Here is a 286,098-nt window from a genome sequence, read left to right as displayed (position 1 = left end):
GCCTGGCAGCATGAAAGCCTGCATATCCCCATGAGGAAGATCCTGTGGTCGAAGGTAAAGAGGTTCCTGTCCCTGATCCCCCAAAAGTACAGGAACCTGGAAATCTGCCTCTTGAGTGCTCCTTGTAGCCAGTCAACGGGCATGAGATGGAAGGAAAGAAGGGGGAGGGGGGAGGAAGAAGGAGGAAGAGGGAGGGAGGAGTCTGGGGTCATGTGGAGAGGATGGCAGCTGAGACCCTGGCCATAGACCAGGCTGGCGCTGTTGGGAGGCACTGCACGATTCTTAGGGAAGTCCTTCAGATTGGGGCAGGCAGAAATGTCCCTTCCCCAGCCCCTTTCTCCTATCTTTGCCCTCCCTTTCTCTCTCCTGCTGGCCAGTTGCTGATCCCAATGATTACGGGGCAGAAAGTGCCAGAGGAGAAAATGAATGACATACTGAAACAAGTACAGACCAACATCCAGTTGTTTTCTGACCACTTCCTGAAGGACAAGCCGTTTATAACAGGGAAGATCATTTGTGTGGCTGATCTGATGGCTGTTGTGGAGATGATGCAGGTGATGAGAGAGTGCTGGGTGGAGACCAGAAATGCCCCCTGGGAGGGGAGGGGAATTTTACAAACCAGAGGTGTCCCAGCAGAGGCCACTGTGTGCCTCTGCAGAGTCTTGTTGGTGGGTGCAGTCACTGGGAGCCCTTGGTGGGGCATCAGGGAACAGAGTGGCCAGTGGGTGAGTCTGGAGGAAGGGACAAAGTAGAAGCTGTTTTGGGAGGGGGCAGTCACTGGGAATTGGAAGAAACATTGTCAGGAGGCTCACCCCTCCCTAGAGCTATAAGATTTCCAGATTTTATAAAGTTATGGGCACAAGTTGGACCTCAGAACTAGGAACAAATGAGTTGAAGCTGCAGGACTGATGGAAGCAAGAAAGTCACAAGAGCGGGAGCTTTGAGAGGGCGAAGATGCTGCCACAGGAGCCCCTCAGAGGCCCCAGAGTCCAGCTGCCTGATTGAATGGACTCAGATCCAGACTGACTAAGGGGCTTACCTGAGGCCACACAAGCCTAAGCGCCCGGAGGTGAAAGTGGAGCCCAGGCCCTCCAACTCCACACCTCAGCCTCTTTACTGATGAGGAGTATTGATGGGGCAGCTGGGCGGTGCAGGGGTCAGAGCCCTGGGCCTGGAGTCAGGACAACCCCATTTTAAATCCAGCCACAGATACTTCCTAGCTGTGTGTCCCTGGGCAAGTCACTTCACCCTGTTTGCCTCCGTTCCTTATGTGTAAAATGGGCTAGAAAAGTGAATGGCAAACCCTTCTCTGACGAGAAAACCCCGAGGAGTCCTCGTGAGTCAGACATTACTGAGAACAGCCAAACAACCAAAATTCACTGGAAGGTCAAATACTGAAGCTGAGGCTTTGGCCACATCATGAGGATATAGGACTCATGGCAGAAGACCCTGATACCGGGAAAGTTTGAAGGCAAAAGGATGAGGGGACGGCAGAGAATGAGGTGGATGGAGAGTGTCATGGAAATGGCCAACACGGGCTAGGACAGGCTTGGGGAGCTAGCAGAGGGCAGAAATGCCCAGTGTCTTAGCATCCATATGGTCACAAAGTGTCAGCCATGACTGGATGACTGAACCAACAGGAATGCTCGCAAGGAAATCGGCAGTGTAGAGACTTGGCCTTTTCGGGTAACCTAGTTGGACGAGGAATGTATCTCGAAAAATAGAGGGCGGCTCTGATCAAAGATCGCTTCTCAGCCTGTTAAAGGCAGGGATCAGGTGTCGATTTGGGCAAAGCTTTTTGTAGTCTCCCATTTTGTCCTTGTAGACAAAATCAAGAAAGGCGGATTAGATCACTGTCCGATGAGTTTGTAAGCCATTGAACGGGTTGATGTCAAGTTGGAATAAGGACTCGGGTGGATTTGTGTGGCCGAACATTCTGATCAGTTCCCTCCAGGGCATGCTTATCAAACTGAAGATACTACAAAGCCAGAGAAGTAACTCACACACTAGATGACAATCAAAATCCAAATGGAGGTGTTCAAAGTGGAAAGACCTCTCAGCGGGCCAAGCCATGCTTGGCAGCGTTCTCCCAAGTGAGCATCCAGCCTTCCACGGAAGCCCTCCCATAACGGGGAGTCCGCAGCCTCCCGAGGTCGGCCACTCTGCCTCCAGTTACCGCCTGGAAACTTTCACACTACCAAAGCCGCCTCTCTGAAGCTCCCACCTTTTGTTCCCAGCACGGCGGCTTCTGGAGGCAAAGAGAACAAGCCTAGTCCTTCTTCCACGGAATCACAATCCTGGCTTCCTCACTTCCTGGCCTAAGGACCTTGGACAAGGGCTTTTTCTGCCTCAAGCCTCTGATTCCTTAATCCCAGATCTCGTTTCATCTTTATGCATAGAGGGCACTTTCCTCTGTGGCCTCTCCTTCAGGACACTGCCCAGCCTTTGGCGCAGAAATGAGAGGATGATCATCAACCCTCATGGTCTACATAGGCTGCTGCCGTCCCTGCAAGTCCATAGCTTCCCCTTAGGATACCGCGCGTTCTGTCGTCTCCAGAAGGATCTCTCTAATACTGCGTGCCACATGGCTCATTGTGCCATCCAGTCTGACGTGGTTGAGTCTGGGGTCTAGGAGAAATGGACTGAACATCCAATGCTTCCTTTTCCTTAAGGAAGTCTTATCGTTGAGTCATTACAGTCGTGCCCCGCTATTCGTCACCCTGTCTTGGGTGTTCTTGGCAAAGGTACTGGACTGCTTTGCCATTTCCTTCTCCAGCTTATTTTACAGATGAGGAAACTGGGGCAAAGGTGGCTAAGTGCCTCGCCCGGGGTCACACAGCTAGTAAGTTTCCAATTCCAGATTTGAACTCAGGTCCTTTTGATTCCAGGCTAAGCACTCCATCCACCGGGCCACCCAGCACAGGTTGTTTGCTTGCAAATGCAGAGTCTTGGGTTCCCAGAAGCAGTTATCTCGCTAATTGGTTTTTAAAAAATCTTCCAATAATCACTCCAGAGCTTCAATCCATGTGAGAGTACCCCTGAGCTCTCAAAGGCTTGGGCAGGTTCTACCAAGCTGGGAAGCCCCCACAGATGTGGCCCCTAATGACAGATGGAAGGTGTATTGAAGACCTTACTCTGGGACTTTGGGCTGGATCTGACAGGATGAAAATAAACGGGGCTAGGGGCAGCTAGATGGCGCAGTGGTTAAAACACCGGCCCTGGATTCAGGAGTACCTGAGTTCACATCCGGCCTCAGACACTTGACACTTACTAGTTGTGTGACCCTGGGCAAGCTTAACCCCCATTGCCTGCAAAAAAAAAAAAGAAGAAAGGAAAAGAAAATAAACAGGGCCATAGCACCACCCTCTTGCCCTCCCCCAGGTTGCATCAGGAAAGGCCTGGTGTCTAGGCCTAGGGGAGTCACTGTCCCTCTCTGCCATGGGCTGGAGGATTCTGGAAGAATGACCGGGGAGGCCGTGCTGGAAGGGTCACTAGAATAACGATAGTGTCTCAAGCCCCTGGCAGCCACTAAAGTGGGTTTCCTAAAGTTCAGGCTTGATTATGTCACCCCCTACTCTGTAAACTTCACTGGCTCCTTATCCCCTCCAGGACCCAATACAAAATCCTCCAAGCCCTTTACAACCTGACCTCCTCCTCCCTTTGCAGTCTTCTTACTCCTCGACACTCCTCCTCGGTCCCAGACCTTCCGTCTCTGACCAGTCAGTCTCTTTGGCATCCTCCCCCCCCCCTTCTTGGGATGCTCTCGCTCCCCTGCTCTGACCACTGACCTCTCTGGCTTCCTTCAAGTCCCAAGTCAAATCCTACCTTTTGCCCCTCATAATTCCAGTGCCCTCCTCCTATTAGTTATTTCCTATTTATTGCATGTTGTCTTCTCCATTACACTGTAAGGTCCTTGTGACAGGGACTATTTTTGCCTCTTTTTATATACCCAGTGCTTAAGACAGTGCCTAGAACATACTTTTTGTTGTTGTGGTTCAGCCATTCACTGCTGTCTGACTCTTTTTTTTGGTGAGGCAATTGGGGTTAAGTGACTTGTCCAGGGTCACACAGCTAGTAAGTGTTAAGTGTCTGAGGCCGGATTTGAACTCAGGTCCTCCTGAATCCAGGGCTGGTGCTCTATCCACTGTGCCACCTGGCTGCCCCTGTCTGACTCTTCTTGACCCCACAGACCATAGCACACCAGCCTCTTCTATTCTCCACTCTCTCCTGAAGTCTGTCTGAGCTCTTGCTCATTGCTTCTGTGAGTTTACCCATCTCGTCATCCGCCATCACCCTTTTCCTTTTGCCTTCAGTCTTTGCCAACATCAGGATCTTTTCTGAGTCCTTTTCTCACTATGTGGCCAATGTGTTTAAGTGTCAGCTTCATATTTGATCTTCCAGTGAAATGTCTGACTTAATTTCTTTAAGTGGTACTTCCCATCGCTGTGTCTTCTGAGTTCTCACTTCTGGAAAAACAGTTCCACCATTTGACTCTCAGCAGCCAAAGTCGCTCAAGAATTCCCTTATAATTCTTTATAATTCATCTTCACAAGATAAATGAAATGAGTTCCCCAGGAAAGCCATCCTCTTCCTCCTCTTTTTCTCTACCTTACTCACTCCCTGTTCTGCTATAACAGGTAATAGTCTTCTAACAAAGACAGTTCAATTACTGTTCACTCAAGATTTCCTTTCCTACTAAAGATGCAGTAACAATGTCTTGTGCCTTTATGGGGAGAAGCTATTGAATCTGGGATTACATGTGATTCTGTAATATTCAAGTGTTAGCTTACATAACAGAATGAGATCAAGGATTGTTTCATGGAAGAAGTGGGACCTGAGCTATGAAACATAGGTAGGATTTGGATAAATGGAGGAATGAGTGAGGGAACTTGGAGCATGAGAGAGGGTGTGAGCAAAGGCCTCTGGGTGGGAATGAGTCTGCTTAAAGAAGAGGAAGGGGATTGGTTTAGAGATTTCAGTTGGGCACATGGATAAGTTAACCCACACACTTTGTCCTTCTGTCTGCCTGCAGCCAGTGGGTGCCAACCATAATATCTTCCTTGGCCAACCCAAGCTCAATGCATGGCGCCAGCGGGTAGAGGAAATTGTGGGCTCCAGACTCTTCCAGGAAGCCCACCAGAAGCTGTTCACCATCAAGAAGTGGGACACGTCCCTTTTAAACAATAGTACAAAAGAGAAGATCCTCGTCATGGTACAGAGTGTAAATAAATAAATGCAGAAAGTCCTTTTAACACAGGTGGGGCTTCTGGGCTTCCAAAGACCTTGGTTAGACAGAGGGCATAGGGGCATTCTCCAGGTCCTAAAGATTATGGTAGTCCCATTCTTCTCTCAATAAAGAGTTGGCATCTGGGCTACAAAGCAGTAAGGAGTCATGGCCTTTGCTAAGCCTTGGCCTTTTGCATTTGCATGAAGCATCACCCAGGGGTCTCATCTGATAATTGGACTGGTCTTGGGGAGGAAAGATGGGAGAAGTTGAGGGAATAGCAGGACTCCTCTAAGAACTGATTGAGGGGACAGGCCATACCTAACTGGTGAGAGGTTTGATTCAAACTGCCTGAGTAGCAACAAAAACAATGAGGGTGACAGGGCTTTTGAGCAGGAAATAAGCAGGGGGTCCCTGACAAGTGGGCCCCTCCCCCTCCCCTGCTATTTCCAAAAGGAGTTCCCAAAGTCCAGCACAAGATGTGAACACTCTTGGGTACCTTTTGCTCTCTTCAAATTAGATTGGTGATGACAATTGATTCCTGTACATTTAATGATCATGCTTAGGTATGGGTCTCCCCAAGTGATATAGCCAACCCTATTCTCTGTCATGAGCTAAGTGCTCCACCACCATATACCATATCCTAGACTTCTCCACCTGGGGGTGCTGTGGACATCACAAAGTTCAGGTCTGTCCTGATCCCCCCACCATACCCCCCGCTGTTGGTATCCTCTCAATTTGCCCAATGTTAACTTTATTTCCTATTTGTTCATATTTTAGCCACCTGAAGGACCGTATGCTCCTCAGGGGAAGGAATTGTTTGATTGATGTCTTTGGCAACCAGGTGTTTGCATGGACTTGTAGTTGGGAAGACCAGAGCTTAAATCCTGCCTTAGACATCAGCTATTTGACCCTTAGCAAATCACTTAACTTTGCCTTAGTTTTCTCATCTATAAAATGGGGTAAGAACCCCAACCTCCTGGGTTGTTGTGAGGATCAAATGAAATATTTGCAAAGATAATATTTGTAAAGGCTTTGAAACCCTTAAAGGAATACCTAAATGCTAGTTAACTAGTAGTGGAGGTGGTCATGGTGGTGGTCGTAATAGGAGTAGCAGTAGTGGTAGCAGCAGCAGCAGTACTGGTAGTGGTTGTAGTAGCAGCAGCAGTAGTAATGGTGGTGATGGTGGTGGTAGCAACAGCAGCAACAGCAAAACCCATCATATGGTTTTGCCCAGAGTAGGTACTTAATAAGTTCTTTGTTAAATTCAAGTTAATTGGGGCAGCTAGGTGGTTCGGTGGATAGAGCACCAGCCCTGGGTTCAGGAGGACCTGAGTTCAAATCTGGCCTCAGACACTTGACACTTACTAGCTGTGTGACCCTGGGCAAGTCACTTAACCCCAATTGCCTCAAAGAAAAAGAAAAAGAAATTCAAGTTAATTGAATTAAAGTGAATAGAATTAGATGGGAATTGGGTGGAAATTGCCCTACAAAAATATACCCACGAGACAATAATTCATTGAAGGGTTCTTGCATGCTCTCAAGGGTCTCCACTGGAATGGGGCATTGTTTCTTTGGGGAGAGGTTAAAGGCCTTCAAGCCTTCATCTACCCTCTCCCTTTCTTACACCTCTCAAAGAACTCATTCATGGGGTATCCTTGGGAGCAGGTCCTTTTAAAGTCCTATGAACCATTATCCCAACCACCACACAAGGGAAGAAAATGTTTTCCATACAGAGATAGGTGTTGTTGAAAAATTCAGAACATGGTGCTCCATGCTTGATAATACTTGCTGACCAAACTGAGCTAAAGTTCCCTCTGTATCAAGTAGAGCCTCAATTAGGTTGCAATGGCATTTGATTGCCCATAGCTGCCTTCTTTATTTTGTGGAGCAATGAGGGTTAAGTGACTTGCCCAGGGTCACACAGCTAGTAAGTGTCAAGTGTCTGAGGCCAGATTTGAACTCAGGTCCTCCTGACTCCAGGGCCGGGACTCTATCCACTGCGACACCTCGCTGCCCCTGGGGCTGGTTTTGAACTCAGGTCCTCCTGACTCCAGGGCCGGCGCTCTATCCACTGCACCATCTCGCTGCCCTCCCCCCATCAGCTGCCTTCTTGAGTGGTCCTCAGTTGTCTTCAGGCAGCCCCCAGGCTTCCTCAAGAGTTACTCCCACCTCCATCCTTTGTATAGTACCCATCCCTTTGTCAAGTACAGGGGGCTTCAATGTTCTGATTCAGGATGCAGGGTGAAAAAATATACTTAGTCAATAAATTAAGTGCCTACTATGTGCCAGACACTGTGCTAAGCACTGGGAGCACAAAAAGAGGCTACAGACAGTCCCTACCCCCAAGGAGCTCACAATCTACTGGTAAGTAATCCCAGAGAACTTCTTCCCCATTAACTCATCTCTGTATCTGGGCTTATCACAAGGAGCCCCAAACTATTAGAAACCTGAGAGATGGCAGGCCCCTGAAGAGTAAGAGCCATTGGCCCTCTTTTGAGAACTATTTGTTCATATTCTTTGGCCACCCTTTCATTGAGGAAAGCCTCTTGGTCTTATTTTTCCTATATATCTCAAATATCAGAGCTTAGTGCCTTGTTATAGTTACCTGTGGCATCCCACAGTAGACTCTAAGTTCTATTAGGGCAAAGACCATGACTTTACATCAACTCTATTTCTCCCCTAGGACCTATAACAGTTCTCTATAAATAGGAGAAACTTAATAAAATAATAGCCAAAGGAAACTGAGTCAAAGGGTTTTGAAAATGGAATTTCTGCAGGATTTCCAGTGATGCAAAACACTTTCCCTATAAACATTAATAATTCCTTTTTCCAGGTGGCATAGGGGCATGATGGAGAGTACCAAAGAAGTCCAAAAGCAGTGGAGCTGGCGGGAAATAGGCAGCTGAAAAAGCTCATTGATGCTATGTCAAATTGAGAGGAATTACTATTCTACTATTAATAACTAATGACTCATTCTGGTCCCCCTTTTCTTCCTTCTATTTTCTGTCAAAGCCCAAATCAGTTAGTCTCTGAAGGTCATGGCTGGTTGATAAGGCTGCCCCTAACTCTCAAGGAACAAACACACTTGTTAATTTTGGGTGTGACTCCATCCAACCAGGAGACCTAATTTCTGTTTGAACTATAAACAGAATCTAGTCTGAGCTAGTCCTTACCCAGAGGGAAGGAGCCCCTGTCCTTAATCTCCTCCATTAGAGTTTAGGATAACCGAACTCATGAAAGAGAAAATCAGCCAAAGAGGAATGGAAGGAGATGCTAGCCTATGTTGCTAGAAGCTGGTGAATCTCTTAATCAAACCATGTTTTCATCAGGAGGGGCAAGAAGACTTTTAGCCCACCTCTTTATTAAGTATCCACCTATCAAGGTTGATTTTCACTTGTCAGGGGAATTCCCTGTCTTTCAGAAGACATTTAATACATTTTGCAATCTCTTTCGACATCTCTGGTTACCAAGAGAAACCACTGACCATCAATTTATTGCCAGCCTAATTAATAAATTGATTATTAATTACCCAGAAACTTTGTCTCTCGGGGTTTTCATTCATCTCAAAGTCAAGTTGAGAGGCATTTACTACCTTCTATGTGTCAGGCACTACACAAAGCATTGGAGACACAAAGAAAGGCAAAAACACCCAAAGCAACTATTCCTTTCTCTAAAGGAGCTCACAGTCTAATGGAGAAGACAGCTTTTAAACAATAGTGAACAGACAGTGAGCTGAACTGTAGGTAACAGAAGGAATGCACTAGCACAAAGGGTGACCCAAACAGGCTTCTTGCAGAAGACGATGTTTTCACTGCAATGTGAAGGAAGCCAGAGAAACCTGAGGAGAGAGGGAATTCATGTTTTAGTAAAGAACGTGAAATATCTTATTGGAAAAAATCTGGTCTGGAAAAAAAGATCAAGGATAAATATTATAAGAATTGTTGGACTACCTGAAAGTCATGATCAAAAAAGAGTCTAAACACTCTACTCCAAGAAGTCATTAAGGAAAATTGCCCTGAAGTTTTAGAAATAGAGGGTAAAATAGAAAGTGAGAAGATCCACTGATCACCACCTGAAAGAGATCAAAAACAAAAATTCATGGGAACATTATAGCTAAGTTTCAAAGCTCCCAGGTCAAGGAGAAAATATTATAAGCAACTAGAAAGAAACAATTCAAATATTGTGAAGCTGCAGTGGGGATAACACAAGATTTAGCAGCTTTTACATTAAGAGACTTCTTTGAGATTTTTCTTTTTTGCTCTGATTCTCCTTTCACAACATGACTAATGCAGAATTATGTTTAATGTGATCGTACATATATAACCTATATCAGATTACTTGATGTCTTGGAGGGGAGAATAGGGTGGAGGGTGGGCAGAGCAGGGACCTTATTCTCATCATAACTGGGTTAAAGAAGAAATAACATATATATCCAGTTGGATATAAACATCTTCTAACTTACAGATATATAGGAGGCAAAGGGATATGGTAAGGGAGGGACTCTTAGAAGGATGTGTGGATTAGGGAGGCAGTGGTTAGAAGTAAATTAAAAGGGGCAGCTAGGTGGCACAGTGGATAGAGCACCGGGCCCTGGAGTCAGGAGGACCTGAGTTCAAATCTGGCCTCAGACACTTAACACTTACTAGCTATGTGACCCTGAGCAACTCACTTAACCCCAATTGCCTCACTCAAAAAAAAAAAAAGTAAATTAGACTTCTGAGGAGGGATAGGGTAAAAAGAGAGAGAGAAGGATAAATGGTGGAGAAAAGATGGAGAGAAATACACAACTAGTAATTATAACTTTGAATGTAAATAGGATGAACTCATCTATAAAAGAGAAATGGATAGCAGAATGGGTAAAAAACCAGAACCTTACTATATTGCTTATAAGAAACATATTAAAACTGAGAGACATGCATAGAGTAAAAATAAAGGACTGGAGTAATATTTATTATTTCAGCTGATATAAAAGAAAGCAGGGGTAGCAATCATCATCTTATAAGATGTGAAAGCTAAAAAGTACCATAAATAATGAAATAATAACAAGGCTAAACATAAATGCATCATATCCATTTGTAGCTATGCTTTCTATTTTTAAAAATAGAAATGAGTGTTATATTTTGTCAAAAGCTTTTCCTTCATCTGTTAAATGATTAAATGATCTGTTAATATGATTTTTGTTCTTTTTGTTATTGATATAATCAATTATGGCATAGGTATAAATGGATTTTTCCTTAAAGTGATAAGAAGCAGGGGACAGCTAGGTGGCACAGTGGATAGAGCACTGGCCCTGGAGTCAGGAGGACCTGAGTTCAAATCTGGCTTCAGACACTTAACACTTACTAGCTGTGTGACCCTGGGCAAGTCACTTAACCCCAATTGCCTCACCAAAAAAAAAAAAATCTAAGAAGCATCTACCTAAAACTATTAGCAAGCATTATCTGTAATGAGGTTAAGTTAGATGTCTTCCCAATAAGGTCAGGGGTAAAAGAAGGATGCTAATTTTCACCAATATTGTTCAATTTTGTACTAGAAATGCTAGCAATGTCAATGAGAAGAAAAAGAATTTGAAAGAATCAGAATGGGTAATGAGGAAATAAAACTATCTCTTTTGTAGATAATATGATGACATACTTGGAAAATCCTAGAAACTGAATTTTGAAACTTAGTTGAAACAATTTTTGCCAAGTAGAAGAATATAAAATAAACCCACATAAATCATCATAATTTCTATATATCACCAATAAAGTATTACAAGAAGAGATAGTAAAAGATATTTCACTTAAAATAACTGTAGAAAATATAAATATACCCAGCAGTATACATAGCAAGACAAACTTAGGAACCATATTAATACAATTATAAAATATTTAAATAAATGGAGAAATATTAATTATTCATGGGTGGGCTGAGCCAATATAATAAAAATGACAATTCTGCCATCTCAATTAAACTACCAAAAATATTTTATTAAGCTAAAAAAATAGCAAAATTCATTTGGATGAACAAAAAAAAGTCAAGCCTATCAGAAGAATTAATAAAAAAATATAAAGGAAAGAAGTCTAGCAGCACTAGGATTTGAACTCAGGTCTTCCTAACTCCAAGCCCAGCATTCTATTTACTTCTCCACTAACTGCATGGGGAGGTGGAGGGATGAGTCAGAGGGAACACCAAGCTTCTGAAGATGTCAAAGATAATGTGGGGGGAGTGACTGGATTGTGGTGGGCCATTGAGGCAGGAATGGTGACATCAGAATTAGGAGTAAGTCAGCCTGGCCAAGTGTAATTTGAACTGAAGGTTGAGCTTATAGGATTTAGAACTGAAAGGAAGCTGAAACGTCATCTAGACCAAACTCCTTTCTAAGACCCAAAAAGATGGAACCACTTGCTCCAGGTCACCCAGTAAGTTACAGAGTTCACTGGGCTCCAAATCCCCTGCTGGTTCCACTCTACCATATTATAAGCTGTCCATCCTAAATGTAGATGATAGGAAATGGGGGCTGGAGCTCAGGAAAGGGGTCAAGATTGGAGCTTGGGAGATCAATCATCTATACTCCAATTGGTGGACTACTAGAAGGACTGAGTTCAGAGCCAGGCTCAGATACTAATTAGTTGTATGATTCTGGGCAAGTCACTTAACCTCCATCAGCATCTCTAGAATTACATAATAGCATCATAAACTGAGGCATGCTCTCTAAACAATCTACATCTCTCCCCCAAAGGGGGAAGACATCTGGAGAGTGCAAAGGACAGCTCCTTGAGAAACAAATCCCTCTTTTCCCCAAAGGGGAAGATGATAAAGATCTTCATGATGCACCTGGGAGCAGACAGCCTCATTCTGAAACAGCTCAGCTACGTACAGGATGTGGGTGGAATATATATTTCTCAGACAAATGAGGCAGGGAATGGGGAAAAGAGGTGAGAATTAGCCTAGTCCCAGGGAGGAACAGGGTGAAGACCTCCATGCCCTAGGGGAGAGGGAGATCCAGGAACCAGGGGGATGAAAAATTCCAGGGACAGAGGCACTGACATAGTCCAAGGCTTGAGTACAAACAACAAAATAAACAGCATGTCTCCAAGTGTCTCATAAACTTTTGAAGGTCCCATAAACTACAAGATAAGTAGGATGTCAGGATGACTCCAAGAATCCAAGGCTAGCTGGTAGGTTATCTCCAGAGACTGCTAAAGGCTGGCTTGACCTAAACCAGCTGCAAGGTCATTGATTCTGCACTTCCAACTAGGTTTCACTCTTGGTCATTGCAAAAACTTGTTGGTTTGTCAATCCATTCTATATCCCAATTGGTCAAATCAGCCCCATAAAGCTTCCTTCCCTTGGTTACCTGAATAATTGAGGGATAATTAAGGGGCTAAAGCAAATCAACGTAGTTACAACATTCACTTTCACAGCACCTATCTCATTTGTGAGACTCAAATGAGATACCATATGTCAAGTGATTTATAGACCTAAAAACACTGAGTGCTAGTTTTTATTGTTAAATAATAAAGCAACTATGAACAGGACTTGAAGTCAGGAAGATCTGAGTTCAAATCTTGTTTCAGATACTTACTAGCTTTTGCATCAAATTTCTCTGATAAAGGTTTCATTTCTAGGATATATAGGGAAGTGGTTCAAATTTATAATAATATGAACTATTCTCCAACGGATAGATTTCAAAGAACATGAAAAAACAATTTTCAGAGGAAGAAATCCAAGTTATCAATAGCCAAATGAAAAAATACTCCAGATCACTAATAACTAAAGAAAGACAAATTAAGGCAACTCTGAGGTTTCACCTCAATTACTTACATTTTCAAAGCTTATAGAAAAGGAAAAGTACAAGTGTTTGAGGGACTGTGGAAAAATAGTTAATTCTAGGGCTCTATAGGTGGAGCTATGAATTTGCCAGGCAATTCTGGAAAGCAATCCAGAACTATGCCCCCAAAACACTAAATAATGCCTATACTGTTTCCCAGAGATACACCTGGAAAGGGGGAAAGAAGGGAATAAGCATTTACAAAGCACCTTCTATATGACAAGCACTGTGCTAAGCTTTTTTAAAAACAAATATTATCTCATTTGATCCTTACAATAATTTCCCCTTCATCCTTTCTTCTAGCACAATAGTATTCCAACATATTCATATACCATAACTTGTGCAACCATCATCCAATTGATGCCTTTCCCCCTTAGTTTACAATTCTTTGACAAATATTGTACCTATATGTACTACCATAAATTGCTGTATACCATAAACTATACTATAAATATTGTACCTATATATCCTTTTCTTAATTTTTCTAATTATTTATTTATTTATTTTGGTGAGGCAATTGGGGTTAAGTGACTTGCCCAGGGTCACACAGCTAGTAAGTGTCAAGTGTCTGAGGCTGGATTTGAACTCAGGTCCTCTTGAATCCAGGGCTAGACCTAGCCGCCCCTATATCTCCTTTTCTTATTTTGATCTCTTTGGAACACAAGCTTGGAGAAGTCTTATCTCTGAATTAAAGGTTATGCAGTTTAGTGACTTTTGGAGCTTTTTAGTAACTTAAGTTCCAAACTGTTTTCTGGAATGGCTGTACTAATTCACAGCTCCTCCAACCATGTACTAGTCTACCTGTTTTCCCACAGCCCCTCCAGCATTTGTCATTTTCTATTTTTTTGTTGTCATTGACAATCTACTCATGGAACCTCAGTTACCTTAATTTACCATTCTCTAAATCCAGGGCTGGTGTTTTATCCACAGTGACACCTAGCTGCCCCCATTTTGCCATTCTCTAATAGTGATCTGGAGTATTTTTTATCTTGTTGATAGTTTGGATTTCTTCCTTTGAAAAATATAATACAATAAAAATTTATTAAGCACTGTGCTAAACCCTGGAGATACAAATAAGAAAAAGAAAAGTGGAGGGGCAGGTAGGTGGCACAGTGGATAGAGCACCGGCCCTGGATTCAGGAGGACTTGAGTTCAAATCCAGCCTCAGACACTTGACACTTACTAGCTGTGTGACCCTGGGCAAGTCACTTAACCCTCATTGCCCCGCAAAAAAAAAAAAGAAAGAAAAAGAAAAGAAAGAAAAAGAAAAACGGTCTCTGCCCTCAAAGAAGATAATACACAAAAAGAAGCTGAAAAGGGAGGGGCTGCACTGGGGTAGGGGTAAGGGCATCATGCTCTGAGGAGTTCAAACCAAACAGTGTTGTTGATGCAAAGTGGAGAAAGTGGAGAAAATTACCTGTTCATATGCTTTGACCATTTATCTATTGGAATGGGTCTTGAATATGAATCCGTTCCTTATTTATTGTGGAAATGAGACCGTTGTCAAAGAAACTTTCTGCAAAGATTTTTTCAAGGTAACTTCCATTTTCATTATTCTAGTTTGGTTTTTGCAAAATCTTTTTAATTTTATGTAAGCAATTTTTTTTTCTAAAGTACTTTTCCCTATTTGGTCCTGAACTCTTCCCCAACCATTTATCTACAAGGTAATTTCTTCCTTGCTCTTCTAATTTATTCCTAATGGGGTTTTTGTTGTTGTTTTTAATTTTATGGTTCGTGTTGTTGTTGTTGTTGTTGTTACTATTGTTGTTTTTAAGGAATCCAAACATCCATTTTATTAAACTAAGACTAGTAATGGTTTTGCATGAAAAGAAGCTGCAGTCATTTGGGACAAGTGATTTTATAAAGTTGAATTTTTTAAAAAAGGCTTAAGACATAAAGAGATTCACAAGTAGTAATGAAACTTTAATCCGCCATCCATTGGAAGCTTATCTTGCCATCTCTAGCCTTGCCCATGGCTTTGCCACTATATCTTTTCTCATTCCTCTGCAGTTGTGCTCAGTTCCGGACACGCCATAGTTGGATGGGCTTCGCTAAACCCGCGAATACACAAAAGAGAGCAACGAAGAGATAAGAGAGCCTCGGGCATATGTCATATGAGGACCGTGAAGTGACAGGGGTCTCTTAAAGGCAGGCAACTTTAGTTCAAACCCACCCCCCTTCCTGTTTAATACACCTGGGACCTTGGACAAGTCACAAGTTTCCTTAACTGTGAGAGAAGGTTATCACCTCCTCCCCGTCCCATTTGATGACATCATAGAAAGGAAACAGGCCAGAACCTCCCCCTCCACAACAATTTATTGACATCTGCTAAGTGCTAGGTGATGGGATAGGAGTCACACTGAACGAACCAATCCCTCCTTGCACGGAGTTGATGTTCTAAGGAGGGAGACAACATATGTTCATATAAATAGAAAATGAACAAATGTGACCAAGTGGTAACGTATTAGACCAAGTAAAAAGACAGGATTATCCCGTTTTCCCAATCCCCCCTCCCCTAGCAGTGAAGCTATTGCTCTCTATTTCTCCACTTTTTCCTGGTCAAACTCCAAGCCACACTGCCCCTTCCGGTTCCTCAAGGCTCGGGTCTAGCTTTTCACCCCAAGCCTCGCTTTGTGCCTCCTCTCCTCCCAACATTGTCGGCTCTTTGAGGCCAGGCTTTGATTCCATTTTTGTCTTTGTAGTGCGCGTAGGAGCTTAAGCTCCCGATGAATTGAGTGGTGTCTAAGGTTCCTCCCAACTCAGAGATTTTGTGGTTCTTATTCCAGAAGGAGAGGAGCGAGCGCAGACCCGGGCAGCAGAAAGAGGTGGGAGAGAGGACGGCAGGGGAGGGGAGGGGCCATCAGTCATCCAATGGGGTGTCCGCTAGGGAAGGGGCGTGCCCCTCCGCGTTCTGAACCTCCCAGGGACAGAGCAGAGCCCAGCCAAGGCTCGGCTGGTTCCCTCGCCATGGTCCTGAACTTGTATATGAATCTGCTCTCCCCTTCCTGCCGCTCCCTCTACATCTTCGCTAAGCTGCACCTCATCTCCTTCGAGATGATCCCCGTGGACCTGATGAAAGGTCAGAGCCCTGAAGAGCCCTGGGAGCACCTGGTCTAGAACCAGCTGGCTGAGGAGGAATAGCCTAAGGGGGTGGAGTGGGCTCGGAGGGGAGCTGGGGGGGGCACTGCCGGGACATGGAGTTTGGAACGAGTCTAGTACCCATCAGTGGAGAAACGCCATCCTAGGACCAGCAATAGCAAGGAACGGGCATGGAGCTTACCAAAGGAAGAGGTCATTCATTCTAGAACCCATCAGTGCAGGGCACCAGGCTAGAATTCAGCAGTGGAAAGGAGCCTCAGGGAGTCCACTTGGGGAAAGGACCAGTCCAACACATACTACCCCAGAGTCTGCAGAGAGCTTTGCTTATAGAATTCACCAGGGTGATAGGATTAAGCCTGCCTAAATTGTCCAGGCTGCTTAAGGCACTGAAGGTCCCTCAGGAGTCACTTAGCCCAATGATTTCATTTTGCTGACAAAGAAACTGAGATTGGAACAGGTTAAGAAAACGGCTTCATACAGGAACCTGGAGCTGCACCTTGCTCCTTGGACTCCACACTTAGAAGGAGGGGAATGAAGGAGGAAGGGGGGGGATGCAGTACCACACTGTCATTCCCCATCACCATTATTAAGCTCCTATTCTCTCTTCTCTCCCAAGCCCCACAAGATTTGGCCTTCAGTCTTTGATCTCCCCAAGGGGAACCCCTCCTCACCTCAAAGGCTCCCTCCCTGCCTCCCCTTCAGCCTCTGGACAAACCTCACCACCATTCCACTGTATTTCTATTAGATTTCCAACTGGAACATCAAAGGAAACAGATGGAGCTGGAGAGTAGTTATGTAACTCAACAAACATTTATTAAGCACCTACTTTGTGCATGGCCCTCTGTAAGCTCTTTGAGGGCAGGCTAATCTTTCTTTTTTTGGGGGGGGGGAGTAGCTCCTTTGAGTAGCACAGCCAAGACACTGTATTAAGAAGCATTTGTGGGACAGCTAGGTGGCACAGTGGATAAAGCACCGGCCCGGGATTCAGGAGCACCTGAGTTCAAATCTGGCCTCAGACACTTGACATTGTGTCAGACACTTGACAGCTGTGTGACCCTGGGCAAGTCACTTAATCCTCATTCCCCAACAAAAAAAAAGAAAAGAAAAGAAGCATTTGTTAATTAATTAATGGAAATACAGGGTAGGCCAAAAGTCATGATGTTTTAATAACTTTTTGAAAAGTTTTTTTCTTTATTTTTTGCCATTTCTGATATTTGATTTTTCACATGTAATGTAAATTCATTTCCTATATATACTGTATATGATGCTATAGCATTGTAAAAACCCCTTTGTGACTTTTGGCCCACTTTGTCCAAAGTAAATAACAAGGAGAGGAGTGACAGGATCCTTGGGCATCCCAGATTGTGAATAAGGCTCTCAGCCCCTGACCCATCTCTCTGTTACACTCTCCCATCAGTCCAACTGAGGCCTTCCTTCTCTCTAGAGACCTCACAGAGCCAAAGATGAAACAATGGTAACCATAGCTATTTGACCTATACCATGAGTTGGCACAGAGGATTTAGGAGAGTCAGGCATACCTCTGAGAAGAGGCCAAGCTGGAATCTCACTCTTTGGGTGTCATGCCTCATGTGGATTCCTTGGCTTAGGTCATTCCCTGACAGAGAGAGAGACAGAGACGGACAGACAGATACAGACAGACAGAGAGATAGAGAGACAGAGACGGACAGACAGATACAGACAGACAGAGAGATAGAGAGACAGAGACAGACAGACAGACAGAGCAAGGAATAATAACTCACTAATGTCTGTTCTTAAAGATTCAGCATCTTCTGACTATACAGCTGACTATGCTGTCACCCACATGACAAGGCACCTCCATGTTAGGTTGGGTGAAGTAGGCATAAGTCCCCTTTATATATGCAGGGCTCCATCTCCCACCTCCATGCCTTTGCACAGACTATTCCCCACGCCTAGAATACTCTCTTCCTCTCCTCTGCCTTTCAGAATCTGTGACCAAATTCAGGGCTTAGCTGATGGGCTGCCCCCTTGGAAGAGCCTTTTCTGATCCCCACAGCTATTGAGTGCCCCTTATCTTAATGTGTGTGTTTCTATAGGCTCCATTTTTAAATCTGTGAACACAGGATCCTCCTAATAGAATGTATGCTCCTTGAAGGCCGGGATGGTCTCCATTTTGGTCCACACATTCCCAGGGTCTAGCACAGTGCTGGGCCCAAAGAAGGCAATGAATGACTGCCTGTGGGATTCACGAGAGGCACGATGAGTCTTGTTACCCCTGTTTTACACAGGAGGAAGCTGAGGCTTAGGGTGAATCAATGGCTTTGGCCAAGGTCCCACAGCCAATAAGTGTCAGAGTCAGGATAAGAGCCCAGGTTTCTCCTGACTCCAAGCCCACCACCTTGTATCCCAGAGTTTACAAAGAGCTTTGCCCACATAAAGGCTTCAAGGTGGGTTGTCTAAGTCTCTGATCCCCAATCAGAAGATTAGGAAATTCAGGGCTAGAGAAAAGGAGTGACTTGACCAGTCACCCCTATTAATGGCTGGCACTGGAATTCACACCCAGGTCTTCTGCCGTCTAGTCTGATGCCCTTTCCGTTGAAGTATATGTATTCACACAGGGACTTTCCCTGAAAGTCCACCTCCCCCCAGCCTTCATGCCTGGCTCTCCTCTGTGGCATCTCTGGGGGAAGGCAAGGTCATCATGGGAGAAGCAAGACGGAGCAGGTTCCAGTTCCCCTCCCACTCAAGATCCCATGTTGCCTCCTCTTTCTCAGCTGAACATCACAGTGAAGCTTTTATCCAGCTGAACCCACTAAGGAAGGTTCCAGTCATGAAGGACGAGAACTTCTTCTTAGGAGAGAGGTAACCGGGGGCCAGGAAGGTCTGGCAGCTGCTGCCACCACCACTCAGCTGACCTGACTGCTGTACTCTGGTCCCTGCTGAAAGGAATGGCCATGGGAGCTTGGAGAAGAGAGGACTCAGGGGAGTGAAACCTTTCCAAGCTTTCTGTAAAGCAGGCATTAGACCCCACTTGGGTCTGGAGGGTAGCACCAGGAGCAGTGGTGAGAGGCCCAATGAGTGTGGGAGCCAGGGATGGCTTATTAACTGTGAGAGTTGTCCCAGGGGGGTAATGAGCTTCCCCACCCTGCAAGTCTTTAAGACCAAATGGACAGCCACTCCAGATGGGTTCATTACAATGTTTCTTTCTCCCATCTCTTCCCACCCCCTTCCATCACCACCAAGGAGAAATCAAGATAAACAGAATCCCTGTTATAAACATGTCTAGTCAAACACAACAAATTCCCACATTGGTCATGTCCACAAAAAGTAATGCCTCAATCCACCCTCAAGTCCATCATCTCTCTATCAGGAGGTGAGAGCATGTGTCATCTTGAGTCCTCTGAAATTAAGTGGTAGGCAAATACTAGCCACAACCCCAGACTGGCTCACTTCCTGTTCTGAGCCCCCACAGTACTCATTAGATCTTATAGTCGGTCAATATGTTAACTAACATGTACTAAGCACCTACTGTGTGTCAGGCACTGGGAATACAAAGAAAGACAAGACATAGTTTCTATTCTCGAGGATCCCCTACTCTAATGGGGGAGATAACACAGAAACAACTGTGTATATACAAGACATGAAACAGTACATTCCAGGGGGAATGACCCATTGTAAATAGAATTTATCTGACCCCATGAACCATGAGCTCACTGAAGACAGAGATTGGGTTTTCAGCCTTGGTGCTTCCCATCACTGATCCCAGGTGTGGCTCAAGGCAGACAGGGCTCTACAGAGAGAACTAGGAGGTCTTGGCTAGGCAGAGAGGAAGGGGCAAAGTACCAGGTTACTAGTTGACCTTTGGCAGGGCACCTGGCCTCTCTGGCCTCCACTTCCCCATCTATAAAATGAGAAGGGGTTGGATTAGATTATGTCTAAGGTTCTTCCAGATCTAAGATCCTATGTCCCCTGTCTCTAATTCAACTGGACAGTTTTTTACTAAATGCCGACTCAGTTCAAGGACAGGTACAAAATTAGAAGTCTAAAGAAACATAAGATACAGTCCCTGCCTTCAAAGAGCTTCCAATCTTATAGAGGGGATAAGACTTGTGCCACAAAGTGCCAATGCTGGGGGGCCCCAACACACTGGGGGGGGCAGACAGGCTGGGTGGACCCCAAGGCTTCTAGACTCAGGTGTGCCTGAAGAGGAATCCCTCCTGTTTCCAGCTTGGAAGCTGGTCCCCTCCCAAGGCAAAGCCACTCCATGCTGGGACAGCCTTCACTGTCAGAGAGCTGCTGCTACTGACACCAGGATGAAACTGGCCACTTTGTGACCTCCTGGTGTCTTGGCTCTGCCCTCGGGCCCTGCAAAAGAAGGTGAACCCCTCCTTTACAAGAGGGGGACAGCTCATGGGCCCTGAGTTTTCTCTTCTCCACCTCAACCTGCCTCCCGCCCCAGTTTTTTCAGCTGGTCCTCCCAGAACATGGTTTCAAGGCCTTTTTCCTTCTCATTTGCCCTCCTCTGAACCCTCTGCAAATTCTCAATGTAACATGACAAGTTGATCAGTGTTTGAGGGCAGGATGTTCCCTGTCCACATGAGAAATACAGACAGTAAGAGCTAGGAAGAGTGCATGTGGCAGAGAGCCTGGTGGGGACTTCTGAAGTTAAGGAAGGCTTGAGAAGGAAGGAAAGAGGGAGGAGTGGAAATAGAAGGAAAGAAGGAAGAAAAAAGGAGGAAAAGAAGAAGCAAGAAAAGGAGTGAAGGACAGAAGGGAGGAGGAGAAGGAGGGAAAACAGAAAAAATACAGACAGGCAGAAAGAAGAAAAGGAACAAGAGAAGGAGGGGGAAAGGAAGGGTGAAGAAAAGCAAGAAGGTAGGGTGAAAAGGGGAAGGGAAGGAAAGACAGAAGGAAAAGGAAAAAAGGAGGGGGAAGAGAAGGAAGGATGGAAGGAAGAGGATTAGGAGGGAGAGGAGGAAGAGGGAGAAAGGTAAAGTGGAAGGGGAAGAGGAGGAAAGACAGGGAGAAAGGGAGGAAAGGAAGGAAGGGAGGAGCAGGAGCAGGAGAAAGGAAGAAAATGAAGGAAGGAAGGAAGGAAGGAAGGAAGGAAGGAAGGAAGGAAGGAAGGAAGGAAAGAGGAACAAAGGGAAAAAAGTCTTCAGTTGGGTCATAGACCATCAGAATAATACTAATAATTGATATTTCTATGATGCTTTAGGGTTTAAAAGTGCTTTTCATACATTATCTTTTGTGTTCCTCACAGTCCTGAAAGTTCCCACATACATAATTACCCAGTTTTACAGACAAGAAAACAGGGAGGTTCAGCAAGTGCTCCACGGTCACACAGCCCTTGTCAAAGTGACCTGGTGCTGCCTCTCTTCTAGGGCTGGTTATTGTTAGCAAAACCTTTCCCTCCTGAACAGTACTGTCCCTAAGGTCAAGGGGCTGCCTCAGGAGATGACAGGTCCTCCCTGATGGGGCGGGGAGCTTCATGGGATGGCAGAGGGTGTACATGGGGGATGACTGTAGATGGTGACTGTGGTCCTTTCCAGCTTTCCTTGGGGACTCTGAGATGTGCGGAGCTCAGATGAAAAGCTCAGGGCTCCTAAACCCCATCTCAGGGAGCGTCCCCTCATGTCCTCTGTCCCCTGAGGATAGATAGCAGGAGGAAGGAGTAGGATGCTCCAGGTTTTTCAGAAAGCCCAGGAAAGAGTCCTAATCAAGAAGGGGGGGTCTGTCTTGGGAATCTGGAGTCACATGGAGGACCTCCTGACTTGGGATGATGTCCTTGGCATCACTCTGGCCCCTTTTGACCTAGGGAAATAAGGGCCAGAGCAGCATGGAGTGATAGCTGCTCAAGCCCGTGGGTCCAGGGGACAAGTGGAAGAGGGGTGGGGCCGAGGGGAAGCAGGAATGGGGAAAGTTCAAGGGAGAAAAGGAAGGCCAAGTGCCCTGAACCAGTCGCTCTTGCTTTCTCTCTCCCCCAGTGTGGCCATTCTGCTCTACCTGTGCCGCAAATTCAAGGCACCAGACCACTGGTACCCAGCTGATGCCCAGAGATGTGCACACGTGGATGAGTACCTAGCCTGGCAGGAGCTCCACATGAAAAAACATTGCACCAAAGTCTTGTGGATGAAGGTGGGTGAAGCAGGGCTACCCAGAACCTGAGCCCAGAAAGAGCCTCCTGCTTCTGGCACCACTTCCTGACTTTGATCCCGTCTATTGTCCCCAAACAGCCCTGGATGAGCTCAGAGGCATCCTTAGAATGAGAGCCCCTTGAGGGCAGGAACTGTCCTTTTTCTCTCTTTATATTCCCAACACTTAGCACAGTGTCTGGCATAGAGTAAATGCTTCATAAGTGCCTATTGATTGATTGGTTGGTTGGCAGGAGAGGGATGCATGAGAAATCACTGGAGAGATTTCAGTAGATGTTGATCAACACCAAATTCCTGAGTTGGGTAGAGGTTGAACCAGTAATCCCTTGTGAGGGCCTTGTGAAGCCCCAGTCAGCTCCACCTTGATTCAACAAACATCGATTAAGCACCTACATTGTGGAAACCTTTATTAGTTAAGGGAGATACCAAGATAAAAAATGACCCATGGGGCCCAGGATTCAGGAGGACCTGAGTTCAAATCCGGCCTCAGATACTTGACACTTACTAGCTGTGTGACCCTGGGCAAGTCACTTAACCCTCCTTGCCCTGCAAAAAGAAATGGCCCAGTCCTTGCTCTCAAGGATCCAACAATCTATGGGGAGAAGACCTGTGCGCTGATCGGGAGGACGTATGGTGGCTTTGGGAGAGGCCCAACAGAGTTCCCATGGTTCTAGGGAAATTTAAGGAGGAAGGGAAATTTCTATAGTGGGGTGGGGGAAGAAGAGATCAGGAAAGGCTTGATGAAAGATTGACCCCTGAGCTGGGCTTTGAAGAAAGAGTGAGCCAGCATCCCCAAGACAGTTGGAAGGAGCCTGTTGCAGGACCAAGGACCTTGGAGAGCTCTGCTTGGGTGACAGGAGTTTTCCTGGAGGAGCCGGCCTTCTTGATATCAGGTGACTCTGGTCTCCCCTTTGGTCACTCTGTCCCTTTTGATGAAGGCACACCAGCTATCACCACAGTCTTCCAGTGATTCGAATCCCACCAAGTCTCTATTAACTGAGCTCAGTCAATAACATTAAGGCCTGTGAGGTGCCAGGCACTGTGCTAAGTACTGGAGGTACAAAAAGAGGCAAAATTCAGTCCCTGCTCTCAAGAAACTTACAGTCTAATTGGGGAAGAGAAGCCAAAAAAAAGTACAAACAAGCCATATGGAGGACAAATAGGAGAGAATTAACAGAGGGAAGGCTTCCTGGAGAAGGGATTGGGGGCATCTAGTCTGGTGAGAGGAGACCCATGTATGGGAGCCCTTGGAAGGCTGACCCATGGGCCAGGGCCTCCTTCTTCCTGACCCAAGCAGGCAGCACCAGGAACTCTGGGTGAAAGCTGCTCACAGACACATTTAGGGTCCAGGCCAGGAAGGCCTTCAGGGGGTGGGCTCCCCCTCCCTGGAAGTCTTCTGGGCAGGCCAGGTGGCCCCTCCTTTGGGGAGGATTCCTTTGGTGACTGAAGGGCCCTGCCTCCTCTCAAAGTCTGTCATTCAGAAGTATGTCCATCCATGCAGAGCAGGGAACAAGCTCACAGGGGAGACAGAGCTGAGAGGTTATGACAAAGTTCACAGTCTAGAGGGGCCACTGGGATATGGTGAGCAGAGCATCATGGGACATTCCAAATAGGAAAAAGGAGGAAGGGTGCCTCTGCAGATGGCCTTGAAAGGATGGGCAAGAGGGCATTGGCCCTTTCTCCCTGTGTCCACCCTCGTCCCTTGTGGATAACTTTGGTTTATCTCTGGCTCCTTTCTCTCTCCCTTCTCATTATCTGTGTTTCCAAGACCGTCACTGCCTCCCCTCACATTTCAGTCCCATCCGCTCCTCTCTGAGCCCACTACAAGCCATCACGTCCTCTGTCTAGGACTCAGCTGGGTTCTGCTCATGCTGGGAAGGCCTTCTCTCTGCTGATTAGCATCCGTGTTTGTATGTATTGTTTGCAGCTGTAAGCTCTGGGGGAGAGGAGACTGTCTTTCTTCCGTGTTCTTGGTGCTTAGCCCAGTGCCTGGTATTCCGTGAACACTTAATAAGTGCTTGTCGACTGTGGACTGACCACAGTCAAGAATCAGAAAGAACTTCAGGAGACATGTGGTCCAGAGCACTGCTGCCCAGAACCGTGGCTCTCCAGCATTGGCTGGAGGACCTCTGGGGAAGAGGCTCTACATGCACACACACATGCACACACAGACATCTCACCTACCTGGATACCTAGCTCACCCACGGATACCTCATATATGCAAACAACTCACTGCACATGCACAAACTTACACACACACACACACACACACACACACACACACACACCCTGCTTGGGGGAGCCTTCCCCTGCTTCACCAACTCCTTTTTTTCACAGTTTTCCCTTCTTACTGACGCCCCATCCACCCTGATATTGTCTTCTTGGGCCAGACAGAGCCCCCGGTAAGTGCTTTCTCAAGGTGACAGTCCTTCAAATTCTTCCAGGTGCATCTCTGGCTTTCTCTGAGTCTTCTCCCCTCCAAACCATACTCCCCTCATTCCTCGGGCCTATGCTCACTTGTCAGGGAATCCAGGCCCTTCTTGGCTTCCTGCACAGCTCCAGACAAGGTGTGGCCAGGCCAGAGGATAAGGGGCTCTCCTCTTCCTAGCCGTAGAACTCCAGTGGCACTTCCTGCAGGAAACCCCACCCCCCCAGCTTTCCCCTAGCTCTTTGCCCCTCGCTGGTGCCTTCACCCAACATCATGTCTTCTGTCTGTCTGTCTGCCTGTCTGTCCATCCATCTCTCTCTCTCTCTCTCTCTCTCTCTCTCTCTCTCTCTCTCTCTCTCTCTCTCTCTCTCTCTCTCCCCCTCCCTCCCTCTCTCTCTCTCTCTCTCCCTCCTTTGCATCTTTGCTGCTCAGTAAGGGTAGAGGCCAGCTGCGCTCAGGTCTCTGTACACAGCAGGTGCTTAATAAGCCAATGCTTTCAGGAGCTGTGGGTGTCAGCAGGTGGGCCGGTGGCCTTTGATCTGACAGCTGGCCCCGGTCAGCAGGGAGCCCCCCCTCCAGCCCCCAAGGGCCTCTCGTTTCTGGGCATGCTGGGGCCCCCTCCCACTTGCCTCTGCCCCTCTTGCTACCCAGATGATGATCCCACACTTCTTCAAATGCACGGTGCCCCAGGAGAAACTCGAGGAGGCCATGACAGACCTAACCCACACCCTGCAGCTCCTGAAGCAGAAGTTTCTGAAGGACAAGCCCTTCCTCACAGGGGACAGGATCTCCCTGGCCGATCTGATGGCTCTGGAGGATGTGGTACAGGTACACGTGGCACAGGACTGGGCAGAGCTGGGGTGGGGCCTGGGGCCAAGGGCCTGACATGGGAGTGTCAGGCAAAGAAAATGCCCTGGGGAGGGGTGTGGAGTCAGGAAGACCTGGATTCTCCAGAATGGCTGGAGCGGTTTACAAACCCACAAACAGTGCATTAATGTCCCTCTTTTTCCACATGCCCTCCAGCCTTTGTCATTTTCCAATCTGATAGGGGTGAGGCAGCATCTCAAAGATGTTTTATAGAATCCTATTTAAATTATCAAATTGAGGCCTGTCTTGGGCTCTTTTGAGAATTGCCCCCTTGGGGTATGCCCCAGGATGGTGTGTGCTCTTCCTCTTCTAGGACTCCTAATGAGAGCCTCATAAACATAGTGGGCCCCAGGCCCACTGGTCCATGCCTCCTGCTCCCTGGGTGGTACCACATATATCAGAATAGAGTTAGAGGGGGTGATGCTGAGGAACTTGTAAGATCGATACCAGTTACAAAGAAGCCTCCAGAGAAAGAAGGGCATCCGTGAAGAGAAAACATAAACATGAGGGTGTCCCAGGTTCATAACACCTGATGTAGCCTCAGACCAAAGGATGATTCAAAGCAGGTGTTCTTGGTCTTTACATCCGACTGTCAGATAGAGGGCTCCATTTTGTCACCAGGAGCTCATTTGCAAGGATGATTCTGACCTTGGAAGGTCCATGAGAAGCTGCTCCAGGTCTTCACTGAACATGAGGCAAAGTGGCTTATGTCCTGTGTGGGCATCAGCCCATCACAAGCATAAACTAATATGTCAGGCACTGGGCACCCAAAGGAAACCAAAAACAGGGTCCTTGAAAAGCTATGATGAGGCTCAGAGGAGATTATATTTGTGGAGCTATTACTTAATGCAGCACTGGGCACACAGTAAGTGCTACATAAATGTTTGTTTCCTTACTCTCTCACCCTCGTGGAGCTCATATTCTAAGGAGAGAGAAAACATGGACTTAAATTAGGTGGATACAAAAAACGGACAGAGGAGACAGAAGACAACTTCAGAGGGAAAGATTCCAGCAGCTGAGGGGGACTGAAGAAGGTCCATGGCCAAAGGTGTTGTTTGAGCTGGGTCTTAAAAGGAGTTAAGGGGCAGAGGGAAAAGAAGCATTGATATAGCACCTACTGTGTGCCAGGCACTGCACCACACCCTTCACAAATATAATCTCACTGGATCCTCACAACAACCCGTGAGGTCCCTCTTATTATTCCCATTTTATAGCTAAAGGAACTGAGGCAAACAGAGGTGAAGCAACTTGCCCAGGTTGTCCCACTAAGAAGTATGTGAGGCTGGATTTGAACTCCATTCTTCCAGACAGCGAGCAGCTCCGCAGTGTGGCACAAAGCCATTTGCTGGATACAGAGAAGGCAACAGTCACTGTCTGGTGGGGAGACACAAATGACACAGAGGCAGGGGAAGTTGGAGATGATCAGCAAAGGGAAGGAAGGCCCCAGCAACAAGGGGGCTCAGGAAAGGCTAGGCATGGGAGGCAGCCAATAGAAATGTCAGGAGTGTTGATGGCGCCCTCGGGGCCCAGAGAGGGGAAGAAGGTGGAAGAAGACTGCAGAGGTATCGAGGGACAGGTTAGGAAGCACTTAGTCTGATCTGATTGGTGGCATTTCCTGCTCGCAGGGGAGGGAGCGAACACAGATCTGCATTTTAGGGAAGTCAGTTTCACAGATGAGTAATCATTTGAGGCAGGGAGACCAACCAGAGTCGGGGTGGGAGGCACTAGGGGCCTGCCCCAGGGTGGTCAAAGAAGAGAAAAGGGCATAGACGAGACATCGTGAAGGTAGGATGGATTGCGCATTGGGTTAAGAGGAATTGGGAGTTGAAGACAACACTTAGGCTGTGATCCTGAGTGACTGAGAGGATGGTAGTGCCCTTGACAGGAACAGGGAAGCTTGGGGTGGGGGGAAAAGATGAGCTCAGCACGATGGCCAACCGTTAGGTTGTAGATCTCAGGAAGATGACTCCTTTGTTGGCTCCCTGGATCCAGATAAGGCCTTGAGATGACCACAGAACTCTCAGACCTGCCCCAAGTTCCCAGGCAGCTGCACATCCCTAGGCTTGACCCTGTTTTGCTCTGTATGTCCACAGGCCATCAGTGCTGACTATAACATCTTTGAGAACAGGCCCTGGCTAAAAGTATGGAAGGAGAGGGTCGAGTCCACCTTGGGCCGGGAGCTCTGTGATGAGGCCCATGAACCTATCCTGAAGCTCAAGGACTCACCTGCACTGAGCACTGATATAATGAGGAGATTCGATATAACAAAGAAGATGCTGCTGTGAGCTGAGGGGGACCCCACTCTATGGGCTGGCCACACACTAGGCAGCAATATGGAAATACTAAAAGCACAGGCAGTCCAGGCTCTCAATAAAGAATGCATGATCTATAGAGAAAGTATCCCCAATCTATTATCTTAGAAATCCTGCCCAAAGCAGGATTCCTGCTGAAGCCACGGGGGCTCTCTGTGATCTCTGCTTCCCTTTCTAAATATTCACACATCATCCCTTTAATGATGTTCTAGAATTGTGCCAGATATTGAAGGTCAGAGTGGCTAGTCCATAGTTTACAACCTCTGTTCCCTTGCCTCTTTAGAAAACAAAGGCAACAGAGGCTGCTCTCCTGTCCATGCAGGCTCCCTCCCATAAGCGAGAATCAGAGCTCCCTGACTATAACGCAAACATCACATTTGCCACCTTCTTCCACACTGGACAGTGGAGCCCCTAGAAGTCATCGAGAGCAGAGGGGTGCTTTCTGACTCTCCCTTTTCCTAACTCAGCCTCACTTCATGTCTGCTCAGGCTTCTGGGGTCCATCCTGCCCTGTGCTGTCCAAAGAAGGCTCCTTAGCCTTCTTTGCCAACCACCCAAATCAGATTTTGACTGCTGTGCCTTTCCTCTGTCATCAGTTACCTTCCTCTCATTGACCCTAAGTAGTCATCCCATCCTTTCTCTGACACTCCTATTACCGCCATGTAATGTTTTTAAAATCCCTTTTGTTTTTAGTTTCCATTTATACCCTCAACTTATTTTGAATGAATGAATGAATTTATCATCTACTATGTTATGTCTCTATGCCAGGTTTTGAGTCTGTTTCCTGGAATATGTGCATATATGTATATATATATATATATATATATATATTTGTTTTCTAGGTGGTCAGCAATAAGATCAAGGTATAGGTAGAGGTATTTTCTTTAGTGAAGAATAGCAATACCTTTGTGACTGGGGAAGAGGACAGAGTGAGTGATGAAGCAGTGTTCTGAGAAATGACAAAGTCAATCGAGGTCCTTCATATTGAGAGGTCTCCATCGCTTGGTAATCAAATGGCCTTCCTCAGCCCCAAAGCAAAAGAAAATTGGTTTCCAATCTTGGAAGGAAACCTGAATCTTAGAGAGCTTTGGCTTTGGGAGTCAACTAAAAGTCACCTTCTCACTATTTTTTTTTAAGATCAGAAGGACTTTATTTAGAATAGACTGGGGCTTCATTTCCTTCCCTAGCCATTTTTTTAAACTTTTCACAATTATTCATTCATTTATAGCATTGATTACAATTTTTTAAATTCTCAATTCTCTCTCTCCCTCTTGTCCCTCCCCCCACCCATTGAGAAGAAAAGCAATATATTAGTTATACATGTGAAATCATGCAAAATGTATTTCTACATTAGCCATGTTGGAAAAACCCACCACCAATAAAAAACAAAAAAACAATTTTAACACGTGAAAAAAGCATGCTTCAATCTGCACTCAGAATTTATCAGTTCTCTCTCTGGAGGTGGATTTCATCATGGGTCCTTTAGAATTGTTTATCTTGATCAGAATAACTAAGTTTTTTACAGTCAATCATCCTTGCAGGTAGTATGTACAGTTCTGGTTCTACTCACTTCACTTTGTATCACTTTGAATTAATTCATATAGGTCTTCCCAGGTTTTTCTGAAACCATCCTGCTTGTCATTTTTATAGAACAATAATATTCCATCACAATCATATATCACAATTTGTTCAGTCATTCCCCAATTGCTAGGCATCCCCTCAATTTCCAGTTCTTTGCCACTACAAAGAGAGCTGCTATAAATATTTTGGTAGGTCCTTTTTCCTTTCTTTAATCTCTTTGGGATACAGACCTAGTAGTGGTATTGCTGGGTCAAAGGGTATTGCACAGTTTGATAGACCTTTGGGCACAGTTCCAAATTGTTTTTCAGAATGGTTGGACAAGTTCACAACTCCACCAAGTCATCAGTTGTCCCTGCTTTTCCACATCCCCTCCAGTCTTTGTCATATCCTTTTTCTGTTGTGTTTGCCAGTCTGATGGGTGTACTTCCTCAATCTGATTACCAAATAAACTTGGCTTGGTGACTGCAAACTGGCTCTGGAGTAGATGATCTATTGAGATTACCACATTGTTTTAAATGTTTGGGGTTTTAATATGATCAGTTATGTTCTACCATCCTTACATCGATCATGATGAATGATTTCTTGGATAAATATGTAATCTGTTTGACAGATTTTGTTTGAAATTTTTGAATCTATATTCATTAATGATATTGGTCTATAGTTTTCCTTCCATGTTTTATCTTTCCTTGGTTTAGGTATAGGGATTATATTTTTATCATAAAGACTCTGGTAGGGTTCTTTTTCATTTTTTGAGAATAATTTGAGAAGTATACATACTAATTGTTCTTTAAAAGTTTGATAGAATTCTCTTGTGAATCCATCAGACCCAAGGTTTTGGTCCTTTCATGTCTTTATAGATAGATCGATTTCCTTGTCTTGTTTAAGATCTTTATCTCATCTCTGGTTAGTTTGGTTATTTTATATTTTTAAGGTATTTTTCTCTTTTGTGTTCTCAATTTTTTTGGGGGGGGGAGGGGCAGAACAATGAGGGTTAGGTGACTTGCCCAGGGTCACACAGCTAGTAAGTGTCAAGTGTCTGAGGCCGGATTTGAACTCAGGTTCTCCTGAATTCAGGGCTGGTGCTTTATCCACTGCACCACCCAGCTTCCCTGTGTATTCTCAATTTTGTTAGCATATAACTGTGTATAATATGGTCTTATTATTCTTTTTATTTGTGGGGTACTATGGTTCTAATTGTATGGCTGAGTTATATAAGGAAAGCTGTCCACTAGTTCACCCTGTCATGTTCCTTCAGTTACTTTATTTCAATCTTTCCTTTTTTTAATAAAAGTATTTTATTATTTTCCAGTTACAAGTAGAGATAGTTTTCAACATTTGTTTTTATAAAATTTCCAATTTCAAATTTTTCTCCCTCCCTCCCCTAGACAGCAGGCAATCTGATACAGGTTTATATATATATATATATATATATATATATATATAATAACATCAAACATATTTCTGAATTAGTCATGTTATAAGAGAAGAATCAGAGCAAAAAGGAAAAACCTCAAAAAAGAAAAACAACAGCACCAAAAACAAAAGAAATAGTATTTATTGTTCAATCAGCATCCATACTCCACAGTTCTTTTTTTTTCTGGATTTGGGGATCCCCTTCCATCATGAGTCCCCTGGAACTCTCCTGTACCATTGCATTGGTGAGAAGAATCTAGTCCACCACAGTTGATCAATACACAATGTTGATGATACTGTGTACAATGTTCTTCTGGTTCTGCTCATCTCACTCATCATCAGTTCACGCAAATCCTTCCAGGTTTCTCTGAACTCCTCCTGCTCATCATTTCTTACAGCACAATAGAATTTCCAATTCCTTGCCACTACAAAAAGAGCAGCTATAAATATTTTTGTACATGTGGGTCCTTTTCCCTTTTTTATGATCTCTTTGGGGAAAAGACCCAAAAGCAGTCTTGCTGGGCCAAAGGGTATGCGCAGCTTTATAGCCCTTTGGGCATAATTCCAAATTGCTCTCCAGAATGGTTCACAGCTCCACCAACAATGCATTAGTATTCCAATTTTTCCACAGTTTCTCCAACACTTATTATTTTCCTTTTTTGTCATATTAACCAATCTGATAGGTGTCAGGTGGTACCTCAGAGTTGTTTTAATTTGCTCAATCTTTCTTTTTAAGATGCCCTGTTCCCACTGGCTCTTTCTCCCTCCCCTTGATCTCTTCTTCTTATTTGTTTCCCTTTCCCCTTTAAGTTTTTGTTTATTAGTTCTTCTCTCTAGCTTTATCTGGTTATATATTTCTACCCCCTCTTTTTCCCTCTTTGTTAGTCAGGTAGAGTCTTCCTTCCTCTCTTCCCCTCCAGATAATCCTGTTTATTGGGTTTTCTTTTTATTTCTTTGTTGTACCCTTTGTGAAGAGATTTCTTTTATTCTCTTCACTATCTATCTTTTCTGTTTCATCTAGACTCCATCTCTGATTCACAGCCCCTATAACCATGTGGTCTCTCTTGTTTCTCTGTATTCTTCATACAATCAAAGCTTTTGAGGTGTCCATTATAACCTCTACCCTATGGGTACTTTCTGCCACTGCCTTGCAGGGCAGAGAATCCCCACCAGTTCCTCCCTAGCTTGCCTTCTCAAACACCCCTGAATCACTGGTCACAGGGGAGAGTTGGCATCTTCCTTGCTTGCCAAGGCCAGTCTCTCCCTCTACCACTATCACTCAGGAACCTCTCCTCCTTTGAGGTTCACTCAATCCATTCCTAACACCCAATAAGAATCCTGGTGTCTGTTGTCTACCGACAGCTAGTACATTCTTCTTCCTTCTTCCCTCCATGAGCTCAGGACTAGCTCACAGTCTTTCTCTCCTCTCCAACACCTGCCCTTATACTAAGGGACTTCAATATAGACAATGATGCTTCTTTCCCATGTCCTACTCCTCCACCACCCAGCAGCTACACACAGTGGTCCTACCTTTGATCTTGCCAGTGCTCCCAAGCATTCTACTCCCATGGACATGAACACTGAAATTCCCTCACCTGATCATAACTCATTGTCAACCCACCTTTGCCTCTGCCTTGCATCCCTAACCCGATTTGTTGTCCTCACTGTGACCTCCAATCCTTCCACCCCTCAGTTCTTTCCCAAGTCATCCCCCCTGCACTGGCTACAGCTAAAGAGTTAGGTGACCCAGTAAATAGAGTACAAGGACTGGGGTTAGGAAAACCTAAATTCAAATATGCTCTCAGGCACTTACTAGCCCTGTGATCTGCTTAAGTCATGTAACCTCTATCCACTTAGTTTCCTTAACTGTGAAATGGGAATGAGCACCCACCTACCCTGAAAGGAAAAACCCAAAAGGAAAAGTCCCAGGAATATTATAGCCCAATCCAGAACTCCCATGTCAAAGACATAACACTGTAATTATCTAGGGGGAAGGCAGTTTAAGTACACTGGTGTTATAATTAGGATCACATAAGACCTGGCACTTTTTCCTAAACATGGTAGGAGATCTTACCTTTCCAAAAGATAAAAGAAGTAGGTTCTCAACCAACTATTCCTGCAAAGTTCAGATACTCCTACAAGGGGTGGAGGGGAGAATGGACCTTTGAATGAATAGAAAACTTTCAAGCATTTCTGATGAAAAGATCAGAGGTGAAGAGAAACTTTGAAAGATAAATAAAAGAGTCAAGAGAAACCTAAAAAGATAAAATTATTTGAGTAATGATGTGGTCCCATTATTATAAAAATGTGAAAAGACACAAATGTCCTTCCTGAACCTTAATATATACAAAGACTATTGAATTATATAAGAAAAGCCAAGGTCCCTGGGGAGGGTAAAAGGATAAGTGCAGCAGGGTAGAAAGCAGGAAAACGGTGGAACTTTCTATTTCTCATAATTGTAGTGCATAAGGAGAGTATATTAACCTAGAAGAAGAGGTCGGGGGAGTGAACATCGGACAAACCTCATTCTCATCTGAAATGGAGAGGGGAGAGTTCAATTCACACAGACAATTTGGTGTAGACATATCAAACTGAACAAGGAAACAAGCAGGGAGAGAGGGTGGAGAATAAAGAGGGAGGATAATACCAGGGAGGGAATAGTTGCAAGCAAAATAAACTCCTATATCCTAAAGGAGAGATTAAAAGGAGGTACTTTCAGTCTGAACCCAGTCGCTCTAGGAATTTTGTGTGTGCAAAGTAAGAGTAAGCCCCTAGTTTGGGAAGGAGTTTTTGCACCAATGCTTCTTGCTATCTCTTAGTAAATTCCTTTTCAGATAGATGATAGATGGATAGGAGATAGATAGAAAGAAAAGAAGGAAGGAAAGAAGGAAAGAAGGAAGGAAGGAAGGAAGGAAGGAAGGAAGGAAGGAAGGAAGGAAGGAAGGAAGGAAGGAAGGAAGGAAGGAAGGAAGGAAGGAAGGAAGGAAGGAAGGGAGGGAGGGAGGGAGGGAGGGAGGGAGGGAGGGAGGGAGGGAGGGAGGGAGGAAGGAAGGAAGGGAGGGAGGGATTTTAAAAATCAAAGTTGGGGCAGCTAGGTGGCACAGTAGATAAAGCGCCAGCCCTGGATTCAGGAGTACCTGAGTTCAAATCCAGCCTCAGACACTTAACACTTACTAGCTGTGTGACCTTGGGCAAGTCACTTAACCCCCATTGCCCTGCAAAAACAAAAACAAAAAATCAAAGTTGGTTGGTTCCCCGTTCATCCACACATTAGTGTTGTTAAACATTTCCTCCTTTTTCTTCAATTGAATTGCTTCTCTGCATTTTCACTTCATTTCTGTTGCTGGCTTGGCTTTTTTGTTTTGTTTAACTTGTTTTTTGAGAGGGTCTCCCATGTTGCCCTGGCCAGAAGTGTGGCAGTCACTCACAGGCCTGATTCGCTAATTCAATGACACAAAAGCTTTGACCTGCCTCTCCTTAGGCCATCTGGTGGCCTTCTGCTCCCAGGGTTCACCATATTAATGTTAGCCAGTGGTAAACTGTAGCCCTACTACAACACAGAATTTCCAAGCACAAGTGCTTCACTAGCTTCAGCCTCTCTGGTAACAGCGATAACAGGTATGTATGATCACATCAGGCCACAACTTCATTCTTGAAAACTGCTCCTTTACAGAGCTTTAGATCATGAATTCTACAGTGGAAATATGCTTTGCTATGTCATTGTTTAACATTTCTTAGACTGTTTTATAAACTGAGGTCCACATTGTAACTATAACTAATAACACCATTTTAATTTGCTGTTGGGACTTACTAGCTGGCTTGCTGAACTCCTATGCCTTGGCCTTCCCTAACTGTGTATCCTGATAAGCAACCACCATTCCTGTCCTCTTTCTTAACGAGATGGCCTAAGGACAGAACACTGGCTCATCCTTCACTTACCCTGCACCAGGAGATAAGCCCCAATACCATGCATAACAGAGGGGCGATCATCCTTGAAGAGCCCTCTAAAAACCCAACTCAAATCCCACATTGATGGAGCAATTCTTGGCAGCATGGTTGTCTCCCGCCCTTGCAATGCCCAGAAATCAGTTCTTGCATCTGAGAGATTCACTGAGTGGGACAACCCCCCACCACCCATATTGAGTATTTCAGCCAACCACCTTCCCAACTCCTTCCTGTAGGTTTTGCTGCTTGTGCCACCTGCCTCAGACGTTGTTCACATCCACTTCCAGCCTCTGCTAGTGGTATTGATATGATGCCAATAAATCCTCCTGTGATGACTCTTGGGATCATCCTTTCCGATCAGAATCCATCCAAACTACTTAAAGGGGTAATAGACTGAGCCTGGATGACTGACACTCTGCTTAGGTCCACAAGTCACTGACTAGGGCTAAACTAGGTCTCTCAGCAGTTGCACCTACATAGGCAGGACTTCCTACCTTCAAAGAAGAGAGCAAGGGCTGAGAGTCTGAACCCCAATTCCCTAACACACTTGTTAGGTCCATGAATCACTGACCAGGGATTGGAACAGGTCTCTTGGTTCCAATACTTGTGCCCCTGTGGAAAGGCCTACCTCCCCTGTATTGGGGTTGAGGTATTCTTGTACTACCAAAACCACTTACTACTTATCTTTTCAATAAAGCCTGATTTTCCTAAACCTATGGTGCATATTGGACTATTCCAGGCTCTTCTCCTCTTCTCTGTTACGAATTCTAAGATGGAGGGGTCACTTTTTCCCAAAGTTTTTTCTTTATTTCCACTGCCCAAACCCATTTCCTTAAATGGAATCAGATTTACAAAAAAAAAAATTTCTTGTTGTTGGTTCCTCCAGCACGTGGTTATATGGTGGTCATGGGTTCATCTAATCAAGTCTCAATGACATTTATGTGGAAAATTCCCCATGTACAGACAGAATCTCCAGTTCATCTTGTTTATTGTCCGCAGTCTGTGAATTTTTATATAAACTTCCAAAGCACTGAGTTTTATTACTAGTTCTTTTCTTGGACATTGTCCCAGGTAAATGCCTTTTCAGTGTGTATTCTAATTCCCTTCCCTCTCCTCACTGTGCCATTCACATTGTGGCCATGTTTCATTCCCCTCTGAAAGAACTCCAGACTCTGTCTGTTCAGCCTTGCCCAATTCCTCTCTTTGGTATTATCTTCCCCATTAGGATGTAAGCAACTTGAGGACAGGGATAGTTTTATTTACATTCTCATCACTTAGCACAGTGCCTTTCAGAGCAAGTGCTTGATGTTCTGTCTGTCTTTCTAATATAGGGACACAGCAAGGATTTTCACTGGTCATAATAAATGCTGGACTCTGTGTATATGCTGAGGACAGCTAGGTAGTGCAGTGGATAGAGTGCCAGGCCTGAAGTCAGACTCATCTTTGTGAGTTCAAATCCAGCCTTAGGCACTTACTAACTGTGTGACCCTGGGCAAGTCACTTAACCCCAATTGCCTCACCAAAAAACAAACAAAAAGGCTTTAGATTAATAACCTGAGTGTATTATTCAGAGCCCCTGGATATCACCAAAGGCGGTTGCCCTGCCCACATCAGAGAAAGGTTTTTCTGTCACTATATCCTAGCAGATTAGGGCTGAGACAGCCAGTGATTGGCCCTAGAAGGATGTAACCCAGAAAAGTGGAAACCGGGAGCAATGCAAAGCAGCGGGCTGAGACCAGCAGCAGGACATTCCCGGTATGATGCCAAGAACAACAAGAGACAGAGGATCAGAAAAGATACCGTGCCAGGGGAGGGAGCAGCAACATCTCCACATGAAGCCCTAGGGCCAGCCCTGGCAAGATAACAGAGTCCAGCCACCTGCTTGGTCCAGGACAAACTGCAGTAACGTGGGCAGAAGACACGGGCCCCACACAACACTGCACATGGGCTGCCCTCTCTGTGTATCTACTGTGGGAGTACCACATATCGCACCACAATCCAGATATGTGTATTTGCATGCACACATGTACACATCACACTGTCTTGCATATACATACAAGCCCAGTGTGCACACATGTATCTTTGTGCACATACACACCTATATGCATACTGTGAGAACCAGGGCGACACCACCCTGAAAGGAAAGCATGTGCTTCATGTTTACTATGGCTGTGATTCTTCCTAACTCTTCACCTTCACCATCACTTTACAATCCCTCAAGTATTCTCTTCACCTTTGCTCTGGCTTCTCTTTCCTCTCTTCCCAATGTTTACCTTTTAGTTAATCATTTCAACTCTACAATGCGACAGCTAGATGGCACAGTGGATAGAGCACTCAGACACTTGACATTTACTAGCTGTATGACCCTGAGCAAGTCACTTAAACCCAATTGCCTCAAACATCTGGGGCCTCCAGTCATCCTGATGTATATCTTGCCAGTGGCAGTGAGGTGGCACAGTGAATAAAGAACTGACCATGGAATCAAAAAGACCTGAGTTCAAATCTCACCTCAGACACTTAATAGCTGTGTGACCCTGGGTAAGTCACTTAAGCCCAAATGCCTTAAACATTCAGGGCCATCTCCAGTCGTCCTAATGTCTATCTTGTCACTGGACCCAGATGGCTCTGGAGGAGTGAGGTCGGTGACCAATTCAGTGCAAGTCAAGACATCAACTCTATTTGCCTTTACATTTGCCCTTTCAGTTAACCAGTTCAACTCTTCATTTGCCTTTACTGTTGTGTAATTTAAGATTCTAAAAGTGGATTCTAATCTGTTCCCCCAGTTTTGGGGGGAAACTGACTAAAATCACTGATAAAACAAGTTTAGGTTTTTAAGGGTTTATTGGAAAATAGGAAGAAAAAGATTGAGAAACAGAATTCCAACAGCCTGGCATTCCTATCTGTCCTCAAATTTCCTGTGAAGTCCTCTGCCGCCACCACCACCAAGTCAGGAACCCAAAAGCCCCAAGAGCTCTCCGCGTAGGCTCCCTCTCCTCCCAGAAAATAGGAGGCTCCTCAAGTTGATTGGCTGGTAGCCTTGATAGACAGCACCCATGAGCAAACGTCATTTCCTGACACCAAGGAAAAGCCACAATGTCTCTGAGGCATTTCCTCATGGTGGAGCTTTCCCACAGCAAGTCTCCAGTAGGTGGCATCATTCCAATCATTACACTGTTGAATCCCTCATTCCCTTGTCCTTGATGCCATTCACATTTTACCAATCCCTAACTGTAGATTATACTCAACATCCGCATCCTTTGCTCCTACTTACCTTGTGTTGAATTGAGGGGAATGGCATAGGGAAGGGAAATAAAGCATCATGGAGAAGAAACATAAAATAGGCTCCTGTGGCTATACCATAGTATTGTTTAAGACTCAAAAACAGAAAGGGGCCAAGTTGTGAAGAGCTTTAAATGCCAAGCAAAGGAGTTTGTATGGTGCATGCACAGACCCTGTCAGCTTACTCAGTGGATGCAGACTCTCCACATGGAGGATGATGGGACAATGGCATCCATGAAAAACATGTTATATAAGAAAAGTGACTTGGAAACACCATGTAACTGGTTGTAGTTGGCTAACCATGTACTTGGGAGAAGCCTTCTTCCATTACCTATGTAGATTAAAAATGATGGCATCTCCAATGATAATAAGTAGCATTTATATATAGTGGGTTTTTGCAGTTATTCAGTCATTAGTCACATCCAACCCTATTTGGGGTTTTCTCAACAAAGATACTGGAGTAGTTTGCCATTTTCTTCTCATTTTACAAATGAGGCAGAATTAAATGACTTGCCCAGGGTCACACAGCTGGTAAATATCTGAGGCCAGATTTGAACTCAGGAAGATGAGTCTTCCTGACTTCAGATCCAGCACTCAAACCAGTGCTTTAACCCTTACAAATTCTAATGCCTGTTTCTGTTTATCATTTCCTATTTTTCCTGTATATAGTTCATTTGCATGTTGTCTCTCCCATTAGATTATGAGCTCCTTGGAGGCAGGACTGTCTTTTGTCTCTTTTTGGATCCCAAGGGCTTAGCACATGTAGAGGAGTATGTAGAGTGAGGCATTTTTGAAAGATATAGGGCACGGGCGATTCATCAGAAAATGAGGGTCTAAATATCCAATAACCCATTTGTAAGGTTTCTCTTTGATACCAATTCCAAATTGTTCAATAAGGTGACCCATCAGGGGCAGCTAGGTGGTGCAGTGGATAGAGCACTGGCCCTGGAGTCAGGAGTACCTGAGTTCAAATCCGGCCTCAGACACTTGACACTTACTAGCTGTGTGACCCTGGACAAGTCACTTAACCCCCATTGCCCCGCAAAAAAAAAAAAAAAAAGAGGTATAAGGAACTTTTTCCAGAGGTTTGGAAGTAAAGGAGAGAAGGGAAGGGAGATACTAGATGAATAAGGTAGAGGGTCAAAGGTAGGTTTTTTAAAGTACTGAAGCATGTTTCCAGGCAGTGTAGAATGGATCCATGAAGGGGGATAGTTTGAATATACAAGAACAAGAGCTGACAGAGCAATGTCCTAGAGAACCAAGGTGGGGATGGGAAGAAAAAAATACAGAAAGGAGTTATTAGCCTTGGCAAGAAGTCAAGATTCCTCTTCTCCATGACTAAAAGATGGGGAGAATGATTAATTCGTCTGATAATTTTTGAGGATTGCAGTTGAATAAGAAAGCTCACTGAAATCCTCATATTCATAACATTTATTTTAATAAAACATTACATACAATTTTTTTTTACTCAACTTTAACTTAACTGGTATAGTGAGGAAAACCTCTCAACAAATGTTGGTCATGAAACCTGTTGTCTGGAGCACTGAGAAGCTGGGACTTGTGCAGCATGACCCAGGCAACAGGTGGCCAGAAGCCCCGTGCCCCATGGTCTCCCCAACTCTGAGATCAGCTCTCTATCCACACCACTGCCTCCATATATCAACAATCTTGAACATCAATATAAACAATTAAACTTGCTTTGCAATGATTTGCATTTAAACAAATGGAATTTAACCTACAAAATGCCACAGCACCTTTTCAATCCAGTCCTCCATCAGGATTCTTAGTTCCCATTCATTCTCATTCCTATGTCTTCCTCTCATCTGATTAATAGGATGCACTCTTCTCCTGGATCTTCATTATACACTTGGCATTATCTATACTTCCTTATATTCCCCAGAATTGCCGTTCTTAATCGCAAGATACTTGCATTACATTTTTGGACCACAATTTAGTAATCAGATGTTTTAGGCCACACGTTCATGCAGAGAATTGATGGTATTTCATTATTCTCACATATCTCCCTGAAAGGAAGGTAAAATGTGCCAATGAAGAATAAGAAAAGATCGCTAGATTTGGCAATTAAGAGATCATTGGTGATTTTGGAGAAAGCAGTTTCAGTTGAATGATGAAGTTGAATGGCAGAGTACAGAAGGTTTAGGAGCAAGCAAGAAGGGAGGAAATGAAAACACTGATTGTAGATCAGTAGATTGTAGATTGGCAGTCTCAAGGTTAGTCACAAGGGGAGTGATATAGGACAACGTCTATTGGTGATAGACAGCTCAAGGGAGAGTACTTAAATGCGGGAGAGTCATGATTATGTTTGTAGCCAGTAGGGAAGCAACCAGTAGATAAAAATAAATTGAAAAGAGTGGAGATGATAGAGAAGGCATATGGCTGGCAAAGAGGGTAAAATAGGATCAAGGATGCAGATGGAGGGTTCACTAATAATCAAAGATGCAAATACAAACAATTTTGAAGCAACACCACACACGAGTAAAATTCAGCAAAAATAATTCAAAGCAGTTCAACGTTCACAAAGAGATGAAGAGACAAGTTCTCATTCATTAGTAGTGGAGCTGCAAATCTACAGGATCTCCTAAGAGTAATTTGAGAGTAGAGAGTAAAAGTGACATTCAGTACATTCTTAAGGATTTTCTCCACTATGAATTCTTAGAATGAGGATCACAGAACCTGAACTGAAGAGGACCACAGAAGCAATCCAGTTTAGACTACATATGAACAGTAACTCCCCAAACATCCATAAAACTGTTATTAAGACTGTGCTTGAAGGCATGCCACCTTAATTGCCATCAAGTTTTTCCTTATGATGTCAAGCCTGAATTTTATTTTAAACCTTTCCTGACTGCTCCTAGTCCCACCTCTAGAGACAAACAACAAACATAGTCCTTCCACATCCCAAGACATTTCCTGCTTTCCTCTGTGAGCTTTCTCTTCTCCGGCCTCGATATTCCCAGTCTGTTTTCTTCAGGTAGTAATTATGACAGGACCTAGAAGCCCTTCACTACCCTATAGTAATAGCCAGCATTTATGTACCAGACACTGTACTAGGCACCATTTCATTCAATCCTCACAATTTCCAAGGTTCTTTCCAGCTCCAGACTTTGCTTCTGTGATCCTTGAGGGTGGGGCAAGCTAAATATTTGAGACAGGTTGTGGTCAGCTGGATCAAGGAGACAGGATCCTCAAAGGAATGTGGGGCCCTCCTCTAGTCCAGGAAATTCCCACTGTCAAGCATGGAGGGAAGATGTGTCAGGGAAGCATGGAGCCCTCCCTGGTTCCTAGAAATTGGACTGAGCTGAGTGATCAAGACAGGACACTAGGCCGCTAAAGCTGTGAAGGGGGGGCATTTTGGAAGCTCAGGCTGCCTAGTTAGCTGCTGCCTGAAACAGCCTGGCTGCTATCCCAGACTCAAGCATTTCAGGGCATTTCAGGTACCATGCCACCCACCTCTCCTACTCTAGGGCTATATGTGTTTGGAGAGATTTCCCTCCAACTCCCAGGAGGAAAAGACTGTATTATGACCTTGGGCAAATTATCTCCCTGGGCCTCATTTTCCTCATCAGTAAAGAGGGGATTGGGCTAGATGGTCACAGAAGCCCCTTTTAGCTTTATACCTATGATTTATTATAAGGTGTTCTCTTTGGAGAAAAGCCTTCCCTCTATCACTACATTCATAAAGGTTTTCTCCAGGATTAATTATCTGACATTTACTACATTTTATTTGCTGGAAAAAGAGTTTCCTACATTCACTAGACTCATGTTTCTCTCCATTATGAATTATCTGATGTTAAATAAGCTCTGTGGTCTGAGAAAAGGCATTCCCATAAGGATTACATTCGTAAGACTTCCCTCCATGATGAATCTCTACTGCTGAATAAGGCATGAACTGTAGCAGACTTTGTCAAATCCTTTGCATTAATAAGGTTTCTCTCCATTATGAGTTCTCTGGTGACGGTTAAACCCTGTGCTCCAGCGAAAGGCCTTCCCACATTCACTACATTTATAAGGTTTCTCTCCAGTATGAATTATCTGATGTCGAATAAAGTGAGAACTCCTGCGGAAGGCCTTCCCACATTCATAACATTCATAAGGTTTCTCCCCTGTATGAGTTCTACGGTGTCGAGTAAGGTGCGAGCTGTAGCGAAAGGTCTTCCCACATTGATTGCATTCATATGGTTTCTCTCCAGTATGGATTTTATGATGTTGATTAAGGTGTGTCATCTGGCGGAAGGCCTTCCCACATTCACTGCATTTATAAGGCTTCTCTCCAGTATGAATTTTGTGATGGCGACTAAGTTCTGCCCTCTGACAAAAGGCCTTCCCACATTCGGTACATTCGTAAGGTTTTTCTCCAGTATGAGTTATCTGGTGCTCAGTCAATTCAGTATTCCGGAGGAAAGCCTTTCCACATTGATTACATTCATAAGGTTTCTCTCCAGTATGAATTTTCTGATGTTGAGTAAGGCCTGAGTTTTGGCAGAAGGCCTTTCCACATTCACTGCATTTATAAGGTTTTTCTCCAGTATGAATTCTATGGTGTTGAATAAGGCCTGAGCTCTGGCGGAAGGCCTTCCCACATTCATTACATTTATAAGGTTTTTCTCCTGTATGAATTCTATGATGTTGAATAAGTCCTGTGCTCTGACGGAAAGTTTTGCCACATTCATTACATTCGTAAGTTTTTTCTCCAATATGTATTCCACGCTTTTTGATAAGTTCTACATTATAACTGAAGGATTTTCCACATTTATTATACACAGAAAATATCTTCTTTGAGCATATACTATTATATTTTCTTAGCTCTGAATATAGTCTGAAGCTCTTCTGCATGTCATACTCATGGAGACTTTTTTCAATCAATTCTTTCTGCTGTGGAAAAAGAACTGGCTCTAGAGTAAAACTTCTCCCATGTTTATTATATTCATTTCTTCTTCCTTGATTGAGAGTTTTCCTTTGGACGAGTTTTAGTTGTGTAGAATGTCTCTCCTCTTGGCTCAGCTGTCTCTCTAATCTAGTATCATATTCCCAGACATCTCGCAATTTAGAGACACAGAGACCACCCTGTGTGAGTATCTCATTGGATGATTCTTTTACAAAAATGTCCAGCTTTGGAGATGACTCTTTGACTTCAGGCCTGCTGTCCCAATCTGAAAGAAATAAAACATTTAAATATACCCCTTTCAGAATGTGTGCTCTCCCCGCTCTGTGTATTTTAACAGATTTTTTTTACCATTATTATTAACATACAGTCAACATGCATTTTTTTACTCTAGATCACCTTTGATGTCTTCTCAGATTTCTCTGTATTTTTTCGTATCTGTCATTTCATATGGTGTGACAATAGCCAATTACATTTATATACCACTTTTTTTAGTTATTCAATCAAGGGGGAATGTAGACTATTTCCCTTCTTTGTCCAACATGCAGGATACAGCTGAGATCATTTGTGTAGGCAAATGTCAACAACACCATGCTTAGGGCATAGTCCTAGGAGTGCAATAATCAGGTCAAACAACAGTTATGTTGTCCCTCCTGGGTGAGTCCGGATGGCTTTCCCAAAAGAGCACACTTCCTAATCCAGAGCTCCACCGGCAGGGCAGCATTTCACGCGCTCATTTCTAACTCTCCGCGCCAGCTGCTTAGGTGCATAGCCCCATGCAGCTATAGAGACCTACACTGTAACCTAACTATGGTCTGCATCTATATATCGAGGATGTTGTGAAGGCACTTAAAGGACCTTCCAGTTCTCAGGCTCTTTTTACTCAGATAATAAAGATCCTTGTGAACAGGCCCCTGGTTGAAGAGAATGAAAAAAACTGTTTAGGCTGGAGAAGAACACTTGGTGGGGTTGGGGGGGGGGGGGCGGGGAGAGTCATTCAAAGTTCTTCATCCTACAACATTGCTGTCTCTGTGAACAATGTTCTCTTGGTTCTGCTCACTTCACTTTACATCAGTTCAAACATCATGCCCCGACTTAGCTATTCTCAGCAATACAATGATCCAAGACAATCCCAAAGGACTAATGATGAAGCATACTATCCACCTCCAAAAAAAGAACTGATATTAATTGAACAGACTGAAGCAGGCGATTTTTCCCTTTCCCTTTTTTCTTTTATTCGAGTCTTCTCAAACAAAAAGACTAATATGGTCATTTTTTACATGATTGTACATGTACAACCTAGATCTGATTGTTTACTGCCTCAGAAAGGGGTGAGAGTAGGGTGGAAGGAGGGATCGCATTTGGAACTCAAAACTAAATAAAAATGTTCATTAAATTTTTTTTAAATCTGTCAGACTTAACAGAAAGTCTCAAAGAGGTTTTGAAACGGACAGTGAAATGCAAGCTAAAACCTGGGCTAAGTCTAATAAGAACAAATGTAACGGAGATGAATATAATGTCTTACATTACAACTGGACTCAAACAAATCAGCTTCAAAAGCAAAAGACAGGGAAGAGCTTGTCAGAAACTGTACCCCAAAGAGAAAGAAGACTGTCCTTTCTGCATGCTGCACTGGTCAGCCCACAGGGTTCCATTCTTGGGGTCACATGTGATGAAAGCCACTGACATAAACGAGAGCAATAAAAAGGAAGACTTAGGAACACATGCACAGCCTTTAAATGTTTGAAGGACCATCCTGTCTGGCTTGTTCTACTTACCCCAGAGGGCAGAGCCACAGAAGATTAGGAAAGTGAGAACTGTCCAATGAGAGAAGTCAGGCCAGGTGGGGCAAAGGAGGCTACTTAAGGAGGGAACTAGCTAGCCAGGGGGTCCCTCTGAACTCTGACCGAATTGGGATGAAAGATTTTCTCAAAAATGTTTATTAAAAAACATTTCCCCCTGTTTTTTCCCATACTTCTTTTCTGATTTATAATAGAATACTACAAATTTATTTTGTTGTTGTTATTGTAATTTTCATATATGGGTAAAGAAAAGAATTGGGGAAGGATAAACCATTTCCTTATACATAGTAGAGCTGCAATAACAACCTAGAAAAGTCACTTGGGCTGCATAATAAATAGATTGACAGTTTTGGAAATGTAGACATACACTTCATCAGCAACAAAGCAAGAAAAAGAAATGCATGGTGTAAGTATAAGCATGTAAGTTTAAAAGACATCTACCTATTCATAAGGGCAACTAGGTGGCACAGTGGATAGTGTTATCAGACCTGAAGTCAAGAAGACTCATCTTCCTGGGTTAAAATCTGACTAGCTATGTCACCATGGGTAAATCACTTCACCCCATTTGCCTCAGTTTCCTCATCTGTAAAATGAGCCAGAGAAGGAAATGGCAAACCACACCAGTATCTCTGCTAAGAAAATTCCCAATGAAGTAACAAAGAGTCAGACACGACTGAAATGAATGAACAACAACAATCTATTCGTAAATGAAGTGATGATATATTTAGAAAACCAAAGAAATTCAAGGGAAAAACTAACCAAGATAACAGTGATACCAAAGAGGGAAATACACAAGAAAGCCCACCAAAATCACTTGCACATCTGGATATGACGCAAAACCAGAAGTGACAAAACAGAGACATAATTGATAACAATGACAAAATTTACCAAATGCTTGGTTATTAAGCTACTCAGAGGCACAGAAGAACCATGGATACAGACAATGGATAAAAAACAACATAAATATAGAAATTACTAAACAAACGGGGAAAAGACGGCAGAGTAACAAGAAATACAGACATTTCCCCTGCATCTCAACTCCTCCAAACAGATGCTACAGAAAACATTACAGCCCGGGGAGAGGCTGTGATCCAAGGCAGAGAGAGCAATCAGACCCCTCACAGAAAGGGCACAATAGCAGGTGTCTGGGGGCAGCCCTGTCATTCACGCTGTCAGCCATTTCCAGCGCATGTGCCAGGGAATGAGTGGCCTGATGCACACCAAGCTAGACTGAGCCTAGTCTGGGGTCTGCAGCAGCAGAAGCAGGGCATGAATCTCAAACCAAAAGGCAGCCCCCAGTCTGCTCTCACTCACCAGAAGGAGCTATCTGGCTGGCTAAGAGGGGCAGAGATCAGCAGCAGGCTGCTGGGACTTTAGACGGGGCAAGGCAACCAGGTCAAGAGCTCACAGAGCCCTCAGACTGCCCTGGATCCGGCCCCTTGAGAGCACTGAAAGCCCGCAGGTCCCAGCCTGAGCCACACCTTACATCCTGGAACACCCCAGAGCCTGGCCCCAGAGTACAGCCTGAAGCCGGGAAGCTGGGAGAAGGAGCAGACGAACCAAAGGAATCCCACCATAAACAGCTGCCATGGCGACAGTCAGGATCATCATCAAAGCCAATAGGAATACAGTGCCTACTGTGCACCAGGCACTGTGCCCAGCACTTGACCATCTCATCGGATCCTCACAACAGGCCGGGGAGGCGGGTGCTATTATTATCCCTTTTGTACAGCTGAGGAAACCAAGGCAGGCAGAGGTGAAGTGACTAGCCCAGGGTTACACAGCTAGTATAAGGGTCTGAGGCCTGATTTGAATTCAGGTCTTCTGACTCCTGGCCTAGCGTTCTGTGCCACCTCGCTGCCTGTAAACACACACAAAAATGAATGACTCCAAAGTATCTTCAAGCAAAGCCTCAAAGAAAAACATGGCTTGAGCACAAATTTAACTCAAATTTTTAGAAAAGATGAAGCAAGATTTGGGGGAAATGAGTTAAAATATTTTTTGTAAATGGGAGCTATGGAAGAAAAATTAGGAAGAGAATTGGCTTAGCACAAAAGATACAAAACCTTGACCAAATAACAAGTTCCCTGAAAATGAGAATGGACCAAATAGAAACCAATGATTCCATTAGACATCAATAAATATTAAAACAAAATCTAAAGACTGAAAAAAGAGAAGAAAATGTAATCTTCAAAACAAATGCCATAAAAAGGAAACAGAATGAAGACAGTTGTGCTAACTGAAAGCTATGAGCATAAAAATAGCCCAGACATCCTATTTCAAAAAGTCACAACAGAACGCTGACCAGAGCGCAAAGTGGAAATAGAAATAATCCACCCTCCTAAAAGAAACCCCAAAATGAAAATTCCCAGGAATATTATATACAAAATCCAGAGGCAGGAATAAGAGGAAGGACAAATCAAGGGAGGGAATGATCAATTCTAGGTAAAACAAACTCTACCTAAGGATTTACAAAAATACTTAGAACAGCTCTCTTGAAAATTAAAGGAATGGGGGGCAACTAGGTGGCACAGTGGATAAAGCACCGGCCCTAGATTCAGGAGGACCTGAGTTCAAATCCGGCCTCAGACACTTGACACTTACTAGCTGTGTGACCCTGGGCAAGTCACTTAACCCCCATTGCCCCACCCAAAAAAAAAAAAAAAAGAAAATTAAAGGAATGTTCATCAATTGGGGAATGGCTGAACAAGTTGTGGCACACGACTGTGATAGAATACTTATTGTGCTGTAAGAAAGGATGAAGGGGGGGCAGCTAGGTGGCACAGTGGATAAAGCACTGGCCTTGGATTCAGGAGGATCTGAGTTCGAATCCAGCCTGAGACACTTGACACTTACTAGCTGTGTGACCCTGGGAAAGTCACTTAACTCTCATTGCCCCCCCCCCAAAAAAAAGAAAAGAAAGGATAAAGGAGATGGTTTCAGAAAAACCTGGGAAGACCTGTATGAACTGATGCAAAGTGAAGTGAGTAAAACCAGAACAATTTCTACAACCACCACAATAATACTGGGAATTCTGATAAGTATAATGACCAAAGACAATTCCAGAGGACTCATGATAAAAATACTGCCCATCTCCACACAGAGACACTAAGGGTTCAAAGTACAGAATGAGAGATTGGGGCAGAGCCAAGATGGTAGAGGAGAGGCTGTGACTCCTACAAGCTCCAGATAAACCTGTCCATTCACTCCCAAATTAATGAGGTTAAAAAACAAAAACAAAAACAAAACAAAACAGGGAAGCCTAATGTACATAAGAGCAGAGTGAGACTATTTTTCAGCAAAAGATAGCAATTGTAATCACCTACTGACCAGGCTGAACAGCTCAGCGCGCAGTCCAGACCCAGCCAGGAGCAGACAGTGCTTCCAGAGCCCATCAGAGTCTTCAGCGCCAGCAGTTTCTGAGGTCCCGATCATGGACTGGTGAGGGGGTTTGGTGATAGGCCAGCGTGGAGTGGAGGCAGTCTCTACTGGAACTGGGGTGAAGCGCCCTGGTTCTGAACCAGTGGGCTGAATCGAGTGGTGGTGCCCCAGGGGGAGAGGGGCACAGGCATGCCAAGCATCCGACCACAGAGAATCAGAGTTCAATCAGACTTCTGTTTCCAGGTCAAAGAGAAAGTGGCCATGGTTATTCACAGGCCAGGCAGGCTGAGAAGAAGCCCAACCACCCCCTGGGTCACACTGTAACTTGAACAGTATGTCCTGGAAGCAGCACTACACTTTAAAAAGGAGTTAAGGGGGGCAGCTAGATGGCACAGTGGATAAAGCACCGGCCCTGGATTCAGGAGTAACTGAGTTCAAATCCGGCCTCAGACACTTGACACTTACTAGCTGTGTGACCTTGGGCAAGTCACTTAACCCCCACTGCCCCACAAAATTAAAAAAAAAAAAAAGGAGTTAAAAGCCAAGAAATAGCCGGCCAAGATGAGTGTGCAGAGAAAGCAGCAAACCATCGAAAACTTCTTTGGGGGAAAGGTAGACCACAATACACCCTCAGAAGAAGAAGATAATAACAGAGTCAAAGCTCCAACATTCAAAGCTTCCAAGAAAAATATGAATTGGTCTCAGGGCATGGAAGCTCTCAAAAGGGACTCTGAAGAGAAAGTAGGAGAGATAGAAGGAAGATTTAGAGAGATGGAGGGAAGAATGGAAAGAGAAATGAGAGCAACGAAGGAAAGTCATGAGAAAAAAGTCAACAGTTTGAAAAGCCGAATGGGAAAAGAAATAGAAAATTGGGATTGGGATTGAACAAATAGAAGCTAGTGACCTTATGAGAAATCAAGACACAGTAAAGCAAATCCAACTGAATAAAAAAATAGAGGGCAATATGAAATATCTCCTTGGAAAAACAGCTGACCTGGAAAACAGATCCAGGAGAGATAATTTAAAAATCATTGGACTACCTGAAAACCATGACCAAAATAAGAGCTTAGACACCATCCTCCAAGAGATTGTCTGGAAGCAGAAGGCAAAATAGAAATTGAAAGAATCCACCAATCACCTCCTGAAAGAGACCCCAAGCAGCTAGGTGGCACAGTAGATAGAGCACTGGCCCTGGAGTCAGGAGGACCTGAGTTCAAATCTGGCCTCAGACCCATGACACTTACTAGCTGTGTGACCCTGGGCAAGTCATTTAACCCCAACTGCCTCACAAAAAAAAAAAAAAAATAGAGAAAGAGACCCCAAAAGGAAAACTTCCAGAAATATTATAGCCAAATTCCAGAGCTCCCAGGTCAAGGAGAAAATACTGCAAGCATCTAGAAAAAAGGAATTCAAATACTATGGAGCTCCAATAAGGCTAAAACAGGATCTAGCAGCATCTACATTAAAGGACCGGAGGGCATGGAGTATGATATTCCAGAGGGCAAAGGAACTGGGACTACAGCCAAGAATCATGTACCCAGCAAAACTGTGTATACTCTTTCAGAGGAAAAAGTGGGACTTCAATGAAAAAAGAGGACTTTCAGGAATTTGTGATGAAAAGACCTAAACTGAATAGAAAATTTGACTTTCAAATTCAAGACCCTGGAGAAGCATAAAAAGGTAAACAGGAAAAAGACTTCATGAGGGATATTAAAAGATCAAACTGTTTACATTCCTACATTCGAACTCATAAGAACTATCTCAGTAAGTAATTCACAGAAGGCACAGGTCTGAACTAAATATGAAGGGATGATATCTGTAAAGCATTTATGTTTTGTCCTTTGTGAGGCAAACAGGGTGGGGTGTCTTGTGTCTGGGACCGGATTTAGGCTTGGGACCTCCTGGGTCCAGGGCTGGTGCTTTGTCCACTGTACCACCTAGCTAATCCATGATGAAATCTTTAAAATAGGGTTATGGTGTAGGAGGAATAGACTGGGGGAAGAGTAAGGGGAGAGATAGTCTGGGGAGAGATAGTTCACATGAAGGAAACAAGAAAAAAGCTTATGGAGGACAGAATGAGAGATTATGGGGTAAGTAGGTGGGAGAATGGCCAATGTAAACATGTGTATTGTTAGGCTGATGGGGGGTTTCTTTTTCTTTCTTTTTTAATTGGGAAGATTTGGGGGAGGAAGGTGGATTTTTACTAATTCAGAAAAAATAATTTTAAATAAATAAGCAAATAGTTAAAAACCCACTACATATAACTAAGTAAAGCTAATGTAGTAATGTTGGCAATACCAATCAAATTAATTCATACAACTATGGTATATCAAATCTAAATATTAACAGGCTCCTTAACATGGAATTAAATAAAATGGTAAAAAAAAATTGCTGTGGAGAAAATAAACAGAAAAGAACATAAAGAATTATAGACATGAAGAAGATGGGGTGAAAGAGGAACTCAACCCCACAAACAGAAGAAATTATCAAAGACAAACAGACAAATTTGATTGTATAAAATTTTTGCACGCAAAAATGTCAGTGTCTCTATGTTAAAAAAGAAAGAACCAGGTTGGGAAAAAAATTTTGCCAAAAATTTTCCTGCTAAATATTTGATGTTTGAAAACTAAAGGCAGTGATGCAAATTATAAGTGTAAAAAGATCCATTTCACACACACAAAAAATAAATAAAAGGTGAAAACAAATGAAGAGTCAGTTCTTCACAAAAGAAGGAACACAAATTGTCCGTAATCACAAGAAACATCATGAAGTACAAAAGAAAACAGCTCTGAGACACAAATGAATGGAGGTGTTTTTAAAATGGTAAGATTAAATGGTAGACATGCTGTGAAGCTATAGAGACCCACATGATTCCACAGCTGATGAGCTGAGAATTGGGGTCGTCTTCCTGAAAAGCTGTATGATAATAAGCACCAAGGCTTCTGACAGTGCACCAAATATAGGGTCTGGAGTCAAGGAAGACCCAAGTTCAAATCCAGACTCAGACACTTAGTAGCTGTGTGACCCTGGGCAGGTCACTTTGCCTCTGTCTGCATCAGTTTCCTCAACTGTAAAATGGGGATAATCATAACACCGAAGGGTTGTTGTGAGGGTCGAATTAAATATCTGTAAGGCACTCAGCCCAGTGCTTGGTGTTCTGTGATGTTCGCTATCATCATCATCATCCCTGGGGTGGAAATGAAAGGAAATCAAGAGTCCCTTTTCCCAAGTGCTGGCAGCCTCATCTCTGATAACACAAGAAAGTAAAAGCAAACAGGACTGAATGGCAGCGTCTCGGCTGAGAAAAGCCTCCCCGACTCTTCCTCACAGACCTGAAGAGAGGTGGCGGGTCTCACTGGAAAGGACGTAGGAGGAACTACCCAGAATCTGCTGGACTACATGTACAGCTATGACACCCAATGTTTAATGAAATGGGCAACGTGATTGTTAAAACAACACAGAAGAAACAGAGGTCAGATGGGGGTATGGAAGCAAACCAGCCTTTCCATTGTTTGGTTCACGTCACTAGGTACATTTTAAAAGGAAGACTAAATCAGCCGCGGGGAGGGAAGACAGTGTGCTCTGACCAAAGGCATGATCCCAGTGCCTGTTAGGCTCCTCTGTCCCATGGGAAGGCTGAGCGCCCCACTCCCAATCACAGCACTCCTACACTTGCTCTCCAGTGTGCCAATAATGGGGTGCTCTGCAGATCCATGACCTTCACAGAGGGTCCTGCCAGAAACCTCCCAGGGCTGACCTGCCCTAAATAATCGGTTGTTCAAGGAAGGAGTCAGCTGCCTGGCCTCCCAGACTCACCTGCACGGCTGCTTCGCGGAACTCCGGCCTCTGGCCACCAAGGTGCCCCACCTTGCTCCAGGTGACTGATCACGTCTGGTTTAGACACCACGAGGCCTGTTCATTGGAAACAGCAAAGCGATAGCACCAAGGGTCACGTCCAGATTCTATCTTCCCCCAGCCCACCTCCCCACCCTTCTAGGAGCAGCAAGCAGGAGAGAAGACTTCTGGAGAATGCTCTGGTTTGTGTCCCACAGTGACACAGGGCTTGGGGGTTCATCCTCCCCACTGACAGGAGAGGGACCTTTCAGGGTCTCAGGTATCTATACCGGTACCTGAAGGGAGACTCTCCTCCTTGGACAAAGAGTGAGTTGGGAGAGGCCCAAATTCAGGGACAGCACAATGAAGCTGATAATTTCCTGGCTAAAAATCAAACACTTTTCATTTGGAACTATGGCCACAAAAGGGGGAGCCCCCATCTGCTCTCCACAGGCCCAACCATAACTGCCAAACACTGAGGAGCCTCCTCACCCAGGCAGACCAGGTTCCGGTAGTTCTCCAGCATCACCTCCCGGTACAGCTCCTTCTGGGCAGGGCCCAGGTAGCCCCACTCCTCCCAGGTGAAGTCCACAGCCACATCCTTGAAGGTCACTGACTCCCGAAACACCCAAGAGGCTCGTGCTCGCCCAGCAGTCATCCTTCACTTGGATCTGAGAAGAGAGCGTGGGAGGATACTTGGGGTGCTGCATAGTGCACCCGGGCTCCAGGGTTACCTAAACCCCTACTAAGGGCCAAAGTCGGATGGATTCTAAATCATGTCAAAGAGTAGAAATGGGTCAGAACTACACAGGAAGTACCTTGGCAACAACCACCTTGTGAGGCTGGGGCTCACAGATGAGAAAGGCTAACGGCTACGTTCTTAGTCACAAAGTAAGTCTCCTAAACGTGACTCAGATTCTTTGCCTTGCTCCACTGCTCAGTCACCCGTGCTAGTTCTCTCCCCAAAGGAGCGGTGTGAATCCCCACAAATCATTCCCATGAAATGCTGGACCTAAATACTGTACTGAGAAGAGCAGCACTGACAGCAACAGTCTGAAGATGACATCAGAGGGAACAGCGCTCGCTCCATGAATAATCAGGAATTATTTCTTTTGGAAGGCAAACACACACCCTGTAATTTCTTCCTAACTGCACAATTTCAGATGAACTGAAACAAAGTTATTAGCACATCCCATCCAAGTCCCTCTGACCTAAAATATTAAACCTAACAAACATATTCTAGTCAAACACCAGGAATTAATAACCACAGAACCATGGAATTTCAGAGGCGAGAGTGACTTCATTTTTTTTTTTTTTTTTAGTGAGGCAGTTGGGGTTAAGTGACTTGCCCAGGGTCACACAGCTAGTAAGTGTTAAGTGTCTGAGGCCAGATTTGAACTCAGGTCCTCCTGACTCCAGGGCCGGTGCTCTATCCACTGCGCCCCTAGCTGCCCCTCGGGAGAGTGACTTCATGCCAGCACTAGCGTGGCGACGGGGAGACCAGGGCTGCCCAGAGCTCGTCACCACTTGGAGAGCTCCAAGTTTCAGTATTTACAGACAAGCCTCATTCCCCATTACCTCTGAACCAATCAACAAGCACTCAGTAACTGATTACTCTGTGCCAGGCCCTGTGCAAAGAAAGGGAAAACCAGTCAATGCCCTCAAGGACGTGGCATTAGGGGTCAGCATTAGGTGCAGCAGCAGCCGATGAAGGGAACCTTGGTGCGAAGGCTCGGGCTTCCCGCAGAGGGCAGGATGTGAGCCCAGGGAAGCCAGGAGGGGAGAGGGACGGCCTGGGTGGTGGACTGGAAACCCGGTTTGGCTGGATTGATTCTAGAGGGGGGTGAAGTGTAAGGAGAAAGGAAGGGGCAAGATTGTGAACAGAAGCCTTTCTACTTGATCTGGGACACAGGGAGCCACTGGAGGTTAAGAGTAGGGGAATGTGGGGCAGCTAGGTGGCGCAGTGGATAGAGCACCGGCCCTGGATTCAGGAGGACCTGAGTTCAAATCCGGCCTCAGACACTTAACACTTACTAGCTGTGTGACCCTGGATAAGTCACTTAACACCCATTGCCCCGCCAAAAAAAAAAAAAAGAGTAGGGGAATGCCAGGGTCAGGGCAGAGCCTTAGGAAAATCACTGGGGACTGAAGAGTCCAGGTGAGAGATGAGGGCCCACACCAGCACGGTGACCATGTGCGTGGAGAGAAGGGGACCCAAAAGGTAGAAACGAAAGGATGGAAGGAGGGCGAGGGCGCTTGGGAGGGTGGCAGCGCCTATCTGGGAACAGGGAGGAGGGGGGCAGAGATCTGTCCTGGATGGTCCCACAGCAGGTCTGGATGGACGGAGGCCTGGGGAGGAGACCCAGCAAAAGAGACCCTGGGCAGGGAGGCCGGTCCCAGTGACCCTGGAGGCGGCCGTCTCGGCGGGAGAAAGGGGAGGGGGGGCTGACTGGCGTACGGTTGGGGGGGCGGCTGTGATGAGGCTCCAAGGGTGGTTTGGATGGGGAGTGATGGGGAGGACTGTGGGGGGGGGCAGGGGCAGCCCCATCCCCTTCCTCCGCAACTTCTCCTGACCTTGTCTGCACGTGGTGAATACAAAACCATGTGAAAGTGACCCCTTCCCCAGACTCGGGAACGGAGGAGGCAAAGCATGTATGAAGCACTGACTGTGTACAGACATGCACCACACACACAGATAACACTTTAACAGACCGGCGGTCCTGGGAGGAGGGAGGCCCAGGAGGCCGCTTGAAAGCCTTGGCCCCTGCGGGCCGCGAGTGGCGCGGTGGGGAAGCCCCGAGTTCAAGTCCGGCTGTGGGCCCCGGGCTAGCAGTGTCCTAGACCGGTAAAAGAGGGCGCTAACCTCCAGAGCGCTTGCGCACGGTGCCGAGGGAGGAAGGGAGGGCGTGACGGCGAGCTCCCCGGGGCCGGGCCCCATGGGCCGCCAGCCCCCGCCGCGGCGCCCTCTCCACTCACTCCAGCGGCCGGCGTCTCCCGGCCGCCTCCGGCTCAGGGCCGCTCACGGAGGGGGCGGAGAAAGGCGTCTCTGATTGGGCGCAGCCGCTCCCGGAAGAGGCGGAGCCCGACGGCACGCGAAGCTCCCTGAAGGCCCCCCCGTCCAGGAGCGGCCAGGCCCCGGCGCTGGGTGCACCGCCTCGTTCTCCGCCCTCGGGCTCGGCCTCGGTCCGGCCAGGGACACGGGACCGCCGGACTCGGCCCCCAGCGCGGCCGACATGCAGCGAAGCCAAGAAGGCCGAGAGTTCGGCGGAGACCGGAAGGGGCGGACAATCGCCGGGCCGCCGGAAGGAAGTGACGTTTGCTCCCGTCCGCCTTTGTTCTTCCTGCCTTCCTCTGCGTCTATGGCAACCGCAATGATTGACCGGAGGAGGGGGAAGGTCAATGGTGCCCCCTTCAGGCTGGGCGGCCCTGCTGCACCCTGGCGGGCCTCAAGACTCCGTCCCCTCCCCTTCCATCACCAGGCCCTTGACCTCTTCTCGGGCCCTTACCTGGTGCACCGTCCTTTCTTGGGGAGCGAGCCCAGAACCCCGATGTCCGAGGCCGCTTCTCACCCGATGTGTGACCTTTAAGCTGACCTGGGAGCATAAAGCAAGACCCCAGCCCTGGGGGGTGGGGGTGGGGGGCGCTTCCATTCTTTTTTTTTTTTTCTTTGTGAGGCAATTGGGGTTAAGTGGCTTGCCCAGGGTCACACAGCTAGTATGTGTTAAGTGTCTGAGGCCGCATTTGAACTTAGGACCTCCTGAATCCAGGGCCGGTTCTCTATCCACTGCACCACCTAGCTGCCCCGGCGCTTCCATTCTAATGGAAGAGAGAAGGCGTGCAGACCAGGCAAAGTGACCATCCCAAGGGGAAGGGTAGGGGGTGAGGCAGCCAGGAAGTCTTGGAGGGAGAGGTGGACAGAGACCCGGTCCCGCTGAAAACGCTGCAAGCCAGAGACGGATGAAATGACCCTCGAGCCCTGGAGGGGCCGGCGATCCGCTCCCCGCAGGCGCCCGGTCTGAGCTGGTATGGCTCCGGGGGGATCCAGATAAGGAGATCTCCCAACCAGAGTGAAAGGAGAGGAAGAGAGCCGAGGACAGGCCCGTGGGGCCAAGGAGATGCAGAAGGATGGGTCCCACGGGCAGGAGGCCAGCCCAGAGAAGGCACGAGAACCCAGAGAAGACAGACTCTCCCCGGAGAAGGGGGGGCGGCGGAAGACGGGGCCAGACTTGGGGAAGAACCAGGACTGCCCCTGGGGCTCCTGACTCCGGGTCCAGCTGCCCGCAGCCCGCTGGAAAGAGCTGCCCCGGAGGAGGAGGGGGCCGTGGGGAGTGAGGACGCCCGGGAGCATTAGGAGGGGAGGGGAGGCAGCGGTGCCCAGGCTCGCTCGCGGACGACGTGGAAGATGAATCTGGAGAGGGGGAAAGGGTCTGGAGTCCAGAAGGGGCCGGGGCTCAGTGGGGGCCAGGGCGTGGCTGAGTGGGTAACGAAGAAGCCTAAGGGCAGAGGGAAGCTGCGGGGGGTTTAACTATGGAGCACTGTGGAAGGGGCAGGGGGGAAGTTTGGGATTTCAATTCATGGGGTGGGGAGAGTATAATGGGTAGCGAGATGAGGCCCATGGCCAGAGGCTGGTACTAAGGACCCCCCTTGAGGTCTGACCTCCAGGCAAGTGGTGAGGGGTTCTCTGAGGCCTCGTGGAAGGCCAAAGTCAGGCTTGGGGAGGCAGCTAGAGGCGGCAGGAGGTGGCCTAATCCCAGGGAAGCCTTGGGAGCTAATGTGAGCTCCTTGAAAACAGAGAACCGTTTTTACCTTCCTTTTTCTACCCAGCACTTAGCCCCGTGCCTAGCCCAAGGGAGGGGATTAGTAAATGCTAGTTGAACTTAATCCTCATTGCCCCACCAAAAAAAGAAAAATAGAAAGAAGGTAAATGCTAGTTGACTGACTACATGCCCTCTTCTTTCCCTGCCCCTGCCAATAACCCAATTGCGTTTGATGTATTTCTACATGAGACTCTTGTTTTCCACTCTCCTTTATCTGGACGTCAGTCCATAAATATTTACTAAACGCCTACTGTGTGTCAGGTGCTGTGCTAAGTGTTGGGCTAAAGGAAAGGCAAAACCACACTGGTCTCGAGGAGCTCAGTCTTTGGTGGGGGCAACAAGAGGCCGACAAGTCTCCCCAGAGCTTTCTCAGGATAAGGGGCTGAGCAGCAGCCGGTGGGATTTTAGCTGGGGCTTGGCAGTCAGTGTGGCTGTGGAGGGGCAAGGCTGGGCTGGCCTGGAAATGCCAAACCAAGGGATTTGGGATTTGGTCCTAGCTTAGGGGAGAATCTCCTGGAGATGAGAGAATGCTCATACTGGGCGTTAGGAAGAATGCTTTGGCAGCAGAATAAAGGCTGTATGGAGGGGGGCAAGATGTGAGGTAGGGAGCCCCACCTGCCAGCTACAGCAGTAATCCAGATGTGAGATCTTGAGGGCCAGGGTGGGTCCTAGGGATTTGAATTCAGCTCTTCTTGACCCCAGGCCCAGGGCCCTGGCTGCTGTGCCAACTAACTGCCAACTTAGAGTTGTTCCTGGTGTCCCAGCCCCTCATTCTTTATGGGACAATGCAGAAAATACTCTGATTTCTCCTCTGTGCTACAATAATCAAAGGAAAAAACCAGGTTGTGGATAATATATCTATTAAACAAGACATAAATTTGGCATCCAAAGTATATGCTTCTCTGTAAAAAATTGACAAAGGTAACGCCCAGTCCCAGTGGCTAAATGGGCAAAGGATAAACAGACGATACTATTTTAGTAAAAAGTTTTAGTGCCTTGCTCTTACATTCCATTTATTCCAAATATACCCCTCCCTGCTTCCTTATGGAGCCATCTTACCTGGCCACAAAGATTATAAAAAGGAAAAAAAAAAACCAAAACACAGTTCAGCAAAACCAGCCAAAACATTGTAGATATTCTCAAACCATACTCCCACCTTGTTTTAAATAGTTTTAGAAAGAGGAAACTCAGGTTGTTAGTAATTATCACTTTGGGGGGGGGGGCAGGGCAATGAGGGTTAAGTGACTTGCTCAGGGTCACACAGCTAGTAAGTCAAGTATCTGAGGCCAGATTTGAACTCAGGTCATCCTGAATCCAGGACCAGTGCTTTATCCACTGTGCCACCTAGCTACCCCTGTAATTATCACTTTTTGAAAGGTTTGACATCTGCAATAATCAACAAGATGCAAATTCAAAAAGACTGAGGTATCAACTCACAGGAAACAGCTAGACAGTTCAGTGAATAATAGACTGCTGGGCCTGGAGTTAGAAAGACCTGAGTTTAAATCCAGCTTCAGATATTTATAGTACCTGTGTGACCCTGGGCAAGTCACTTACCCTCTGTTTACCTTAATCCACTAGAGACATTAATGGCACATGATTCCATTATCTATGGGGCCTCTAGGTAGCCGAGAGTCAGAAAGACTCATCTTCGTTAATTCAAATCTGACCTCAGACACTTACTAGCTGGGTGATCCTCTGCAAGTCACTTAACCCCATTTGCCTCAGTTTCCTCATCTGTAAAATGATCAGGGAAGGAAGTGGCAAGCACTCAACTATCTTTCCCAAGAAAATCCCATGGACAGTATGGATGTGCTATGGTTCATTGGTTCACAGGGAGACAGACAAGACTGAACAATAAGGAAAAATGACTTCCACTGCATTCTTGAGGTTCTACTTGTATAAGACTTCATACATTCTCAGACCATCCAGTCTAGCCAGTGCATAAGTAAGGATCCTCCCAAAAACATTCCTCAGTAGCAATCCCTTCTGTGCCTGAGTCTGATGGGGGAAGGGAAGCCCAATACTAGCCAAGGCAGCCCATTTGGGTTGCCTACAATTCTCTGCTCTCTGTGCTCAAGGAGTAGGTGTCTTAGCCTTCTTCCATGGGACCAAAGAGCTGGTCCAATATTTGACAGCACTGTCATGCCAACCCCTAAGCTTTCTCTCCTCGAGACTAACCATCCATTCCTTCAGGTGATTCTCCTGGGACACTGGGGCCCTTTAACTCCTGGTTTGCCAGTCTTCGAATACTCCAGGTTATGAATATTCTTCTAAAATGTGGTGTGCAGAGAAATACAAGGGAATCATAGATTCTGACCAGGAAAAATATATGGGAACTATCATTTCCAGAGTCTCTGATATGGGATGGAGCATGGGGCCTATTCCTCCTGGATGCAGGAAGTCCTGAGTTCAAATCTGGATTCAGACACTTAACCAGCACTATAATCCCAGGAAAGTCATTTAACTGCTGTCAGCCTCAATTTCCTCAACTATAAAATGGGAATTAAAAATAGCACCTATCTCATAGGGTTGTTGTGAGCATTAAATGAGATAATGCTTGTAAAAGTACTTAGCACAGTGCCTGGCACATATTAGGCATTAAATAAATGCTTATTCTCCCCTCCCTCTCCACACAGCAGACTTTAGTTGGATGGTGTTGTTTGGTCATTGAATCACATCTGACTCTTTGTGGCCCCAAGGACACATGTCCATTGTGTTTTCTTAGCAAAGATACTGAAGTGGTTTACCATTTCCCCAGTGTGTCCCCATTTTACAAATGAGGAAGTGAGGCAAATGGGGTGAAGTGACTTGCCTAGGGTCACACAGCTGGTAAGTTGTCTGAGCACAGGTTTGAAATCAGATCTTCTTGATTTTAGGCCTAGTGATCTATCCATTATACCTCTAGCTGCTCCAGATGGGTGGCTGCCACTAAAACACTACTTTGGCTCTGACCTTAATGAAAATAAAAAGTTGCTTGCTTGTCTAGGCTAGAGCTTTAGGAAATGCTAGCTGAGCCCACATGCCAGGGCACCCCAATTGATATTTCTCTATATAAAATTGCCACAAATTTAGGCTTGATATGAGAAAAAACTTTGTACCTAAAGAAAATGTCTAAATGTTTCATGGCCTACTATGGGTGGTAGTGAGTTCCTCCAAAGTCTATGTCCTCAAATTTAAGGTGGTTTGAAAAACTTTCTCAGAATTGTTGTCTAGTGGATTCTTTTGTAGGTCAACACTGCACTAGAATGTCCTCAAGATCCTTTACAACTCATATTTTCTGGCTACAATTCATATCTAGTTAGAATTCATATGGAAAAAAGCCTCAGGATGGCAAACTCCAGATATTGTTGTAGTAGTAGTAGTAGTAGTAGTAGTAGTAGTAGTAGTAGTAGTAGTAGTAGTAGTCGTAGTCGTAGTCGTAGTCGTAGTAGTCGTAGTAGTAGTAACAACTAGCATTTATCTAGCACTATAAGGTTTGCAAAGCCCTTTTCAAAACTTATCCTATTTTATCCTCACAACAACCCTAGGAGGCAGATACTCTTGTTATCTCCATTTTACAGAGGAAGAAACAAAGGTAGAAGAAGTTAGTGACTTGTGCAGAGCCACACAGCTCTCTTGTCCAAGACAAGTTTTGAACTGGGGTAGTTCTGACTTTATGTCCACTCTATGCACTGTGCCACCTGACTGCTAAGTAATGAACGAATTGCCTCTAGGATAAGACACAAACTTCTGTCTGGCACTAGCAGTCTTTCCCATCCTAGCTCTACCCCATCTTCCCAGGTCATTCATTAGTCCTGTCACTCTACGTTCCAGCCTGACTTAATGGAATTTGCCATTTCCATGTATGACATTGTCTCCTCTGAAGCCATTCCTTTCTCTCCTCATCTTACTCCCTTCAATGCCTTCTGCCACTGTTTCCTCCTTCTCATCCTGCTAAGGTCAATGCCACTACATGTGATCCCATTCTATCCTGTTGCTTCATCTCCATTATCCCCACTCTGTCTCTCCCAGGCCTCTGAACGGTTTTCTGTCATCCACAGATATAGCTGTATCTCTCTCTTCTTCAGAAACGTTCAAATGATTCTTCCTTCCGCAACAACTACCATCCCAAACTTCTCTGGTCTTGTGTGCCCAAACTCCTTTAGCTGCTTCTCTGCAATAAGTGCTTCCATCTCTTTACTCCTCACTCTACTTACCTCCCTAAAGGCTGCTTCCCAACCTCATCATTCAACTGAAACTCCTCTCTGCAACATTTCAGTGATCTCTCAATGGCCAAGTCCATTCACTCTTTCTCAACCTCTGCAGCTTTTGACGTGTTTGATCTCTCAATGTTTGCCTTTGGCCTTTCTCTCCAGGTTCTCTTATCTATCTGACCAGTCCTTCTCTGTCTCCTTTGTTGAATTTTCATCCAAGTCATGCCTGCTAATTGTGGGTATCCTAATAGGGCTCTGTTATGCACCCTCTTCTCCCTCTATACTGTTTCACTTGTTGATCACATCAGTTTCATGGATTCGATTGTCATCTCCATGTTAAGGATTCTCAAATCATTTATCCAGCCCTAACCTTTCTGCTAACCTCTAGTCTCACATCTCCAACTATAGACACTAGTGGACATTTTGACCTGGGTTTTCTGTAGACATTTTAAACTTCACATGTCCTACAGTGAACTCATTATCTTACCTCCATCTTCCCTCCTTCCAAACATCCCTGTTACTGTTGGGGTCATAGCAGTCCTCCTCAGATTCACAATCTTAGGTGTCATCCTAGACTTCTCACTATCTCTCACTCCCCTCTCCCCCATACATACTGTTACTAAGGCCTGATTTTATCGTTGCAACATCTCCCACCTTTTCCTCCTCTGATATTGCCAACACCCTAACGGAAGCCCTCATCTCCTCATTCTGGACTTGGTAATAGCTGCTAACTGGGGGAAAAGTTCTAGGGGCTCCATCCCAAGCCCTCTTCCCCCTCTGTTAGCTCCTCTAGACCAGGGATTTTTCTTTTGCTTTTCTTTGTATTCTGAGAGCTTGGCCCTTTGGGAGAATTCCTCAACCTAGAGGACCCAACTGGAGGTCAATAAAAGAAGAATTGGCATCAGCTGGTGGGCAGATGGCAGATGGCTAGCAACTCCAAGGAAACAAGGCTAGATACACTCTTATATTAGGTTCACTCCAGCTTTGGGCAACATTAGCAGTGGCAAAGGAGATTGCCAATCAAAAGAAGAGGCAGGAGACATTCCCCGTTTTCTGGAGCTCGCGATCCAATGGGGGAGACGGACAAAAGTCTACAGGATAAATAGGAGAAATCCTAAGGATAAGCCATCGGGAGGTTTGGGGGAGAAGGCCTCGGCCTCGGGGTCGCGGGTTTGTTCCCGGGAGGTTTTCTCTGTAGTCGATCTCCTGGAATATGTGGGTGGGACAGCAGCTCTAAAAGAGCCCCCACACTCCCCAGAGTGTGGAGGAAGAAAATACAGACCCAGGGTCGCCTCTGCACATGCCTGGGCTGTGTCTTTCACTTTTTCTGAGGAGACGCCCAAGAGCCAGGACTCGGACCGAAGGTGGGGGTGGGCGGGCGGCTGGCCAGCTCCCACTCCCAGGGAGAGCTACGTCTACAACAAGGCTGGGGTCGGGGTGAGGGGGCAGCTGCTATGATTATACAGCCCCTATGTGACAGAGAAGGAAACCGAGACAGGCACCAGGCTAAGGAAGTGCCGCTGCTGCATCTGAACTCAGAACCCACCTCCTGCCTCTAAAGCTAGGCCACTGGGCCAGCTGGGTGCCGGGAGAAAGGCAGGAAAAGTTCGGGCCGAGGAGTGAAAAGAAACGGTTCCCACGCAGGAGTCTCGGGGAGCTTCAGGATTTCGGCTTTCCTTCAGTCCGGGGGGCAGCAGAGGCTGAAGCTGCGCGCACTAGATTTCTAGCGCTAGAGTATGCAGAGCTTGGTACGCATGCGTACCAAGTTCGCCGCCGCCGGCCCCCCCCCCCCAACTACGCTTCCCAGAAGGCACAGCGGGGAATGGCCAGTTAGCATGTGATGCAATATCCGCTCTCCCAGGCCACTTTGTACCGACAGTCATTTCAGTCCAGCCGGAGGTCCCCAAGCAGGGATCTGCGCGCTGGAGGTGAGGCAGGGCCACTGGCCCACGGGGGGAATGGGGAGTGGCCTGACAGACCGTCCAGCCCCTCGCAGCCCGCCCGAGCTGCGGCCCCCGGGACACGCGCCGAGCTTCTGACCATCCCTCTGTTTCAGGGTTTGCTGAGAGGGGAGGAGCCTCCAAGGCGCCTGCGCACTGCCCTCCCTTCATCCCTCCCCTTTCCCCGCCCCCTCCGCGAGAAGAGGCACCTATTGGCCACCTGGGGAGGCTGCGTGGGCGTCCTCTGGCCACGCCCCGTCCCACTATTTGAGCCAATGGGAGGTAACTCTGCTGCCCTCCTACGCCCCCCCCCAACTACCCTCACCTTCTCCCCAGCTTGCTCCTGTCCTTCCTCAAGCCCTACTTGACCCTCTCTGTGCCTCAGCTTACCCACCTAGGGACCAGGGTCATGGCCGCCCAGGGGCCAGTGTCAGCCCCCGCAGGCACCTTCAGGATCTGCGTCCCTTCCTGAGCCCCTGGCGTGTCCACTGGGCCCTGTCCCCAGCGACCCTCATGGCTCCCTTCTCCTCCCAGGAGAGGACCCTGCCTGGCCCGAGGGGCAGAAGAGCAGAGAGGAAGCCATGGCCCCCGCCCCCCCTAAGGCCGCGGCCCCCCAGGTGAGTGGGACCCTCCCTCCTTCCGCGGGGGCTTTGCCATCCACATAACAGTGGGACCCGGGCCCTCCCCTTCCCAAGGGCAGACACAGCCAAGGACCCCGCCCCCTGACTCTGGACACATTGCTTAAGCGCCTACGGTTTGCCAGGCCACGTGCCCTGGGCTGGGGACATAAACACAAGGAAAGGCCACACGGTGACCTTGACCAGCCCCTTCAGCCTCTGGGCCTGTTTCCCGGATGAATGGACGGATGGCCCGATGGATGACCTCTTGGTCCCGTCCAGGTCTAAATCCATGGGTCCGTGATCTTGGACAAGGCCCTGACAGGAAAAGGGACCTGCTCCCCTGAGACCCGACCCCAGGCTGTCAGACTCAGACCCCCCCCCCTTCTCCCCACCCCCTCAAGGCCTCCTCACTGCAGGGTCATCCCCACTCTTTGGCCCAGTGTTTCTCTGGTTCTTCTGACCTTCCTTGGGTCCTTCATTTATCATGGCATTCAAGGCTCTTGGCATATTACCCTGATTTTATTTTAACTGTTTTCACAAACTACAAGCTGAGTCGCTGAGGAGGGATGAGATGAGTGTTTGACTTGGAGCCCTCTGAGAGCTGAACAGTGAGACTCAGTCCCTGATGATTCCTGTGCATTCCATCCCTCCCCCAGGTTCATCTCAGGGATGATGCCTGGGGAAGCCCACATGGTTACTGAATGAATGAATGAATATTTCAGGGCTCAGTGACATTCAAGGATGTGGCTGTGGACTTCACCTGGGAGGAGTGGGGCTACCTGGACACTTCCCAGAAGGAGCTTTACTGGGAGGTGATGCTGGAGAACTACAAGAACCTGGTCAGCCTGGGTAAGGAGGTTCCCCTTGGGACTCAGGGTCTGCCCATTCAGAAGTAATTGTTTCCTCCCTTAGTCAATGCTGGGGGATGTATCTACTGTTTAGCTGTGATTCTTTGCCACGTGGAAAGCACAGAATGCTTTTGTGGCCAAGAGACAAGGTTCTCAACACATCTGTTGTCCACAATATGGTTCTGACTTTGTAAAACTGGAAACTGACCTTTGCATTGCCTTGTACCTCTTCAGCTCTCTGTACCCTCAGTCCAGAGGTCGTCCCTTAAATTCCCAGTGCAGGTCTTTGAAGACAGGAGAGTTTCAAATCATCTTAGCAAGAAGTGGGCCATATGAACCAGTTTTCTTGCTGAACCTGAATCTACACTGTGCCCCATTCCCCCATATTTCCTAGGAACACCAACCAGAACATGCTTCAGGTGTCTCTTGTACTGCCCGCTGGATTATCCTGGCATTCCCACTATTCCTGGAAGACAGGGGGGCTAGGATTGAATTCTGAGGTGTCTGTCCCTCCCACTTTGCTATTTCCATTGACCAGGCTTTGTGGTTGCCAAACCAGATGTGATTTCTCAGCTGGAGCAAGGGGAGGTACCTTGGATACCCAAAGGTCTATTCCCAAGAGGCAGCTGTCCAGGTGAGTGAGTAAAAACCAGTGGATTGGGTTGTTTTACGCAGTAGCTTTGAGGGTCCTTCCTAGTGTCTGTAGATGAGGAGCTTACACCTGTGAATAACAGCTGAAATCTGTCATGAGCTCCTGTAGGAGCTATGAATAGCACCACATCTTACCCTCAACCCATCAAGTACCTGACTTTTCTTGTCCCTCTGTTCCCAGTCGGGGGTAGTTCTTTGTCTTCTTCCCTTCTTCAGTCATTACTTTATCATAGTATCCTTGAAACTCAGGGCAGAAAAGGACCTGATCCCCACCTGCTCCAACTGATAACTGAATCAGAACATGCTCCCCAGACGCTACCAGAAGATCTCTAGTAATGTCAAACACATTCTCTAGCAACTGATTCTTTTTTGTTTTGTTTTTGTGGGGCAATGGGGGTTAAGTGACTTGCCCAGGGTCATACAGCTACTAAGTGTCGAGTGTCTGAGGCCAGATTTGAACTCAGGTCCTCCTGAATCCAGGGCTAGTGCTTTATCCACTACGCCATCTAGCTGCCCCCCCCCCAACTGATTCTTCTTTTTTTTTTTTTTTTTGGTGAGGCAGTTGGGGTTAAGTGACTTGCCCAGGGTCATACAGCTATTAAGTGTCGAGTATCTAAGGCCTGATTTGAACTCAGGTACTCCTGAATCCAAGGCCAGTGTTCTATCCACTGTGCCACCTAGCTGCCCCTTCCAACTGATTCTTAATGTGTAAAGCAGAATGATTAGGGAATTCTCTATTTTTTCTCTTGAGTGAGAGACTAGGTCCAAACCTGATAAATTCAGGGAAGCTACTTGATTACATGTTAGCGAGGCATTAGAGCAATGTGGAGAAACATCACAGAAAAGCCAAAATCATCAGAAGGACTCCTTCTGCTATTTGCATTTGCTGCAGATAGCAAAAACTTTGGTTTGATGCCATAAAATAGATTGATGGGTTCTTTGATGCAGTGTATGCATAGATAGATTCAACTGTGCCTTATATGTCTTACCTATGTGATTCTGGACAAGATTTGAGTGCTGTCATGGCACTGTGCTTCCTGGTCTCCGAGTTCTTTCTTGCTCTGAATGTACTATTCTGTAGTTAACTGTAGAAGACAGCCCCCATAAATGGGATCCACATAAAAAGTATTTTATTTTTCCCCAATTACATGTAAAAACAATTTTCACCATTTGTATCCATGTCTCATTTTTCCCATATTCCCTCCATTTGTTATTTTTCTTTTCTGTCCTATTAGTTAATCTAATAGGTGTGAGGTAGTACCTCAGAATTGTTCTAATTTGCATTTTTTCCAATCAATAGTGATTTAGAGCATTTTTTCATATGGCTATAGGTAGCTTTGATTACTTCATCAAAAACTGATCGTATTTTATGTGGGTTTTTTGGTTTGGTTTTTTGCAGGACATTGAGGGTTAAGAGACTTGTCCAGGGTCACACAGCTAGTAAGTGACAAGTGTCAGAGGCCAGATTTGAACTCAGGTCCTCCTGAATCCAGGGCCGGTGCTTTATCCACTGTGCACCTGGCTGCTCCCTGTGTTTTTTAAATTATTGTAGCTAGGCTGTACTTTATAAAATTATTTGCTACTTATATATTAATTGCTGTTGCACCAGTTTGGGCAGTCAGTATTTATTAATAATTAATCTTACATATTAGTAAAATATTGACCATGTATCTCCCTGACTTCCTCACTAGCCACAGGCTTATAGGCCTAAACAATTACATGCCCCTAAGAGATAGCATTCTGAGCCAAGAGGGCAAGCAGAGCAGTGCAAGAGCCAGCCTCTGGGTGAAGGCTTTTTATCCTTTTTTGGTGGAGATGGGTCTCCATACATTGATCTAATCTAATTCGTTATTGCATCATTTAGCTCCATTGATTGACATGACTTGAAGGGTGGTCTTAGGAAGGATAAGTTCCTGCATCTAGGTGTGTCTTCCCCTAGCTAAACAAAAAAATCAATCTGCATTCCTTTTGTTCACCTGAGCTCATCCCAGGCAGTGCTTTCTAGGGTGAGAGGGAGAGAGAGCAACTAAATTAATGTCTAGATCTTTCCTAGAAATCGGTTATTAATAATTATTTTCTCACATTTATAATCATTTTTCAATTGAGGAATGGCTCTTATTTTCATAAATTTGACTCTTTTCTCTTTATATTTGAGAGATGAGACCTTTCTCAGAAAAACTTGCTTCAAAATTTTTTTTCACAGTTATGATTGCTAACTATATTTCCCTCTATCCTATTTCCCCCTGTTTATTCTTTTCTCTCTCTTTTTAACCTGTCCCTCCTCAAAAGTATTTTGCTTCTGACTACTGCCTTCCCCAATTTATCCTTCTCTTCTATGAAAATCCCCCTCCCCTTCTCTTATCCCCTTCCCTTCCTACTTTCCTGTAGGGTAAGATAGATTTTTATGCCTATTTGAGTGTGTATGTTATTCCCTCTTTGAGCCAGTTCTGATGACAGTAAGGTTCAAATGTTCCCCACCAACTCCCCCATATTCCTGTCCGCTGTGAAAGTTCTTTCTTGCCTCTTTTATGTGAGATAATTTACCCCATTCTACTTCTCCCTTTCCCTTTCTCCCACAGCATTCTTCTTTTTCACCCATTAGTTTTAATTTTTTTAGATATTATTCCCATCATATTCAACTCATACCTGTGCCCTGTCTTTTTATACTCCTTCTAACTGCCCTAATAATGAGAAAGTTTGTAGGAGTGACAAGTATCATCTCCCTATGTAGGTATGTAAACAGCTTAACCTTATTAAATCTCTTATGATTTCCCTTTCCTGTTTACCTTTTTATACTTCTCTTGAATCTTGTATTTGGAAGTCAGATTTTCTATTCAGATCTAGTCTTTTTATCAGGAATGCTTAAAAGTCCTCTATTTCATTGAATTTCCATTTTTTCTCCTGAAGGATTATATTCCATTTTGCTGGGTTAGGTGATTCTTGGTTGTAATCCTAGCTCCTTTACCGTCCAGAATATAATTTTCCAAGCCCTCTGATCATTTAATACAGAGGGTACTAAATCTTGTGTTATCCTGACTGTAGCTCTACAATACTTGAGTTGTTTTTTTCTGTCTCCTTGCAATATTTTTTGCTTAACCTAGGAGCTCTGGAATTTGGCTATAATATTCCTGGGAGTTTTCATTTTGGGATCTCTTAGGAGGTGATTGGTAGATTCTTTCTATTTCTGTTTTACCCTGTGATTCTAGAATATCAGGGCAGTTTTCCTTGATAATTTCTTGAAATTCTTTTTTTTTAATTATAGCTTGAAGAAAGTCTAATAATTTTTTTTGGGGGGGGGGGCAGGGCAATGAGGGTTAAGTGACTTGTCCAGGGTTACACAGCTAGTAAGTGTCAAGTGTCTGAGGTCGCATTTGAACTCAGGTCCTCTTGAATCCAGGGCTGGTGCTTTATCCACTGCACCACCTAGCTGCCCCAAGTCCAATAATTTTTAAGTCAACTCTCCTGAATCTATTTTCCAGGTTAGTTGTTTTTCTTTTTTTTTTTTGTTTGTTTGTTTTTTTAGTGAGGCAATTGGGGTTAAGTGACTTGCCCAGGGTCACACAGCTAGTAAGTGTTAAGTGTCTGAGGCCAGATTTGAACTCAGGTACTCCTGACTCCAGGGCCAGTGCTCTATCCACTGCGCCACCTAGCTACATTGTCTTCTATTTTTTTCATTGTTTTAAGGGGTTTTTTTTAAATTGTCTTTTGATGTCTTGTAGGAATAATTAGCTTCCACTTGCTCAATTCTATTTTTTTTTTTTTTTTGGCGTGGGCCATGGGGGTTAAGTGACTTGCTCAGGGTCACACAGCCAGTAAGTGTCAAGTGTCTGAGGCTGGATTTTGAACTCAGGTACTCCTGAATCCAGGGCTGGTACTCTATCCACTGCGCCACCTAGCTGCCCCCTCAATTCTAATTTTTAAAGAATTATGTTCTTCAGTGGTCTTTTGTACCTCTTTTTCCATTTGACTAGTTCTACTTTTTAAGGAGTTTTTTTTCTTCAGTTAATTTTTGTATATCTTTTTCTGTTTGTCCAATTTTGCTTTTCAAGTCATTCTTCTCCTCATTGGCTTTTTGTACCTCTTTTACCATTGTTTTACCATGTTTTTTAAGGTATTTCCTTCAGTATTTTTTATGCCTCCTTTACCAAGCTGTTGACTCTTTAAAAATTATTTTCTTGCATTACCCTCAGTTTTCTTCCCAATTTTTCATCTACCTTTCTCACTTAATTTTTTTGTGGGTGGGGCAGTGAGGGTTAAGTGACTTGGCCAAGGTTACACAGCTAGTAGGTGTCAAGTGTCTGAGGCCAGATTTGAACTGAGGTTCTCCTGAATCCAGGGCTGGTGCTTTATCTACTGTGCCACCTAACTGCCCCCTTACTTAATTTTTTTAATCCTTTTTGAGCCTTCCATGGACTGAGATCAATTCATATTCTCTGAGGCTTTGGACATAAGAGTTTTGACCTTGCTGTCTTCTTATTTTGATATTCCCTGTGTGTTTTGATCTTCCTTGTCCCCATAGTATCTTTCTATAGTCAGATTTTTTCTGCTGTTTGCTCATTTTCCCAGACTGTTTTTTGACTTTCAACTCTTTACTAAAGTGGAGCTCTGCTGGCAGGGTAGAAGGTGCACTGTCCCAAGCTTCAGGGGTTTTGCGCAGTTGTTTTTATAGATAATTCTAGGGACCTGTAAGTTTTCAGTTCTTCCAAGGTGGTATGATCTAAGGAGACGTGTGTTTACTATTCTCTTGGCCTGTGCTCTGCTCTGTGAGCAACCACAAGCCCTCTTTTCTGCCCTGGAACTGTGACAAGGGCCCCTGCTCTACTGTGGCTGCAAGTTCTAGTGTGCTACTGCTCCTTCTTGTCCTGGGACTGTGACCCAGATCCAATCATGTGCAAAACAACAGAGTCCAGCCCCCAATGCCAGCAAAGAAACCCCGTAATCTCCTTCTGACCAGTTTTTTGACCCCCTTATTCTCTGTGGGCTGAAAGCTCCAGAAGCAGCTGCTTCTGATTCAGACACTCTGAAGGCCTGCTCCTGGTACACTGGGGCCTGGTTTGTGCTGGCACAGCCTGTACTCTACTCTCTCCCTTGTGTGATAGGTCTTTCCTGCTGACCCTCTAAGTTGTCTTAGGCTGGAAGATTGTTTCACCCTGTCCTTTTGTGGGTTCTGCTGCTCCAAAATTTCTTTTAGGGCATTATTTAAAGGTCTTTGGAAGGGTTGTGGGGAAAACTCTGGTGAGTTCCTCTTTTTTCTTCACCATCTTGGCTCTGCCCAAACAGGCATTTCTGGATAAAAAGAACACACCAGAACCCATCAATAATCTAAAGAAAAAAGTGTTAATTTGTCTAGGAACTACAAATTAAAAAGCTCTAAGAAATACTGCTTTGTACCCACAAATTAGCATATATAAATTATTCAATATAATCATTTTAAATGTTGGAGACCCAAGATTAGTTTACAGTCTTGGTAAACAAACACTTGATGCAGTGTTGGGGTGGGGTTTTTTTGGTTTGTTTGGTTGGTTTTTTGTGGGACAATAAGGGTTAAGTGACTTGCCCAGGGTCACACAGCTAGTAATTGTCAAGTGTCTGAGGCTGGATTTGAACTCAGGTCTTCCTGAATCCAAGGCCAGTGCTTTATCCACTGTACCACCTAGCTGTCCCTGATGCAGTGTTTTTTGAAAGCAAAATAAAAGATCATTAAAACCTTTCATTTTCTTTTACTCTGTGATTACATAATTAGTACTCTACCTGAAGCATGAAAGTCATAAGACTTTGCTACAGAGATTTTCCTGGGTACTTTGTTCTCCTGTGCTGGCTACAATGGAGATTATCTGAATAAATTAAAGCATAGCAATGTAATAGAATATTATCTTGCCATAAGGAATGACAAATAGGAATACAGAAAAAATATGACTCCTAAGAATTGATGCTGAGTAAATTAAACAGACAGAATAAATATAACCATTGGCTACAGTTTTGTAACTAATAATATCAAGAACATTAGAGAAACAACAGAAATTTTAAAAAGGAGATTGATCTAGAAAAAAGAGATTATTTACTGTTTTTATCTCTTTCAGATTCAGATACTAGGCTTCCAGTCAATGAGTCAGCTCCAGAGTTTGGCCTTAATCTAGAAGAATCATCTAAGAAAAGACTCTTGAAGGATGTTCCTTGGATCTTGATGTTGGGGGGAGGTTGGGATTATTATGCAAGGTTAAAGGAGGAACAGAGCAAGGAGGATCAACATTTAAAACTAATAAAAATCACTAAAAGGAAATCCCCCAATGAAATAAGTGTTCATGAATATAAAAATGACAGAAGCTCTAGTCTACAGCCACAGAAGCGATTTTTTATAGGAAAGAGTCTTCTTCATAAATATAATAGACAGAGAAGGAGCTTCAAAAAATATTCAAATGAAAAACAACATAGAACTTGTTTAAAGAAAATATTTTCTAATGACAACAGATGTCAGAAATCCTTTAGTTATAATTTTGACTGTATTGAAAAACATAAAGTACATTCTGGAAAGAAGTTTTCTGATTGTAATGAATGTGGGAAGACTTTTCTCCAGGACACTGAACTTATTCTACATCAGAGAATTCACAGAGGAGAAAAGATTTATAAATGCACTGAATGCCGAAAGGCCTTCCAAAAGAATTCCTATCTTAGGAAACATCAGAAAATTCATAGTGGAGAAAAACCTTATAAATGCAATGAATGTGGAAAGGCCTTTCACTGGAGGTCACAGCTTACTGAACATCAAAGAATTCATACTGGTGAGAAACCTTTTGTATGTAGTGAATGTGGCAAGGCCTTTCTAAGGAGCTATGAAATTATTCGACACCAGAAAATCCATATTGGAGAAAAATCTTATAAATGCAATGAATGTGGTAAGGTCTTTCGCCGGACTTCTTGTTTTAAAAAACATCAGAGACTTCATACTAAAGAGAAGGTATATAAATGTAATGAATGTGGGAAGGCCTTTCACTGTAATTTACACCTTGCCGACCATCAGAGAATTCATTCTAGAGAAAAACCTTATATATGTAATGAATGTGGGAAGGCTTTCCTCCGGGCCACCGAACTTACTCGACACCAGAGAAAACATGCTGGAAGAAAATCTTATGAATGCAATGATTGTGGGAAGGCCTTCCAGCAGAATTCATATCTTCGAAGACATCAGAGAATTCATACAGGAGAGAAACCTTATGAATGTACTGAATGTGGGAAGGCCTTTCTCCGGTCTACTGGACTTACTCGACACCAGAGAACACATACAGGAGGAAAACCTTATGAGTGCAATGAATGTGGGAAAACTTTCCGCCAAAATTCATACCTTATAGTTCATCAAAGAATTCATACTGGAGAGAAGCCTTATGAATGTACTGAATGTGGGAAGGCCTTTGTTCGAAGCACTAATCTTAGTCAGCACCAGAGAACACATACTGGAGAAAAACCTTATAAGTGCAATGAATGTGGTAAGGCCTTCCGCTGTAAATCACACCTTATTGACCATCAGAGAATCCATACCAGAGAGAAACCTTATGTATGCAATGAATGTGGCAGGGCCTTTGTCTGCAGTTCTAATCTTAGTCATCACCAGAGAATTCATACTGGAGAGAAACCATATGAATGTAATGAATGTGGGAAGGCCTTCTGTAAGAGAGCAGATCTTACCCAACACCAGAGAACACATACAGGAGAAAAACCTTATGAATGCAATGAATGTGGGAAGACCTTCAGCCAGAATTCATACCTTAGAAGACATCACAGAATTCATACTGGAGAGAAACTTTATGGACGCAATAAATGTGGAAAGACCTTCCTCTGGTCTCCTGAGCTTACTCAACACCAGAGAATACATGCTGAGGAGAAACTTTATGAATGCAATTAAGATGGGAAGACCTTCATTTGAAAGACAAAACTTACTCCACATCATAGAATTCATACTTGATAGAAAGCTCATGTATGTAGTGAATGTGGGGAGATCTTTGTCCGGAGAACTAATCATAATACCAGAGAATTCATACTTGAGAAAAATATATGTCAAAAATCTGCCAGAGGGTAGCTTTTACTTATTACTATGAAATTAGTACTGGAAATAACTTGTGAATATTTTTAATGTAGGAATGCCTTCAGTCAGAAAGCAGATCCAGCTATATACATCATGGGATTCATACTGCAGAAAAATCTTATCAATGCAGTGAATGTGGGAAGGCCTTTTGCTATAACTCATCTTATGCAATATCAAAATATTCATACAGGAAAGAGAATTGTATAAATGCAATGAATGTATAAAGATTTGTATTCTTGAGAAAGCCTGTTAATTGGCACCAGCAAATTCATGCAAGGGAGAAAACTGGTTAAGGATAGGATATAAAAAATATTTTCCAGGAGCACAGAGCTTTTTCATGGGGGTGGAGCCAGGAGTAACAGGAGGAACTACAGACTAGTTTGCCCACTAAACCTCCACAATGATCTAGAGAATGCACTAGACCAAATTTTCATTTTACAAAAATGCAAGAAAAAGTTATAATGAGTTATTTTTCTAGCTCAGGGAGACTTAGGGAAACAGTATTGGTCAAATTGAAGCTAATGTCTCCATGAAACATGAAAAAATAGTAAAATATCAAAAGACAAAACAGAAAAAAAATGTGAGATATCTCGTAGCAAAAATAAATGGCCTGAAAATCACTCATAGTCATTGAACTACCTACAAACTAACTAAAAAAGCCTAAAATCTTAAAACTACCCAGATCTCTTAGAACCAGAGGGCAAAATGGAGATAAAATCTACTGGTTCCCTAGTGAAAGAAGACCCAAACTGAAAACTAGGAATGCTATAGCCAAAATCAGAGCTCCCAAATTTAAAAAAAAAAATGGCAAGTGTCCACAAAGAATTAAAATACCATGGAACTACAATCAGAATCATACAAAATTTAGCAGCCACAAGGGAGAACATGGAATATGATAATCCATAAGGCAAAAAAATCTAGGCTTATAGCCAAGAACAATTTACACTGTATCTGAGTAGAAAATTTGACCTACAAATAGAAGTCAAGAGAAGCATAAAATAGACATGGACTGTGCAATCATAATGGACATTATGATTAATTAGACTACATTCTTATACAGAGAGATAATACATGTAATATGGAGGGATAATACATGTGGGAGTCTTATTTGATTGAGGACCTAGGAGTGCTTGTGTTATATTCTGGTGATCTTAGGAAGGAAAGGAGAGGAAGAATGCACTATTCGGACTTCTCTGACTTCTCCACCATGCTCCTGGAAGCTCATTATTGGGAAAATATTCTTCAAAATTCCATCAACATTGGTACCCCACCTCATCATTTCCCTCTGCCCCTATGTTTGGAAAGTTGGCTCATGAAGTCCAAAATGTCCAGTTAAGAAGGCAGCTCAGCTCAGACATCTCACTTCTTAACTGTTTGCACTACTTTGGGACTTCACCATGGCCAACTTGGATACTTTTTCTCCTATTCACCCCCTCCATGCTTTTTATCTTTTTGTATGTTTTCTTTCCCCATTAGATTGTAAATGCCTTCAGGACAAGGAGGATCCTTTTTTTTTTTTTTTTTTGTATTTATATTTTCAGTGCTTAGCACAGTGCCTGGCACATAGCCTTAATAAATATTTATTGACTAGAGGAAGGAAGAGGAAGAATGGGGAAATTTATTTCATATAAATGAGGTGTAAAAGAACTCTATAAGAAAGTGGAGGGTTGGGAGGGGAACAGGTGACATTTGAACCTCACTCATTTTGCCTCAAAGGAGGGAAGAATACACATACACAAACATAGTTTTGTACAGAAATATATTTCACCCAATAGGAAAATGGAAGGGAGGTGGGCAAATTAAGAGCAGAATTAGTCAAAACCAAAACAATCACTTAAAGAAGGAACAGGGGAAGGAAGACAAAAAAGTATAAAGAATTAGGAGGGAGGGAAATACCTAGTAATTGTAACAGGAATGTGAATGGGATAACCTCATCCATAAAACAAAAGCATAGCAGATTGGATCAGAAATCAAGACTGAACATGTCTACAAGAAACAATTGAAATAAATATGCAGAATTAAAATGGAGGGAGGGGTGAAGCAGAATCTATTCTGTTATATCTAAAGTTTAAAAAAAATCAGAGGTGGTAATTATAACCCCCAAAAAGACCCTAAGACCTCAAAAAAGCAAAAAATAGATCTAAGTAAAAGAGAGAAACAGAGGAACTACATTTTGCTAAGAGGCACTATAGACAATGAGTATCAGTACTAAATATATGCACCCAATGGTGTACTTTTAATTCTTTTTTTTTTTTTAGTAAGGCAATTGGGGTTAAGTGACTTGCCCAGGGTCACACAGCTAGTAAGTGTTAAGTGTCTGAGGCCAGATTTGAACTCAGGTGCTCCTGACTCCAGGGCCGGTGCTCTATCCACTGCGCCACCTAGCTGCCCCTACTTTTAATTCTTAAAGGTCAAGTTAAATGAGTTAGACATAGACAAATCTTGCCAAAAACTAAAGAAATGAAGGACCTGAATAGAATTTTTAAAAAACTAGATATGAAAGAACACTGGAAAACCTTGAATGATAACAGAAAAGGATATGCCACCACAAAAATTGACCATATTAGTATAAAATTCTCACAAATGGAAAAAAAACCTCAGAAATAGCAATAAGAGATGTAATTGCATATCGTAATCTCTTCCATAATGCAATAAAAATTACTTAATAAAGGGCCTTTGAAGAAAAGATTAAGAATTGGATTCTTAACAGTCCTAGAGAATAAGTGGGTTTAAAAACAAAGCATAGAAACAACTCCATTAAAAATAATGATGAGGGGCAGCAAGGTGGTGCAGTGGATAAAGCACCAGCCCTGGATTCAGGAGGACCTGATTTCAAATTTGGCCTCAGACACTTGACACTTACTAGCTGTGTGACCCTGGGCAAGTCACTTAACCCTCATAATAATGATTATGAGATGACATACCAAAATTTCTTGGGGGAAAATTTATATATCTAAATGTTTTTGTCAATAACAGAACAAATCAATTGACCATGCAGCTTAAAAAAAAAAAAAAGACAACCTAGAAAACCAAAAATTAACACACACATAATTAAGTGCCACAATTAAAAAAAAAATTCCTGATGCCCAGAATAGTTGGGTGAAAAACCCGCAGAGCTTGTACATCATTATGTATGTATATATCCGCCTATATATTTATGCATGTGTGTGTTTATGTATATGTATCGGAGTTCAAATGGACATGTTGGGCCTAAAATTACATAAGTAAAATTGAAATATGGAATGCCTTGAGGAAATTGCTAAATTCCTTTCATAACTTCAGACTTTTAGAAATACAGGTCCATCTTTTCTTAAAAGACAGCATTATAATGCTAAAAGATACAGGATGCTATCATTTTAGAAGGACTGAGAATCCCCCATTGAATTGAAATCCCTTCAATCCAATCAAAAATTGCTCTCACAGAAAAAAACAGTGATGTACCTGTTGGTTATGAGTATGCTCCAACATAAAACAAGGATTGTTGAAAAAGAACAGGAGTAAAAGATGTCATTAGGGAAATGTGTGATTCAGAAAAAAAGATGGTTCAGTCATGGGGTAGTATAAAGTATAATGAAGATGGACACCCTAAGTGTCTCACTGATACCTGATGATGTCAGGAGAAATTAAGGAAAGCTGGCATAGTGGGTAGATTCCATCTGGTAAATTTCTAGACAGACAAGAGCCACCCAGGACAGACAGGCATGGATGGGTCGCAATTTCTATTGTAAGAGCTGATGACTTCGCCAATCCCTGTCCTTTACTTGCCATCATGGTTCACTATGGGCTCATTGCTCTTAGGTTTCTTTCTTTCTTTCTTTCTTTCTTTCTTTCTTTCTTTCTTTCTTTCTTTCTTTCTTTCTTTCTTTCTTTCTTTCTTTCTTTTTTTTGCAGGCAATGGGGGTTAAGTGACTTGGCCAGGGTCACACAGCTAGTAAGTGTCAAGTGTCTGAGGCCAGATTTGAACTCAGGTACTCCTGAATCCAGGGCCGGTGCTTTAACCACTGTGCCATCTAGTTGCCCCTGCTTTCTTAATAGGGGAATTAGGATCCCTAGTCCTTTGTTCCACCCTTAATTCTTATTTCTGAGGGAAGTGCTATTTCATATACACTAATGATAGAAATGTTTAAGGGGAGGGGAGGGAAAGTTAATTATTTTTTTAAAGGTGTCTAAGGCTTCCCAGAACATTAATTTTATTTGTTGTCTAGGACAGGTTGATCAGTGATTGAAGTACCATATTAATCAGGTGAAGGTTATGGTAAATTCATGCTGGAATGAAATTTGTGAGTATACAAGATGCAGTCTCTTTTGCCAATTCCCACTACCATTTAGCTTTGCATGTTCTCTAAGTGGTTCTTTGCTAAGGCAATAACCACGTAAGGGGGGAAATGGTTTGTAGACAAAACTTGTATACTGACGTTTTGTGAAGGATGTTTTCTCCATAGCTGGTGGCAGCCTGACAAGGCCTGAAGTTAATTTTTTCCTCCAGATCTTCTGCCAACTATTAACCAGGCAAGCAATATATCAGTTATACATGTGAAATCATGCAAAACATATTTCCATATTGACCATGTTACCAAAAATAAAGTGAAAAAATATTACTTTAATTTGTATTCAAAGTCTATCAGTTCTTTCTGAAGATAGATAACATTTGTCATCATGAGTCCTTTGAAATTGTCTTGGATCATTTTATCACTCACAGCAAGGAAGTTTTTGACAGTTAATGATCATTACAATATTGCTGCTACTGTGTACCATGATCTCCTGGTTTTGCTCACTTCACTTTGCATCAATTCATATAGGTCTTCCCAAGTTTTTCTGAATCCATCCTGCGTGTCATTTTTTATAGAACAATAATATTCCATCATAATTATATACCACAACTTGTCCAGCCATTCCCCAACTGATGGCCATCCCCTCAATTTCCAATTCTTTGCCACCACAAAAAGAGCTACTATAAATATTTTTATATAAATAAGTCCCTTTCTTTTTTTTTCTTTGATTTCTTTAGGACACAGGCCTAGTAGTGGTATTGCTAAATCAAAAAGCATGCACAGGCTTTTTTCCTGATACTTTTATTTTATTATTTTCCAGTTACACGCAGAGACAGTTTTCAACATTTGTTTATATTAGATTTCCAATTTCTAATTTTTCTCCCTCCCTCCCCTAGACAGCAGGTAACCTGACATAGGTGTGTGTATATATATATATACTAACATCAAACGTATTCCTGCATTAGTCATGTTATAAGAGAAGAATCAGAGCAAAAAAGGAAAAACCTCAAAAAAGAAAAACAACAGCACCAAAAACAAAAGAAATGGTATGGTTCAATCAGCATCTATTTTTTCCTGGATTTTGAGAGCTTTTTCCATTGTGAGTCCTTTGGAACTTTCTTGTACCATTGTATTGGTGAGAAGAATCTAATCTATCACAGTTGATCAATACATAATGCTGATAATACTGTGTATAATGTTCTTCTGGTTCTGCTCATCTCATCATCAGTTCATGCAAGTCCTTCCAGGTTTCTCTGAACTCCTCCTGCTCATTGTTTCTTACAGCACAATAAAATTCCATTACATTCATATACCACAACTTGTTCAGCCATCCCCCAATGGATGGGCACCCCCTCAATTTCCAATTCCTTGCCATCACAAAAAGAGCAGCTATAAATATTTTTGTACATGTGGTTCCCTTTTCCTTTTTTATGATCTCTTTGGGGAAAAGACCCAAAAGTGATATTTCTAGGTCAAAGGGTATGCACAGCTTTATAGCCCTTTGGGCATAATTCCAAATTGCTCTCCAGAATGGTTGGAGCTGTTCACAGCTCCACCAACAATGCATTAGGGTTCCAATTTTCCCACAGCTTCTCCAACATTTATTATTTTCTTTTTTTGTCATATTAGCCAATCTGATAGGTGTCAGGTGGTACCTCAGAGTTGTTTTAATTTGCATCTCTCTAATCAATAGTGACTTAGAGTATTCTTTCTTATGTCAATAGATAGCTTTGGTTTCTTCATCAGAAAACTGCCTGTTCATATCCTTTAACCATTTCTCAATTGGGGAATGACTTGGATTCTTATAAATTTGATTTAGTTCCCTATATATTTTAGAGATGAGGCCTTTATCAGAAGTACTGGCCATGAAAATTGTTTCCTAGGGGCAGCTTAGGTGGTGCAGTGGATAAAGCACCAGCCCTGTATTTAGGAGGACCTGAGTTCACACATGGCCTCAGACACTTGACACTAGCTGTGTGACCTTGGGCAAGTCACTTAACACCAACTGCCTCATCAAAAATAAAAGGTAGGATTAACAATTAGGATCTCAAAAATAAATCTAATTAAGAGAGATAATCAGGAAATCTACATTTTGCTAAAAGATACCAGAGATAATGAAGTGATATAAAAAATGTATAGCATTTCCCTCATAAAGGCCTCATTTCTCAAATACATGGGGAGCTGACTCAAATTTATAAAAATAACCATTCCTCAAAATATATAAGCTTTCTGCATTCCTTCTAATTTTGTATGCATTGCTTCTGTTTGTACAAAACCTTTTTAATTTAATGTAATCAAAATCATCCATTTTGCACTTCATAACATTCTCTATCGAGCAGCTAGGTGGCGAAATGGATAAAGCACCGGGCTTGGATTCAGGAGTACCTGAGTTCAAATCCTGCCTCAGACACTTGACACTTACTAGCTGTGTGACCCTGGGCAAGTCGCTTAACCCCCATGGCCCTGCCCAAAAAACAGCAACAACAACAACAAAAATAATATTATCTATCTCTTGTTTGGTCATAAACTATTCCTTCCTCTCTTAATATACCTATGGTATCACCTCTTATGTTTAAATCATGTACCCATTTTGACTTTATTTTAGTATAAGGTGTAAGATGTTTGTCTATGCCTAATTTCAGTATCCACAGTTTTATAAGCCTTTGGGCATAGTTCCAAATTATTCTTCAAAATGGTTGGATCAGTTCACAATTCCATCAACAATGCATTAGTGTCCCTATTTTTCCACATCCCTTCCAACATTTGTCATTTTCCTTTTTGGTCCTGTTAGATGATCTGATAGATATACTTAAATGTTTTTTTTTGTTTGTTTTTTTCAGTGTTGTTTTAATATATATTCTCTTAATCAATAGTGATTTCGAGCATTTTTCTATTACCACAGATATCTTTCTTTTATTCCGAAATCTTCCTGCTTATATATTTTGAGGAATGGCTATTTTTATAAATTTGAGTCAGCTCCCCATGTATTTGAGAAATGAGGCCTTTATGAGGGAAATGCTATACATTTTTTATATCACTTCATTATCTCTGGTATCTTTTAGCAAAATGTAGATTTCCTGATTATCTCTCTTAATTAGATTTATTTTTGATATCCTAATTGTTAATTCTACCTTTTATTTTTTACCTCAGCTGAAGCTTAATAGATTCTGCTCCAGGGGGCAGTTAGGTGGCCTAATGGATAAAGCACTGGCCCTGGATTCAGGAGTACCTGAGTTCAAATCCAGCCTCAGACACTTGACACTTACTAGCTGTGTGACCCTGGGCAAGTCACTTAACCCTCATTGCCCTAACAAACCATTGGTGGAGTTGTGAACTGGTCCAGTGATTCTGGAGAACAATTTGGAACTATGCCTGTGCTTTCCCTTTGAACCTGCAATACCACTGCTAGGTACATACCCCAAAGAGATCAGAGAAAAGAAAAGGACCTATATGTACAAAAATATTTTGTACTGCCAAAGAATTGGAGACTGAGGGGTTGTTTAATTAAAGAATAACTGAACAAGTTGTGGAATCTGATTGTGATTGGAGTATTATTGTGCTATAAGAAATTATAAGGGGGTGGCTAGATGGCACAGTGGATAAATCACTGGCCTTGGATTCAGGAGGACCTGAGTTCAAATCCAGCCTCAGACACTTGCCACTTACTAGCTGTGTGACCCTGGGCAAGTCACTTAACCCTCATTGCCCCCCCCCCAAAAAAAGAAATGATAAGGAGGATAGGTTCAGAACTGATGCTAAGTGACATAATAACTGGGAGATCATTGGGCACAGTAACAGTAATGTTGTAATGATGAACTATGAAAGACTTGGTTATTCTGATTAATACAATGATCCAAGAAAATTCCAAAGGGCTTATGATGAAAAATGGCTTCTACCTCCAGAGAGAAAACTGATGAATTCTTCAGTGTAAAGTGAAGTAAAATTTTTTCATTTTCTTTTTCTTGCTTTTTTGTGATATGGATCATATGAAGATGTTTTGCATGATTTCAAATATGTAAGTGATATTTTTATTGCCTCCTCAGTGAGGAGAGAATAAGGGACTAAAAATTTGAAAAGTATGTTAAAAAATAAACAATATATATATATATATATATATTTTTTTTTTTAGTGAGGCAATTGGGGTTAAGTGACTTGCCCAGGGTCACACAGCTAGTAAGTGTTAAGTGTTTGAGGCCGGATTTGAACTCAGGTATTCCTGACTCCAGGGCCAGTACTCTATCCACTGCGCCACCTAGCTGCCCCAACAATATATTTTTAAAATAAATTCTTATTTTTTAAAGGGTGGGGGCATTGAAACTGTCCTGAAGGCTTGACTTGCTTGGACAGAGGATATAGTTTCCTGGTCACCTGAGTAGAAAAACCAAGGGCTTCTCCCTGGGGCTTTTGAGCTACATGATCAAAACTAGAACAGGAAAGCTGGGCTTAACTGGATCAACACTGTATTCTCAACAAATACTCTTCCTTTGCCATGACTAAATAACAATCTGGTTCAATGGAGTACAAGTGTCTCATTTTGTACCAAATCATGAACCTGAGCTATATGACCAATCCAGCCAGCCTTGGTCTAGAACACCTTACCATTTCTCCTAATTCTGACAAGCTAAGCAGCCAAATAGAATAACCCTAACTCTAAATAGATGTTGGGTCTGGAATCAGGAAGACCCGAGTTCAAATCTGGCCTCTAACCCTTACTAGCTATGTAATCCCAGACAAGTCACTTAACCTATATGCCTCAGTTTCCACAAGTGTAAAATGAGAATGTAAATAGCTCCTCACAAAATTATTATGAGGGAAAAAATGAGATAATATAGGACTTTAATACTTGTTTTCTCCCCCTTGCCCCCAACAAGCAGAAGTTTAAGCCATCTTCCAAGTGAAAGCTCTCCAAACATTTGAGGACAGCTACCACGTTCTACCTTAAATCTCTTGTCCATGTTAAACATTCATACTTCCAGCAATTGATCTTCATATGGCATAAAACTGAGCTTCTTAAAAATTAATTAATTAAAAGAAAAGCAAAAACAAAAAATTGAGCTTCTTCATGCCTCTGGTTGCCCTAATCTGGACACACCTATGTTTTTCAAAGGCCTTTACACAATATGGTCCTGAGCCTTGCATACAATGCCCTTGATATGGTCTAATGGGGCATTACAGGGTGAGAGTATCATATCCTCAGTTCCAGACAACATAACTCACTTAACATAGCCTAAAACTTCACTTGTTTTTTCTTTTGTCTGCTCTATCACACTGACTTATACTGACTTTGTAGTTCACTAAGAATGACTTGGGTCTCTTTAATAAGCTTTACTGATGTTGGGGGCAGCTAGGTGGCACAGTGGACAAAGCACCAGCCCTGGATTTAGGAGTATCTGAGTTCAAATCTGGCCTCAGACACTTGACACTAGCTGTGTGTGGACAAGTCACTTAACCCTCATTGCCCCACCAAAAAAATAAAAAGCTTTACTGATGAAATTTAATTTTAACTTATTTATCTTACATACTCTTGTTGGACCCTCCCTATCTAACAGAATGCATTTAAGGAAAACCAACAGAAACACATATGATGGCATATATATTATAGACCTAGAATCCCCTTTATTCATTAGGGGACAGAGAGAGCTATATTTATCTATGGTTCTGAAGATGATTGACTGGTCATGGCTAAAATTACCTTGTATTTTTTCAAACTAATAAACATTTTTATTTATAGTTTTAAGTTCCGAATTTCATCCCTCCTTCCCTCCCTTCTCCCCTCCCTGAGGCAGTACGTAATTAGATATGGATTATACATGTGAATTATGTAAAACATGACCATATTAGTCATTTTGTACAAGGAAACTTGAATAAAAGAAAAAAATGAAGGTGAGAGCTGGTCCAGCTAGACCACCTTCTTTCAGGTTTTTTTTCATTGATTACTGTGATATCCTTGAACTTTTGTTTTTACAGGTGAATTGTTATTTTTTCTGGATCTATAAAATATTTTTTGATAGTTTGGTATAGCACTAAATAAATAAATTAACTTAGGTAGAATTGTCATTTTTATTATATTGGCTCAGCCAGCCTATGAGCAATTAATATTTTTCAAATTGTTTAGATCTGACTTTGTGTGAAAAGTGTTTTATAATTCTGGTAATATAGTTCCTAGGTTTGTCTTGACAGGTAGACTCCCAAGTATTTTATATTGTCCACTGTTGTTTTAAATGGAATTTCTCTATCTGTTGTTGCTGGACTTTGTTGGTAACATATAGAAATGCTGATGATTTATATGGGTTTATTTTGTATCCTGCAACTTTGCTAAAGTTGTGAATAATTTCAAGTAGATTTTTAGGTGATTCTCTGGGATTTTCTAAGTATAACATCATATCATCTGCAAAGAGTCATAGTTTTGTTTCCTCATTACCTATTCTAATTCCTTTCATTTCTTTTTCTTCTCTAATTGCCATGGCTAACAATTCTAGTACAATATTCAATAATACAGGTGATAACGGTCATGGTGTATGATCCTTGTGATATATTGCTGTTATCTTTTTGCTAGTATTTTATTTAAAATTTTTGCATCATCATACATTAGCGAGATTGGTCTATAATTTTCTTTCTCTGTTTTGCCTCTTCTTGGTTTGGATATCAGTACTATATTTATCTCATAAAAGGAATTTGGTAGGACACCTTCACTTATTTTATTTTCTCAAATGATTTATAGGGGCAGCTAGGTGGTGCAGTGGCTAGAACACTGGCCCTGGAGTTAGGAGGACCTGAGTGCAAATCTGGCCTCAGACACTTGACACTGACTAGCTGCGTGACCCTGGGCAAGTCACTTAACCCCAATTACCTTGTAAAAAAAAAACTCAAATGATTTGTATAGTATTAGGACTGTTTTTTAAATGCTTGGTAGAATTCACTTGTGAATCCATGTGGTCCTGGGGATTTTTCTTAGGAAGTTCGTTGATGGCTTAATTTTTTTCTAAAATTGGGTTAAGTATTTGATTTCTTCTATTAATCTGGGTAATTTATATTTTTGTAGATGATTATCAAATTTATTGTCATATAATTGGGCAAAATAGTTCCTAATAATTGTCTTAATTTCCTCTTCATTGGTGGTAAATTCACCCCTTTCATTGTTTTTTTTTTTTTGGTGGGGCAATGGGGGTTAAGTGACTTGCCCAAGGTCACACAGTTAGTAAATATCAAATGTCTGAGGCCAGATTTGAACTCAGGTACTCCTGAATCCAGGGCCAGTGCTTTATCCACTGTACCACCTAGCCGCCCCCCACCCCTTTCATTTTTGATACTAGTTCTTCGGTTTTCTTCTTTCCTTTTTTTTTTTACCAAATAAAGCAATGGTCAATTATTGTTTTGTTTTTGTTTTTTTCATAAAACCAGCTTTTAGTTTTGTTTATTAATTCAATGGTTTTCTTTAAATTTTATTAATCTCTCCTTTGATTTTTAGGATTTCCAATTTCCTTAACTTCTTTCTTATTTTTTGTTTTATTTTATTTTTTTGTTAGATTTATCCAGTTCTGAGAGGGGAAGGTTAAGGTACCCAACTAGGTTAGTTTTATTATCCATTTCCTCCTGTAACTCATTCAATTTCTCCTTCAAAAATTTAGATGCTATACCATTTGGTGCATATATGTTAAGTATTAATATGACTTCATTGTCTATGGTACCAATTATCTTGTATTAATTTTATATGTTCTTATTGTTATTTTAAAAATATTTTACTAAGGTATATTTTTTTACATTTACAGGTTATTTCCATTCTGTAAAAGAATGAAACTTTGTCTTGTACAAAGAACATTTAAATATAAAAAACAATGATCTCAACTAAAAATACATGCAACATTCCACATCTATAATATCCAAAATTTTATATTTTAAATTAAAAAAAATATATATGTGTACATATTTATACATTTTATCTCCCTCCCACTCTCCACCAAATGAAGAAACATATTCTGTGTTACAAATATGCATTATCCCTTTTTTTGGTCATCTGATGAGTGTAAGGTGGAATCTCAGAATTGCTTTAATAAGCATTTCTCTGATAAGTAGTGTTTTAGAAGATTGCTTTAGCTAGCTAGATGGCATGTCAGAGTGTAGAATTTCGAGTTGGGAAAACCTGAGTTCAAATTCTGCCTGAGATATTTCCCGTGTGCCCCTGGTCAAGTCACTTAAGCTCCATCTGCATCAATTTCCCTTACTGTAAAGGGGGATAATAATCACATCTACTGTATAGGGTTGTGAGGATCAACAAGCTAACATATGTAAAATGCTTTACAAAGCTTAAGGTGCTATATAAGAGAGAGCTATGAAATTATTATTATATGGCTATAGGTAGCCCAGATTTATTCTCTTGAGAACTTCCCATTCTCAAGACCATATATGAATTGGGGAACGGTCCTATTCTTATAAATTTGAGTTTATTCTTTATCCATCTTGGAAATGAGACCTTTCACAGAAAATTACTGTAATAACATTTTCCCCATTGTTTCCTTTTAAAATCTTAGCCCTATTAGAATTGTTTGTGTGAAAATTCTTTTTTAAATGTTACATAGGGGCGGCTAGGTGGCGCAGTGGATAAAGCACTGGCCCTGGATTCAGGACTACCTGAGTTCAAATCCAGCCTCAGACACTTGACACTTACTAGCTGTGTGACCCTGGGCAAGTCATTTAACCCCCACTGCCCCGCAAAAAATAAAAATAAATAAAATAAATAAAATAAAATAAAATGTTATATAATCGAGGGGCAGCTAAGTGGTGCAGTGGATAGAGCACCGGCCCTGGAGTCAGGAGTACCTGAGTTCAAATCTGATCAGATACTTAACACTTACTAGCTGTGTGACCCTGGGCAAGTCACTTAACCCCAACTGCCTCACTAAAAAAAAAAAAAAGGTGTATATAATCAAAATTATAAATGTTATCTTCTGTGATCCTCTCTATCCCTTGTTTAATCTAGAACTTGTCTTCTATTCATATATTTAATAGGTAATTTCCATGTTTCCCTACTTTAATGTCATAATATTCTATAGTTTAATATTAGAAAAAAATTATATATCTAATTAACCATATTAATAACAAAACCCCAAAAGTATATTATTTTATCAACAGATGCAGAAAAAAGCTTTTTTTCTTTTCTTTTTTTTGCAGGGCAATGAGGGTTAAGTGACTTGCCCAGGATTACACAGCTAATAAGTCTCAAGAGTCTGAGGCCAGATCTGAACTCAGGTCCTCCTGAATCCAGGGCCAGTGTTTTATCCACTGCATCACTTAGCTGCCCCCATGGAAAAAGCTTTTGACAAAATACAACAACAATCTGTTAGAAATATTAAAAAATTGAGGAACAGAAGCATCTTTTCATAAAATGGTAAATAAAGGGGCAGCTAAGTGGCACAACGGATAAGTGGGCAAGTCACTTAACCCTCATTGCCCTGAAAAAAAAAACAACACATAAAATGATAAATAGTATATATCTAAATCCAATAGCTACTACTATAGGTAAGGGACATAAACTAGAATACTTTCCAATAAAAGCAGGAGTGAAACAAGAATGTCCATTGTCTCTACTTCTTTCTGACAGTACTAGAAATGCAATAAGACAAATATAGGTAAAAAGGGAAATTATCACTCTTTATAGGTAATATGATGGGATACTAAAAGAACCCTAAAGAGTTGACTAAAAATTAATTAAAAACAAAAATTCAGCAAATTAGCAGGATATAAGAAAAACCCTCACAACTCTTCAATAATTCTAAATAATACCAGTAAAACCCAACAGGACAGAAAAATTCCATTTCAATTAAGTACAGAATGTATCAAATACTTAGGAGTCTATATACAAAGATACACATCACAAATTCAAAACTATAACTACAAATAACTATAGAAATAAAGACAGACCTAAATAATTAGAAAAATATTAATTGCTCATGAGTAAAATGTCAATACAGTAAAAATGACAAGACTACCTAAATCAATTTATTCTTTTAAGATAATTACAATCAAAATACCAAAGGATTCTTTTTTAAAATAATAAAATTCACATAAAGGCAAAAAAAAGTCAAGAATCTCAAGGGAAATAATGAAAAGAAGTAGAAATAGAGTACAATGGTACCAGATTTAAAACTAAACTATAGAACAGTAATTCTCAAGTTTTGTACTGGCCAAAAATAAATCAACTAGAGGGACAAATCTGGCAAAACACTGAGGAAAATGGACCTATTACCTTAGTAGTTGATACACACACAGACCCCAACTACTGGAATAAGGATTCACTAGCCTGAACAGCTGTCTGAGAGAAATTAGGTTTAGACCAACAGCAAACACTTTATGCTAAACTAAGCTCCAAATAGATGGAGGACCAAGATATAAAAGGTCACATGATAACATTAGAGAAACAAAAAAACCTTAGCACAATGGCTGGGTAGCTGCATAACTGCTTATTCGCTGATTGCAATTTAGTTTTCCTGCTTTTCAGCACTGCTTTCATTCACATTATTGTAGTCAATGTACAGACTGTTCTCCTGGATCTGCTTTCTTCAGTTTATGTAACTTCATATGCATCTCTCTGCTTCTCTAAATTCTTCATATCTTTCATTTCTTGTGGTACAATAATCTATCATTTACATGAATAGGCCCAAATTTGCTCATTCATTCCCCAGGCAATAGGCACCTGCTGCACTTGACATATATGCTACCACAAAAATGGGTATTTTGGTTTAGGTTAGGGACCTTTCTTAATGTCTTTGACTTCCTGGACTTTGTGAACAGAAGTGCGATTGCAACCAGACATATAAATAGGTCAGTGGCAGGTTTTGCAAATTTCACATTATTTTCCCAAATGGTTGGACCAATTCACACCTCTATCAATAATTAATTCTACAGTCCCTCTAATACTAGATGTTATTATCCTGGTCATTTGGAAATCATGTTTTTTAGAAACAATTTTCTACCTATTCTTCTCCTACCTTGTACTTGGGACTTGACCAGTAGAGCCCAAGTATAACAGCATCACTATCATTCTTTTAATTTTATATTTAGTTCAATATTCTAGTCCATCAAGGTTCTTTCATATCTTAAATATCATCCAATATGTTAGTTACTCTTGCCAGTCCTGTGTTATCTACAAAAAGCATATTATCCATGCCTTTATATGAATAATAATAATAATTATTATTATTATTGCAGGGCAATGAGGGTTGGTGATTTGCCCAGAGTCACACAGCTAGTGTCAAGTGTCTGAGGCCAGATTTGAACTCAGGTACTCCTGAATCCAGGGCCAGTGCTTTATCCACTATGCCACCTAGCTGCCCCTATATGAGTCATTTATAAAAATGGTAAAACAGCGTAAGTCCAAGAACTGATCCCTAAGGCACTTACATAGAGGCCACCTAGTAAAACCAATACTGAGTATTTTTTGGGCACAGCCATTCAACTAGTTCTAAACTCAGTTTTACTGGATGCTAGTCTGCTTCTCTTTATCTTTGCCAGAATGTATGCATGATGTTTACGAGTTGTGTGATTTGGATGAAAGATTTGCTTTCTGTTATATTGAGGTTTAAAAAATACTGCTATCACTTCCCACTCACCTACCTCTCCCCAACAGGGCTCTCCTAGATAACAATAAATAAAGTCAAGCAAAAGAAATTAATACTTTGGTCATAATAGAAAGGGCATGCTTCATTCTATACTAACATTCTCCTCAAGTACCTCTTCCTACTTCACCACTATTTACAGATGGGATTCCCAACTGCTAGACATTCATATAGTTTCTCTCTGGCATTAGATATGATATTTAGCAGGGCTTTTTATTTCTGGAGATAAGCCTTAACTCAATCATTACATTCAAATAGGTACTCTCTAGAATGAACTGTCTGATATTCAGTAATTTTGAGTCTCTTGCTGAGGCTTTCCATATTCTGGCCTATATAAATTCTCTAATATAAAATATTCTATGTGCTTCTAGAAAATGAATTCATCTACATTCATTACATTAACCCGTTTTCTCCCCTGCATGAATTTGTCGATGCTGATTAAGGGCTGTTCTCCAGAAGAAGGCCTTTCCACATTCATTACATTTATAAGGTTTTTCTCCTGTATGAGTATTCTGATGTTGGGTAAGGTGTGAGTTATAGCGAAAGGTCTTTCCACATTCATTGCATTTATAAGGTTTCTCACCAGTATGAATCCTATTATGTAAAGTAAGATCTGCTTTCTGACAAAAGGCCTTACCACATTCTAAACATTTATATGGTTTCTCTCCAGTGTGAAATCGCTGATGTCTAATAAGTTTTGCCCTCTGACTGAAGGACTTCCCACATTCACTGCATTCAAAAGGTTTCTCTCCAGTATGGGTTCTCCGATGTTGCACAAGCACTGTGCTCCAGTGGAAGGCCTTCCCACAGTCACTGCATACATAAGGTTTCTCTCCAGTATGAATTCTCTTATGCTGAGTAAGAGCTGCCTTCTGACAAAAAGCCTTACCACATTCACTGCATACATAAGGTTTCTCTCCAGTATGAGTCCTATTATGTTGAGTAAGATCTGCCCTCTGACAGAAAGCCTTCCCACATTCATTACACTGATAAGGTCTTTCTCCAGTATGAGTTTTCTGGTGCTGATTGAGATTAGTGCTCCGGATGAAGGCCTTCCCACATTCATTACATACATAAGGTTTCTCTCCAGTATGAATTCTATGATGTTGCAGAAGTTTTGCCTTTTGACCAAAAGTTTTCCCACATTCACTGCATTCATATGGTTTTTCTCCTGTATGTGTTCTATGGTGTTGACTAAGTTCACTGGCCCGGAGGAAGCCCTTCCCACACTCATTACATACATAAGGTTTCTCTCCAGTATGAATTCTCAAATGTCTTCTTAGGTATGAATTCTGGCGGAAGGCCTTCCCACATTTATTGCATTCATAAGGTTTCTCTCCAGTATGAATTCTATGATGATGAGTAAGATGTGCCTTCTGACCAAAGGCCTTTCCACATTCACTACATTCGTATGGTTTTTCTCCAGTATGAGTTCTCTGGTGCTGACTAAGATTAGTACTCCTGAGAAAGGCCTTCCCACATTCATTACATACATAAGGTTTCTCTCTAGTATGGATTCTCTGATGATCAGTAAGGTGTGATTTACAGCGGAAGGTTTTTCCACATTCATTGCATTCATATGGTTTTTCTCCCGTATGTGTTCTCTGGTGTTGGGTAAGTTCAGGGGACCGGAGGAAGGCCTTCCCACATTCATTACATGCATAAGGTTTCTCTCCAGTATGAATTCTCTGATGTCTTCGAAGGTATGAATTCTGATGGAAGGTCTTTCCACATTCATTGCATTCATAAGGTTTTTCTCCTGTATGTGTTCTCTGGTGTTGGGTAAGTTCAGTGATCCGTAGGAAGGCTTTCCCACACTCATTACATGAATGTTTTTCTCCAGTATGAATTCTTTGATGTCTTCGAAGGTATGAATTCTGATGGAAGGCCTTCCCACATTCATTACATACATATGGTTTCTCTTTAGTGTGAATTCTCTGATGGTCAGTAAAATGTGATCTATAGTGGAAGGTCTTCCCACACTCATTACATACATAAGGTTTTTCTTCAGTATGTGTTCTCTGGTGTTGAGTAAGTTCAGTGGGGCACAGGAAGGTTTTTTCACAATTATTGCACTCATAATGTTTCTCTCCAGTATGAATTATCTGATGTTTTTTAAGGTATGAATTCGGGTGGAAGGCCTTCTCACATTTATGAATTTTTTGATGTTTCCTAAGATGTGTGCTCTGTTGGAAGGACTTTCCACATTCAGTACATTCATAAATCTTTTCTACTCTGTGAATTTTCTGGTGTAGAATAAGTTCCGTGTCCTGGAGGAAAGACTTCTCACATTCATTGCATTCATGTTTATTTCCATTATGAATTCTATGTTTTTCAATATAATCAAAATTATAACTAAAGGATTTCTGACACTTATCATTAGAAAATATCTTCTCTAAACAGATCCTATTATACTGTTTAATATCTGAATACTTTCTGAAGCTCTTTCTCCATCTCTCATATTTATGAAGAAGATGATTTCTTAACAATAATCTCTTCTGTGGGAAAAAAGGTGACTCTAGATTAGATCTTCTGCCATTTTTATTATATTGAGAGTCACTCACTTCACGGTGGGATTTTTCTTTGGTGATTTTTTCTTGTCTGAAATGTTCATTCTCATTGCTCTCCTCCTCCTTTAACGTAGCATAACATTCCCAGATACTTCCTAACGTCAAAATCCAATTAACATCTCTTGAGAGTCCTTTCTTAGATGATTCTTCCATAGAAATATCCAGCTCCAAAGTTGATTCCTTGGTCTGAGGCCTAGTGTCAAAATCTGAAAGAAATTTAAATGGTAAATAACCCCTTTTCTCTTTTGCTCAGTTTCCCTAATTTTCTTGATGTTGTTTTTAACAATAGTTACATTTTTTCAGTGTGTTTAATTTCCTCGGTATCAATTCTTTAAGGCTTTATATATTTCTTTGTATTCTTCATACCTGCCATGTCATATAACAAGATAATATTCAGTTACATTCAAATACTGCAATTTGTTCAGAAATTCTGCACATTATAGCCAGGATTGAAGAGAATTCTTGCAAATGTTATGCTTAGGTGAAAGTTCTAACCATGTAATCAATGGGTCAAAAAAAAACAACCCAAAGGATTGTAAAGCTTTTTTATTTGGTTTTCCAAAAACACTAACTCATGAGATGGCTCTACCAAGAGTGTAAGAATGTGCTTGGCTTACAACATTTAAACTGATCATTCATAACCACCTATATAAGCCAATTTAAAGGAGAGAAGTTGGCATATCTTAGAGTTGTTTTAATTTGCATTTCCCTGATTATGAAAGAATTAACATTTTTTCCATTCTGATACTAATGAGTTCTGTTGTGTTCTTTCTCTCAAGAAGTGATCGTTCACATACTTAAACCACTTATCTATTTGTAAGTGGGCTGTAGTCTTATTAATGTGTGTCCACTTATTACAAATTATTAGTCTGGAGTTTTTGAAGCCTACTCAAATGGACTCTATATTGAAAAGCAGAGTCACTATCTAGCTAGAGGTCAGAGAGAGAAGGGTCTGACACTAGCCCACACTGTTGTTTGTCCTTCATTCTTGAAGAGGACCATGACAAAGGTCATGACTTGCATTGTATTGAATTTAAATGAGGAAGGGCTGTGCAAGGTCACCAACGTCACTCTCTCCTGCAGAGTCAGTTGGGTCTAGTGGAAAGATATATATCAGCACAATTGGAGATGGCCTCAGATGTTTAAGGCAATTGTGGTTAAGTGACTTGCCCAAGGTCACACAGCTAGTAAGTGTCAAGAGGCCAGATTTGAACTGGGGTCCTCCTGACTACAGGGCCAATGCTCTACCCACTGCGCCAACTAGCAGCCCTACAAACTCCTGCATACATAAGCATAATTCTTTAACAGAACAAAAGTAGCCTAAGGACACCAGGTATCAGATTTGTCTTCTGAGCTCTAAAGACAAAGAGGAAATGGAAACCATACTGAGAGCACCTTTCTCCCATCCTACTCTAGGAGAAGCAGAGAATTTAGGATACCACATTCCAAAAGGCAAAAAATAGAGTTTCATAAGCAAGAATAAATTACCCAGCAAAACTGAGTATAATCATACAGGGGGGAAATGGACCTTTAATGAAATATAGGACATCAAGTATTCCTGATGAAAAGAATAGAACCAGATTTTTAAAAAACACCCTGAATACAAAAACAGGAATCAAGAGAAATATAAAAAAGTCAATGAGAATAAACAATCTTAAGTTACCAAAAAAGGATAAATTGTTTAGTCTAATATGGGAGGGGGTGTGTGTGTGATACATGTATTTCCCTCTGTACCCTATCATTATCAGAAGCCATATTTTGTTGTTGTTGTTGTTCATTTATCTCAGTTGTGTCTTACTCTTAGTGAGCCCATTTGGGTTTTTCTTGGCAATTATACTGGAGTGTTGGCCATTTCCTTCTCCAGTTCATTTTACAGAAGAGGAACTAAGGCAAACAGGGTTAAGGGACTTGCCCAGGGTCACACAGCTAGTATCTAAGGCCATGTTTGAATTCAGGAAGATGAGTCTTCCTAATTCCAAACCCAGTGCTCTATCCACTGCATATCCTAGCTGCTCCCATTAGGCGTCATGAAGGGAGCCTAATTAGATAGAGGACCTTAGATATAATAGAAAAAAGGAGAATAGAAAGAGAAGGGAAGTGAAATATGCCACAGGATGAAAGGGAGAAGAAAAGGGAAAATGATCTCCAATAATCAGGGTGCAAAAGCGGAACACTATATAAACAAGGAGTAAAGAGTGAGTCAAACCAGAGCTTCACTCTTATCTGAATTGGCCAAAGAAGGGAAGACTAAACACACACGCATAGAAAGAGTTGGGAGCAGACACACGTTTCACTAAAAACAATCACATGCCAAGACAAACCACTCTAAAAGATTTAGGAGTGCTGACTGGTGTGATGAGCAATCACAATACCGGAACTTTCATGAGCACAGCATGCTACCATCTTCTTGTCAGAGAGGTAATGAGACAAATTTGGGGCACATGGTCAATGAGGAAATTGGTTGTGCTTGACAATAACAGGTGTTTTTTTTTAATCTTTCAGAAGTGGGAGTTGGGGTAAGAAACAGCAGATGTGTATGGATTAAAAAAAATTTTCTTCAAAAATTAAAAAGATTCAATCACTTAACAGCTCTCCAAGAGTGTAAAAGTATGGGGCAGCTAGGTGATGCAGTGGATAAAGTACCAGCCCTGGATTCAGGAGGACCTGAGTTCAGATCTGATCTCAGACACTTGACACTTACTAGCTGTGTGACCCTGGGCAAGTCACTTAACAGTCATTGCCTAGCCAAAAAAAAAAAAAAACCAAAAAATAGTGTAAAAGTATTCTTGCTTTCCAATATTTATATCAATTAACTTTAACTGAATTTAATATCTGCAAAGTGGTATATTTCAGAGTGTCAATTTGAATTTCCCTGATAGGAATAATTCCCTATCCACATTCCTGGTGAACATCTTTCAAAGCTATTGATTACAATAACTCAATAGATTAGGTTCTCTTCACTCACCTGGACAGCTGCCTCTTGGGAATAGACCTTTGGGTATCCAAGGTACCTCCCCTTGCTCCAGCTGAGAAATCACATCTGGTTTGGCAACCACAAAGCCTGGTCAATGGAAATAGCAAAGTGGGAGGGACAGACACCTCAGAATTCAATCCTAGCCCCCCTGTCTTCCAGGAATAGTGGGAATGCCAGGATAATCCAGCGGGCAGTACAAGAGACACCTGAAGCATGTTCTGGTTGGTGTTCCTAGGAAATATGGGGGAATGGGGCACAGTGTAGATTCAGGTTCAGCAAGAAAACTGGTTCATATGGCCCACTTCTTGCTAAGATGATTTGAAACTCTCCTGTCTTCAAAGACCTGCACTGGGAATTTAAGGGACGACCTCTGGACTGAGGGTACAGAGAGCTGAAGAGGTACAAGGCAATGCAAAGGTCAGTTTCCAGTTTTACAAAGTCAGAACCATATTGTGGACAACAGATGTGTTGAGAACCTTGTCTCTTGGCCACAAAAGCATTCTGTGCTTTCCACGTGGCAAAGAATCACAGCTAAACAGTAGATACATCCCCCAGCATTGACTAAGGGAGGAAACAATTACTTCTGAATGGGCAGACCCTGAGTCCCAAGGGGAACCTCCTTACCCAGGCTGACCAGGTTCTTGTAGTTCTCCAGCATCACCTCCCAGTAAAGCTCCTTCTGGGAAGTGTCCAGGTAGCCCCACTCCTCCCAGGTGAAGTCCACAGCCACATCCTTGAATGTCACTGAGCCCTGAAATATTCATTCATTCATTCAGTAACCATGTGGGCTTCCCCAGGCACCATCCCTGAGATGAACCTGGGGGAGGGATGGAATACACAGGAATCATCAGGGACTGAGGCAGCAGGGACAGGCATTCCTTCCCCTACTTTGCAAACGAGCCAGCAAAGTGACCGACTCATGGTCACTAAGTCTCAAAGCTGTGCCTCCCACCAGGCCCCCCAATACCCCATCACTGGAGTCAGGAGAAGGCCACACCAGAGCAGCAAGGAAATGATCTTCCCAGGCGCCACCCCACTGTGAGACCTTCAGAACCTACCTGCAAACCCAGCTGCATCCCTTTCCCCATCAGACTTAACTCAGTAGCCGTGCCCCCACCAGCCCCTCTCCAGCCCCCTCATCAGCCCCCCACCAGCCCCGCCCTCACCAGCCCTCACCAGCCCCCCTCACCAGCCCCCATCATCAGCCCCCACCAGCCCCCCTCACCAGCCCCCATCATCAGCCTCCACCAGCCCCCCTCATCAGCCCTCACCAGCCCCCACCAGCCCCCCATCATCAGCCCCCACCAGCCCCCCTCACCAGCCCCCACCAGCTCCGCCCTCAGCATCTGGGCCCTGGGAATCTCACCCCTCTGCAGAGACATTCAAGCACCCTGGAAGGTCGGATTCCCTTCCTTCCATGTTCTCCACCCCCATCATCTGAGCTGGCTGGGGCGGGGGGTTCCACTCACCTGGGGGTGGCCCGCCCTGGGGGGGGCGGGGGCCATGATCTCCTCTCTGCTCTTCTGTCCCTCGGGAGGGGCAGGTTCCTCTCCTGGGGGGCTGGGGGGAGAAGGGAGCCATGAGGGGCACTAGGGAGAGGGGAGGGCTCCGCTCCTTGGCTCTTGGCCAAGGCGCGGCTTCAGGGATGGGGGGGTGGGGCACGGGTGGAGATCCCCAGGCAGCCCTAGGGGTGGGGGTGGGGGCCCCCCACAGGTGAGAACACTGAGTAAGCCAGCTGGGGCTGGGGGCGGAGCCATGGGGGCGAGGCAGCGTGGTCTCCTCTGATTGGCTCAGGCCGCCCAGAGAAGGGAATGGGCTGGGCGGCGTAAGGTCCGCGCCCCCTGGCGGAAGGGGTGCATAAGGGTGAGAAACTGCGCAGGCGCGAGGGCACACCTCTTCCCTCCTCCCGGCCAACAGCTGAAACCAAAGGACAGAAGAAAGCTCCGGGCACCCCGGGGGGGCCGCAGCTCAGGGTGCGAGGAGCTGGACTGTCCGTCAGGCCGCTCTCCTCTCAACCCCTGGACCACCTGGGGCGGTCTCACCTCCAGGGCGCAGGCTTCTGGCTCAGACTCGCCTAGACTTGGGAGCACTGGCAGGACCAAAATTCCCACCGAAGCAGGAAGTGATTTAGGGGAGAGAATGTGACGTCACAGAAAGGGCGCTTTCCACTGCTCCTCCTGGGAAATGTAGTCTGGAGGGCAGCAGAAGGTGATGCGCATGCGTTCTGAGCCTGGGCTGCCCATGAAGATTGGACGTTTCAGAGGGTAGTGAGGAAGAACTCCCCCAAAGCGGTGAAGAAAAGGACAGAGCCTGAAGTCTCCCGGAGGCCATTCCCGCCTGTCTTTCCTGCCGTACTGAGGCCGCCTCCTAGCAGCCAGGTGGCCAGGGGTTGGAGGGCTGGGGATGGACTCAAGAAGGTCCGAGTTCCAATTCAGCCCAGGCAGCTCCTTAGCTGAGCCTCAGGATTCTCTTATCAATAGGATTCAAGTCTAAGGCCTGGGAAGATGGCTTTGGTGCACCATGTGTGGCCTCTCCCAACCACAAGCGATTGTGAATTGATTCACACTTCAGGAGTGATATTTCTACACTGTATGAATCAAAGGGTCTGCTTATTACAAGGCTGCTGGCCACACCCAGAAAAAATAGCATTGTTTCTAAAAATAGTATTTTGTTGTTTTCTTGTTGTATGTAAAGACAATTTTTAGCATTCTTTTTTAAAAAATGTATTTATTTTAGTGTTCAACATTTGTTTAGATAAGATTTCCAATTTCAAATTTTTCTCCTTCCCCTCCCTTGTCCCTCCCCTAAACAGGTAATTTGATATAGGTTTTATATGTGTGTGTGTGTGTGTGTATATATATATATATATATATATATATATATATATATATATATATATAACATTAAACATATTTCTGTATTACTCATGTTATACGAGAAGAATCTGAGCAAAAAGGAAAAATCTCAAAAAAGAAAAACAACAGCACCAAAAACAAAAGAAATAGTATGGTCCAATCAGCGGCCATATTCCACAGTTCCTTTTTTTTTTTTTTCTGAATTTGGAGACCTTTTTCCATCATGAGTCCTTTGGAACTTTCATGTACCGTTGGATTGGTTAGAAGAATCTAGTCTATCACAGTTGATCAACACACAATTTAGCATTCATTTTTACAAAATTTTGTGTTCCACATTTTTCTCCCTCCACTCTTCCTAAAATGGTAAGCAATTTGATATGGGTTATGGATGTGCAATAATGTAAAACATATTCCCATATTAATCATAGTTGTGAAAGAAACAGAACAGAAGGAAAAAAATAAAGTGAAAACAGTATGGTTCAATCTGCATTCAGAATCCACAATTTTTTTTTTCTGGATGTGGAGAACATTTTCCATCATGAGTTCTTTGAAAATGTCTTGGATGGAGGTAGCTAGGTAGCACAGTGGATAAAGCAACAGCCCTGGATTCAGGAGTACCTGAGTTCAAATCCGGCCTCAGACACTTGGCACTTACTAGCTGTGTGACCTCAGGCAAGTCACTTAACCCTAATTGCCCCACCAAAAAATAAAAATAAAAATGGAATTTCTATTTAAAAAAAAGAAAGAAAGAAAATGTCTTGGATCATTGCACGGCTAAGAAGAGCTAAGTCTGTCACAGTTGATCATCACACAATGTTGCTATTACTGAGTACAATATTCTCCTTGTTCTGAGTATTTCACTTTGCATCAGTTCATGTCTTCCTGTGCTTTTCTGAAATATACCTGCTCCTTGTTTCTTATAGCACAATAGCATTCTGTTACATTCATATACCACAACTTCTTCAAAAATGCCGCAATTGATGGGCATCCCCTCAATTTCCAATTTTTTGCCCCCACAAAAAACTGCTATAAATATGAAAAAAAAATTGAATTCTTGTTAAGAAAATATATATCACTAGCTAAAGGAGAAAGATAAGAGATGCCAGATTGTTAGCAGAGCTAATTTCATTAAATAAAAAAGAACTAAATTCCTGTCAGGCAGGTAACAGAAGGAGCCATTCCCTAAGCTCTAAAACTTTTTTTTTTCAGGGCAATGAGGGTTAAATGACTTGCCCAAGGTCACACAGCTAATACATGTCAAGTGTCTGAGGCCACATTTGAACTCAGGTCCTCCTGAATCCAGGGCAGGTGCTTTATCCACTGCACCACCTAGCTGCATCCACCTTTATTTTTTTTTTAAGTAAAATTTTTATTTTTATCAGTTCAGGCTTTTTGTACCAATTAGAGGAAGAAAAGGAGATCCTGACAGAAATCAGCTGCTGCAGCTGTCCTTGCAGCTAATGCAAGGGTAATGTATTGCAAAATGGCCCACACCAAACAAAATGGAGTCAGTTATGTTCTCCCAGAAATTCCCTTTTGTTAAAGCTAAAATTCTTGCTAGTCTGTCTAAAATATCTAATGAGTGGTCGCCAATAAATTATAAGCTTTAGCAAGAGTTAGGCTTTTAAGCATTTATTAGGGAGAATAAGAATTTGGTAAAGAGAGAAATGCCTACATTCATCTATCTATTAAAGGGAGAGCACATTTCTAGCTCCACTCTCTGCCAGAGTCCACAGGAAAGAGAGCTGGACAGAGCGCCAGGCTCCCCCTTCTTCCTCCCACAAGCAAATTTCACTTCCCAACACCAAAGAAAAGATGCATGGTCTTGCCCTCAAAGACCTTCACCTCATGGGTGGAACTCTTCTACAGTAAGTCTCCAGGAGGTGGCGTCATTCCAATCTTTACAGTGCCTGCTTTGTTTCTTCAAGAAATGGGGCGTTTCCTTGATGAAACAGTCAAAAATAACAGAATATAATAACCTATGCTAACTAACAATATGTTAATAACAATATAGAAAAGGGAGAGAGGAAAGTTTTGTCCAGAGGGGCATTTGGGGTTTTTTTGGTTTTTTTTGTTTTTGTCCTCATGAACCGGCACTTTGACATTGGTCTTGCAAAGGGAGGGCCTCTGCAGAGAGTACATGTTACAGATGGTGTATATTATAACAGAAAGAGAAAAGAGAAAAAACCACCACCAACAACAAAACAAAACTGTTCATTTAAAGTTTTTGAAAGTCTTTTCTCAGATGTCCTCTAGGTGTAGTCGTGGAATAGAAGTCTTTTCAGGGGTTGATGTGTAGATGCTGGTAATAAGCCAGGAATCTTTCCTACAAAATTGAGTTTAACACAACTTTAAAATAGTTTTGTTAATAATCAAATCAAACAATGAAAGTTCTCAAAAACATGTCTAAGGGAATTCAGAATCTTAGTTACACATGAAACATATAATAAAACAAAAATTGAAACATTCTTTAAAATTAATATTACTATAGTCCCCCCTTGTGGAGGGTAAATTGAGAAGACAATTGCTGGGATATTAATTTTTTAAAATAATTTTTATCTTTGTTTCATCACTTTTTGCATCATCTGCCTAATTATCCTCATGCCATTATGAGAAATTTAAAAATCTAATATAATTGGTAACAAGTGTCAAGGCCAAATTCAACACTGTATTTATTTATTTGTTTATTCAACACCTGAGATAATTATGGGGGTTACCATAAAAGAACAGAGAAATGATGGGATATGCGCATTCCCACACGTGAGCAATATATATTGCCCATGCAGTATGCCAGGCTTAAAATAGGTGGATGGAATATATGTCCATGCCACCGAACATATTGGAGGAAACTGAGTCAGACTTAATCAGATGCATGGGATTGAGATGTCCATGGCATCAGGCATATAGATGGGGGCATAGAAGTCAGGTGTAGAAATGAGATGGGTGGGATCAAAACTTCCAGCCATCTGTACAGTATTGTGGGGAAAAATAAAATAAAATATTAAACCAAGAGAATCCAATCTCAACATTTGTCAAAAGCCGTTCCCTCAGCCATACCTTGACTTCATGCATGTTTCCCCTCATGTGACAGTTCAATGTCTGCTCTTGCATGTATTCCTCTTGTGATTGGATGGCATCTTGGCCAACTGGCATCTGATAACTCAGAATAAAGGCAATTAATCTCTTAAATGATAAATTCCCATAATCCAAGTCTCATATGGATTTAAAAATTGAGGATAATAAATGATCACAAAAAATGTGAATGTGCCTTGACTCAGAATATAATATACAATTATGCAACAATTTCAAATACCCTTTTTCTTTACCAAGTATACAATTACTTTTGTAAAAAATCAGAACATATTTAAATACAAGTTAAAGCACAACACAATCTCAAAGAAAACTTTTACAAATGTTCCCCTCTGTTTTTTTTTTAACATGCTTATCAAAAATAACACTTCTAGAATCAATTTACACTTGCCATGGCAACCAATTTGCCAGGGAAATGCTTTAAAGAGTTTGATCAAATAATCAGTTGAGAGAAAAAAAAATGCAAAAACAAACAACTCAGAATATGGGAGCACAATACTCCTGGAATTAACATTGTATTATGAAATCAAAACCATCTTGCAATGTTTCAAAATTAGATAGATGAATGAAGAAAACACACATGGAACGATAAAAGACAATGAAATTCAAATTAGGGAAATCTAAATGAATATAAACTTAATATTAATAAGAGTATTATAAAATATAAACTTGATCACAAGACTATAAAAAGCTTTTACAAATATTCTTTTTTAAAAAAAAAAGCTAAGTATAAAACACAATCTCAAAAGCATGAAAATCTCTGAAAATAAACCCTTACCATTAATTTCAAAATGTAGATGTAATAGCATAGAAATCCGATGTAATCTCTGAACTGATACTATTACTCTGAGTGAATTCAGAACACTTTTGATTCCGGTATCTAAAATTGCCAGTACTCATATCAATACCTTGCTGCTTACTTCTACATTTCTGTAAAATATGTACCCTTCCATGGCAAAAGAAGTGGAATCATGAACTATGATTGTCATTCTTATTCAGCTTAAGTTTTTCTTCAAGGAGCTCACAATCTAACTCATGCAAATTAATATATACAAGATAAAGTATACACAATAGGAAATAATTGAGAGAGGGAAGGCAGTAGAATTAAAATAACTTGGTAAAGGCTCTTTGTTGAGATTTAGTTGAGATTTAAAGGAAGCCAAGGAAAGCAGTCAGTAGAGTTGAGGAAGGAGAGCCTTCCAGGCATGGTGGACAGTCAGAGAAAATGCCTGGAACTGAGAGATGGACAGTCTTGTTCATGGAACAGCCAGGAGGCTGGTGTCACTGGGACTCAAGAGTCCATGGTGGGGAGTAAGGTGTAAGAAGACTGGAATGTTAGTGTGCTAGATTATAAATGGCTTTGAATATCAAATCAATCAATCAAGAAACTTTTATTTAACAGCTACTAGATGTCAGGCACTGTGTTGTGTTAGAGATTCAAAAAGAGGCAAAAGACAGTCCTGGCCCTCAAGGAAATTGTAGAAGACAATCAATAATAACTAGGAATTCAAAACATTCCTGGAAAGAAAGCCAGAGACAAAGATTCAAATACCTCAGACAACAGATAATGATAATGATAATAATATTCAAGATTTAAGTGAGGGATGGTTGTGCAAGGTCACCAAACTCACTCTTCCAGAGCCATCTGAGTCCAGTAGCAAAGACTGACTGGAGATGGCCCCAGATGTTTTAAGGCAATTGGGGTTGACTTGCCCAGGTTGTCTGAGGTGAGATTATGAACTCAGGTCTTCCTGACTCCAGCACCAGTGCTCTATCCACTGCACCACATAGCTGCCCTGAGGAGGCAAGGGCATGGACCCTTTCGTAAAATGCTATTTGCTTAGAACTCTGAATCAGTGTTTTTTTCTTGCAGATTGGACAATTTTGGAGCCCACATCACTGAGGCTCAATATAGGATATACATACTAGGAAGCCATGGAAAATCAAGTTGGTAGTTTGTTCCTAATGAGGTTAAGTTTTGTATTGTCTGACAGATAATGTTTGCACACATTTGGTTACTAAATTTGATTGTTAGCATTGAGAATTCTTTTTTTTTTTTTTTTTAGTGAGGCAATTGGGGTTAAGTGACTTGCCCAGGGTCACACAGCTAGTAAGTGTTAAGTGTCTAAGGCCGGATTTGAACTCAGGAACTCCTGACTCCAGGGCCGGCGCTCTATCTACTGCACCACCTAGCTTCCCCTAGCATTGAGAATTCTAAGGCTATTGGACTACCTGAAAACCATGATCAAAATAAGAGCTTAGACATCATCTTCCAAGATATTATCAGGGAAAATTACCCTGATATTCTAGAAACAGAAGGTAAAATAGAAATTCAAAGAATCCACCAATCACCTCCTGAAAGAGAACCCCAAATGAAAACTTCCAGGAATATTATAGCCAACTCCCAGAGCTCCCAGGTCAAGGAGAACATATTGCAAGCAGTTAGAAAGAAATAATTCAAGCACTGTGGAGCCACATTCAGGATAGCACAAGATCTATCAGTTTCTACATTAAAGGATGGGAGGGCATGAAATATAATATTCTGGAGGGCAAAGGAATTGGGATTACAATCGAGAATTCTAAGTCTAATTAGTGTTCCTGTTGAACATTAGCATGTGTAATTGTAAATTGGATATGTCTGTACACCAAAATTCAGATATTTGAAGGCAGCAATCAGATTTCACACTAAAGCATCTCTTCTCCATGTTAAACATCCTTAGGTCAGTTTATCTTCATAGAAAATATACTTAGGACCCTTCATCATGCTGGTTGTGTCAATTTAGAAATACTCCAGTTTGTGAATGTCCTAAAATATGCTGCCCAAAATGGAATATAATCTTCTGATATGGGGTTAGGCCCCTGACAAGGAGAGCATACAGTAACATTATCATTTCCTACCCCAGATGACATGGCCTAAAACTGCATTTTTCTGACTGTCTCATCACATTCTTGATTTGTATAACCATGCAGTTTACCAAGACAGACTCAGATTGGGAGGAGGGTGAGTTTTATTGATGCCATTTGACTTATTAAAGTCATTTCCCTTAAGCACACCCATCCTGCCTCTACTAAACCCACCCTTTGCCAGAGATGAAATCATTTAAGTAAAATCGAAAGAAAAGCAATGTTTAATAGCATATGCAATATTCTATATTCATTCTCCTTGATAATAAGCATAGGATGGTACTTTAATCTGAATTTTGCCAAACTGACTAGTCATTTCTAAAATTACCTTTTACTTTATATGTGCTTTTATTGTTTATGTTTATAGGTGTGTCTTTCCCAACAGCATGTAAGTAAGTTCCTTGAGGGCAGAGAACACTTTATTTTTGTGTTTCCAAAATGTAGCATAGTTTCTGATATTGTTGTTGTTCAGTCATGACTGACTCTTTGTGATCCTATGGACCAACTGTCCATGGGGTTTTCTTGCAATGGTGGCTAGGTGGCCTAGTGGATAGAACACTGGGCCTGGAGTCATAAAGATCAGGATTCAAATTTGACCTGACACGTGCTAGTTGTGTGAACCCTGGGCAAGTCACTTAATCCTGATTACCTACACACACACACACACACACACACACACACAGAGGGAACTGAGCTAGATATAGAACTGAGTCGCAAGATGGAGTCAATGTGATTCATTCAATTCATACTATCACTTGCTTTAATAATTCCCTGAATTCCCTCAGTGCCATGGCTAAAGCACTGGTTGACAGTATCTATAAAGATCTTGACAAGTTTAATCACTGGCTAAAGGTAAGATAAAACTCAATTAGATGGATTAGCTAGTGTCTGAAGCTGGACTTGAACTCAGGTCATCCTGACTCCAGGGCCAGTGTTCTAACCATTGTGTCACCTAGATGCCTCATCCCTTTCTATTCAATTGTGACTCTAGTCCAATTTCTTTCTTGTAAGAAAACTTTATTCAATTATGAGAATTGTAAGGGAAAGTTTTATTGCATTGTCTGAAGCTAGCCCTGTATGGCTGGGAAGCTGGACCACCTCTACCTGCTGCTTAGAGAGCCTTACCTAAGGACCAAAAAAACAGTGAGATCCTAAGATTGATGCAAGGAGTTTTCTCACAATTATACAACCCAAGCAACCCATGTGTCTTGTCTGAAAACCAGCTCCATGGTGACCAGTTATTGTTTCCATGTTTCTTTGACTTTTTACAGATAACTTGGGGATACAGGACACCTTTTTTTTTTTTTTCTGATTTCAGGGAATTGCTCCCTCCCAACTTGGAAAGTCTCTAATCTTTCCTCCAATTAAAAACCAGATTACCTAATGTTAGAAGCTGATTAATATTTTTTTTTTTAGTGAGGCAATTGGGGTTAAGTGACTTGCCCAGGGTCACACAGCTAGTAAGTGTGTGTTAAGTGTCTGAGGCTGGATTTTGAACTCAGGTACTCCTGACTCCAGGGCTGGTGCTCTATCCATTGCACCACCTAGCTACCCCTGGTTAATTATTTTTTAATTAATTGGTCTTATTTGACTGTTTTAAGTGCATATTTGTTTCCCCCTGTATTCATGGTTTAGCACCAAAGCTGAAGAAGGCTAGTATGTATTGTTTAATAAATAGATATGCTCAGAGACTTGAACCAGTTTCCTCATTCATTTCATCTTTCACCCAATATGTGACTACAAATCTTATAAGTATGTCACCTATGATTTAAACAAGGAATTAATAACACTGTTAACTTGAGTAAATAATACCTTCCAAGCTGCTATTGAATCAGTAATGACTAGTTTTTGGGTGCGACCATTCAAACAGTTCTAATCTCACCTAACTATACTGTTGTCTAGCCTTCATATCTTTGTCTTTTCCATGAAAATGTGACATTCAATAAATTGTGTACTGTGGTCAAAGGCCCTTGTTTCTTTCTTTGTTTTATTGACATTCTTCCCTTTAACATCACTGTCATTTTCCACTGACTCCCCTCCCCACTTTTAACAAATAAACTTGAACAAACAAATCCACACACACTGGCCATGTCTTAAAGTGTGTACCTCTGTCTAAACCTATAGTCCACATTTTGGTTGAAGAAGCAAATAGTATGTATGCTTCACTATCATTCACTGAAGCCCTAGCTATACTGAGATGGTTTCCCTCCAGTCTTGAATATATTTGGTTAAGTATTTCTCCTGGAGAAAAGCCTAACTTTTCTCTAGTAGCAATTCTCTGATGTTCAATTAAGGTTTTTTTTTTCTCCAACAGAAGGGCTTTCCACATTCATTACATTCACAAGCTTTCTTCTCTCCAGATGGAGTATAGTTTGTACTCCAGAAGGAGTTTCCACATTCATTACACTAATAAGGTTTCTCTCCAGTATGAATGCTACACTGTCAGATAAGTATTGTGCTCCGAGAAAATTACTTCCCACATTCATTACATTTATAGGGTTTCTCTCCACTATGAACTCTATAATGTTGACTAAGTTCTGCCTTACACAGTAAGGCTTCCTTCATTCATTGCATTTATAAGGTAGGAATAAGGTTTCTCTCCAGTATGAACTTTATGATGCTGAATAAGGTATGAGTTATGGTGTGTAAGGGGCTAAAATTCTAGCTATACTATCTAAAAATCTAATGAGTGGTCACCAATAAATTATAAGCTTTAGCAAGAATATTTAAGTGTTTAAGTATTTATTAAAGAGCATTAGGATCAGAGAAAAAGGTAAAAATCTAACTATTTCTAAGAGACCCTATCATCTGACCCACCATGGCGAGGTCAGGAACCAAAAAGAGACAGCACCCCTCCACCAGCGTCCGCTTCCTACTTCATGTCCTCCTCCCAGAAATGGGAGGCTCCTCAAGTTGACTTACTGGTAGCCTTGATAGACAGTACCCACAAGCAAACATCACTTCCTGACACTAAGGACCTTGACCACATGGCTTGCCCTCAGAGGCCTTCTCCTCATGGTGGAGCTTTTCTACAGTAAGTCTCCAGCAGATGGCATCATTCCAATTGTTACAGGTAAAAGGCCTTCTCACATTCATTGCATTTATAAGGTCTCTCTCCAGAATGAATTTTATGATGTTGGGTAAGAGCTGCTCTCTGATAGGCCTTCCCACATTCAAAACATTTATAAGCTTTCTCTCCAGTATGAATTTTCTGATGTTGATTAAGTTCTGCACTCTGATAGAAGGCCTTTCCACATTCATTACACTGATAAGCTTTCTCTCCAGTATGAATTTTCTGATGTTGATTAAGTTCTGCACTCTGATAGAAGGCCTTTCCACATTCATTACACTGATAAGATTTCTTTCCAGTATGAATTTTCTGATGTTGAATAAGTGTTGTGCTTCGGGGGAAAACTTTTCCACATTCATTGTTGCATTTATAAGGTTTTTCTCCAACATGAATTCTGTGATGTTGAGTAAGACCTGTCTTATCACAAAAGGCCTTCCCACATTCACTGCATTCATAAGGTTTCTCTCCAGTATGAGTTCTCTGGTGCCTAATAAGGTCAGTACTCCAGAGGAAAGCCTTCCCACATTCAATACATACATAAGGTTTCTCTCCTGTATGAATTCTCTGATGTTTAGCAAGCCGTGTTCTACATTGGAAGGTTTTCCCACATTCATTACATTCATAAGGTTTTTCTCCAGTATGAATTTTCTGATGTTTCCTAAGATATGAGTTCTGACAAAAGGCCTTCCCGCATTCATTGCATTTATAAGGTTTTACTCCAGTATGGGTTCGCTGATGCCTAGTAAAGTTACTGCTCCAGAGAAAGGCCTTCCCACATTCATTACATACATAAGGTTTCTCTCCAGTATGAACTCTCTTATGTTCAGTTAGCTGTGTTCTCCAGTGGAAGGCTTTCCCACATTCATTGCATTCATAAGGCTTTTTTCCAGTATGAATTTTCTGATGTTTCCTAAGATATGAATTTTGCTGGAAGGCCTTTCCACATTCAGTGCATTCATAAAGATGTTCTCTGTGAATTCTCTGATGCAGATTAAGTTCAGTATTATGAAGGAAAGACTTCCCACATTCATTACATTCATAAAGTTTCTTTCCAGTATATGATCTATATTTTTCAGTATGATCAAAAGTATAGCCAAAGGATTTCTGACATTTATCATCATCAGAAAATTTCTTCTTTAAACAGATTCTATTATATGTTTTTATATCAGAATATATTTTGAAGCTCTTTCTCTGTGTATCACATTTATGAAGACTCTTTCCTACAAATAATCTTTTATGTGGAAAAACAACAGGCTCTAGATTAGATCTTCTACTATATTTATTATATTGATGACCTCTTACATCACTTGGGGGTTTCCCTTTGATCATTTTTACTTGTCTAAAATTTTGTTCCTCATTGCTCTGCTCCTCTTTTGACCTGGCATAACATTCAGAGGCTCCTCCTATCTTCAAGACCCAAGAAGCATCAGCAGATTCTTTGGATTTAATCCTAGTGTCCCAATCTGAAAGAAACACAAGATGTAAATTATCCTGTAACCCTGGATGAACCTACTGTCTTTTGTGTGGCATACTTTCTCAGCATTTTTGCTGTTATTAACTCACTTGTAGCCACAACATGCATGTTGTTTTCACTCTAATCCACTCTTTATCAGTTACTTGTTTTCCCACATTTCTTGTATTCATATTTATCACCTCATGTGGTAAAATGTTGTATTCTATTTATCTATCACGCTTTGTTCTGAAAATGCTCACTTGATGGATACACGGAATGCTTGTACTCCCCTTCATATACACAATTCATAGGATGGCAAATTTAGAGCTAAAAGGGACTCTAGAGCCAACAAGTCCAATACTCTGATTTTGAAGAGGATGATACTAAAGCATACAGAGGGTAAATGACTTGCCTAGGTAAATCAGCATCTGATATAAGATCTGAAGCCAAATCTTCATGACTCCAAGTCCAGTACCATATCCACTGTGTCTTGTTTTCCCCTTCCACTAGGAATATTTTTATGCAAGGTATTCAGGTGTCATACTTGGAGTACATGCCTAGTGTACACTGAGAGAAGAATGTGCTGAAATCATCTTCTAACCAAGAACAGCTTGGAAGGTCAGAAGGAGGGAGCTGCTGTGCTGAGGCAGGAGTGGAGCCCACCTCCACAGTCACCCTGACACAGATCCAGTCCCAGGAAGGCCTCACCAGAGAAGCAGACCCCCAGAGCCTCTGAATCAGCTGAAGCACCAGTGTCGTCTGGAACTAAGCTCACAGTCTGGTGTGAGGGCTGAGCCCTGGGCAGGGGGGAGACTACAGGGGTCTCTGCTGGTGCTGAGGCAGAACTTGGATTTTTCACCCCTGCTGAGAACCAGGAGGTAGGCTAGAGTAGCAGTGGCGCAGGTGGGGGAGGGGCCCAGGCTCCTCAGAGCTAACAACCACAACACACAAAGCAAGTTGATCTGGGGTCATCTACGGACCAGGGAACAGGCCAGGCAAGTGAAGAACCTGATCTTCCTTAAATCATACCACCTGGGACTTCTGAAACTTGGGATACTGCAGCCTGGAAACAGTGCGCCACTTTAAGGAGCTAAAAGTCTAGTAAAAGAAAGGCAAGATTAGCCAACAGAGAAAGGTGAGGACCATAGAACGTTTCTTCAGTGACAAGGAATACCAAGGGGCACCCTCAGAGGAAGATGTCAACATCAGGGCCCCGACATCTAAAACTTCCAAGAAAAATATGAATTGGTCTCAGGCCATAGAGGTGCTCAAAAAGGACTATGAAGATAAAGTTAGAGAGGTAGAGAAAAAATGGAAAAAGAAATGAGGGTGATGCAGGAAAGACATGAGAAAAAAGTTAATAGCTTGAAAAGTCAAATTGGCCAAATGGAAAAGGAGGTACAAAAGCTCTCTGATGAAAATAATTGCCTAAGAATGAGGATTGAACAAATGGAAGCCAGTGACTTTATGAGAAACCAAGACACAATAAAGCAAATCCAAATGAATAAAAAAATAGAGGGCAATGTGAAATATCTTCTGGGAAAAACTACCAACCTGGAAAATAGGTCCAGGAGAGATAATTTGAAAATTATTGGCCTACCTGAAAACCATGATCAAGGAAAGAGCTTAGACATCATCTTCCAAGATATTCTCAAGAAAAATTGCCCTGAAATTCTAGAAGCAGCAGCTAAAATAGAAATTGAAAGAATCCACCAATCATCTAGTGTACACTGAATGAAGTAACATGACAGTTGTAAAGCTCCTATAATGTAGAATCTCACACTGCTTTCCCAAAAGATTGAACCAATTCTTAGTTCTACCAAGAGTGCAATGGCATTTCTGCTTGCCAACAGCATTGAATTATGGCTACTATAAGTATCTATACCAATTTAATGAGAGTATCATAACAGCTCTGTGCTGTTTTAAATTGCATTTCCACAATTATGAGAGAATTTGAATAATTTTCATGGTTGTTTATAAGTTATGTTTTAGTATTTCTTTTAAGAACTGCTGTTTATATATTTTAACAACTCTGTTAGTAAACAGATCTTATTTTAATAAATTTGTGTCAATTCCTCAGAGATTTTATACAGGGAGTGTTGGAAATCTATTCAGAAGAGCTTTGTTCTTTTTATTTATTCTATTGAGAAGAGCATTATTATTTTACTTTGAAAAAAGTATAATGAATACAAGAATATGTGATTCAACCATTCTAACGATTGGAATGACGCCACCTGCTGGAGACTTACTGTAGAAGAGTTCTGCCCATGAAGCGAAGGTCTTTGAGGGCAAGACCAGGAGTCTTTTCTTTGGCATCAGGAAGTGATGTTGGGTAGTGGGAGGAGGAAAGAAGAGACTGGCGCTCAGTCTCGGGCTCTTTCCTTTGGACTCTGGTGGAGAGCGGAGCTAGAAATGTGCTCTCCCTTTAATAGATAGGAATCTATGCCTTTCTCTCTCTTTACCAAATTCTTATTCTCCTTAATAAATGCCTAAAAGCCTAACTCTTGCTAAAGCTTATAATTTATTGGCGACCACTCATTAAATAGTTTAGACAGTTTAGCTAGAATTTTAGCCCTTAACAAAAAGTAAATCAATAAGTATCTGTTAAGCATCTGCAATGTGCTAGGCTTTTGAGAATACCAATACAATGAACGAAAACATTCTTATTTGCAAGATTACATTCTAGTGAGGGAATCTAAGTCATATGCAAATATATACAGAAAAATATAAGAATAAATACAATTAAATATAAAGTAGTTCTCTACAATGCAGTTTGGGATTGAGGGTTCTAGCAGTTCAGCGGATAGGGAAAAACTTTACATTATGTAGATAGCAGTCTTTGAGCTATATGGAAAGAAGAAAGGGATTCTATGAGGTGGAGGGGAGAAAGATGTAATTCCAGGAACAGAGAGGGCCAGTGCAAAAGCACAGACTTACACGATGGGCTTGTCTTGTGTGAGGAACAGAAAGTCCCTTTTGCTGGGTGGCAGAGTTTAGTAAAGACATTGAACAATCCAGGGCAAGGTTGTTAGCAACTTTAAAAGCTAAAGTGGAGAAGTTTATATCTTAGCCTGGAGCAAGAGCTCTTTACCTTTTGTTTTGTGCCCCAGTGTGTTATGTGGGGAGAGAGGAGGATGAGGGGGAGGGAGAGGGCCCTTTGTCATTCTAGTGAAGTTTATGGACTCTTCATGTTTTTAAAGACATAAAATAAAATATATATAATAAATAAAACATATGATAGAGAGAAAATCAATTATATTGCAATGCATTTATTTAAAACATATAAAATAAACACGTTCATGGCCAGCAGGTGAAGAATCCCTGTCCAAAAGGAAATACGGAGCCATTGGACATTATTGAGTATGGCAGTGCCGCGGTCAGATCTGTGCTTAAGGACCATCAGTTTGGCATCTCTGTGGAGGATGGACTAGAGCAGGGAGAACTTTGCACAAGTGAGGCCAATCAGGAAGCCATTTCAGCAGTCAGGTGAGAGGTAGTAAATCAGTCGGTGGCCATGAGTAAAAAGAAAAGCTCAGACATGAGACAATGTGGAGAGAAATAGCAAGATTTTGGCAACTGACTGGATCTGTGGGCTAGGAAAACACTCCCCTCACCTCGCCTCCCCCAGCTGAGAACTCTGCTTTATATTTTACAGAAAAAACTAAAGCCATTTGCCATGAACTATTTCTTCTCCCCTCCCCCTCATGTCCCATCATTCAGACACCTTCTGCCACCTTCTCCTTCACCAGTCTGACATGATGAAGTGGCCTCTATTCCTTAACAAGGCTAATCCGTTCAAGGGAACCCAATCCCATTCCATCTCCAACAGATTGCCCCCTGTCATCCCCATTATCTCACATTTCCAATCTCTCTCTCCACAGCTCATTTTGGACTGCTTACAAACATGCCCATGTCACCCAGATCCTGGAAAAAAAAAAACCCTCACTTAATCCTTTCATTCCCTTGCTAACTATCATCCTATGTTTCTTCTATACTTTGTAGCAAAACTCTTCAAAAAAGTAGACTGTCTATAATTGGTGCTTCCACTTTCTTTCCTCCCTTCCTTCTTAACCCCTAACAATCTGGCTTCTGACCTTATCATTCCCCCAAACCTGCTCTCTCCAAAGTTATCAATAATCTTTTAGTGCCAAATTCAGTAGTCTTTTCTCAATCCTCAATCTCCTTGACCTTTATTTATAGCCTTTGACCCATCTCCACCTAGATATTCTCTTCTAAGATTCTGAGACACCACCCTCCTGCTTGTCCTCCCAGCTGATCGCTGCTTCTCTGTCTTCTTTGCTGAACCTTCCTCCATATCACACCCTCTAACCCCAAGCATCCCTTGGGGTTCTGTCCTGGATCCTCTTCTCCCTTTATCCTCCCCAGGTCCCATGGATTTCATGGCCACCTCTGCTCTGAGGATTCTCAAATCTGCCTTTCCTGTCCCAATCTCTCTACTGACTACCAATCACAGCTCCAACTGCCTTTCATATACTTCAAACTGAATGTTCAGTTAACATCTTAAACTCAATGTGTCCAAAACATTCTTTTTCCCCATAAATCTTCTCCACCTCCTACCATTCTCCCATTCTCTCAAGCTCACATCTTAGGAATCATCCTGAATTCCTCTCTCTCTCACCTGCCCCCAACCCCATATTCAATATGGGCCAATGCTTCTCAACTTTAACTCTGCAGCACCTCCCAAATCTTCCCCCTCCTTTCCTTGGACATTGGCACCCCCCCGATATAAACCCTCAATCCCTCACACCATGACACTGCCATAGCTGCTAGTGGGTCTGCCTGCCTCAAGTCTCTGTTCACTCTAATCCACCCTTCATTCAGCCACTGAAGTGATTTTCCTAAAACACAAGTCTGACCATGTCAACCCTCTACTGAATAAACTCCAGTGGCTCTCTATGGCCTCCAGGAGCAAACACAAAATGCTCACTCTGGCAATCAAAGCCCTTCCTAACCTGCCCCTCCTCCCTTTCCAGTCTTCTTACACTTACTCCATACCAAGTGTTGTTTGTTCTTCATTTTTAAAGAGGACCAATGACGTTATGGGGTGAAGTCTTGACTCATGTGTAAACTGGACTTAAGTGAGGCAGAGTTGCACAAAGTCATCAGCCAGTGGCCAAGATAAAAGCCAGGACCACTGGTGATGGCCTGAGATGTAGTGAATGACCTTAGCCAATTTTCGATGTCTGACTAAGCTCTATGCACGCCATAGCACCTGCTTCAGTCGCCTTCACACACAGCCACTGGACAGATTGTTCTCACCTCCCCATTGCACTGGGGGAAGTCTTCATATGCTTGGGGTGGACACCCATATAACTCACCAATGGGTCTGAGGTGTAAGGGATGAATTTAATATGGGGGAATTAATTGGGCAGCTTGCCGAAATATTGGGATAAGAAAGGAGATTAACAGCCTCTTTCAGAAAAAACAAAACAGGGTTGATTGATGGGAACAAATTTAAAACACAAGTAAGGTTAATAAAAATAGGGACAAAGAAAAAAGGAATAGGAGAAGGAAAAGTATAAGACCTGCAATCACACCACAGCCCGGACTCAGCAGTTCCAAAAGAGCACAGAACTGTGTCCCTTCTCTCCTTCTCTCACACCAGAATGAATTCTCCACCCAGAAACTGGCCCTTCCAGACACACAGCCCCAAGCTAATTGGCTGGCATCTTTGATTGACAGAATTAACAGGCGGCTCTGCGAATGCCAGCTGCCCAGTTTCCGGATGCCAGGGGTCACGTGACTGCCGTCACCGGCCTTCTAGTCGGGGTAATTTGGCCAGGCCCATGTAGGTGTCAGTGCGTGGTGATAACATGGATAGAGCACCATGCCGACACAGAGGGGGCAGCATCTGAGGTCAGCCAGGGTGTGCGCCGGGGCTTCTAATTTTAGCCAAAGATGGAGTCATAGAAACCTCAAATCACAATTAATTTCTTACATTGGCCATTGGTTACCTTCAACCTGGCTTAATTCATCTGCCAAAATGGTTTTCCTGGGGTGAGGCCACTGCATGCAACAGGCTCTTGGAGCCACAGATGAGAGATGAGTGCCAAATAAACAACAAAGTTAGATAAGCAGTCCTGAAATGGGCTCAGCAAGCCCTCATTCTGGAGGTGCTGGTCCTCCTTGAACATCCACCCCTCCGTGCCATGCACTCTTCAATCCGGTGACCTCCTCTCAGCTGTTCCACAAATCAGATGACCCGTCCCTCAGTTCTGGGCATTCTTTCTGGCTGTCCCCCATGCTTGGAATCTACTCCCTCTTCAGGTCTGGTTACTGCCTTCCTGGCTTCCTTTGAGTACCAACTAAAATCCCACTTCCTACAGGAAGCCTTCCCCAAACTTTCTTACTTTCAGGGCCTTCCCTCTTTTATTTCCCATTGATCTTGCATTGCATGTGTGTGTGTAATATCTATAAATTATATATACTATATATATACATATATACACATACACATATATAGGTGCTTAACATATAATATACACATATATAGGTGCTTAATAAATGCTTACTGAATTTAGTGAATGTTATAATTATGAACTTAGGAATCTGGAAGAATGTTGGTGTTTCTGACAGAAATAGGGAAGTCTTGAAGAGGAGCAGGTTTCAGGGAGAAAGATAATGAGATTTGTTTGGATATGTAAAGTCTGAGATGTCTCTGGGAATATCCAGCTTGACATTTCGAAAAGGTAACTGATGATGTTAGACTGAAACTCAGGACAGAGACTAGAGCTAGATAAGTAGAACTGTGAGTCATCTATCTATCCGGATCAGCATAGAGATGATAATTAAACAGAGAGGAGATAATGAGGTCAACAAGTGAGAATGGAGGGGCAGTAGGTGGTGCAGTGGATAGAGCACCAGCCCTGGAGTCAGGAGGACCTGAGTTCAAATCTGACCTCAGACACTTAATACTTACTAGCTGTGTGACCCTGGGCAAGTCACTTAACCCCAATTGCCTCACACACAAAAAACAAAACAAAACAAAACAAACAAGTGAGAATGTAAAGAGCAGTAAGGAGCCTAAGACAGAACCTGGGGGGGTGGGGGGGGAGAAGGTCCAGCAAATGAGGCTGGAAGTAGACAGAAAAGTAGGAGAACCAGAAGAGAGTCATAAAAACCAAGAGCAAAGCATATTTAGGAAAAAAGGCAGTAGAGAAGTCAAGAAGGTTGAGAGCTGAAAAGCATTTGGCGATTAGATCACTGAGAACTCTGGAGAGAGTAGAAGTGAAGAGAATACAGGTAGAAAATTGTTCCCGCCCTCAGGGAATTTACATCCTTCTTCTTTTCTTTTTTTGGAGTAGAACCAGTTCTCATTAATCTGTGTTCTGGACTCCTCCTGTAAACCCACCTCTTAAAACCCCCAAGTTGGGGCAGCTAGGTGGCGCAGTGGATAAAGCACCAGCCCTGGATTCAGGAGGACCTGAGTTCAAATCCAGCTTCAGACACTTGGCACTTACTAGCTGTGTGACCCTGGGCAAGTCACTTAACCCTCACTGCCCTGCCAAAAAAAAAAAAGTTAAAACCCCCAAGTTGTGGGACAGCCGTGAGGAGGACTCTTTCTGTCCCTAAATAAATACATCTGGACATACCATGAACAAACCCCCATCTATGCATTCTGAGAATTCTTTGCCTTTCCAAGCCTTTGAACCCTCAACCAGAATCCCCAAGTTTGATGGAGGTGGGGTGAAGAGAAGGAGGATGTGTCTGACCACCTCATTCTCTGAGAATGTATGAACATATGAGTGGAGAGAGAGAAGTAAACTGACCGGCTGAGAGAAAGAAGAGGGTCCATAAAGGAGGTGTGTCCAGAGGCCTTGGCTTTGCTCCATCCCCCTGGGGAGCTGTGAAGAGAGTTTGCAGTGTATGTTTGACCATGGGCCTCTAGCTGAAGGACCTGCTTGCACAAGAGCTCGCCGGCCTGGCTCACACTCACTCACTCACCTGGACAGCTGGTCCTTGGGACTCTGTGTTCTGGCATCCCAGGCATCTGCCCTCGCTCTAGCTGAGAGGTCACATCTGGTTTGGAAACTGCAAGGCCTGGTGATAAGAAATGGCACTGTGATGGGGACGGAGTCACCTTGGCAGTCGCCTTGCCTCTGTGTCTTCTAGAATCGGTGGGCACGCCGGGATAGGTATAGGGGATGGTACAAAGGATCTCAGAAGGGGGATCTGGTTTATTTTCCTGGGAAGATACAGGAAGGAGACAAAGAATGGAGTTGGATCCAGGAAGATAATCATCCTAAGCTATCTGGAACCTTCATAACTTCAGCTCCTGCCCTGGGACTTTGCAAAGCCTCTTTGGCTTGAGGGAGCAAAGAGCTGGAGGGGGATCACACAATATAAAAGGCTAGAGCCCTTTAGCTGGGGCCTCGGAACATAAAAGCACCCCGTCTTTGGCCTCAGTGTGACTGAACAAATGCTTGTTTCCTGCAGACCGAAGCATTGGTGCTAAATACTAAACACAGCCCCTGGCAGAAGGACCCTGTGATGGGCAGATCCCAAGGCCCTAGGGGAGCCTCCTTACCCAGGCTGGCCAGGTTCCTGTAGTTCTCCAGCATCACCTCCCAGTAAAGCTGCTTCTGAGCAGGGCCCAGGTGCCCCCACTCCTCTCCAGTGAAGTCCACGGCCACATCCTTGAACGTCACTGAGTCCTGAAACAACAGATACATTTGTGCTCAGCCAGGGACCACACCCCAAAGGGACATGGGAAGGGAGGTGAGGTGGCCAGGAATGAGAAGGACTGATTCCTCCTACATTCAGATTTGAGTGTTCAGAATCACCTAACTTTTAAGTACTTGTTGTGTACCAACCTGTGTGTATAAGCATCTGAATCGTGTCTAAAAATCATAGTAACACTTCACGTGCAAAGAGTATTTAAGGTTTACAAAATGCTTTCTTCACAACCTCCTTGTTCAGTAGATGTTGCAACTATTCAAATCCTCCCCTTTCCAGAGAAGCAAGCCGGTGAGTCTCAGGAAGGCGCAGTCAGAGACAGGAAGATCCCCTCCTCCTGACCTGGTGAAGAGCCCCCCTCTCTGAAGAACGGTTCTTATACAAATGTGGTTATGCTACACCTAGAGCTAGCTAGGCTGCTGCAGCTTTCCTGCCAGCTTACTAATGTGGCCAACTTAGAATTCGTCCTTCTCCATCCTGACTAGAAGGCAGGTGGTGCAGTGGGTAGAGCACCGGCCCTGGACTAGGAGGACATGAGTTCAACTTCTGCTTAGCTGTGTGACTGGAGTCAAGTTACCTCATTCACCCTGTTGGCCTCAGCTCCTTCCTCATCTATAAGATGAGCGGGAGAAGGAAATGGCAAACCACAACACTATCTCTGCCAAGAAAATTCCCAGTGGGGTCATGAAGATGCAGAAGGGACTGAATATTGACTGAACAACAAGCTACTGCTCTAATTATTAGGAAGTATTCCTTCTACAATCAGTTCCACTGTAATACTCATTTTGAAAACACAAATTTTATAAGAAATGACAAGGATAGGGGCAGCTAGGTGGCACAGTGGATAGAGCACCGGCCCTGGAGTCAGGAGGACCTGAGTTCAAATCCGGCCTCAGACACTTAACACTTACTAGCTGTGTGACCCTGGGCAAGTCACTTAACCCCAACTGCCTCATTAAATTAAAAAAGAAAAACAAGAAAACAAAAAAAGAAATAACAAGAACGATTTCAGACTCGGATGAACTGATGGACAGAAAAGTGAGCAGAACCAAGAGAACGTTGTGCACAGAGACAGCAGTATTGTTGAATGAACAACTGTGAATGATTTAACTATACTCAGCGATACAAGGATGCAAGAAAATCCCAAAGGACTCATGATGAAGCATTAGATCCACCTCCAAAGAGAGAACTGACATGGATGGAACAGAGACTGAAGCATGCTGTTTTTCACTTTCTTTCATCTTTTTTTCTTTTATTCAAGTTTTCTTATACAAAGTGACTAACTTGGTCATGTTTTACATAACTACACATGTAAAACCCATATCTGACTGTTTACCCCCTGGGAGGGGGCAGGGGAGAGAGGGAAGGAGGGATTAAAATTTGGAAGTCACACTTTTAAATTAACATGTTCATTCTTTAAAAATAAAAAAACAGAAACAGAGGCAGCTAGGTGGCGCAGTGGATAGAGCACCGGCCCTGGAGTCAGGAGTGCCTGGGTTCAAATCCGGGCTCAGACACTTAACACTTACTAGCTAAGTGACCCTGGGCAAGTCACTTAACCCCAACTGCTTCACACACAAAAAAAAAACAAAAAACCCAGAAACACTGAGCAAAAAAAGAAAAGAAAATGCACATTTGTAAGGATGCAGTTGATTTACTGGGAGGTGATTTGATTTCATCCACAAGAAAACACAGAAAACTGCCCCAGGGCAAGCCTCTGTCCAGGTCAAAGGTCCTAGTGCCAGTCTCCCTCTTGGTGTGGCCGCAGGGCCGGCCCTGCCCTCCCCCGCTCCCCTCCTGTCTCTGCTGTCCTCTCGGCCCCCGGAGCACCAGAGCTCGGGTGGCAGCCCCCCCCCCCCAAGCACACGCTGCCATCCCCCCCTCCCCCCGCAGACTGACCACCTGGTGGCCCGTGGCTAACCCTGCGGATGGTTCTCAGACCCGGCCCGGCCCCTCCAGGCCCCGGGGGAAAGGGGGGTCCCCACTCACCTGCGGGGCCATGGCCTCCTCGGGCCTGGCAGGGTTCTCTCCTAGGGGGAAGAAAGGGGCCGTGAGCGGGCCGGGGGACACGGGCGGGCCCAATGGACACACCGAGGTCTCCGGCAGGGGCGGGGGATCCCCATGCTGCCCAGGCCCCGTTCTCCAGGGGGGTAAACTGAGGCAGCGCCTCCTCGGGAGGTCCATTCCAGAGACTGAAGGGGGGGAGGGGCACCTGCTCCTCCCACAGCCCGGAGCCGCCCCCTCCCATCCCGCTCCAGGGCAGACGCTAAGGGGCGGGGCAGCGCCGACGCCTTTGATTGGTTCCTCCTCCCCGCAGGGCCGAGATGAGGTACTAGTGCGCAGGCGCGTAGGCAGACTTTTTGTTTGTTTGTTTGTTTGTTTGTTTGTTTGTTTGTTTGGTTGGTTGGTTGGTTGGTTGGTTGGTTGGTTTTGGTTTTCTCCCCCTCCTCCTCCCTCCTCCTTCGGGGTGGGGTCCGGGGAGGCTCAGCAGTCTACCCCGAGGAGGCCCTGGCAACACCACAGGGCCCCAGCTCGGGGCGGCACCTAGGGGCGGGACAATCCGTCAGGCCGCTCCCCTCCCCAGCCCCTGCCCACCTCACCTGCAGCGCACAAGATTCCTCCTCCAGGAGGAAACTGAAGTGACGTAGTGGGAGAGCCTCGTTCCTTTCCCAACTGCTCCTGGGAAATGTAGTCCGGAGCGTGGAAAGGTTGTTGCGCAGGCGTATTGAACCTGCCTTTCCTCGAGGCTTTTTTGTCGTTTCGTGTCTGACTCTTCGTTACTTACTTCATTGGGAATTTTCTTGGCAGAGATACCAGCGGGGTTTTGCCATTTCCTTCTCCGGCTCATTTTACAGATGAGGAAACTGAGGCAAACCGGCCGACCCCGTGCATGCCAGAGATCTGATTTGAGCTCCGGTCCTGCTGATTCCAGTGCGCCCCCAATGGCCAGCTCCCATCACCACCCAGAGCTCCACGCGTCAGGAACACCATCAGAGATAGTCAACAGGCATAGATGAAGTGACGACCATATTCCACAGTGCTGGACGTACAAAAGGGCAAAAGTGTGTCCACACCCTCCGGGGAAGACAAAAAGCAAACAGTTACATGCAGCGCCAGACAACTACGGCAGAAATGGGAGGGAGTCCCAGCGGGCAGGCGCTGGGAAAGACCCCCTATTCAAGGTGGGCTCTGAGCTAAGACCTGTAGAAAGCCTGGGAAGTGGAGCAGCGGAGATGGGAGCAGCACAGCCCCCAGCATAGGGGAAAAGAAAGCGTTGGGTTCAAGGAGTGGTCAGGGTCTCTGGATCTTCCCCCACACCCAGTGCGTATGAGGGAAGAAAGGCCCTGGTTGGAAAGGGCTTTGAATGCCGCCACTCCTGCTGTTGTCCTTGTTTTAATCCTAAAGGTAATAAATAGGGAGGGGCAGCTAGGTGGTGCAGGGGATAGAGCACTGGCAGTGGAGTCAGGAGGCCCTGAGTTCAAATCCAACCTCAGACACTTGACACTAGCTGTGTGACCCTGGGCAAGTCACTTAACCCTCATTTCCCCACCAAAAAAAAAAAGTGTTTTGTAATTCTTTTCATATAGTTCTGGGGTTTGTCTTAGCAGGTACTCTCAAGTATTTTATATTGGCCACAGTGATTTTAAATGGAATTTCTCTTTCTAGCTGTTGTTGTTTGACTTATTTGTAAAATCCTTACTCTTATGGGAAGAGTTTGCCTCCTGGGTTGGGGGGCTAACTCACCCAAAGAATTGGAGGCTCACAACAAATCTTGTAGAATAGATTTATTAGGAGAGAGAAAGACAAGGCTGGGAGAAGTGATAAGTGGTAAGATGGAGACTGGCTCCCCAAACAGGAGGAGAACTGGCCTTATATACAGTTTCAGACAAAGAAGGTTTTGTGCCAAAGGAAGAGATTGTAAAACCATTGGGGGGGGGGGCAGTGTTGGAGGGTCAAGTGAGGAACTCTCAGTATACGGCTTGCTGACATACAAGAAATCCACATCTCAAATGTATGGAACTTGCACATCATCTTTGTTCCTTGCAAACCTTGAGATACTCGTTAGTGCTTACATCATAGATGGAACTGTCTCTAAATATCCCAGGGTCTGCATGCCCTGTTCCTGGCAATATCACATTCCAGAGATGGGAGACAGAGAAGTTTTCAATTCTGGGATTCTTTGATTTTATTGTCTAAACTTTAAGGATTTCTTAGAGGTTAGGGTGCCTAAGAGTTCTTGGGGTCCCCTGTTTGACTACATCACCACAGTGGGGTCCATAATTGTCTAATCTATAACACAACAAAATGAGGCATAGCTCTTAGAAAATAGCATTTGATTAAATGGGCCATTTCTCCCACTAACAAAGTGGACCTCAGATCTTCCTCACACTCTGAAATGTCCCTGTCTGCAGGGCCTTAGTTTTATGGTACTTGATACTCAGACAGTACAGAAGAGGCTAAGTAAAATACAGAGTCTCTTGACAATTCAGGAGAACCTTCAGTTTATGCCTACAGACTGTGACCAATAGAGGATGTCCGAACATTGACAGAGCTGATGGCCACTGAGTGGCCCCATGTTGGGCAATAAAGAGCTGTAAGCAGCTCCAGCAATGTCAAGATAGGGTCACTAGTTGGTCAAAGGTTTAGAGGACCCGATAGCCAAATGCCATAGGCCTGTTACCCCAAGAAAGGGACAAACAAGGTTACGGGGAATTAAAATACATGAGAGAGGGCAGCGAGGTGGCACAGTGGATAGAGCACCGGCCCTGGATTCAGGAGGACCTGAGTTCAAATCCGGCCTCAGACACTTAACACTTACTAGCTGTGTGACCCTGGGCAAGTCACTTAACCCCAATTGCCTCACTAAAAATTGTTTTAAAAAATTAAAATTAAAAAAATTAAAATAGATGAGAGACTTTTGGTGTCATTGAGTTACTTCCAACACACTGGGCGTGGCCATTTATTCATTAGGCAGAAAATGGAAGAAGTTCTCTAGTTAGCTTCCTATGGTTAACCAAGTGTAAGACTGAACAACTATTTCAACAGAGAAGTACAATAGTAGTAATCACTGTCCATATGGAATCAACCTCAACTGAATACCAGTAATTGGATTACACCAAAGGTCTGAATAAAAATATGAGTCTAAATTAATCATTTCCCACTTTCCATGTCCCATGTACAACCTATTCTTCACACTTACCCTCCTCCCCTTTCCTTCAGGGACTCCCTAACTTCCCTCTAAAAGGGTTGGGAGGGGGCAGCTAGATGGCACTGTAGTGGATAGAGCACCAGCCCTGGATTCAGGAGGACCTGAGTTCAGATCTGGCCTCAGACACTTCACATATACTGTGTGACCCTGGGCAAGTCACTTAACCCTCATTGCCCCGGAAAAGAACCCTAAAAAACAAAACAAAAACAAACAACTCTGGAGGCAGCTGGATTGAGAGGCAGCCTCAGCCTTAGAAACCTTCATCTCACAGACCTTGTGGGGGACTGATGGTCGAGTAGGAACAAATGGAAAGACCTTCCATTGTTGAGGGTTGCCAAGCACAGCTGTGCTGACCAGACCATCCAGGGCTGTGACTTTGGGAAGAAGGAACTAGCACACCCCTTGTGAGTGCAATAACAGAGGGGGGGGGGGGGGGGGGAAACCTGTGGGCTGCAGGCATCTGTAGAAGAGCAGAGTCCCTGGGTTCAGTTCCAGGACAGAGAAGACAGTGGTAGTTTCCAGCCACCAGAAGGACCACAGGGAGCAAGATCATTGGCAGGACAGTGTGGTTGAGGGCCTAGTCATGACCTAGGCATGAAGAGTAGAGTCCAAAGGTGGGCCCTGAGACAGACCTCAGAAAATAACTGCTGAATACAAAATAAAAAATGATTGAATGAATAGATAAAATAAAAGTGAGTGAGCAAAGGAGAAAGAACCCAAACATAGAGAGTTACTTTGGGGATAGAGATCTGGGTTCATATTCAGAGGAAGATAATGGAGCTTTTAAAAAAAGCCACTCCATTTTCAATGAGAGATGTCAAATGGTCCCAAGCACAAGATTTCTTGGAAAAAATGTGGTGGGTAAAACTATATGTGGTCGCCCTATTACTGTCTCAAGTGTAGGGAAAATTAGCTGGGGTTTATCATATATTTGTTACTTAGAAATTAGAGGCTACTGCACCAGTTTAGGGTGATGTAACGATTGGAATAACGCCACCTGCTGGATACTTACTGTAGAGGAGTTCTGCCCATGAAGGGAAGGTCTTTGAGGGCAAGACCAGGAGTCAGGAAGTGACGCGGGCTAGTGGGAGGAGGAAGGAAGAGACTGGCGCTCAGTCTCGCTCTCTTTTCCTCTGGACTCTGGTGGAGAAGAGCTAGAAATGTGCTCTCCCTTTAATAGATAGAAATCTAGGCCTTTTTCTCTCTCTTTACCAAATTCTTATTCTCCTTAATAAATGCTTAAAGGTCTAACTCTTGCTAAAGCTTATAATTTATTGGCGACCACTCATTAGATATTTTAGACAGTTTAGCTAGAATTTTAGCCCTTAACAGATGGCTGACCACGAAGAGGAAAGCTAACCCTCAGTCTTCTTCTGATCTTCTGGTTGGGTAAGAAATTTCCCCTCCCTCTCCCTTTAACTGCTAAGTACTGGTGTACTGGCTGTGTTTTCCTTTGAATTTTTTCGAATGGACCTTTTAAACTCCCTAATTATCCTATTTTTGATTTTGGTCTGTTTAACCAGACAAATGGGAGATAAGATCATGTTAATGCTTTGTTTTTGTGGATTTTCTATTTTTCTTTTTATTTTTGTTAAAAGAGCCAGTAACTTACTCACAGGAGGAAATATCTCTCCCTCTCCCAACCATGCTTTTTCAGAGAAACCTGAAGAGATTCCCGCAGCTTTTCCCAGTTCTAACAGTAATTGTTGCTTTAATTTTGCATGCCTGGAGGCAATGACCCACCCTCTAGAAGCTTTTAATCCCCTAGCACCTGGAGGCAAGGTGGGGGAAGAGGAATCCAGGCCTGAGTTCAAAATCAAGTGTGATTCAAATTGTGCTGGTCCCTCCCCTCCTCTCCAGACCCCACCCTCTACTCCTCCTATGGCCAAGCCCATAGCTTCCCCTGCCTGGGAAGTCCAGAGATCTGATGCGCATGCTCAACTTTTTCTACCTGCATTTGCAGCTTCAGGCTCAGCCCTTCCCCGGCCTGGCTGTGCTTTTGAGACAATCTTAGAAAACTCTTTAAATTCCAGATATGCTTGTTTTGTTCATAATTTTGCTAACCTGCTTTTGTCTTTAATTAGTAATCTTATAAAGCATTTGTATGGTGAAAAGACTGACAGACAATATAAAGGGGTTAAAGAAGAAAAACTTAAGCTGAATAAGAATGACAATCATCAACATAGTTCAAGACTCCAATTCTTTTGCCATGGAAGGGTATATATTTTACAGAAATGTAGAAGTAAGCAGCAAGGTATTGATATGAGTGTTGGGGATTTTAGATATCGGAATCAAAAGTGTTCTGAATTCACTCAGAGTAATAGTATCAGTTCAGAGGTTACATAGGATTTCTATGCTATTATATGTACATTTTGAAATTAATGGTATAGGTTTATTTTCGTAGAGGTTTTCATGCATTTGAGATTGTGTTTTATACTTAGTTTCTAAAACAAAGAGAATATTTGTAAAAGCTTTTTATAGTCATGTGGTCCAGTTTATATTTTATAATACTCTTATTGATATTAAGTTCATATTCATTTAGATTTCCCTAGTTTGAATTTCATTGTCTTTTATTGTTCCACATGTATCTTCTTCTATTCATTCATCTATCTAATTTTGAAACATGGTTTTGATTTCATAATACAATGTTAATTCTAGGAGTATTGTGCTCCCATATTCTGAGTTGTTTGTTTTTGTTATTTTTTTTTCCTCAACTGATTATTTGATCAAACTCTTTAAAGCATTTCCCTGGCAAATTGGTTGCCATGGCAAGTGTAAATTGATTCTAGAAGTATTATTTTTGATAAGCATATTCCCAAAAAAAAAAAAAGAGGGGAACATTTGTAAAAGTTTTCTTTTTTCAAAAAAAAAAAAGTTCTTTGAGATTCTGTTATGCTTTAACTTGTATTTAAATATATTCAGATTTTTCACAAAAGTAATTGTATACTAAGTTTTTAAAAAAGGGGTATTATTTGAAATTGTTGCATAATTATATATTGTGTTCTGAGTCAAGATGTATTCACATTTTTTGCAATCATTTATTATCCTCAATTTTTAAATACATATGAGACTTGGATTATGGGAACTTATCATTTAAGACATTAATTGCCTTTATTCTGAGTTATCAGATGCCAGTTGGCCAAGATGCCATCCAATCACAAGAGGAATACACGCAAGAGCAGACACTGAACTGTCACATGAGGGGAGACATGCATGAAGTCAAGGTATGGCCAAGGGAACGGCTTTTGACAAATGTTGAGGTTGGATTCTCTTGGTTTAATATTTTATTTTATTTTTCCCCACAATATTGTACAGATGGCTGGAAGTATTGATCCCACCCATCTCACTTCTACACCTGGCTTCTATGCTCCCTCCTATATGCCTGATGCCATGGACATCTCAATCCCATGCATCTGATTAAGTCTGACTCAGTTTCTTCCAATATGTTCGGTGGCATGGACATATATTCCATCCACCTCTTTTAAGCCTGGCATACTGTATGGGCAGTACATACTGCTCAAGTGTGGGAATGCTCATATCCCATCATTTCTCTGTTCTTTTATGGTAACCCCCATAATTATCTCAGGTGTCATGATAAATACAGTGTTGAATTTGGCCTTGACATCTGTTACCAATTATATTAGATTTTTTAATTTCTCATAATGGCATGAGGATAATTAGGCAGATGATGCAAAAAGTGATGAAACAAAGATAAAAAATTATTTTTAATAATTAATATCGCAGCAATTGTCTTCTCAATTACCCTCCATAAGGGGGGGACTATAGTAATATTATAATTTTAAAGAATGGTTCAATTTTTGTTTTATTGTATGTTTCACATGTTAACAACTAAGATTCTGTATTCCCTTAGACATGTTTTTGAGAACTTTCATTGTTTGATTTGATTATTGACAAAGCTATTTTAAAGTTGTGTTAAGCTCAATTTTGTAGGAAATTTTCCTGGCTGATTACCAGCATCCACACATCAACCCCTGAAAAGACTTCCATTCCACGACTACACCTAGAGGACATCTGAGAAAAGACTTTCAGAGACTTTAAATGAACAGTTTTGATTTGTTCTTTTTGTTGGTTTTTTTCTCTTTCTGTTATAATATACACCATCTGTAACATGTATTCTCTGCAGAGGCCCTCCCTTTGCAAGACTAATGTCAAAGCGTCGGTTCATGAGGACAAAAAAAAATCGCCCCTCTGGACAAAACTTTCCTCTCTTCCTTTTCTATATTGTTGTTCACATATTATTAGTTAGCAATAGTTATCATATTGTTTTTACTGTTCCGTCAAGGAAACATTTTGTTTCTTGAGGAACAACAGGGGGGACTGTAACGATTGGAATAACGCCACCTGCTGGATACTTACTGTAGAGGAGTTCTGCCCATGAAGGGAAGGTCTTTGAGGGCAAGACCAGGAGTCAGGAAGTGACGCGGGCTAGTGGGAGGAGGAAGGAAGAGACTGGCGCTCAGTCTCGCTCTCTTTTCCTCTGGACTCTGGTGGAGAAGAGCTAGAAATGTGCTCTCCCTTTAATAGATAGAAATCTAGGCCTTTTTCTCTCTCTTTACCAAATTCTTATTCTCCTTAATAAATGCTTAAAGGTCTAACTCTTGCTAAAGCTTATAATTTATTGGCGACCACTCATTAGATATTTTAGACAGTTTAGCTAGAATTTTAGCCTTAACAGTGATTAAGCATTTATTAAAGTGTATTAAATATTAGTAAAGTGAGCACACATGGCACGGAAAGATAGGAAAGCCTAGCTAGGAAATAGAAAAGAGAGAAGAGAGAAAATGGGGAACCCTAGTGGGCTACATCTGCTCTCACCAAGTTCCCAGGCTTCTTCTCTAATCAGCACCTTTATGGAGATTCATTACTAAAGACTCTCCCTGCTGTGCCAAAAGGTCAGGCTCTAGGTTAAAGGTTTGGCCATATTTGCTATAATCAGAACCTCTGACTTCACCAGCAGTTTCTGTCTGGATTACTTTTCCTTGCCTAGAAGGTTTCTCCTCATTGCTCTGATCTCTTTTTATTCTGTCATAATACTCGCAGGCTTGTCCCATGCTGGCAATATATGGGTCATCCCACAAGGACCTTTGCTGGGAAATGCCCATCTCTGGAGAAGACTCCTTGGTCTGAGGCCTTTCCTGTGACAGTTCAGTACCCGCTCTTGTATGTATTGCTCTCATGAATGGCTGACATCTTGGCTGCTCCGATCTGATAACTCAGAATAAAGGCAATTAATATCTCAAATGGTAATGTGGGGATCAATTTTTAATTGGGGAGTGCCAGCTAAGCTGCTCGCCGCAATATTGGGGCAAGGAAGGAGACCTGCAGCCTCCCTCAAAACAGAACAAGATTTATTTTAACAAGAACAAACTTAAAAAAAAAAAAAACACAAACAGGATCAGTAGGATCAAGGGAAAGGAAATAAAATGGGGAAAGGGAAATTATAATACCTGAAAAAATACCACCGCCCAGGAATCAGCTGAAAATACACAGCAGAACGCCTGTCGCTTTCCAGCTTCCACCTTGAATGCCCAATTCTCCTCCCCCAAACCTAGAAAACACCCCACACAGCCCCAGCCAATGGGATGGCCGCTCTGACAGTCACATGATTGCCCTCCCTAGGCTTCCAATCATTATAATTTTGCCAGGCCCATGCTGACGTGAGGTGCCAGAGCCCTGGCAATGGCTACAACCAGTGGGTGGAGCACTGTGAGGTTTGCGGAGCCCCAGGCCAGTGCACACCAAGGCATTAAAAACCTCAAATAACAATTAATTATTTACAGTAAATTCCCATAATCCAAGGCTTATATGAATTTAACAAGTGAGGGTTATGATGACAGCAAAAAATGTGAATTAGCTTTATGACTCAGGATATAATATGCAATATACAATAATTCCAAATAATAACTACAGATATATAATCACAATCACATATAGTAGATAATAAATGTAAATGACTGAAATTGTTATTCATTATTACATAATTTCCATCAATGCATTAATAAGTAAAACCACATCACCTTGAGAATCAATGTAAGCTGCCCATGAATCCTTTGTTATATGTCTATTTCTTTAAGCTTAGTAAAAATAATGCTTCTAGAATTAATTTACACTTGCCATGGCAATCAATTTACCATGGAAATACTTTATAGAATTTGATCAAATAATCAGTTGGAAAAACAAAGAATTTAGAATATGTGAGAATAATACTTCCAGAATTAATGTTGCATTATGAAATTAAGACCATCTTGCATTGGTTCAAAAATAGAGATAGATGAATAGAACAAAATATACATGGAAGAGTAAAAGATGATGAAATTCAAAAGCTTAGTAATTTTTAAAAATGTAAAACATACTGTGAAAACTGGGAATTCTAAATAAATATGAATTTAATATTAATGAGAGTATTATAAAATATAAATTTGGTTACATTAATATAAAAAGCTTTTACACATGCAAATGTTGTCATAGAAGAAAAATAGGTAAGATCACATTTTACATGGTCACCCATGTAAATAATAGCACCTGATCCTTTATCTTTCTTAACACACACATCAAAAATAGGAAAAGGGACCCAGGAAAGAATAGCACTCCGGGGAGTTAATGACAGGCCCAATAGCCATGAGGCCCAATAGCCCCAGGTTTATGTAATATATGTCCCACATGATTACGGAGCCTAATGATAGCATTATTCTTTGCCGCACCCATCATAAAAGGAGGATCATGGAGATATCACCAGGGGTAATAAGGTTAAGAGTAAATTCCAAAGAATAGTATCGCACATAAGTGAGGAAGTTACTTTACGTGTCATTGAAAGTTTACTATTTATGAGTAATGCTAGGACTAAGAGGCCAATAGTCCCCTTCCCATGTCTTCCTGCATGTTTCAGAATTTTCAGGTATTTAACCTATCAGATGTCTCCATGAACCAGAGTGTTCGGAGCAGTAAGTTTGGGGTTTTTTTGCTTTTTGTTTTTAAGTGACAGGAGGAAAGTAAATGTCCCTATGGATTCTCTTCCTCAATTCTGTTTTGTTTTACTTTTGAAGTCTCGGTAGGCAGGATCTAGTCTGGGTTGAAGCCTGCCTGGTACCACAAAAAGGCACAAATGCCACATCTGGCCCCTCTTCCAGGCAAAACAAATCCCCAGGCTGTGAAAACTGGAAGAAAATAGGCATAGACCAACAACTTACACCATATACCAAAATAAGGTCAAAATGGGTAAATGATTTAGACATAAAGTATGATACCATAAATAAATTAGGAAAGGAAGGAATAGTTGACCTCTCAGATCTATGGAGAGGAAAATGATTTATGTCCAAACAAGAGATAGAGAATATTATGAAATGCAAAATGAATGACTTTGATTACATTCAATTAAAAAGATTTTGTATAAACAAGCAATGCAACCAAAATTAGAAGGGAGGCAGAAAGCTGGAAAACAATATTTATAGCCAGTATTTCTGATAAAGGCCTCATTTCTAAAATTTATAGGGAACTAAATCAAATTTATAAGAATGCAAGTCATTCCCCAATTGAGAAATGGTCAAAGGATATGAACAGGCAGTTTTCTGATGAAGAAGTCAAAGCTATCGCCATATGAAGAAATATTCTAAATCACTATGGATTAGAGAAATGCAAATGAAAACAACTCTGAGGTACCACCTGACACCTATCAGATTGACTAACATGATAAAAAAAGGAGCATAATAAATGCTGGAATAGCTGTGGAAAAATTGGAACACTAAAACATTGTTGGTGGAGCTGTGAACAGCTCCAAACATTCTGGAGAGCGATTTGGAACAATGCCCAAATGGCTGTGGGATTGTATATACCATTTGATCCAGGAATACCACTACTAGGTCTGTATCCCAAAGAAATCATAAAAGAGAGAAAAGGAGGCACATGTACAAAAATATTTATAGCAGCTCTCTTTGTGGTGGCAAAGAATTGGAAATCGAGGGAATGTCCATCAATTGGGGAATGGCTAAACAAGTTGTGGCATATGAATGTAATGGAATACTACTGTGCTGTAAGTAATGGTGAGCAGGATTTCCGAGAAATCTGGAAGGACTTCCATGAAATGATGCTGACTGAGATGAGCAGAACCAGGAGAACATTGTACACAGTAACAGCAACATTGTGTGATGATCAACTGTGATGGACTTGGCTCTTCTTAGTAGTGCAATGATCCACCACAATTTCAAAGAACCCATGGTAGAAAATGCTCTCCACATCCAGAAAAAATAACTATGGATTCTGAATGTAGATTGAACCATACTGTTTCTACTTTTTGGCTGTTTTTTTCTTTTTCTCTTTTTTGAGGTTTTCCCTTTGTGTTCTGCTTCCATTTTCACAATATGACTAATGCAGACATATGTTTCATGTGATTGAACATATATAACCTATATCAGATTGCTTTCCATCTTGGGGGAGGGACTGGAGGGTGGGAGAAAAACCTGGAATTAAAAATCCCATGAAAACAAATGGTGAAAACTATCTTTACATGTAACTGGAAAATAATAAAATACTTTTATGATTTAAAAAACCCCAATCTATTCAACAGCAGAAAAAATCACAAAGTTTTGTACAGATTATCTCAAGACCACTAAAAATCTTCAATGGATTAGGGCTCAGCACAAATCCTTAAAGTATTTGAATGCTGACCACTTTCCAAGTTACAATTAAACTATTCATAACTAATCAAGCAGCAACTAAGCTGTTCTAATCTCACCTTCTTTATTATAATATTGTCTCCCCATTATCTATCTTTCCTGTTGGAAGCAGGATGATATTTAGGAAGTTCTGTGCTTATAGTTTTTCTTTAATTAAAGGTCCCTTTACTTTTTGGATACATTGCTGTCACTCACTACTGAATCTCCCCTTCCCAATCAAGAGTTCCCTTGTAACAAATATTATCAAGATAGGAAAATAAGTCAACATATTAGTTACTTGTGAAAATATATGCCTCACTTGCATCTCTATTCAATGACTCATCTGCTGAAGAGAAATACATTGCTCACCACCAGTAAGTGAAGGGCTTTCCATATGCGCTACATGTCTATGGATCCTGTCCAATATTGAGTAAATTTGTCAAGGAGTCTCTTCCAGACAAAACTATGGTTTCCAAGATTTTATTAATGAGGTTTCTTGTCATCACAAATTCTATGAGCTTTTAAATGTTGTGATCGGTGGGAATGCCTTCCCACATTCATGACATTCCAAAGAATTTTCTCTAGCATGCATTTTAGTATATAATGAAAGACCTTTCTGGGTGAAGGCCATTCCACATTCATTGCACTCATAGGGTTTCTTTCCAGTGTGAATTCTCTGATGTAGAGTCAAGTGTGTGTTCCTGGTAAAGGCTTTCCCACAATCACTGCATTTAAAAGGCCTCTCTCCAGTATGAATTCTGTAGTGTTTTGTAAGGTCTGTCTTTTCAGAGAATGCCCTCCTACATATACTGCACTCATGAGGTTTTATTCCTCTATGAGTTCTCCAGTGCTGAGAAAGTTTAGAGCATGTTCTGAATGTCTTCCCACATTCTTTGCATTCATAGGGCTTCTCTCCAGTGTGAGTTCTCTGATGCAGAGTCAAGTGTGTGTTCCTGCTAAAGGCTTTCCCACAATCACTGCATTTAAAAGGCTTCTCCCCAGTATGAATAGTATAGTGTTGTGTAAGATGTGACTTTAGAGAGAATTCCTTTCTACATACTGTGCATTCATGAGGTTTTATTCCTGTATGAATTCTCTGGTGCCGAGAAACCTTAGAACTCTCACTGAACGTCTTCCCACATTCTTTGCATTCATAGGGTTTCTCTCCAGTGTGTGTTCGCTGATGTAGAGTCAAGGTTGTGCTCCTGCTAAAAGCTTTCCCACAATCACTGCATTTAAAAGGCCTCTCTCCAGTATGAATTCTGTAGTGTTTTGCAAGGTCTGTCTTGTCAGAGAATGCTGTCCTACATATACTGCACTCATGAGGTTTTATTCCTCTATGAGTTCTCCAGTGCTGGGAAAGTTTAGAGCTTGATATGAATGCCTTCCCACATTCATTGCACTCATATGGTTTTTCTCCAGTGTGAATTCTCTGGTGTCGTTTCAGTGTTGTGCTGCAGGAAAAGGCTTTCCCACAATCACTGCATTTATAAGGTTTCTCTCCGGTGTGAATCCTGTAATGTCGTATAAGGTGTGAGGTCTGGGCAAACGCCGTCCCACATACACTGCATTGATGAGGTTTTATTCCTGTGTGACTTCTCCAGTGCTTAGAAAGGTCAGATCTTGATTGGAATGTCTTCCCACATTCAGTGCATACATGTGGTTTCTCTCCAGTATGAGTTCTCTGATGTCTAGACAGTGTTCCGCTTCGTGGAAAGGCTTTCCCACAGTCACTGCATTTAAAAGGTTTTTCTCCAGTGTGAATCCTGTAATGTAGTATAAGGTCTGTCTTCTGGCAGAAGGACTTTCCACATTCACTGCACTGAAAAGGTTTTTCTCCAGTATGAATTCTGTAGTGCTGGGTAAGACCTCCCTTTTGCTGGAAGGTCTTTCCACATTCATTGCACTTATAACATTTCTTCTTAGTATGAATACTAGACTGTTGTTGAGTAAGATCTGCTTTTTGACTGAATGTCTTCCCACACTGAGTCAATTCATAAAACGTTTGTCCTGGACCAGTTCCCTTGTATAGATTAAGTTCATTATCCATTAGGAAAGAATTCCCACTTTCATGAAGTTTCTCTTCAGTAGGAATTGTTTGTTTGTCAATGAGGTCAAAATCACAAGAGAAGGCTTTCTGATATTTGTTAACCTCAGAATATTTCTTCTGTGAATAGATCTGATTACAATATCTTTGGTCTGACTCCATGGTGAAGCTCCTTCTGTGATCAGCACCTTTATGGAGATTCATTACTAAAGACACTCCCTGCTGTGGCAAAAGGACTGGCTCTGGGTTAGAGGTTTGGCCATATTTACTGTAATCAGAACCTCTGATTTCACCAGCAGTTTCTGTCTGGATTACTTTTCCGTGCCTAGAAGGTTTCTCCTCATTGCTCTGATCTTTCTTCATTCTGTCATAATACTCCAAGGCTTGTCCCATGCTGGAGATACATGGGTCATCCCACAAGGACCTTTGCTGGGATAAGTCTTCCACAGAAACACCCATCCCTGGAGAAGACTCCTTGGTCTGAGGCCTGGCATCCCAATCTGAAAGAAAGAAAAGCATAAATACCTCTTTGCCATGGATGTGTAAGCTTTTGCCTATGCTTCATTTTCCCCAATATTCTGGCTTTTATAAGCAAGGTACATATGATTTTTATCAATTCTTCTTTCTTTGAAAATATTTTTGCACAGCTAGGTGGTGTAGTGGATAAAGCACTTGACCTGTATTCAATCAGATGTAAATTCAAATCCAGCCTCAGACACTTGACACTTACTAGCTTTGTGATCCTGAGAATATCATTTAATCCTCATTACCCCCCAAACCCCCCTTTAATGTACCTCAATAATAGCACACAGGTAAATAGGCCAAAACTGATAGAGATGATGCACAATTAATGGAAACATGGAAGATTTCTGGCCCCCTGAACCAATACAAAACAAAGTGGTTTGAATCATTTTTTCTTTGGTGGAAAATTCTTCATCTGAATATCACCCTGTGGGAATCTTACGAATGTGATCAGTCTAAGAAGGGGAAATGATGTGGCTCCTACACTGCAGAATTCTGCCTTGCTCTCCCAACAGATAAGTCACAGTTCCCCCCACAGTGGAGCAGCGCTCCTGCATCCTGAAGCAGCAGCACAATCTGGTCACTTCTAGCTGTCTACACCAACGGATCCTGGTGTAAAAGTTGACCACATCTAAATACAACAGAAGAGTTAGGAAGAAATGATCTGTAAGATCTACAGCTGGGAGAAGGGTTCACAATGAAAGTCTTTGAAAGGATCACCAATGCCCACTTTCCAAAGGCCCACAGATGGATGACCAACTCAGCACTGGGGTGTCATGTACTCAAGGGCCTGACACTCACTCACCTGGCCTGCAGGTGTTGAGGACACTGTCACTTAGACTCCAATGTGCTTCCCCTGCCTCCAGCTGAGAGGTCACATCCATGCTGGAATCTACAAGGCCTAGTCATAGGAAATGGCAAAGTGACAGAAAGGGTGAGTCACCTCAGAACTCAACCCTCATAGGCCCCTAGGGGTAAACTAGGAAGGTCCAGGGAGACTGGGGGCATGCAGAATGAAACAGAAAATATCTGAAGCATGATTTGGTTTGTTTTCCTGGGAAGACACAGGAATGGGACAAAGAACAGAGTTGGGTTCAGAAAGACTAGGAGTCTTCTGGTCCATTTAAACTAAAATACATGGGACTTTCATGAGTTCCAGTATTTGCTGTGGGACTTTAGAAAGCCCCCCTGGGTCTGAGGGAACAGAGCTGGGGGTCACTCAATGAAGCAGCCAGATCCCAGACATACAAAGCCAGAGCCCTTCAGATGGGACCAGGGAGAGCAGAAGCCCCCTGCTTTGGGCCTCACTGGGATGGACAAGGCCTTGGGTTTGTCAGGCCTTCCCAGAGGAGCCATCCTCACCCAGGCTGACCAGGTTCCTGTAGTTCTCCAGCATCACCTCCCAGTAAAGCTCCTTCTGGGAAGTGTCCAGGTAGCCCCACTCCTCCCAGGTGAAGTCCACAGCCACATCCTTGAACGTCAATGAGTCCTGAAACAACAAATACATTTGTGCTCAGCCAGGGACCCTAACAGGGGCAGGAATGAGAGGGACTGATTCCTCCTACATTCAGGTTTCCTTGTCCCAAGGCAGATCTTTAGGGGGAGCTCCTACATGCCTCAGGCTGTGCCAGATGGGAATCATGTAAGAGAAGAACAGTCATCCTCCAGGCAATAAGCATTCATGGAGGGTCTACCCCGTGTCAGGTTCTGTGCTGAGCCTGGAGATACAAAGCAGGACAAAAACAGTCCCTGCCCTCAGGGAGCTCACAGTGAAAAGGGGGAGACAAGAGGCCCCTGGCCACTGACAGACAAGGTGGAGACAACACTGTCCTCACAACCACCTTGGGAAGACCAGGCTTCCTCAGCCCTACTTTACAGATGATCAAACTGAGGCCAGGAAAGGCTTCCTGGATTGCTCAGGGTCACACACACAGGATCAGAGCTGGGGCTCCCATCCCTGTCTCCAGACCCTGACCAAGGTCTCTCCACCAGATCATGAGGCCTCCTACTCAACAGCTCAGGGTCCCCAGTGCCAGTCTTCTCCCAGAGGCCCCAGAACCCAGCAACAGGCCTTTGTTAAGGGCCATCTCTGTGCCAGGCACTGGGGTCCATGGTGGGGGGATGCAGAGGAAAAGCCCCAACAGTCCTCAGGGTGGGCAGCAAGGCACCAGCAGCTGAGGGGCCAGGAGTGGGCTCCTGTAAAAGGCTGGGCTTGAGCTGAGCCTGGAAGCAATAAGCCAGTGACTGCAGGAGGGACAAGGGGAGGGGAGAAGAGCATTGCAGGCAGGGAGGGGAAGCAAAGGCAGAGAGGAGAGATGGGGGGTCAGGTGTGAGTCAGAGCAAACAGGCCAGGCTGGCTGGAGCACAGGAGGCATGGAGGAGGTTAACCCACCAAGACAAGGGGAAGGCAGGAAGTGCTCAGTGTATGCAGAGCATTGAATGCCAAAGGGAGGAACAGGGAGCCCCTGGTAGAGAGTGGGAGGGAGCAGTTACAGGGAGGAGTGAGGGTGCCAGCCTGGGGCACCTGGAGGAGGGTGGTCTCCTCCACAGGAAGAGTCAGGTTCAGAATCAGGGAGGGTTTGGGGGAGATGCTGAGTTACCCTGGGATATGGTGAACTGGGGAGGGGCCACCCTGCTTAAAAAGTCCTATTGTTGTAGTTGTAGCTGCAGGACTGGAACCCACAGCCTGGGATGAGACCCCCAAGGGACAGAGCTTGGAGAGAGAAGAGAGAAGGGCCAGGCTGAGCCAGGGACAAGCCTGTCAGACAGAGGGCATGGCATGGATGGGGACCCAGCCAAGGAGACAGAGAAGGGAGGAGGAGGGCCCCAAGAGGGAGCAGGGTCAGGACCCTGAGCCAGGGGAGAGAGGAGGAGGCCTGAGAAGAGGCCACTGCATCTGGACATTTGGGGAGAGGCAGGGAGGGAGGGAGCAGTAACCATGGGGAGCCTCAGGCAAAGTCTCCCAGGAGATGCCTCCTCTCAGGGCTGCCCCAGCTGCTGAGTCAGGTCGGGGAAACCAGCATTTATTAAGTGCCTCCTGGATGCCAGGCAGCTTGACTGGGTGACTGGGTGACTGAGTGGCTGCTGGGTCCAGGTGCCCTGATGACAGAGAGCACTGGAGAGAGAGGACCTGTCTGCTCTGAGATACCATGTCAGGGAGAGGCCAGGGCTGCTTACCTGGGGGGCCCTGGGGGACAGGAGCCCGGGGCCCATTCTTCCCTCCTTCCTCCTCCTTGCTTTGGCTTGTGCCCAGGCCCGTGGGGTCTCAGGGGGCTGAGCTAGAAAGGAAAAGGGAACCGTGGGGAGGGGTCAGCCTTTACCCCCTCCCAGCTCCCAGACCTCCCTGGGCCTTGGAAATGCCCACAGTCCTCCCTGCTCCAGGGGACACCAGGAGGAGCTTGTCTGTTTCCAGGACTTGGGCCAACCCAACATGCATTGATGAAGCACCTACTGTATGCTTCACTGCATTCCAGGTGCCAGAGATGCCAAGGAGAAGGGAAAGCCCAGACTGTGGTGGTCCCAGCCCCGCCTTCCCCAGCCAGGAGTCCTGGGAGATGCCTGGTCATCTGAGGAGGGAGGGGCAGTGACACCTGGGGGGGGTGAGGAGGGGACCCTGGGCGGGGGCTGGGGGAGAGGGCTGCAGAGCTGAGGCTGGGGACACTTTCCTGGGGAAACAAACCCTAAGAATGCAGGGGGGCAGGGGCCTGTGAAATCCAATAAGAAGGGGGGAGCCCCAGGGATTTGGGGAGCAGAGGAGGGGGAGATAGGAAGGGAGGAACCTGGGATGGGGGGAGGTTCAGAGAAAGGGGGAGCAGGGAGAATTGAGAGAAGTGGGGAAGAGGGGATGCAGGAGGAGGCGGGGATGGGGGGCAGAGAAGGGGAGGAAAGAGGAGGGGGGAGGGAGCAATAAGGGGGGGGCATCCTCACTCACCCCTGCCAGGGGCCACGAGGCTTCGCCCCATTTCAGAGAGTAGCCAAGGAGTGGAGGGGAGACGCGGAGAAGGGCAGGGAGCGGGGGGGGGGCGGTCCTGGCGCCCCCTTCCTCTCTTCCCCTCCTCCCAAACCCAGGCCCAGGAGGCAAGAGTGCAGACTGCTCAGAAACACCAAAGTCAGAAGAAAGTTCTGAGTCTGCGTAGTCTCTTACCTCACCTAGGGAGGCGCCTATTGGCTGGATCAGGGAGGGGGCGGAGCGTCAGCCAAGGTTTTCCTGTTCTCCAATGGGGAGGGAGAGGCCACTCTAGAGGCGCCTGCGCATTCTGCACCTCTCTCCTCCCCCTCCCCGTGTTCAATAGACCTTGGAAATTTAAACCAATCAGAGGCGCTGCCGCGGCCTGCTCCTTGCCCCCTCCCCTAGTGCTCCCCCAGACCTGGGGACAGCTGCTGTCCTCAATAGGGCCTCTTCTGGGGAAGGATCCACCGCCCACGCCGGGATTTGCGGGTGTTTTTCTTAGGAGGACCCCAGTTCCTCCTGCGGATTAGGCTAGCGCCTCTCCTGGGCCCCATGCTCCATCACCAGGAGAGACCCTTGCCATTCCCGCAAGTGGGAGGGGGACAGCTGAGTAAGGAATGACCCCTGACCTCCGCCAAGCTGCCCGCCCCCGCACCCCCAGGGACGTGTGCCCTTGGTCCCTCCTACCAGAGGGGTCACCTCTGGGAATATGAATTCAGTGATAGGGCAGTTATAATTAATCAATTAAAAATCATTTGATCTCCAGAGAAAGAAATGAAGGTATCTGAATACAGATTGAAGGATAATTTTTTTTAGTTCCTTTTTCTGAAGTTTGGGGGGTTTTTTTTTGGTCTGTTTTTTTTTTTTCCCCACAACCTGACTAATGGGGAAATGTTTTGCAGGACTGCGCAGGCATAACTTAGATTGAATTGTTTGAGTTCTTAAGGGTGGATGGGGAGGGAGGGAGGAAGAGAGTTTGGAACATGGAGTTTTAAAAATTGATGTGAAAAGTTGCTTTTACATGGAATTTTGGGAAAACAAACTTCTAAATAAATGGGGGGGGGGGGGGGGCAGCTAGGTGGCGCAGTGGATAGAGCATCTGGCCCTCGGATTTCAGGAGTACCTGAGTTCAAATCTGGCCTCAGACACTTGACACTTAATAGCTGTGTGACCCTGGGCAAGTCACTTACACCCCACTGCCTTGCAAAAGAAAAAAAATTTAATTAATTAATTAATAAATGGGAGGGGGATCATTTGATGATCTGAATAGATCCAGAAAAAACTCGATAAAGTACAGCACACTAGAGGTGCTTAGAACTGACATTTTCCTTTACTAAAACCATCAACAAGCATTATCTATAATAGGCATAAAGTAAAAACCTTCCCACTAGGATCAGGGGTGAAGCAAATAGCCCCATTATCACTAATATGAAGATTTCAGAAAAACCTGGAAGGACTTGCATAAACTGATGCTGAGTGAAGTGACAAGAACCAGGAGAACACTGTACACAGGAACAGCAATACCGTATAATGAGCAACTATGATAGACTTAGCTCTTCTCAGCAATACAATAATCCAAGACAATGCCCAAAGATTCATGATGGAAAATACTATACACATCTAGAAAAAGAAGTATGCCAGGGGCAGCTTGGTGGCGCAGTGGATAGAGCACAGGTCCTGGAGTCAGGAGGATCTGAGTTCAAAGCTGGCCTCAGACACTTAACACTTACTAGTTGTGTGACCTTGGGCAAGTCACTTAACCCTTATTGCCCTGCCCCCCCCCCCAAAAAAAAAAGTATGGCAGCTGAATGCAGATCGAGGTGTGCTATTTTGTTGTTTTTTTCTCATGGTTTTCCCTTTTTGTTCTGATTCTCTTTCACAACGTGACAAACGTGGAAATATGTTTAATATGATTGTACATATATAACCTATATGACCTAAAAAGAGGTCAGCAGTGAAGTCCCTTATGGATTTCTGCTTAGCCCTGTTCCTTTTTTATCAAGCTCTTGTGAAAATCTATCAATGGCTGAGATAAAACCCTTTGTAAAGTTTAAAGCACCATATACATGGAATTTAAATATCCATATTAGATTTACTGATGGATCAGGGAAAAGGTAGCTTGTTTTTGTCCCTTTCTCCCAAACACCTTTGAAGGAAGCTTGGAATCCTCAGAGGGAAAGGGAGGAGAGTGTTTCAGGCATGGGGAGTGGTGAGATACACATGTCCTCTAGGACACAATGTCTTAGGAGAGGTTCCAGCTACTGATGGAGAGCCAGGGTACATTGACCTGAAAGAAAGGAATAACAGGGTGTTCTTTGCAAAGCCTTCTGGGAAGTGAACTGAGGTACTGGGGTGGTTGTGGGGGGGGCGGGGAGGTGCTTGGCTGTCTGGACATGACAGATGAGATTGGAGTTTGTCATGTCCCCAATTTCCCCAAGACAGGGAAGAAAAGGTGAGACCCTTGTTTCTCCTTCTTTCTTGAAGACATCCTGATGTCATGGTCCTCTTCAGTAATGAACAAGGTGAGACCCTACAGGTACTCAGGCAGCCCATACATCTTCCATGTATGTATTTCACTGCTTTTTGTTTTGTCTACAACCCCCTCACCTTCTTTCCCTTTCTGCTCACTACACCTTCCCCCCCTCCTCCCTCCATCAGGAGCCCTTACCTCCCAAACTGACCCTGAGGAAGCTTGACAGGCACACCCTCCTCCCCTTCCCTTCTGAATATCCTGAGCTTTCCTCATAGGAGTTAGAGGCAAAGGACAGGCATTTTTAACCACCTACTATGTGGCAGGTATTGTGCTGAGGCCTTTAGAGATATCATTTGATCCTTATAACAATAGTATGCTAGGTGCCATGATGACACCCACTGTAAAGTTGAGGAAACTGAGGCAGAGAGGGGTGAGTGACTTGCACAGGGTCACACAGTGTCTGAGGCCAGATTTGAACTTGGGCATTCTTAACTACAGGTCCAAGTCTTAGGCCATGCCATACTGCTTCACAGCTAACCTACCTGGACACATTTCCCAATGCTTACAGTCATTTCTCCTTTTCATTCACAAATCATCTTTGATTTATCTGTATTTTTATTATGTTTACCAGGAAAATGAAATCTCCCTGAGGCCGTATGTTGTCTTGGTATGCTTAATGCCTTCCATGAATTAGACCAATACCTTACACCATATACTAAGATAATGTCAAAAGGGCACATGATACAATAAGTAAATTAAGGGAATATGGAATCATTTAACTGTCAGATTTATGGGCAGGGGAAGAATTTAGGACCAAAGAAGATATAGAGAATAAAATTAAATGTAAATTAAAAAGCTTTTGCACAAACAAAGCTAATGTAACTAAGATTACAAGGAAAGTAGAAAACTGGGAAAGAATTTTTGAAACAAATATCTCTGATAAAGGCCTCATTTCTCAAATATATCGAGAACTGAATCAAATTGATAAAAAATACAAGCCATTCCCTAATTTATATAAATGGTCAAAGATATGAATGGGCAGTTTTCAGACAAAGAAATCAAAGCTATTTATAATCATATGAAAAAATGCTCTAGATCATTATTGATCAGAGAAATGCAAAATAAAACAATTTGGGGGTATCACTTCACACCCATCAGAGTGGCAAATATAACAAAAACAGAAAATATTGGATGTTGGAGGGGATATGGGAAAGCTAGGACACTAATCCACTGTTGGAGCTGTGAAAAGATCCAACCATTGTGGAGAGCCGTTTGGAGCTATGCCAAAAGGGCTGTAGAACTGTGCATAGCCTTTAAACCAGCAATACCACTGCTAGGTTTATATCCCAAAGACATCCCCCACAAGACAAAACGATGAAACACACCATCCCTCTCCAAAGAAAGAACTGATATACATGGAACAGACTGAAGCATGTTATTTTTCACTTTCATTTTTTCCCCTTTTAATCACGTTTTCTTGTAAAAAATGACAAATGGTAATGTTTTACATAATCATACATGTAGAACCCATATCTGATTGTTTGCCACCTCAGGGAGGGTGGAGGGGAAGGAGGGAAAGAGGGATAAAAATTGGAACCCAAAGTTGGGCAGCTAGGTGGCACAGTGGATGAAGCACCAGCCCTGGATTCAGGAGGACCCGAGTTCAAATTTGGCCTCAGACACTTGACACTTACTAGCTGTGTGACCCTGGGCAAGTCACTTAACCCTCATTGGCCTGCAAAAAAAAAAAAAAAAAGGAACCCAAAACTATAAATAAAAATGTCTATTATTAAAAATACATATACCTATAGACAAAAGAAACCCCAATTCAATAGTGTCAGGAAAATTTCTAAGTTCAACTGAGGAATAGAAACAACAAAGTCTCCAGGCTAAAGCCAACAGGTTTATTGAGAGAGGTTTAGTCTCACAATGAAGCCGGTCAATCAGGGGTTGGATCTGAAAGACCCTGAGTGTCAAAATCAACAGGTTTTTATACCCCTCTGAAGCTTGCATGCTTCTGTACAATTGTAATTAAACAGTATCTAAAATTAAAGCATCTTCTTAGGAAATATTGAAACTGCCTGCATGACAAATGTCAGCATTTTCCAATTACTCATATCATCATTCTTATGGCATCAAGGTCATAACTCTGGGGCATGACCCCTTCCAAACAACTATATCACTAGTGAGCTGCATGATCTTCTTTTGTCAAGCAAAACACCCATTGGCTTCTAAAATATAATATTGCTGATTATTGTATCTTCTGATATTACTTAATGCCTGAGATTGGAAAGTATCATCTGACATTATTAAGCAGTGAGAAACTTAATCTACTAATACAATCAAAATAAGATATCTAAACATAATAAATCACCATTTTTAGTTAATATGCTGATTATTATCATAATTAAATCACTTTGAATCCCTAATAACTAAGGGATGGAGAACATCTCACAATAGTTCAATATAAAAGGAAAAATACAAAAGTTATTTGGGGCTAGATTAAATGCTAAAACACTTGAATTTATAGTCTGCTCAATGATTTTTTTAATAAAGTATGTCTGCATCAAAAAAAAAAAAAGGAATGAAGCAAAAGCAGCAGAGTAATGTAGACAATAACACAGTAAAGACAAACAATTCTGAAAAACTTAAATTCTGATCAGCAAGGACCACCGTAATTCCAGGAGAATAACGATGAAGCAAGCTGCCCATCTCTTAGCAGAAAGTTGCGGGACTCGAGGTGCAGAAATATGAATGTTTTGGGTCATGGCCAATGTGGGAATATATTTTCATTGACTTTCCAATTTGTTACAAATTTTTTTTTCTTTTTCTGTTGGGAGGAGAACTTGGGAAGGAAAAAAAATGTTAATTCAAAAAATAAAAATTTTAAAACAATTCATTCAACAACAGAAAAATTTACAAAGTGTTTTACAGATTATCTCAAGACTGATAAAAATGTTCAATGGCTTATGGCTCAGCACAAATCCCTAAAGTACTTGAATGCTGATCACTTTCCAAGTTACAATTAAACCACTCAGGGTTCAGAGCCAGTTGCTCTCCAGCAGTGTCCACAGCAAGGAGGGCATGGGCCTCCTGTGGAGGATGCTGGTCTTCTTCATTGCACTCCCTGGTGCTGCAGTCAGAATGCTCAATGCCTAAAGATACAGGACCATCAAGAAGAACTCCAATTCCTTGCCCTACCCTCACCTCTGCATCCGGACCAAGCCCTTCCCATGGGGTGATGGAAAACATACTGTTTCATAACCACCATTATCAATCCTCTCTCAACCAGTTATGAGGACCAGTAAAGAAAACTTGGACCATCCTTTCCTCTGTATGTGGATCAGATTATATGGGACCTTAAGTTAACTTGCATCACACAGTGACAAATATACTGACCTTTTATTATTTTGTTTATGATCGGGAAGGCTTAAATAAATAATTCTTACCTTAAAAAAAACACTCATAACTAATCAAGAAGCAACTAACCTGGGCAGCTAGGTGGTGCAGTGGATAGAGCACCGGCCCTGGAGTCAGGAGGACCTGAGTTCAAATCTGGCCTCAGACACTTAACACTTACTAGCTGTGTGACCCTGAGCAAGTCACTTAGCCCCAATTGCCTCACTAAAAAAAAAAACAAACAACAAAAGAAGCAACTAACCTGTTCTAATCTCACCTTCTTTACTATACTATTGTTTCCCATTTATGTTATTTGATGTTGAAAATATATTTAGAATCTTCTGTGCTTAGAGTTTTCCCTTTACTTTTTGGAAACATTGCTGTCACTACCAAATCTCCCAAATCTAATTAAGAGTTCCCATGTAACAAATATTATCAAGTTAGGAAAATAAGTCAACACACTGGTTACTTTGTGATAATGTGTGCCTCATTTGTATCTCTAGTCAATGACCCATGTGCTAAATAGAAATAAACTATTCACCACCAGTAAGTGAAGGGCTTTCCATATGCACTACATGTCTATGGTTCCTGTCCAATATTGAGCAAATTTGTCAAGGAGTCTCTTCCAGAAAAAAGTATGCTTTCCAAGGTTTTATTAATGAGGCTTTCCACCATAACAAAATCTATGAGGTTAAGTTAATGCTATGAGCCCTGAGACTACCTTCCCACATTCACTACATTCCTAAGACTTCTCTCTAGTATGTATTCTTGCAATATGTAATGAAAGACCTTTCTGAGTAAAGGCCTTTCCACATTCATTGCACACATAGGATTTCTCTGCAGTGTGAGTCCTCTGATGCTGAGTCAGTGTGGTACTCCGGGCAAAGGCTTTTCCACAATCACTGCACTTAAAAGGTTTCTCTCTAGTATGAATATTGTAGTGTCGTGTAAGATGTGACTTTTGAAAGAAAGCCCTTTTACATACTGTGCATTCATGAGGTTTTATTCCTGTATGAATTCTCTGGTGCCTAGAAAGTTTAGAGCCTTGACTGAATGTCTTCCCACATTCTTTGCATTCATAGGGTCTCTCTCCAGTGTGAATTGTCTGATGTAGCGCCAAGGTTGTCCTGTAGGAAAAGGCTTTCCCACAATCACTGCATTTAAAAGCCTTCTCGCCAGTGTGAACTCTGTAGTGTCTTTTAAGGGATGCCTTTTGAGAGAATGCCTTCCTACATATCCTGCACTCATGAGGTTTTAGTCCTGTATGAATCATCCAGTGCAGATAAAGTTTAGGGTTTGATCGGAATGTCTTCCCACATTCTTTGCATTCATAGGGTTTTTCTCCAGTGTGAATTCTCTGATGTACAGTCAGTGTTGTCCTGCAGGAAAAAGATTTCCCACAATCACTGCATTTAAAAGGTTTCTCTCTAGTATGAGTGATGTAGTGTTTTGTAAGACGTGACTTTTGAGAGAATGCCTTTCTACATATGCTGCATTCATGAGGTTTTATTCCTGTATGAGTTCTTTGGTGCAGATAAAGTTTAGACTTTGACTGGAAAGTCTTCCCACATTCTTTGCATTCATAGAGTTTCTCTCCTGTGTGAGTTCTCCGATGTAGAGTCAGTGTTATGCTCCAGGAAAAGGCTTTCCCACAATCATTGCATTTAAGAGGTTTCTCAGCAGCATGAATTCTGCAGTGTTCTGTAAGATTTACTTTATGCTGGAAGTCCTTTCCACATTCACTGCATTTAAAAACTTTCTTTTTATCTTGAATACCAGAATGTTGATTATGATCTGTCTTCCCACACTTACGCAATATATATCGCTTTTTTCCTGTATCAGTTCTGTGGTGTGGAGTATGTCCATTTTTAGGGAGGAAAGAATTCCCACTTTCATGAAGTTTCTCTTCAGCATGAACTCCATATTTTTTCTTGCTGTCAAAATTATAACTAAAGGTTTCCTGACATTTGATGAGGTTAGAATACTGCTGAGAACATGTTTGATTACACTGACTTTGGTCTGAAGACATGCTGAAGGTCTTTCTCTGAATAGCACCATGATGGAGTTTCATTACTACAGACACTCCCTGTTGCAGAAAATTGGCTGGCTCTGGGCTACAGGTTTGGCTGTATTTACTGTGTTCAGAGCCTCTCATTTCATTGGCAGGCTCTCCTTGGATGACTTTTTCTTGTCTAGAATGTTCCTCCTCATTGTTTTGCCCTTTCTTGAACCTGCAATCATAGTCCCAGGCTTTTCCCATCTTGGAAATGCATAGATCGTTCCACAAGGATCTTTGCTGGGATAACTCTTCCAGAGAAACACTCAACTTTGGGCCTGACTCCTTGGTGTGAGGCCTGGTACACCAATCTGAAAGACAGAAAAAGTGAAAAGAATCCTTCTCTTAGGTAAATAAGCTTTGCTCTGTGCTTCACTGCCCCCCAAATTCTGGCGTTATGAGCGACGTACATATGGTTTTCACTTCAAATGAAATGAATCCTTAGGTGTCAGAAATGTCTTTGAATTCACCAAGATTAAACTTTCATGAGGCACATTACTATTCCTAGGTAAATAGGGGGAAATTGACCCAAATAGTGAATAGTCAATACAAATGCAGATAATTCCTCACTCTCCTACAAAAAATATTAATAGATCTTGAATTTTTTTGTTTTGAGGAAAATTGAGCATTATATATCACACCTGGGAGAGACATGGGAGTGGAGTGTATGATCACTGTGTCAAAGAGCAGGATGTTATGTCTACCTCCTATTCTGAAGAAGTCCATTTGGCTTTCCAAAAATGAAAAAAAAAAAATTCAAGTTCCATCTTCAGGATAAAAATGCTGCTGAATTCTGAAAGCACCAAGAGAATGAGATCACTTCTATTTATACCAAGTGACTTTGGCATAACAGGGGAGGGACATCATCTAAACAAACTGCAGGGTGGGGAAGAAATTATTTGTAAGATATATGGCAGGGGGGAGAGTTCATGAGCATAGGGGCAGCTAGGTAGAGCAGTGGATAAAGCATTGGGCCTGGATTCAGGAGGACCTGAGTTCAAATCCAGCCTCAGACACTTGACACTTACTAACTGTGTGGCCCTGGGCAAGTCACTTAACACCAATGGCCTCACCAAAGGGAAAAAAAAAAGAGTTCATGAGCATAAAATCATGCAGCTGATCACCAATGGGTCCATTCTGAGTGGACTCAATGATGGAAAGGAGCAGAGGGGTGTCATGTACTCAATTCACCAGCATTCCCTCACTTACCTGGCCAGCAGGTTCTTAGGACACTATCCACTGGAATCCCATGTGTTTCTCCTGCCTCCAGCTGAGAGATGACGTCCACTTTGGGATCTGCCAAGCCTAGTCATGGGAAATGACACAGTGATGGGAAAGGTGAGTTAAGCAAGCTGGACACTAGCAAGCTAGGAAGGCCCAGGTAGTCTGGGGGATCTAAGAGGAACAAACAGAAAACATCTCAAGGGTGATCTGGTTTGTTTTCCTGGGAAGAGAAAGGAATGGGAACAGAATGAAGTTGGATTGAGGACAACAATGAGTTCATTTGAGCCATTCAATACTGAGGTACCAGGGAGTTTTCTTGGCTTCAGATATTTGCCCTGGGACTTTAGAAAGCCCAGCCCCAGCCCCAGCCCCTGCCTTAGGGAACAGAGAGATTTAGTGGGATCACACAACTGGTGTAGTCAGTATGCAGACATACAAAGCCAGAGCCCTTCAGCTGGGACCAGGGAGAACACAAGCCCCCTGCCCTTTGGCCTCACTGGGATGGGGAAAGCCTTGGGTTTGCCAGGCCTTCCTAGAGCAGCTCTCCTTACCCAGGCTGACCAGGTTCCTGTAGTTCTCCAGCATCACCTCCCAATAAAGCTCCCTCTGAGAAGTGTCTAAGTAGCCCCACTCCTCCCAGGTGAAGTCCACAGCTACATCCTTGAACATCATTGAATCCTGAAGCAACAAATCATAATGAGAGAAAAGGTACATTTCATAAAAGACCATGGGAAGAGTGGAAACAATTAAAATTAAATCAGAGATGAAACAAACTAATCTTACAGAATGAGTATATCAAAGAGCAAATCATAAAAACAAATACTTTCATTAAAGAGAATGATAACAACAAAACATGGTATTAAAACTTATGGGATGCAGGGCAGCTAGGTGGCACAGTGGATATTGCACTGTCCCTGGAGTCAGGAGTACTTGAGTTCAAATCCGGCCTCACACACTTAACACTTACTAGCTGTGTGACCCTGGGCAAGTCACTTAACCACAATTGCCTCACTTAAAAAAAATACTTATGGGATGCAACAATCAGGAAGATTTACATCTCTAAATGTTTATATGAATAAAATAGAGAAAGAGCAAGTCAATAAACTGGGTATGCAATTAAGAAGCACAGAAAAAGAACAAATTAACAATCCTCAATTAAACAGCAAAATGGACATCCTGAAAATTAGAGATCATGTGGAGGCTTTTTTTTTTCAGCAACATTTATTTTATTTCCCAGTTACATGTAAGGGTAGTTTTCAACATTCATTTTCATAAGATTTAGAGTTCCAAATTTTTCTCCCTCCCTCCCTTTCCTCTCCCTCCCTCCCTTTCCTCTCCCTCCACAAGATCACAACCAGGTTATATATGTACAATCCACAAGTGTTCTTTTTATCAGCTCTTTCTATGGGGGTGCAGAGTAAGCTTCCTCATTAGTTCCTTGGGACTATCTGGGATCATTGCACTGCTGAGAGTAGTTAAGTCATTCACAATTGCTCATTGAACAATATTGCTGTCACTACGCACAATGTCCTCCCAGCTCTGCTCACTTCACTATACATTGATGTTCATTAGTCTTTCCAGGTTTTGGGGGGGATCATCCTGTTTGTCATTTCCTGTAGCACAAGCCCATTCCACTACAATCATATAGCACAGCTGTTTCCATCATTCCTCAATTGATGGACATTCCTTTGATTCTCAATTCTTAGCCTCCACCAAGAATTGCTATAAATATTTTTTTTGGTACAATTTTCCCCCTTTTCTCTTTTTCATGATTACTACTGTTAACTGTTTCCCTTCCATCCTATTCCCTTCCCCATGATATTTATTCTATTATCCATCTTCTTTCATCCTATCACTTTTCAAAAGGGATTTGCTTCTGTCTGTCCCCGCCCCCACTCTGCCCTTCCTTCTTTTGCCCCTCTCTCTTTATCCCCTTCCCCTCCTATTTTCCTGCAGGGTTAGAGAGATCACTCCATGCAATTGAGTGTGTACATTATTCCCTCCTAGAGCCAGTTCTGCTGAGTGTTTGGCTCATTTAATGCCCAGATTAAATAGATTACTCCACCCAGTTGGGTGTGTCTGTTAGTCCCTCCTAGAGGCAGCTCTGATGAGTTTAAGGTCTTTGAGCGTTTTCTGATGAGTGTAAAATTCATTTACTGCCCTGCTCCTCTCCAGTCTCTTCCCCCACTCCATAAGCCTTATCTTCATGTGGCATTTAAAATTATATGTGGTTGCCTTATTTCTGTCCTAAGTTTAGGGAAAATTAGCTAGGGTTTCTAATATATTTGTTACTTGTAAATTAGAAGCTTTAGTACCAGTTTTGGACAGTAAGCATTTATTAAAGCATGCCAAATATTAGTAAAGAGAGAACACTTGGCTCAGAAAGTTAAGAAGCCTATCTAGCCACCACGAGCATGCCCAAGAGCCTGTCTCTCTCTCTGGGTCCAGAAGAGAGGCGGCCCTCCCACACTGCTCAAAGCTGACTGCCTACCATCACCCAAATCCATTGGTTCAATGGACTTGAGGGTGGTCCATGAGCAGACAGTGCCAAGGTCAGAGTTCAGAGAACACACCCCCTAAGGGCCAGGTGTGGCTTCAATCAAATCAACTTTAAGTGAATTAATCAGCAAAGTCAATCCAACCAATCTCAATACCATTGTCTCAAGCCAGGCCTCTGGGCATCCCAAAACCCATTATTTTCTCACAAGCAGTAAAAATAGACATAAGAAAACCATTAAGTTAATAAATAAAACAAGAAGCTGATTTTATGGGGACTGGAAGAAGGGGGACCAAGAATAATAAAACAGATAAACCACTGGTTAGTATTTTTTAAAAAGAAAACCAAATCACTAGTATAAAAAATGAAAAGGGTGATTACACCAATAATGAAGATGAAATTATAGCAATTGTTAGGAGTTATTTTGCCCAATTATATGCTAACAAATTTAACAATCCAAGTGAAATGAAAAAACCCTTAAAAAATACAAACTGCAGACAAAGTAAAAAAACTAGCTAAACAAAACATCAGGACCACTTGGATTTATAAGTGAATTTTACCTAATGTTTAAAGATCAATTAATTCCAATATTAAATAAATTACCTGGAATGGACACAGGAGTCTTGCTAACACCTTTTATGAAACAAATGTGATGGTGACATCTAACCCAGGAAAAACAAAAACAAAGAAAAGTATGGGCCAATTTCACTAATGAATATGGATGTAAAAATCCTAAATAAAATACCAGCTAGAAGATTATAGCAATATATCACAAAGATTATACCAGAAATACAGGGTTGGTTCAATGTAATGAAAACTATTAACATAATTGATTGTATCAATTTTAAAAAATCAACAAAAACAAATGATTACATCAATAGATGCAGAAAAAGCTTCTGACAAAATACAACACACACTCATATAAAAAAAACCCACTTAAAATCACAGGTATAAATGAATTTTTACTTAAAATGATAGGAAGCATCTACCTAAACCCATTAGCAAGCATTATCTGCAATAGGGATGATAGCTAGAAGCACTGCCCACGAGATCAGAATTGAAGCAAGGATGCCTGGTATTATCAATATTATTGGTTATTATACTAGAAATGCTAGCAAAGGTAATAAGAAAAAAAGAAATTGAAGGAATCAGAATGGACAACAAGGAAATAAAAATTGGTAAACACAGTGGAAAATACTTGTTGTACTGAAGATGCTCAGAGATGGAAATTCAGAAAAACCCTATTCCGAGAGCAAGGAAACCATAATGTGCATAAATGAGGGGATCTGAATTTTAAAAAGAAAATTACACGGGCAGGTGAGTGGAGGCTGAACTGAAGATGGCAGAGATCAAAGAGCAGTCTCTTTTAAGAGTCCAGGGTGGAGGCAGCTAGATGGCATAGTGGATAGAACACTGGCCCTGCAGTCAGGGGTAACTGAATTCAAATCCGGCCTCACACACTTGACACTTACAAGCTGTGTGACCCTGGGCAAGTCACTTAACCCCAATTGCCTCACCAAAAAAAAAAAAAAAAGTCCAGGGTGAGATGACCAAGGTCTACAATAGAGGAGGCCTGAGTAACTGGAGAGAAGGAAAACAGGCAGGCCAGAGATTGTGCACAAAAATAATCACTCCAGGTGGTAGCTGTTTTTATATATGGGCTGAGAAAGAGAGGGAGGGAGCAGTCACAAGAAAGAGTGAGGGTGCCAACCTGGGGCACCTGGAGGAGGGTGGTCTCCTCCACAGGAAGAGCCGGGTTCAGAATCAGGGAGGGTTTGGGGGAGATGCTGAGTTACCCTGGGATATGGTGAGCTGGGGAGGGGCCACCCTGCTTAAAAAGTCCTATTGTTGTAGTTGTAGCTGCAGGACTGGAACCCACAGCCTGGGATGAGACCCCCAAGGGACAGAGCTTGGAGAGAGAAGAGAGAAGGGCCAGGCTGAGCCAGGGACAAGCCTGTCAGACAGAGGGCATGGCATGGATGGGGACCCAGCCAAGGAGACAGAGAAGGGAGGAGGAGGGCCCCAAGAGGGAGCAGGGTCAGGACCCTGAGCCAGGGGAGAGAGGAGGAGGCCTGAGAAGAGGCCACTGAGTCTGGACATTTGGGGAGGGAGGGAGCAGTAACCATGGGGAGCCTCAGGCAAAGTCTCCCAGGAGATGCCTCCTCTCAGGGCTGCCCCAGCTGCTGAGTCAGGTCGGGGAAACCAGCATTTATTAAGTGCCTCCTGGATGCCAGGCAGCTTGATTGGGTGACTGAGTGGTTGCTGGGCCCAGATGCCCTGATGACAGAGAGCACTGGAGAGAGGAGCTGTCTGCTCCCTGTGACCTGATGTTACATACAGGTAAATCAAGGCATGGATCCCAATCTGGTGAAAAGCAGGAAGGCCACTTTGTTATGATGTTGCAAGAAAGGGCACACACTTTCAAAGAAGTTGTGCGCCTCAAGCTTGGTGCAACAAGTCTTTTATCTTATGCCCTAAGATAATTTCCCTCCCCAGTGTTTCCTATGGCTATATACTCAGGATGCACACTCTTTGACACAATCCTACATCAATCTCCTTGATATCTTCGCCCTCCCAGAGGGGCCAAGATGCTGAGGAAAGGCAGTGATTTTCCTGAGCTCTTTCCAAGACCCCTCCAAATACCTTCAATAATGCCATAAAACAATTCTGGATCGGCAAAACCCACAAAAGGACAGGGTGAAAACCATTTTCCAGCCAATGACAATTCAGAAAGTAGGAAGGAAATATCTGTTGTTCCGGGGTGAGAGTGGAGCACAGCCCAGCACAGGCCACACCAGGGCAGACCCAGTGCCAGACACAGCCAACCAGGAGCAGGCCTTGGGAGCCTCTGAATGGGCAGCCGCAGCTACAGCTCCTGGAACTCAGCCCACAGACACTAAGGGTGTTGAACAATTGGCCAGAAGGAGATTACAGGGCTCTCTATCGGCACTGAGGCAGGACGCAGTGGTTTTACCCATACTGGGATCCAGGTCGCAGTCTTGGGTGGTAGTCCTAAACAAGGGAAGAGCACAAGCACCCTGGAGCAAGTTGCTTGCAGGCCAGAGCACAGACCTGGTGACTAATAAACGCACATCTCCTAATATCCTACAAGCTTGCAAAAACTAAGAACTGACTAATTCCTACAAGTATCTGTGGAAACAGCAGCACAAACCCCCTGAAGCTCGGGACAGTGCCCCTTCACCCTGGAAGCCACTTAAACAAAGAGTAACAGGGGCAGCTAGGTGGCGCAGTGGATAAAGCACCGGCCCTGGAGTCAGGAGGACCTGAGTTCAAATCCGGCCTCAGACACTTAACACTTACTAGCTGTGTGACCCTGGGCAAGTCACTTAACCCCAATTGCCTTACCAAAAAAAACCAAAACAAACAAAAACAAAAACAAAGAGTAACAGTCAAGAAAGAGGCTGGGAAAATGAACAAACTGGAAAAAAAATACTGAGAAGGAAGATCAAAATACACCCTCAGAAGAAGATGACAAAGTCAAAGTTCCCACATCCAAAGCTTGTGAGAAAAATATGAATTGCTCTCAGGCCACAGAAGGGATCGAAAAGAACTCTGAAAACAAAGTAAGAGAGTCAGAGGAAAAATGGAAAGAGAAATGAGAGCAATGAAAGAAAATTGTTAAAAAAAAGTCAATACCTTGGTAAAGGAGACACAAAAAAATACTGAAGAAAATAACACCTTAAAAACAGATTGGGGGGGCAGCTAGGTGGCGCGGTGGATAGAGCACCGGCCCTGGATTCAGGAGTACCTGGATTCAAATCCGGCCTCAGACACTTGACACTTGCTAGCTGTATGACCCTGGGCAAGTCACTTAACCCCCATTGCCCCGCAAAAAAAACCCCAAAAACCCAAAAACAGATTGGGGGGGGCATCTAGGTGGCACAGTGGATAGAGCTGCGGCCCTGGATTCAGAAGGACTTGACTTCAAATCCAGCCTCAGATCCTAGACACTTACTAGCTGTGTGACCCTGGGCAAGTCACTTAACCCCAATTGCCTTACCAAAAAAAACCAAAACAAACAAAAACAAAAACAAAGAGTAACAGTCAAGAAAGAGGCTGGGAAAATGAACAAACTGGAAAAAAAATACTGAGAAGGAAGATCAAAATACACCCTCAGAAGAAGATGACAAAGTCAAAGTTCCCACATCCAAAGCTTGTGAGAAAAATATGAATTGCTCTCAGGCCACAGAAGGGATCGAAAAGAACTCTGAAAACAAAGTAAGAGAGTCAGAGGAAAAATGGAAAGAGAAATGAGAGCAATGAAAGAAAATTGTTAAAAAAAAGTCAATACCTTGGTAAAGGAGACACAAAAAAATACTGAAGAAAATAACACCTTAAAAACAGATTGGGGGGGCAGCTAGGTGGCGCGGTGGATAGAGCACCGGCCCTGGATTCAGGAGTACCTGGATTCAAATCCGGCCTCAGACACTTGACACTTGCTAGCTGTATGACCCTGGGCAAGTCACTTAACCCCCATTGCCCCGCAAAAAAAACCCCAAAAACCCAAAAACAGATTGGGGGGGCATCTAGGTGGCACAGTGGATAGAGCTGCGGCCCTGGATTCAGAAGGACTTGACTTCAAATCCAGCCTCAGATCCTAGACACTTACTAGCTGTGTGACCCTGGGCAAGTCACTTAACCCCAATTGGCTCACCAAAAACAAAAACAAAAACAAAAACAAAAACCAAAAACAGATTGGGGGGCAGCTAGGTGGCACAGTGGATAAAGCATCAGCCATGGATTCAGGAGAACCCAGGTTCAAGTCAGGCCTCAGACACTTGACACTTACTAGTTATGTGACACTGGGCAAGTCATTTAACCCTTATTACTCCGAAAAAACAAAAACAAACAAAAAACCCACAACAGACTAGGCCAGATGGGTAAAAGAGGCACAAAAAGCCAATGAGAAAAAGAATGCTTTAAAAAGGCAAATTGGCCAAACGGAAAAGGAGGTACAAAAGCTCTCTGAAGAAAATAACTCTATCAAAGTTATAATCGAGCAAATAGAATCAAATGACTTTATTAGAAATCAAAAAACAATAAAGCAAAACCAAAAGAATGAAAAAATAGAAGGCAATGTGAAATATCTCATTGAAAAAACAACTGACTTGCAAAACAGATCCAAGAGAGAGAAACTGAAAATTATTGGACTACCTAAAAGCCATGATCTAAGAAAGAGCCTAGGCATCATCTTCGAAGAAACTGTCAGGGAAAACTGCCCTGATATTCTAGACCCAGAAGGTAAAATAGACATTGAAATCACCTCCTGAAAGAAATCTGAAAATAAAAACTCCCAGGAATACTATAGAGCCAAATTCCAGACCTGCCATGTCAAGGAGAAAATACTGCAAGGAGCCAGAAAGAAACAATTCAAGTACTGTGGAGCCACAGTCAGCACAACACAAGATTTGACAGCTTCTACACATTCAAGGATGGGAGGTCTTGGAATATGATATTCCAGAGGGCAAAGAAACTGGGACTACAACCAAGAATCACCTAGCCAGCAAAATTGAGTGTAATCCTTCATGGGAAAAAATGAGAGGACTTTCAGGCATTCTTGATGAAAAGACCTGAGCTGAATAGAAAATGCAACTTTCAAATACAAGACTCTAAAGAAGCATAAAAAGGTAAACAGGAAAAAGAAAACAAAAGGGATAGTAAAAGGTTAAACTGTTTGCATTCCTACATAGGAAGATACTTGTAACTCATTGGAACTTTCTTGTTATTAGGGCAGCAGGATGGAGTTTATTTGAGCAGAGAGCACACCTGTGACTTGAATATGAAGGGATGTGAGGAAGTAAATTATTAATGGGGTTTTGGGGGGACCCAGGGACCCCACTTCAGAAAGTGTAGTTCTTAGAAACTTTAGCTAATCCCTAATGGGACCAGCCCAGAGGTAAATCAATAGAAATGGAGATGAAAACCACACCTATTTGAAAGAGCCTTTGCCCTCAGTAGGTCTCTCTTTCACTGGATCCTGATATCATGCTAGAGCTCATTTTAACATGGCCTCCCCCCAGGTCACATCAACCAATGAAACTGAATGAATCTAGCCAATTAGCTTTGATCAGTGTGCAAGAGCCACCTCTACTGGAAGGGAAGAAGAGAGACGAGGAGGGGAACACCATTCTGGGTCCCATGCTAAGCTGAGAAGGTTGTCCACTTTGTGAGAGTGAGGAGAACATCCTCTTTAGGGGTGAGAGATGAATGCACCGAGAGAGATGGAAAGGAAGAGGTGGAATGGAGTAAAGTACCTCATACAAAAGAAGCAAAAGAAGCTTATACAGTGCAGGGGAAGATGGGGGAGGTGCTGGAGAGTGAGGGAACCTTACTCTCATCAAAATTGGCTCAGAGGGAATAACATACACATTCAATTGGGTATAGGAATCTTACCCTGCAGGAAAATAGGAGGGAAATGGGGGGGTGGGTGTGACAGAAGGTAGGGCAGATTGGGGGAGAGGGCAGTCAGAAGCAAAACACTTTTGAGGAGGGACAGGATGAAAGGAGATAGAGAATAGAGCAAATGTTATGGGGAGGGAATAGGATGGAGGGAAATACAGTTAGCAAGAGTAACTGTGAAAAACTTTTGAAGCAAGTTTGTCTGACAAAGGTCTCATTTCTCAAACACATAGAGAACTGAGTCAATTTTTTTTCCAGACAAAAGGTCAATTCAGAGGCTCCCAAGACCTTACTTATAAAACATCTTTATCATAGCACAAAGTAAATCAGAAATTTCAAATTTTATTTGTCATGTAAATTGCCTTCAACATATTTCATAGTCAAGATTTTGGTAATTTTTGTATATGGTTTGCAAGACATTAAACAAAAGCAGCAGCTTTATCAATAAATGGAGCCAGTTTTACATCTCTCTTGGTCAGTCCATGTGTCATGTGAAATAAGAGTTATCTGGACCATTCGGGGTGGAGATTCATCTTTTCTGCTTGTAGTGCAACTGGGGGCATAAATCCAAAAGCCTGATTAAAATTTTTGAAAGAGAATTCTTGGGGGCAGCTAGATGGTGCAGTGGATAAAGAACTGGCCCTGGATTCAGGAGGACCTGAGTTCAAATCCAGCCTCTTGACATTTACTAGCTGTGTGACCCTGGGCAAGTCACTTAACCCTCATTGCCCTGCAAAAAAAAAAAAAAAGGCACACAAAGAAAGAGAATTCTTTATATACAGCATCTTTTATTTAATTCTGACCATCTTGATGCTTTGAGGTCATGTATAACTTGGTTCCTTTCTTCTGTTGTTAACCAAGGAGATTCTGCAGACATGGCTGAGAGGCTCCAGCAGCCACCGAGAGCAAACTTCCAGCTCCCCAGGAATATGGGGAGAGCAGGCCCCAGAATCTCAAATTTATTAAAACAAGAGCCATTCCCCAATTGATAAATGATCAAAAGATATGGAGAGTTTTCAGATGAAATAATCAATGCTACATATAACCATATGAAAAAATGCTCTAAATCATTATTGATTAGAAAGATGCAAATCAAAACAATTCTGAGATACTACCTCATACCTGTTGGATTGGATAATAGGACAGCTATGAAAATGGTAAATGTTGTAGGAGATATGGGGAAAATAAGACATTAATGCACTGTTGATGGAGATGTAAACCAATTCAAACATTCTGTAGAACAGTTTGGAACTATGGCCAAAGGGTTACAGAACCATGCATGCTCCTTGACCTAGCAATACCACTACTAGGTCACAATACAAAAAGAGATAACAAAGTTAAAGGTCCTATATATACAAAAAATATTTATGTGGAGTCAGGAGGAACTGAGTTCATATCCGGCCTCAGACACTTGACACTAGCTGTGTGACCCTGGGCAAGTCACTTAATTGCCTCCCCCCTGCCCCCCCAAAAATTTTATGGAAGCCCTTTTCTGCTGCAAGGAATTTGAAACTGAGGATTTGCCCAGCAACTGGAGAATGGCTGAACAAATTGTGGGATGAGATTATGATAGAACACTACTGTGCTGTAAGAAATGATGAAAAGGAGGCAGCTAGGTGGTTCAGTGGATAAAGCACCAACCCTGGAGTCAGGAGGACCTGAGTTCAAATCTGGCCTCAGACACTTGACACTTACTAGCCGTGTGACCCTGAGCAAGTCACATAACCCCAACTGCCTCACTAAGAAAAAAAGAAAGAAAGAAACGATGAACAGGATGCTTTCAGAGAAACCTGCAAAGACTTACATGAGCTGAGGCAAAATGAAATGTACTGTATACAAAGTAACAGCAATTTTACAAGATGATCATCTGTGAATGACTTGACTATTCTCAGCAACACAATGATCTAAGACAACTGTGAAGGACTTATAAAAACTGTGATCCATGTCCAGAGAACTGATGGAGTCTGACTAGAAATTGAAGCATAATTTTATTTACTTCCTTTTCTTTAGTGTTTTTTTTTTCTAGTCTGTTTTCTTTTACAGACTGAATAATATGGTTCTTAAGGGGGGACGGGGAAGAGAATTTGGAAAATAAAGTTTTTTGAATGGATGTTAAGGGCAGCTAGGTGGCCCAGTGGATAAGGCACTGGCCCTGGATTCAGGAGTACCTGAGTTCAAATCTGGCCTCAGACACTTGACACTTACTAGATGTGTGACCCTGGGCAGGTCACTTAACCCTCACTGTCACACAAATAAATAAATAAATGGATGTTAAAAATTGTTTTTACATGTAACTGGGGGGGGGGGGGATACAAATTCTAGATCTATTCCCCCTCCCCTGTTATTATAAGACACATGTCTTATGACAATGTTAACGTTCCACCCAGGGGTGTGTTATAGAATGTGCATGAGGCTCACTGATGTTCATTAAGTAAGCCCAGTAGCATTTTGGGGACAACTGGAGAGTACCAAGAAACCAGTGTGGGCTGGTACGCTAGTCTTCCTGATTCTGGGGAGAAATCATCCTTGTGAGACAAGGACTGATTCAAGGGCATCTTGTGGTTGTCCTGTGACCTCCTTAGGTAAGGGTCAGATTCAGCTCAGCAGGACAGAGGCCGCAGGGGCTTGAGCAAAGTGACCTGCTGGCTGAGAATGTTTTATTTCTCTCACCTGAGATACCATGTCAGGGAGAGGCCAGGGCTGCTTACCTGGGGGGCCCTGGGGGACAGGAGCCCGGGGCCCATTCTTCCCTCCTTCCTCCTCCTTGCTCTGGCTTGTACCCAGGCCCGTGGGGTCTCAGGGGGCTGAGCTAGAAAGGAAAAGGGAGCCGTGGGAGGGAGGGGTCGGCCCTTGCCCCCTCCCAGCTCCCAGACCTCCCTGGGCCTTGGAAATGCCCACAGTCCTCCCTGCTCCAGGGGACACCAGGAGGAGAACGTCTGTTTCCCGGGCTTGGGCCAACTCAACGTGCATTGATGAAGCGCCTACTGTATGCCTCACTGCATTCCAGGTGCCAGAGATGCCAAGGAGAAGGGAAAGCCCAGACTGTGGTGGTCCCGGCCCCCTCCTCCCCAGCCAGGAGTCTTGGGAGATGCCTGGTCATATGAGGAGGGAGGAGCAGTGACACCTGGGGGGGGGGGTGAGGAGGGGACCCTGGGCGGGGGCTGGGGGGAGGGCTGCAGAGCTGAGGCTGGGGGACTCCTTTCCTGAGGGAACAAACCCTAAGAATGCAGGGGGGCAGGGGCGTGTGAAACCCAATAAGGGAGGAGGGGGGAGCCCCAGGGGATTTGGGAAGCAGGGGAGGGGGAGATGGGAGGGGGCGCAGAGAAAGGGGGAGGGCGGAGGGGGAAATAAGGGAGGGGGCAGGGCAGCCGCACTCACCCCCGCCAGGGGCCACGAGGCTTCGCCCCATTTCAGAGAGTCCCCAAGGAGCGGAGGGGAGACGTGGAGGAGGGTAGGGGGCCAGGCGGGGGTTCCCGGCGCCCCCAACCCCTCTCTTCGCCGCCTCCCAGACCCAGGACAAAGAGCAATAAACCCAGACCGAGGTCTCGGGAAGCCGGAAACTTCCGCGTCTGCGCAGACGCTCCCTCAGCTAGCGCGGTGCCCATTGGCTGGGTCAGGAGGGGGCGGGGCGTCAGCCACAGACCCTGCTGAGCCCTCTGGGAGAGGAGGAATCGGCTCCAGAGGCGCCTGCGCATTCTTCACCTTCCCCACCCCCAACCCTGTGCAGTAGGCCCTAGGAATTGGAGCCAATGAGAAGTGCCGCTGCTGCTTCTTCCCTCCCCCACCCTTCCCCCATTGGCTCCCGAGGGCCGCAGCGGGTCATCACCTGGGCTGGGTCTTGTACCGACCCTTCACTGGCTCTTCCTCCAGCTGCCCCTTCTGCCCGTCCCTTGGGCTGCTCGCGGGGGTCTCTCCCTCCAGCCCCTCGACTCCTGTCCCTGCCCGGGTCCCTTGGTTCTGGGTGTGAGAACAATGCCCTCCCAATGATCCTCGGGACCACGGGATGTAGCGAGTACCCGCGGCTTCACCTGGGGGTCTGCAGCGGGCCAAGCTTTTGTCCCCTGGGCCCTGGCGCAAGGTCCCGCCCCTCGGTCCCCACTCGGGGAGGACTAGGGAGTCACAGCCTTCCAGTCCATCCTACTTCAGGGATGTCGAATATTAAAATAGAGTTTTTTACATCTGCCTGTCTCCTACAACAGTTCAGAGAAATCATCTTTAATCTCTCCGACAAAATTAAGAAACAGATCAGAGAAAGTATAATATCTTATTATATCTCCTACCAAAAAAAAAAAATAAAAACAGGTCAGAGACAGACAGAAAAAACATAATATCAATTTGGTATTTTGTCCCAAGAAGAAAGAAATGACACATGATCATGTGTGGAGTCTCCCCTCCCAAGAGAGCCCAAGGACACCCTCTTTCTGAGGGTATATAAGGTTTTCTCTGCTCACTGGTTACAGGGTGATGTTGGTTGATGTCAGTGTATGATATGATTATGGATTTGAGTCAGATTAAACTCTGACCATGGGGTCTGGAAGGTACCCAGACCTGCCCCAGTATAGTTTGTTAGAAGTTTATTGCTTGTCAAAATTCTCACTGTCTCCTTTAAGTTTTATTGCCAATTAACAGTATTTTTACTTCTGCTCAGTCTCCCCACTTGTCAGCTACATATTAGTTTTGTCTGCAATCTATCATGTGTCAGAACCCCAGTCAGTGGGTCAGGGAGTTTGCCCACCAATTCAATACTCGGGACTCAAGAAGAAAGGATGGGACTAGGCACAGAATGCAGTCATTGAGTTGAGACCAGATGTTAAGTAACATTGTCTCTTTTTCTCAGAGCAGAATCCCCTTGGCCTTGGGGTCCCAACAATGGATTATTCTTTTCTTCCCAACATAGCCAAAGATAAATTTTAACCCTGTCATCCTTATCTTTAGAGACAGGGGCCTGGAGAGGGGAGTCAGTGGGAACTGTGAGATGTGAAACATCTGACTCTCACTCCCCTGTTTCCTTTTCCTTTGGTTTGACCTTGTTCCCCCTCCCCTTTTCCCCCTTGTCCCTGGAACACGTATGCATGTCTCCATATGCACCCTGGGTGAGACAGGATTGGATGTTAGATTGTGAGCTCATCCACCCTAGGTGTATGTGGGGACAGTCCTTTTCAAGATTACTATAAAAACCTAGAGGATTGGGCATATCTTTGCAAGACTTCAATGTGTAATTGGGTTTTGCCCGTCCTCATGAGGATGTAATAAATCTGTCTCTGCTTGACTTGGTGGTCTCCTCGAGTTATTTGGGTAAACTGAGGCAGTTTGCTCCATACAGGACCACGGGATGTAGCGAGTACCCGCGGCTTCACCTGGGGGTCTGCAGCGGGCCAAGCTTTTGTCCCCTGGGCCCTGGCGCAAGGCCCCGCCCCTCGGTCCCCACTCGGGGAGGACTAGGGAGTCACAGCCTTCCAGTCCATCCTACTTCAGGGATGTCGAATATTAAAATAGAGTTTTTTACATCTGCCTGTCTCCTACAACAGTTCAGAGAAATCATCTTTAATCTCTCCGACAAAATTAAGAAACAGATCAGAGAAAGTATAATATCTTATTATATCTCCTACCAAAAAAAAATAAAAACAGGTCAGAGACAGACAGAAAAAACATAATATCAATTTGGTATTTTGTCCCAAGAAGAAAGAAATGACACATGATCATGTGTGGAGTCTCCCCTCCCAAGAGAGCCCAAGGACACCCTCTTTCTGAGGGTATATAAGGTTTTCTCTGCTCACTGGTTACAGGGTGATGTTGGTTGATGTCAGCATGATACAAATTGACCTAAAACAAATACTATAATGATGTAGGAGGCAAAAAGGGCTTAAGAGAAAAACCTAAGACCCAAGCTCTAATTCAGATGTGAGCTCTAAGAGGGACTCAGATCCCAGTTAATGAATGACTTACAAGTCAGGATGCTAAGTTCTCTTACCCACATAAATCAGTAGCATAATGGGAACAGAGGGAGAGAGGCCATGAAGACTTTAGACTATAACAATGAAAAAAGGCCAAATTTGTCCCCTGATTCACCTTATGATGTGTAAACCCCCAAAACACAGCTCCATGGAAAAAGGTACCAGCCTTTGGGGTTGGCTTAGGACCCCAGGAACTCCAAATTAGGATAAACGCTCCCCTGTACCTCCCTAAGGTGGAGATTATTACAATGAGACTGATAATCCATTTATCTATACTATAAATATAACTGTCTTTTCTTTCCCTATTGGAGAGATACCTTTCCAACATATTTCTCCATGGTCACAGTGTCCCCCCTCAAGACCAGGGCCTCCCTAACTGGACTCAAGGGCTCAGAAGGGGAGGCACAACCTCCCCTTGTCTGTTGGTTGAGATCTACACCTCCCCTTGATCCATTCTTCCTCTTCAACTTTTCTATGACCAGTCTTCAAACACCTTGAAACATCATATGGCTCAAACACTGAAATATTTTCCTTTCCAGCCTGGACACTTCCAATTCCCTTAATCAGTATATGTGTAATGTCAACATGTTGGCCATCCTCCATAACTACCCTCCCCACCAGCCTGCCAGAAGGAAGGGGAATACAGTAGGAAGAACATTGGGAATTGATTTGAAATCAGTGTGTAGCTGACTTGTATATTGTGCCTAGAAAGCCCTTTACATGACCTCATCCGAGCCCCAACCAAAGATGTGGGGTGCATTGAATATTGAACAGTTATTGTATGGCCCAGAAAGGCCAGAGATTCCTTTTCCTTTTCTGGCTAGTTCACAGGTAAAAGGCATTTCTTTTGTAGAGCAGGAAACTTTCAGCTTGATGGTGTTGACCCTGGAGTGATCTCTCCAATCCTCCCTTCTCTAAACACACATTTTCTCCATTTGTCGATACCTGAAATCTGGGAAGGCCCTATCTTCTGAGCCCAGCCCTGCTCTGTAACCCATTCCCCCACACTTCCTAGAGACACAATATGGAGCATGGGACCACCACCCTCCTTCCCTTCCAAGCAATCCCACTTCTCCCCAGAAGAACAAAGGGTTGGGATCAAATTCAAGGATGGATCTCTGTCCTTGGCACTTTCTCATTTCCAATGAACAGGGCTTGCAGGTCCCAAACCCAATGTGATCAACCAGTTGAAGTAAAGAGTAAGGCCTTGGATGCTGAAGGAAGATGTCCCAGCAAGCTCATGTCCAGGTGAGTGCAGAGGATTCCTAAGCCTCAGGCCAACTGACCACTGAGGGAAAGTTAATTAGAAGTGTGTTGAGTGTCATGCACAGTAGCAGAATGCATACATGTATATAGGTTGTTGTTTGTCCTTTATTCTCAGAAGCGCATGACATCTGGGTGATGTCATGACTTGAACTGAGTTGAATTTAAGTGAGGGAGGGCTGTGCAAAGTCACCAACCTCACTCTCTTCTCCAGAGTCATCTGGGTCCAGTAGCAAGATCAGGATGACTGCAGATGGCAGAGGATGTTTAAGGAAATCGGTGTTATATGATTTGCTGGGTCACACAATTAGTAAGTGTCTGAGGTGAGATTTGAACTCAGATCCTCCCCACTTCAGGGCTAGCGATCTATTTACTGCCCTTGTGTATGGAGGTAGCCCATGCAAGAAACTACAAAATCCTACCTAAATCAACCCAATTTTTCTATCTTTGATCACACAATTCTGGCTTCTTCTCTTTCCCAAACATGTTTTCCGATTGACATAATATTGATGCAAATCATTTTTCTTATCCTGAAGACAATCTGTTTTCAAGACCATCCAGAGGTGTCCTGGACAATTAATCCCATAGCTTAGCAGCAACTCTATGACCTGCTTTTTCTGTTTGGCAACCTTATGTGTTGGCCCCAAATTTTGCCTTGTTACAACATTCTGTTGTAATGACCAGACATTTCCCAGGACTCCTGGGGGGGGTGGGGTGGGGGGGGTGGGGGGGGCAGGGACCACCACAGTCTGGGCTTTTCTTTCTCCTTGCATCACTGGCACCTGGAATGCAGCGAGGCACACAGTAAGTGCTTCATCAATGCAAGTTGCTTGATTGAGTCACAAAATGCTGGGCAGTCCTGTTTGAGGATCTCCTGTGTCTCCCAACTGAAATGAAAGTGCTTCCAAGCAACTTTGAGAGTGTCCCTGTGCTCCTTCTTCTGGGCTCCTTGTGAGCACTTGCCCTGTTCTTGTTCTCCAGAAAAGGGTCTTTTAGGCAAGCTTGCCTTTGCATTGGGGGTGGCCTGGCAGAGTGGCACTCTGCAGGAGGGCATGGATGCTTGTTAGTCCTGCTCTAGAGAGAAAGGATCTCAGCATCTAGTCCTAACTTGCCAGGTGATGTTCAGACTTTTCCTAAGAGGATTCCAATGGAGACTTTGTCACTTGCCACAGGACTTTCAGCTTCCTAAAGTAGTAAGATAGTAAAATAATAAAACAGTAAAATAGCTGATGATGGGGGCCACTAGGTGGTGCAGTGGATAAAGCATTGGCCCTGGATTCAAATCCAGTCTCAGACAATTGACACTTTCTAGCTGTGGGACCCTGGGCAAGTCACTTAACCCTCATTGCCCCACAAAAAAAATTAATGAAATTTAAAAATTTTTTTAAAAAGTGGATGATAGTGGATGACGTGAGTAGGATTTAAGTGAGGCAGAATTACACAAAGTCATCAGCCTCCCTCCTGGTAGGACAAAAGTCAATGCAATGTCCTTTTTTTTCTTTTTTTTTCCCATTCATGATTATACTTAACTTTGCTGGGTAAATTGCCCTTGTTTGGTTTTCTTTTTGTTTGTTTGTTTGTTTGTTTGTTTTAGTGAGGCAATTGGGGTTAAGTGACTTGCCCAGGGTCACACAGCTAGTAAGTGTTAGGTGTCTGAAGCCAGATTTGAACTCAGGTCCTCCTGAATCCAGGGCCGGTGCTCTATCCACTGCGCCACCTAGCTGCCCCTGCCCTTGGTTTTAAACCCAGTTCTTTTGGTCTATAAAATTTCATATTCTAAGACCTATCGTTCTTCAATATAGTAACTACAAGGTCTTCTGTAATCCTCATTGTATCTCCATGACATTTAAAATGGTTTTTTTTTCCCCTTGTTATTTCCAAAATTTTCTCCTTAATCTGTGAGCTTTAAAACTTGGCTATGATACTCCTATAGGTTTTCCTCCTGGGATCTCTTTCAAGTAGTGAATGATGGATTTTTTTCTATTTCTGCTTTGCCTTCTTGTTCTAGAACTTCAGGGTAATTTTGCTTGATAATTTCTTGTAATATTGCATCGATTCTTTTCTTAGTCATTATTTTCATGGAGTCCAATTATTCTTCTATTATTTCTCCCCAATCTATTCTCAGATCAGTTGTTTTTCTCATGAGATGTTTCACTTTATCTTCTATTTTATTTTATTTTTAGTGAGGCAATTGGGGTTAAGTGACTTGCCCAGGGTCACACAGCTAGTAAGTGTTAAGTGTCTGAGGCTGGATTTGAACAGGTACTCCTGACTCCAGGGCCCGTGCTCTATCCACTGAACCACCTAGCTGCCCCTATCTTCTATTTTTTAATACTTTTTGTTTTGTTTTAGAGTTTTTATTGTCTTAGGCTATCATTATCTTCCCCTAGCCAAATTCAAGTTCTCAAGGAATTATTTTCTTGATTTTCTTGGATTGCTCTTTTTTTTTTCCTACTTTTCCTCATTCTCTCTTATTTGGTTTTTGTTTTGTTTTTTTTTTTAGTGAGGCAATGGGGGTTAAGTGACTTGCCCAGGGTCACACAGCTAGTAAGTGTTAAGTGTCTGAGGCCGGATTTGAACTCAGGTACTCCTGAATCCAGGGCCGGTGCTCTATCCACTGCGCCACCTGGCTGTCCCCTCTTATTTGGTTTTTAAAGTCCTTTTTAAGTTCTTCCAAGAAGTCTTGTTGTGCTTGGGACCATTTGACATTTCTCATTGAAAAAGGAGTGGTGGGGCAGCTAGATGGTGCAGTGGATAAAGCACCAGCCCTGGATTCAGGAGGACCTGAGTTCAAATCCAGACTCAGACACTTAACACTTACTAGCTGTGTGACCCTGGGCAAGTCACTTAACCCCAATTGCCGCACTAAAAAAAAAAAAAAGGAGTGGCTTTTTTAAGCTCCATTATGTTCCTCTGAATATGAACCCAGATCTCTATCCCCAAAGTAACTCTCTATGTTTGGGTTCTTTCTCCTTTGCTCACTCACTTTTATTTTATCTATTCATTCAATCATTTTTTATTTTGTATTCAGCAGTTATTTTCTGAGGTCTGTCTCAGGGCCCACCTTTGGACTCTACTCTTCATGCCTAGGTCATGACTAGGCCCTCAACCACACCGTCCTACCAATGATCTTGCTCCCTGTGGTCCTTCTGGTGGCTGGAAACTACCACTGTCTTCTCTGTCCTGGAACTGAACCCAGGGACTCTGCTCTTCTACAGATGCCTGCAGCCCACAGGTTTCCCACCCCTCTGTTATTGCACTCACAAGGGGTGTGCTAGTTCCTTCTTCCCAAAGTCACAGCCCTGGATGGTCTGGTCAGCACAGCTGTGCTTGGCAACCCTCAACAATGGAAGGTCTTTCCATTTGTTCCTACTAGACCATCAGTCCCCCACAAGGTCTGTGAGATGAAGGTTTCTAAGGCTGAGGCTGCCTCTCAATCCAGCTGCCTCCAGAGTTTGTCGTTTGTTTGATTGTTGGGTTTTTGCGGGGCAATGAGGGTTAAGTGATTTGCCCAGTGTCACACAGCCAGTATGTGTGAAGTGTCTGAGGCCACATTTGAACTCAGGTCCTCCTGAATCCAGGGCTGGTGCTTTATCCACTGTGCCATCTAGATGCACCCCCCCCATACTCATGTTATAGTGTTTGCTTTTAAGTTGAACTGTCAAATTCATTTGTATCATGCTAATGGAACTGATAACACCCTGTTTTCACGAGCCAAGAAAACCCCAAAGTTAGTCAATCTGGATCTGATTGATTTATCAATACAGACCTAAACTAAGGTCTGTAACCAGTGAGCAGAGAAAGTCTATATCACTTCACTAAAAAAGGAGCCTTTGAACTTGTCAATCCTCTGGAACTGGCCTCTAACCTGTAAATGGCCAGAGCCTAAGAGAGCAGGCTAGAGACAGGAGAGTAAGGAATCAAAGAGAAGTTTTATTTTCAAAGTGAGGAAAATGTCTTGCACTGCCACTAGTGGGGAAGTCTGAGACAGTGTGGGGAAATCTCCATACTTGTACTTGTGGCTGTCCAGTGAGCTGTAGCCCTGACGAGGGAGTAGCAAGCATGTGACAAATTTGATTCATTGAAGGACAGTCAGAGTTTGTCCAGTGCTTGTCCCAGCTCAGAGAACACCAGATGAATTATGTGATTTTGCCAGAGGGTGATTGCGAAGGATTGTGGTCTTATGAAGCTCAGGGCACAATGTGCTTGCTGTGCCTTAGCTCTGGAAAACAGGGGGTCTCCTAATATTTTGTCAAACTCCAGTTTCTGCACATACATGCCTGATTGTTCTTGGGAAAAAGAAACAGGTGCTGTTTTCCTAACTGCTCTCTTATTTGCTGTATGAGTTTCTTACTCTGTTTTCTGCAGGAGACAGATGTGAAAAATAATTTTTTTCACAACCTCCATACTCTTTCACCTGGGGATCTCAATCACTGCCATAGATTAAATGATCATCTTCAGGCTGATAATGCTCAGGCCTACTTCTCCAGGCCTATTCTCTCTATCTTATCTCCTCAAAGTTCTAGACTTGCATCTTCAACTGCCCATTGGAATAGAATGTCCATTTTTCTTTTTTCTATTTGTATCCCTAGCACTCCCCACAGTTCCTGGTACATGGCAGGTGCTGAATAAATATTTATTGATTGGCTGACTATAAACTTCTTAGTCATTGTACAAAGAAGAGACCTTGTAAAATCTCCTTTGCAGGGGCAGCTAGGTGGCACAGTGGATAAAGCACCAGCCCTGGATTCAGGAGAACCTGAGTTCAAATCCACATCAGACACTTGACACTTACTAGCTGTGTGACCCTGGGCAAGTCACTTAACCCCCATAGCACGACCAAAAAAAAAAATTAAAATATAATAAAAATTAAAATCTCCTTTGCAGACCTAGAAGGATTCATAGAACCATCTAGTCATAAATTCTCTTTTTTTGGGGGGAGAGGGGGGAGGGAAATGGGGGTTAAGTGACTTGTCCAGGCTCACACAGCTAGTAAGTGTCAAGTGTCTGAGTCTGGATTTGAACTCAGGCCCTCCTGAATCGAATACCAGTGCTTTTTCCACTGTGTCATCTAGCTGCCCCCTAGTCATAATTTTTTTTTTTTAAGTGAGGAAATTGGGGTTAAATGACTTGCCCAGGGTCACACAGCTAGTAAATGTCAAGTGTCTGAGGCTGGATTTGAATTCAGGTACTCCTGACTCCAGGGCTGGTGCTCTATCCACTGCGCCACCTAGCTACACCTCTAGTCGTAAATCCTTAACACCCTTGCCCAAGAATTTTTGCGTTGTAGAATTCCTGCTGAGCATATTGGAATCCTTACACAAAATGGGAGTGAAACTTTCAAAGACTACTTAAAATCTAGAATTATATCCAAGGTTATTTGTCTCTCATTTGTGGAGGCATACATCTTGAAGCAAATAAGACTTAACAAGCAACACTCTTAAAGATTCATTTTACTTTAAGCGGTGAATACACTTGGAGAGTGGTATGTGTTCATATATACCCTGCTGTGTGCCCAGTTACCTCCACACATGCTATGCCAGAGGCTGGTCTGGATGAGCCCAGGATCTCTGGGGTAGATTCCCTCAGGGAGGAGGGAGCTGGGGCTTTCCCCAGCTGTCCACCCAACCCATATTCTCTAAGGCCCACGGGCTTCTCTGCTCAGCTCAGTCAAGTGTGTGTTCCTGCTAAAGGCTTTCCCACAATCACTGCATTTAAAAGGCTTCTCCCCAGTATGAATAGTATAGTGTTGTGTAAGATGTGACTTTAGAGAGAATTCCTTTCTACATACTGTGCATTCATGAGGTTTTATTCCTGTATGAATTCTCTGGTGCCGAGAAACCTTAGAACTCTCACTGAATGTCTTCCCACATTCTTTGCATTCATAGGGTTTCTCTCCAGTGTGTGTTCGCTGATGTAGAGTCAAGGTTGTGCTCCTGCTAAAAGCTTTCCCACAATCACTGCATTTAAAAGGCCTCTCTCCAGTATGAATTCTGTAGTGTTTTGCAAGGTTTGTCTTGTCAGAGAATGCTGTCCAACATATACTGCACTCATGAGGTTTTATTCCTCTATGAGTTCTCCAGTGCTGGGAAAGTTTAGAGCTTGATATGAATGCCTTCCCACATTCATTGCACTCATATGGTTTTTCTCCAGTGTGAATTCTCTGGTGTCGTTTCAGTGTTGTGCTGCAGGAAAAGGCTTTCCCACAATCACTGCATTTATAAGGTTTCTCTCCGGTGTGAATCCTGTAATGTCGTATAAGGTGTGAGGTCTGGGCAAACGCCGTCCCACATACACTGCATTGATGAGGTTTTATTCCTGTGTGACTTCTCCAGTGCTTAGAAAGGTCAGATCTTGATTGGAATGTCTTCCCACATTCAGTGCATACATGTGGTTTCTCTCCAGTATGAGTTCTCTGATGTCTAGACAGTGTTCCGCTTCGTGGAAAGGCTTTCCCACAGTCACTGCATTTAAAAGGTTTTTCTCCAGTGTGAATCCTGTAATGTAGTATAAGGTCTGTCTTCTGGCAGAAGGACTTTCCACATTCACTGCACTGAAAAGGTTTTTCTCCAGTATGAATTCTGTAGTGCTGGGTAAGACCTCCCTTTTGCTGGAAGGTCTTTCCACATTCATTGCACTTATAACATTTCTTCTTAGTATGAATACTAGACTGTTGTTGAGTAAGATCTGCTTTTTGACTGAATGTCTTCCCACACTGAGTCAATTCATAAAACGTTTGTCCTGGACCAGTTCCCTTGTATAGATTAAGTTCATTATCCATTAGGAAAGAATTCCCACTTTCATGAAGTTTCTCTTCAGTAGGAATTGTTTGTTTGTCAATGAGGTCAAAATCACAAGAGAAGGCTTTCTGATATTTGTTAACCTCAGAATATTTCTTCTGTGAATAGATCTGATTACAATATCTTTGGTCTGACTCCATGGTGAAGCTCCTTCTGTGATCAGCACCTTTATGGAGATTCATTACTAAAGACACTCCCTGCTGTGGCAAAAGGACTGGCTCTGGGTTAGAGGTTTGGCCATATTTACTGTAATCAGAACCTCTGATTTCACCAGCAGTTTCTGTCTGGATTACTTTTCCGTGCCTAGAAGGTTTCTCCTCATTGCTCTGATCTTTCTTCATTCTGTCATAATACTCCAAGGCTTGTCCCATGCTGGAGATACATGGGTCATCCCACAAGGACCTTTGCTGGGATAAGTCTTCCACAGAAACACCCATCCCTGGAGAAGACTCCTTGGTCTGAGGCCTGGCATCCCAATCTGAAAGAAAGAAAAGCATAAATACCTCTTTGCCATGGATGTGTAAGCTTTTGCCTATGCTTCATTTTCCCCAATATTCTGGCTTTTATAAGCAAGGTACATATGATTTTTATCAATTCTTCTTTCTTTGAAAATATTTTTGCACAGCTAGGTGGTGTAGTGGATAAAGCACTTGACCTGTATTCAATCAGACGTAAATTCAAATCCAGCCTCAGACACTTGACACTTACTAGCTTTGTGATTCTGAGAATATCATTTAATCCTCATTACCCCCCAAACCCCCCTTTAATGTACCTCAATAATAGCACACAGGTAAATAGGCCAAAACTGATAGAGATGATGCACAATTAATGGAAACATGGAAGATTTCTGGCCCCCTGAACCAATACAAAACAAAGTGGTTTGAATCATTTTTTCTTTGGTGGAAAATTCTTCATCTGAATATCACCCCTGGGGAATCTTACGAATGTGATCAGTCTAAGAAGGGGAAATGATGTGGCTCCTACACTGCAGAATTCTGCCTTGCTCTCCCAACAGATAAGTCACAGTTCCCCCCACAGTGGAGCAGCGCTCCTGCATCCTGAAGCAGCAGCACAATCTGGTCATTTCTAGCTGTCTACACCAACTGATCCTGGTGTAAAAGTTGACCACATCTAAATACAACAGAAGAGTTAGGAAGAAATGACCTGTAAGATCTACAGCTGGGAGAAGGATTCACAATGAAAAAGTCTTTGAAAGGATCACCAATGCCCATTTCCCAAAGGCCCACAGATGGATGACCAACTCAGCACTGGGGTGTCATGTACTCAAGGGCCTGACACTCACTCACCTGGCCTGCAGGTGTTGAGGACACTGTCACTTAGACTCCAATGTGCTTCCCCTGCCTCCAGCTGAGAGGTCACATCCATGCTGGAATCTACAAGGCCTAGTCATAGGAAATGGCAAAGTGACAGAAAGGGTGAGTCACCTCAGAACTCAACCCTCATAGGCCCCTAGGGGTAAACTAGGAAGGTCCAGGGAGACTGGGGGCATGCAGAATGAAACAGAAAATATCTGAAGCATGATCTGGTTTGTTTTCCTGGGAAGACACAGGAATGGGACAAAGAACAGAGTTGGGTTCAGAAAGACTAGGAGTCTTCTGGTCCATTTAAACCAAAATACATGGGACTTTCATGAGTTCCAGTATTTGCTGTGGGACTTTAGAAAGCCCCCCTGGCCTGAGAAAGCAGAGCTGGGGGCCATTCAATGAAGCAGCCAGATCCCAGACATACAAAGGCAGAGCCATTCATATGGGACCAGGGAGAGCACACGGCCCCCCTACCTTGGGCCTCACTGGGATAGACAAGGCCTTGGGTTTGTCAGGCCTTCCCAGAGGAGCCTCCTCACCCAGGCTGACCAGGTTCCTGTAGTTCTCCAGCATCACCTCCCAGTAAAGCTCCTTCTGGGAAGTGTCCAGGTAGCCCCACTCCTCCCAGGTGAAGTCCACAGCCACATCCTTGAACTTCACTGAGTCCTGAAACAACAAATACATTTGTGCTCAGCCAGGGACCCTAACAGGGGCAGGAATGAGAGGGACTGATTCCTCCTACATTCAGGTTTCCTTGTCCCAAGGCAGATCTTTGGGGGAGCTCCTACATGCCTCAGGCTGTGCCAGATGGAAATCATGTAAGAGAAGAACAGTCATCCTCCAGGCAATAAGCATTCATGGAGGGTCTACCCTGTGTCAGGCTCTGTGTTGAGCCTGGAGATACAAAGCAGGACAAAAACAGTCCCTGCCCTCAGGGAGCTCACAGTGAAAAGGGGGAGACAAGAGGCCCCTGGCCACTGACAGACAAGGTGGAGACAACACTGTCCTCACAACCACCTTGGGAAGACCAGGCTTCCTCAGCCCTACTTTACAGATGATCAAACTGAGGCCAGGAAAGGCTTCCTGGATTGCTCAGGGTCACACACACAGGATCAGAGCTGGGGCTCCCATCCCTGTCTCCAGACCCTGACCAAGGTCTCTCCACCAGACCATGAGGCCTCCTACTCAACAGCTCAGGGTCTCCAGTGCCAGTCTTCTCCCAGAGGCCCCAGAACCCAGCAACAGGCCTTTGTTAAGGGCCATCTCTGTGCCAGGCACTGGGGTCCATGGTGGGGGGATGCAGAGGAAAAGCCACAACAGTCCTCAGGGTGGGCAGCAAGGCACCAGCAGCTGAGGGGCCAGGAGTGGGCTCCTGTAAAAGGCTGGGCTTGAGCTGAGCCTGGAAGCAATAAGCCAGTGACTGCAGGAGGGACAAGGGGAGGGGAGAAGAGCATTGCAGGCAGGGAGGGGAAGCAAAGGCAGAGAGGAGAGATGGGGGGTCAGGTGTGAGTCAGAGCAAACAGGCCAGGCTGGCTGGAGCACAGGAGGCATGGAGGAGGTTAACCCACCAAGACAAGGGGAAGGCAGGAAGTGCTCAGTGTATGCAGAGCATTGAATGCCAAAGGGAGGAACAGGGAGCCCCTGGTAGAGAGTGGGAGGGAGCAGTTACAGGGAGGAGTGAGGGTGCCAGCCTGGGGCACCTGGAGGAGGGTGGTCTCCTCCACAGGAAGAGTCAGGTTCAGAATCAGGGAGGGTTTGGGGGAGATGCTGAGTTACCCTGGGATATGGTGAGCTGGGGAGGGGCCACCCTGCTTAAAAAGTCCTATTGTTGTAGTTGTAGCTGCAGGACTGGAACCCACAGCCTGGGATGAGACCCCCAAGGGACAGAGCTTGGAGAGAGAAGAGAGAAGGGCCAGGCTGAGCCAGGGACAAGCCTGTCAGACAGAGGGCATGGCATGGATGGGGACCCAGCCAAGGAGACAGAGAAGGGAGGAGGAGGGCCCCAAGAGGGAGCAGGGTCAGGACCCTGAGCCAGGGGAGAGAGGAGGAGGCCTGAGAAGAGGCCACTGCATCTGGACATTTGGGGAGAGGCAGGGAGGGAGGGAGCAGTAACCATGGGGAGCCTCAGGCAAAGTCTCCCAGGAGATGCCTCCTCTCAGGGCTGCCCCAGCTGCTGAGTCAGGTCGGGGAAACCAGCATTTATTAAGTGCCTCCTGGATGCCAGGCAGCTTGACTGGGTGACTGGGTGACTGAGTGGCTGCTGGGCCCAGGTGCCCTGATGACAGAGAGCACTGGAGAGAGAGGACCTGTCTGCTCTGAGATACCATGTCAGGGAGAGGCCAGGGCTGCTTACCTGGGGGGCCCTGGGGGACAGGAGCCCGGGGCCCATTCTTCCCTCCTTCCTCCTCCTTGCTTTGGCTTGTGCCCAGGCCCGTGGGGTCTCAGGGGGCTGAGCTAGAAAGGAAAAGGGAACCGTGGGGAGGGGTCAGCCTTTACCCCCTCCCAGCTCCCAGACCTCCCTGGGCCTTGGAAATGCCCACAGTCCTCCCTGCTCCAGGGGACACCAGGAGGAGCTTGTCTGTTTCCAGGACTTGGGCCAACCCAACATGCATTGATGAAGCACCTACTGTATGCTTCACTGCATTCCAGGTGCCAGAGATGCCAAGGAGAAGGGAAAGCCCAGACTGTGGTGGTCCCAGCCCCGCCTTCCCCAGCCAGGAGTCCTGGGAGATGCCTGGTCATCTGAGGAGGGAGGGGCAGTGACACCTGGGGGGGGTGAGGAGGGGACCCTGGGCGGGGGCTGGGGGAGAGGGCTGCAGAGCTGAGGCTGGGGACACTTTCCTGGGGAAACAAACCCTAAGAATGCAGGGGGGCAGGGGCCTGTGAAATCCAATAAGAAGGGGGGAGCCCCAGGGGATTTGGGGAGCAGAGGAGGGGGAGATAGGAAGGGAGGAACCTGGGATGGGGGGAGGTTCAGAGAAAGGGGGAGCAGGGAGAATTGAGAGAAGTGGGGAAGAGGGGATGCAGGAGGAGGCGGGGATGGGGGGGCAGAGAAGGGGAGGAAAGAGGAGGGGGGAGGGAGCAATAAGGGGGGGGGCATCCTCACTCACCCCTGCCAGGGGCCACGAGGCTTCGCCCCATTTCAGAGAGTAGCCAAGGAGTGGAGGGGAGACGCGGAGAAGGGCAGGGAGCGGGGGGGGGGCGGTCCTGGCGCCCCCTTCCTCTCTTCCCCTCCTCCCAAACCCAGGCCCAGGAGGCAAGAGTGCAGACTGCTCAGAAACACCAAAGTCAGAAGAAAGTTCTGAGTCTGCGTAGTCTCTTACCTCACCTAGGGAGGCGCCTATTGGCTGGATCAGGGAGGGGGCGGAGCGTCAGCCAAGGTTTTCCTGTTCTCCAATGGGGAGGGAGAGGCCACTCTAGAGGCGCCTGCGCATTCTGCACCTCTCTCCTCCCCCTCCCCGTGTTCAATAGACCTTGGAAATTTAAACCAATCAGAGGCGCTGCCGCGGCTGCTCCTGCCCCTCCCCTAGTGGCTCCCCCAGACCTGGACAGCTGCTGGTCCTCATAGGGCCTCTTCTGGGGAAGGTTCCCCCGCCCCGCCGGATTTGCGGGTGTTTTCTCTAGGAGGACCCCGTTCCTCCCTGCGGAATTGGCTAGCGCCTCTCCTGGCCCCATGCTCCTCACCAGGAGAGACCCTTGCCTTCCCCAAGTGGGAGGGGGACAGCAGAGTAAGGAATGACCCCTGACCTCCGCCAAGCTGCCCGCCCCCGCACCCCCAGGGACGTGTGCCCTTGGTCCCTCCTACCAGAGGGGTCACCTCTGGGGAATATGAATTCAGTGATAGGGCAGTTATAATTAATCAATTAAAAATCATTTGATCTCCAGAGAAAGAAATGAAGGTATCTGAATACAGATTGAAGGATAATTTTTCTAGTTCCTGTATCCGAAGGGGGGTTTTTTGGTCTATTTTTTTCACAGTCTGGCTAATGGGGAAATGTTTTGCACGACTGCACATACAGAAGTTAGATTGAAATGTTTGCAGAGTGAGGGTACATTGACTTGAAATAAAGGAATAACAGGGTGTTCTTTTCAAAGCCTTCTGGGAAATGAACTGAGATACTAGGGAGGTTGTGTTTGGGTGGGGGGGAGGTGCTTGGCTGTCTGGGTATCACAGTTGAGTTTGGAATTTGTCATGTCTCCAATTTCCCCAAGACAGGGGAAAAAAAGGTGAGACCCTTGTTTCTTCTTCTTTCTTAAAGACATCATGATGTCATGGTCAAAAGGGCACATGATACAATAAGTAAATTAAGGGAATATGGAATCATTTAACTGTCAGATTTATGGGCAGGGGAAGAATTTAGGACCAAAGAAGATATAGAGAATAAAATTAAATGTAAAAAAAATCCATTTGATTATATAAAATTAAAAAGCTTTTGCACAAAGCTAATGTAACTAAGATTACTAGGGAAATAGAAAACTGGGAAAGAATTTTTGAAACAAATATCTCTGATAAAGGCCTCATTTCTCAAATATATCGAGAACTGAGTCAAATTGATAAAAAATACAAGCCATTCCCCAATTTATATAAATGGTCAAGGATATGAATGGGCAGTTTTCAGACAAAGAAATCAAAGCTATTTATAATCATATGAAAAAATGCTCTAGATCATTATTGATCAGAGAAATGCAAAATAAAACAATTTGGGGGTATCACTTCACACCCATCAGAGTGGCAAATATAACAAAAACAGAAAATATTGGATGTTGGAGGGGATATGGGAAAGTTAGGACACTGATTCACTGTTGGGGTTGTGAAAAGATCCAACCATTGTGGAGAGCCGTTTGGAGCTATGCCAAAAGGGCTGTAGAACTGTGCATAACCTTTAAACCAGCAATACCACTGCTAGGTTTATATCCCAAAGACATCCCCCACAAGACAAAACGATGAAACACACCATCCCTCTCCAAAGAAAGAACTGATATACATGGAACAGACTGAAGCATGTTATTTTTCACTTTCATTTTTTCCCCTTTTAATCACGTTTTCTTGTAAAAAATGACAAATGGTAATGTTTTACATAATCATACATGTAGAACCCATATCTGATTGTTTGTTTGCCACCTCATGGAGGGTGGAGGATGTATGAGATGATTATGGATTTGAGTCAGATTAAACTCTGAGGATGGGGTCTGGAAGGTACCCAGCCCTGCCCCAGTATAGTTTGTTTAAAAGTTTATTGCTTGTCAAATTCTCACTGTCTCCTTTAAGTTTTATTGCCAATTAACAATATTTTTACTTCTGCTCAGTCTCCCCACTTGTCAGCTACATCTTAGTTTTATCTGGAATCCATCATGTGTCAGAACTCCAGTCCCTGTTGAGTGGGTTGGGGAGTTTGCTCACCAATTCAATACTCGGGACCCAAGAAAGGACAGGGCTCAGCACAGGATGCGGCAATTAAGTTGAGACCAGATGTTAAGTGAAATGTCTCTTTTTCTCAGAGCAGAATCCCCTTGACCCTAGGGTCCCAACAATGTGTTATTCTTTTATTCTTTATTCTATTTCTTTGATTTCCCAACATAGCTGAAGATAAATTTTAACCCTGTCATACTTCTAAAATTAACACGACTACAAAACAATGCTAAAACACCTGAGTGACTCTTCCTGTTATTCAAGTTGAATATCTTTAGAGATGGGGGCCAGGAGAGGGGAGTCAGGGGGAACTGTGAGATCTGAAACATCTGTCACTCCCCCCTCTTCCTTCGGTTTGACCTTGTTCCCCCTCCCCTTTTCCCCCTTGTTCCTGGAACACGTATGCATGTCTCCATACATTGATCACGAGCTAAACACGCACCCTGGGTGAGACAGGATTGGATGTTAGATTGTGAGCTTGCCCTAGGGTGCATGGGGACTTCCCCTATAAAAGGTCAAGGCATGTATTAGCTAGCGTGGCTCAGGTATTGAGTTTGCCCATTCCTGCAGGAATGTAATAAATCTGTCTCTGCTTGACTTGGTGGTCTCATTTGGGTAAACTGAGGCAGTTTGCCCCAAACAAGGGTAAGGAGGGAAAGAGGGATAAAAATTGGAACTCAAAGTTAGGCAGCTAGGTGGCACAGTGGATAAAGCACCAGCCCTGGATTCAGGAGGACCTCAGTTCAAATTTGGCTTCAGACACTTGACACTTGCTAGCTCTGTGATCCTGGGGGAAAGTCACTTAACCCTCATTGGCCTTCAAAAAGAAAAAAGGAACCCCAAACTATAAATAAAAATGTCTATTATTAAAAATACACATACCTGAAGAAAAAAAAAACAATTCAATAGTGTCGGGAAAATTTCTAAGTCCAAGTGAGGAATAGAAACAACAAAGTCTCCAGGCTGAAGCAAATAGGTATATTGAGAGGTTTAGTGACTCTTGAGTGGATTAAAAAAAACCCAAAAAACAAAAAAAAATCCACTCATAACTAATCAAGAAGCAACTAACCTGTTCTAATCTCATCTTCTTTACTATACTATTGTTTCCCATTTGTTATTTGATGTTGGAAACATGTTAATTAGGAATTCCTGTGCTTAGAGTTTTACTTTAATTAAAGGTCCCTTTACTTTTTGGATATATTGCTGTCACTCACCACCTAATCTCCCCAATCTAATTAAGAGTTCCCATGTAACAAATATTATCAAGATAGGAAAATAAGTCAACACATTGATTACTTTGTGATAATATATGCCTCACTTGCATCTCTAGTCAATGACCCATCTGCTCAATAGAAATAAACTGTTCACCACCAGTAAGTGAAGGGCTTTCCACATGCACTATACGTCTATGGTTCCTGTCCAATATTGAGTAAATTTGTCAAGGAGTCTCTTCCAAATAAAATTATGCTTTCCAAGATTTTATTAATGAGGTTTTCACCATAACAAAATCTATGAGGTTAAGTTAATGGTGTGATCCCTGAGAATGCCTTCCCAAATTCACTACATTCCTAAGACTTCTCTCTAGTATGTATTTTTGCAATATGTAATGGAAGACCTTTCTGAGTAAAGGCCTTTCCACATTCATTGCACACACAGGATTTCTCTGCAGTGTGAGTCCTCTGATGCTGAGTCAGTGTCGTGCTCTGTGCAAAGGCTTCTCCACAATCACTGCACTTAAAAGGTTTCTCTCTAGTATGAATGTTGTAGTGTCGTGTAAGATGTGATTTTCGAGAGAAAGCCCTTTTACATACTCGGCATTCATGAGGTTTTATTCCTGTATGAATTCTCTGGTGCCTAGAAAGTTTAGAGCCTTGACTGAATGTCTTCCCACATTCTTTACATTCATAGGGTTTTTCTCCAGTGTGAGTTCTCTGATGTAGAGTCAAAGTTGAGCTCCGGGAAAAGGCCTTCCCACAATCACCGCATTTAAAAGGCCTCTCTCCAGTATGAATTCTGTAGTGTTTTTTAAGGTATGCCTTTTCAGAGAATGCCTTTCTACATATCCTGCACTCATGAGGTTTTATTCCTGTATGAGTTCTCCGGTGCAGATAAAGTTTAGAGTTTGATCGGAATGTCTTCCCACATTCATCGCATTCATAGGGTTTTTCTCCAGTGTGAATTCTCTGATGTATAGTCAGTGTTGTCCTGTAAGAAAAAGATTTCCCACAATCACTGCATTTAAAAGGTTTCTCTCCAGTATGAATTCTGTAGTGTTGCGTAAGTCCTGACTTGTGGGAAAGGATCTTTCCGCATTCGTTGCATTCATAGGGCTTCTTTCCAGTGTGAGTTTTCTGATGTATACACAGTGTAGTCCTGTAGGAAAAAGATTTCCCACAATCACTGCACTTAAAAGGTTTCTCTCTACTATGAATGCTGTAGTGTTCTGTAAGACTTGACTTTTGAGAGAATGCCTTTCTACATATACTGCATACATGAGATTTTAATCCTGCATGAATTTTCTGGTGCCAAGAAAGGTGAGAACTTTTGAATGTCTTCCCACATTCCTTGCATTCATAGAATTTCTCTCCAGTGTGAATTCTCTGATGTAGAGTCAAGGTTGTCCTGAAGGAAAAGGCTTTCCAACAATCACTGCACTTAAAAGGTTTCTCTCTAGTATGAGTGATGCAGTGTTTTCTAAGATGTGACTTTCGACAGAATGCCTTCCCACACACACAGCACTGATGAGGTTTTATTCCTGTATGAATTCTCTTGTGCTCAGAAAGTTTAGAGCTTGATCTGAATGTTTTTCCACATTCTTTGCATTCATAGGATCTCTCTCTAATGTGAGTTTTCTGATGTATTGTCAAGGCTGTGCTCCGGGAAAAGGCTTTCCCACAATCGTTGCATTTAAAAGGTTTCTCTCTAGTATGAGTGATGTAGTGTTTTGTAAGACGTGACTTTTGAGAGAATGCCTTTCTACATATGCTGCATTCATGAGGTTTTATTCCTGTATGAGTTCTTTGGTGCAGATAAAGTTTAGACTTTGACTGGAAAGTCTTCTCACATTCTTTGCATTCATAGAGTTTCTCTCCTGTGTGAGTTCTCCGATGTAGAGTCAGTGTTATGCTCCAGGAAAAGGCTTTCCCACAATCATTGCATTTAAAAGGTTTCTCAGCAGCATGAATTCTGCAGTGTTCTGTAAGATTTACTTTATGCTGGAAGTCCTTTCCACATTCACTGCATTTAAAAACTTTCTTTTTATCTTGAATACCAGAATGTTGATTATGATCTGTCTTCCCACACTTACGCAATATATATCGCTTTTTTCCTGTATCAGTTCTGTGGTGTGGAGTATGTCCATTTTTAGGGAGGAAAGAATTCCCACTTTCATGAAGTTTCTCTTCAGCATGAACTCCATATTTTTTCTTGCTGTCAAAATTATAACTAAAGGTTTCCTGACATTTGATGAGGTTAGAATACTGCTGAGAACATGTTTGATTACACTGACTTTGGTCTGAAGACATGCTGAAGGTCTTTCTCTGAATAGCACCATGATGGAGTTTCATTACTACAGACACTCCCTGTTGCAGAAAATTGGCTGGCTCTGGGCTACAGGTTTGGCTGTATTTACTGTGTTCAGAGCCTCTCATTTCGTTGGCAGGCTCTCCTTGGATAACTTTTTCTTGTCTAGAATGTTCCTCCTCATTGTTTTGCCCTTTCTTGAACCTGCAATCATAGTCCCAGGCTTTTCCCATCTTGGAAATGCATAGATCGTTCCACAAGGATCTTTGCTGGGATAACTCTTCCAGAGAAACACTCAACTTTGGGCCTGACTCCTTGGTGTGAGGCCTGGCACACCAATCTGAAAGACAGAAAAAGTGAAAAGAATCCTTCTCCTTAGGTAAATAAGCTTTGCTCTGTGCTTCACTGCCCCCCAAATTCTGGCGTTATGAGCGACGTACATATGGTTTTCACTTCAAATGAAATGAATCCTTAGGTGTCAGAAATGTCTTTGAATTCACCAAGATTAAACTTTCATGAGGCACATTACTATTCCTAGGTAAATAGGGGGAAATTGACCCAAATAGTGAATAGTCAATACAAATGCAGATAATTCCTTACTCTCCTACAAAAAATATTAATAGATCTTGAATTTTTTTGTTTTGAGGAAAATTGAGCATTATATATCACACCTGGGAGAGACATGGGAGTGGAGTGTATGATCACTGTGTCAAAGAGCAGGATGTTATGTCTACCTCCTATTCTGAAGAAGTCCATTTGGCTTTCCAAAAATGAAAAAAAAAAAAATTCAAGTTCCATCTTCAGGATAAAAATGCTGCTGAATTCTGAAAGCACCAAGAGAATGAGATCACTTCTATTTATACCAAGTGACTTTGGCATAACAGGGGAGGGACATCATCTAAACAAACTGCAGGGTGGGGAAGAAATTATTTGTAAGATATATGGCAGGGGGGAGAGTTCATGAGCATAGGGGCAGCTAGGTAGAGCAGTGGATAAAGCATTGGGCCTGGATTCAGGAGGACCTGAGTTCAAATCCAGCCTCAGACACTTGACACTTACTAACTGTGTGGCCCTGGGCAAGTCACTTAACACCAATGGCCTCACCAAAGGGAAAAAAAAAGAGTTCATGAGCATAAAATCATGCAGCTGATCACCAATGGGTCCATTCTGAGTGGACTCAATGATGGAAAGGAGCAGAGGGGTGTCATGTACTCAATTCACCAGCATTCCCTCACTTACCTGGCCAGCAGGTTCTTAGGACACTATCCACTGGAATCCCATGTGTTTCTCCTGCCTCCAGCTGAGAGATGACGTCCACTTTGGGATCTGCCAAGCCTAGTCATGGGAAATGACACAGTGATGGGAAGGGTGAGTTAAGCAAGCTGGACACTAGCAAGCTAGGAAGGCCCAGGTAGTCTGGGGGATATAAGAGAAACAAACAGAAAACATCTCAAGGGTGATCTGGTTTGTTTTCCTGGGAAGAGAAAGGAATGGGAACAGAATGAAGTTGGATTGAGGACAACAATGAGTTCATTTGAGCCATTCAATACTGAGGTACCAGGGAGTTTTCTTGGCTTCAGATATTTGCCCTGGGACTTTAGAAAGCCCAGCCCCAGCCCCAGCCCCAGCCCCAGCCCCAGCCCCTGCCTTAGGGAACAGAGAGATTTAGTGGGATCACACAACTGGTGTAGTCAGTATGCAGACATACAAAGCCAGAGCCCTTCAGCTGGGACCCAGGGAGAACACAAGCCCCCTGCCCTTTGGCCTCACTGGGATGGGGAAAGCCTTGGGTTTGCCAGGCCTTCCTAGAGCAGCTCTCCTTACCCAGGCTGACCAGGTTCCTGTAGTTCTCCAGCATCACCTCCCAATAAAGCTCCCTCTGAGAAGTGTCTAAGTAGCCCCACTCCTCCCAAGTGAAGTCCACGGCTACATCCTTGAACATCATTGAATCCTGAAGCAACAAATCATAATGAGAGAAAAGGTACATTTCATAAAAGACCATGGAAAGAGTGGAAACAATTAAAATTAAATCAGAGATGAAACAAACTAATCTTACAGAATGAGTGTATCAAAGAGCAAATCATAAAAACAAATACTTTCATTAAAGAGAATGATAATAACAAGACATCATACTAAAACTTATGGGATGCAACAATCAGAGGAAGATTTACATCTCTAAATGTTTATATGAATAAAATAGAGAAAGAACAAGTCAATAAACTGGGTATGCAATTAAGAAGCACAGAAAAAAAAAACAAATTAACAATCCTCAATTAAACAGCAAAGTGCATCATGTGGAGTTAAAATTATATGTGGTTGTCTTATTTCTGTCCCAAGTTTAAGGAAAATTAGCTAGGGTTTCTTTTTTGTTGTTTTTTGTTTTTTGCAGGGCCATGGGGATTAAGTGACTTGCCCAGGGTCACACAGCTAGTAAGTGTCAAGTGTCTAAGGCCAGATTTGAACTCAGGTCCTCCTGAATCCAGGGCCAGTGCTTTGTCCACTGCGCCACCTAGCAGCCCCCTTATTTTAAAGTGAATTTTGAGCCACAGCCAGTATCTTCTTTTTTGCGTGTGTTTTTGTTTTTGTTTTTGTTTGGTGAGGCAACTGGGGTTAAGTGACTTGCCCAGGGTTACACAGCTAGTAAGTGTCTGAGGCTGGATTTGAACTCAGGTACTCCTGAATCCAGGGCCGGTGCTTTATCCACCCCGCTGTCTAGCCACTCCCTAGGGTTTCTAATATATTTGTTACTTGTAAATTAGAAGCTTTAGCACCAGTTTTGGGCAGTAAGCATTTATTAAAGCATACCAAATATTAGTAAAGAGAGAACACTTGGCTCAGAAAGTTAAGAAGCCTATCTAGCTACCACCAGCACACCCAAGAAAGAGCCTGTCTCTCTCTGGGTCCAGAGGAGAGGCAGCCCTCCCACACTGCTCAAAGCTGACTGCCTACCATCACCCAAATCCATTGGTTCAATAGACTTGAGGGTGGTCCATAAGCAGACAGTGCCAAGGTCAGAGTTCAGAGAACACACCCCCTAAGGGCCAGGCTCTCAGGCTGTAAAAATAGACATAAGAAAACCATTAAGTTAATAATAAATAAAAGAAGCTGGTTTTATGGGGACTAGAGGCAGGGGACCAAGAATAATAAAACAGATAAACCACTGGTTAATATTTTTTAAAATGAAAACCAAATCACTAGTATGAAAAATGAAAAGGGTGATTACACCAATGAAGATGAAATTATAGCAATTGTTAGGAGTTATTTTGCCCAATTATATGCTAACAAATTTAACAATCCAAGTGAAATGAAAAAACCTTTAAAAATATAAACTGCAGACAAAGTAAAAAACCAGCTAAATAAACCTGTTTTTATATTTATATATATATATATATATATAAAATGAACATACATGAGCTAAGAAAAACGCATCAGGACCACTTGGATTTATAAGTGAATTTTACCTAACATTTAAAGATCAATTAATTCCAATATTAAATAAATTACCTGGAATAATGAACAAAGGAGTCTTGCTAAAACCTTTTATGAAACAAATATGATGGTGACATCTAACCCAGGAAAAGCAAAAACAAAGAAAATTATGGGCCAATTTCACTAATGAATATGGATGCAAAAATCCTAAATAACATACCAGCTAGAAGATTATAGCAATATATCACAAAGATTACACCAGAGGGGCAGCTAGGTGGCACAGTGGATAGAGCACCGGCAATGGAGTCAGGAGTACCTGGCCTCAGACACTTAAGACTTACTAGCTGTGTGCCCAGGGTCACTTAACCCCAATTGCCTCACTAAAAAAACCCAAAAAACCAGATTATACCAGAAATGCAGGGCTGGTTCAATATAATGAAAACTATTAACATAATTGATTGTGTCAATTTTTAAAAATCAACAAAAATAATATGATTACATCAATAGATGCAGAAAAATCTCATAAAATACAACACACACTCCTATAAAAAAAAAACCACTTAAAATCACAGGTATAAATGAATTTTTACTTAAAATGATAGGAAGCATCTACCTAAACCCATAAGCAAGCATTATCTGCAATAGGGATGATAGCTAAAAGCCTTGCCCACGAAATCAGAATTGAAGCCAGGATGCCCATTATTATCAATATTATTTGTTGTTATACTAGAAATGCTAGCAAAGGTAATAAGAGAAAAAGAAATTGAAGGAATCAGAATGGACAACAAGGAAATAAAACTCTTTTTGCAGATGATATCATGAAACATTAAGAAAATCCAAGACATTTAACTTAAAAAATAGCTTAAACAATAATTTTTAGTAAAATAGCAGGATATACAATAAACCCACATAAGTCATCAGCATTTTTATACATCATCAACAAAGTTTTGCATTTAAACTGACCATAGACAATACAAAATACCTGGAAATATACCTGTCAAAACAAATGCAGGAACTACATGAACTTGAAATTTAAGGTGAACTTAAAAAGGAAAAAATTGGTAAGCACAGTGGAAAATACTTGTTGTACTGAAGACGCTCAGAGATGGGAATTCAGAAAAACCCCATCCTGAGAACAAGGAAACCATAATGTACATGAATGAGGTGATCCGAATTTTAAAAGGAAAATTACATGGGGAGGTGAGTGGAGGCTGACCTGAAGACAGCAGAGATCAAAGAGCAGGCTCTTTTAAGAGTCCAAGGTGGGGGCAGCTAGATGGCACAGCGGATAGAGCACCAGCCCTGGATTCAGGAGGACCTGAGTTCAAATCCGGCTTCACACACTTGACACTTACAAGCTGTGTGACCCTGGGCAAGTCACTTAACCCCAACTGCCTCACCAAAAAAAAAAAAAAAAAGAGTCCAGGGTGAGATGAAAATTAATGGACTATCTAAAAGCCATGATCTAAGAAAGAGCCTAGGCATCATCTTCCAAGAAACTGTCAGGGAAAACTGCCCTGATATTCTAGACCTAGAAGGTAAAATAGACATTGAAATCACCTCCTGAAAGAAATCTGAAAATAAATATTTCCTATAGTATTCCCAGGAATACCATAGAGCCAAATTCCAGACCTGCCATGTCAAGGAGAAAATACCGCAAGGAGCCAGAAAGAAACAATTCAAGTACTGGGGAACCACAGTCAGGACAACACAAGATTTGACAGCTTCTACACATTCAAGGATGGGAGGTCTTGGAATATGATATTCCAGAGGGCAAAGAAACTGGGACTACAACCAAGAATCACCTAGCCAGCAAAATTGAGTGTAATCCTTCATGGGAAAAAATGAGAGGACTTTCAGGCATTCTTGATGAAAAGACCTGAGCTGAATAGAAAATGCAACTTTCAAATACAAGACTCTAAAGAAGCATAAAAAGGTAAACAGGAAAAAGAAAACAAAAGGGATAGTAAAAGGTTAAACTGTTTGCATTCCTACATAGGAAGATACTTGTAACTCATTGGAACTTTCTTGTTATTAGGGCAGCAGGATGGAGTTTATTTGAGCAGAGAGCACACCTGTGACTTGAATATGAAGGGATGTGAGGAAGTAAATTATTAATGGGGTTTTGGGGGGACCCAGGGACCCCACTTCAGAAAGTGTAGTTCTTAGAAACTTTAGCTAATCCCTTCTGGGACCAGCCCAGAGGTAAATCAATAGAAATGGAGATGAAAACCACACCTATTTGAAAGAGCCTTTGCCCTCAGTAGGTCTCTCTTTCACTGGATCCTGATATGCTAGAGCTCATTTTAACATGGCCTCCCCTCAGATCACATCAACCAATGAAACTGAATGAATCTAGCCAATTAGCTTTGATCAGTGTGCAAGAGCCACCTCTACTGGAAGGGAAGAAGAGAGACGAGGAGGGGAACACCATTCTGGGTCCCATGCTAAGCTGGGAAGGTTGTCCACTTTGTGAGAATGAGGAGAACATCCTCTTTAGGGGTGAGAGATGAATGCACCGAGAGAGATGGAAAGGAAGAGGTGGAATGGAGTAAAGTACCTCATACAAAAGAAGCAAAAAAAGCTTATACAGTGCAGGGGAAGATGGGGGAGGTGCTGGAGAGTGAGGGAACCTTACTCTCATCAGAACTGGCTCAGAGGGAATAACATACACATTCAATTGGGTATAGGAATCTTACCCTGCAGGAAAAGAGGAGGGAAATGGGAAGGGGGTGGGGGGGTGGGTGTGACAGAAGGTAGGGCAGATCAGGGGAGAGGGCAGTCAGAAGCAAAACACATTTGAGGAGGGACAGAATGAAAGGAGATAGAGAATGGACAGGATGAAAGGAGATAGAGAATAGAGCAAATGTCATGGGGAGGGAATAGGATGGAGGGAAATACAGTTAGCAAGAGTAACTGTGGGGCAGCTAGGTGGCGCAGTAGATAGAGCACTGGCCCTGGAGTCAGGAGTACCTGAGTTCAAATCCGGCCTCAGACACTTAACACTTACTAGCTGTGTGACCCCAGGCAAGTCACTTAACCCCAATTGCCGGACTAAAAAAAAAAAAGAGTAACTGTGAAAAAATTTTGAGGCAAGTTTGTCTGACAAAGGTCTCATTTCTCAAACACATAGAGAACTGAGTCAATTTCTTTTCCAGACAAAAGGTCAATTCAGAGGCTCCCAAGACCTTACTGTAAAACATCTTTATCATAGCATAAAGTAAACCAGAAATTTCAAATTTTGTCATGTAAATTGCCTTCAACATATTTCATAGTCAAGATTTTGGTAATTTTTGCATGTGGTTTGCAAGACATTAAACAGAAGCAGCAGCTTTATCAATAAATGGAGCCAGTTTTTCATCTCTCTTGGTCAGTCCATGTGTCACGTGAAATAAGAGTTATCTGGACCATTCAGGGTGGAGATTCATCTTTTCTGCTTGTAGTGCAACTGGGGACATAAATCCAAAAGCCCGATTAAAATTTTTGAAAGAGAATTCTTTATATACAGCATCTCTTTCATTTAATTCTGACCATCCTGATGCTTTGAGGTCATGTATAACTTGGTTCCTTTCTTCTGCTGTTAACCAAGGTAAATGTTGTAGGAGATATGGGGAAAATAAGACATTAATGCACTGTTGATGGAGTTATAAACCGATTCAAACATTCTGTAGAACAGTTTGGAACTATGGCCAAAGGGTTATAGAACCATGCATGCTCCTTGACCTAGCAATACCACTACTAGGTCACAATACAAAAAGAGATAACAAAGTTAAAGGTCCTATATATACAAAAAATATTTATGTGGAGTCAGGAGGAACTGAGTTCATATCCGGCCTCAGACACTTGACACTAGCTGTGTGACCCTGGGCAAGTTACTTAATTGCCTCACCAAAAAAAAGAAAAATTATGGCAGCCCTTTTCTGGTGTAAGGAATTTGAAACTGAGGATTTGCCCAGCAACTGGAGAATGGCTGAACAAATTGTGGGATGAGATTATAATAGAACACTATTTTGCTGTTAGAAATGATGAAAGGATTTCCTTTCAAAACATCTGAAAGGTTGACTATTCCTTTCTCTCCTAATTTACCTATGGGATCACCTCTTATGTCTACATCATGTATCCATTTTGACCTTATTTTAGTATAAGGTGTAAGATGTTGGTCTATGCCTAATTTCTGCCATACTATCTTCCAGTTTTCCCAGTAGTTTTTGTCAAATACTGAGATCCTATCCCAGAAGCTGGAGTCTTTGGGTTTATCAAACACTACATTACTAGTGTCATGTACTACTGTGTTTCCTGTGCCTAGCCTATTCCATTATCTTCCAATTTATTTCTTAGCCAGTACCAGATAGTTTTGATGACTGCCGCTTTATAGTCAAGCTCCACGTTTGGTACGGCTAACCCACCTTCCTGTGAATTTTTTTTCATTATTTACATGGATAATCTTGATTTTTTGTTTTTCCAGATGAATTTTGTTGTTATTTTTTCTAGCTCTATAAAATAATTTTTAGGTAGTCTGATTGGTATGGCACTGAATAAGTAAATTAACTTAGGTAGTATTATCCTTTTTACTATATTAGCTCTGCCTATCCATGAGCAATTGATATCTTTCTAATTATTTAGATATGATTTGATTTGTGTGAAGTGTTTGGTAGTTGTGCTCATAGTTTAAGTATACCATCATATCATCTACAAAGAGTGATAGTTTTATTTCCTCCTTGCCTATTCTAATTCCTTTAATTCCTTTTTCTTCTCTGATTGCTAAAGCTAACATTTCTTGGACTATATTAAATAATAGGGGTGATAATGGACATCCCTGTTTCACCCCTGATCTTGCTGGGAAGGCCTCTAATTTATCACCACTGCATGTAATGCTTGCTGATGGCTTTAGGTAGATACTGTTTATTATGTAAGAAAAGCTCCACCTATTCCTAAACTCTCTAGTGTTTTTATTAGGAATGGGAGTGGTATTTTGTCAAAAGCTTTCTCTGCATCTATTGAGATAATCATATGATTTTGGTTAGTTTTCTTATTGATGTGGTTCATTATGTTAATTGTTTTCCCAATGTTGAACCAGCCCTGCATTCCTGGTATAAATCCTACCTGGTCATAGTGTATTATCCTGGTGATCACTTGCTGTAATCTCCTTGCTAATATCTTATTTAAGATTTTAGCATCAATATTCATTAGCGAAATTGATCTGTAATTTTCTTTCTCTTTTTTGGCTCTGACTGGTTTAGGTATCAACACCATATTTGTGTCATAAAACGAATTTGGTAGAACTCCTTCACCTATTTTTCCAAATAATTTGTATAATATTGGAATTAATTGTTCTTTAAATGTTTGGTAAAATTCACCTGTAAACCCATCTGGCCCTGGGGATTTTTTCTTAGGGAGTTCATTAATGGCTTGTTCAATTTCTTTTTCTAATATGGGTTCATTTAAGGATTTTAATCCCCCTTCAGTTAACCTGGATAGTTTGTATTTTTGTAAATATTCATCTATTTCATTTAGATTGTCAAACTTATTGGCATACAGTTGGGCAAAATAATTCCTAATTACTGATTTAATTTCCACTTCATTGGTGGTAAACATCACCCTTTTCATTTCTGATACTGGTAATTTTCTTCTTTCTTTTTTTAATCAAATTGACCAATAACAGTTTATGACCAAACAAGAGAGAAAGAATATTATAAAATGCAAAATGGATGATTTTGATTACGTTAAATTAAAATCTTTTTGTACAAACAGCAGCAGTGCATCCAAAATTAGAAGGGAGGCAGAAATGTGGGAAACAATTTTTATGGCCAGTAATTCTGATAAAGGCCTCATCTCTAAAATATATAGGGAACTAAATCAAATTTATAAGAATCCAAGTCATGGGGGCAGCTAGGTGGCGCAGTGGATAGAGCACAGGCCCTGGAGTCAGGAGTACCTGAGTTCAAATCCGGCCTCAGACATTTAACACACACTTACTAGCTGTGTGACCCTGGGCAAGTCACTTAAACCCAATTGCCTCACTAAAAAAAAGAATCCAAGTCATTCCCCAATTGAGAAATGGTCAAAGGATATGAACAGGCAGTTTTCTGATGAAGAAACCAAAGCTATCTATTCCCATATGAAAAAATGCTCTAAATCACTATTGATTAGAGAGATGCAAATTAAAACAATTCTGAGGTACCACCTGACACCTATCAGATTGGCTAAAATGACAAAAAAGGAAAATAATGAATGTTGGAGAAGCTGTGGAAAAATTGGAACACTAATGCATGGTTGGTGGAGCTGTGAACTGATCCAACCATCCTGGAGAGCAATTTGGAATTATGCCCAAAGGGTGATAAAGCTGTCCATACCCTTTGACCCAGCAATACCACTTTGGGGTCTTTTTCCCAAAGAGATCATGGAAAGGGGAGAGGGACCCACATGTACAAAAATATTTATAGCTGCTCTTTATGTGGTGGCAAGGAATTGGAAGTTGAGGGGATGCCCATCAATAGGGGAATGGCTGGACAAGTTGTGGTATATGAATACAATGGAATACTATTGTGCTGTAAGAAACGATGAAGCAGGAGGAGTTCAGAGAATCCTGGAGGGTCTTGCCTGGGCTAATTATGACTGAGATGAGCAGAACCAGAAGAACACTGTACACAGTATCATCAACATTGAGTGTTGATCTACTGTGTTGGACTATATTCTTCTCACCAATGCAATGGTACAGAAGAGTTCCAGGGAACTCATGATAGAAGAGGATCCCCAAATCCAGGAAAAAAAAACTGGTATATCGATACTGAATGAACCATACTATTTCTTTTGTTTTGGGTGCTGTTGTTTTTCTATTTTGAGGTTTTTTGTCATTGATTTTTCTCTTATAACATGACTAATGCAGAAATGTTTTATGTTATTATATATATATATAAACACATATCAGATTACCTGCTGTCTAGGGGAGGGAAAAAAATCTGAAATTGGAAAGCTTGTATAAACAAAAGTTGAGAACTATCTTTACATGTAATGGGAAAAAAATAAAATACTTTATTTAAAAAAAAAAGAATGATGAACGGAGGCAGCTAGGTGGCTCAGTGGATAAAGCATCAACCCTGGAGTCAGGAGGACCTGGCTTCAAATCTGGCCTCAGACACTTGACACTTACTAGCTGTGTAACCCTGAGCAAGTCTCTTAACCCCAACTGCCTCACCAAAAAAAGAAAGAAAGAAAGAAACGATGAACAAGATGCTTTCAGAGAAACCTGGAAAGACTTACATGAGCTGAGGCAAAATGAAATGTACTGTATACAAAGTAACAGCAATTTTACAAGATGATCATCTGTGGATGACTTGACTATTCTCAGCAACACAATGATCTAAGACAACTGTGAAGGACTTATAAAAACTGTGATCCATGTCCAGAAAACTGATGGAGTCTGAATAGAAACTGAGGCATAATTTTATTTACTTCCTTTTCTTTAGTGTTTTTTCTTCTAGTCTGTTTTCTTTTACAGATTGAATAATATGGTTCTTAAGGGGGGACGGGGAAGAGAATTTGGAAAATAAAGTTTTTTGAATGGATGTTAAGGGCAGCTAGGTGGCCCAGTGGATAAGGTACTGGCCCTGGATTCAGGAGTACCTGAGTTCAAATCTGGCCTCAGACACTTAACACTTACTAGCTGTGTGACCTTGGGCAAGTCACTTAACCCCAATTGCCTCACTTAAAAAAAAATTTAAAAAAAAAATCTGGCCTCAGACACTTGACACTTACCAGATGTGTGACCCTGGGCAGGTCACTTAAACCTCACTGTCACACAAATAAATAAATAAATAAATAGATAGATAAATGCTAATAATTGTTTTTACATGTAACTGGGGGGGGGGGATACAAATTCTAGATCTATTCCCCCTCCCCAGTTATTATAAGACACATGTATTATTACAATGTTAACGCTCCACCCAGGGGTGTGTTATAGAATGTGCATGAGGCTCACTGATGTTCATTAAGTAAGCCCAGTAGCATTTTGGGGACAACTGGAGAGTACCAAGAAACCAGTGTGGGCTGGTACGCTAGTCTTCCTGATTCTGGGGAGAAATCATCCTTGTGAGACAAGGACTGATTCAAGGGCATTTTGTGGTTGTCCTGTGACCTCCTTAGGTAAGGGTCAGATTCAGCTCAGCAGGACAGAGGCCGCAGGGGCTTGAGCAAAGTGACCTGCTGGCTGAGAATGTTTTATTTCTCTCACCTGAGATACCATGTCAGGGAGAGGCCAGGGCTGCTTACCTGGGGGGCCCTGGGGGACAGGAGCCCGGGGCCCATTCTTCCCTCCTTCCTCCTCCTTGCTCTGGCTTGTGCCCAGGCCCGTGGGGTCTCAGGGGGCTGAGCTAGAAAGGAAAAGGGAGCCGTGGGAGGGAGGGGTCGGCCCTTGCCCCCTCCCAGCTCCCAGACCTCCCTGGGCCTTGGAAATGCCCACAGTCCTCCCTGCTCCAGGGGACACCAGGAGGAGCTCCTCTCTTTCCAGGGCTTGGGGCAACTCAACGTGCATTGATGAAGTGCCTACTGTGTGCCTCACTGCATTCCAGGTGCCAGAGATGCCAAGGACAAGGTCCCTGACGCCCCCACCCTCCCTAGGAGTCCTGGGAAATGCCTGGTCTTAGGAGGAGGGAGGGGCGGTGACAGCTTGGGGGGGGGTGAGGAGGGGACCCTGGGCGGGGGCTGGGGGGAGGGCTGCAGAGCTGAGGCTGGGGGGCTCCTTTCCTGAGGGAACAAACCCTAAGAATGCAGGGGGGCAGGGGCGTGTGAAACCCAATAAGGGAGGAGGGGGAGCCCCAGGGGATTTGGGAAGCAGGGGAGGGGGAGATGGGAGGGGGCGCAGAGAAAGGGGGAGGGCGGAGGGGGAAATAAGGGAGGGGGCAGGGCAGCCGCACTCACCCCCGCCAGGGGCCACGAGGCTTCGCCCCATTTCAGAGAGTCCCCAAGGAGCGGAGGGGAGACGTGGAGGAGGGTAGGGGGCCAGGCGGGGGTTCCCGGCGCCCCCAACCCCTCTCTTCGCCGCCTCCCAGACCCAGGACAAAGAGCAATAAACCCAGACCGAGGTCTCGGGAAGCCGGAAACTTCCGCGTCTGCGCAGACGCTCCCTCAGCTAGCGCGGTGCCCATTGGCTGGGTCAGGAGGGGGCGGGGCGTCAGCCACAGACCCTGCTGAGCCCTCTGGGAGAGGAGGAATCGGCTCCAGAGGCGCCTGCGCATTCTTCACCTTCCCCACCCCCAACCCTGTGCAGTAGGCCCTAGGAATTGGAGCCAATGAGAAGTGCCGCTGCTGCTTCTTCCCTCCCCCACCCTTCCCCCATTGGCTCCCGAGGGCCGCAGCGGGTCATCACCTGGGCTGGGTCTTGTACCGACCCTTCACTGGCTCTTCCTCCAGCTGCCCCTTCTGCCCGTCCCTTGGGCTGCTCGCGGGGGTCTCTCCCTCCAGCCCCTCGACTCCTGTCCCTGCCCGGGTCCCTTGGTTCTGGGTGTGAGAACAATGCCCTCCCAATGATCCTCGGGACCACGGGATGTAGCGAGTACCCGCGGCTTCACCTGGGGGTCTGCAGCGGGCCAAGCTTTTGTCCCCTGGGCCCTGGCGCAAGGTCCCGCCCCTCGGTCCCCACTCGGGGAGGACTAGGGAGTCACAGCCTTCCAGTCCATCCTACTTCAGGGATGTCGAATATTAAAATAGAGTTTTTTACATCTGCCTGTCTCCTACAACAGTTCAGAGAAATCATCTTTAATCTCTCCGACAAAATTAAGAAACAGATCAGAGAAAGTATAATATCTTATTATATCTCCTACCAAAAAAAAAAAATAAAAACAGGTCAGAGACAGACAGAAAAAACATAATATCAATTTGGTATTTTGTCCCAAGAAGAAAGAAATGACACATGATCATGTGTGGAGTCTCCCCTCCCAAGAGAGCCCAAGGACACCCTCTTTCTGAGGGTATATAAGGTTTTCTCTGCTCACTGGTTACAGGGTGATGTTGGTTGATGTCAGTGTATGATATGATTATGGATTTGAGTCAGATTAAACTCTGACCATGGGGTCTGGAAGGTACCCAGACCTGCCCCAGTATAGTTTGTTAGAAGTTTATTGCTTGTCAAAATTCTCACTGTCTCCTTTAAGTTTTATTGCCAATTAACAGTATTTTTACTTCTGCTCAGTCTCCCCACTTGTCAGCTACATATTAGTTTTGTCTGCAATCTATCATGTGTCAGAACCCCAGTCAGTGGGTCAGGGAGTTTGCCCACCAATTCAATACTCGGGACTCAAGAAGAAAGGATGGGACTAGGCACAGAATGCAGCCATTGAGTTGAGACCAGATGTTAAGTAACATTGTCTCTTTTTCTCAGAGCAGAATCCCCTTGGCCTTGGGGTCCCAACAATGGATTATTCTTTTCTTCCCAACATAGCCAAAGATAAATTTTAACCCTGTCATCCTTATCTTTAGAGACAGGGGCCTGGAGAGGGGAGTCAGTGGGAACTGTGAGATGTGAAACATCTGACTCTCACTCCCCTGTTTCCTTTTCCTTTGGTTTGACCTTGTTCCCCCTCCCCTTTTCCCCCTTGTCCCTGGAACACGTATGCATGTCTCCATACGCACCCTGGGTGAGACAGGATTGGATGTTAGATTGTGAGCTCATCCACCCTAGGTGTATGTGGGGACAGTCCTTTTCAAGATTACTATAAAAACCTAGAGGATTGGGCATATCTTTGCAAGACTTCAATGTGTAATTGGGTTTTGCCCGTCCTCATGAGGATGTAATAAATCTGTCTCTGCTTGACTTGGTGGTCTCCTCGAGTTATTTGGGTAAACTGAGGCAGTTTGCTCCATACAGGACCACGGGATGTAGTGAGTACCCGCGGCTTCACCTGGGGGTCTGCAGCGGGCCAAGCTTTTGTCCCCTGGGCCCTGGCGCAAGGCCCCGCCCCTCGGTCCCCACTCGGGGAGGACTAGGGAGTCACAGCCTTCCAGTCCATCCTACTTCAGGGATGTCGAATATTAAAATAGAGTTTTTTACATCTGCCTGTCTCCTACAACAGTTCAGAGAAATCATCTTTAATCTCTCCGACAAAATTAAGAAACAGATCAGAGAAAGTATAATATCTTATTATATCTCCTACCAAAAAAAAATAAAAACAGGTCAGAGACAGACAGAAAAAACATAATATCAATTTGGTATTTTGTCCCAAGAAGAAAGAAATGACACATGATCATGTGTGGAGTCTCCCCTCCCAAGAGAGCCCAAGGACACCCTCTTTCTGAGGGTATATAAGGTTTTCTCTGCTCACTGGTTACAGGGTGATGTTGGTTGATGTCAGCATGATACAAATTGACCTAAAACAAATACTATAATGATGTAGGAGGCAAAAAGGGCTTAAGAGAAAAACCCCACCCCCTCCCAATTGAAAAAGAGAAGGGGCAACTAGGTGGCACAGTGAATAATGCACCTGCCCTCAATTCAGCAGGCCCTGAGTTCAAATCTGGCCTCAGACACTTGACACTTACTAGCTGTGTGGCCCTGGGCAAGTCACTTGGCCCTCATTGCCCCATAAAGAAAAAGAAAAAGAGAGGAAGAAAAACCAAAATTCTTGTAACAAATTGGATAGTCAATGAAAACATAATCATGCATTGGCCATGCCTCAAAACATTTATATTCCTGCACCTCAAATCCTACAGTTTTCTGCCAAGAGAGGGGCAGGATGCTTTATCATTAATCTCCTGGAAGTATGGTGGTCCTTGCATTGATCAGAATTCTTAAATTTTACAGAACTGTTTGTCCTTACTATATTATTATTTACATTGTTCTGCTGGTTCTGCTTAATTTACTTTTTTTTTCCTTTTGGATGCATAGTTTATTAGAAAAATTAATGAACAGACTATAAAATCAAGTGTTTTAGCATTATATCTAACTCAAAATTACTTTTGTATTTTTCTTTTTATATTGAACTTCTAATTTTTTTTCTTCAAGTATATGTATTTTTAATGATAAACATTTGTATTTAATAGTTTTGCATTCCAATTTTTTAAAAACTTTTTTTGGGGGGTGTGGGGTAATCAGGGTTAAGTGACTTGCTAAGGGTCACAGAGCTAACAAGTGTCCTTCTGTTATGGGAGGATTATGGGCCCCGGTTACCCCAATAGCTGTCTGGGGAGGTCAAGGAAATTTTTCCTTGAAACCCCAGTTTTCCCTTGAAATCAAGTATGCCTCTCCTTGAGCTCAATCAAAAGAGATAAGTGGCACTAGATCGAACTGAGCATGCTCAAGGACCACCACCCTGTATGCTAGTCCTCCTGACTAACTGGATGAGGTAATCCTGTTGGGAGTGACTATACCAGGAGAAGACCACCTGGAACCACCCACCAGCAGGCTGCTGGGACCCATCAGGACAGAGTTAACGCCCATAACCAGATTGCTCAGGAACTATCTCTCCTACCCCAGCCCAACTCCAGAGAACTCCCAGCCCCTCACGCAATAAGGGACATTCTTAGCCGCGCCATCTGAACCCTATAAAAGGGCACTCCCTGAGCTAGTTGGGGAGGAAAGCGTTTTGATTCTCCAAAACCTTCCTCCTGGCCAGTTTCTCTTGTACCCTAATAAACCTGTTTTTTTATTCCTAATTAGGACTTGCACGAGAGTGTAATTCTTTACAGAGGAATCCTAAAGACCCACATGCTTCCTCCCCATCACTTCCTTTCCCTTCTGAACATCCTGAGCTTTCCTCACAGGGTTAGGGGCAAAGGACAAGCATTTTTAACCACCTACTATGTGCCAGGCATTGTGCTAAGTGCTTTACAGATACCTTTTGATCTTGTAGTTTTAAGGGAAGGAGGCTGTGTCTTTCAAGGTTGGAGAGTAGGTGGGACATGGAGTGTCCTCAGGGTCAGTTTGACTGGGAGGTAAGAGGTCCCTTTGGAGTTGGGGGGTGGGGGATGTATTAAGAGGAGGGAGAGCTGAGAAGCAGAAGCTTCCTCTTTAGCCTCTGTGGGGGAGGGGGCAGAACTGATGAGCAGAACCAAGAGAACACTGTGCAGAGTGATAGTGATGTCATTTGATGAAGAACTGTGAATGACAACCTTTCTCAGCAATTCTTTTCTTTTTTTTTTTTAAGTGAGGCAATTGGGGTTAAGTGACTTGCCCAGGGTCACACAGCTAGTAAGTGTCAAGTGTCTGAGGCCGGATTTGAACTCAGGTACCTGCCCCCTTTCTCAGCAATTCAATGATCCAAAACGATCCCAAAGGACTGACTAATGATGAGGCATACTATCCACCTCCAGAGAGAGAACTGATAGTGAGTGAACACAGACTGAAGCAGGTTACATTTAACTCTTTCATTTTTTTTTGAGTTTTCTTATACAAAATGGCTAATATGGTAATGTTTTATATAATTGCACATGTATAACATATATCTGATTGCTTTCTCCCTCTGGAAAGGGGTAGGGAAAAAAGGGGTAGGGATGGAGGGGTACAATTTGGAACTCAAAACATTCAATAAAATGTCTATTCCAAATTATTTAATGGCATTTTATGCAGGAAAAACCTGCCAAGGTTTGTTTCCAATATGTAGAGATGCATGTTTGAAGCATTAATATGGTTCATTGTGTAGTGATGCCCAATGATCATCGTTAGGCATAAAATGATGCTATTTAAAAGGAAAAGACTTTTGCTCGCCATCAATGCTCCAAGTCTCTCACCAATCCACGTAATCCCCCACCTACTGTCACATTCATCTACTCCAGGACACCTCTGATCCTGTCACTGCCCACTCAATAATCCCTCTTCCTATTGACTCCCTATTACCAGGATCAAATAGAAAGTCCTCTGCTTGGCTGTGAAAGCCCTTAATGATCAGCCCCTCTCCTCCCTTCCCAGTCCTTGTTCACCTTCCTTTCCCTCCACGTGTGTGAGAATCAGTGGTACAGGTTTCTTTGTTGATTGACGAGCAGCATCTCCTGACTCCATGTTCTCTCTGGCTGCCGCCCCTCCTGCTTGCTCTGGCTTCCCTGAGGTGCTGCCTAAAATTCCTCCTTCTCCAGTCTTCCTTACCCTTTCAGCCTTCCCTCTCTCGATTAGCTCCAGTTTATCCTGAATATGGTGGGTTTGTAGAGGGTTGTTCACATGTTCTCTTCCCCATTAGACTGAACTCCTTAAGAGCAAGGCTTATCCTTTGTTATTCTTGGGTATTCCTGATGCTTAGCATAGTGTCTGGAACATACGAGGTCCTTAATGTTTATTGACTAGGAAAGAATTCATCTTGGACGCCCTCAGCCCACTTTAGAGGCTTTCAGGAGAGTTCTATCCCTCAAAGCTCAAAAGTGTCTGAGGCTGGATTTTAACTTAGGTACTCCTGACTCAAGGGCCGGTGCTCTATCCACTGCACCACCTAGCTACCCCAAACCAATTAATCTTAATATTAATTCCTCAAATGTGGGCCTCTGGGCATCCCAAAACCCATTATTTTTTCACAAACCCCCTGTGCTTTGTTAAGAAACATGGTTTGGGGGCAGCTAGGTGGCACAGTGGATAAAGCACTGGCCCTGGATTCAGGAGTACCTGAGTTCAAATCCGGCCTCAGACACTTACTAGCTGTGTGACCCTGGGCAAGTCACTTAGCCCCCATTGCCCTGCTAAAAATTAAAAAAAAAAAAGAAAGAAACATGGTTTGGGGGAGCTAGGTGGCACAGTGGATAGAGCACCGGCCCAGGAGTCAGGAGTACCTGAGTTCAAATTGAGCCTCAGACACTTAACACTTACTAGCTGTGTGACCCTGGGCAAGTCACTTAACCCTTACTGCCTCATTAAAAAAAAAAAAAGAAAGAAACATGGTTTCCTGGGGGCACCGCAGTGGATAAAGCACCAGTCCTGGATTCAGGAGTACCTGAGTTCAAATCTGGCCTCAGACACTTGACACTTACTAGCTGTGTGACCCTGGGCAAGTTGCTTAATCCCCACTGGCCTGAGCAAAAAACCAAAACAAAACAAAACAAAAAAACATGGTTTCCTTAAATGAAGCAATAATATTACAAATACTTATAAAGCATTCTGTGATAACTAACAATGTCAAGGGGAACGAAAAGAGAAGAAAATTTGAGCAATATATTGACAAAAGAACTAAAGGGGGCAGTCCCCTTCAGTAGGTGGATATTACAAATAATGTATTGTTAAGGGGTAAAATTCTAGCTAGTCTGTCTAAAATATCTAATGAGTGGTCGCCAATAAATTATAAGCTTTAGCAAGAGTTAGACTTTTAAGCATTTATTAAGGAGAATAAGAATTTTGGTAAAGAGAGAGAAAGGCCTAGATTCCTATCTATTAAAGGGAGAGCACATTTCTAGCTCCGCTCTCCACCAGAGTCCAAAGGACAGAGCCCGAGACTGAGCGCCAGTCTCTTCCTTCCTCCTCCCACTAGTCCGCGTCACTTCCTGACTCCTGAAGAAAAGACTCCTGGTCTTGCCCTCAAAGACCTTCCCTTCATGGGCAGAACTCTTCTACAGTAAGTATCCAGCAGGTGGCGTTATTCCAATCGTTACAGTATACAATAGGAAAAGGAAAACAGGAAAATGTCCATTTAAGTCTTTGGAAGTCTTTTCTCAGATGATTCTTGGGATGTCAGTTGGGTTTGGGGGCTTCTCTGTCTCTATTTATTTATTTATTTTGGGTGAGGCAATTGGGGTTAAGTGACTTGCCCAGGGTCACACAGCTAGTGTAGCTAATACAAATCCCATGCTGTATCTTTTCCAGGGGAGACCCCTGCATTCTATAGTAGAGTTTGGTAATTTTAGTCCCCATATTGCGATTAAAAATCTGCCTTACTAAACAAAAATAAAAATAGAAAATTAAAAAAAAACAAAGCATGAACATGATCTTATAAAATTACAGCCTAAAATTGTATAAAAAACAAAGTTTTGGGGCAGCTAGATGGCGCAGTGGATAGAGCACCGGCCCTGGAGTCAGGAGTACCTGAGTTCAAATCCGGCCTCAGACACTTAATAGCTAGCTGTGTGACCCTGGGCAAGTCGCTTAACCCCAATCCCCTCACTAAAAAACAAAAAAAACAAAGTTTTCCTCCTGACAAAAGGTGATTGGGGAAAGAAAACACCTGCTGTAAAAGCAGGAAGAACAGCCCTTTGTTGATTTAGAGAGACAGGCACATAAAATCAGTGAAAATAGAAGAAACACAAACATAGAATTTCTTACCCAGCTTGTTTGCAGATAAGATCAGAAAATTTCAGGATCCAACATGCCCTTTGTCCTCAGCCAAACTGTGGCATTTCAAATTATATGTGGTTGCCTTATTCTGTCCCAAGTTTAGGGAAAATTAGGTGGGGGTTTATAATATGTAGTTACTTATATGTTAGAAGCCTTAGCACCAGTTTGGGGCATTAAGAATTTATTAAAGTATATTAAATAGTAGTAAAGACGACACACTTGTCTCTGAAAGTTAAAAAAAGGACCATCTACCCTAGAGGAAAGAATAGGGCTCAGTGGAGGGGGGAGGGTTTGGGGGGCTTTGGTGTCCCCAAATCCATGTTATTTTCTCACACAAGTCATCCCCCTGTTGAGAAAGGGTCAGGGTTAGCTAGGTGGCGCAGTGGATAGAGCGCTGGCCCTGGATTCAGGAGGACCTGAGTTCAAATCTGACCTCAGACACTTAACACTTACTAGCTGTGTGACCCTGGGCAAGTCACTTAACCCCAACTGCCTCACAAAAAACAAAAAACAAACAAAAACAAATGCTGAGAAAGGGTCAAAGGATATGAAAAGGGAGTTTTCAGATGAAGAAATTAAAGTTATCTATTGTAATATGACAAAATGCTCTAAATCACTATTGATTAGAGAAATGCAAATTAGCTTCCACACTCAGTTATTCTCAATGAGGCTCTGTGAGTGCTCTTGGTTACTCTCAGCTAGAATCTCTTGGAGGCATTCTTGGTAGCAGAGGACTTGGAAGAAGCAGGCCAGGTTGAGTTGAATTCTCTCCTCTAGGCTAGATTAGCTTTTTCTTTGGTTTTTGGTGGGGCAATGAGGGTTAAGTGACTTGCCCAGGGTCACACAGCTACTAAGTGTCACGTATCTGAGGCTGGATTTGAACTCAGGTCCTTCTGAATCCAGGGCCAGTGCTTTATGCACTGTGCCACCTAGCTGCCCCTAGATTGGCCTTTTCTAATCTTTCAGAGACATGTGTGCTCTCTTTATTAATATTTAATATACTTTAATAAATGCTTAATGCCCAAAACTAGTCCTAAAGCTTGTAATTTATAAGTAACAAATATATTAGAAACCCCAGCTCATTTTCCCCAAACTTGGGACAGAAATAAGATGACCACACATATAGTTTTACTAACTACAGTTTTGGCTACTAAGAAAGGGGGTGCCGAACCCCTCACTCTTTTTATCTTCTTTCAAAACAAGTTGGGTAAGTAATTTTATGTTTGTAGGGTTCTCCTTTTTTCATTGATTTTATGTGCCTGTCCCTTTAAATTTTCAAATGGAATGGAATCCTGTTCTAGAAGAATTGATAACGGCAAAAATTTGTAGATAAAATTCAGCAATCTAGTGAAAAACTTAATAAATTCTATGATTGTGTAAGAGTGCCAAACAAAATACTAGATTAGGCCCATAAATTATACTGGCATACACTTTTTTAATACAGGGCTAAGACAATTGTGATATTAATTAAGAAAACAATTTATATCATAATTTCATCACTTTTTGCCATCACATGCCTAATTATCCTCATGCCATTACGAGAAATAAAGAATCTCATATAATTGGTAACAGATGTCAAGGCCAAATTCAACATTGCATCCATCATGACATCTGAGATAATTATGGGGTTAATAAAAGAACAGAGAAGAGAAATGAACATTGCCAAACTTTGTGGCTCTGCAGACAGTCAGTGCAGTATGTCGAGGGGAAACTGAGTCAGGCTTAATCAGATGCATGGGATTGAGACATCCATGGCAGTGTTAGGCATATTGGGGGGGATTGACTTCAGGCAGAGCACAGCTGTCAGGTGCTATGGAGGGCCAGGGGGATTAAACCAAGAGAATCCAACCTCTGATCTTGCCAGTGCTGGGGAGGCCCCAGTCATAAGTGGCCTGAGCTTTGGGGAGGTGGGCCTAGCAACAGGCAGGGGAGCATCAGGGATGGGTACATGTGCAAGCTCAAGGGGGTGGAGTAGATCTCCTTAGCTCCCTGGCAGGAGGATCAAGCGGCATAGCCATGGGAAGAGTAGTGGTTTGCCATTTCCTTCTCCAGTTTGTTATTTAGATGAGGAAACTGAGGCAAACAGGGTTAAGTGACTTGCTTAGGATCACACAGCTGCAAAGTGTCTGAGGCCACATTTGAACTCAGCACCATAGGCCTGGTGCTCCCTCCACCCTGTCACCACCTAGCTGCCTCCTTGAAAAGAAGACCTGAGTTCAAATCTACCCTGACACTGTTCATGATGGAGAAGTTAATAGTATGGCTTTTGTCACAGAAACAAATGCTTTTAAAAACCCCATGCCCCATATAAATAGGATGTTATGTCATCCGATCCAGCCCCCAATTCCACAAATTGGAAAACTCAGCCATAGGAATGAATACAGGTTTGTTACAGAATACAGGTTTGCTGCAGACTTCCCTATCCTTCTCCCATTATTCCCCCTTCCAGGCATGTCCTACACTCACTAGTCTTTCCCTCCCTTTGCCAAACAAAACAACCCCCAAGCTCTGCTCCCTCCTGCTTGGAGGGCCCCCCCCCTCCTCTACTCAAACTTCCCCTTCTGAAGGCCTGCCCTGGTTTACTTCCTCCCTCCCCAGCTGCTAGTGCCTTCCTCTCAGAGATCATCTTCCATCTGTGTCCTCTCTACAGGCTTGATCTGTGGAATTCTTTCCATGTTTTCAATAGAGAGCCAGATTCAGGAAGGCTTGGATCCCAGCCCTGCCTCAGACCCAGGCTGTCAGGGACACTTTCCCCAGTCACAGAGAAAAGATTAAGGGTCTGGAATATTTCCAGAATCCGGGCTAGCTCAGACACTCGGGAATCTGGCACTCCATGCCCCAGAGATCTCCCCAATATCCATAAATTATGTGGCAACCTCAATATCATCCCATTAGAAGTAAACTCCCCAGGAAAAGGACCCTTTTGGTTTCACTTAACCCCCATTGCCCCGCAAAAACAAACAAACAAACAGAAAATTAATAAAGTATTTTATTTTTTCCGTTACATGTAAAGATAGTTCTCAACTTTTGTTTATACAAGCTTTACAATTTCAAATTTTTCTCCCTCTTTCCCCTCCCTCCCCCCTCCCCTAGACAGCAGGTAATCTGATATAGGTTTTATATATATATATATATATGTACATACACACGTAATAACATTAGTCCTATTTCTGCATTAGTCATGTTATAAGGGAAAAAATCAGCACCAAAAACAAAAACAAAAGAAATAGTATGGTTCATTCAGCATCTATACTCCGCAGTTCTTTTTTTTTTTCCTCTTTTCTTGGATTTGGAGATCCTCTTCCATCATGAGTCCCCTGGAACCCTTCTGTACCATTGCACTGGTGAGAAGAATATAGTTCATCACAGTAGATCAACACTTAATGTTGATGATACTGTGTACAATGTTCTTCTGGTTCTGCTACTCTCACTCATCATCAGCCCACGCAAGACCTTCCAGGTTTCTCTGAACTCCTCCTGCTCATCATTTCTTACAGCACAATAGTATTCCATTGTATTCATATACCACAGCTTGTCCAGCCATTCCCTAATTGATGGGCATCCCCTCAACTTCCAATTCCTTGCTACCACATAAAGAGCAGCTATGAATGTTTTTGTACATGTGGGTCCCTCTCCCCTTTCCATGATCTCTTTGGGAAAAAGACCCCAAAGTGGTATTGCTGGGTCAAAGGGTATGGACAGCTTTATCACCCTTTGGGCATAATTCCAAATTGCTCTCCAGGATGGTTGGATCAGTTCACAGCTCCACCAACCATGCATTAATGTTCCAATTTTTCCACAGCTTCTCCAACATTTATTATCTTCCTTTCTTGTCATTTTAGCCAATCTGATAGGTGTCAGGTGGTACCACAGAGTTGTTTTAATTTGCATCTCTCTAATCATTAGAGATTTAGAGCATTTTTTCATATAGGAATAGATAGCTTTGGTTTCTTCATCAGAAAACTGCCTGTTCATATCCTTTGACCATTTCTCAATTGGGGAATGACTTGGATTCTTATAAATTTGATTTAGTTCCCTATATATTTTAGAGATGAGGCCTTTATCAGAAGTACTGGCCACAAAAATTATTTCCCAGCTTTCTGCCTCCTTTCTAATTTTGGCTGCATTGCTTCTGTTTGTACAAAACCTTTTTAATTTAATGTAATCAAAATCATCCATTTTGCATTTTATAATATACTCTATCTCTTGTTTGGTCATAAACTGTTCTCCTTTCCAAAGATCTGAAAGGTAGACTATTCCTTTCTCTCCTAATTTACCTATGGTATCACCTCTTATGTCTAAATCCTGTATCCATTTTGACCTTATTTTAGTATAAGGTGTAAGATGTTGGTCTATGCCTAATTTATGCCATACTATCTTCCAGTTTTCCCAGCAGTTTTTGTCAAATACTGAGTTCCTATCCCAGAAGCTGGAGTCTTTGGGTTTATCAAACACTACATTACTGGTGTCATTTACTACTGCCTTTCCTGTGCCTAGCCTATTCCACTGATCTACCACTCTATTTTTTAGCCAGTACCAGATAGTTTTGATGACTGCCGCTTTATAGTCAAGCTCCACGTTTGGTACGGCTAACCCACCTTCCTGTGAATTTTTTTTCATTATTTCCCTTAATATTCTTGATATTTTGTTTTTCCAGATGGATTTTGTTATTATTTTTTCTAGCTCTATAAAATAATTTTTAGGTAGTCTGATTGGTATGGCACTGAATAAGTGAATTAATTTAGGCAGTATTGTCATTTTTACTATATTAGCTCTGCCTATCCATGAGCAATTGATATCTTTCCAATTATTTAGATCTGATTTGATTTGTGTGAAGAGTGTTTGGTAGTTGTGTTCATAGAGTTCCTGGTTCCTGGTGAAAACTATATTTTAATATTGGACAGATCCTAACGCAATATCCCCTACCACCTTTGTCCGACTTCCACTGGTTGGTCATCCAGACTTACAATCTATAAGTGACATCTAACCCAATCAGAGAATGGCATGACTTATAGAATACTCTGATAAAGAGCTGACAATGAGCTCAAGTTTGGCTGGGGGCGGGGAGGGCAACGCTAAGATTTATGGCATAGCTATCCTGTCCCTGGCAGGATGTAAGCTAGAAACTAAGGAAATAACAAAATATATGACCAGGATATGGTTCCTCTGAGAAAAACACAACATATTGTTTCTCACAATCCCTATCTCCTGGAGCAGGAGACACGAAAACACTTTTATAGAGGACCAATGGTAGTCTGATGCGGTGATCATCTGACTGTGGAGGGGATCACCCAAGAGAGGACTGTCCCCCACTGGTGGTGGCTGGGGGAAGCTGGGCAAGAGGCAGCTTTTGTCTCTCGAGCCATCTCAGCCGCCATACCCAGTGGGCCTATCTCTTTGGGTGTGTCTGTCCTTTGGTTTAGCTTCTCAAGGAGAAGGTTCCTTGGTTTCCCCAGAAAACTTCTGAGGTACTCCAGGCCCATAACAAATCCCAAGGGACAGGTTGGCAAGGATAGTAGAAGCTGAGATCCAGCTTAATCTAGATCCCTTCAAAAGGTAAAATATTTGGGTGGGGGCACTCAGGGTGTGGTTCAGCTCAACCTAATAAAAGTAAACAAAAGACTACTGAAATACTGATTTTACAAGCATCATTGAGGGACTGGCAGTCCATATTGCCTTTGGAATGAACAATCTTCTGTCAAAGGAACACTAAAGTTTGCAAAGCCCTTTAGAGGTATGATCTCATTTGATCCTCACAGCAACCCTGGGAGGGAGGTACTATTATTATCCTCCTTTTTACAGATGAGGAAACTGAGGCAGGCAGAGGGGAAGTGATTTGCCCAAGGTCAAACAGCTAGGGGGGACAAGAGGCAGCATTTGATCTGGTCTTCCAGACTCCAGGTTGGCCCCGCCATGAATCCATGCACATGCTCAGTTGAATGAAACTTTGAGGTTGCTTTCTGTCTTTGTACCTTCAGTCACTAGGGCAGTGCCTTTCCCATAGGTGCATTGGGTGGAGGATCTTCCTTTGGTGAGCTCATCAGCTCCCAGATCCCTCATCACCTCCTGCCTGGAGTCTTGCAGTAGCTGATTGGGGTCTGCCTGCTTCCAGCCTTTTCCCCTCTGAGGAAATGGGTAATGGTCTCCTCTCAATAAGAATATTACTGTCACCATTGCAATTATACTCCTTCAAACCTGTTTGAGGACAAAGGTTTGTAGGGAAAATTTCTAAGTCCAACAGAGGAACAGAAACAACAAAGTTTCCAGGCTGAAGCAAATAGGTTTATTGAGAGAGGTTTGTGTGGGCCTCCACCAGTCTCTGATGACAATGGATCAGTTCCTTGAAGAGCCACAGGCCACAATGTGGCTGTGCAGTCCGATACAGGAGCTGCAGCTTCTGCTGAGTGACTTATAACCGGTAACTGCCGCATCCCATGTTGTATCTACCCCATGAGGAGGAGCTGGAGTGTCCTCTCCAGGGCGCTGGCCTGGGCGGATCAATCGGAAAACAAGCTGTTGCCCATGCAGCAGGTTTTCCCTCTCCACAACATGGATGGATCCAAAGGAGAGGCAGAGCCAGTACAGTGTGGCACCAGTGCCGCCGCAGGAGTTGCCAGAGGGATGTGATGTCCAACATCCAACTGCCTAAGGGACTCAACTCCTAATTTTTCCTCGGGGTTAACTCCTGAAGCCTTTCCCATATCTGGGTATAGCCACAAGGCAGCGGAGGTTTCAAATCAGGGTTTCCTTACCCTGGGCGGCTTGCCTGCCATGGCCGAAGAGCCCCACCTGCCCAAAGTGACTGGTTTTAAGGTGCCAGTGACTCGCCTTTGCCCCTTCTCCAGTTAGTGGAAACAGTTCTGCCACGAGAAGGCCAGGAGTTGGGCTTCAGTTGTCAGAGGCTATTTGAGATGCATGCTATTGGAGCATTTTAGAGAGAGTGGGAGCTTATCCCTACTCCCACCCTGGCATGACAAGAGAGAGGTTTAGTCCCTTGGAGGATGGATTTGAACTCGGATGCTCCTGAATCCTGGGCCAGTGCTTTATCCACTGCACCACCTAGCTGTCCCCCACCCCATTATCTTTTTTTTTTTTTTTGCGGGGCAATGGGGGTTAAGTGACTTGCCCAGGGTCACACAGCTAGTAAGTGTCATGTGTCTGAGGCCAGATTTGAACTCAGGTACTCCTGAATCCAGGGCCGGTGCTTTATCCACTGTGCTATCTAGCCACCCCCCCATTATCTTTTGATTTCCTACTTTAATATTTCAATTTTCTATGATGGACCCTGGCACCCTCCCCCCTCCTCTTTCTCTGGGTCCTCTCCATCCCAGGCTCCCCTTCCCTTCCCATCTCCCCCTCTCCTTACATCTCCCCTCCTATGTTCCCCTCCCCTGCTTAGACAAACATCAATGACCTGGGGCTCCCCCTTCCTCCCTTCTTATTGGGTTTCATAAGCCCCAGCTCCCTTGCATTTCTAGGGTTTGTTCCCCCCTAGAAAGGAGGTGAGGAGCCCCCAGCCTCAGCTTTGCAGCCCTTCTGAGCAACCATCACCCAGGGCCCCCACCTCACACGACCCCCACAGTGTGACTGCCCCTCTGTCCTCAGATGACCAGGCATTTCCCAAGACTGGGGAGGAGGGGGAGGCAGGGATACACATAGTGTGGGTTTTTCTTTCTCCTTGGCATCTGACACCTGTAATTCAGTGAGGCACACAGTAAGTGCTTCATCAATGCACGTTGACTTGACCCAAGGCCTGGAAACAGACAAGCTCGCCTTCCCAGACCCAGGACCGGGACCCAGAAACCCAAACCCAGGCTCAGAAATACAGAAGAGGAAAGTTCCATGTCTGGGCAGTTTCTCCCTCATTCTGCATCTTCCTCCCTCCTGCTCTCTGACCCGATGCAGGAGGCCCTTGGAATTTGAGTCAATGAGGAGTGCCTTTGCTGCTTCTGCCCTCCCCCACCCCACCCCACCCCACCCCCATTGGCTCTCTCTCTTTTTTCTTTTTCAGGGCAATGAGGGTTAAGTGACTTGACCAGGGTCACAAAGCTAGTAATTGTGAAGTGTCTGAGGCCACATTTGAACTCAGGTTCTCCTGAATCCAGGACCGGTGCTCTATCCACTAAGCCACCTAAATGCTCCCCCTCCCCCAATGGCTCCCACACAGCTGGTCATCCCCAAGCCTGGGCCCTGTCTGAACCCTGGGCTAGCCCTTCCTCTACATCCCCCTTCTCCCAGGCCCTTGGGCTGCTCTTGGGTGTCTCTCCCTCCAAGCGCTGGACACCTGGCCCCTGCCAGGGTCCCTCTGGCTCTGCCCAGGGTCCTGGAGCTGGTTCTGGGGGGTCCCAGAACTGGTTGTGGGGGGCCCAGTCTCGTTTGGCCTTGGGGGTGCCTCCTCCAGGCGGAACTGCGCGGTGACTTGGTCAGACCTACCCTTTAGGAAGATGAGTCTGGGGGCTGATGGATTGAATGGAGAGAGATTTGAGGCAGGCGGCCCCCCTCCCCCAGTGGCTACTGCAATGGTCCAGGTGTGAGGGGACGGTGTTTTCTTCTTTTTTTTTTGCGGGGCAATTGGGGTTAAGTGACTTGCCCAGAGTCACACAGCTAGTAAGTGTTAAGTGTCTGAGGCTGGATTCGAACTCAGGTACTCCTGACTCCAGGGCCGGTGCGTTATCCACTGTGCCACCTAGTTGCCCCATGGTGTTTTCTTGAGAGCCCATTGAGAAGCCTTAATGTGCAGTATAAACAGGGCTGAAGCCAGGCCACCAGACTAACCCAGGCTGGGTAAAGGGAGCTTTGGACATTCTGCCCTCCCCCCACCTGGGCTAGGAGGAGGCTGAGCAGGGTGGAGCCAAGTTTGGCCTTGAATGGCCAGGAAGGGTGAGGGGGCGGGGCAGAAGAGATGTAGATAATGGGAGGGTTGGGGGAGAGATTTCTGGAGCAGCCTCCATCTACCTTCTTTCAACTCTGGCTAGACCAAGAAGACACCAAAGAAGCCGGAGTTCAAGGCCAGGAAAAGTAAGTCTGGGTCTCAGGTGCTCCCCTCCCCCTCCCCATCTCTGGTGCTCACAGCCCCACCAGTATCTGCCCTCCTCCACACCCAGGACCCGGAAATGAAGCATTTTTCAGAATCTTTTTAGTCTCTGTGTCTTCCCTCCCCAAGAAGTCCTCACTTCCTCCCATGAGAGAACTCTTCTGAGGCCTGCCCCTTCCAGCCAGGATAGGAGACCCTCTGGTAGAGTGAGGGCAAGAGTGCTGCATTTGGAATTGGGCCCTGGGTTCAAATTCAGCACCCCTGGGCCCCTCTTCTGGACTCTAGTGGTCATACAGTGCTTTCCACTTGTGATCTCCTTTGATCTTGACAACAACCCTGCCAGGTCGGGGCTATTATCCCCATTTTACAGGTGAGGAAACTGAGGCTGAGAGGCACAGTGACTTTCCTAGGGCCTTAGCTAGGACATGTCTGAGGGAGAATTCTTACCTGGGTCTGACTGACTCCAGACCCACCTAGCTCTGTCCATTTAGCCTTGGCTGCTAAGTCCCTGAACCTCAGTGTTCTCATCTCTAAAATGAGGGGGCTGGACATGGTGACCTCTGACTAAGCCCCTGTCAGGTTTCAGATATGCCTGGATTCCTGTGATCTGGAAATCGGCTCAGAAAAACAACAACAATTCATGGACGTTCTGAGTTGGAAAGATGGCAGAAGATGATCTTCACATTCCCTGCTGGCTGTAAATCTGTGAGCCAAGCTGGAATCCTGGCCGATCCTTAATGCCCCTGTGACCCTGGGTAAGTCACCAACTACTCTGAGCCTTGTTCCTCCAAGGCAACAGGAGGGCATGGAGCTCTGAAGTCCCTTCTGGCCCAGGGTCCTCTGACAGCTGGGCACTTGAAAAGAGGCCTCCAGCCTTGGACACCATCTCTGGCCCTACTGAGTTCCCTGCTTTCCTGCTACTGTCTGCCATTGGGCAGCCAATCTGCCCCTCCCCACCAGTCCAGCCCTGGCTGGGCCCAGCTCACCTGGGAGAATCCTCCAGACACATTTAGGGGACCTGAATGAAGCCCAGTCACAACCACCAACTTTCTCCCTTGCTCCAATTTTCCAGGCTGAGTAGATTCCTCTGGGGCTTTGTTCCCCATTCATCTATGCTCTGGCCTTCTCTCAGGGACTTTCTCTGGCCTCCTAGTCATTGTCTCTTTGCCATCTTTTCTTTTTTTGGTGAGGCAATTGGGGTTAAGTGACTTGCCCAGGGTCACACAGCTAGTAAGTGTTAAGGGTCTGAGGCGGGATTGGAACTCAGGTCCTCCTGAATCTAAGACTGGTGCTCTACCCACTGTGCAACCTAGCTGCCCCTTTGCCATCTTTAAAAGAATCAACAAGAAATACCCTCTGCCCCTCGCCCTCGTACTGGCCCATTAAAAAAAAAAAATTGCTCCAAGAAGCCTTGTTGGCCTTAGCACAGGGCCTGGCACAGGGAAGATGCTGTTTTCTTGTTGTTTTCAAGCTTTTCAGGAGCATCTGACTCTTCAGGAACCCTTTCAGGGGTGTCTTGGCAAAGGTGCTAGAGTAATTTGCCATTTCCTTCTCCAGCTTATTATACAGATGAGGAAACTGGGGAAAACAAGTTAGGTGACTTGCCCAGGGTCACACAGCAAGTAAGTGTCTGAAGCTGGATTTCAACTGGGGTCTGCCTGACTGCAGGCCAGGTTCTCTATCCACTCAGTGCACCACCTAGTAGGTGCTTAATTCATGTTTATTCATTGATTGGCCCATTCAGGCCAGGAGCCTCTGAGCCCCCCTTTCTGACCCTGCTCAGCTTTCCTTCTAAGTGCCCTGTGGTCAGGGACTGGGGTCCCTAGAGCCAGGGTACTTGTGGCTCCCTCTTCTATGCCTGGGTCACTGGGACTTGCTTCTCAATCTCCCTTACCTCTCCCAGTGTATGGGTGAATGAAAGAGAAGTCATTGCTTCAGGCCTAATGAATAGATTCCAGGAATTGCCCTGAGGAGCCTACCTGGTCACAGGTGCTGGCCACACTTCCCAGAAATCCCAGTCATTTGGATGACTGACCCAGCCCCAGAAAGCAGATGGAATTGGAGTGTGAGGGTTGGCTCCTCACCCCTCCTCCCATCTCTGACCCTTGCTCCATTCAAGTGCATTAGCATTCCTTGTTCCTTCATCCCCACCCACTCTTGGATTCTGGAATCCCTTTGAATTGTCCCTCCTTCTTCTGGGTCTTTCTTCCTCCACCCTGCCAGCCGCTCTGCTAGGAGGGACTTGGGACTAGAACTGGTCCACTGAGAGGGCCTCCCTGGCTATAGGAGGCAGAGCCAAGATGGCAGAGAGAAGCCAGGAAATTGCCCAAACTCTACTAAATTTCCCTCTGAAACAACATTAAATTAAGCCTCTAAGCAGACTGTGGAGCTACAGAACCTAAAAAGGATGGAGTGAAACAATCTTCTAGTTTAAGGTGACCCAGAAGGTCTTCAGGAAAGGTCTGTCTCACCGGGGTAAAAGGGTGAGAGGGAGGACCAAAACATGAACTCAGAGGAGGAGAACAGTGATGAAACAGCTGCGTGTGAAGCCTTAAAAGGGCAGAGGAGTTGGTTCTGAGACCAAAAGGCCCTTTTGGAAGAGCTCGACAAGGTTGTGATAGAGCAAATAGAGGCAGAAGACAAAGTGGGTAGACACTGCTGCCCTTCTGGTCTTCCCTGGGATCTGGTGGGAGTCTGACTTTCAAAAAGTTTTGAAATGCTAATGACTGTCCCCAGAATCTGTCCTGCCCAAGTCCCACCCCCTCCCCTTCTCCAACCCCCTGTTGGGAGTTTTTCCATTTGTTTCTCATCAATAGCCCCATTGATCTCTTTCTGAATCCATAGCTCTTAAAAGTTCCAGTCTGCTAATTACAGGAGATTGTGAGACCAAAAGGGTCCTTTTCCTGGGGAGTTTACTTCCAATGGGATGATATTGGGGTTGCTCATAATTTACGGATATTGGGGAGATCTCTGGGGCATGGAGTGCCAGATCTTTGAGTGTCTGAGCTAGGCCAGATTTTGGAAATATTCCAGCCCCTTAATCTTTTCTCTGTGACTGGGGAAAGTGTCCCTGACAGCCTGGGTCTGAGGCAGGGCTGGGACCCAAGCCTTCCTGAGTCTGGCTCTCTATTGAAAACATGGAAAGAATTCTACAGATCAAGCCTGTAGAGAGGACACAGGTGATCTCTGAGAGGAAGGCACTAGCAGCTGGGGAGGGAGGAAGAAAACCAGGGCAGGCCTTCAGAAGGGGGAGTTTGAGTAAAGGAGGAGGGGAGAGCCCTCCAAACATGAGGGAGCAGAGCTTGGGGGTTGTTTTGTTTGGCAAAGGGAAGTGTTATGGGGGGAGATAGGGTACGGGTTTGGGGCAGGGGTTCTTAGGAATTCCTCTTTAAAGAATTACACCCTCTTGCACACAAAAGCAGTTAGAATAAGATGGTAGTTTATTTAGGGGCAAGGGAAGGGAAGGGGGGAGGGAAAAGGGAAACCATGAAAAAAATCCTTGGACTTCTCATGGGGAGATCATTATGGAACAAAGCTTGTGGCTCTGAGGTACCAAACTCCTGGAGCAGGAGACTGGCAGGTACTTTTATAGGGGGCTGATGGGGGTGTGACCATCTGCCTGTGGAAAGTTCCTTTAGTGAGGGAGGATCAGCCCCCACTGGTAGTGACTAGAGGAATTGGGTGAGGGGTGGCTATGAATCTCTCTTCCAGATGCAAAGGCTGCAGCCACACCCAAATTTATCTCCCCAGGGGTAAGGGATATCAGAATGAAGGGTCCCAAAGCTAGCTCAGTCCAATCTGGTTCAGCTTCTCTCTCTAGGCATATCTGTCCTTTGGTTTAGTTTCTCAAGGACAAGATTCCTTGGTGTGCTCCAGAGAACTTCTGGGGTGCTCTGCACCCTCAACATTGGGAAAGGCTAGTGAGTGTAGGACATGCCTGGAAGGGGGAATAATGGGAGGATAGGGAAGTCTGCAGCAAACCTGTATTCAATCCTATGGCTGAGTTTTCCAATTTGTGGAATTGGGGGCTGGATTGGATGATATAACATCCCATTTATATGGGGCATGGGGTTTTTAAAAGCATTTGTTTCTGTGACAAAAGCCATACTATTAACTTCTCCTGCATGAACATAACAGTGTCAGGGTGGAATTTGAACTCAGATGTTCCCCTCCAGGAGGCAGCTAGGGGGTGACAGGGTAGAAGGGAGCACCAGGTCTACAGTGCTGAGTTCAAATGTGACCTCAGACATTTTCTAGCTGTGTTATCCTAAGCAAGTCACTTAACCCCATTTACCTCAGTTTCCTCATCTGTAAAACAAATTGGAGAAGGAAATGGCAAACCACCCTGGTACCTGTACTAAGAAACCCCCAAATGAGGTCAGGAAGAGGTATTCCTAACTGAAAATGACTGAGCAACAATTTGCTTTCAGCACCCAATCCACTCAACCAACATTAAAAAAACATGCAACAGGGGCAGCTAGGTGGCACACTGGCCTTAGATTCAGGAGGACCTGAGTTCAAATCCAGCCTCAAACAGTTGACACAACTAACTGTGTGACCCTGGGAAACTCACTTAACCCTCATTGCTCTGCCAAATAAAAACAAAAACAAAAAAAACCCATGCAATGCCCAGACCTTCCTCTTTCAAAAAACAAAACAAAACAAAAAACCCTCCTCTTAACCCTATCATCCTTAAGGTATTCATCCTTTTCCCTCCTTTTCACAGGTGATTTCCTAGAAAAGAACTCCCTGTATGGGATTGTCCCTCCTTTTCCCACCCCCTGCTCTCTTCTCTACCTCTGGAAATCACATCTCCTTTAATTAGATGAAAACAATGGTGTCCTTGCTAAAGACCCAACCCCTTTGATTGGCTTTTTCCTGACTTCTCTATAGCAATGGTTGTTGTCAAGTATCCTCAGCCATTGGATAAATACTTGTCCTTGGAGACTGGCACCTGTCCTGGTTCTCCTCCTGCCTGTTGGACCGATAACCAAGGGATCCATAAGTCCTCCCTCTGCTCTGATTGGATTCCCTTTTCTCCCTGGCCACCTCTCTCCCCTTGTGGGTAACTCTCCCTCAGTCCCAGGCCTGCTTTTCTTTTCTTTTCTTTTCTTTTTTTAAGTGAGGCAATTGGGGTTAAGTGACAGCATCTCTTTCTGGTGGTTGGGACCCCACTTTCTCCTCCCCTGACCCCACCTCCTACTCTTCCCATGGCCATGCCCCTTGATCCTCCTGCCAGGGAGCTAAGGAGATCTACGCCACCCCCTTGAGCTTGCTCATGTGCCCATCCCTGCTGCTCCCCTGCCTGTTGCTGGGCCTCCCTAGCCCCAGCAGCCAAGACTTGCTTGCTGCCTGCCCCATCTACCACTGTGTATGAGCCTGCACTGGGAGCCACAGTGCCTAAGTCCTGTGGCTTAGACTTTTTCTCTAGTCCTTCTACATTACTCCCAACCTTAGGAGAAAACCCTTTAAATTCCAGAAATGCTCATTTTGTTCATAATCGTTTTGCTAATCTCCTGTTGCCTTTAATTAATAACCTTACAAAGTATTGGTATTATGAAAGGACCATCAGAGAAAATAAAGGGGTTAAAGAAAAACAAGAGAAACTTGGGCTTTATTTTTTTTAATTAATTAATTTATTTTTCTGTTACATGTAAAGATAGTTCTCAACTTTTGTTTATAAGAAACTTGGGCTTTATAAAGATGTACTAGACAATCATCATCATATTTGAAAAATCTGTTTCTACTGCCATAGACAGGGACATATTTTGCAGAAATGCAGAATTAGGGGCAGCTAGCTGGTGCAGTGGATAGAGCACTGGCCCTGGATTCAGGAGGACCTGAGTTCAAATCCAGCCTCAGACACTTAACACTTACTAGCTGTGTGACCCTGGGCAAGTCACTTAACCCCAATTGCCTCACATCAAAAAACAAACAAACAAAACCCTCAAAAAACAAAATACTACTAATAAAAAAGCAATGCAGAATTAGACAGTAAGATATTAATGAGGTCTGGGGATTTTAGATATCAAAATCAAAAATGTTTTAAATTCTCTCAGAAATAATGTCAGTTCAAATGTTATATAAAGATTCCTTTTTTTATGCTATTGCATCAGCATCTTGAAATTAATAGTATGGGTTTCTTTTCCTTTCTTTCTCTTAAAAGTATTTTATTTTTTTCCAGTTACATGTAAAGATAGTTCTCAACATTTGTTTATACAAGCTTTCCAATTTCAGCAATGAGGAGAAACCTCAAAATAGAAAAACAACAGCCCCCAAACCAAAAGAAACAGTCTGGTTCTATCAGCATCTGTACTCCACAGTTCTTTTTCCTGGATTTGGAGATCCCCTTCCATCATGAGTCTATTATCACCTCTATTATTGAATATTGTACTAGAAATGTTAGTGTTAGCAATCAGAGAAGAAAAAGGAATTAAAGGAATTAGAATAGGCAATCTTTGCAGATGATATGATGGTATACTTAGAGAATCCTAGAGAATCAACTCAAAAATTACTTGAAACAGTTAACAACTTTAGAAAATTAGGGTATAAAATAAATCCACATAAATCATCAGCATTTTTATACATGACCAGCAAAGTCCAGCAGCAAGAGATAGAAAGAGAAATTCCATTTAAAGTAACGGTAGATAATATAAAATACTTGGGAGTCTACTTGCCAAGACAAACCCAGGAACTCTATGAACACAATTACCAAACACTTTTCACACAAATCAAATCAGATCTAAATAATTGGAAAGATATTAATTGCTCATGGATAGGCAGAGCAAATATTGTAAAAATGACAATTCTAGGGGCAGTTAGGTGGCGCAGTGGATAGAGCACCGGCTCTGGAGTCAGGAGTACCTGAGCTAAAATCCGGCCTTACACCTTATATTAAAATAAGGTCAAAATGGGTAGATGATTTAGACATAAGAGGTGATACTGTAGATAAATTAGGAGAATAAAGAATAGTCTACCTTTCAGATCTTTGGAAAGGAGAACAGCTTATGACCAAACAAGATAGAGAATATTATGAAATGCAAAATGGATGATTTTGATTACATTGAATTAAAAAGTTTTTGTACAAACAGAAGCAATGGATTCAAAATTAGAAGGGATGAAGAAAGCTGGGAAGCAATTTTTATGGCCAGTACTTCTGATAAAAGTCTCATTTCTAAAATATATAGGCGACTAAATCAAATTTATAAGAACCCAAGTCATTCCCCAATTGAAAAATGGTCAAAGGCTATGAATAGGCAGTTTTCTGATGAAAAAACCAAAGCTATCTATTGACATAAGAAAGAATACTCTAAGTCACTATTGATTAGAGAGATGCAAATTAAAACAACTCTGAGGTACCACCTGATACCTATCAGATTGACTAATATGACAAAAAAGGAAAATAAATGTTGGAGCAGCTATGGGAAAATTGGAACACTAATGCATTGTTGGTGGAGCTGTGAACTGATCCAACCATTCTGGAGAGCAATCTGAAATTAGGCCCAAAGGGATATAAAGTTGTACATACCCTTTGACCTAGCAATACCACTCTTGGGTCTTTTTCCCAAAGAGATCATAAAAAAGGGAAAAGGACCCACATGTACAACAATATTTATAGCTAGATGCTGTTTTTGTGGTGGCAAGGAATTGGAAATTGAGGGGCTGCCCATCCATTGGGGAATGGCTGAAGGAGTTGTGGTATATGAATGTAATGGAATTCTATTGTACTGTAAGAAACAATGAGCAGGAGGAGTTCAGAGAAACCTGGAAGGACTTGTATAAACTGATGATGAGTGAAATGAGCAGAACCAGAAGAACATTGTACACAGTAATATCAACATTGTGTGTTGATCAACTGTGATGGACTAGATTCTTCTCACCAATGCAATGGTACAGGAGAGTTCCAGGGGACTCATGATGGAAGAGGATCTCCAAATTCAGAAAAAAAAAGAACTGTGGAGTATAGATGCTCATTGAACCATAATATTTCTTTAGTTTTTGGTGCTGTTCTTTTTCTATTTTGAAGTTTTTCCTCATTGCTCTGATTCTTCTCTTATAACATGACTAATGCAAAAATATGTTTAATGTTACTATATATATGTATATATATGTATATGTATATATGTATGTATATATATATATATATAACATATCAGATTACCTGCTGTCTAGGGGAGGGGGGAGGGAGGGAGAAAAATCTGCTTTAGGTGGCATGATGTATATTTTAGTTTATTAGGGGACCAGTGGCCAGAGTCTGGGTCTTTTGATCCCTAAACTTTGAGAGATTTGCCATTAATCCTTTACCTTATGTGTCCCAAAGATTTAACTTCATGTGAACTCTGGAGTAGAGTGTGCCAAGGAGTTTACACAGGAGGAGACCCCACCTTCTCCCTCTATTTCGTCTACCCCAACTACAGAAGAAAATCCACTTTTAAAGGAGACAGAGAGCAGCTAGGTGGCGCAGTGGATAGAGCAACGGCCCTGGATTCAGGAGAATCTGAGTTCAAATCCAGCCTCAGACACTTAACACTAGCTGTGTGACCCTGGGCAAGTCACTTAACCCCAATTGCCTCACCAAAAATAAAGGAGGTAGTGAAGCCCCCAAACCCAACTGACATCCCAAGAATCATCTGAGAAAAGACTTCCAAAGACTTAAATGGGCATTTTTCCTGTTTTCCTTTTCCTATTGTATACATTATTTGTAATATCCACCTACTGAAGGGGACTGCCTCTTTTCTTCTCTTTTCATTCCCCTTGACATTGTTAGTTATCACAGAACCTTTTGTAAGTCTTTGTAATATTATTGCTTCATTTAAGAAAACCATGTTTCTTAACAAAGCACAGGGGGGTTGTGAAAAAATAATGGGTTTTGGGATGCCCAGAGGCCCTCATTTGAGGAATTAATATTAAGATTAATTGGTTTGAGGGGCAGCTAGGTGGCACAGTGGATGAAGCACCAGCCCTGGAGTCAGGAGTACCTGAGTTCAAATCCAGCCTCAGACACTTAACACTTACTAGCTGTGTGACCCTGGGCAAGTCACTTAACCCCAATTGCCACACTAAAAATAAAAAAATTAAAAAGAAAAAAGATTAATTGGTTTGGGGGCAGAGCCAAGATGGCAGGGGAAAGACATTAAACCCACAGGGCTCCTGATAGAATCACCCCCAAAATAGCAATAAAAGAACCCTTGGGGCAGAAAAACACACAAAAATATAGGCTGAGAATTTTCTCTAGCTATAGATAAATTTCAGGGGGCTGTGCTGGGCCACCAATAAAGCCTAACCCCGAAATCCAGCCAACACCAGACACCCGCCATAGGATTTTGCCCCAGTACCTCTGCATCAGCTGCAGCTCTGGGGTCCTCTGGAACTGAGTGTGTGGTCGGACTGAATGGCTGGCCGGGGTTGAGGGGGGTGTAAGTGCAGGGGTACCAGTGGGCTGGGGGGAAGGATTCAACTGTCCCACTCCAGTGGGTATAGTAATATATTTTTGTCCTGAGGGGAAGGGGGGAGGGAGAAAAGGGAAGAGGGGAAGAAAAGAAGGAGGAAAGGGCAGATTGGGGGAGAAAGCAGTAAAAAGCAAAACACTTTCAAAGAAGATGAAGATGTTCTGCATTACTGCACCAGTATGACATATGGAATTTCTTGATCTCATAGGGAGGGTTGGAGGAGGGAGGGAGGAAGAAAAATTTAGAACACAGAATTAGCGCAGGGACACTTATCTCATTGGAGTGGGCTCATGGAGGGAATAACTTTCATACCCAATTGGGAGGAGCAATCTATTTAACCCTGCAGGAAAGTAGGAGGGGAAGAAGATAAGGAAGGAAGGGTGAAAAAAGGGAGTGCAGAGCTAGGGAGAGTATAGTCAGAAGTAAAACACTTCTGAGGAGGAATAGGTAAAAAAAAGATACAGTAAATGTCATTTGAAGGGAGTGGGATGGAGGGAAATAGTTATGATGATTGATAATAATGGCAAAACATATGATACCTACTTTGCTGGGCTTTTATGAAGAAAATTCTCTGTCAAGCTTAAGGTACTATATACAGGTTATGATGAACAGGATACTATCAGGAAAACCTGGAAAGACCTGCATGAACTGAAGCAGAGTGAAATGTACTGTATACAAAATGATGGCAATAGTGGGGTATGATCTGCTGGGAAGCATGTGGTTATTTTCAGCAAGGCAATGATCCAATATAACCCTGAAAGACTTATGAAGATTGCAGCCCATCTACAGAGAAAGAACTGATAGCATCTGAAAAAAGATGGAAACAGATTTAAAAAAATTTTTTTTCTTTTCCTCTTTGACAATTCCTTAATCTCAAGTTTTGGGTTTTTTGACTGTTTTCTCTCACAACTAGCTAATATGGGAATTTTTCCATGACTACTCATGTATAACTTATTTTGCATTGCTTGAGTTCTTGTGGGTGGGGGCTGTGAATGGAGCGGTGAAAAGAAGTTGGAACACAAAGTTTTTTAAAAATTGATGTTAAAATTTTGTTTTTACATATATTTTGGAAAATAAAATTCTATTTAAAAAACAAACAAAAAACATTAATTGGTTTTGGGCAGCTAGGTGGTGCAGTGGATAGAGCAGGGCCCCCTAGTCAGGAGTACCTGAGTTCCAATCTGGCCTCAGACACTTAACACTTACTAGCTGTGTGACCCTGGGCAAGTCACTTAACCCCAATTGCCTCATTAAAAACAAACAAAATAACAAAACAACAAAACAAAGACAAAATTTGGGAAAATGAGTCACTGAGTATTGAAAAAAAAAAAAAAGGATTAATTGGATTGACCTTGCTGGTGAAATCACTTAAAACCACACCTACCTGAAAGCCTTGCCCTCAGAGTGTGTGTTCTTTGAACTCTGACCTCATCATGGTCTGCTCATGGAGCACCCTCAAGTCCAGTAAAGCAGTAGATTAGAATGATGCTAGCCCATTAGCTTGGAGTTGTATGGAAGGACCGTCTCTGCTTCAGAGTGGGAGGGAGGTAGTGAGGCTCTCAGATGGGCTCATGGTGGAGGACATGGAAGAAGGAGGCCAGGCTGAGCTCTCTCTCCTCTGGGCTAGATAGGCCTGCTTAACTTGCTGAGCCAAGTGATCTCTCTTGACTAATATTTGGTATGCTTTCATAAATGTGTAATGAACCAAACTGGTGCTAAAGCTTCTAATTTATTAGTAGCAATATATTAGAAACCCCACCTAATTTTCCCTAACTTTGGGACGGAAATAAAGCACCCACATGTAATTTTAAATGCCGCAGGTCACAGCTGCCTGACCTACACATCTCACCCCGGTATCAGATGGAGGTAGAGCTCTAGGTCTGGGATCAATGGGGCACTGCCGGGTCTCTTCCATCTGGGATCCCAAGCCCCTTCTGCCTCCTGGGTCTCTGCAGGAGGATGGGGGAGGGGCATGAGGGCAAAAGGAAGGAATTGGGGGGGGGCAAGTCCCCTTCCTGTTCAGACCAAGTTCACTTCCAAGCCTGACCCTCTCTGCTGCCCTCCCGTTCTGGTTAGAGTCTCTCCCCAGAGGACAGGGCCTTTGTAAGTGCTCAGAGACTTCAAGCTCTGTAATTCCATGTTGGCCAGGGTCCATCCTAGGACAAAATGGCAAAGACAATGTCTCCCTCACTCTGAGATCCTTCTCCCTCCCCAGGTCAGCTTGCAGATAACCAAAGGCTATTCCAAGAGAGAGCCTGGAGCCAGAGAGAATGGCCCCTGGGACCCAGACACCCTCATCCCAGGTGAGAGTAGCCCATCCACAGAGCTGACCAGCCTCAGCAAAGGTGGAATCCAACAGAGCCCAGGAAGCTTTACCCTGTTAGACACAGGCTGTCCTCTGCAGTGCTGTCAGCAGAGCAGACATGGTCCCCCTGGATCTGCTCATTTCCTTCTGCCTCAGACCACCCCAGTCTTCCCTGGTCTCTCTGAATCATCCCTCTTTTGTTATTCTTAGGTCAAGTCAGTGAGCATTTAGACAGTGGCTCCTGTGCCAAGCTCTGTGCTAAAACTACTGGGGATGCAAAGGAAGGTTTAAACAGTGACAGGCCCTACCCTCAAGGGGCTCACTGTCTACTTGGGAGATGACATGGCAGCAGCTGGGTGCACACAAGGTGTCTCCACCATATAGATGGGAGGCCCCCTCAGAAGGAAGGCTCTAGCAGTGTCAGGGACCAGGAAAAGCTTCTTTTCAGGAGGTGAGGGTTTTGCTGAGATGTGAAGGAAGCCAGTGTTGGGGGGGCTTGTGACCTGGATCTGTGGACTAGCTCACCCAAAGAATCACAGGCTCTTCATGAATCTTGTGGTAAAATAGAAAATGATGAGTTTGGTGAAATTGGAAAGGGATTCATAGAGTCCTCAGTCCTAAATCACAGTAAGGGAGTGACTTCATGGAATGAGTCTTTTCAGGACACTGAAGATCATGAATGGTTTCCTAAACTAGTGGAGCCTTTTCAGTCTCAAGAGAAGTCACATGAAATGCAAATATGTCAAGGGAATCATCTGGAAATGGTGCTGAATTTGAATTCTGATCTCATTAACTATCAGAAAAGTGATACAGGAGAAGTGCTTTGTGGAAGTAACAAAAGTGAGAAAGTCTTCAGTCAGAAATCTAAGCTCATTAGTCTTCAGGAAATTCACATTAGAAAGGAGGGTGCTGAATATAATGAATTTAAAGCAACCACATCCCAACACTCATCTCTTCCTTGCTATTCTCAATTTTACCATGGAATGAAAAGATATGCAGTTTATGACTCTGGAAAGACCTTAACATGGAACTCAGATCTTATCAGGCATCAGAACATTCACATTAGAAAAAAATTTTATAAATGTAATCAGTGTGGAAAGGCTTTCACACACAGCTCCAGTCTTGGTGTACATCAGAGAATCCACACTGGAGAGAAGCCTTATGAATGTAACCAGTGTGGAAAGACTTTCACACAAAGCTCCCATCTTGCTGCACATCAGAGAATCCACACTGGAGAGAAGCCTTATGAATGTAATCAGTGTGGAAAGGCTTTCATACACAGCTTCAATCTTGCTGCACATCAGAGAATCCACACTGGAGAGAAGCCTTATGAATGTAAACAGTGTACAAAGACTTTCACCCACAGCTCCAGTCTTGCTGCACATCAGGAAATCCACACTGGAGAGAAACCTTATCAATGTAAACAGTGTACAAAGACTTTCACCCACAGCTCCAGTCTTGCTGCACATCAGAAAATCCACACTGGAGAGAAACCTTATGGATGTAATCAGTGTGGAAAGGCTTTCATATACAGCTCCCATCTTGCTGAACATCAGAGAATCCACACTGGAGAGAAGCCTTATCAATGTAAACAGTGTGGAAAGACTTTCAAAAAGAGCTCCCATTTTGCTAAGCATGAGAAAATCCACACTGAAGAGAAGCCTTATGAATGTAATCAGTGTGGAAAGACTTTCACACAAAGCTCTAATCTTGCTGCACATCAGAGAATCCACACTGGAGAGAAGCATTATGGATGTAAACAGTGTGGAAAGGCTTTCACAAAGAGCAGCAATCTTGCTGCACATCAGAGAATCCACACTGGAGAGAAGCATTATGGATGTAAACAGTGTGGAAAGGCTTTCACATGCCCCCAGGACACCAGGACACTGATCAGCTCTCAGACCCTGGTGCTGACTGGGTCAGTGAAGGACCAGACCAAGGAAGCTCAGGGGTTTTAGTCTCACTTCTGTACAAGCCTTGGCCACTGTGTATGTGGGGGCCATGATTATAGTCATTAGATGGCCAGTCCTAATGAGCCTCATCCTCAGGCTGCAGACCAGAGATGGTCAGGGAGGCAGAGTCACTAGAGCCAGAGAATCTCTCTGGAACCCCCAGGGTCAGCCATTAGGGCTATAGATGGTGAGCTTGGGGGCCTGGCCCTGGTGCTGTTGGTCCCACTGCAAACTGTCCATTCCAATGCTGCCACTGCTTCTGGTGCAGGAGACTGTGACTTACTGACCCAGAGACCCTGACACTGATGCTGGCTGAGTCAGCACATGCTGGGCCCAAGCACCTAGAAGGACAGAGAAGGAGAGCTGTGAGTCAGGGGCCAGGGACCCCCCACCTCTCTCCTCTGGGCCCTGAGAGCCCTTTCCTCTGAGACCCCTCAGGCTGGCACCTGGGCAGTGAGTGAGGAGGCTGAGCAGGAGGGGAGTCCAGGCCATGGTGGAGACCCCTGCCCCCCCCCCCCCCAGCTGTGCTCCCTGACCTGGAGCTGGGCCTGCCAGGTCTCTCTTATCTCCCTTATCCCTCCCCCAGCCCTTCATGCAAATCTGCTCTTTGACTCCCACCCTGTTATGGTGCTAGAGGCAGGGCAGGACTGTGCGTGAAGCAAGGGGATGGCTACCAGTGCAGAGGCTGTGACTCTGCACCATGGGAGGGGCTGGGGAGGAAGCAGCTGCTGGACCACATACAGCCCAATGAGCAAGTATCAGGTCCATGGCTGCCCTTAGTGTGGTTTGAGACCCACCAGTCCCTAGCCCCACACTGTCCCCCTGGTGGTCAGCTCTCAAATGTCACCCTCTCTGGTCCAAGTACTGCTCTGACTGGTTAGGGCACCAAAGTAGAAGTGCTTTCATGATCTCAAGGTGCCAAAGCCTCATGAAATTCTCCCTGTAATTGCTTGTTGTTTTTCTACAAGGTTCCCACTGCATAATTTTTTTTAAATCTTGTGTCGTCTTTTACATAGAAATCTGGCTTGTTGTATTTACAGTATCTTTTCAATTAGGTTTTATATTTTAAGTTGAAATGATGCAAGAGAGTCTTTTGTGCCCATTGCTGATTATTTGCAGAGACCGGAAAGGGGGATGGGGGCTGCTTGTAACTGAGCTATCCTGATTGTGACCATTTCCCCCTGGTCGCACCCCTTCTCAGTGAATGCTGAACACCACAGAGAAACCAACATAGACAGATCTGCTGTTTCTGGAAAGGCCTGAATAAGAGATGATCCATGAATTGAGGGGAGAGTACAGCTTGGGATTCTAGGAGGAAGAAGGCACTACAGTGGAAAGAGCACAGGCTCTGCAGGGTGAGGCCCTGAGTTCAAAGGTTACCTAGATAAGGGCTCCATAATTGCTTTGACTGCATCTGTCACTTACTGCAATAGCACCATGGATGTTTGTGTTAACTTTGCTAGACCTCAGTTTCTTCATTTGTAAAATGAGGGAGTTGGAGTGGATGACCTCTGAGGACCCATTTGACCCTTGTTCCAGACCAGTTGGAAGTAAGAAGGGCCTGGGAGACAAGAGTAGAGGGGCTGTTTTGCTTGGGCTAGAACCTGAGCCTGGGCCCTGTCTACCATGGCGCTTCAGGCTGAAGGGCCAATCTCCTTGGGATGACAAAGCCAATGAGCTGTGATCCCTTGGTCCCTACCCTGGGACAACTGTGTGGAAATTTCATTTCATCAGAGAGTTGGGCCACTAAGCCAAAAGGAGGGGACGAGCTGGGGGTCTTCAAGGCTCTGAGCTGATCTGTCTTCCAGCATGTAAATCTATAACCCAAAGGAATTGAAGAAAATTTTATGTTTCTAACAATATTTCTAATACAGTTTATTATCAAATTGAAGTTAGGCATTGTCTTTATACCCATTATTAATCACATAACCAGGGTAACTTGACTTAAAACCACACAGCTAACATTTTCCTGATAGAGCATAATAATAATAAAAAATAATAAATTCTCTTAAAAGGAGACCAGAATGTATTCAATCACACCTGGATCTATTTTCCAAATGATGTCATACAGAACCTCAATGTATTCCAACTATTTGGTATTAGATTTTACACAAGGGTTATTTCATCAGTAATTCCTATTTTGGGATTTACTGTTTCCAGGTAAGCCACTACAAAAGATTTTAAAGTGACAATGTATAGCAGATTTTAAGTGTAATAAATCCAATCACACTTAGGAAACTCTTGTGATCAGATTCCTGCTTCCCCCCCAGGACAGAAACTTCTCAGTGGAACAAGAGGGGCTTAGGACATGTGGCTTTTGGGGGCCTTTTCCCCTTCCTCCAGTCCCAGGTGCAGAAAGGAGAAGGGGTCCAAGAGTGCCCCCTCCTTGACAATGCCCCACCAGTCAAGTAGGAGGAAGAGCAGAGAAGCAGAAGCTTCCCCTTCAGCCTGGGGGATGGGGTGGGGTGGGGGGAACCAGCTCCCGCAGGATTTGAGGTGTCCTGTACACAGGGGAGGGGCAGGGCAGGGCACCTCAGAGCCCCCTCCTCCCTCCCAGGCTCCTTGTCCCTTCTCCTTGCCTCAGGTGGCCAGTCTCTGAAAGGGGGGAAGGATCCTGAATCCTTGCTGGGGCTGGGGACTTGGGGGCACATCAGGGAGGTAGAATCGACCCACCCCCTCCTTTTTCTTCTCCTCCTTCGTCCCCACCACCCCCATTCCAGGCTCCTCCTCCATTCCCCTCTCCTCTAAAATTTCCCTTCCCATCTTCCCCTCCCCTGCTCCCCAAATCCCCTAGGGCCCCCCTCCTCCCTTATTGGTTTTCACAGGCCCCTGCCCCCCTGCCTTCCTGGGGTTTATTCCCCCAGGAAAGGAGCCCCCAGCCTGAGCTCTGCAGGCCTCCCCACCAGCCCACACCCAGGGCCCCAACCTCAACCCCCCTCAGGTGTCACTCCCCCTCCCTCCTCAGATGACCAGGCATTTCCCAGGACTCCTGGGTGTGGGGGGGTGGCACGGACCATCACAGTGGGTTTTTCCTTCTCCTTGGCATGTCTGGCACCTGGAATGCAGTGAGGCATACAGTAGGTGCTTCATCAATGCACCTTGAGTTGGCCCAAGTCCTGGAAAAAGACAGAGCTCCTCCTGGTGTCCCCTGGAGCAGGGAGGACTATGGGCATTTCCAAGACCCAGGGAGGTCTGGGATCTGGGAGGGGACAAGGGCTGACCCCTCCCACAGATCCCTTTTCCTTTCTAGCTCAGCCCCCTGAGACCCCACAGGCCTGGGTACAAGCAAGAACAAGGAGGGAAGAATAGGCCCCAGGGTCTTGCCCCCCAGAGCCCCCCAGGTAAGCAGCCTTGGGCTCTCCCTTCTTTCTTCTTCTCCTCCTCCTCCTCCTTCCCCTCCCCCTTCCCCAATCCCCATCCTCCTTCTCTTCCTCCTTCATTTTTTAACTTCAGCTGAAGCATAATAGATTCTGCTCCAGCCTTTTACCTTTACTCCATGTATGTCTTTGCTTCAAAGTGCTTCTTGTAAACAACATATTTTGTAGGATTCTGATTTTTAATCCACTCTGCCATCCACTTTTGTTTTATGGGAGGGTTCATCCCATTTACATTCACATGTGTAAGTGTATTTCCTACTAACAGGGTTTCCCCCACCCCCATCCTATTTTCCCCCTGTTTATACTTTTTCAGTCTTTCTTTCACCCTGTCCATCCTCACCAGTGTTTTGCTTTTGACCACTGCATCCTTCAGTCTGCCCTTTCTCCTATCAGTCCTCCCTACCTTTTCTTTTCCCATTTCCCTCCTTCCCCATAGGGTAAGGTACATTTCTATAATTGACTGAGTGTATGTTATTCTCTCCTTGAGCTGCTTGCAGTATTTGCTCCTTACCAGGAAGTTCTGTAATTTAGCTATAATATTCCTGGGAGTTTTCATTTTGGGGTCTCTTTCAGGAGGAAATTGGTGGATCCTTTCAATGACAGTTATCCCTTTCAGACCCTGGGATTTAGGGTTGTGGCACCCCCTCAAGCTAGAAAATCCAAGTAGAACTTTTTAGGCCTCTCATCATACCAGAGAAGTCTGAATTATTATGATATAAAGAGATAAAATGTTTATATTGTATAATACTATACATATATTTTTCTGAGTTTCTACACTTTTTCTGTGTTGTCTGCTGGCCTGTGTGTTGTCTACCATTTCCAAAAACTGCCCCCAAATTCCCATTTAATTATTTAAGTTGACTCATGATATATCAAAACCAAGATGCATAAAGTCTCAGTGTGGAGGGAATAACTGCACTGTTTTAGCCCCTAGTTCTAGGATGTCAGGGCAGTTTTCCTTCATAATTTCTTCAAAGATGCTGTCCAGGTTCTTTTTTTGATTATGGCTTTCAGGTAGTTTAATAATTCGTAAATAAGCTGTTCTGGTTCTATTTTCAATGTCAATTATTTTCCAACAAGGGATTTTACATTTTCTTCTATGGAGGGGTGGGGATACTGCCTTAGATTGATTAGCCAATTCCATGCAAATTGTTACCCTTGAAAATGGGAGTGGCCATTTCCCAGGAAGGATGGGAAGAGATAAAAGGCCTGTGAGCCTCCATTTTGGGGTTCATTCCACAAGGGGTGGCCCATTCTCAGAAGAATCACAATAAATGGGCCTTTGATACATCACCAACACTGAGTTCCAGAAGTTATTGGAGTGATTTTTCTCATAGTTGGGGATGAGGTTCTTAGGAATTCCTCTTTAAAGAAGTACACCCTCTTGCACACATATCCAATTAGAATAAAATAATAGTTTATTTAGGTGCTAGGGAAAGGAAAGCAAGAGAGAAATCCTTGGGACTTCTCTTGGAGAGAAGGCAAGGCTCTGAGATATCTATCTCCCTGAGCAGGAGACAGGAAGATACTTTTATAGAAGACTGATGGTGGTCTGATGAAGGTGACCATATGACTGTGGAAAGTTCCCTTATTGGGGGAGGACCATCCCCCACTGGTGGGGGCTGGAGGAAGTTGGGTGATGGGTGGCTACAGATCTCAAGACATCCCTGTCCTCCTCATGCCACAAAGGCAGCAGCCATACCTAATCTTATCTCCCCAGGGGTGGGGGAGATTGGAATGAAGGGTGGTGGTCCTGGAGTCAACTCAGTGCAGATCCAATCAGTGCCCCTCATCTCTTTACATATGTCTATCCTTTGGTTTAGTTTCTCAAGAAGGATCTTTTGATTTACCCTACAAGTTTTTTTTGGTTTTATTTTACCCAGGAACCCATACCACTGTGTGAAACCCTATTTATGCTTCTACTTTCCCTTGTTCTCTTGAGATGCTCCCCACAGGGCAGCTGCCAGGGAGCTGAGGCTTCTTTATCTTCTGGGAGGGATTCCAGCTAGGTGGGCCTGGAGGCAGAAAGAAGAGTTCAAATCCAGCCTCAGACACTTTTCTCTGTGTGACTATGGGCAAGCCACTTGACCTGCATGTCTCACTTTCTTCAATTCTAAAATGAGGAGAATAATGGCATCTACCCCAAAGGCTTCTGTGAGGATTCCACTTCTCAAGTATTTAGCAGTGCCTGGCACCTGGGTGATAGAGAAAGGCTAGCTTTTTTTTTTTTTTTGTGGAGCAATGTGGGTTAAGTGAATTTCCCAGGGTCACAGAACTAATAAGTGTCAAGTGTCTGAGGCCGGATTTGAGCTCAGGTACTCCTGAATTCAGGGTGGGTGCTTTATCCACTGCGCCACCTAGCCACCCCTAAATATAATTTTTTTCAGGGCGATGGGGGTTAAGTGACTTGCCCAGGGTCACACAGCTAGTAAGTACCAAGTGTCTGAGGCTGGATTTGAACTCAGGTCCTCCTGCCTCCTGGGCCAGTGCTTTATCCACTGCACCACCTAGCTGCCCAAGGCTAGCTCTTATTATTATTTTTTTTTGGTGAAGCAATTGGGGTTAAGTGACTTGCCTAGGGTCACACAGCTAGTAATTGTTAAGTGTCTGAGGCTGGATTTGAATTCAGGTCCTCCTGAATCCAGGGCCAGAGCTCTATCCACTGTGCCACCTAGCTGTCCCCTGCTTTTATTATTCTTATTGCTGTCCAGGAGGTTTCACGATCTCTAGGCTGAGGAATTCCCAAACACTGACCTAAACTTGCTGAAGGAAAAACACTGATTCTCCTTTACAGCCCAGTGCAGTGTCTGGAATACAGAAGGCAAGACATCAAGTCACTAGAGAGGTGACAGGAACCTGAGGGACGTTTGGACTCAGGTCTAGCTGACTGAGGTCCAGCACTACCCACTGCACTGCACCACCCAGCTAGTTCCCTTCAGAGAGATGACTGAGAGCTACTTCACTCTTAATAGAAACTACTTAATGTATGTAGGGGGACCCTTTTACATAATAACCTAAAGTCCAGGGAGGAAGGTGGGGAGAATCATTGGGAGGGGATGGTTTTCTTGGGGGAAGGTCCATAAGTCCATCAAGAAGCTGGAATTGACAAACACTGGTCAGCCCCAGGCAATTTCCCTGCCTGGGTGGGGACCAGTCAGTTCTTAGTAAATTTGTAGTTATCACTGCAAAGCCTGGAATCTGTTAGAATCTGTTCATTAGAGCTGGAGAAATGACTTTTCTTTCATTCATCCAGACATTGGGAGAGGTGAGAAGAACTGAAAATTGTTGAAAATTCAATGTTTCTATTGCCTGTCTCCTAAAAAAAAGATATTTAATAGATTAGAGAAATTAATTGTATAATATCTCCTACAAAAAAACCTCCTGCCTCATGGAGTTCATGTAGCAGAGTTTGTAATTTCTGTATGCCTCTTATGAGGCAACAGAAGTATCATCTCCCACCCCTGATGTATAAACTGGGGGAAAAGTTTTTGCTTGGATAGGAAGGTGAACAAAAAGCATCTCATAAGGAGATATATGAAGTTCTCCTCTTGGTCTATTGCGTTGATAGAATGCCAAAGGTAGAACATCAGGCCATTTCAAATGGGTTTCAGTACATAATTTGCCAATCATGCTCTGATGCTTTTTATTCTTATGTTCAACCTGGCCTGAACTTTGTGGGTGGTAGGGTGTATGGAATTTTGGAATTACTCCCAAAAAAGAGTATATTTGGGATAAAACAGAATCAGTAAAATGTGTGCCTTTGTCAGAATCAATGTGGGCTCCTGCATTCCCCTTTGAACCAGGATCATTATTCCCTGTGTGGGAGGGGCAATGTACAATGGCCAGAGCAGAGGGGAGTTTCAGGGCACCTAGGAGGTCCCTGATAGCCTTGCCTGGGTATGTTAAAAAAAAAACAAACCCTTTGTAGCCAAAGCATATCCACTGAGTGGCATATTCCAAAAGAATATTTCAAGTCAGTAAAAATGGTGGCACTCTTTCCTTTGGCTATATTACAGGCTTGTGTGAGAGCCACAAGTTAAGCAGCTTGCGCACTAAAATAGGAACGCAGAGAAGCTGCCCAGACAGTATCATAATCAGAAACCACAGTGGCCCCAGTGAAACGAGTCCCATGTTTCATAAACGAAGAACCATCTGTATACAGGACAGTATCAGGCTTCTCTAAAGGTTCATCTAAAAGATGATCACATGGTTTATCAGCCATATTAACTAAAGAAGCACAGTCATGCAAAGGCTCCCCTGAGAGTATAATTTTTCTAATAAACTAGCATCCAGAAACAAGTGAATTAAGCAGAACCAGCAGAATAATGTAAATAATAACATAGTTAAGACAAACAATTCTGTAAAATTTAAGAATTCTGATCAATGCAAGGACCACCATACTTCCAGATTAATGATAAAGCATCCTGCCCCAATCTTAGCAGAAAATTATAGGATTTGAGGTGCAGAAATCTGAATGTTTTAAGGCATAGTCAATGCGGGAATTTGTTTTCTTTGACTATCCAAATTCCTACAAGAATTTTGTATTTTGTTGTTTTCTTCTCTTTTTCAATTGGGAAGGGGAGAAGTTGGGAAGAAAAAGAAAATGTTATTTCAAAAAATAAAAATTTTAAAACAATTCATTCAACAACAGAAAAATTTACAAAGTGTTTTACAGATTCTCTCAAGACTGATAAAAATGTTCAATGGATTAGGGCTCAACACAAATCCCTAAAGCACTTGAATGCTGACCACTTTCCAAGTAAAACCACTCATAACTAATCAAGAAGCAACTTAACTGTTCTAAACTCACTTTCTTTACTATACTATTGTGTCCCCTTTATCTATGTTATTTGATATTGGAAATCTGATATGTAGGAACTTCTGTGATTACAGGTTTTCTTTTATTAATGGTCCCTTTACTTTTTGGATACATTGCTGTCACTCACTACCAAATCTCCCCTATCCAATTAAGAGTTTCCATGTAACAAGTATAATGAAGATAGGAAAATAAGGGGGCAGCTAGGTAGTGTAGTGGAAAGAGCACTGGCCCTGAAGTCAAGAGGACCTGAGTTCAAGTCTGGCCTCAGTCACTTGACACTTGCTGTGTGACCCTGGGCAAGTCACTTAAACGCCCACTGCCTTGCAAAAAAGAAAAAAAGAAAAAATAAAGGAAACATATTGGTTACTTTGTGAAAATATATGCCTTCCTTGCATCTCCAGTCAATGACCCATCTGCTGAATAGAAATAAATTGTTCCCTACCAGTAAGTGAAGGGCTTTCCACATGCACTAAATGCGTATGGTTCCTGTCCAATATTGAGTACATTTGTCAGGAGTCTTTTCCAGATAAAAGTATGCTTTACAAGATTTTATTAATGAGGTTTTTCAACATAAAAATCTATGAGGTTAAGTTAATACTGTTATCCCTGAGAATGCCTTCACACATTCACTACATTCCTAAGACTTCTCTCTATTATGTATTTTTCCAATATGTACTGGAAGACCTTTCTGAGTGAAGGCCTTTCCACATTCATTGCACACACAGGATATCTCTCCAGTGTGAGTTCTCTGATGCTGAGTCAGTGTTGTGCTCCTTGCAAAGGCTTCTCCACAATTACTGCACTTAAAAGGTTTCTCTCTACTATGAATGCTAAAGTGTTGTCTAAGATCTGACTTCTGGCGAAAGAACTTTCCACATTCAGAGCATGCATGTGGTTTCTCTCCAGTATGAACTCTGTTGTGATCATTAAGAGCAGATTTCTGGGAGAAGGCCTTCCTACATACACTGCACTGATGAGGTTTTATTCCTGTGTGAGTACTCCAGTGCTGAGTACGGTTAGAGCTGGATCGGAATGTCTTCCCACATTCTTTGCATTCATAGGGTCTCTCTCCAGTGTGAGTTCTCTGATGTAGAGTGAGGGTTGTGCTCCGTGGAAAGGCTTTCCCACAATCACTGCATTTAAAAGGTTTTTCTCCAGTGTGAATCCTGCAATGTCGTATAAGGTCTATCTTCTGGCAGAAGGACTTTCCACAGTCATTGCATTTGAAAGGTTTTTCTCCACTATGAATTCTGAAATGCTGGGTAAGACCTGTTTTAAGGTGGAAAGCCTTTCCACACTCACTGCATTCATAAGATTTGGTTTTATTCTGACTACCAGAATGTTGATTAAGATCTGCTTTTTGATAGATTGTCTTCCCACACTGAGTCAATTCATAACACGTTTCACCTGGATCAGTTCCCTGGGACAGATTAAGTTCATTATACACTATGAAAGAATTCCCACTTTCATGAAGTTCCTCTTCATCATGAATTTCTTGTTTGTCAATGAGGTCAAAATCATAAGAGAAGGCTTTCTGACATTTGTTAACCTCAGAATATTTCTTCTGTGAAAAAATCTGATTACAATATCTTTGGTCTGACTCCATGGTGAAGCTCCTTCTCTGATCAGCACCTTTGTGGAGATTCATTACTAAAGAAACTTCCTGTTGTAGCAAAAGGACTGCCCCTGGGTTAAAGGTTTGGCCATATTTACTATAATCAGAACCTCTGATTTCACCAGCAGTTTCTGTCTGGATTACTTTTTCTTGCCTAGGTTTCTCCTCATTGCTCTGATCTCTCTTCATTCTGTCATAAGACTCCCTGGCTTGGTCCATCCACGGGTCATCCCACAAGGACCTTTGCTGGGATAAGTCTTCCACAGAAATGCCCATCTCTGGAGAAGACTCCTTGGTCTGAGGCCTGGTATCCCAATCTGAAAAAAAGAAAAGTATAAATACCTTTTTCCCATGTATGAATAAGTTTTAACTATGCTTCATTTCCCCCAATATTCTGGCTTTTATAAGCAATGTACACATTATTTTCATCAATTCTTCTTTCTTTGACAATATTTTTACATTCACCGTATATATCCTTTGATGTAGCTCAATAATAGTACATAGGTGAATAGATCAAAATTGATAGAGATGATGCACAATTAATGGAAACATAGAAGATTGCTGGTCCCCCTGAACCAATATGGACAATGTGGTCTGACCTACTTTTTTTCTTTGGTGGAAAATTCTTCATCTGAATATCACCCCTGGGGAATCTTGGGAATGTGATCAGAGTCTAAGAAGGGGAACTGAGGTGTGGCTCCTACACTGCAGAATTCTGCCTTGCTCTCCCAACAGATAAGTCACAGTTCCCCCCATAGTGGAGCAGCACTCCTCCATCTTAAAGTAGCAACATAATCTGGTCATTTCTAGCTGTCTACACCAACTGATCCTGGTATAAAAGTTGACCACATCTAAATACAACAGAAGAGTCAGGAAGAAATGATCTGTAAGATCTACAGCTGGGAGAACGGTTCACAATGAAAAAGTCTTTGAAAGGATCACCAATGCCCACTTTCCAAAGGTCCACAGATGGATGACCAACTCAGCACTGGGGTGTCATGTACTCAAGGGCCTGACACTCACTCACCTGGCCTGCAGGTGTTGAGGACACTGTCACTTAGACTCCAATGTGCTTCCCCTGGCTCCAGCTGAGAGATCACATCCATGCTGGAATCTGCAAGGCCTAGTCATAGGAAATGGCAAAGTGATAGAAAGGGTGAGTCACCTCAGAACTCAACCTTCATAGGCCCTTAGGGGCAAACTAAGAAGGTCCAGGGAGACTGGGGGCATGCAGAATGAAACAGAAAATATCTGAAGTATGATCTGGTTTGTTTTCCTGGGAAGACACAGGAATGGGACAAAGAACAGAGTTGGGTTCAGAAAGACTAGGAGTCTTCTGGCCCATTTAAACTAAAATACATGGGACTTTCATGAGTTCCAGTATTTGCTGTGGGACTTTAGAAAGCCCCCCTGGTCTGAGGAAGCAGAGCTGGGGGTCATTCAATGAAGCAGCCAGATCCCAGACATACAAAGCCAGAGCCATTCAGATGGGATCAGAGAGAGCACAAGCCCCCTGCCTTGGGCCTCACTGGAATGGGTTTACCAGGCCTTCCCAGAGGAGCCTCCTCACCCAGGCTGACCAGGTTCCTGTAGTTCTCCAGCATCACCTCCCAGTAAAGCTCCTTCTGGGAAGTGTCCAGGTAGCCCCACTCCTCCCAGGTGAAGTCCACAGCCACATCCTTGAAAGTCATTGAGACCTGAAACAACAAATACATTTGTGCTCAGCCAGGGACCCTAACAGGGGCAGGAATGAGAGGGACTGATTCCTCCTACATTCAGGTTTCCTTGTCCCAAGGCAGATCTTTAGGGGGAGCTCCTACATGCCTCAGGCTGTGCCAGATGGAAATCATGCAAGAGAAGGACAGTCATCCTCCAGGCAATAAGCATTCATGGAGGGTCTACCCTGTGTCAGGCTCTGTGCTGAGCCTGGAGATACAAAGCAGGACAAAAACAGTCCCTGCCCTCAGGGAGCTCACAGTCTAAAGGGGGAGAAAACAGGCCCCTGGCCACTGACAGACAAGGTGGAGACAACACTGTCTTGACAAAAGAAAAACAAAAAACCCCACAACAGACTAGGCCAATTGGGTAGAACAGGCACAAAAAGCCAATGAGAAAAAGAATGCTTTAAAAGCCAAATGGAAAAGGAGATACAAAAGCTCTCTGAAGAAAGTAACTCCTTAAAAGTTATAATTGAGCCAACCGCAGCTAATGACTTTATTAGAAATCAAAAAACAATAAAGTACAACCAAAAGAATGAAAAAATAGAAGGCCATGCGAAATATCTCATTGGAAAAACAAATGACTTGCAAAATAGATCCAGGAGACATAAACAGAAAATTATTGGACTACCTGAAAGCCATGATCTAACAAAGAGCCTAGGCATCATCTTCCAAGAAATTGTCAGGGAAAATTGCCCTGATATTTTAGACTCAGGAGGTAAAATAGACATTGAAATCACCTCCTGAAAAAATCTGAAATAAAAACTCCCAGTAATACAATAGTATCTTATTTTTTTTTTGCAGGGCAATGAGCCTTAAGTGACTTGCATGAGGCTCACTGATGTTCATTAAGTAAGCCCAGTAGCATTTTGGGGACAACTGGAGAGTACCAAGAAACCAGTGTGGGCTGGTACGCTAGTCTTCCTGATTCTGGGGAGAAATCATCCTTGTGAGACAAGGACTGATTCCAGGGCATCTTGTGGTTGTCCCGTGACCTCCTTAGGTAAGGGTCAGATTCAGCTCAGCAGGACAGAGGCGGCAGGGGCTTGAGCAAAGTGACCTGCTGGCTGAGAATGTTTTATTTCTCTCACCTGAGATACCATGTCAGGGAGAGGCCAAGGCTGCTTACCTGGGGGGCCCTGGGGGGCAGGAGCCCGGGGCCCATTCTTCCCTCCTTCCTCCTCCTTGCTCTGGCTTGTACCCAGGCCTGTGGGGTCTCAGGGGGCTGAGCTAGAAAGAAAAAGGGAGCCGTGGGAGGGAGGGGTCGGCCCTTGCCCCCTCCCAGCTCCCAGACCTCCCTGGGCCTTGGAAATGCCCACAGTCCTCCCTGCTCCAGGAGACACCAGGAGGAGAACGTCTGTTTCCAGGGCTTGGGGCAACTCAATGTGCATTGATGAAGCGCCTACTGTGTGCCTCACTGCATTCCAGGTGCCAGAGATGCCAAGGACAAGGTCCCTGCCGCCCCCACCCTCCCCAGGAGTCCTGGGAAATGCCAGGTCTTAGGAGGAGGGAGGGGCGGTGACAGCTTGGGGGGGGGTGAGGAGGGCACCCTGGGCGGGGGCTGGGGGGGAGGGCTGCAGAGCTGAGGCTGGGGGGCTCCTTTCCTGGGGGAACAAACCCTAGGAATGCAGAGGGGCACAGGCGTGTGAAACCCAATAAGGGAGGGGGAGCCCCAGGGGATTTGGGGAGCAGGGGGGGGGAGATGGGAGGGAAGGAGAAGCCTGGGATGGGGCGGGGGCGCAGAGAAAGGGGGAGGGGGAAATAAGGGAGGGGGCAGGGCAGCCGCACTCACCCCCGCCAGGGGCCACGAGGCTTCGCCCCATGTAAGTGAGTAGCCAGGGAGCGGAGGGGAGACGCAGAGCAGGGCAGGGAGCCAGGCGGGGGGCCGCGGCTCCTCGCCTCCTCTCAGACCCAGGACCAAGGGCCGGATGTGATACCTGGGCCTCAGGAACAGGGAAGGAAGAAACTTCCGCATCTGCGCAGTCTCTCTGTCTGGCTCTGTTTCTGTCTCTGCCTCTCGCGCTCTCTCAGCGAACGAGGCGCCCATTGGCTGGATCACGGAGGGGGTGGAGCGTCAGCCACCAACCCATTGCAGGGAGGGAGACCTTGGTTCACGCTCCGCCCCCTCCCTGATCCAGCCAATGGGCGCCTCCCTCGGTGAGGTAAGAGACTGCACAGACCCAGAGTTTTCTTCGGTGCTCCAGGGCCCTTGGTCTTGGTTCCTGGCTCTTGGTCCTGAATCTGGGAGGAGGCGAGGACGGGGAGGGGGGCGCCGCCCCCCCCAAACGCCCCGCCTGGCCCCCTGCCCTCCTCCGCGTGTCCCCTCAGTTCCTTGGCCAATCTCTGAAATGGGACGAAGCCTCATGGCCCCTGGCAGGGGTGAGTGAGGCTGGGCCACCATTCCCTTCTTTACCCCTCACCCCCTCCTCCTCCCCCCATTCTCTGCATCCCCTCCCCCTTCCCCGGCTCCTCCTCCCCGCCCCTTGCAATTCCTCCCCTCCCATCTCCCCCTCCCCTGCTCCCCAAATCCCTTGCTCAGACATCTCCCCCCCTCCTCCCTTTTTTTGTGTTTCACACACCCCTGGCCCCCTGCATTCCTAGGGTTTGTTCCCTCTGGAAAGGAGCCCCCAGCCTCAACTCTGCAGCCCTCCCCACCAGCCCCCGCCCAGGGCCCCCTCCTCAACCCCCCAGGTGTCACTGCCCCTCCCTCCTCAGATGACCAGGCATTTCCCAGGACTCCTTGGGGGGGGGGGCAGGGACCACCACAGTATGGGCTTTTCCTTGGCATCTCTGGCACCTGGAATGCAGTGAGGCATACAGTCAAGCTGCCTGGCATCCAGGAGGCACTTAATAAATGCTGGTTTCCCCGACCTGACTCAGCAGCTGGGGCAGCCCTGAGAGGAGGCATCTCCTGGGAGACTTTGCCTGAGGCTCCCCATGGTTACTGCTCCCTCCCTCCCTGCCTCTCCCCAAATGTCCAGATGCAGTGGCCTCTTCTCTGGCCTCCTCCTCTCTCCCCTGGCTCAGGGTCCTGACCCTGCTCCCTCTTGGGGCCCTCCTCCTCCCTTCTCTGTCTCCTTGGCTGGGTCCCCATCCATGCCATGCCCTCTGTCTGACAGGCTTGTCCCTGGCTCAGCCTGGCCCTTCTCCTCTCTCCAAGCTCTGTCCCTCGGGGGTCTCATCCCAGGCTCTGGGTTCCAGTCCTGCAGCTACAACTACAACAATAAGACTTTTTAAGCAGGATGGCCCCTGGGCCTCCCCAGCTCACCATATCCCAGGGTAACTCAGCATCTCCCCCAAACCCTCCCTGATTCTGAACCTGGCTCTTCCTGTGGAGGAGACCACCCTCCTCCAGGGGCCCCAGGCTGGCACCCTCACTCCTCCCTGTAACTGCTCCCTCCCACTCTCTACCAGGGGCTCCCTGTTCCTCCCTTTGGCATTCAATGCTCTGCATACACTGAGCACTTCCTGCCTTCCCCTTGTCTTGGTGGGTTAACCTCCTCCATGCCTCCTGTGCTCCAGCCAGCCTGGCCTGTTTGCTCTGACTCACACCTGACCCCCCCATCTCTCCTCTCTGCCTTTGCTTCCCCTCCCTGCCTGCAATGCTCTTCTCCCCTCCCCTTGTCCCTCCTGCAGTCACTGGCTTATTGCTTCCAGGCTCAGCTCAAGCCCAGCCTTTTACAGGAGCCCACTCCTGGCCCCTCAGCTGCTGGTGCCTTGCTGCCCACCCTGAGGACTGTTGGGGCTTTTCCTCTGCATCCCCCCACCATGGACCCCAGTGCCTGGCACAGAGATGGCCCTTAACAAAGGCCTGTTGCTGGGTTCTGGGGCCTCTGGGAGAAGACTGGCACTGGGGACCCTGAGCTGTTGAGTAGGAGGCCTCATGGTCTGGTGGAGAGACCTTGGTCAGGGTCTGGAGACAGGGATGGGAGCCCCAGCTCTGATCCTGTGTGTGTGACCCTGAGCAATCCAGGAAGCCTTTCCTGGCCTCAGTTTGATCATCTGTAAAGTAGGGCTGAGGAAGCCTGGTCTTCCCAAGGTGGTTGTGAGGACAGTGTTGTCTCCACCTTGTCTGTCAGTGGCCAGGGGCCTGTTTTCTCCCCCTTTTCACTGTGAGCTCCCTGAGGGCAGGGACTGTTTTTGTCCTGCTTTGTATCTCCAGGCTCAGCACAGAGCCTGACACAGGGTAGACCCTCCATGAATGCTTATTGCCTGGAGGATGACTGTTCTTCTCTTACATGATTCCCATCTGGCACAGCCTGAGGCATGTAGGAGCTCCCCCTAAAGATCTGCCTTGGGACAAGGAAACCTGAATGTAGGAGGAATCAGTCCCTCTCATTCCTGCCCCTGTTAGGGTCCCTGGCTGAGCACAAATGTATTTGTTGTTTCAGGACTCAGTGAAGTTCAAGGATGTGGCTGTGGACTTCACCTGGGAGGAGTGGGGCTACCTGGACATTTCCCAGAAGGAGCTTTACCAGAATGGTTGGATCAGTTCACAGCTCCACCAACAATGCATTAGTGTTCCAATTTTTCCACAGCTTCTCCAACATTTATTATTTTCCCTTTTTGTCATATTAGCCGGTCTGATAGGTGTTAGTTGGTACCTCAGAGTTGTTTTAATTTGTGTTTCTCTAATCAAGAAAGAGCTGATATTGATGGAACACAGACTGAAGCATGCTATTTTTCACTTTCTTTCATTTTTTAATGAAAATGTTCTTGTACAAAATGACTAATATCATAATGTTTTACATAATTGCACATGTATGACCCATATCTGATTGCTTATCACCTCAGGGAAAGGGGAAGGGAGGTAGTGAAGGAGGGATAAAATTTGGAATTCAAAACTAGGGACTGGGGTCCCTAGAGCCAGGGTACTTGTGACTCCCTCTTCAATGCCTGGGACTTGCTTCTCAATCTCTCTTTTTTTCTAGGCTCCATGCTTTATCCACTGTGCTACCTAGCTGCTTCAGTTTTTTCATCTGTAAAATGAGGTGGAGAAGGAAAAGTCAAATCACTCCAGTATCTTTGCCAAGAAAATCCCAAGAGAGTCTCAGAAAATTGGACACACTGAAAAATGACTGAACAACAACAGCAGGATAGATACAACATAAATAAAAGGTGATTGGGGGAAGGCATGCCTTTCAAGCTATGGGGATTTAGGGAAGGCTTTATGTAGAAGAAAATATTGGGCTTAATTTTTTAACTTAATATTTTTTTTCAAAATTACATATGAAAACAATTTTTAACATTTATTTTTTACAAATTCTTGAGTTATATATTTTCTGTCCCCCCTACCCTACTCACTGAGAAAGCAAGCAATTTTATATAGGTTATGCTTGTGCAGTCATGCAAGACATATTTCCATATTAGTCATGTTGTGAAAGAAAAAAACAAAAGAAAAAAGTTTCAATCTGCATTCAGAATCCATCAGTTCTTTCTCTGAAGATGGACAGTATTTTTCCTTATAAGTCTTTTGGAATTATCTTGGATCAGTGTATTCCTGCAAATAGCTAAAACTCATTCAGAGTTCATCCTTGTACAATATTACTGTTACTGTGTAAAATGTTCTGGTTCTGCGCATTTTACTTTGCATTAGTTTCTATAGCTCTTTCAAGGTTTCTCTGAGGACATCCTGCTCATCATTTCTTATATTACAATAGCATTCCATCACAATCATATACAAAAACTTGTTCATTCATTCTCCAATGGATGGCCATGCCCTCAATTTCCAATTTTTTGCCACCACAAAGAGAACTATTATAAATTTTTTTAAACATACATGTCCTTTTCCTATTTAAAAAAGTCTCTTTGGGATACATACCTAGTTTTGGTGTTTCTGCACCCCAGGGGCAGAAGCCCCCACCCCCCCATTGGTGCTCTCTCTCTCTCTTTTTTTTTTCTGGGCAATGAGGGTTAAGTGACTTGCCCAGGGTCACACAGCTAGTGTCAAGTATCTGAGGCTGGATTTGAACTCAGGTTCTCCTGAATCCAGTGCAGGTGCTTTATCCACTGAGCCACCTAGCTGCACCCCTCCACCTTGGCGGCCCTGGGCCACAGCCGGTCATCCCTTAAGCTGGGCCCTGTCTGAAACCTGTGCTGGACCTTCCTCTATGTCCCCCTTCTCCCAGGTCCTTGGGCTGCTCGCAGGAGTCTCTCCCTCCAACCTCTCCACTCCTGGACCCTGCCGGGGTCCCTTCAGCTCCACCTAGGGTCCCAGAGCTGGTTCTGGGGGGTCTAGGCTCCTTTGGCCTTGCGGGTGCTTCCTCCAGGCAGAACTGGGCAGTGACTTGGTCAGACCTACCCTTTAGGAAGATGAGTCTGGGGGCTGATGGATTGAATGGAGAGAGACTTGAGGCAGATGGGGGGGGGGCTCCCTCAGCAGCTATTATAATGGTCCAGGTGTGAGGGGAGGGTGTTTTCTTAAGAGCCAAGTGAGAGTCAGCTAGGTGGCATAGTGGATAGAGCACTGGCCCTGGATTCAGGAGGACCTGAGTTCAAATATGGCCTCAGACACTTGACACTTACTAGCTGTGTGACCTTGGGCAAGTCACTTAACCCTCATTGCCCAATTAAAAAAATATTTATATATATATATATATATATATATATATATATATATATATATATATATATATATATATATATATATATATATATATATATATATATATATATATATATATATATATATATATATATATATATATATTTAAAGAGCCAATTGAGAAGCCTTAGTGTGGGATTATAATTCATGATCATTTTGTGGGGAAGAAGGGGGGTTGAGTAAGTGTGTGTGTGTGTGTGTGTGTGGGGGGGGGAACAGGCTAAAGGTCCCTGTCTCCTCCCAGGCATGGAAGGGTCACTGAGATGTCTCTGGGGAGTCCTAAACCTGATTCCCTTTGGGGGAGAGGCACCTGGGATCACCCCCCAAGCCCAAGGAAGGAGGGGTCTGCTTGGAGACAGGTCCGCTTTTTTGGGGCAGGGGGGGCAGGGCTGAGGCCAGGCCACCAGACTAACCCAGGCTGGGTAAAGGCAGCTTTGGACATTCAGCCCTCCCCCCACCTGGGCTAGGAGGAGGCTGAGCAGGGTGGAGCCAAGTTTGGCCTTGAATAGCCAGGAAGGGCAAGGGGGTGGGGCAGAAGAGATGTAGATAATGGGAGGGTTGGGGGAGAGATTTCTGGAGCAGCCTCCATCTACCTTCTTTCAACTCTGGCTAGACCAAGAAGACACCAAAGAAGCCAGAGTCCAAGGCCAGGAAAAGTAAGTCTGGGTCTCAGGTGCTCCCCTCCCCCTCCCCATCTCTGGTGCTCACAGCCCCACCAGTATCTGCCCTCCTCCACACCCCAGGACCCGGAAATGAAGCATTTTTCAGAATCTTTTTAGTCTCTGTGTCTTCCCTCCCCAAGAAGTCCTCACTTCCTCCCATGAGAGAACTCTTCAGAGGCCTGCCCCTTCCAGCCATGATAGGAGGCCCTCTGGTAGAGTGAGGGCAAGAGTGCTGCATTTGGAATTGGGCCCTGGGTTCAAATTCAGCACCCCTGGGCCCCTCTTCTGGACTCTAGTGGTCATACAGTGCTTTCCACTTGTGATCTCCTTTGATCCTGACAACAACCCTGCCAGGTCGGGGCTATTATCTCCACTTTACAGATGTAGAAACTGAGGCTTGGGGTTGCAGTGACTTTCCTAGCACCTTATCTAGGACATGTCTGAGGGAGAATTCTTACCTGGGTCTGACTGACTCCAGACCCACCTAGCTCTGTCCATTTAGCCTTGGCTGCTAAGTCCCTGAACCTCAGTGTTCTCATCTCTAAAATGAGGGGGCTGGACATGGTGACCTCTGACTAAGCCCCTGTCAGGTTTCAGATATGCCTGGATTCCTGTGATCTGGAAATCGGCTCAGAAAAACAACAACAATTCATGGACGTTCTGAGTTGGAAAGATGGCAGAAGATGATCTTCACATTCCCTGCTGGCTGTAAATCTGTGAGCCAAGCTGGAATCCTGGCCGATCCTTAATGCCCCTGTGACCCTGGGTAAGTCACCAACTACTCTGAGCCTTGTTCCTCTAAGGCAACAGGAGGGCATGGAGTTCTGAAGTCCCTTCTGGCCCAGGGTCCTCTGACAGCTGGGCACTTGAAAAGAGGCCTCCAGCCTAGGACACCATCTCTGGCCCTACTGAGTTCCCTGCTTTCCTGCTACTGTCTGCCATTGGGCAGCCAATCTGCCCCTCCCCACCAGTCCAGCCCTGGCTGGGCCCAGCTCACCTGGGAGAATCCTCCAGACACATTTAGGGGACCTGAATGAAGCCCAGTCACAACCACCAACTTTCTCCCTTGCTCCAATTTTCCCAGGCTGAGTAGATTCCTCTGGGGCTTTGTTCCCCATTCATCTATGCTCTGGCCTTCTCTCAGGGACTTTCTCTGGTCTCCAAGTCATTGTCTCTTTGCCATCTTTTCTTTTTTTGATGAGGCAATTGGGGTTAAGTGACTTGCCCAGGGTCACACAGCTAGTAAGTATTAAGGGTCTGAGGCGGGATTGGAACTCAGGTCCTCCTGAATCCAGGGCTAGTGCTCTACCCACTGTGCAACCTAGCTGCCCCTTTGCCATCTTTAAAAGAATCAACAAGAAATACCCTCTGCCCCTCGCCCTCGTACTGGCCCATTTTTAAAAGTTGCTCCAAGAATCCTTGTTGGCCTTAGCACAGGGCCTGGCACAGGGAAGATGCTGTTTTCTTGTTGTTTTCAAGGTTTTCAGGAGCATCTGACTTTTCAGGAACCCTTTCAGGGGTGTCTTGGCAAAGGTGCTAGAGTAATTTGCCATTTCCTTCTCCAGCTTATTGTACAGATGAGGAAACTGGGGAAAACAGGTTAGGTGACTTGCCCAGGGTCACACAGCAAGTAAGTGTTTGAAGCTGGGTTTCAACTGGGGTCTTCCTGACTGCAGGCCAGGTTCTCTATCCACTCAGTGCACCACCTAGTAGGTGCTTTATTAATGTTTATTCATAGGCGCAGCTAGGTGGCACAGTGGATAGAGCACTGGCCCTGGATTCAGGAGAACCTGAGTTCAAATCCAGCCTCAGACACTTAACACTTGCTAGGTGTGTGACCCTGGGCAAGTCACTTAACCCCAATCGCCTAACCAAAAAAAAAAAAAGGGTTTATTCATTAATTGACCTGTTTAGGCTTATGGGCTGAGCTGCCCATTGAAGTGGATAATACATGAGGTTTCTTCTTAATCTAAGAACTAGGAGCCTTGGAGCACCTTGGAGGTGCCCCCCCTTCTGATCATGTTCAGCTTTCCTTCTAAGTGCCCTGTGGTCAGTGACTGGGGTCCCTAGAGCCAGGGTACTTGTGACTCCCTCTTCAATGCCTGGGACTTGCTTCTCAATCTCTCTTTTTTTTTTCTTTTTTTTTTAGTGAGGCAGTTGGGGTTAAGTGACTTGCTCAGGGTCACACAGCTGGTAAGTGTTAAGTGTCTGAGGCCTGATTTTGAACTCAGGTACTCCTGACTCCAGGGCCAGTGCTCTATCCACTGTGCCATCCAGCTGCCCCTTCTCAATCTCTCTTACCTCTCCCAGCCTGTGGGTGAATGAAAGAGAAGTCATTGCTTCAGGCCTAATGAATAGATTCCAGGAATTGCCCAGAGGAGCCTACCTGGTTACAGGTGCTGGCCACACTTCCCAGAAATCCCAGTCATTTGGATGACTGACCCAGCCCCAGAAAGCAGATGGAATTGGAGTGTGAGGGTTGGCTCCTCACCCCTCCTCCCATCTCTGACCCTTGCTCCATTCAACTGCATTAGCATTCCTTGTTCCTTCATCCCCTCCCACTCCTGGATTCTGGAATCCCTTTTAATTGTCCCTCCTTCTTCTGGGTCTTCCTTCCTCCACCCTGCCAGCCGCTCTGCTAGGAGGGACTTGGGACTAGAACTGGTCCACTGAGAGGGCCTCCCTGGCTATAGGAGGCAGAGCCAAGATGGCAGAGAGAAGCCAGGAAATTGCCCAAACTCTACTAAATTTCCCTCTGAAACAACATTAAATTAAGCCTCTAAGCAGACTGTGGAGCTACAGAACCTAAAAAGGATGGAGTGAAACAATCTTCTAGTTTAAGGTGACCCAGAAGGTCTTCAGGAAAGGTCTGTCTCACCGGGGTAAAAGGGTGAGAGGGAGGACCAAAACATGAAGGCAGAGGAGGACAACAGTGATGAAACAGCTGCGTGTGAAGCCTTAAAAGGGCAGAGGGGTTGGTCCTGAGACCAAAAGGCCTCTTGGAAGAGCTCAACAAGGATGTGATAGAGCAAATAGAGGCAGAAGACAAAGTGGGTAGACACTGCTGCACAGGTATTCAGTAAGCTTCCCCTAGCATCCCCCCTACTTCTTCCTTGTCTGGAAGCCTAATTCCCCTCTTGTGTTCATCCATAACAAACAAGGAGCCCCTTCCCTTCAGGCTTCTGGTCTTCCCTGGGGATCTGGTGGGAGTCTGACTTTCAAAAAGTTTTGAAATGCTAATGACTCTCCCCAGAATCTATCCTGCCCTTGTCCCACCCCCTCCCCTTCTCCAACCCCCTGTTGGGAGTTTTTCCATTTGTTTCTCCTCACTAGCCCCGTTGATCTCTTTCTGAATCCATAGCTCTTAAAAGTTCCAGTCTGCTAATTACAGGAGATTGTGAGACCAAAAGGGTCCTTTTCCTGGGGAGTTTACTTCCAATGGGATGATATTGGGGTTGCTCATAATTTATGGATGTTTGGGGCAACCTGCCTCAGTTTACCCAAATAACTCGAGGAGACCACCAAGTCAAGCAGAGACAGATTTATTACATTCCCATGGGAATGGGCAAACTTAATGCCTGAGCCACGCTAGCTAATACATGCCTTGACCTTTTATAGGGGAAGTCCCCACGCACACTAGGTCGAGCTCACAATCTAACATCCAATCCTGTCTCACCCAGGGTGTGTGTTCAGCTCGTGATCAATGTATGGAGACATGCATACATGTTCCAGGAACAAGGGGGAAAAGGGGAGGGGGAACAAGGTCAAACCAAAGGAAGAGGAAACTGGGGAGTGACAGTCAGATGTTTCAGATCTCACAGTTCCCACTGACTCCCCTCTCCTGGCCCCTGTCTCTAAAGATATTCAACCTGAATAACAGGAAGAGTCACTCCAGTGCTTCAGCATTGTTCTGTAGTCTTGTTAATTCTAGAAGGACGACAGGGTTAAAATTTATCTTAGGGCTATGTTGGGAAGAAAAGAATAATCCATTGTTGGGACCCCAGGGCCAAGGGGATTCTGCTCTGAGAAAAAGAGACATGTCACTTAACATCTGGTCTCAACTTAATTGCTGCATCCTGTGCTGAGCCCTGTCCTTTCTTCTTGAGTATTGAATTGGTGGGCAAACTCCCTGACCCACTCAACAGGGACTGGGGTTCTGACACATTCTGAGCAGAAGTAAAAATACTGTTAATTGGCAATAAAACTTAAAGGAGACAGTGAGAATTTGACAAGCAATAAACTTCTAAACGAACTACACTGGGGCAGGGCTGGGTACCTTCCAGACCCCATCCTCAGAGTTTAATCTGACTCAAATCCATAATCATCTCATGCATGGATATTGGGGAGATCTCTGGGGCATGGAGTGCCCTGACTCCTGGGAGGTGGTGCCAGATCCCTGAGTGTCTGAGCTAGCCCGGATTCTGGAAATATTCCAGACCCTTAATCTTTTCTCTGTGACTGGGGAAAGTGTCCCTGACAGCCTGGGTCTGAGGCAGGGTTGGGATCCAAGCCTTCCTGAATCTGGCTCTCTATTGAAAACATGGAAAGAATTCCACAGATCAAGCCTGTAGAGAGGACACAGATGGAAGGTGATCTCTGAGAGGAAGGCACTAGCAGCTGGGGAGGGAGGAAGAAAACCAGGGCAGGCCTTCAGAAGGGGGAGTTTGAGTAAAGGAGGAGGGGAGAGCCCTCGAAGCAGGAGGGAGCAGAGCTTGGGGGTTGTTTTGTTTGGCAAAGGGAGGGAAAGGCTAGTGAGTGTAGGAGATGCCTGGAAGGGGGAATAATGGGAGAAGGATAGGGAAGTCTGCAGCAAACTTGTATTCAATCCTATGGCTGAGTTTTCCAATTTGTAGAATTGGGGGCTGGTTTGCATGCCATAACATCCCATTTATATGGGGCATGGGGTTTTTAAAAGCCTTTGTTTCTGTGACAAAAGCCATACTATTAACTTCTCCATCATGAACAGTGTCAGGGTAGATTTGAACTCAGGTCTTCTTTTCAAGGAGGCAGCTAGGTGGTGACAGGGTGGGGGGAGCACCAGGGCTATGGTGCTGAGTTCAAATGTGGCCTCAGACACTTTCCAGCTGTGTGATCCTAAGGAAGTCACTTAACCCTGTTTGCCTCAGTTTCCTCATCTGTAAAACAAACTGTAGAAGGAAATGGCAAACCACCCTGGTACCTGTACCAAGAAACCCCCAAGTGACTGAAAATGACTGAGCAACAGCTTCTTTTCAGCACTCAATCCCCTCAACTAACATTGAAAAACATGCAATGCCCAGACCTTCCTCATTCAAAAAACAAAACAAAACAAAAACCCTCCTCTTAACCCTATCATCCTTAAGGTATTCATCCTTTTCCCTCCTTTTCACAGGTGATTTCCTAGAAAAGAACTCCCTGTATGGGATTGTCCCTCCTTTTCCCACCCCCTGCTCTCTTCTCTACCTCTGGAAATCACATCTCCTTTAATTAGATGAAAACAATGGTGTCCTTGCTAAAGACCCAACCCCTTTGATTGGCTTTTTCCTGACTTCTCTATAGCAATGGTTGTTGTCAAGTATCCTCAGCCATTGGATAAATACTTGTCCTTGGAGACTGGCCCCTGTCCTGGTTCTCCTACTGCCTGTTGGACTGATAACCAAGGGATCCATAAGTCCTCCCTCTGCTCTGATTGGATTCCCTTTTCTCCCTGACCACCTCTCTCCCCTTGTGGGTAACTCTCCCTCAGTCCCAGGCCTGCTTTTCTAAAGTTGCTCTCAGTCATCTCTCTGAAGGGAACTAGCTGGCTGATTCAGTGCAGTGAGTAGTGCTAGAGCTCAGTCAGTGTGAGAAAATCATGGATTTGGGGACTTCCAGGGGCCCCTGCTCCAGGGCCTAACCCAGAGAGCTTTGCCTGACCTTTCTTAAGGTCAGCCCGGTCAGGAGAATTTCAAAGGAAATATAGATTGACCTTGCTGATGTCTTGCTGATTAAGTGAACTCACTTGAAGCCACACCTACCTGAAAGCCTTGTCCCTCAGAGGGCCTGTCCTCTGAACTCTGACCTCAGCATGTTCTGCTCATGGACCACCCTCATGTCTAGTAAACCAGTAGATTGGAAGTATGCTAGACAATTAGCTTTGAGCAGTGTGGAAGGGCTGCCTCTCCTGGGGACCAGCAGGAAGTGGGACACTGACTTGGCCGGGGACTCAGAGGAGGTGGCCATGCTGAGCTCTGTCTCTCCTCTTTGAATTTTCTTAGTCATGTGTTCTCTCCTTACTAATATTTAATATGCTTTAATAAATGCTTAATGCTCCAAACTGGTGCTAAAGACTCATATTTTTCAGTAGCAATATATTAGAAACCCCAGCTAAGTATCCGTAAAAGTGGGGACAGAGATAGGCACCTCCATATAATTTCAAACAACACAGGTGGCTGACCATGAAGGGGGGTGTTGGACCCTGAAATCTCCTGATCATCTCTTCACACAAGCTGGGTAAGAAATTCTATGTATTTTTCACCTATTTTCACTGATATTGTGTTCCTGTTTCTTTCCATCTCCAGGTGCTTTGTCCTGTGTTCCCCCTCCCACCCCACCTCAACACCAAGTACCTGTTTCCTTTCTCAAACTTTAACACAATTAACAGCCAAACAGGGAGAGAAGAAGAAAAGTTTTCTGAGACAATTTTAGGCTGTAATTTCTTAAGATCATGTTAGGGCTTTGTTTTTGCATTTTTGTAATTTTATTTTGATTTCTCTCTTTGGTTTGGTAAGGCAAACTTGGAATGACAATGTGAGGACTAAAAATGCCAAACTGTACTATATAAGGGGTCTCCCCTAGAAAGGGTACTCAGAGCATGGGATTCATATAAGCTACCCATTCAGCCATGAATGGACAAAAGAAAGCTTATTGAACTGTGCTTTAAGTGGCATAAAGAATATTTTAGCTTATTAGGGGACCAGTGCCCAGAATCTGGATCTTTTGATCCCCAAACATTGAGAAATTTGCAAATAATCCTGTGCCTCAAATCCTCCAAAGATTTAATTTATTGGGAACTATGGAGAAGAGGAAGCCAGAAGCTCACACAAGGGGATACCAGAGAAGGGGAAGCAAGCCCAAATTCCAATCTGAGCCTGTTTCTCAGGCTTAGGGTCCCAAGCCATTTGGCTAAACTGAATGCCAGGGCTGAGTAGCACATGGGGGCAATGGTCCCATCCCCTCCAACATCTCTTTCTGGTGGTTGGGACCCCACTTTCTCTTCCCCTGACCCCACCTCCTACTCTACCCATGACCATGCCCCTTGATCCTCCTGCCAGGGAGGTAAGGAGATCTACTCTACTCCCTTGAGCTTGTACATGTGCCCACCCCTGATGCTGCCCACCTCCCCCAGGTTCATGCCACTTATGACTGGAGCAGCTTATATTGATTTTCAAGGTGATGTGATTTGACTTATTAATGCATTCATAGAAATTATATAATAATAAATAATGTTTTCAGTCATGTTTATCATCTATATGGGATTGCGATTATATAGTTGTAGTTATTATTTGGAATTATTGTATATTGTATATTCTGAGTCATAAAGCTGATTCAGATTTTTTTTTTGCTGTCATCATTATCCTCAGTTGTTAAATATATATGAGCCTTGGATTTGGGGAATTTACCGTTTGAGACATTAATTGCCTTTATTCTGAGTTATCAGATCCTGAGCAGCTAAGATGCCCGTGATTGAGGAGGGGAACACATACAAGAGAGGGTATATACAGGACAGGTGATACATACAAAGTCCAGGTACTACACTGCCTTGGGAAAGGCCAAGAGAATGGCCATTGGCAAGATCAGAGATTGGATTCTCTTGGTTTAATCCCCCTGGCCCTCCATAGCACTTGAAGGCTGGGCTCTGCCTGATTTCAATCCCCTCCAATATACCTTATATGGCTATGGATGTCTCAATCCCATGCATCTGATTAAGCCTGACTCAGTTTCCCCTCGACATACTGCTCTGGATGTCTGCAGAGCCACAAAGTTTGGCAATGTTCATTTCTCTTACTTCTCTGTTCTTTTATTAACCCCATAATTATCTCAGATGTCACGATGGATGCAATGTTGAATTTGGCCTTGACATCTGTTACCAGTTATATGAGATTCTTTATTTCTCGTAATGGCATGAGGATAATTAGGCATGTGATGGCAAAAAGTGACGAAATTATGATATAAATTGTTTTCTTAATTAATATCACGATTGTCTTGGCCTTGTATTAAAGAAGTGTGTGCCAGTATAATTTCTGGGTCTAATCTAGTATATTGTTTGGCACTCTTATGCAAACAATCATAGAATCTATTAAGTTTTTCACTAGATTGCTGAATGTTATCTACAAATTTTTGCCAGTTATCAGTTCTGCTAGAACAGGATTCCATTGCTTTTAACAATGTTTCCCTTGCTTCCTGCAACTCATCAAAATGCTCAGGGATATTGGGGTCCCAGGTAGGGTCTTCTAAAGGCCATCAAATAGCAGCTTTTCCTGATGTTTCTAAGGAGCTTGCTGCAGCTATTATATCATCTCTTTCCCCTGGGGATAAAATCGTTTCCATGAGATCAGTAACATCACCCCAAGTGGGCTGATATCCTCTGAAATTTGCCCTAAACTGACTGATCACTGTTGTGGGATCCTCATCAAATTTAGGGATATCTCCTTTTCATGACCTCAAATCTGTGGGCCCAAAGGGTGTCTGTTGTCTGAGCCTCTCTACAGGACCCTTTCAATCATGGGTGAGGATCTCTTGAAGGGGAAGAATTTGGGACTTTTCTGTCTCCTCTAAAAGTGAATTTTCTTCTGCTGTTGGTATAGAGGAAAAAGAGGGAGAGGGGATAGAAGTTGGTGTATCCCCTTCTGTGAGCTCCTGATTCACCCTACTTGAGAGTCCCAATAAAGTAAATACTTGGGGGACACATGGCACAGATTTTTTATAAATTCCTCAATGTTTGGGGATCAAATGAACCATATTGTGGCCATTGTTCCTCTAATAAGCTATGCCACAGAAAACAGATAAGCTTTCCCTTGATCATGTCTGATTTCACTGTACATTTTCCCTCATCCCCATCCATGAGTAGCTTTCCTAATGCAGAGTCCTGGGGACTATTGTAGGGTACCCGATTTCTAATCCCCTTCCCAGAATTCAAAAATTTCCTTGCTATAACACAAATAAAAGTAAAAATAGAAATAGAAATATAATATTCACAAAAACAAAGTGTTAACATGATCTTATGAAATTACAGCCCACTATTGTCTCAAAAACAAATTTTTTTCCTCATCCCTAGTTTTCCAGACTAAAGTTATAGAAAAGCAGGTTCTTAAGAGGTACTTAGCAGGTACTTGGCAGGTAGAAGAAACCCATTTGAAAATTTAAAGGGACAGGCACATAAAATCAATGAAAAAAAGAGAACCCTATAAACATAAAATTACTTACCCAACTTGTTTTGCAAGGAAGAACAGAAGATTGAGGGGTTCAGCACCCCCTTTCTTAATAGCCAAAACTGTAGCTAGTAAAACTGGATGTGTGGTCATCTTATTTCTGTCCCAAGTTTGGGGAAAATGAGCTGGGGTTTCTAATATGTTTGTTACTTATAAATTACAAGCTTTAGGACCAGGTTTGGGCATTAAGCATTTATTAAAGTATATTGAATATTAATAAAGAGAGCACACATGTCTCTGAAAGATTAGAAAAGGCCAATCTAGGGGCAGCTAGGTGGCACAGTGGATAAAGCACTGGCCCTGGATTCAGAAGGACCTGAGTTCAAATCCAGCCTCAGATACTTGACACTTAGTAGCTGTGTGACCCTGGGCAAGTCACTTAACCCTCATTGCCCCACCAAAAAACAAAGAAAAGGCCAATCTAGGCTAGAGGAGAGAATTGAGCTTAGCCTGGCCTGTTTCTTCCTCCAAGTCCTCTGCTACCTAGAGTTCCTCGAAGAGATTCTGAGAGTAACCAAAAGCACTCACAGAGCCTCATTGAGAATAACTGAGTGTGGAAGCTAATTTGCATTTCTCTAATCAATAGTGATTTAGAGCATTTTGTCATATTACAATAGATAGCTTTGATTTCTTCATCTGAAAACTGCCATTTTTTTCTTTTTCTTTTTTTTTTTTAGTGAGGCAATTGGGGTTAAGTGACTTGTCCAGGGTCACACAGCTAGTAAGTGTTAAGCGTCTGAGGTCAGATTTGAACTCAGGTACTCCTGACTCTAGGGCAGGTGCTCTATCCACTGTGCCACCTAGCTGCCCCCAAAAACTGCCTTTTCATATCCTTTGACCCTTTCTCAATAGGGGGATGACTTGTGTGAGAAAACAACATGGTTTAGGGGACACCAAAGCCCCCGAGCCCTCCCCCCTCCAATTGATTGGATTAAGATTGATTGGATTTACTGACTTTGCTGATAAACTTACTTAATTCAGTTAAAACCAGACCTGCCTGGTGTGTTCTCAGAGGGTGTGAAGTCTGACCTCAATATAGGACCCCCCTCAAATCCAGTGAACCAATGTATTTGGTTGATGCTATTCAATTAGCTTGAAGCAGTGTGTAAGGACCGCCTCTTCTTTGGACTCATAAAAACCTATACTCAGTTAGGCTCTGAGGTGCTCCTGGTGGCAGAGGACATGGAAGAAGGAGGCCAGGCTGAGCTCTCTCTCCTCTGGGCTAGATAGGCCTTCTGAACTTGCTGAGCCAAGTGGTCTCTCTTGACTAATATTTGGCATGCTTTCATAAATGTGTAATGCCCCAAACTGGTGCTAAAGCTTCTAATTTATAAGTAGCAATATATTAGAAACCCCACCTAATTTTCCCTAACCTTGGGACAGAAATAAGGTGCCCACATGTAATTTTAAATGCCACAGGTCACAGCTGCCTGACCTACATATCTCACCCCGGTATCAGATGGAGGTAGAGCTCTAGGTCTGGGGTTAATGAGGCACTGCCGGGTCTCTTCCATCTGGGATCCCAAGCCCCTTCTGCCTCCTGGGTCTCTGCAGGAGGATGGGGGAGGGGCATGAGGGCAAAAGGAAGGAATTGGGGGGGGGGTCAAGTCCCCTTCCTGTTCAGACCAAGTTCACTTCCAAGCCTGACCCTCTCTGCTGCCCTCCCGTTCTGGTTAGAGTCTCTCCCCAGAGGACAGGGCCTTTGTAAGTGCTCAGAGACTTCAAGCTCTGTAATTCCATGTTGGCCAGGGTCCATCCTAGGAAGAAAAGGCAAAGACAATGTCTCCCTCACCCTGAGATCCTTCTCCCTCCCCAGGTCAGCTTGCAGACAACCAAAGGCTATTCCAAGAGAGAACCTGGAGCCAGAGAGAATGGTCCCTGGGACCCAGACACCCTCATCCCAGGTGAGTGCAGCCCATCCACAGAGCTGACCAGCCTCAGCAAAGGTGGAATCCAACAGAGCCCAGGAAGCTTTACCCTGTTAGACACAGGCTGTCCTCTGCAGTGCTGTCAGCAGAGCAGACATGGTCCCCCTGGATCTGCTCATTTCCTTCTGCCTCAGACCACCCCAGTCTTCCCTGGTCTCTCTGAATCATCCCTCTTTTGTTATTCTTAGGTTAAGTCAATGAGCATTTAGACAGTGGCTCCTGTGCCAAGCTCTGTGCCAACTACTGGGGATGCAAAGGAAGGTTTAAACAGTGACAGGCCCTGCCCTCAAGGGGCTCACTGTCTACTTGGGAGATGACATGGCAGCAGCTGGGTGCACACAAGGAGTCTCCACCATATAGATGGGAGGCCCCCTCAGAAGGAAGGCTCTAGCAGTGTCAAGGACCAGGGAAAGCTTCTTTTCAGGAAGTGAGGGTTTTGCTGAGATGTGAAGGAAGCCAGTATTGGGGGGACTTGTGACCTGGATCTGTGGACTAGCTCACCCAAAGAATTTCAGGCTCTTCATGAATCTTGTGGTAAAATAGAAAATCATTCGTTTCTTTTCACCTGAGTCCAATTTTGTCCACGGTTTTGAGGCTACATGCAAAGAGGGAGGGTCACAGGGAATGCTTTCTCCTTGTCCCTTATCATGGGGGTTGGGCCAGAGCTCAGGGAGTGATGACCACACCTTTCCCTCCCCTCCATGAACTGGTAAGCAATCAGATATAGGTTATAAATGTACAATTATATAAAGCATTACCATATTACTCATTATAGAAGAAAATTGAATAAAAGAAAAAACTGAAAGAAAGTGAAAAATAGCCTTCATTCTTTGCTTCATTGCTATCAGTTATTTCTCTGGAGTAGAGTATGCTGAAGCATACTCATGATGAATCATGAGTTGTTTGGGATTGTCTTGGATCATTGTATTGTTGAGAATAGTTTAGTCTTTCACAGTTTTTCATTAAACAATATTGCTGTATCTGTTACTCAGATGAGTGTGATTGGGTAATGTGAGATTTAAAATTGGATATTAGATCATAAATCTCCCCTACTTAACCCTTCCCTTAATTTATCTCCCAGACTAGTAAATGGAAGAAGCTTCTGGTTTTCTAGATAGAGCCTTTATTGTATATAAGGTGTTGTTGATTAGAAGGATAGGAAAATAGAAATACAGTACAAATCGTCTTAAATCTAGGCTTAGTCTATATTCCTTATAAAAACTCACCAAACCGATTTAGGCCACCTTTGGAGTGAGTCAGACCGTCTGTCCCGCGCCGCCAGGAGTCCCGCCAAGCCGGCAAAAAAGGCTACTCCCCTTCTCTCCACCCCGGAAGTCAAAAAACCCCGGCAGGCAGTCTGACATGCGCAGCAGGCGGACTGTACCCGGCAGGCAGTCTGACATGCGCAGCAGGCGGACTGTACCCGGCAGGCAGTCTGACATGCGCAGCAGGCGGACTGTTCATCTCCTCCCCAAAAGGGTGGTCCTTGAAAAACTGGCGTCTTTCAGTTATCCTAACCGACTGTTAAAAACTTTCATATTTTACCACATTTCCCCCCTTTGCTTCCTCAAGAAATGGAATGTTTCCTTGATGGAACAGTAAAAAGAATATAATAACTTCTGCTGACTAATAATATGCGAACAACAATACAGAAAAGGAAGAGAGGAAAGTTTTGTCCAGAGGGGCGATTTTTTTTTCTTTCCTCATGAACCAACGCTTTGACATTAGTCTTGCAAAGGGAGAGCCTCTGCAGAGAGTACATGTTACAGATAGTATATAACAGAAAGGAGATAGTAAAAGCTAATAAAGCAAAACAGTTCATATAAAGTCTCTGAGTTCTCTTGTCTTCTTGAAGTGGTAAGATGTCATCAGGAGGAAACTGGATTCTGGTCTGGAAAACTGGATTCTGGACTCTGGTCTGGATTCTGGATTCTGGACTCTGGTCTGGAAAGCTGGATTTCTTCTTTAACTGTTTGAATTGCTGTATTTTTTTTTTTTTTTACTAAACCTTAGCATAGCATTTTGCAATCAGTAACACTTTTTACCACCATGTGTCTGGATCAAAGTCAAATTTAGTATGTGTTCATGACACCTGAAAATGTTATGGAAAGGTTATCATACCATATCTCATGGTTCCGAGACAGCCAGTGATTGTGCTAGGCCACAGGTGAATTCAACTGAGTGAGATAAAAAGATAAGTAAGTTCAGTTAAATTAGGTTAAATTAGGAGGGAGAGAGGATGAATACTGGACTGTGCCTAGTAATTGTGCTCTACATAGTCACCATCATAAGCAAACCATGGACTTATGTATACCTGTCTCTCCTTTTGTTGCACATATATTCTCTCCAGGACCTGCATCAGAGTTCACAGCAAGTTAGTCTCTGAAATGATAAGTTTCCATATTTCTGAAATCTCATTAATTTCACCAAAGACAATATGATGGTAAAAATGTGTGCTATGCTGCATAACTGAGAATATATTAGTGATATATACAATAATTCCAAACCATACCCAGAGTATAATGACACATAAATAATAAACGAATGTAAATAGCTGATTATATTAGACATTGTTACATAATCTTCTTTTAGACATTATTACATAATCTTCTTTTAGCAAGTAGACCACATCATCTTATACATGAATTCTCTAGTATAACAGTAGCAGATACTTAAAGTGGTGATTAATTCATCAAAAAGAAATAAGACTTCAATAAGCAAGATTCAATATTCAATAGCATATACTTAAAATGCCTTTGAAAAGTCACTTAGTTCACAAAATCGGGTTTTTAAAGAAAAGCAAAAGAAACAAAAGTAAAAAAAAAAAAAAACAAAGCAAAACCAAAAACCAAAAATAAAAGGCAAAAGATTCGCTAAGCACCCTTTTGTGCTCTTAAAGAATTTAAAGGTGTGGTGAATTCCAGGTCTTTTCAGTGCCTTTCAAAAGTCAAAACAAAACAAAAAGCAAAAAGGATTAAAAAAAAAAAATAGGTATAGGGTAGGGAAAAGGGTGGGAGAAATTGAGGTGGGCCAGAAAACTAGGCCATGTGCTTCAGTGCTTTTGCCTGTGGAAGGAAATGCTTGTTAAATTTTAAGGTATTTAAGCTGCTAGAGTTTGGGGTATGCCACATTGTTTTAACTGGTTCCCCAATTCTCTGCATGCCAAAGTGGCAGGGGTTTCTGAATTGTCATTGATCTTTCTAATGCTGTCATAATGTTCTTTATGGTAGAAAATGTGGAGTTCTCTAGCATCAGTTTTGTCTGTGCCACTGATTTTCAATAAAGGCTGATTTAATTGATGAACCACAACATTCAGCTGATGCTGCTTAGCAAATGCTACAATTGTATCATTTCCTCCCCACTTTCCAAATTTCTTTAATTCATCAACATATTCTTCAAAAGGGGAGTCATTTACTATAAAAGACTCAAACTCTTGTCTATGGTTAATCATATAAGAAGCAGCTTCTTGTCTGTGTCTGAGATGATTTCTACAGTGACCTTCTAGCTGGTCTGCTAAAGCCCTAAAAAGGCAATTTCCGTCTCCTGATACTTTACGAAGACTGAGTCCCAAAGCATTTAACTGATCAGTGGGATTATTAAATGGGAACTGCCTTTTTCCTCTGAACTCTCTTTGCTCTTTAACAGTTGCTATCTTTAGGGTTTTTACCTCTTTAGCGTCTACCTCAGGTCTATCTGAAATCTCTTCACCTATGAATGGTGCAGGCTTTATATGAGAGCAATGAATCCATGAGTCTTTTTCACCAATTTTAATGGCAGTAGGAGTTGTCAATAATACCTGAAAAGGTCCTTCCCAGGCAGGTTGAGTTCCACTGGTTTTCTGAAAATTCTTTACATATATTTTATCTCCTGGGTTGAACTTATGCAATGAAAAGTCTAATGGTCCTGCCTGGACCACAGCTCCTGCCTCATGGAGTTCACGTAGCCTGGTCTGTAATTCCTGTATATAGGAAGCAACAGAAGTATCACCTCCCACCAGTGATGTATAAACTGGGGAAAAAGTTTTAGCTTGGATAGGAGGGTGACCAAAAAGCATTTCATAAGGAGATATATGAAGTTCTCCTCTTGGTCTACTTCGTAGATAGAATAATGCCAATGGTAGAACATCAGGCCATTTCAAATGGGTTTCAGTACATAATTTGCCAATCATACTCTTAAGCTCTTTATTCATACGTTCGACTTGGCCTGAACTTTGTGGATGGTAGGGCGTGTGGAATTTTGGAGTCACTCCCAAGAAAGAGTAGATTTGGGATAAAATCGAATCAGTGAAATGTGTGCCTTTGTCAGAATCGATGCGGGCTGGTGGGCCAAAACGAGGTACTATCTCTTTAAGAAGAATTTTGGCAACAAAGGCAGCTGTGGCTCGGGGGCTGGGAAAGGCCTCCACCCACCGAGTGAGCTGATCAACTATAACAAGGCAAAATTTATAATGTCCTGCTTTTGGCATAGTAATATAATCAATTTGTAAGTGCTCAAAAGGTGTATATGCTAGAGGACGCCCTCCATAAGCTTTGGCCTTAAAAGCATACTGATTATAAGACTGACATGTGGAGCAGCCCGAGCAGATTCGAGATGCTGTATTAGTCACACCTGGTGCTATCCAGGTTCTCTTAATAGAGTCTACAATGCCTTGTGTACCAAAATGGCCTTTTCTGTGAACAGAGAGGCATACCTGGTGGTAGAATTTCCGGGGAAGAAATGGCTTACCTTCCGGAGACACCCAGATGCCATTGATCTGTTTCGCCTTAAATTTCTTTTTCCACTTTTCTACTTCAGAATCGTCATAGGTTAGGTTGGAAGGAATATCCTCAGAAGGTGAAAGGTTAAATACATGTTCAGGAGCTTCTAATGCAGCAAGCTTGGCTGCAGAATCGGCTCGTGCATTTCCCTTTGAAACAGGATCACTATTCCCTGTGTGGGCAGGGCAATGTACAACGGCTAGGGAAGAAGGCAGTTTTAGGGCATCTAAGAGGTCCTTGATAAGGTCCCCATTGGCAATAGCCTTGCCCGAGGATGTTAGAAAGCCTCGTTGACGCCAAATCATACCAATAAAGTGGCATATGCCAAAGCCATATTTTGAGTCAGTAAAAATGGTGGCACTCTTATCTTTAGCTATATTACAGGCCTGTGTAAGAGCCACAAGTTCAGCAGCCTGTGCACTAAAATGGGAAGGCAGAGAAGCTGCCCAGAGGGTGTCATAATCAGAAACTACAGCAGCTCCAGTAAAACGGGTTCCCTCTCTCATAAATGAGGAACCATCTGTATAGAGGACAAGATCAGGATTTTCTAAAGGTGTATCAAAAAGATCGTCACGGGGTTTTTCAGCCATATCAACTAAAGAAGCACAGTCATGCAACGGTTCCCCCGAGAATGGTAAGTTAGGGAGTAGTGTTGCTGGATTAAGAACTGTGCAGCGTTTTAAAGTGATATTCTCATTACCTAACAGGGTTATTTCATACTTAGCCAGCCTTTGATCTGAAAAGGCTTGTGTCCTGTGACGTAGTAAGAGAGCCTCCACTTCGTGAGGGCATTGCACAGTTAGAGGGTTACCTAGGACCAAATCAGAGGCTTTTTCTACCAAAAGCGCTGTGGCCGCCACTGCTCTAAGGCAAGGTGGCGCTCCAGCCGCTACAGGGTCCAGCTGAATTGAATAGTAGGCTATAGGACGTTGGTTAGGCCCCAGTGACTGAGTCAGGACTCCAGAAGCCACCCCCCTTTGTTCATGCACAAAGAGAGTGAAAGGCTTACTATAATCTGGCAGTCCTAGGGCAGGTGCTGATAACAAGGCCCGTTTTAATTCTTTTATGGCTGAGAGATGCTGGGGATCCAACTGTAAACTGTCTGGAACAGAACTTTTTGTAAGAGCTATGAGGGGTTTAGTAATTTCACCAAAAGAGGGTATCCATTGTCTACAGTACCCAGCTGCTCCCAGAATGGCTCTCAACTGCCTCTTAGTAGTGGGGGCAGAGAGTTGTTGAATGGCCTGGACTCGCTTAGAAGAGACAGAGCGAGTTCCAGCAGCCAAAATAAATCCTAAATATTCTACCTGGGGCAAACACCATTGTACCTTTGTCTTGGAAACCTTGTGTCCTCTCTTGTGCAGCTCCAGCAGTAAGTGACGGCTATCTTCCTGACAAATTTCAGCATTAGGAGAGGCCAAAAGTAAGTCATCTACATATTGTACTAGTATGGAGCCCTTAAAGGTAATAGAGGCCAGATCCTGCTGTAAAATTTGGGAAAATAATGTGGGACTGTCTACAAATCCCTGTGGGAGTCTAGTCCAGGTCCACTGTCTATTTTTCCAGGTAAAAGCAAATAAATATTGGAAGTCCTCATGTACTGGTATGGAGAAAAAGGCAGAGCAAAGGTCTACCACTGTGAAACATGTAGATTCATAGGGAATCGAGGAAATTATCGTAGCCGGGTTTGGAACTATGGAATGTCTAGGAATAACATAATTATTAATTGCTCTAAGATCTTGCACAAAACGATAAACAGGTTTACCATCTGGCCCAGGCTTGGGTTTTTTAACTGGCAAAATGGGAGTATTGCATGGAGAGTGATGACATGGAATAATAATACCCTGGCTTTTCAAAGCCTCAATTATAGGGGTGATCCCTTCTATTGCTTCCCTAGACAATGGATACTGTGGAATGGAGGGGGGTGGTCCCCCCTTAACTTTAAAGGTAACAGGCATGGCAGACTTAAGAAGCCCCACCTCATTAGGGGATGAGGCCCATAAAGACTCAGGAATGTCAGAGGGGATTTTGGATACCTCCCCTGCTGTTCCTTGAGCTTCTGTAAGTAAAATTGGTAATAAATGAACAGTATCCTCTGGCAATTGTAAGGAGACAGCCCCATCTGGAGCACAAGATATGGTTGCTCTAAGCTTGCAAAGGAGATCACGACCTAATAAATTTACAGGGGCATCAGGCATGAGTAAAAATGAATGTTCCACTGTTAAGGGCCCCATAGATACCATGCGAGGATTCAATTTTGCCACTCTCTGGCTCTTTCCTGAGACTCCCACTACATTCAAAAATCCTACAGGTCTACACCCAGCATCTGGTTTGCTTACTAATACTGATTTAGAGGCTCCTGTGTCTAGCAGACAATCATAATAAGTCTCCCCCACTTTTAAGGTGACATGTGGTTCATTACTCTGGGGAGGTGAATGGACTGGCACAAGTGCATTCAAAAAATCCGGATCTGGGAATATATGGCTTTCATTATCTATGTTCCATTCCTCCCCAAGACACCATCATTCCTGTGTCCTCTTCTGAGGGGGGTCTTGGTTACCATTATTCTGGTACTGCCTTTCTGTATTCCTCCAAAAAGATCTATTTCTATTTTGATTTCGCCTGTAATTAGAATTAGAATTTCTTCTCCAAGTCCTACATTCTCTCAATTCATGCCCCTCCTTACGACAGTAACAACACACCTTAGTGTCCTTGTTCCAGTGTCCACATGGCTGACTAGGAATCGCTGGTGCCAGAATGCTCTGTTTAGGGTGATCTGGATCTTCCTCACGTGAGTCAAAGACATAATTTGCAAGTTCCTTAATTCTATCTACTGAGAGATTTCTCCAGTCTGGACATTGTTTCAGAAAGTATCTGCGTATTTCTGGCAGTGAATTATAAACAAATGTGTTGAGAATGATACAGGAATCTCTTAAATCTACTGGATCCAATCTGGTGTACTGTCTAGCGGCCTCACAAAGTCTATCATAAAATCTGTTTGGTCTTTCATTAGCCTCCTGAGGTAGGCTTAAAAATTTCTGCCAGTTTTCCGGTTTTCTAGAGCAAGATTCCATTCCCTTCAGAAGTGTTTCTCTAGCATCTTTTAATCTTTGGAAATCCCTATCATCATTATAATTCCACTCTGGATCCTTTAGAGGCCATTCCACATCGGCCTTACCTTTCGCAACAAGGGCATTTCCTGCTGAGATAATATCTGTAATCTCAGTTGGGGACAGTAAAGTTTCCAAAAGGCAAGTAACATCAGCCCAACTGGGTTGATATGCATTAAATATAGTCCTTAACTGTGAAATTACAGTGTTTGGATTTTTCTCAAAACTAGGGATGATTGATTTCCATGCGCTCAAGTCACTTGGTCTAAAGGGGCTATATTTTCTGACTTGAATTGGCACTCCCTTCTTACTATGTTCTATAGCTTCCTGCAGAGGGAGTAGTTTCTGCTGATCTGATTCTGAACTTGGATCATCTCTAGTAGAAACAGCCATTTTGAGGTCTCTCTCCATATGTGAGAGTTTCCCCCACATCATAACAATGATAATAACAAAAACAATGATAATAACAAAAACAAAAAAAAAACAACAAAAAAAAATAAAATCCTTAGTCGTATGAACTATGGATGTGGTATTAAAAGGTATTTCAATTGCAGGCATAAAATTTCTACTTATATTAAACGTATTTTCCCAAAGATTCTCACGTATACTATTATACAAAAAACTTTTTGCTGCCTGAATGAGGAAAAAACCAATAATGTTATGAAGGACCATTGAGTAAACTATTCCTCTAAGTCGGGATGTTATGCTGTCCCAATACATTCCGATGAGAAAAATCAAAGGGATGGTAGAATATTCGAGCATCTTGCCCTTTAAACTGGGCTGGCTTTTCTGTTTAAAGCAAGACTTTTAGAGGCTTAAAGTCTTTAAGGGAGATTAGACAAAGGGAAAGTCCGCGGGGGGGGGGGGGGGGTGTATTTGGAAAATCCACCGAATTAGCCGGCTTATGGCCAAACTAGGGAGGGTGGGAGGGTCCTTAAGGTCCCTTCGGGGTCGCCAAACTGTGAGATTTAAAATTGGATATTAGATCATAAATCTCCCCTACTTAACCCTTCCCTTAATTTATCTCCCAGACTAGTAAATGGAAGAAGCTTCTGGTTTTCTAGATAGAGCCTTTATTGTATATAAGGTGTTGTTGATTAGAAGGATAGGAAAATAGAAATACAGTACAAATCGTCTTAAATCTAGGCTTAGTCTATATTCCTTATAAAAACTCACCAAACCGATTTAGGCCACCTTTGGAGTGAGTCAGACCGTCTGTCCCGCGCCGCCAGGAGTCCCGCCAAGCCGGCAAAAAAGGCTACTCCCCTTCTCTCCACCCCGGAAGTCAAAAAAACCCCGGCAGGCAGTCTGACATGCGCAGCAGGCGGACTGTACCCGGCAGGCAGTCTGACATGCGCAGCAGGCGGACTGTACCCGGCAGGCAGTCTGACATGCGCAGCAGGCGGACTGTTCATCTCCTCCCCAAAAGGGTGGTCCTTGAAAAACTGGCGTCTTTCAGTTATCCTAACCGACTGTTAAAAACTTTCATATTTTACCACAGTAATCAATGGTCAAGAAGCATTTTTTTTTTTTGGTGACGCAATTGGGGTTAAGTGACTTGCCTTAGATCACACAGCTAGTAAGTATCAAGTGTCTGAGGCCGAATTTGAACTTAGGTCCTCCTGACTCCAGGGCCAGTGCTCTATCCACTGTGCTACCTAGCTGCCCTAAGAAGCATTTCTTAAGCCCCATCTCTGGGCCATGCCCTGGGTTAAGGCCTGGGGAGTTAAGCACAGGGCAGTCTTTCTTCTGTTGTGTATTTAAGGAGTTTTCATTTTCAAGGGGAAGCTAACACACAAAAGGAACCAATTTTTGGCAAAAGACACCACACACTGGGACATGGGGAAGTCAGTCATTAGTCCCAAAGTAGTGCACCCAGGGAAGAAATGGGGAGATGGTGAGCTGACCCTCCCAATCTGTGAAGGTTTGGAGTACATGGCCTCCCCTCATGGTGGAGAAGGGAGAATGAGGGAGGAGGGAGAATGAAAAAGATGTGGAAGAGCTTCTGATAAGAGCAAGTTAGGGATTTAATGGATTTAAAGAGGGACTGGATAGATTAATGGGTTTTCCATTAATTATCAATGTATAAAAGGGTGGCGTTCCTACAGGATTGTTCATAACTGGTGTGAACAATCATGGCACAGGACTCCCCCTGAAAAGGAAAATTGGTAATTTTGTGGGTAAGCTAAAAAATGGTTAAAGACTCTTCCTTAATTGCTCTGGTTTTCAATAATAGAAAGGAAACAATGGGAAATGTAGGTTCCAAGTAGGACATAAATTACATATATTTTTGGCTGGTTGTTTTGTGGGTCAAGGAGGGTTAAGTGACTTGCCTAGGGTCACACAGCTAGTAAGTGTCAAGAGTCTGAGGCTGGAGTTAATCAGGTCCTCCTGACTCCAGGGCTGGTGCTCTATCCACTGTGCCACAATTACGTATTTTGAGGAAAAAAATAAAATGGCAAAAAACACAAAGATATGTTTATCTGTGTGAAAAAGAATTGCTGCGTACAGTGATGCAAGACAGTCCCAATGGACTAAGGATAAAGCAGTACTCTCCACCTCAAAAGAAACTGACTGAATCATATTGATTGAACAGAGACTGAAAAATGCTATTTTTCACTTTCATTTTCTTTTTTTGTTTTTTGTTTTTTGGCATGGCAGTGAGGGTTAAGTGACTTGCCTAGGGTTATACAGCTAGTAAGTGTCAAGTGCCTGAGGCCAGATTTGAACTCAGGTCCTCCTGAATCCAGGGCTGGTGCATTATCCACTGGGCCACCTAGCCGACCCTATTCCTGTTTTCTTATACAAAATGACTAACATGGTAATCCTTTACATGATTGCACATGTATAACCAAATCTGATGGCTTGCTTCCTTAGGGAGGGAGGGATGAAAGGAGGGGAAGAATTTGGAACTCAGAAGTTTAAATAAAGATGCTAAGCTCCATGAAACAGTTAAATAAATCACTAAACAAATGGAAATTGAAAAATGTAGGTTGAATAAGTAAATATATTATTTTAATAAGGATTATTTAACAAGAAAGGAAAAAAAAAGGATTGTTCCAAAATAACAGAACCTCAAAGAGTGGATCATAACATTCTTATTGAAATGAAAGAGCATCAAAAACCAGGTGCATTGGCCAAACTCAGGTTCTAAAAGTAGCCAATTGGAAAAACAGATGGCCCTGCCCAAGTATCAAAGGATTTGCAGGTGGAGCTGCTCTCGTGTTATTCATCAGTCTGCTTCTCAACTGTTTGTCTTGACTTTTGGTCCCAAATGTTTTATAGCTTTTAGGGGCATGTTGAGATCATTTGTTTTTCCTAAACAAATTCTCAGTGTCTTACGGATTGGCGCCATCTCCAAACCCAGTCAATAAAAAATTATTTTTAATGGATGAATGAATTCTACATTCCCCATCATAGTTATTTTTAATTCTGTATAATTAAATATTAAAATGAAAGAATATATTCCATTACCTACTGAAAGCAATCATAAAGCAAAGACATAAGATGTTTTTGGCTATGACACATCATACCCCGTGGAGCTTACAGCTGCCCTGTAAGCAATATTTCTTAAGAATCCCCTTCATAGGGGGGCAGCTAAGTGGCACAGTGGATAAAGCACTGACCCTGGACTCAGCAGGAAGCAAGTTCCAATCCAGCCTCAGACACAACAAACAGAACAAACATTCCATTGGGCTCTTTTGGGATATGGTCTCAAGTGCTGTCTCTGACCCTCATCAAGATTATAGGAGTTTGGGGCAAATCCCTTCTGGGCTACAGTTTCTTTCTCTAAGTTGATGAAGGTTGGACTAGATGAATTCTGCAGTCTTTTTCAGCTCTAAGTCATGTGACTTTTGATGGTTTAGGAGTTGGTGACATTCAAGGATGTGGCTGTGGAATTCACCAAGGAGGAGTGGCACTTCTTGGACCATTCTCAGAAACAGTTGTACAAGGAGGTCATGCTGGAGAATGCCCAGAACCTGCTCTCTGTGGGTAAGGACCTTTGCCTCTCTGAGCTACTAACATGGTAGCTCATTGCTCCTCATCCTGCCAAGGCATAGTGATTTTATCCTGATGTTTCCTTCTTTGTTCCCTCAAATTCCCATCCAGATGTTGGGAAAGGAAGAGAAAGGAATAAGCATTCATATGTAACGGTTTTATATCCAGTACTGGGCAAAGTGTATTCTACTTATTCTCATTTGATCTCCACAACATCCTTATGATTTTGCTAGCATTTTCATCCCCATTTCATAGTTGAGGGAACTGAGGCAAGGAGAGGTTATGTAAGTTGTCCAGGGGGGCACAGCTACCATGTGTCTGACACTGTTTGAAATGGTCTTTCTGACTCCATGTCCAGGGCTGGTACCACTGCACTACCAGCAGCCTCCAATTTCTAGGTACTGGAAGCTAGGCAGTGTGTGCCCATCCTTCTTGGGAAAAGGTGAATAAAGGTGAAGGTTTCTGATTCCAAATGGGCTGTGTGATGTCTGCCCACCTCCAAAGATCCCAGCATTCAATACCATGGGAAACAGCCTGTCATCTTTGCTTCCATGTCTCCTTTCCCTAAAGAGGAGTAACTTGTATATTTCTCTCTATCCTCATCCCTTCCTTATTCTATATTCCCAGGAATTCCAGTTTCAAGAGAAGATTTGAGCTCCCCTTTCCAGGAAGGGGAACTACCAGGGATGGCAGAACAAAAAGGTCCAAGGAACTCCTGCCCAAGTGAGTGACATAAAAGCATGTGTCTGAGGGCTGTTATCATGAGAGGTCTCTAAGTGTTGTGGTCAAGGGAGGGCTAGACTTGAGGGCAGGAAGGTCTGATTTGGAATTTGTTTTTAGACACATTTCATCAGTGGGATCCTGGGCAAGTGACTGATCCTCTGAGCCCCAGTTTCCTCTTCTGTAATACAGGGGAGCAGGTCAGACTCCTTGGCCTTTCAGTAGCCTTGTGGTGATAAAACTTTGATGCTACAAGAAGTCATCTTTTTGAGCTTTGAGACATCGAACTCTCCTGAAAGCCTCTAAAGTGAGCTGAGGGTGTCCAAGATGAATTCTTTCCTAGTCTTTATTCCAGTCAATAAACATTAAGCACCTAGTCTGTTCCAGACACTATGCTAAGCACCAGGAATACCAAGAATGGCAAAGCATAAGCCTTGCTCTCAAGGAGTTCAGTCTAATGGTGAAGACAACATATAAACAACCATCTACAAACCCACTATATTCAGGATAAATTGGAGCTAATCAAGAGTGGGAAGCCTGAGGGGCAGCTAGGTGGCGCAGTGGATAAAGCACTGGCCTTGGATTCAGGAGGACCTGAGTTCAAATCCAGCCTCAGACACTTGACACTTAACTAGCTGTGTGACCCTGGGCAAGTCACTTAATCCTCATTGCCCTACAAAAACAAACAAAAAAAAAAAGAGGGGGAAGGCTGAAAGGGTAAGGAAGACTGGAGAAGCCTTACTGTAGAAGGAGGAATTTTAAGCAGCACCTCAGGGAAGCCAGAGCAAGCAGGAGGGGCAGCCAGAGAGAACATGGAGACAGGAGATGTTGCTGGTCAATCAAGAAAGAAACCTGTACCACTGATTCTTACAAATGTGAAGGGAAAGGAAGTTGAACAAAGACTAGGAAGGGAGGAGAAGGGCTGATGATCAAGGGCTTTCACAGCCAAGCAGAGGATTTTATATTTGATCCCTGGTAATAGGGAGTCAATAGGAAGAGGGATTATTGAGTGGGCAGTGACAGGATCAGAAGTGTCCTGGAGTAGATGAATGTGACAGTGGATGGGGGATTAAGTAGATTGGTGAGAGACTTGAAACATTGATGGCAAGCAAAAGTATTTTTCTTTCTTTCTTTCTCTCGTTTCTTCCTTCCTTCCTTTTTTTCTTTCTTTCTTTTTTTGGTGAGGCAATTGGGGTTAAGTGACTTGCCTAGGGTCACACAGCTAGTAAAGTGTCAAGTGTCTGAGGCTGGATTTGAACTAAGTTCCTCCTGAATCCAGGGCCAGCGCTCTATCCACTGTGCCACCTAGCTGCCCCAAAAGTATTTTTCTTTTAAATATCATATTGTATGCCTAATGATAATGATTGGGAATCACTACACAATGAACCATATAAATGCTTCAAACATGCATCTCTATATATTGGAAACAAACCTTGGCAGTTTTTTACTGCATAAAATGCCATTAAATAATTTGTAATACACATTTTATTGAATGTTTTGAGTTCCAAATTCTACCCCTCCATCCCTACCCTTTCCAGAAGGAGAAAGCAATCAGATATATGTTATACATGTGCAATTATGTAAAACATTAACATATTAGCCATTTTGTATAAGAAAACTCAAAATAACACACAAAAAAATTAAAGAGTTACATATAACATGCTTCAGTCTGTGTTCACTCAATATCAGTTCTATCTCTGGAGGTGGATGGTATGCTTCATCATTAGTCCTTTGGGATAGTTTTGGATCTTTGCATTGCTGAGAATGGTTAAGTCATTCACAGTTCTTCATCAAATGACATCACTATCACTGTGCACAGTGTTCTCATGGTTCTAATCGTCAGTTCTTAGAAGACTTTGCAGATGTTTGTGAATTCATCTGGCTTGTGATTTCTTTCTTTTTTTTTTTTTTGTATATTTACATTATGCCACTAGCGAAAAGAATATGTATTTAGGTGTATGTGTCTTTCTATTAATACATAATTGTTTTTTTCAGGTGGAGAGACCAAGCTTGAAGTGAAGGAGATGGCTACACAAGTGAACATTTTTGTGGAAGAATTTGGCCAACATAGATTTGAGAGTGATGGTGCCTGTGACAACACAAGAGAAATCTGTGACTCTCCTACCAAGATGGAGAAAAATCCTAAGACAATCTATGAGTTTGGTGAAATTGGAAAGGGATTCATAGAGTCCTCAGTCCTAACTCACAGTAAGGGAGTGACTTCATGGAATGAGTCTTTTCAGGATACTGAAGATCATGAATGGTTTCCTAAACAGGTGGAGCCTTTTCAGTCTCAAGAGAAGTCACATGAAATGCAAATATGTCAAGGGAATCATCTGGAAATGGTGCTGAATTTGAATTCTGATCTCATTGGCTATCAGAAAAGTAATACAGGAGAAATGCTTTGTGGAAGTAACAAAGGTGAGAAAGCCTTCAGTCAGAACTCTAAACTCATTAGTCTTCAGAAAATTCACATTAGAAAGGAGGGTGTTGGATATAATGAATTTAAAGCAACCACATCCCAACACTCATCTCTTCCTTGCCATTCTCAAATTTACCATGAAATGAAAAGATATGCAGGTTATGACTGTGGAAAGGCCTTAACATGGAACTCAGATCTTATCAGGCATCAGAATATTGACATTGGAAAAAAGTTTTATAAATGTAATCACTGTGGAAAGACTTTCAGAGAGCATTCTAGTTTTGCTGCACATCAGAAAATCCACACTGTAGAGAAACCTTATGAATGTAAACAGTGTAGAAAGACTTTCACACGAAACTCTAATCTTGCTGCACATCAGAGAATCCACACTGGAGAGAAACCTTATGAATGTAATCAGTGTGGAAAGACTTTCACACACAGCTCCAGTCTTGCTGCACATCAGAGAATCCACACTGGAGAGAAGCCTTATGAATGGAATCAGTGTGGAAAGGCTTTCACATGGAGTTCCCATCTTCCTAAGCATGAGAAAATCCACACTGGAGAGAAACCTTATAAATGTAAACAGTGTGGAAAGACTTTCACACACAGATCCAATCTTGCTGGACATCAGAGAATCCACACTGGAGAGAAGCCTTATGAATGTAAACAGTGTGGAAAGAGTTTCACACGAAACTCCAATCTTGCTGCACATCAGAGAATCCACACTGGAGAGAAACCTTATGAATGTAATCAGTGTGGAAAGGCTTTCACATGCAGCTCCAGTCTCGCTAAGCATGAGAAAATCCACACTGGAGAGAAATCTTATGAATGTAAACAGTGTGGAAAGACTTTCAGACAAAGCTCCAGTCTTGCTGCACATCAGAGAATCCACACTGGAGAGAAACCTTATGAATGTAATCAGTGTGGAAAGACTTTCACACACAGCTCCAGTCTTGCTGCACATCAGAGAATCCACACTGGAGAGAAGCCTTATGAATGTAATCAGTGTGGAAAGGCTTTCACATGGAGTTCCCATCTTCCTAAGCATGAGAAAATCCACACTGGAGAGAAACCTTATAAATGTAAACAGTGTGGAAAGACTTTCACACACAGATCCAATCTTGCTGGACATCAGAGAATCCACACTGGAGAGAAGCCTTATGAATGTAAACAGTGTGGAAAGACTTTCACACGAAACTCCAACCTTGCTGCACATCAGAGAATCCACACAGGAGAGAAACCTTATGAATGTAATCAGTGTGGAAAGACTTTCAGACAAAGCTCCAGTCTTGCTGCACATCAGAGAATCCACACTGGAGAGAAGCCTTATGAATGTAAACAGTGTGGAAAGGCTTTCACATGCAGCTCCCATCTTGCTAAGCATGAGAAAATCCACACTGGAGTAAAATCTTATGAATGTAAACAGTGTGGAAAGACTTTCACACAATACTCTGATCTTCCTATACATCAGAGAATCCACATTGGAGTGAAGCCTTATGAATGTAAACAGTGTGGAAAGGCTTTCAAATGCAGCTCCCGTCTTGCTAAGCATGAGAAAATCCACACTGGAGAGAAACCTTATGAATGTAATCAGTGTGGAAAGACTTTCAGACAAAGGTCCAATCTTGCTGCACATCAGAGAATCCACACTGGAGAGAAACCTTATGAATGTAAACAGTGTGGAAAGACTTTCAGACAACGCTCCAGTCTTGCTGTGCATCAGAGAATCCACACAGGAGAGAAACCTTATGAATGTAAACAGTGTGGAAAGGCTTTCACACACAGCTTTGATCTTGCTGCACATCAGAGAATCCACACTGGAGAAAAGCCTTATGAATGTAATCAGTGTGGAAAGGCTTTCACACAGAGCTCCCATCTTGCTGCACATCAGAGAATTCACACTGGAGAGAAACCTTATGAATGTAATCAGTGTGGAAAAGCTTTCACACAAAGCTCCAGTCGTGCTACACATCAGAAAATCCACACTAGAGAGAAGCATTATGAATGTAAACAGTGTGGAAAGACTTTCACACAAAGCTCCCATCTTGCTGCACATCAGAGAATCCACATTGGAGAGAAGCCTTATGAATGTAAACAGTGTGGAAAGGCTTTCACACACAGCTCCAGTCTTGCTGCACATCAGAAAATCCACACTGGAGAGAATCATTATGGATGTAATCCCTGTGGAAAGGCTTTCACATGACCCCAGTCCACTGAGCAGCTCTCAGATCCTGGTGCTGACTGAGTCAGTGAAGGACCCGACCAATGAAGCTCAGGGGTTTTAGTCTCCCTTCCATATAAGCCTTGGCCACTGTGTATTTGAGGCCATGGTTATAGTCATTAGATGGCCAGTCTTAATGAGCCTCATGCTGAGGCTGCAGACCAGAGATGGTCAGGGAGGCAGAGTCACTAGAGCCAGAGAATCTCTCTGGAGCCCCCCAGGGTTGGCCATTAGGGCTATAGATGGTGAGCTTGGGGGCCTGGCCCTGGTGCTGTTGGTCCCGCTGCAAACTGTTCCAATGCTGCTACTGCTTCTGGTGCAAGAGATTGTGACTGACTGACCCAGAGACCCTGAAACTGATGCTGGCTGATGTAATGACTGGAATGATGCCACCTACTGGAGACTTACTATAGGAAAGCTCCACCATGAGGAGAATGCCTCAGAGGGCAAGGCCATGTGGCTTTTCCTTGGCATCAGGAAGTGACGTTTGCTCATGGGTGCTGTCTATCAAGGCTACCAGCCAATCAACTTGAGGAGCCTCCCATTTTCTGGGAGGGGACAGGAAGGAGGAAGGAGGGCCTGCGGGGAGAGCTCTGTGGCTTTTTTGGTTCTTGACCACCTTGGTGAAGGAGAGAGAGAGAGAGAGAGACTGCAGAGGACTTTACAGGAAAATTGAGGAAAGATAGGAATGCCAGGCTGTTGGAATTCTGTTCTCAATCTTTCTCTTTCTATCTTTCAGTAAACCCTTAAAAACCTAAACTCCTTTTATCAGTTATTTTAGTCAGTTTCCCCCAAAACTGGGGGAACAGATTAGAACCTACATTTAGAATTTTAAATTACACAGTTTGGCTGACCACAAAGAGGAAAACCAAACGTTCGTCTTCTGCTCTGTTCGTCTTCTGATTTTCCTAATTGGGTAAGATTTCCCCTCCCCTGTCCCCTGAAATTGGAAAGTACTGCCAAGTATCGGCTGTTTTAAATTGCAAATGGATCTTTTAAACATCCTAAGTACCCCTTTCCTAGCTTTACCTTCACTAATCAGAGATGTTGGCCAGTTTGAATTTGATGAATGTTTTTTTATTCCTCTTTTTGGTTTTGTGTGGCTTTGTGGTATGGTATGGAGAATTTGTCACACCCTGGATAATATTAGGATAAAGATGATTCCCCAGGGAGCAGCTAGGTGGCACAGTGGATAGAGCACTGGCCTTGGAGTCAGGGAATACCTGAGTTCAAATCCAGCCTCAGACACTTAACACTTACTAGCTGTGTGACCCTGGGCAAGTCACTTAAACCCAATTGCCTCACTAAAACAAAAATAATAAATTAAAAAAAAAAAAGAAGATTCCTCAGGATTCCCCATTAGGAAAGCTACTTATGGATTGGAATGAGGGAAAACTTAGACTAGATACAACCATGACCAGAGGAGGGCTTATCAGACTGTTTTATGTGGCATAAGGAATTACCGAAAGAATGGCCCAAATATGGGTCATTTGATCCCCAAATATTGAGGCATTTGCAAAGAACCCTAAGTAGATGTCCACCTGAACGTTCACTTTATTGGGAAATCTGGGCCAGAGCAAGTGAAAATTATCATACTAAAAATATAAGACGAAGAAAATCCAGGCCCCAGCTTACATCTGAGTCTGCCTCCCAAACTGAAATAATAAATGATCTGACTCAATCCAGACCCCAAATTGAAGACAAGGACTCTCAAACTGAAACAATAAACTGGCAGAAATTTCTAAGTCTACTTCAGGAAGCTAATGAAAGAACAAATAGATTTTACGATAGACTTTGTGAGGCCATGAGACAGTACACCAGATTGGATCCAGTAGACTTAAGAGATTCCCATATTGTTCTCAACACATTTGTTTATAATTCACTGCCAGAAATCCGTAGATACTTTTTACAATGCCCAGACTGGAGGATTCTCACAATAGATAGGATTAAAGAACTTGCAAATTATGTCTTTGACTCATGTGAGGAAAGTCCAGATAGCCCAAAACAGAGTATCCTGGCACCTGCACTTCCTGGTCATGATTTGAATCATTCCAAGCCTAAGCTGGAAGACATAGCCTCCTAAACCGAAACGTCCAATAATACAACTCAATCCAAACCCAAGATTGAATGCAAGGCCATTCAGACTGAAATTCCAAATGATCCAACTCTTATTCCCTCACCCTCTACTTCCTCCATGCCAAAGAAAGAAAGAAAGAAAGAAATGATTCCCCTGTAGAGGAGACAGAGAAAGTAAAAATTTTTCCCCTTCAAGAGATCCTCACCCATGGTCAAAATGGTTCTATACATAAACTGAGACAATACACACCTTTTACACCGAAGGATTTGGTTCTATGGGGACGAAGTACTCCTAAATCTGATGAGGATCCCACAGCAGATAGTTTAGGGCAATTTTTAGAGCATATCAGCCCACTTGGAATGATGTTACTGACCTTATGGAAACAATATTGTCCCCAGGGGAAAGAGCAAATAGAGTAGCTGCAGCAAACAGCCTGGAAGCCATGGGAAAGGTTGATATTGGGTGGGCTATTCAAGACCCTGACTGGGACTCCAATAACCCTAGGCATTTTGATATGTTGAAAGATGCAAGAGAAACATTGCTGAAGGCAATGGAATCCTGTATTAGAAAGACTGATAACTGGCAAAAATTTATAGATACAGTTCAGGGACCTGATGAGAGACCTAATAGATTCTATGACAGGCTGTGTAAGCATGCCAGGCAATATGCTGGACTAGACCCATTAGACGGTAGAAACTCCCATATTATCTGTCCTCATTTTGTAAATCAGTCCTTACCAGAAATTCAGAAATATTTTAAAAAGCAATGTCCTGGCTGGAATAGTTTGAGGCCTGACAGACTTAAAGAAATAGCAACATATATTTATGAAGGAAATGAGAGAGAAGAAAGGAACAGACAGGACATTTTAGCTCCAGTACAGGAAACAACAAGGCAGCGAAACTAGACAATTGAAAATCGCTATCAACCCCCTAAACTTTGCAAGTACTGCAAAAAACAAGGACACTTCTTGAGGGAATGTAGGACTAGAAAACAAGTTAAGAGGGCAATGACTGAAAGCCTTGAGGAATTCTTTGGGGAAAATCAAAATAATTTTGGAAACTTTTATCAGAAAGGAAACAACAGGGGTAATTATAGGCCTTATTACAGGCAGAATCAAAATGGATATAAATCTTTTCAGGGGGATACAGAGAGACAGTATCAGAATAACCATAGACCCTATCAGTGAGGAACAGAAGGACAGAACCCAAATCAGGGTAACCATGGACTCCCTCAAAGGGGGGCACAGGATTGATAGGATGAAGGGGAGGGATGGAAAATAGATACTGAAGGCTACATATTCCCAGATCCAGATTTTTTGAATGCCCTTGTGCCAGTCCATTCACCTCCTCAGAGTAATGAACCTCATGTGACCCCCAAAACGGGAGACACTTATTATGATTGTCTGCTAGACACAGGAGCTTCTGGAACAGTATTAGTAATCAAACCAGACACTGGATGTAAAGCTGTAGGATCTTTGAATGTGGTAGGAGTCTTGGGAAAAGGCCAAAGAGTGGCAAGATTAACCCCTCCAATGGTATCTATGGGGCCCTTAACAATGGAACATTCTTTTTTTTTTTTTAGTGAAGCAGTTGGGGTTAAGTGACTTGCCCTGGGTCACACAGCTAGTAAGTGTTAAGTGTCTGAGGTCAGATTTGAACTCGGGTGCTCCTGACTCCAGGGCCGGTGCTCTATCCACTGTGTCATCTAGCTGCCCCTGGAACATTCATTCTTATGGCTGATGCCCCTGTAAATTTATTAGGTTGTGATCTCCTTTGCAAGCTTAGAGCAACCATATCTTGTGCTCCGGATGGGACTGTCTCCCTACAATTGCCAGAGGATACTGTACATTTATTGCCACTTTTGATTACAGAAGCTCAAGGAACAGTAAGGGATACATCTGAAATCCCCTCTGACACTCCTGAGTCATTATGAACCTCATCCCCTAAAGAGGTGGGGCTCCTTAAATCTGCCATGCCTGTTACCTTTAAGGCTAAAGGGGGACCACCCCCCTCCATTCCACAGTATCCATTGTCTGGGGAAGAAATAGAAGGCATCACCCCTGTAATTGAGGCTTTGAAAAGCCAGGGTATTATTATTCCATGTTATCACTCTCCATGCAATACTCCCATTTTGCCAGTTAAAAAACCCAAGCTTGGGCCAGATGGTAAACCTGTTTATTGTTTTGTGCAAGATCTTAGAGCGATTAACAGTCATGTTATCCTTAGGCACCCTATAGTCCCTAGCCCCTCTATGATAGTGTCATCCATTCCTTGTGAGGCTACATGCTTCACAGTGGTAGACCTCTGCTCTGCCTTTTTCTCCATACCAGTACATGAGGACTTCCAATATTTATTTGCTTTTACCTGGAAAAATAGACAGTGGACCTGGACTAGACTCCCACAGGGATTTGTAGACAGTCCCACATTATTTTCCCAAATTTTACAGCAGGATCTGGCCTCCATTACCTTTAAAGGCTCCAAACTAGTACAATATGTTGATGACTTACTTTGGGCCTCTCCTAATGCTGAAATTTGTCAGGAAGATAGCCGTCACTTACTGTTGGAGCTGCACAAGAAAGGACACAAGGTTTCCAAGTCAAAGGTACCATGGTGTTTGCCCCAGGTAGAATATTTAGGATTTATTTTGGCTGCTGGAACTCGCTCTGTCTCTTCTAAGTGAGTCCAGGCCATTCAACAACTCTCTGTCCCCACTACTAAGAGGCAGTTGAGAGCCATTCTGGGAGCAGCTGGGTACTGTAGACAATGGATACCTTCTTTTGGTGAAATTACTAAACCTCTCATAGCTCTAACAAAAAGTTCTGTCCCAGACATTTTACAGTTGGATCCCCAGCATCTCTCAGCCATAACAGAAGTAAAACAGACCTTGTAATCAGCACCTGCCCTAGGACTCCCAAATTATAGTAAGCCTTTCACTCTCTTTGTGCATGAACAAAGAGGGGTGGCTTCTGGAGTTCTGACTCAATTGCTGGGGCTTAACCAATGCCCCATAGCCTACTATTCAACCCAGCTGGACCCTGTAGCGGCTGGAGCACCATCTTGCCTTAGGGCAGTAGTGGCCACAGCCCTTTTGGTAGAAAAAGTCTTTGATTTGGTCCTAGGTAGCCCTCTAACTGTGCAATGCCCTCACGAAGTAGAGGCTTTCTTACTACGTCATAGGACACAAGCCTTTTCAGATCAAAGGCTGGCTAAGTATGAAGTAACCTTGTTAGGCAACAAGAATACCACTCTAACCTAAATAAATAAATAAATAAATAAGAATATCACTCTAAAATGCTGCACAGTCCTTAACCCAGCAACACTACTCCCTAACTTACCACTCTTGGGGGAACCATTGCATGACTGTGCTTCTTTAGTTGATATGGCTGAGAAACCCCATGATGATCTTTTTGATACACCTTTAGAAAACCCTGATCTTGTCCTCTCTACAGATGGTTCTTCATTTATGAGAGAGGGGACCCATTTCACTGGAGCTGCTGTAGTTTCTGATTATAACACTCTCTGGGCAGCTTCTCTGCCTTCCCATTTTAGTGCGCAGGCTGCTGAACTTGTGGCTCTTACACAGGCCTGTAATATAGCCAAAGGTAAGAGTGCCACCATTTTTACTGACTTGAAATATGGCTTTGGCATATGCCACTTTATTGGCATGATTTGGCTACAACGAGGCTTCCTAACATCCTCGGGCAAGGCTATTGCCAATGGGGACCTTATCAAGGACCTCTTCGATGCCCTGAAACTGCCTTCTTCCTTAGCCATTGTACATTGCCCTGCCCACACAGGGAATAGTGATCCTGTTTCAAAGGGAAATGCAGGAGGTGATTCTGCAGCCAAGCTCCCTGCTTTAGAAGCTCCTGAACATATATTTAACCTCTCACCTTCTGAGGATGTTCCTCTTAAACTAACTTATGATGAGTCAGAAGTGGAAAAATGGAGAAAGAAATTTAGGGCAAAACAGATCAATGGCATCTCGGTGTCTCCAGAAGGTAAGCCACTTCTTCCCCAGAAATTCTACCACCAGGTATGCCTCTCTGTTCACAAAAAAGGCCATTTTGGTACACAAGGCATTGTAGACTCTATTAAGAACACCTGGATAGCACCAGGTGTGACTAACACAGCATCTCAAATCTGCTGGGGCTTCTCCACATGTCAATTTTATAATCAGCATGCTTTCAAGGCCAAAGCTTATGGAGGTCGTCCTCTAGCATATACACCCTTTGAGCACTTGAAAATTGATTATATTACAATGCCAAAAGCAGGACATTATAAATTTTGCCTTGTTATAGTTGATCAACTCACCGGGTGGGTGGAGGCATTTCCCAGCCCTGAGCCACAGCTGCCTTTGTTGCCAAAATTCTTCTTGTTTGTTTTTTTTTTTTATATTTGGCGGGGCAATGAGGGTTAAGTGACTTGCCCAGGGTCACACAGCTAATAAGTGTCAAGTGTCTGAGGCCAGATTTGAACTCAGGTCCTCCTGAATCCAAGACCAGTGCTCTATCTACTGTGCCACCTAGCTGCCCCCGCCAAAATTCTTCTTAAAGAGATAGTCCCTCCTTTTGGTCCACCAGCCTGAATTGATTCTGACAAAGGCACACATTTTACTTATTCGATTTTATGCCAAATCTACTCTTTCTTTCTTTGGAGTAACTCCAAAATTTCACACGCCCTACCACCCACAAAGTTCAGGCCAGGTTGAAAATATGAATAAAGAGCTTAAGAGTATGATTGGCAAATTATGTACTGAAACCCATTTGTTTTTTGGTTTTTTGGTTTTTGGGTTTTTTTTGCAGAGCAATGGGGGTTAAGTGACTTGCCCAGGGTCACACAGCTAGTAAGTGTCAAGTGTCAAGTGTCTGAGGCCGGATTTGAACTCAGGTACTCCTGAGTCCAGGGCCGGTGCTTTATCCAGTGTGCCACCTAGCTGCCCCCCTACTGAACCCCATTTGAAATGGCCTGATGTTCTACCATTGGCATTATTTTATCTATGCAGTAGACCAAGAGGAGAACTTCATATAAATCCTTATGAAATGCTTTTTGGTCACCCTCCTATCCAAACTAAAACTTTTTCCCCAGTTTATACATCACTGGTGGGAGGTGATACTTCTGTTGCCTCCTATATACATGAATTACAAACTAGGCTATGTGATCTCCATCAGGCAGGAGCTGTGGTCCAGGCAGGACCCTTAGACTTTTCATTGCATAATTTAAATCCAGGAGATAAAATATATGTAAAGAATTTTCAGAGAACCAGTGGAACCCAGCCACTTGGGAGGGACCTTTTCAGGTATTATTGACAACTCCTACTGTCATTAAAATTGGTGAAAAATACTCTTGGATTCATTGTTTTCATGTAAAGCCTGCACCAATCATAGTTAAAGAGATTTCAGATAAAACTCAAATAGACACTGAAGAGCAAAAAACCCTAACAATAGCAACTGTTAAAGAGAATAGAGAGCTCAGGGGCAACAGGCAGTTCCCATTTGATAGTCCTACTGATCAGTTAAATGCTTTGGGACTCAGTCTTCTTAAAGTATTGGGAGATGGAAATTGCCTTTTTAGGGCCTTAGCAGACCAGCTGCAAGGTCACTGTAGGAATCATCTCAGACACAGATAAGAATCTGCTTCTTATATGATTAACCATAGAACTGAGTTTGAGTCTTTTAGAATAAATGACTCTTCTTTTGAAAAATATGTTGAGGACTTAAGACAACCGGGTAGGTCGGGAGGAAATGAAACGATTGTAGCCTTTGCTAGACAGAACCAGCTGAATATGGTAGTTCATCAGTTGAAAATCAGTGGCAGAGATAAAGCTGATACTAGAGAACTCCACATTTTCTACCATAGAAAACATTATGACAGCATTAGAAAAATCGATGACAATTCAGAAATCCCTGCCACTTTGGCATGCAGGGAATTGGGGAACCAGCTAAAACAATGTGGCATACCCCAAATTCTAGCAGCTTAAATACCTTAAAATTTAACAAGCATTTCCTTCTACAGGCAAAGCACTGAAGCACATGGCCTGGTTTTCTGGCCCACCTCAATCTCCCCCACCCTTTCCCCTACCTGTACCTATCCTCTAATTCTGTCTTTTTTTTTTTGTTTTGGCTTTTGAAAGGCACTGAAAAGGCCTGGAATTCACCACACCTTTAAGTTCTTTAAAGAAAAAACTAGTATGGTTGGTGCTCCTAAGAGCACAAAAGAGTCCTTAGCAAATATTTTGCTTTTTGGTTTTGGTTTTGGCTTTTCTTTGTTTTTTGATTTTTGTTTCTTTTTTAAATTCAATTTTGTAAACTAAGTGACTTTTCAAAGACATTTTAAGTATATGCTGTGGGTGGGGCCATTGGGCCTCAGAAGCTACCAGAATTCTTTTTCTCTTTCTTTTTGAGAGAACTGATATGGGGAAAGCGATAGGAGAAAGCACGTGGGTCCTTAGGATTCCTCTGTAAAGAATTACACTCTCGCACAAGACCTAATCAGGAATAAGAGAACAGGTTTATTGGGGTACAAGAGAAACCGGCCGGGAAGAAGGTTTTGCCAGAACAAAACGCTTTCCCCCCCAACTGACTTGTGGGGTGCCATTTTATAGGGTTTAGATGGGGGTGGGTAAGAGTCTCTTATTGGGTGAGGGGCTGGTGGTCTTCCCGCGTTGCGCTGTGGTAGGAAGAATCCCTCATGAGAGATCTGGTGGTGGGTGTCAACTTTGTCCTGATAGGTCTAAGCAGTCTGCTGATGGGCGGTTCCAGGTGGTCTTCTCCTGGATTACCTCATCCAGATGCTTAAGAGGACTGGAATGTGGGGTGATGGTCCTGGAGCATGCTCAGTTCAATCTGTGCAGCTTATCTCCGTTAGGTGAGTGTGTGTGTCCTTGATTGTGTTCAAGGAGAGGCCTACTTGATTTCAAGGGAAAACCCCTGAGGTTTCAAGGAAAAAGTTCCTTGAACCCCCCAGAGAATTGTTGGGGTGACCAGGGCCCATAATCCTCCCATGACATTCCCCCCTTCTTATATCTAGGGAAAAAGGGCGGTGGTCTCATCTTCTGTAACTGCTTCCTGCTGGTTATGGATGTAGAGATGTCCCTGAATCATTGGGGGTACAGCAGAAGTCATTCTGGGCCTGGTCCAGGGAGCGAAGAGGCATGTAGGCCGGAGTAGTGGCTGCCATAAGGTTGAAAGCCTTGAGTCTGCTTGAGACAAATTTAACAAAAAGGTTAAAGAGACAAGGGCCAAAGATTAGAAGAACAACGACTAATATCACTATCGGAATGAAGGGAGTGAACCAAGAAAGGAACCAAGAACTCCAGGAACCTGCGTGAGGAGAGAAAAGCTGCTCACGTGTGTCCCTCATCCAGTGAGAGAGATCATGGAGATGTTGTAGTCGGGTTTCAACTTTCCTTGAATTGTTAATATACACACAACAAGATGTATTCTGAACCATACACACACCACCTTCAGCCGCTAGGAGATAGTCTAGGGCTATTCTGTTATCTAACACTACATTGGCTAGAGTATCAAGGGAAAGGGACTCTTGTAAATCCTCTAGCCCAGCTGCTGATTCATTCGAGAGTCTTTCTATAGCCAGAGTAAGATTGGTTAGTATGGCATCCTGCTCAATATAACCTATGAAAGGGATAGTGAGAGCGGCTGCCTTCTTAACCCACCAGAGAAAATTATCCCAGGAACCCCACTTGACTCTTGAGGGGTGATTAACAGGTAGGGTTGAGGGGTTGTAGAAAACCTTTACCCAGGGATCCAAAAATCCCATTGTGCATTGTCCATATTGCTTATAGGGACTGAGACATGAGGTTGTCAAGACATTCTGGGGGTGCTCTTCAGGAGTTAAGCCTGTAACAAAAATTGGCAGATTCTGGTGTCCACAGACAAAGACATCCCCTGAGGGGCACATAAGGACCCCTGGGTGTTCCTGAGCATTGTCTCAATCTCCTTGCCCCATTTTGAGGTTGGATTGCATGAGGGTATGATGCCAGGCCAAGTCTGGCTGTTCTTAAGGGTCTTTAACATACCCCAAGAAGCTGGAGGCCGTAAGGGCTGCTGGAGGGTGGAGTAATCTTTAAAACTGTCACCTGGAGTCAGGACAGTGTAATCAGGTTGCCAGTATGTACACCTGGACAAGTAAAATAAACCCTTTTTATCATTCAAGGGGATTGGTGATCCTGTACAGTTTACACACAGGGCATGTGTGAGGTTGAATGGAAAGGAGGTACCTTTCCAATTCTCAAGGCAAGTAAGCTTGTGAGGTCCATTGATCACTTTCCCTTCCTTAATCATCATTGTCCCTGTGTACTATTTCTTGGGATAAGTGATATTGAAAAAAGGCCTAGCGTGGATAGAGCACCGGCCCTGGAGTCAGGAGTACCTGAGTTCGGATCCCGCCTCAGACACTTAACACACACTTGCTAGCTGTGTGACCCTGGGCAAGTCACTTGACCCCAATTGCCTCATTAAAAAAAAAAAAAAAAAGGCCTACCAGCAGTGAAGCATTGAATGCCCCTAAAGGTCTCCCACAATGGTATCGCAAATATAGGGAGAGTTGCATATGGAGGGGACATAAAGGGAAGAGGCATAGGAGTAGAAAAATTTACACCATGTACTATAGGTAGGGATCCATCACTATCCTGGGGATGTCTCTTACACACCCAGCAATCTGATGGTCCAGCCTTGGCGACTGCATCACCTAGTTGGACGATTGCATTATCCTGCCAGGTGCCAGGGCTTATGACTGAGGAGGGGAGGAGGGCAAGGAAGCAAAGAGCACAAGTAAGAGGAGTAACATAATAGAGTGATAGTGAGGGGAAGGTACACCGATGATGGTACCAGACCAGTCGCAGGCTGTCTCAGGATCAGCTCTGTCTTTTAAATAGGTACTTCAGGTCCTCGACTGGTTCGCATGAATATTCAGCTGTGTCTTCTGTTATCAAGTGCTATAGGGATGAAAGGTTTAATCCGAGAAAGATGAGTCCAGGAGTGCTGCCCCTCCAGTTTTACTGCTGTAGGGGTAGACAAGATTACCCGATGAGGCCCCTCCCAACGAGGGTCTGAGGCCCTGCCTGTGTCCCAGACTTTAAGGAAGACTAAGTCTCCCGGCTGGGCAGGGTATTGGATGCCCGAGTCATCCTGAGGTGAAGGTTTAGGCAGTATTTGGTCTGCGTATTCCCGTATGGCCTGATACACAGACCCCAGCTGTCTGGAAAAACTGGTAATAGCATGAGTGTCTGGGTCGAGGAGGGGATCCATTACAAGGAATGGTCTACCATACCTGAGTTCAAAAGGGCTCAGACCCAGCTTAGCCCTGGGGGCCATCCGTACTCTAGTCAGAGCAATGGGGAGTGCCTGGACCCAATCTATTTTTGCCTCTGTACAGATCTTAGTAAGGGTTGTTTTTAGAGTTTGGTTCATGCGTTCTACCTTCCCTGAGGACTGGGGATGCCAGGCAGAGTGAAAGTGGTAGGTAATGCCTAATGCCTTTGTTATGAGTTGAGTAACTCGAGAGGTAAAGGCAGTGCCATTATCACTCTGGAGAGATTTGGGTAGACCAAATCGGGGAATAATCTCATTTAAGAGGGCTTTGGCTACCTCAGAGGCTTTCTCTGATCTGCTAGGGAAAGCCTCCACCCAACCAGTGAATGTATCAACAAAGACCAGGAGAACTCTCTATCTCCGGCATGTGGGCAGATGAGTGAAGTCAATCTGCCAGTCCTCTCCTGGGAGCTCCCCCCTGTGCTGGACGGGCTTCAGAAGTGAGGGAGGTTTTAAGGCTCCACCTGTATTAGTCTGGGCACATAGGGAACATCTGTGGCAGACTTCCTCCACAGCTTTGGTAATGCCCTTCCCAGTGAACAGAGTTTTAATTAGGGTAGTCAAGGACTCCCTTCCCAAATGGGTGGTCTGGTGCAGCCCTGAAGCTAACTTCCAGACCATGTTGCCTGGGAGGAGGAGCTGACCTGCGGGAGTCTTGTACCACCCTGTGGCTTCTGGGATAAAGCCCTGGTTACTAGTAAAGCTGATTTCCTCTTGAGTATAAGAGGGAGAAATCCCTGGGGGAAGGGAAGGGTGGAGGGGAGCTAAGGCAAGGGCGTGGTGGCCCTTTCTGGCTGCAGCCTTTGTGGCATGGTCTGCTCTCCTGTTTCCCTGAAAAATTGAGGAATCTCCCTTTTGGTGCCCCAGACAATGCATCACGGCCACCTCCCGAGGTAGGGTTACTGACTCAAGAAGGTGCATTATTTCTGGCCCATGTTTTACGGGGGAGTTCTTAGAGGTCAATAATCCCCGCTCTTTCCATATGGCCCCATGAGCATGGAGGACATGGAAAGCATACTTGGAGTCGGTATAGATATTAATTGACCTGCCCTTTGCCAACTCTAAGGCCCTCGTGAGAGCAATCAATTCTGCCTTTTGAGCAGAGGTCCCCGGAGGGAGGCTCTTTGCTTCTATAGGGTCCGTAAGGGAGACCACAGAGTATCCTGCCCTTCTCTCTCCACCTTCAACAAAGGAGGAGCCATTGCTAAACCAGATTAGGTCGGGGTTGGATAAGGGCGTGTCCTGCAGGTCTGGGCGGCTAGAGAAAGTGTGGTCAATTAAGTCTATGCAGTCATGGTCAGTACTGGCGCTACCTTCAGGGTGTGGGAGAACGGTAGCAGGATTTAGGGTTCTGCATACTTGTAAAGTGAGCCCTGGGGTGTCTAACAAAAGAGCCTGGTATTTAGTCATACGCCCAGTGGTAAGCCATCGGTGTCCCCTATCCTCCAGAATGCTGAGGACCCGATGGGGAGTATGGACCTCCAGAGGCTGGCCTAGAGTTAGCTTTGAGGCTTCCTCAATCATTAGGGCGGTGGCCGCTACGGCTCTTAAGCATGCTGGCCAGCCCTTAGCTACATGGTCCTAAGGGTTGGGTGAGCACGCCTAAGGCAAACTGTCTCTTTTCATCTACAAAGAGGGTGAATGGCTTCTCAAGGTCTGGAATGCCAAGAGCCGGGGCTGAGATAAGTTCTTTCTTAAGCTTCTTAAAGGCCTGCTCCTGCTCTTTCCCCCATTCTAGTGGTTCTGAGTCGGGATCGCCGTGGCCTCGTATAGGGGTTTAGTAATTACCCCCAAAGAACGGGATCCACATGCGGCAAAACCCAGCCATTCCCAAAAAGGTACGGAGTTGCCTTTTTGTAGAGGGAGGGGGAATGGATAGGATAGCCTGTTTCCGGTCAGGGGTCAGAGATCGGGAGGTAGGGGTTAATATATGCCCAAGGTAGGTTACAGACTGGGAAACAAACTGGACCTTTTTTGTCGAGACCTTATAACCCCGCTCCCCTAAGAAATTTAGGGTACATATAGTATCCCTAAGACATGCTGCCTGAGAAGGACTGCAAATGAGGATATCATCTACATACTGAACTATGGAGCTGTCTCCTAAGGATAAGTCACTCAGATCTTTCCTGAGGGTGTTCCCAAACAGGTGGGGGCTATCTCTAAAACCCTGGGGAAGCACGCTCCAAGTTAACTGTTGGGGCAGAGGTTCCCCTGGAAAAGTCCATTCAAATGCAAAAAGATACCAACATTCTTCCCTTAGGGGAATGCAAAAAAAGGCATCTTTAAGATCAATTGCAGAAAACCAACCAGAGTTGCCCGGAATCTGAGTTATTAGTGTATATGGGTTTGGAACAAGGGGGTGCAATGGAGTCACACTCTCGTTGACCGCCCTAAGATCTTGTACCATTCTCCAAGACCCATCCGGTTTCTGAACCGGAAGTATCGGGGAATTACAGGGAGAATTACAGGGAACCAAAAGTCCGTGAGCTAGGAATTTCTCAAGGAGGGGCTGGAGCCCCTCCCTAGCTGCCTGGGAAATGCGGTACTGCTTTTTGTTTGGATAAGAGGCAGAAGGCTTGAGCTGTACCATGATAGGGTCTATTCCTTTTGCCCTCCCTGGAATTCCTACATCCCAGACTTCTTTGTTTATATTTTCCCACATTTCTAATGGGATGTTATCCGGTCTGAGGGGGACAGGTGCCCCGGGGAGTAAAGGAAGAAGAGGTATTAAGGTGAATTGCGACCCCAGCTTCCCCATAATGTCTCTCCCCAGTAGGGGGCAGGGTGAGGAGCTTAGAATCAGAAAGGAGTGTTCGAATATACGGTCCTCATACGCACATGTTAAAGGCAATGTCTGCCTACATTTTAGAGCTTTACCCCCAATTCCCACAACCTTATGCCTTGATGGGATAGTGGGTCCTGCGTGACAGATTAAAACGGAGTAGCTGGCCCCAGTATCTATTAAAAAATTAATTCTTACCCCAGCCACCTCCAGTATTGCCCGGGGTTCCACCATGGAGAGTCTTGTTAGGGGCTGGCCGGCCCCCGGGCACCCTCAGTCCTTTTATTTAGTGAGGCAATTGGGGTTAAGTGACTTGCCCAGGGTCACACAGCTAGTAAGTGTTAAGTGTCTGAGACCGGATTTGAACTCAGGTACTCCTGACTCCAGGGCCGGGGCTCTATCCACTGTGCCACCTAGCTGCCCCTGAGAACCATGAGTTTTAATGAAGTTTTTTTCTCTTATGTGATTCTGTTTTTTAAAAGAAAAAGGAGGGTTATTGAACCCTATTGCTTGATCTATCAATGAACATATTGAATATTGAATCTTGCTAATTGAAGCCTTATTTCTTTTGGTAAATTGATCACCACTTTAAGTATCTGTTACTGTTATACTAGAGAATTCATGTATAAGATGATGTGGTTTACTTGCTAAAAGAAGATAATGTAATAATGTCTAATATAATTAGCTATTTACATTCATTTATCATTTATATGTCATTATACTCTGGGTATGGTTTGGAATTATTGTATATATTACAAGTATATCCTCAGTTATGCAGCATAACATGCATTTTTACCATCATCCTGTCTTTGGTGAAATTAATATGAGATTTACGAAGTATGGAAACTTATCATTTCAGAGACATAACTGACTCTTACAGTAAGCTTGATGCAGGCCCTGGAGAGAATATGTGTGCAACAAGAGGAGAGATGGGTACAAGTAAGTCCATGGTTTGCTTATGATGGTGACTATGTAGAGCAGTCCAGTTCCTTCCTCTCTCCCTCTTAAAATAACCTAATTTAACTGAACTTGTTTTCTTTTTGTCTCAGTCTAATCACCTGTGGCTTAGCACAATCACTGGCTGTCTCAAAACCATGAGATATGGTATGATAATCTTTCCATAACATTTTTCAGGTGTCATGAACACATACTAAATTTGGCTTTGATCCAGACACATGGTGGTAAGAAGTGTTATAGATTGCATAACTACCTCATGTAATTGAATGTATTAATTTGATCATTGACAATGCTATGCTAAGGTTTAGTAAAAATCCAGCAATTCAAACATTTAACAAAGAGAATCCAGTTTTCCAGATCAGAGCCCGGAATCCAGAGCCCAGTTTTCTGGACCAAAATCCAGTTTCCTCCTGATGACATCTTACCACTCCAAGAAGACAAGAGAACTCAGAGACTTTATATGAATAGTTTTGTTTTGTTGATTTTGTTTTCTCCTGTTATTATATACTTGCAGAGGCCCTCCCTCTGTAAGACCAATGTCAAAGCGTTGCATGTATGAGAGACCGCCCCTCTGGACAAAACTTTTCTCTCTCCCTTTTCTATATTGTTATTTACATATTGTTAGTTAGCATAGGATATTATTTTTGGTTGTTTCATTGAACAAACTCATTCATTTTTCAAATGAAACAAAAGTGGGGACTGTAATGATTGGAATGATGCCACCTACTGGAGATTTACTATAGGAAAGCTCCATCATGAGGAGAATGCCTCAGAGGGCAAGGCCATGTGGCTTTTCCTTGGCGTCAGGAGGTGATGTTTGCTCATGGGTACTGTCTGTCAAGGCTACCATCCAATCAACTTGAGGAGCCTCCCATTTTCTGGGAGGGAACAAGGAGGAAGGAGGGCCTGCGCAGAGAGCTCTGACTTTTTGGGTTCCTGACTTCACCATGGTGGGAGAGAGAGAGACAGAGAGACAGAGGTGTGTGTGTGTGGGGGGGTTCCAGAGGACTTCACAGGGAAATTGAGGGAAGATATGATTGCCAGGCTGTTGGAATTCTCTTCTCAATCTTTCTCTTTCTATCTTTCAATAAACCCTTAAAAACCTAAACTCTTTTTATCAGTGATTTTAGTCACTTTCCCCCAAAACTGGGGGAACAGATTAGAACCCACATTTAGAATTTTAAATTACATACTGAGTCAGCACATGCTGGGCCCAAGCACCTAGAACAACAGAGAAGGAGAGCTATGAGTCAGGGGCCAGGGACCCCCCACCTCTCCCCTCTGGGCCCTGAGAGCCCCTTCCTCTGAGACCCCTCAGGCTGGCACCTGGGCAGAGAGTGAGGAGGCTGAGCAGGTGGGGAGTCCAGGCCATGGTGGAGACCCCTGCTCCCCCCTCCCCCAGCTGTGCTCCCTGAGGCCCCTGAGCTGGAGCTGGGCCTGCCAGGTCTCTCTTATCTCCTTTATCCCTCCCCCAGCCCTTCATGCAAATCTGCTCTTTGACTCCCACCCTCTTATGGTGCTAGAGGCAGGGCAGGACTGTGGGTGAAGCAAGGGGATGGCTCCCAGTACAGAGGCTTGTGTCGTCTTTTACTTAGAAATCTGGCTTGTTGTATTTACAGGATCTTTTAAATTAGATTTTATATTCTAAGTTGAAATGATGCAAACAAGTGTTTTGTGCCCATCGCTGATTATTTGCAGAGACCGGAAAGGGGGATGGGGGCTGCTTGTAACTGAGCTATCCTGATT

General features: G+C 43.8%; 11 protein-coding genes across 15 annotated transcripts in view; 3 read left to right on the top strand and 8 right to left on the bottom strand.

Annotated features, from left to right (window-relative positions):
* GSTT4 (glutathione S-transferase theta 4) overlaps positions 1 to 5,233 on the top strand; it is a 7,651-nt gene extending 2,418 nt beyond the window's left edge. The window contains exons 3-5 of the mRNA XM_043974607.1: positions 1 to 54; positions 378 to 554; positions 5,033 to 5,233. The exon at positions 1 to 54 is cut by the window's left edge and continues 97 nt beyond it. Of these exons, the coding sequence (XP_043830542.1) occupies positions 1 to 54; positions 378 to 554; positions 5,033 to 5,233 (432 nt within the window). The remainder of the gene's footprint in view (positions 55 to 377; positions 555 to 5,032) is intronic.
* A 10,774-nt stretch (positions 5,234 to 16,007) lies between these two features.
* LOC122733901 (glutathione S-transferase theta-1-like) lies at positions 16,008 to 27,853 on the top strand. Its single transcript, XM_043974616.1, has 5 exons — positions 16,008 to 16,119; positions 18,893 to 18,980; positions 22,106 to 22,256; positions 25,353 to 25,529; positions 27,662 to 27,853. Exons 1-5 carry the CDS (start codon positions 16,008 to 16,010, stop codon positions 27,851 to 27,853), a joined length of 720 nt encoding a protein of 239 aa, XP_043830551.1.
* Positions 27,854 to 39,493: 11,640 nt separating this feature from the next.
* On the bottom strand, positions 39,494 to 52,684 carry LOC122733821 (zinc finger protein 527-like). The gene is made up of 3 exons (XM_043974530.1): positions 52,510 to 52,684; positions 52,000 to 52,095; positions 39,494 to 43,268 (listed from the first exon to the last, which is right to left on the bottom strand). The coding sequence occupies exons 1-3, from the start codon at positions 52,673 to 52,675 to the stop codon at positions 42,037 to 42,039; spliced, it is 1,494 nt and encodes a 497-aa protein (XP_043830465.1). The 5' UTR covers positions 52,676 to 52,684; the 3' UTR covers positions 39,494 to 42,036.
* Positions 52,685 to 62,100: 9,416 nt separating this feature from the next.
* Positions 62,101 to 269,909, top strand: LOC122734514 (zinc finger protein 208-like). Its single transcript, XM_043975396.1, has 11 exons — positions 62,101 to 62,119; positions 62,229 to 62,467; positions 62,592 to 62,788; positions 62,892 to 62,958; positions 63,087 to 63,252; positions 63,505 to 63,587; positions 64,313 to 64,439; positions 64,977 to 65,072; positions 71,170 to 72,885; positions 220,927 to 221,708; positions 267,328 to 269,909. Exons 1-11 carry the CDS (start codon positions 62,101 to 62,103, stop codon positions 269,185 to 269,187), a joined length of 5,352 nt encoding a protein of 1,783 aa, XP_043831331.1. The 3' UTR covers positions 269,188 to 269,909.
* LOC122733630 (zinc finger protein 569-like) lies at positions 87,507 to 96,684 on the bottom strand. Its single transcript, XM_043974197.1, has 5 exons — positions 96,487 to 96,684; positions 96,063 to 96,153; positions 95,218 to 95,344; positions 94,585 to 94,680; positions 87,507 to 91,825 (listed from the first exon to the last, which is right to left on the bottom strand). The coding sequence occupies exons 2-5, from the start codon at positions 96,096 to 96,098 to the stop codon at positions 89,448 to 89,450; spliced, it is 2,637 nt and encodes an 878-aa protein (XP_043830132.1). The 5' UTR covers positions 96,099 to 96,153; positions 96,487 to 96,684; the 3' UTR covers positions 87,507 to 89,447.
* LOC122733699 (zinc finger protein 883-like) lies at positions 106,393 to 118,966 on the bottom strand. 2 transcript variants are annotated; one of them, XM_043974315.1, is made up of 5 exons: positions 118,652 to 118,966; positions 116,514 to 116,640; positions 115,931 to 116,026; positions 115,756 to 115,830; positions 106,393 to 107,975 (listed from the first exon to the last, which is right to left on the bottom strand). In XM_043974315.1, exons 1-5 carry the CDS (start codon positions 118,844 to 118,846, stop codon positions 106,510 to 106,512), a joined length of 1,959 nt encoding a protein of 652 aa, XP_043830250.1. In that variant the 5' UTR covers positions 118,847 to 118,966; the 3' UTR covers positions 106,393 to 106,509. The 2 variants fall into 2 exon arrangements, with proteins under 2 accessions (XP_043830250.1, XP_043830259.1); XM_043974324.1 differs by lacking the exon at positions 115,756 to 115,830 and having other exon boundaries at positions 118,652 to 118,965.
* LOC122728261 (zinc finger protein 347-like) lies at positions 130,360 to 145,190 on the bottom strand. The gene is made up of 8 exons (XM_043966633.1): positions 143,720 to 145,190; positions 142,528 to 142,686; positions 137,041 to 137,258; positions 136,561 to 136,675; positions 136,287 to 136,387; positions 134,472 to 134,598; positions 133,915 to 134,010; positions 130,360 to 133,087 (listed from the first exon to the last, which is right to left on the bottom strand). Exons 1-8 carry the CDS (start codon positions 145,188 to 145,190, stop codon positions 131,052 to 131,054), a joined length of 4,323 nt encoding a protein of 1,440 aa, XP_043822568.1. The 3' UTR covers positions 130,360 to 131,051.
* On the bottom strand, positions 145,370 to 159,055 carry LOC122733934 (zinc finger protein 684-like). Of its 2 annotated transcripts, XM_043974636.1 has the most exons (6): positions 158,954 to 159,055; positions 157,836 to 157,936; positions 146,762 to 146,888; positions 146,196 to 146,291; positions 145,628 to 145,779; positions 145,370 to 145,490 (listed from the first exon to the last, which is right to left on the bottom strand). In XM_043974636.1, exons 2-5 carry the CDS (start codon positions 157,869 to 157,871, stop codon positions 145,694 to 145,696), a joined length of 345 nt encoding a protein of 114 aa, XP_043830571.1. In that variant the 5' UTR covers positions 157,872 to 157,936; positions 158,954 to 159,055; the 3' UTR covers positions 145,370 to 145,490; positions 145,628 to 145,693. The 2 variants fall into 2 exon arrangements, 1 of the variants encoding a protein (XP_043830571.1); XR_006353979.1 differs by lacking the exons at positions 145,370 to 145,490; positions 145,628 to 145,779; positions 158,954 to 159,055 and adding exons at positions 149,311 to 149,369; positions 158,506 to 158,689 and having other exon boundaries at positions 146,143 to 146,291.
* On the bottom strand, positions 167,541 to 173,744 carry LOC122733691 (zinc finger protein 2 homolog). Its single transcript, XM_043974306.1, has 5 exons — positions 173,580 to 173,744; positions 172,823 to 172,923; positions 171,009 to 171,135; positions 170,452 to 170,547; positions 167,541 to 169,622 (listed from the first exon to the last, which is right to left on the bottom strand). Exons 1-5 carry the CDS (start codon positions 173,608 to 173,610, stop codon positions 167,983 to 167,985), a joined length of 1,995 nt encoding a protein of 664 aa, XP_043830241.1. The 5' UTR covers positions 173,611 to 173,744; the 3' UTR covers positions 167,541 to 167,982.
* Positions 177,342 to 191,502, bottom strand: LOC122733639 (zinc finger protein 883-like). 2 transcript variants are annotated; one of them, XM_043974210.1, is made up of 4 exons: positions 191,099 to 191,502; positions 181,226 to 181,352; positions 180,641 to 180,736; positions 177,342 to 179,741 (listed from the first exon to the last, which is right to left on the bottom strand). In XM_043974210.1, the coding sequence occupies exons 1-4, from the start codon at positions 191,132 to 191,134 to the stop codon at positions 177,448 to 177,450; spliced, it is 2,553 nt and encodes an 850-aa protein (XP_043830145.1). In that variant the 5' UTR covers positions 191,135 to 191,502; the 3' UTR covers positions 177,342 to 177,447. The 2 variants fall into 2 exon arrangements, with proteins under 2 accessions (XP_043830145.1, XP_043830153.1); XM_043974218.1 differs by lacking the exons at positions 181,226 to 181,352; positions 191,099 to 191,502 and having other exon boundaries at positions 177,342 to 179,769.
* On the bottom strand, positions 229,564 to 235,308 carry LOC122733792 (zinc finger protein 135-like). Of its 2 annotated transcripts, none has more exons than XM_043974501.1 (5): positions 235,271 to 235,308; positions 234,463 to 234,563; positions 233,186 to 233,312; positions 232,643 to 232,738; positions 229,564 to 231,932 (listed from the first exon to the last, which is right to left on the bottom strand). In XM_043974501.1, exons 2-5 carry the CDS (start codon positions 234,496 to 234,498, stop codon positions 230,638 to 230,640), a joined length of 1,554 nt encoding a protein of 517 aa, XP_043830436.1. In that variant the 5' UTR covers positions 234,499 to 234,563; positions 235,271 to 235,308; the 3' UTR covers positions 229,564 to 230,637. The 2 variants fall into 2 exon arrangements, with proteins under 2 accessions (XP_043830436.1, XP_043830431.1); XM_043974496.1 differs by having other exon boundaries at positions 235,126 to 235,275.
* Positions 269,910 to 286,098: the final 16,189 nt, after the last annotated feature.

This window comes from Dromiciops gliroides, chromosome 1 (assembly GCF_019393635.1).
Source record: "Dromiciops gliroides isolate mDroGli1 chromosome 1, mDroGli1.pri, whole genome shotgun sequence".
NCBI lineage: Eukaryota > Metazoa > Chordata > Mammalia > Microbiotheria > Microbiotheriidae > Dromiciops > Dromiciops gliroides.
The sequence above is the reverse complement of the archived record's forward strand: the minus strand, read 5'-3'. Positions and strand labels throughout refer to the sequence as shown.

Bases quoted from the DNA above. Each gene is read 5' to 3' on its own strand.
- LOC122733901 (XM_043974616.1), top strand. From the start codon at position 16,008: ATGGTCCTGAACTTGTATATGAATCTGCTCTCCCCTTCCTGCCGCTCC. The intron at 22,257-25,352 runs GTGGGTGAAGCA...CTTGCTACCCAG, and splicing joins CCAAAGTCTTGTGGATGAAG to ATGATGATCCCACACTTCTT. The intron at 25,530-27,661 runs GTACACGTGGCA...GTATGTCCACAG, and splicing joins CTCTGGAGGATGTGGTACAG to GCCATCAGTGCTGACTATAA.
- LOC122733821 (XM_043974530.1), bottom strand. From the start codon at position 52,675: ATGACTGCTGGGCGAGCACGAGCCTCTTGGGTGTTTCGGGAGTCAGTG. The intron at 52,096-52,509 runs GTGAGGAGGCTC...TCCAATGAACAG, and splicing joins CCGGAACCTGGTCTGCCTGG to GCCTCGTGGTGTCTAAACCA. The intron at 43,269-51,999 runs GTGAGTCTGGGA...TATTTCTTTCAG, and splicing joins TCCGCGAAGCAGCCGTGCAG to ATTGGGACAGCAGGCCTGAA.
- LOC122734514 (XM_043975396.1), top strand. The intron at 62,468-62,591 runs GTGAGGGGGCAG...CTGCCTCTAAAG, and splicing joins ACAACAAGGCTGGGGTCGGG to CTAGGCCACTGGGCCAGCTG. The intron at 63,588-64,312 runs GTGAGTGGGACC...TGAATATTTCAG, and splicing joins CTAAGGCCGCGGCCCCCCAG to GGCTCAGTGACATTCAAGGA.
- LOC122733630 (XM_043974197.1), bottom strand. From the start codon at position 96,098: ATGGCCCCCGCCCCCCCCAGGGCGGGCCACCCCCAG. The intron at 95,345-96,062 runs GTGAGTGGAACC...TGAATATTTCAG, and splicing joins CCAGGGCGGGCCACCCCCAG to GGCTCAGTGACATTCAAGGA. The intron at 94,681-95,217 runs GTAAGGAGGTTC...TCCATTGACCAG, and splicing joins CAAGAACCTGGTCAGCCTGG to GCTTTGTGGTTGCCAAACCA.
- LOC122733699 (XM_043974315.1), bottom strand. From the start codon at position 118,846: ATGGACCTCCCGAGGAGGCGCTGCCTCAGTTTACCCCCCTGGAGAACG. The intron at 116,027-116,513 runs GTAAGGAGGCTC...TCTTATCACCAG, and splicing joins CAGGAACCTGGCCAGCCTGG to GCCTTGCAGTTTCCAAACCA. The intron at 107,976-115,755 runs GTCAGTTTACTT...TGTTTCTTTCAG, and splicing joins CCTCTTCTTTCTCTCAGCCG to ATTGGGACACTAGGATTAAA.
- LOC122728261 (XM_043966633.1), bottom strand. From the start codon at position 145,190: ATGGGAAAAGCCTGGGACTATGATTGCAGGTTCAAGAAAGGGCAAAAC. The intron at 142,687-143,719 runs GTCTTTCATTAC...CTGTATCTTTAG, and splicing joins AAAGGCCTTTACTCAGAAAG to GCATTGAGCATTCTGACTGC. The intron at 133,088-133,914 runs GTGAGTGAGTGT...TCTTTCTTTCAG, and splicing joins CCTCAACACCTGCAGGCCAG to ATTGGGATGCCAGGCCTCAG.
- LOC122733934 (XM_043974636.1), bottom strand. From the start codon at position 157,871: ATGGGCCCCGGGCTCCTGTCCCCCAGGGCCCCCCAG. The intron at 146,889-157,835 runs GTAAGCAGCCCT...TTGTTGCTTCAG, and splicing joins TGTCCCCCAGGGCCCCCCAG to GATTCAATGATGTTCAAGGA. The intron at 145,780-146,195 runs GTAAGTGAGGGA...TGGTGCTTTCAG, and splicing joins CCTAAGAACCTGCTGGCCAG to AATTCAGCAGCATTTTTATC.
- LOC122733691 (XM_043974306.1), bottom strand. From the start codon at position 173,610: ATGGGGCGAAGCCTCGTGGCCCCTGGCAGGG. The intron at 171,136-172,822 runs GTAAGCAGCCCT...TTGTTGTTTCAG, and splicing joins TGTCCCCCAGGGCCCCCCAG to GACTCAGTGAAGTTCAAGGA. The intron at 169,623-170,451 runs GTGAGTGAGTGT...TCTTTCTTTCAG, and splicing joins CCTCAACACCTGCAGGCCAG to ATTGGGATGCCAGGCCTCAG.
- LOC122733639 (XM_043974210.1), bottom strand. From the start codon at position 191,134: ATGGGCCCCGGGCTCCTGTCCCCCAGGGCCCCCCAG. The intron at 180,737-181,225 runs GTAAGGAGAGCT...TCCCATGACTAG, and splicing joins CAGGAACCTGGTCAGCCTGG to GCTTGGCAGATCCCAAAGTG. The intron at 179,742-180,640 runs GTAAGTGAGGGA...TCTGTCTTTCAG, and splicing joins CCTAAGAACCTGCTGGCCAG to ATTGGTGTGCCAGGCCTCAC.
- LOC122733792 (XM_043974496.1), bottom strand. From the start codon at position 235,156: ATGGGGCGAAGCCTCGTGGCCCCTGGCGGGG. The intron at 234,564-235,125 runs GTGAGTGCGGCT...TTTTCTTTCTAG, and splicing joins CCTCGTGGCCCCTGGCGGGG to CTCAGCCCCCTGAGACCCCA. The intron at 233,313-234,462 runs GTAAGCAGCCTT...TTGTTGTTTCAG, and splicing joins TGCCCCCCAGGGCCCCCCAG to GTCTCAATGACTTTCAAGGA.